The following is a 288,358-nucleotide window of genomic DNA, read 5'->3' on the forward strand; positions in this document are numbered from 1 at the left end:
TCACTGTGTTTCTTAGGCTATTTACAATTTTTTTATTGCTCAGGATGGTTCAGTATTGAGAGATGGTGAGGTAGAGAGGAACAGGGCTGGAGAAAAGAATACATGTTCTATGATGTATTAAATTGTATCTTGTTCTGGACCCCCTGACCCTCTTCTAGACAGTATAGTAAGTTTATAACTAGTCAGTAAAAAGGGGAAGTAGCAGGAAATAAGATTGAAGGTCACATACAACCCATCCTAAAGATCAAAAGAGCATAATTGACAAATTGTATCATATGTTAACCAAAATCCATCTTTGTAGTATGTGCTGAATCAGCAGAAGCCATCTTGGTGCTATGGTCAGGGCCTTTTAGTCCTATGACGCAGAAATCAGACAAGTTCCAGACATACAGCAGATCCCCAAATGATGCAGATAATTTTGAGATGATGGAGATATGTTAACTTTAAAGTTTTACTGATAACTTTGGATGATTTGGATTTGTTAATGAACTACTCCGAAGTGGCACAGATAAGAATTACAATGTCCCCCCCCAAAAAAAAGACTATGAAAATAAGATCTTAAACTCTTCCCTCCCCAGGTCTTTTCTACCTCTATCAGGTCCATGAGGCCTAGTGTTCCCAACTCTAATTCATGCTTATGTGGTTGATATTCTTTGCCTCTCTTCCCTTACCCCCAATCTCTCTCTGTGCCATGAGACTCTGTATCCTTTTCACTGCTTGTCTCTGCTGTGCTGTTTACCCTCACAATAACTATGCCTCATTGAAATGTGATTGATGCTCCAGTGGGCACACTGTTGGTCATGGTCCTTCCCAGTGAGTATTCCTTCCCCCATTTCATCGTTTCATAAATTAATTATCAACTCCTATGTCTCTCTCTATTCCAAAGTACACATATGGCTATATTATCATTTTTCTGATCAGGAGTTCATTGGAGACATACTGACCATCTGAAAGTCACAAAACCACGTTTCACACTCAACCACACCTACAAACGCCCAAAAAGGAAGTTTTCCATTAACAAGGATGAAAATACCTGAGTTCAATTGTGTTTTAGTTGGTGAGGTAACTAGTGGAGCATTCTATACCAAGGGTGGGGAACCTGCATCATTGAGGTCACATGTCGTTTTAGGTCCTCAGGTGTGGACCTTGACTGACTCCAAACTTAAACAGAGCTCCTTAAAAAAAAGGATTTATTCTGTAAAACTTGGACTCAGTCTAAAGGCCATACCAAAGGACCTACAGGGCCACAAGGCCTCGAGGCCACAAGTTCCCCATCCCTGGTCTATACACACACATATAAACACACACACATACACACACACACACACACACACACATGCACACCACTTTTTTTCCCAAGTTCCTTGACAGGATAGGTTAGAGATGACATTAGATATAACAGAAGGGAATAATACTTTTAGTTCATTCTAATATAGATATATATATATATATATATATATATATATATATATATATATATATATATATATACAGGGCAGGGTAGGGGAGATAACTATAGTGATAATCTACAATGTATGACTTGACACACCCCTCTGGATCTTGGATAAGGGCCAGTCTTCTCTGCTTCTACAGATCCTGAATATAGAATATTTTTTTTTATGGATGCTATTATGACTTCCATATTCCAAAACAGAACATTTCACAGCTGGATTTTATTGTTTTGTATGATAGTTCTGTTATCGTTTAAACTGAGTTTGTGTTTATTTAATAGGCTAATATTATGGTATTTCAAAGCACTGTTGTTCCACTAGAAGGCAATTAAGTGGATTAATCTTTGAACCTGTCACACACAACATTCTATTCTATAATAATAAATTTTTATATTTCATTCAAAATTGTACTTTGTAATTATAACTAATCATGTACTATGTCCCTCATTCTGCAACAGTACCATTTTTTTTTTTTTAAGTTATAATTTCTCTGTACAAATTCCTGTTTACATTTACAGGCAGTGCCACCTTTGGCCAGTAGATAGCACTCAAGATATTTCAATAAATAGAGAGGAAAAATCTTGGACAGATTTTTTTACTCTACCAAACGAACAACAGATAAGTCCAATAACGGATAAGTCCATCTGTACCTCAACAGAACAGGAGAAAACAGGCAATTCTGTGTAATTATAAATGGAAGCTCTCCTACCAATCATCAAGTAACATCATAATGCATATCTGTATATTATGATCAGTGTAGGATCACCTGTTTCCCAAAGCAATTACTGTCTACATACAGGAAGGAGTTATTCATTGATAGTAATGGAAACATTAAAAAAAACACCTGATTACTAATACTGAGGCCTACTTGAATAATAGTTACGTACTTCTCTTTTGGCAAATAAGAATAAAGAAGGTTTAAAATGCAGCACTACCTAAGACTCACTGATCCTACTATAGAGAAGGGTATTATGCAAATAGATTATTCTTTGACAAATAATGCACCTGAGTGGGTGAGTAGGTGGGATATAGAGAGCTAGACAGCAATGAGGAAAGAATTTTAACTTTGCAATGTTGGTTTGTTGAAATCTGTTGTTGAAAATAGAGGCAAATTGCTCTGTCTAGACATGGTTTCCTGTGTGCAGAAAGGATACTTCAACAATCACTTAGGTGTAAAGGGTGACAAGAAAAGCTGACACTGATATTTTGAATAATCTGCCATGTGAGAAAGAAAAAGATGTCGATGCAGTTCAACTATCACAATGTATCTGCTAAAGTTAATTCATGTGTGTGGTGCCCAGGTGGTGGATAGTAGCATAGAAGTGTTGTCTATCTTGTCACAGCTGACTAGAATTGGGGAAGCCAGAAGCAGAGAGTCATTGAAAGGGCAAAGCCAAGTGGCATTAGAGGCAATAGAGTGAGGAAAGACCATATCAAGGAAAAAAGTCATCTGCAAATTCAGTTTGGGGGAGGAATCAAAGATACATTTACATCTTTGACTTATGGAAAGTAGAAGAGGTAAACACATGTTAAAAAATTAGGGAAGACAACTTCTCCCTCACTCTCAAGGATCAACCAACCACAAACTTTTGAAACTTATAATACCCAACTCTTCTTAGGGATGATACTATCTGCACTTGGAATGCCACCTCTGTAAGCTGCCCTAAGAATTTTCTAAATTTGCCCTATTTAGCGAAAACATTCTAGAGTATTACAAACTTCAATGTTACTTTCCACTGGAGGCACAGTGATAGGCTCAAAGCCATGCTTCTGACTCTTACTGGTTGAGTGACCTGAGCAAGTCACTTAACCTCTTCCTACTCAAGGCAACTCACCAAAGCTATGAGAGGCAGAGAAGATGTTGTCCTGCATTGGGAGAGGGAGTTCCCTCACCTGCCGATCCCCTGTACTGATGATCACAGGTCCCTGTCCTTATTCTTTCTGACCAAATTTCATTCCTTATGAAAAATACAGCACTGCAGCACTCTCATTTTAGTACAGAAAACTTAGAAAGTAGATGTTATCTTCATTTTCTACACCAGCAATGTAAGGGTTCTATTGCATTCAGAATCATTACATTTTGAAAAAAGTGACATACCTTTCCCCCTTGCTTAAAAGATGATATATCCTGATTCATGTCCTTGAGGGAAAGCTATAGTATTCTGTCTTCTTTCATGCTCTTCCTTAATATTATCTTTTCTGCATTTTGTTGATAGTAAATGCACAAATGAAAAACTATAGACAGCCTGCTTTGGTAGCAATATATTATTATTAGGAGACATAAAAGAAGATCCACAGTTTGTTGAATGGACAGTCTTGGATGTTTTATAGGAGTAGGTGGGCATGAGTCACACAAGTCAGAATGGGTAGAGATCTGTACCACAGCAAAGGAATATCCACATTAATAAAAGCACAAGTCCATTGAAGAATTTCAGGAAAGAATAGACTTTATGTAGAGATTCTGAGAGGAAACATTTTTCAGAATTAAGGAGTTCTCATTTAATAGGCTAGGGGGGTGATACTCCAATGTTGTCTATATGTTCTTTCCCCTTATTTTTCTCCTCCTTGAGAGATGTAAAATCTCTATCTGCATATTTCATGACTTATATACTGGAGAAAGGAAGTGAAGTAGCCAGTGTGACACCCATTATGTTTGGAACCTAGAGAGAAAAAGATGACTATAGAGATATATAGCAGATAAATAGCCTTACATGCACATGTACAGGTAAATGAAGGAACACATACCAGTAAAGAAAAACAAAAGCTCTTATCCTAATCAATCCAGGGTAGCACAAGTGTGCTTTGTACAGTCTAGGAAATAGCATTATGTTGCTTCTGCAATCCAAAATAACTGGCTATTGATCTACTTGCTCTATTCATCCAAAGGATAACTAGGAAATCCATGCTACCTCTTCCCCCTTTGAAGATTTTCTTCTAGAAAAGTGATATCAACCATAGGAAACTGAACCTTTTTCTTCCTAAGGAAAACGGTAAGTACAGAAGTCATTAAAAGGAACAATCCAGTTCCACTCTAGCAAAGTACTGTTATTTCAATCTGATCTAAATCAATTAGTGCAAATATGTTATTATACCTATGAAAAAATTTCCGTTACTCCCCAAGTAATGAAGAATACAATTTTTACTCTGTAGTAATTATTGTCTTTACAATGGGTTTGTCAGGTGGTCATAGACCCATTTTGACATTTTATCTATTTAATTGGTGCATATGTCTTAAAGATATGGTACAGGAATTTTTAACTTTTTCTTGTGTCATGGGCCCCTTTTACAGTCTGGCAAAGCATTTGAGACCCTTCTGTGAATAATGTTTTTGAATGCATAAGATAAAAAGCATGAGATTATAAATGAAATTAATAATATTGAAATATAGTTATAAAAATATTTTTAAATCCATGGACTTTAATTGAAGAACTTGTGTTCTAGTCTTTCCCAAAAGGAAATAAAAGACATTAGTTTAAAAACATATTTAGGGAGAATAAATATGTGAAACGGAAGAGGAAAAGTACAAATAAATTTAATGTAATTGTTCAAATGGATGATTTGTAAAATCATACAAATCTTATCAGAATGTTATAGTTGTAACCCACCTTAGAATTCATCCAATTTAACCCTTTCCTTTCAAAGATGAAGCAACTGAGACTTATGATGTTAAAATGACTGGTACATAGTCCCATAATTAATAAATTCATGCTAAAGATGAAATATAGAACGTAGATATCCTGAAATCAGGGTAGATGACCAGTTTTTAGTTCCATTTTCTTCTGCTCTCAACAACTATATATTCTTTAGGATATCAACTGAGAAAATGTAACCATGGGATAATCCTCTACTCTGCCTTTACATATTTAAAGTGCTCATTTTCTCAGGTTTCTATTAATGTGGGAAGAAAAGAAGAAGAAGAAGAAGAAGAAGAAGAAGAAGAAGAAGAAGAAGAAGAAGAAGAAGGAGGAGGAGGAGGAGGAGGAGGAGAAGAAGAAGAAGAAGAAGGAGAAGAAGAAGAAGAAGGAGAAGAAGAAGGAGAAGAAGAAGGAGAAGAAGAAGAAGAAGGAGAAGAAGAAGGAGAAGAAGAAGGAGAAGAAGAAGAAGAAGAAGAAGGAGAAGAAGAAGAAGGAGAAGAAGAAGGAGAAGAAGAAGAAGAAGAAGGAGAAGAAGAAGGAGAAGGAGAAGAAGAAGAAGAAGAAGAAGAAGAAGAAGAAGAAGAAGAAGAAGAAAGAGAAGCAGAAGTAGAAGGGGAGAGGGAGAAAGAAGAAGGGGAGGGGGAGAGGGAGAAAGAAGAAGGGGAGGGGGAGGAGGGGAAGGAGAAAAAGGAAAGAAGGATGAAAGTAGAAAGGAAGGAAGGAAGAAAGGAAGGAAGGAGAGAAGAAAGGAAAGAAGGAAGGAAGAAAAGATGGGAAAGAGAGAGGAAAAGGAGGGCCATAGCTACTGATTCAAAATACTATCTTCTATGTTACTTTATATATATTTTTATATTGTCAATCAACACTAAGTATTGAGCATCTACTGTAGCCACATCATCACATCAATGTGGGGAGACCAAAGGATTAGAAAAAGATAAAACCCTAATCCCCAAGAAGCTTATAATATAGTTTTAAATTCAAAGGGCTATAATTGATCTTACATAAAGAATAATATATTGTGATGAGTACAACTGACTACAGTTACATTTAACCCTCTTCCTATGCCTATGTATCACTTATTTTCAAGGCTTCAATGTGTGTATCAACAAAATCAAAGATGCATACATATCAATTATATTATTAAATCATATACGTAAATAAAACAATAAAAATAAGATAGTGCAACAGTTTCTGAACACAGTCCAAAGACAACAATATGAATGTTCTCTGCATTAATGAACATGATGACCTATCTAAGTCTTGGTAGATAGTCTTCATGAGGTGCTGCACTAAAGAAGAGAAAAGAAAAACACCCAGTGGTTAAACCATTGATGATGAACCCATCTGATCTTAACCAGGAAGGACCCCAATAGTAGTCATACCCAGCTCCTATTTCCAGTTTTTCCTGAGTGGCAGAGTTTGCCAAAGCTTGTATTCTACTGGCTCAGCCTTTAACAACTCAAGGTCACCTCCATGCCACGATGAATCATGCAAGCAATACCTGAGTGGACAGAATAATGTCCTACAAGTTAAATGCATTTTTAAAAAATATTTCATAAATAATTGTTTTTCAAGAGTCCTTAATCTCCCTATGGCCTTATCAGTCCTACAGGTTAATAAGTCTCTCAAATGTCCCAGTCATTTTCAAATAAATTTTGCCATTGGCATCAAAACTAACTCAGCTTAGATCTTTTTTTCTCTTTCTAATAGAATAAGGAAAGAGTTTCTCACTTAGTTATATCTGGAAGGAAAGGGTAAGAGAAGAGCTTGGAGTTATAACTGCATACTATCATGACAATTTCAATCAGGAAATCTAACAAGGAGAAGGAGAGAAGTGGGGAAATAAGCATTTATTAAACATCTACTGTGTGCCAGGCACTGTGCTGAGCCCTTTACAGATATTGTCTCATTTGATTCAAAGGACAATAGACTAGTATTAGCAATGTGTCATTGCTGAAATGGTTAAGCAAAAATTTTAAGTGTCATTGGCAAAATAAGGTATAAGAAAGGGGAAAGATGGCAAAGGGAGTGAGTGAATAAGGACAGAAGATGGGAAAAAGCAGAGTAAGAAAAAAGAAAGCTACACATGATGGGCCACCAGTAGGAGGCAATAATGCAATCTACCTCTCTTTTTCAGATACTAATATATCTAGTTGTAAGCATGGCTGCCAAAACCTAGCCCTCCTATGTCCTAAAATTACTCCAATAATGACCAATAATGACATTATTTACTTTCTCCCCCAGATATACACCCAGATTCTTAGCACCCATAGGATTAGATCCTAGCTTCTAAGAAATCAGAGAATATAATGGGAATAATAGAATCTTTAGGTTGGCATTGAATTAGATTACCAACTATGACTATCATGACAGAGAAAAGAATAAATTTCCAGCAGAAATCTATCCATTGAGAGTTTAGGTAAAGGTTAGTGATATTTTTCCCAATCTCCTTCTTTTTTTCTTCCCAACACAATCAGAATACTCTGTCTTTTCAGTTTGTCTTTCTCTTGCATTCTCCTCTTCTCTGCTATTCATAAATGGACAGTTGGAGTCTATTCCTGTTGTCCAAAAAAAAGAAAATTGCCCTAGTTAAGTATGTATGTATAGATAGATAGACAGGGATATGAAATGCATACGTAAGTGTGTAAATATGTAGTGTGTCTATATATAACATGTATATATTAGATATGCCATGTATTATATATACTGTATAGTATATATCTAAATACATCATTTAAATTTTTAAAAATTAAATATATAATATATTCACGTATTATATTTGTATATTACTAAATGCCTTTCTGAGCAGGATAAAGAACAAGGCATCAAATTCATTGTATATTTATGAGGGACTAACTATTAACGTACTTAGTAAGTACCTTGGGCAGAAATAGATAAGATACGCATCTTACTCTTAATAAGCTTGCAATCCAATAGTGAGAAATAAAAGTACACAAATAGCAATTGTCCAGTGCAGACTATGAAAGGTACAAGGGAAAAGTTCAAGTCACATGCTATGAGAATTCTGAGGAAAAAAGATCTTTTTAAAGTTTAATTGATGCCCCCCCTTTTTTTTGCAAGAATAATTTTTAGTATTACCTCCTTTTGTCTCATATTCACTACTGAGCCTGCTCTCATAACAAAGAAAAAGTTAATAAAATCAGCATAGATATCAGACCTATGAGTGCATACTATTCATAGGTCTCCCCATAGCACCCTCTGTTGAGAGGAAGGAAGTATGTTTAATCATTTATCTGCAGCTAGCATTGTTCCTTTTACTTATTTAGTTGGTTATTTAATTTAATTAAATTTTACTTGTCTTTTAGTATTGTTTTCATTTACATTATGGTCATTGTATGTATTCCTGTGATAGATCACTTTCAGGATGCCTACAAATTGAATTAAAATAAACTTTCCTAATATTATCTTGAGAAAGACAACATTGACAGACTAGGAGATTATAAAGCATCTTAACATGTACAACAGTAATACCAATAATCACAAAAAGAAGATATAGATTAGCAGTATATCCAAGCAAAGGAGATAGTAATCGCCTTCAGTGTAGTAAGAATGATACGGGTATAAATAAAGGGATATTATAGGAATTACATGTTGAGATAGAGTAGGATTGGGGAAAATTACTAGCTATATTCCAATTATCAAAAAAGCATAGCTGAGTTTAATTGGCCTAACTTTTGTTAATCATGTGGGACCCTTTCTAGTTTTCTCACATTGCCTGGAAGGGAATCTAAAAGTTATCCAGAGGGTATACTTATCTTGTCATACTTCTTCTTTCCCACTAACCAATCTTATCCTACCACATGTGAAATTTGTCTATGATAATATAATGTTTTGCCCTAGAGGAATGAAAGCTCCTTGGGGACCAGGACTATTTTTCATTTTGGCCTTGTATCCCCAATGCCTGGAATATGCCATGAGATACTTAATAAACATTTATCAGATTGGATTGGATTAGAACTTGCCTAGACTCAAAGAGTTAATCTAACAGATATATCTCTCTAGATCCCTTCTAGCCTTAAGAACCTTTTAACTAACCCCAATCTTAAGGGAAAACATCTTTGTGGTATTCAAAGTTTCAAAGGTGGAAGATATGTCAAGAAAAAATTCGTAGGTTACCACTCCTTGGAAGGTATCTTGGAGAGGAAACGTGTGTGTGTGTGTGTGTGTGTGTGTGTGTGTGTGTGTTAAGGATTTAAAGCTGTCTCTACCATTACAAATGAGGCTGCAGGCTGGTATAGAAAGGTAGGAATCGATGGTTCCTTTGTGCTATATCTGTAACCATCAGGAAACTGGAATTGGCCACATAACTGAGGTGAATTTGGATATAATTCTCCAAAAGATTATAATTCTCCTTACTGATTACATGGAACTAGATCACAGATTTAGAGACAGAAGGAACCATTAGAGTTCAAAGAGTCTAACCTTCTCATTTTAGAAATGAGGAAACCAAGGTATAGTTAAGTTATTTTCCTAGTCACATAGCTAGTAAGTATCTGAGGTGGGATCTGAACTCAAGTCATCTAGAGTTCTATCCCAGGCTGCCTTTTGAATGTGATGGATGAGAAAAAGAGAAGATTCATAGGTGACATCAAGGCTTCAAGTTCCAGTGACCAGTGCCATGATGGCACCATCAATAGAAATAAAGAGAGATCCAGGTTTTGGAAAAAAGATAGTAAGTTCAGTTTGGGACAAATTTAGTTTGAAGAACAAAAGGTAAAATCCAAATACTGTGAAGATATTCAGAAGGTACTTGAAAATAAATAATATTGAAATATAAGTTAAAAATAGACATGGAGATAAAGATTTGGAAGTCTCGAGTTTGGGGGTTATTGTTAAAGTCAGTGGAATGGATGTAATCAACAAAGGAAAAATGTAGGAAAAAAAGGAACAGGCCACAGGCCAGAGCTTAGTTCTTTCTTTTGGATCTACATTCAGAGAAAGTCTATTTAATCCTTCAACTTGGTTGTGCTGGCCAGAACAGCCAAGACCTTGGAAAGGTTTTGACTGAGTTCTAGCAAAAGGATTCCATAAAGATAATTGAACCCTTCCTGTTTAAGGAGTAGAGAGGCAAGGGTAAAGAGGAAACTCCTACCTAAACCTAGGTGAGACACAGTACAATATGGCAGGAGACAGAAGACGAGTCAAACTAGCAAAGGATATGAATTCAAGTCTTCACACTCAAAGATGGAATGGGGGCCGAGAGCAGATGAGAGTTTCAAGCCTGTATATTTGTCTGCCAACACTGTCCTTCCACTTACCCACACTGCCGACAGCTGAAAAATTTGTGCACCTGCTGCCTTCATTAATCTCCTGGGATCTATGGAATGGCCATCACTGACAGACATTCAAATATTTGAAGACAGTATTTATTCCCCCTAGGATTTCTCTTTTCCAGTCCTAACCATTCTTAGTTCCTTCAGCTGTTCCTCATTTGTCATGGTTTCATGTCCCTCATCATGCTTGGGATGAACTACAGTTTGTCAATATGTCCCTTAAAATATAATACCCAGAACTCAATATAAAATCCCCTATGTGGATTAACCATCAAAGAATACAGTGGGACTAAAATTCCCTTATTTTGAACACTCCGACTCTATTAATGAGGATGAATGTTGCTTCACTTTGGTAACCACATCACAGTGTTGAATCATTTTCAATTTTTTTAATCTGAAACCCCTAAAACTTTTTCACATGAACTGTTAAGCCTATTCTCTTCCCATGTACTGCTGATTTTTTTTGCACATAAGTGCATGACTTTCTATTTTTCACTCTTTTCATTTAAGCTTGTCCTTTAAGCCTGTCAAGTTCTTTTAGATCCTGACTGTCATCCAGTTATTTAATGTTGCCTTCCAGCACTGTCATATATACATTTGATAATCATGCTTTCTATTTATTCAGCCAAGTTACTGGAAAATAATGCACCAAGTTGAGCCATAAACAAACTCCTGTGGCATGCCACTAGAGATCTGCCCTTCCACATTGACACTACTCCATCAATCAACACTCTGAATATTCCATCAGCTATAAATTCATCTTCAGAAGCAGTTAGGTGACATAGTAGATAGATTGCTGGGCCTGGAATAAGGAAGACCTGAGTTCAAATCTAGCCTCAGACACTTACCAACTGCTGTCTCATCTCACCCATCCTCTTGCCTATTTAACCTTTCTTTGTATCTGTGGGGATAATAATAGCACCCACCTCCCAGGGATGTTGTAAGGATTAAATGAGAAAATATTTGTAAAGTGCCTGGCACATAGTAGGTGCTATATAAACGTTAGCTATTATTATTGTCATGTAACTCTACTACCCTCCACCCTACATCTAGCTCAACCTAAAGTTATCATGAGATATGTTATAAAATATCTTGTTAAGATTCAGATACAGTACATCCATGGCATTTTCCTGATCTGCTGATATAGAAATCTGATTAACAAAAAAATGTGAACTCAATATGATGGTTTTAAGTGAACCCATACTGGCTCCTAGAGAGCACTATCTTTCTTAGTTGTCTGTATAATAATACATTCTAGAATTTTCACATATATTTACTGGAGCTTATAGGTCAAAGATCTGTATCTTCCCCTCACCTATTTTGAAAATCAGGATAAGATGTAAAGAAGAAATTAGGCATTTTATTCCACAGAAAAGAAGGAATTGAGGTAGAGGGGTGGGCAGGACACTTCCTGTTTCTGAGGGTTACTTAGGACAAACATATTTCCCAATCCTCCCATACTGAAGGGGTGCTGTACATATACAATGTCCCTCATTTTCCTGTACTGCAGCCTCTGCAAACCATAGGAGCAAGAGCTCTGCCATTCTGATCACCAATTCCTACCCAGGAGTGTGACTGAGCTTCAGGGCTGAGGATATTTTACTTCAAAAATGAACATTTAGAATGTTTAATATTGATTTTAAAATTTTCATTTCATGAAGGATGGAGGCAGAGAGATGGATTAGAAGTCATTAGAAGTATCCTTTTTAAAAATTCAAACAAAAAAATGGCCAAATTTTATAAGTGAAATAAACAACAATCTTGTCTCTTCTCTTTCTTTCTCTGTTGGCCTTTAATTTCCATCATCAAACCTCAGTCCGTAAAGGGTACACACACAGTATAAGGACGCTTTTCCCAGTGGACTGAGAAATAGGGAAGAGGTCAACAGTATTGAAGGTACATACTCTCCAGCATCTTGAGTTCTGCCTTCCTTAATCTCCACCGTGAAAGTGAGACAGGAAGGTCCAGAGATGAAGGACAGACACAGGAGCTGCTCATACTACTGAACTCCTCTGGAAGGCAATATCTGCACAACTTTGTTGGTCTATTTTGTACTAGGCTGTCTCTTGGCCCAAACATGGAATAACCTGAAGGCTTTGTTTAAGGATTATTCTCACTCTCTCCACCATCACAGCCCTGGTTCGACCTTCGAGGTATCTCTAGGTGATCACTCTATCCTCGCGAAAGCTAATTTTCCCGCTGGCTGGCTTGGGCATACTTCGGAACACCTTCCACTTCTGTAGATCATGCAGGTGCAGAGGTCCCTGATACCCAGGCCCTAACTCTCTGCCCATCAGTCAGCATTCTGAGAACTCCCCCAACCTTCCCATTACACCGACTTCATTCGCCTCTTTAGACTGTGCCATGATCTCCCTTACCCTCTCAGTCTTTAGTAATCTTCACCTACATCTCTAGCTTCTTCCCTACATCTTATCCCCCTTTTTCTATCCCCAGACTCAGGCATCCCTCTGAAACTCTCCCCAACCGTCTCCTCCTCTCACCCCGTCCTTTTGTATACAAGAATTCTCTTTTGCACTCTTTCCCCTTGGTCTCCACCCCGCTCCCGTCCCCCACACCCCCCACTTCTTATTTTGCCGCCCCTTCCCCCCAAAGTGAGAGCCGGTGGGCTGGGCTCGCTTCTGCGGCTGAGCTGCCCGGGACCAGCCCCCTGCTGGGCGGGAGTGAGGGGTGTAGGGAAGAGGAACGGGGCCTCCCGGGACTCCCCCAGGACTCCTGAGCCAGCTCCGCTCTTCTCCGGCCAGGAAGGCAGCTGCGCGGCCGCGGTGCTGGAGACAGAGCTAGGGGAAGGAAGGAGCCGCAGATAGCGCGAGGCAGCCGCCACTGCCTGGTCCCCACTGGCAGCCAGTTCAGTTTGCCCCCTGCAGCCAAGGCAAGCGAGCCCCCGCTCTGCTCAGGGACTGGACTTTGTTGGTGGTGGTTGTTCAGAATTAATTTTAATTATTATTTTTGTCTCCTTAAAGGGGTGTACGGGTAGGGGTCGGGGTAGGGGGCTCAGATCTCTTTCTCTCTCTTCACTCCCTATATATAGCCCTCCCCACTCTTTCCCACCTACCCTTCGGTTCGGTGTTTGGAGTTTAAGAAAAAAAAAAAAGAAGGTGGGGGGAGAGGAAAGCGCAGTGGAATGTCCCTGTCCTCTTCAGTCCTGCCCCCCGAAGTGGAGATGTGCAAGAGACAAGCGAGGGAGCGGAGCTCGTGAGACGCAGAGCCGGAACCATGTACCTGCGGCCCCTGCCCCTTGTCGTGGTCCCAGGCTTCCTCCAACTGGTGAGTGGCCCCCGCCCGCAGCCCCCAATTCCTTGTCTCGGCCTCCCCCGCCCTCACCACCCCCTGGCTGGCCCCGATCTCCTGGGCTTGCTCTGCCAGTGGGAGCTTTTCGGCGGGAAATGTTAGCCCAACCTGGAGGGTAAAGGAAGCTGAGCCCCCCGGCCAGCTACAAAGGCGAGGTGGGAGGGAGTAGGGGCAGAACTGGGGGAATAGAAGAGACTTGGAGGTGAGGAGGGAGAGACTCCGGTTCTGTGATAGAAAGGACCTAGAGAAGGATAGGGTTAGGGTTGGGGGACATGGACTGGAGGTAGGAATGCCCAAAGAAGGGATGTGAAGGAGAGCGGAGAAGTGGGTAGAAGACAGTTGATGACCTGGGTAAAGAGAACCCAGAGGGTAAAGAGGAGCCAGAGGGTAAAGAAGACCCAGAGGGCGAAGACGGGGGACTGACGGAGAAGATGGGGGGACACATTAAGTAGGGGGAACACCTTCCTCCAAATTAAATTTAGAAGATGGTTTGGAAGAGTTTGAGGTTTCTTTTCTTTCCTTTTTAAAATTCTTATTTTGGATGATTTGGGGGCTTGTAGATGTTAGTTTGGGTGATAGATCTCTCCAACAGCGCTCCCCCACACCTGAGTTTGACTGCATCCCTGCCCCTCATAAAGATAAGGCTGATCGGTATGTACCAGATGTACCAGTGCCTATGGGGAAGGGGTCGAAAATGGGGAAGAGGGCTGGCTTTTCGGGCAGATGGCATTTGTCTCTTCCCTCTGGTTCTGGTGGAAGGCTTGGGGTTTTCTGTCTGCTGGTGGGTGGCAGGATGTAACTTTCAGCAGCAACTCCCCGCCGGAGCTCTCAGAGAACCGCAGAGTCTTCCGCGGGTACCTTTCCGCCGGCTCCTGGCCATTGCCGGCCCAGAGTGAAGTAGGTAGGGTTTTTTTAAGGTCGTGGAAAGATCGAGACCAAATCCATGTCCAATTCATGACTCTGAGCTGATTCCCTGCGTGCTGTCATGCTACCTTTGCTGCAGTTTGTCTTAATTCGTTGTCCTTAGCTAATTATGTTGAATGGAGACCTCAAATAAAAACCTTAATTAAAGTAACTTTAAAAAATAGAATAAAAGAGCAACTTCTGGGTTTGTCTTGGTTAAGCATCTGGTTGTGTAAGCATCTGGTCAGCTTTTATTTTATGTTCTGATCATCTCTAAGTACTTGACTGATTGTCCTAATACAGTCGTTGCTGTGGAGAAGATATTGGGGGGGGGGGGGCGGTTATACAGTGATTTCTCTTAGTTTTCATCGATACACTTCTGTTTCAACCCAACTCAGTATCTTTGTAAGAACTGGAAGTCCAGACTTTTAACACACACACACATCCCTTAAAAACACCACTCCAAACTAGTAAAAGTTTTAAAAATTGTTTCAATATGGTTAGATACTGAGACTTTGAGGAGCATAGATCCTTATTTGAAAGTTACATGCGCCGACTTTAAAGGCTTTTCCTGTTGTTGACAGCCCACCTTGAGGGCACCCCCAACCACAGTTTTATAACAAAAAAAACCTGCACATACACTGTTTTCCCTTCATTTTCTTGATGTCTGGCAGAGGTAACAAAGAGTGGATATTTGTCATCTCATTTAAATTTAAAGTAAAATTAGGCATGTTATTTTGCATATTATAATAGCTTCGACTTATGTAGTGACTTGTCAAGGTTTATAGAGATGCAATGCAGAGTCCCAATACCTACTCTTTTTAGCTAGACTATTTACAATAGGGTCCTGAATAGTTAAAAAACAAACAGGTAAGGCTTCTCCAGGATGTTTGAGTAAAACTCTGAAAACACGAGGAGTACAGGTATGCCTTCTGTATGTACAGTATCAGTGTCTTCATGAATGCATTCATTATAAGGACAGATCACTTTGAGGTCATATTACAGAAGTTACTTACCACCTATTATATATCTGAAAGGCTTTCATGTTTTGTGGGTGGTTTTGGTCACTTATACTCCAATACATAATGAATAAATAGGGAATGCATAATAAATCTTGAAAGGATTATGTATCCTCCTTAAGAACTCGATTTCTAACATCGTGGCATAAGTTGATTGATTAGTTTTTAAGAAAGCTTATTGTAGAATTGTAATCCATTTTGGGGTTGTGCTTGTCTTGTAATGGGTTTTTCCCCCTATAGCACTTTATCATGGTGGTGAAGTACAGAGCTGCAGCCCTGCGATAAGCCACACGTTTCTTAAACACTGCTATCCTTTTGGACAATAAAAGGCTGTTTACATTCTTCACATTCTTATAGCACAGCTTCCAACTGAACAACACAAGGGGTTTGGGATGTGAATGGAAAGCTTAGCAGCTGACAGAACAATTCTAAATTAAAACATTCCCACACACACAAACACACACACACTCACACACACACACACACTCAGTAGATATCAAAAAGGATGCATTAAAACTTGCCCCTTTAGACAGTATTGTAGCTTGATTCCACCTTTCCACTTGATATTGAGTTTCTTTGTTATGGCCCAACAGCTACTGGGTATTAAATGCAACTGGGCTTGAAAATTAAAAATCAGCTGCTCAATTTGAGATGAAAATAACGTTCAACTAAAGAGCTGTTTTCAGATGAAGGAAAATATTCTTTAAAAAAAATACTCTGTCTACAATTCAAGAACACCCTCTTTAGAGCTTAAGGAAATTTGTAGCAATGAAACAATGGTTAAGGGGGAAGCATCTTGAAACTTTGATTATGTTAACATTATCAACTCCTCCATCAAATGACCCCACTACACAGCTTGCACAAAAAGAAATAAATAAATTTTGTTGTAGTTATTTAATATTGTGATGATGATTAGGATTCTTTTCTTTGTAATTACTGATGTAGTATCTAGGGTTTTGAAGAAAACAATAGGCTGCTGATTTGAAAAATATTGGGGAGGGGGCAGTTAAAAAATGCCAGTATGTTGCCTGTTAATGTGTAATTCTTTTTTAGTGCTTCAAATGTTCAGTGTTTTAAATGACTAGTCTATTCTTAGAGCCCAAATTATGAGATTAGTAACCAGGTATATGCAAAATGTATGTAATGATTTTGGAATCTCTTCTGTTCCTTGAAATTTTTACCGACCAGCATATTTTGTTAAAAGGAATGATTAACAGGATGAAATTCTTATCCTAATATATTATCAAGAAAGAAATGACAATTTAAATTTATGATGCAAAAAAAGTTGCATCGCCCCACTGTATACAATGAAAGATATTTATTGAACTTTTAATAAATTTGCATAAGTTGAAATTCATTGTTTTTGTACATTAGCAAAATGTAAATGATAAAAAGAATGTGAAATGAAATAAAACATCCAGCTGAAAATGAAGGTTAAGATTTGGTGTAGTTTTAATAAATAAAAATGAATATTGCTGCGTTTACCAAATTATCTTCCTGCTAACATAATGATTGCATTTTTAAAGTGAAAGTATATAAACTAAAATTTTACTGCAGAGTGTTCATTTTTCAGGTGGTTTTAAAATCATAATATTTGTGACATAAATTAATATATCTTATGTCAATCCTTTAATATATCCTATAATATATTGATATATTATTATAATTTGATAACTTTTCCACCTGAACCATTGCTTAATATAGTTCACTGCTTACACTCGCTCTCTGTTCTGTATTCTAATATGCTATATGCACTGTGAAACTCAACTGGTATCATGTTAGCCAGAAGTGATAACTCATGAATATCTTCCATTCATAAATCACAATTTGCTGTATATTATTCTAGTCAATAAATATTATTCTAGTCAATGAATATCAAAACATTAATTCACAGCATACAATCAATAGTCATCTTTTCAACTACTACCCAAATGATAATGAGGAGAAAATAATTCCGCTACTTGGACCATATCATGGCCAGTACATAAGAGTTATCTCTAGTTTAAGATTAATGTATATCAGACTCCTCCGGTGTTGTATAATTACCTCATTATTGCTACCCCTACCTTAGACATTAAAAAGGGGTGGGGGGAGGAGAAGGAATTAGAATTGAATTAGAATTAGAGAATTAAGCCATCTGGTCTAACCACCACCCAATAAAAGGTTTCTTCTCTTGGCCTGTTTGGGTATTGTGTTGTCCATTCCAGTTTTAAATATCTTACACGTTGGAACCTGACCCCATCTCAAGGGAGATTATTTTATAGCTTAATAGATTTCCTAATGAAAAAAGCTTTTTCAATATTCATCCTAAATTTTTGGTGTCTTATAATCCTATCCTTTTACCTCTGATTAGCGGTTAAAGATACTAAATAAGACTAGAGGTTTGAAAAAAAAAATGTTTTAAAGTTTTTGCATGGCATCAGCTTAAATGTAACTATGTACTTTGAAAAACAAATGAATCTTTAAAATGTTGATTTCATCTTGTTACATGTATTTTACCACACAAAGTCACTAATGTTTCTAGAGCATTTCAGTATTTCACACTCTTGGGCAAATAGTGTTACAGTTTTGTAATTTTGTTATGATTACAGAATTGTTTTCAACTACTTAAATATTCTACAAGTTCGTCTTCTTGAACCTTTGTAGTATAATATTTGGGGGAAAACAGAATTATAGCTACACACTCAAGCATCTATAGCTAGGGTTGTGTCAGCATTTCTGTGAAGACTCTTATGTCTGTCTTAGCCATGAGATTTCCTCTGGTCTGAAAACTGGCATCACAATTCAGGAGTCAAACTGAATCTGAATTTTAAAAATTAAGACCAGTTTTAAACACATTAAAAAAACATAGAGGTTACTCATTTCATTTCACCTATAGAATGATAGGATTAACTTATCCCAAATTTATGTAGGATGCTTTGAGGGTATAATTTTCATTATTTAAATTTTTTTGGAGATTATTTCAAGTATAAGAGCAATATCGTATAACCTTATAACACAATATTTGTTTATACATATTTCCAGCGTTCCAAATGAGATTATTCATATTTTTTAAATAATAGACTACTCAAAATTATTTCTCATTACTTGTTGACATGATCCATGATTTTCAATGCTACAACTCAGTTCCTCAAACAGTAATGCTGATCAATACTAAAAAAAATTAAAACATAAAATAATATTCATATTATACACACTTTTGCATTATAGAACTATTTTTAGTTAAAATTTTTATTTTATAACTTTTTATTTGGTGGAAATTTGCAAACTTATATTATCATAGAAAAATAGTCTGTCTTGAACTAAATGGCAGACTATAGTTATATACACATACATCTTTCTCTATTTCTTCCTTATTTCCAGGATCACTATTAAAAATAGTCTTAGGAGATAAAAATATAAGCAATACGGGTACTACTATTTTTTAAATACACGTTAATCAAATAAATTGCCTAAGGATCAAAGAGTCATCTTTACCATTAAAGTGAATTTTGTCGTACTTGACTTAGAAGCCTATCATAATAGAAGAGTTGGAAAATGGTAAGAATTCATCAAAATCCATCTCCTAGACACAAAGTATAATGAAATTTACATAAAGTGGCTGGTGTAGAAGGGAATTAGATCTTATTTTGACATATACTTTCCTTTATTTGATTCATGAATACAGTTGGACCTGAAGTCAGGAAGACCTGAGTTCAAATTCAGTCACAGATACATAATAGCTGTGTGACCCTGACCAAGTCATTTAATGGCTATCTGCCTGCCTCCATTTCTTCATATGTAAAACAATGGTAATAATAGAACTTACTTCCCAGGGTTGTTTTGAAGGCAAAATAATATTTATAAAGGATTTTGTGAATCCTAAAGCTCTATAATAAATGCCAGCTATCTTCCTGTTCCTCCTCTTCCTCTTCTTCATCATTACCCAATTATTAACTGTGGGGAATTGTCTTTAACCTGTGTTTTAGACATTAAAATGGTGTTTTTAGATTTTTCTAACAATGAAGCACTTTATGAGTTACAATAAGATCATGTGTTTTACATGTTGATTGCATTATAAAATTAAACATGAAAAAGACCTCAGAGATCATCTAAAATAAACCAACTATCTCATTGTACTGATGACAAAATTGAGGGTCAGGGAGGTGTCAAAGTGTCAAAGGCAATAAATAGCAGAGCTCTAGTTTGAACTCAGATCCTCTAAGTCAAGCATTCAGTTGTGCCATATAGCCTCTCCATGAAAATAATGAATTATTTTACATTCAAATTTTATATTGGATTCATACTGTGCTGCTATTCCCATTATATAGATGAGGAAAGTGTGTGGAAAATAGGAAAGAAGGTTTGACAAACAGTTGCTGTCATGCATAATACTAACAACAGCTAGTATTTATATAGCACTTTGAGGTGTGCAAAATGTTTTGCAAATATCTTATTTGATCCTCATTAACAACTTTAGGAAGTTGATACTATTATTATCTCTAATTTACAGATGAGGAAATTCAGGCAAACACGGTTTAAGGGACTAACCCAGGGACACGTAACTGGGAAGTGTCTAAGGTTGGATTTGAACTCAGGTCTCTCTGGTTCCAGATCGTTCTATCCAAAGCACCATTTAGGTGCTATAATCATTAAAGGTAGTCAATATAAGTAATGAATGAAAAGAAAATTATTCTTTCTCAAGCAATTTTTGTAGTTGCTGCCAGTTCATCTGAAAAGATTTTCAAAGTGTCCTATGTAAATTGGGGCAGCTAGGTGGTGTGGTGGATAGAGTGCTGGGCCTGGAGCCAGGAAGCCTTATCTCCCTGAATTTAAACATGGCCTCAGACACTTACTAGCTCTGTGACCCTGGGCAGGTCACTTTACTCTATTTGCCTCAGTTTCCTTATCTGTAAAATAAGTTGGAGAAACTCCAGTTTCTCTGCCAAGAAAACTTCAAATAGGTTCATGAAGAGTTGGACATGACTAAAATGAATGACCAGTCTATATAAATAGGTAATGTCATAAGGATCAATACATTTCAACACTATAGGAGAATGAGTAAAGGAACTAGTACGTGATTTTAGTATCCTTCAAATCAGAGGTGTCAAAAGCATGAAGCCCTGAATACTCCCAAGAGAAACCTGAACTACATTAAGATGTGATTGGGAGGTATTTAACAAAAATTTTAAAAATACAATAGAATATAGATATTGTTAATATGTGGTTTCTTCAGTCAATATGTGGCCTTATGTATGGATTAGCAGTACCAGTTTATATTTCAACTTGACATTACTCTCCTAAATGAAGTCTTTAGGCTGATTAGGTAAGAAATGTTTATGGCAACTCCAAAGGTTCTAGATTTCTTATTCAGTCATTTTTCAAGTGTTCCGCTCATCACGATGCTATTTGGGACTTGGCAGAGATACTAGAGTGGTTTGCCACTTCCTTCTCCAGCTCATTTTACAGATGAGCAACTGAGGCAGACAGGGTTAAATGAGTTGTCCAGGGTCACACAGCAATTAAGTGTCTGAGGCCAGATTTGAATTCATGAAGATTAATCTTCCCGGCTCCGGGCCAGGCACTCTTATCTAGGACACCACCTAGCTCCCCCAAAGGTTCTGGGTACATAAATTCAAATAATGTAAATGTAACAAAGAAAAATATTGGAGAGCGATCTGCAGAATATGAGGACCCTAAATCTTAGGAAAGGAAGCCTAACAAGTAAACTAAACCACAGGCGGGGGCTGAGGCTCTGTCCACTATGTGGTGCTGAAAAGATACGTGGAAGAGCTAATGTGGTCATTTTTCTAGCAATAATTTAAATAAAACTCTGCCTTCTAACATCATGCGAGTAACCATTGTGTTCTGGCAAGGTACCTGAAACAAGATCCTATTTCTCAGCTATTCTCTGCCTTCTCATCTCTGCTTCCTGGCTTTCCTGACTTCCCTCAAGCCCCAGCTAAAATCCCATTTTCTATGATAAGCTTTCACTGATTCTGTTGATGCCGATGCCTTCCCTCTGTTGATTATCTCCCATTTATCCTGTCTATATCTGGTTTGTACATAGCTATTTTTCATGTCTTCTTCATTTGACTTTGAGCTCCTGGAGACCAGGGACTGCCTTTCTTTGTATCCCAAGTATTTAGCATAGTTTCTGGCATATAATAAGTGTTTAATTGACTGACTTTTTGATGGCTTTGAAAAATCTTCAAGGTTACCAAATTCAATTTGACATAGGAGGTATATCCAGAATTGCAAGTAGGGGATGGGGTGGGGAGATAGTGCTTGGGAATGGAAAAAGATACCAGATGGCTCATTTGGTCCAGAATTCTCCAATTCACTTTCTGTATACAAATACAGCCAGGGAATATGTACTAGCATTAATGATAATTTGATTGGCATCATTATGAACAGACTATGTATAAGGGAGAGATAGAAAACTAATTGCAGGATAAAATTTTTAAAATAATAATACCAAATAGCATAATATTACTTTGCATCACTGCAAGTTCTCATGCAAGGTAATTGTTTTCAGCTATTTTATGTATACTGATATTTTTGAAATACCTTATTCCTATTAATGTTTATAGACAGAGCAGGAATATTAAGGACTGCCTTCCTTGATAATAATTCTATTATAATGAAAGGAAAAACTTCAAACAGATACTTCCCAGGCAAGCACTGATTCAGCAGAACCTGGGAGCAGATATCATGAGAAGTTGATTCTTGCTGTGAGTTGAAAAGGGTGGGGAATATCCCCAGCTTGCTCTTACTGCCCAGGAATAGACAACGCAAGTCTGACCAAGGATCCATGCTATATCTAAACAGAAAAACTGGAACCAACCCTTTGATGGGTCTGCATACCATAAGGGAAACTCTAAGCAAGTTGTGTTACTATTCATTAACCCAAAAAGGGTATGCAAGAAACTTTATGTCTCAGTTACATGGATACTTCATGAACAAAATTTGGAGTTCAAGCCTGTCAAATCAGGATTTAATATGGGGGAAGCATTATTTTCCCATTCAACCAGAATTGAAACAGGAATTATTTTTTATTCCTTCTCTTCTGTTCTCTATAACCTGTAAGGTAAAGCTGATAGATAAGGGATGAATTAGAAGGAATAAAAAAACTACATATATATTTATGTCTGTGTGCATACACATATATTCACATTCTAAAAAATATCTTCAGTTCTGTTCTATAGGCATTTATTAAGTGCCCACTCTTGCAGAGCACTATGAAAGGGCTTAAAGATACAAAGATGGAAAGTAACATTGTCCTTGATTTCAAGGAACTTATGATTTTCTTGTTCTTTTTTACCCATTACTTCTGCCATCACCTCAAGTTTGGATTACTTGCAATAGCCTCCTTAAAAGGGTCTGTGACATTCATCTGTCCATTCATTCAACGAATATGTACTGTGTGTACTGACCACCTGCTATATAGAACTCCAGAACTTCAGATTGTAAATTGGGACCCCTTTTGTGTTGGGGTCCTTCCTCTAAATAATTTAACACTGCATGGGTATGACTGTTGTATAGAGGCTATCCATTTTTTGACCCTCAGTCTTACCACCTGACAGGCCCATCTCCTTTTCTTTTTGCACATCTCTTTGGTGACATCCTTTACTTTAATTTTGGTAAATAATAGTTTGTTGTTGATATGATATATATTACTCATTCTCCTTATGTTTCCTCTTCATTGCCCCTTGGGTAACTTCAATGATTTTAAGATCATGAAATTCGATGATTTGCTATCCAACCAAATTTATTCCTCCCATTCAATGCTAGTCCTGGTTTGTTTTCCATTTACAATATTTGTCCAACATATATTTACTAACAAACTAGCTATATGGACTTTTCACCCAAATCCATATTATAATTTGCACAGTGAACATTGTCTATTCACTTGGTTTTTCCTATGTAGAAATTTAGCTCAAATCTTTCTGAACAATTATGGCTCTTATTTAGGGGTCTCTATAATGTTCTAGGGTTTGGTCAAATGAATCATACATGCCCCATAAATAGGAATATTTAAATATGCTTGGCATTGTTGTAGGGGAAATTTAGTGCAGTGTCCAAATTGAAGAGGACCTTGCCATCGTAGAGAATCCCTCTTCATTTTGGACACTGTGCCATATTTCTCCCTGTCGGTGGCAAGCATGTTTTATGCCTCAGTTCATATTAATAATGACAGTAACTTAATAAAGTTATCTCTATTGTATCCAGGAATTTTGCCTGATTTTTAATGTATGCATAGTAGATGCCTTATTGGATAACCACCTCCAAGGTGGCTTTTGCTTTGATGAATCATATACCCTTTAATAATCAACACAATAAACCTAGAGAAACATACTATTTTTCTGTATCTTTCCACCAATTTAGTGAGTATAAAGATGTGGTTGGTTATACAATATTACCTGTGAAAATCTATCTATTTCCTTATTAAGGGTGTCCTTGATAGCTTTAGGATATTCTCCTAAAGACTTTTTAGAGATGAGAAAAAGGGTATGTAAGTTTGTTGCAACTTATGTTTTCTCGGTTACCTTTCTTTCAATAGTAATAATATTTTATTTTTTCCAAGTGATAGTATCTTGAGAAGAAATTTCTCAACACCTTTAAGACTTCATTGCCAGAGTAATTTCTCTTAAATAGCACTTTCATTATATCACTACTCCTCCACTCATAAACTTTCATCATTGACTCCTCTCCTATGTCAATAAGAGGAACCTTCGGTGCCTACACATCAAAGTTCCATTCCACCTATTCAATAAGATTTCAAGGTTCCATCTACCTTATTTCTTTCCATTCAACAATATATCCAGTGTTTTAGCTAGGCCTATTCATTATCCATGAATGTACCACACTCAAAATACTCTAGACTTGTCTGTTCTAGAATGCCCTCCTTTAACCTACTACCTGTCTAAGTCCTACATATCCTTTAAACTAAGCCATAATCTCTTCTGTTTATCTCTACCTAATCCAGTCTTCATCAAGATCTGGTCTCCTTTGAAATTTTGTAAGTGTGTGGTGTTTACCATGTAATATATCCCTTAACAACATGATAATATATTGTTTTGTATGATACAGTATTGTCTTAACCAACTTTTGACTTTCTTTTGGGGCAGGTACTACACTTTATATTTCTTCCATATTGTCTAATCGTCCTGATGTCATAGAATACTCTCAGTAAATGCATGATGATTGATTAGTTCAGCAATAGTCTGAAATGTTAAGAATGCTAAGACTTTCCATGGCCAGGGTATTGGTGTTACTCTGAGGAGAACCTTTTTTTCAAGATACATGAAAGAACATAATGAATGATTTTATTCAAGAAAGGTTTTTAGCTCTGTAACCATCTCTAAAGCAAGGTCATTTTAGAAAATCCTTTTTTATTAAATAGGAGAATAAAAATTGTTATATTAGGTATATGAGACCTGACAGTTAATATATACTAAGTAACTCTTGTCTAGACAGTACTGTACTTTTGATCTTAAAAAGAACCCCACAGTGGCTAGACCATAGAGTGTTTTATCTTGGAGAGGGGGGATCCTCAAAACAAGTTTCTGCATTTGTGAATTTCTTTTTCGATGGTGCCCATCAATGTCTCTAAATGTTTAGTTTACAACTTATTGAATTTCAACAGTAAAAAGAAGTTTTTTACATGAAGAGCTAGCTGTCTGGTAGAGGAATGGACTGCCCCCTAAAGGAAGAAAAGGCCATCTGTCTAAGATGCTGTAGAAAAGATTGCTTATTGAGTAGAAAATTAGACTAGATCACTTCTAAGGTTTGTCTTTTTCAACTAAACTCTGATTCTATGACTTGTTCTGTAGAAACTAATTTTCTTCATAGACCTGGCTTCTTAGCCTCTTTATTTATCCACTAAGAGTAAGTTAACTAAACTCCAGAAGCAGGTTTCTGTTTGATAAATTGTCCTTTCAAGGAACTAAATAATTCTCATTTCTCTGGAATCTCACAGAGTACAACTTCCTCACCCAGTACGCCATGTTAGTTCCCAAGAGAATTTTATTTACTGTAAGACTCAGATCTTACTGATTTTTCCATGTTACCTCTAAAGTTCTTAGCACTGCATTCTTATTCATATGTATCTAAAATGTAACACTAAAAAAAAAAACTGCAGAAGAATCTCATTAATTCATATCAACAACTGAGCAAATAAATGACAGTCAGTAAAATCGCTGGGCTACCAATGATATGAACAAATAGGATAACTAAATCAACCCACACACCTACATTATTTATACATATGTGTGTGTATACACTCACACACTCTCAAGCACGCACACTATGCTTGGTATCGTTTATGAAAGAATTTGTTGTGAATCCAGATGCACGCTGCTGACATCAAAGCTGGAGATATATGTGTACATCAGAGCTCAGAATTTAGTCCTCACTGCGTTTGATAGTCTGTAAGATTCTTAAAAGCATGAAAATCAAAGACATGACAAACTCCATCCATGAGCTGAATTTAATGTCAGAGATTTTTAAATTGGAGGATTTTGAAGTTTGCTTAAAAAAATAAAAGGACTATTTTGCTTTTCTTATAGAGAATAATAAATAGTTTTTTATGTACTCGGATTGTTGTATTAAGTATTTTTATTACATAGGAGACTATTAAAAATACAATTTAACATTTGCTCCCCATTTTAAAAAAAAACTTGGGGTTTTATGAATATGTACTGCCAGGGACCATGATTAAGTTGCAAATTATTACAAATAACTAATTCTGCAATAAGCACTACTCCCAAATTAAATCTTGAAACAAAATATTTATATATTCATATAAAAGAAATATTAGAAGGCATTTGGTCAACATCCACTTACGCATGTTAGCTTACTATATGCCAGACACTGTGATCATTTTACTGGTTGAGTTAAAAAAATATATTTTAAAATAAGCTTTTGAACATAAAATTATCCAACAATTAGTATTGGTATTGCCATTGTTGAGAATTTTCAAGTCAATCAGTAGTTTCTGACCTCCCATACAAAATTGTGACTTTTTTCATTCATTCTAACATTATTTACATATTGATGGAAAGGGAATTTTGCACTAAATTCTTGTCTTTAAAAATAAAACAAAATAAAAGGTCTCTTTATTCACCATACCCACCAAGGAAAAAACAATTCACTACAGGAAAACTTAGTTCGAAGACCTTGTAAATCCTAAAAGCAGTTGTGCCCCACTTTGAGGAAATTAAATATGTGAAAATTCCAAACTACAAAGCTCTTCTTTATAGATCAGTTTGTTGTTTTAATAGCAAATTCCCAGATCACTTCAAAGGATTCCACTGACAAGCATTTATTTGTAACTTTTCTGAAAACATTTATTACATAAGCTAAAGTATACTAGTAAAAAAAAGAAAAAACAAAAAGTAAAAACAAAAATAAATTAGAGATAAAGAATAGGGTCTTTAGTAATACTCTGTGATTCCACTAACAGAAGGTTTTACTTTCACAAAGGGTATTCAGTGATAACTTATTGACAGTTGTTCTATCAAGCCTAAATCCAGCCCTCTGCATTTCCATCCATTGATCATAGTTCTATGCTCTGGAGCCAAACAAAATAAGCCTACATAGGTGTTGTTATTTTCCTCATTTTTCACATAAGGATACCTTGCCCAGTATCACACAGCTTATAAGTTTCTGAGGTTAGATTTGAACTTGGGTCTTCCTATATCTAATGTTCTATCCACTAAGCCTCTTAGTTGCCTCATGTTATTTCTCTATTTTATTGACTTTCTACTTACAGAAATAGCGTTTATCTGTGTACAACTCAAGGTCATGAACATGAAGGTACTTAATAAAAACCTATTGGTGTCGATTCTCATGATAATGTGGTCAGTGACATTTCCCATAAAACCTGTTCTAGGTGAACAAAATAGAAAATCTACTTTAGTAATAGATATATAATAATATATAATAATAATAACAATATTATATTATAATTATATATTATATATGATATGGTATTAATAATATAATAACATATATTATATTATTATTATATTAATTTTATATATATATATATATATATATATATATACATATATATATATATATGTTTGAAGGAGTAGGAGTTTTAACAAGACGAGAGAACCATTAGGGGAGTAGAAGGAAATATAGGCAACATCAGGCCCAATTTACCAATTTTCTTAAACATTGGTCACCTTCAAGGTCAAAATGACGTCTAAAAGACAAATCAAAACTCGAATGTTGAGAGAAATTCTGCCAAGATGCACATGATGTTCTCACAAAGGACCTGCTTATTTTCAGTTTTTACTAATCCATATGTGTGCAAACAGTCCCTGATTTATGTGCTCTTGACATGCTTCGATTATTTGCATGTGAACACCTGGTAGACTGTCTCAAAAACTCTTTACTGCTGTTGCTGCATATCCCTTTCCCTCCTCCTCATTTTCTTTTTAGGCTCTAGACTCCTCTGCCATATGGGCTACCTTTCTCTTCAACTTTCCTTGTCACCCCACCAGGGACAGAAAAAGCTCAATTTCTGAGAAATTGGGGAGAGTCAGTGTCTGGAGCTCCTGATAGTGAAGGAAAAGAAAAATCAAGAAATGAAAGGACAAGAGGAGAGCAGGAGTGAAATCTAGAGGAAGATTGGAATGTTTGGAGTCTGGTGAATACCAGGGACATCTTTGATTATGTGTATTTGTAGGTCATAATGTATCCCATGGTTATTTTTAAAATGCGTTTCTCTATCCTGGGAGATGAAAAAAATAAAATCTTAAAGAGTTTCAAAGTTTTAGTGCATAGAATCACAAAATCTTAGAATTGGTAGATACCTCAAAAGTCATGTAGTCTTGAGTAGAGACTGAATCTTTATACTTTCATTCATGTAGGGAGTTACCTTAGGAAAAAAAATGCATCGTACACAAGCAGATTACCAACTATTCTGCAATGTATAGCTTGGATCACTGAGGGGCTAATTGATTTTTCCAGTCACATAGACAATAGATCTAAGATGCAGGACTTGAGCTACCATATTTCTAACTCCAAGACCTGCTCCTTCTCCTATATCACAATTTCTTTCATTTGATCTTAGCTCTACCTCAGACATGAATCTCAGTATGTAGAGTCAGTGGAGCACAACTTTTGGAACCATAAGACCTAAGTTGGAGGCCCAGCTCTGACAGTGATCTTGGAAAAGACACTGTATCTTTGAGTTCTTCATTCTTTATAATAGCTTGTAAATAAATTATGGTTCTTTCTCACTGCTTTTGCCTATATTTCCTTCCACTATTTTCCCTCAATTATTCTCTTGTCTTATTAAAACTCCTAATCCTTCAAATAATTATTCTTGCAAGATATACCTCATTGAGCTGTTGTGAAAAACTTTATTACATAAATTATGCATAAACATAAATGTGACATTATTATCTATACTCTGTAGTAATGAGAAATACAATATTTTCCAACGTGGCCCATTCCTTTGGGAATTACCACTAGTTGTTGGAAATGTTTTCCCTTATATTGAGTCAAAATTTTTGGCCCTATGAATTCCCCTTTTTGGATTTAGTTTTGCATTTAGAGATCAAACACTAGTGGTGACTAGGTGACCACATTAGAGAGATGCTGCAGAGGGAGATCTTAGAGATACGTTGGATTTGATAGCCTCAGTGAATAGCCTCTAACTCTGAAAATTTCTTGAAGCAGAACAAAATCTCTCTCCCACATGACAGCCTTTCAAATACTCTAAAAGAGTTATCATGTTTCCATTAAATCTTCTTTTAGGGGATGATATGGTTTGAGTTCCCTAACGTACTTGATTATACTCCTCTAGATGCCTTTTTTTTTTTTTACTTTTGGTCAATGTCTTCTCACAAATTAAATTCCAAGAATAAAACACTGTGCCAGATGTAGTCTGACCAACACAGAGTAATATTTAAATATCAATTTAAGGTCTCAAAGGGGTATGTCTATTTTATAAGCAAAGAATTGAAACTCTGAGATGTTCAGTTTTTTTTCAGTTTCATTCAACAAACACTTAAAAAACATCTACAACACACAAAGCACTGAGATATAGTGGTATGCAAGTTACTTGGGACAAGCAATAATTATAATATGATTTAATTTTGTTACAATGGACATTTTTTTTGCATTTCTAAAATGAGAGAGACTTAGATCTTCTGACTTTGACCAAATGGAGTTGTATTGGACTGGTTGTCTACCTTCACTTAGTTCTCTTTGAGTTGAGTACTGGCTTTCATGCCCTCCACAGGCTTCATTGCTTTCCTCCGTTGTATTTTAAATCCTGTGAGTTTAAAGACTAAATGGCATTCCAAGCAAATGTGAAGAACCTGTAATTTTTAAAAAGGACACTTCAATGACTGTTAGAGGCATTTTAGTAGTTGCTGGAGTGGATAAGTAGAGCATTTTAAAGGTTTTTCAACACATAATTAAATAGGATCAGTGCCATTAAAGTAAGATGAAAAGGGCAGTTGAAAACAAAACAGAAAGCCAAGAACTTACCAACTATTGCTATGCAACACCATAATTAATCTTCAGAAAATAAGCAAAGGCCTTCAGAAGAATCAGTGAAGGATTATTATTGATTACTCATCTCTAGTGAGACATGGGCTTCTTGAATTTTGGTGAAAAAAAAGTGGGAAGACTCATTTTTTTTAAAGCAATTGTTGCTATCTAAAAATAAAACACTTGCCATGGCAAAGATACTACAAAGCCTGGAGTATTAGAAATAGAAAAAGAAAAGGTAATTTTTAAATTAAAGGCTATATTGAAACCATCATAAATTCAGGAGGATGTAGAAGATCTTAGCATCTTTGTTAAACTGTAAAAACAGCCACCACAGAAATGTTTGGGGGATTTTCCCCTTCCAGTATACCTAGAAATTTTGTCCTCTTTGAAGGAATGATAAACTGTGATAAATATTATACATATATTCACATATGTGTACATATGTACAATATATAAATCCCATATTTGTCAGTACATATACATAGGTATGTGTGTGTGTGTACTTGTGTATATACTGACAAATTAAGACTGCTATAATGAAAATCAGAATTATTTTGGAATTACAGAAAATCACAAATGGAGATTGAACAATATTGTACAATCTTGTATCATGCTACACATCATGAAAGATTAAGAAATTTATCCAGGAGATGGAGATAAAACATGCATCAGAGACCTGGGACTTAGTTTAATTTAAACTCCAATGACAACATATGGGCTATAATCAAAGATAGACTTGGAAAAATAGACTTTTGATCAAAGGCATGATTAATAAGCAATGGGATGTGTGGTTTCATCATGAAAAATTAAGGAATATGTGTCAAAATCTTGTAAATCCAATGCCAAATCTTGTAAAAAAAAAAACACAAACAAATGGTTGCAGCAAACAAAAGGTATAATGCATATTAACCATCTTTAAAGATATAAAATGTTATGAGAGATATGTCAGTATATATTATCTTACTTTATTCTCAGTATTTCACATAGTACTATAGGTTCTAATAATGCAATATGATAAATGAGTCAACAAAAAAAAAAGTCCCACAAATAGTACAGTGGAATTAATAACTCCTTCATTGTGAACATTATATATCTACTAATATGCATAAGATAACAATAGCATTGCATTGCTGCTTCATGTCAAGGTTTTTGTCCCCTAAAGCCCTCAGCTTTAAAAATGAACCACTTTCTAGATATGTTACCCCCATCTTGTATTCTTGCAGCTGATTTTTTTAACATGATGACTTTACATTTTATATTGTTAGCTTCCAGTCTGGCATGAAATTTTAGGTCCCAATTCCATCACCATTTATTCTAGTAATCCCTCTGAGCTTCCTGTCATCTGCAAATTTTATAATCATGCCATTTTTGCTTTCATCCAAGTTACTGATTTAAAATTTAACAGACATTGGCCAAAGACACAGAGACCTATGTCAGTCTGCTGTATCTTTCATCGAGGTTCAGAGGATTCTTATTCAGAAGTACCTTAAAGATGATTTAGTACAACACTGTATTTTTACAAATGAGGGAATGGAAGCCCAAGGGGTTAATTGACTTGCCTAAATTCATCCAGGGTAGTAAATAGCAAAGCTCAAGTTTGAATGCAAGTCTTTGTTTCCCCTCTTCTCCCTCCCCAATTCCAAATCTGTTGCTTTCATCAATCTATTAATCAGCACTTTTCAGTTCCAATCATTCATTCAAATGGTTCTTAAACCCAACTAGATGTAATATGATTCAGCACATGTTTTTTTGTCATTGTATCTTCAAGAGCATCATAAGAAAATTTGTTGTGTCTTGATAAAAATCCACATAATCTATATCTTCAGCATTGCCCTGATTTATTAGTCTGGTTACCTTGTCGAAAAAAATGAGATTATTCTAGCATGATTTGCTTTTAATAAACCATGCTAGCTCATAAATATCACCTCTTCCTTTTCTAAGAGTTCACAAACTTCCCCTTTAACAATCTGTTTAAGAATTTTACCAGGAATTTATGTCAAGCTCATTGATCTGTAGTCCAAAATGTTTACCTTCAGGTTTTTTTTAAAAAAATTAGGGTATTTTCTTGCCACCAGTACTATGTTTTTATGTTTCCTCAAAGAACATGAACCATTTCCTCAGATTCTCTCAATTCTTATGATGCAGTTTACCTGTGGCTAGTATTCTGATGTAATTAGAACATTTAGGTGTTCTCTTACCTTCTTCTCTAATCTGAAACTTTCATTCTCAAATTTAAAAGTAAAATTTTAATTAATTAATTAAATGTTCAGGAAGATCTATTCTTTAATTTGTCTCTTGTCCCCAATATGGATTTTTCTTAAAGCCTTTTTCATTGTCTTGAGCAGTTATTTTTAGTCCCTGCTTACTCTGGACTTTCCTCTTCCTGATATTATTCTTACAGAGCTTATCAACTTATATTCGTAAACTCATCAGTTATCTATTCTCATTTATATTTATTGTAAGAATTCTTTTTATATGTGAGCTGATTACCTTGTATACATTCTCTTAAATGAAATTATCATGAAAGAAAACCAGGAATTTATTTACTACTCAGCTTTTATCAGACAGACTACAAGACTTCCATATATTTCAAAGAATTGAATTTGCCCGTTGCAACTACTTTTCTTCCCAGACTTTACGATCTTTGTCAGAAACTTATCATCCATTTCCTCCAGCTACCATAGCAACTGAAATCAAGGGTCTCCCAACTGTGATCACTAATCATTACGGAGCCATGGAATTATTGCAGGGAATTCACAAATTCACATGCAAATCTATAAGAAAACATATCTTCTATGGACTGATTAAATAATATCCAATGATTGCAGTATATGCAGTGCCTGACACATAGTAAGACTTTAATCAATGATTATTAACTAAATTTAATTTTATTATTGTTTTTTCAAATACAGGTAGATGCTGTTGTAATTAAGAATGTTGTGTGTTGTTTGCTCTTCATTCTCAAAGAGGACCATGACATCAGGGAGGTGATACTATGACATGCAAGTGAATTGGATTTAAGTGAGGGAGGGCTATGCAAAGTCACCAGCTTCACTTTCTTCTCAGAGTCATCTAGGTCCAATGGCACGATATAGATCAGGACAACTGGAGATGGCCTTGGATGCAGTGAGAGAACTTGGCCTTTTTAAAGTTCGGGTCATTAACAGGCCTCAGTTTGACTGAGGCAATGCCCATTCAATGATTAAGACTAGGTAAGAAATGAGGTAGAGAATGGCCTCGAATAATAAAGTACAGATTCATTTAAAAACACTACTGAATTAATAGTGGGGGGCTTTTTTTGCCATGTATGTTTTCCATGTTACTAATAGTGCAATTGCCTTAATGTGTGTCTGCAATTGTTTTTGTTTTAATTTTCCAAAGAGGTCTTCCTATGTAAAAAATTTAAGAAGCACTTGTCCAAAGAATGTTCTCACCACAATGTCAAATCTTCTTCACTACTTTCTCACTTAAATTCTTTCTCTGTTCAGGTTCATGAATTTCCATGCAATTGTATATATTATGAGGCAGCTAGGTAGTCTAGTGGATAGAATGCTGGACTTGAAGAAAAGAAGGATTGAGCTTTAATCCTGCCTCAGAAATTTATTAGTTATATGTCTCTGGGCAAGTCACTTCATCTCTAACTGCTTCAGTTTCTTTATCTATAGAACGGGAATAATAATACTCTTACTCATAGGACTGTTGACTGGGATGAACTGAAATAATATTTTTAAAATGTCATATAAATTTAAGGAACTTTATAAATGATACCTGTTCTGATAATGGTGATTAAAGTCCTATGCCTCTAATTTCTTCCTTTTGAACAATTGGTCTATTCCACTTCTAAATACCAACTTTTAGCCAAGTAATACAAAACATCAGTGATAACTATGGAATCCTATTTACCCTAGTTGACTGTGTTCGTTATCCTTTTTATCTTTCCCTTCCTCTACACAGCTAAGCTTCCTAGAAAGGTTCTCTATCTCATGTTTTCATTTTCTCACCACCAATTCTTTTCCCAACCCTTTGATATCTAATTTCAGTACCTACTACTCTATAGAAATGGACCTCAAAAGTCAACAGTAGCTCCCAAACTTAAAATTCAGGACTCATCATTTAAATAGTTCTTGAATCCAACCAACTATACTAACATTCAGCCCATATTTTTGTCATGTGGTCTACAAGAATATCATGAGAGTCTTTGTTGTGCCTTGGTAAAAATCCATGTATTCTATATCTCCATACTTTATGGCTTTTCTAAAATCCTTCTCCTCACTGACTTTTTAGTGGCATTTGATATTATTGATGTTAATACTGTTGACCATTTGGGATGCTTTGTTGACCACACCTGATTCTTCTACCAGCATTGCTACCCCCTATTCTTCCTGATTCCTTAAGGTTTTGTTCTAGATACTTCAGCCTTTATAGTCCCTTTCCCTTGACAACCTGATTCACTCCCAATAGCTTCAACTGTCACCTCTATGACTGTGACTCCCAAATCTATATACCTATCCTCTCTCAAGAGGTGATATAAAGGATATACTTCATAGAGGACATACAGCACAGCTCCATATGTAAATGTCACTCACAACTCAAATATGTTCTATGTAAAACCAAATTTACTTTATCCTTCTACTATCCTTCCAGTCACTCAAGTTTTCAAGACCAAGTATCATCTTTGACTGCTTACTTTGTCTCACCCAAAATCCATATGTCTATTCTACTTCCACCTTTCTCAAATCTGTCCGCTTCTCTCTACTCAAACAGCTACCATCCCAGTCCAGGCCCTTCTCATCTCTCCCCTGAGCTATGGTAGTAGCCTCCTAGTTTGCCTTCCTGCCTCAAATCTCTCCTCACTGCAAACCATCCTCTCTAAGGCTATTAAGGTGATTTCCCTAAAATGCCCAGCTGAGCCCAGCATTGCGCTACTCAATAAATTGCCTACTGGCTGTAGGGTATGTTACTTCATCATATTATCCTTTTTGAATTGTTATTTTTGCTTAACTTTTATAGCACACATATTTATTATTATAGTAGCAATACATAATTATAAATAATTCAATATATACAGATTGAGTATATGTGCTTAGAAATATTTTTATTGATGGGATATATAAACAAAGTTTGGAGACTAATGACTTAGACTATTTCAATAGCCTCCTAATAATTCTTCCAGCTTCCACTCTCTTCCTTTTCTAATTCATCCTTTGCCCACCTTGACATACTTAACTTTCTTATGCATGAATCCAGTCATTTCAGTTTTCTTCTCAAAACCCTTCAATGACTTCCTACCATCTACTAAACATCAAACTTGATTTCCAACATTCAGTGTCTTTCTTAATCTGAGATCATTCTTTGTTTCTGTACATATTTCATTTACCTGCCTTCATATACTCAATCTACATTCTTGCCAAGGTAGACTAATCACTAACCCTCATACCTATTGCTACTATACTTGCTTCTCTCTATGTTTTCCTTATTCTGTTACCCATACTTGGATTGTGCCATCATAGCCACACACACCAAGACAGATATTGTCAGATACACACACACACACACACACACACACACACACACACACATACACACACACCTCCAATACTCAACCACCACCCTTCCCAGCAGTGTATTTCTATCCATTCTTTAAAGCCCAACTTAACTGCTGCCCTTGACAATAAATCTCAGTCCTTCTCCCATCAGTAATTACCTTACTCTCTCAGGTCTCACATAAGAGTTTGTTTTTACTTTTCAGATTATGTTTGATTTTGTACATGTTATTTGTATGTGTATCATATCCTAATTTGCTTTAAGTTCAATGAAGGCAGGAAATACATTTTACCTTAAATTTATTTCAACTCCTGACATAGTCTTTTGCACACAGTAGATATTAATTAGTATTTATTTAATTGAATTTTTATGCTGGGCTGAATAGCAGCCTTCCAAATGATGTTTTGGAACCTGTCCCATTCATAAACTGGTGACTTCCTGTATTATCTTCTAAATAAGCTTCCTCTGTTTAAAAAAAAATATGAAGACATAGGAAGATCATGCTTACTAAGTTACAAAAATCAAGTTATATTTAAATGATAATATTAAATCAGCACTGCTCTTTGAAATACTCTTCTTCCATGTAATTCTGTCAACTGTTTTGTTAGCTATCTGCTTTTAGTTTGCAGGAAAAAATAAAGTATCTTATAAAGCTACCAGTCCAAGAACTGCTTGATTCCATCAAATTTATCCAAGTAAAATTTTCCACAAAAAAGGGAAAATAATATTTATATTCTCTACAATATCCACTTTGAAAAAAATATAATCACATATTAACTTGATTAAGTCTTAGGTGTTTGGTTCAAGAATTTACCTAATCTTATTTATCCTTGCTATTTACATACCTATGCAAATAAAGACTTAGCTGATATAGGAGAAGCTTATTATTTCTGAAAGTTTAGTTTCTACTGTTTGATAGGGAAAATAATACAATAAGGATTCAGGTATTCATCCAACTCAAAGATTACCAGCCTGCTATTTAATATTGATATTTTAATGGCATTCTGAATGAAGTTGTTAGTTTTTTTTGTTAGGCAACAAGATTAATTTGGTGGTAGCTATAAAATAAGGATGATATCTCAGCATCTCTTCAGTGGACTTTTTCCAATTCTAATCAAGTATTATCAGAATTTTACTGAGTATTAATTAGGCTGATTGCTTTGTGAATGAGACTTTTAATGCTGTTCGAGGACTATATTCAGTTTTAATGTATCCATCATGGTGCCAACTAATAACCATTCCAATTTATCTTCCCTTTAATAGTGGCTACCTCCTAATAATCCCACTACCCACTCACCAGGTAGGCGGATAGCCATAACATTATAGGAATCTATCAATGAAGAGGCTTGTCCTCTGATAGAGGGTTAAACATATGAAGTGGTACTTATCCTCATTATACCATGCAAACATGTTTCCAATAATGTCAAGGTTCTGGTAAGTGAGAAGATTTGATTTTCATTTGGAAAATAACATCTTAATACAGTTAAGGCTTAAGCTGTGCAAATTCAAAAGATCCCATTTGATGGAAGTGGGGCTCTCTCTATCACCCTAGCATTCTAATGCATTTGGTCTCTCTGTAAGTGAAAAGATGAAGGTCTTTTTTTTAATTTTTGTCAGGAAACAACTCTTCTTAGTTCTGGGGGAACAAATGAAAGTATGGGATATACTAAGTCTTCTTTGAATATGACAATAATACAACAGTTATGTGTCTGAATCATTATGCCAATTGCTGGAGATATAGAAACCTGAGGTTTACTATTGACATGTTCACAGATAATTATTCTACAAGTCAGAATGTGGTAGATAAGTGAGAAGTCAGAAAAGTGTCAGTGTGATAAGAGCAATAGAATGCCAATGGCACAGAATCTGAGATTTTGAAGGCACGTCAAAAAGCATCTTATACCACCTATATACAACATCAGTCTCCACTATAACACACTTTACAAATAGTCATCCAGGATCTTTTTTGAACACCTCTGAGAAAGAGGAACTACTCACCACGAGAGGCAACCCATTCCAATTTGGGGCATCTCTAATTGCTAGAAAATATTACCCTCTCAGGATGCCATTTGTCAGACAAGTTCTATAGATAATTATTATTTACATGTGAATTGGTCCCTCAAGTCCCTTCTGACTCTCATATTCTATGATTCTATGTTTCTTTGAAAGAGATGTAGAGGCGTAAGGAGAGGAAATGTATGTGTGTGTGTGTGTGTGTGAGAGAGAGAGAGAGAGAGAGAGAGAGAGAGAGAGAGAGAGAGAGAGAGAGAGAGAGAGAGAATAAGATGTGAAATCAGAGGCCCTGAGTTGGAAGCCTGACTCTGACACTTATGTGATCTTGGAAAAGTCATTTAATTTCTCTGGTACTCACTTTTCTCAAATACAAAATAGGGGATTGAATTATTAGATGATCACTAAGGTACTTTCTATCCCTGTATCTACTATCCTATCAGTGTAACAAAATAAGATTAGAAAGACAGGGTGGAAGCAGTGTATAGGAGATACTGAACGCCAAGATAAGGAGTTTAATACTTTATTTGATAAACAATAGGGAGCCGGTGATAGAGTGATGTGTTCATGGTGATACTTCCAACAAAAATACATTACTGCACACCTGGTCGTAGAAGAGTGAACCTCCATCCATCCCTTGTTTAGGCTTTTTTAAATGGCAGATTGTCGCTATTCTCTTTTTTTCCTCTTTTGTTCTACCCTTGTTTGGCATACTTTTAGCAGAAATGTCTGCCTGGGTTTCAAATATATTATCATGACATCCTGTGAGATCTTGCTTACTTTCCAGTTGCATGTATATTTCAGTTACTTGATCAATAAACATTTACTAAGAACCTATTAGGTGCCAAGTACTCTATTAAGCACTGTGGATACAAAAGGAATCCAGAGACAGTGCCTGCTCTCAAGACCTCACTTTCTGACAGTGGCTGTGTGTGTGTATGAGTGTAACAAGCAAATAAATGTGTACAATCAAGCTATGTACAGGATAAATGGGAAATAATTAACAGAGGGAGGGAGGAAAGCACTGGAACTAAAAAGGAATTGGAATTATTGAATTCACCCTAGAGCTGCCGAAAGATTCAGCAGTGCCTGCACCTAACCACATTCTTCATTTTAGTAGCATTAATTCTGGGCCTCCACTTTAGCCACCCTTAGATGCTTAGACTGTAACATTTTCTCTCTATGTCTAGCAGCGCTGCAGTGACATTTTCTTTGTGTTTCTTTTATCGTTAATGATGGTTTTGTACACTTAACTTTTGCCATCTTGTATCTCAAATATTTTCTTACATATCTGTGGTATAATGGAAAGAAAACTGGTTCTGGGGTCAGAAAACCTGGGTTTTAATTACAGTTCTGCTTTTCACTACCTCTCACACCTTAGACAAATCACTTCATTTCTCTGTAGCTCTATTTTCTCATATATAAAATCAAGGAGTTGCACTCAACTAAGGTCCCTTCTAGTTTTAAGTCTCATCATAAGTTGGTGGCACATAAATGATCTTCTTCCCTTAATTGCTAAATAGGTTTGGCTGGTTACTAAGTGAGAATATTATCTTTTATACTAGTACCTTCTTCAATCAGAAATCAGGAGTAGGGAATGGAATGTTCCAACTCTTACTAGCTGCCTAATAACAATCTTACTCAGGCAGGAGTGGGGATGGATAATTTGGGTTCATTAAAACCCATTTAGGCTCTAATATAGAAAAGAAGAGCCGATGTCTCTAAATGCCAAATTCATTAGGAATTCAAACCATGTTTGTATTGTATATGTGCATATGTATGTATACACATGCATACGTATTCCATATTTTAAAGCACATATTAACACAATTAACATAAATATTAATTTATTTAATATTTAATAAAGATTAATTGACATAAATATTAATGAAGCATATTAACACATTAACATATGTACCATCACACACAGACGTCTATGTGAGTCCATGTATTGGTACTTTTCATGTCTTGATATTACAAGTGATGGTGAGAGCATGCCTCTTAAGGTGATATTGCAAGTTAGGTGATCTTGTGTCCTGTCTGGTAATCTACTCAGTCTTCCCCTGAGATTCCTATGTGCCCACTCATCGACTATAATCTTCCTCTCTTTACAGGCCCAATCAACTTTTGGTCAATTAGAAATCAGAGGTCACACCAAACAGTGACTGCTGGTTTAAAGGTTTCCCTAAACCTTTATGGAACTAAATTCTCATTAACCTAGTGGAGGCCTTGGTAACATCCAATTAGTTATTTTTAAATGTTTTTGCTTCATTTATTTACCGATATAGTTCTTACCTTGATTATAGAATACTCTTTATTAGGGCAATAGTTAAGCCATAACCAATCATTCAGGGGGAGAAAATATCTGAGTGGAGTTTCTCCAAATGGTCAAATTGAATATTTGAATTTACACACAATGACAGCAGAACATATGCAAAAATGCATATACTTAGATATATCTAGGTGGCATAATGAATACAGCAATGGAAATAGAGTGAGGAAGACCTGAGTTCAAATTCTGTATCAGACACTTAGCAAATAGCTTTGTGACCTGAGTAGGTCACTTAAACTCTGTATCAATATCCTCAATTGTAAATTGGGCATATTAACAACACTTACCTCACAGGGTTTTTGTGAGGATCAAATGAGATGTTATTTGGAAAGTGATTAGCACAGTACTTATCAAAGCCTTAGTGGTATATAAATGCTTACTCCCTTATCTTCTTTAATATGGCAAAGCCCATTCTTTTTTTACCTATGCCATACAGGGGCAGGTATATCTGAGTTAAAGTACAAGTCAAGATTCTTCATCCTCACTTCCAAATATTACAGGAAAACTTTGAGAAGATTTCTAACCTCTAGACAGAGAATGACATTTATGTACCACAGCACTCAATTCTTGTTTAAAATCTAACACACAAAAGAATTTTCAAATCACAAAGAAATACAGTCAACCTGAGTGAACAGGCGCCACTTAAAGAAATGTTTTAATGGGTAAAGGCAACAGATGATCAAGATTATTAAGAACAGGGCCTACTATGAACTAGTATTTAGAAAAGCTGAAGTCCTTTGGGTGCACTGAGGATCCAATGGAGGGGAGGATTTGGGGGAAATAGATTAGTTAAGGGGTGATGTTGGTTGGGAGTTGGATAGGAATGCTGGTGAATAAGACAATAGAATTAGACCATGACTCACTATAGCACCAACACAAAATTCACAGCATCTACGGCAGCCTTGAATATCCTGGCACAATTCTGAATCACAAAATACAACAGACTGTCCATGTGAAGACAGAACCAAAACATTTATTCAGACACCGGAGAGCCAAATCCCTCATAGTAACAAAAAAACTGTACACAGTTACAATGCAGAAAACAATGCCATCCTCAAGCCTTCCCCACTAGGCTTCCCACAAATCAGCTCCCTTAAACAAAATCACAAACCAGCTCTTTCACTCATGCCCTTCAACTGCCTGCTTGCCTGCATCCTTCCTAGCTCTGACTAGACTCTGACCAATTTCCTCTCAGCTCTTCTCTTAGCTCCACGTTTTCCTGTTCCATCCCTTCAACAAAATCCTCCCCACCACAGACTCCATGTGACTTAGACTTCCATGTGACCTAGGTAGGTCACATGGGCCTATTAATCAGTCTGGGACTTTACTGAACTTCTAAGGATTTATTTCAATGCCCTGCTGATAAATGAAGTTTGCAAAGAACTCCTCTTATACTAAAAGGAATGCTTTCTAAATAGCTACAGATTTGGTTAAGAATGGAACAGGACACCTGTAGAAGTCACAAAAGTAAATCTGGATATTAGAAGTAAATTACTTATTGGCTCATAAGGTTTTAAAAGATATGATTCATAATACATTGGACAATGAAAAGTACAATAAAGAGCCCAAATGGAATGCGTGGACTTGAAAAGATTGCCACATACACATAAGATAGCCAAAACTGTATTAACCCACAGAAATGAAACTTAATAAATATTTTGACCTTAGGTATTGATATATTAGAGATCAAAGAATATCTTGATTGAGGATAGGGAACAAAATCATGGCAATTTATAACAACATCTTCTCACTCTCTTCATTTTTATAGAGACCCAAGAAACCTAATGAAGAAAATTGTGACTTGGGTGAATAAATGTTTCAAATTTTTGTCAAGGAAATCCTGATGAAATCATTTCTCTTAAATTCCAACAGAGACTATATACATCCAACCAGAATATATTTGCTAGACTTTATGGTGATTGCATAGTTCTAGGGATATGATGTATTTGAGAAAATATCTACTTCAGTATCCTAAAAGTATCATGGAAGTTCTCACATTTTTGTGAGAAGCCCAGACTATATTCTCTTGGGGTACTTCATTCTATCACCTTCAGTGCTGCCTAAAGAAGCTTTTGGTATGGAAGGCAGTGTAGTATTATGAAATAATATTGGTCTTGGAATCAGAAAACTTGAAATCAAAACTCAGTTTTGACATAGACTATCTGGAAAACTGGACAAGTAAATTCACCTTTCTGTGCCCCAGTTTCCTCATCTACACACGGGATTAAAAAAAACCTTAAATTATCTACATGACCTGGTGGGGGATTGAACTGCTTTAGAGACTGTACAGAGATAGATAAATATTCACTGTTAATGCACTTGTCATTGTTATCATCATCATCATCATCATCCTCATCATCATCATCATCCTTGGAGAAATTTCATTGTCCTAGGAGCATTACTTGTTCTGAACACAATCACTAGATAAGCAAGACTAGAAGGGTCAAAGATGAATGGGACATATCCATGTAAATCTTCTCCCACTACCTACCAATGTCTTTCACTACCATACAGTTTTCACTGATGACTGAAACAGAGGTGAGGAACAAGTAATTCAATTTGGTTTATAGGATTATAGAATGATAGCTTTAGAGCTAGAAGAAACCTTAGAGTCCATCAAGTCCAATCCTATGTTTACATGAGGAAACTGAGGCAAGAAAGGTTGTGATTTGGCTAGAGTCATATAGCTAATAAGTATCTGAGGAAGGATTTGATCTCAGATATTCCTAAACATAAGCCTAGTACACTATCTACTATTACCATGCTATTTCAATTCAGTTCAATTTCATTCAAGCCAAATAAAGTCAATAAGCATTTTATTAAGCACCTTCTGTGTCCAGAGCACTATACAATATGGTGAGAGAGATATAAAATTTAGATAAAATATGGTACCTACCATCACAGAGCTTATAGTCAAGTAAGAGAATATGACATATTTATAAATAATGATAATACAAAATACTACATGACTATTTTATCGTAGATATAAACAAAATGGGATGCTAGATCTTGATTACTCTTGGGATAATGAATGAATGAAAGTTACCAAGAAGAGATTTTTTTGAGTTGAGCTTTAAAAGGAGAGGTAGGTTTTTGAAAGGTAGAAAAGAGAAAGGGGAGAAAAGTTCAGGCATAAGAAGGAAACTATGAACAAAGGCACGGAGATAGGAAAGCTCAAGATACATATACTGGGATATTTATCTGTTTAAAGTACGTAGATGAGAGTAGTCGGAGATAAATCTTGAAAGGTGGGATTGGTGTCACATGACATAGGTACAGGTAAAAGACTGCTTTTCTTGATATACAATAGAGAGTCACTGAAGTTCTCTGAGCAGGGAAATGACGTGATCAGACTTAAGACTTATACATAAATAAAAGTAGTCTGGCAGTATTATGGAGGATGAAATAGGGGATGGAAAAAATGGAGCCAAGAAGACCTGTTAGGAAGCTATTGCAGTAGCCCTTTGGAAAGAAATAGAGTAGTGGTAGTAGTGATGGTGGTGGTGGTGGTAGTAGTGGTGGTAGTGGTAACAGCATTTACATAGCACTTTAGAGTCTGCAAAGCACTTTACAAATGTTATGTCATTTGATATTCACAACAACCCTTTGAGGTAGGTACTAATGTCATTACCATTTTACACATGAATATTGAAGATGAGATAAGTTAAGTGACTTGCCCAGAGTCACAAGGGCAGTAAATGTCTGAGGCCATATTTGAACTCAGGTCTTCCTGACTCTAGGTCCAGCATTATATAATAGGGCTTATAAAAGTAGGAATACAGACTGGGGGATAGACATGAAATGTTACTTTTGAGGAGGGCAAGACTTGGCAACCAATTACAAAGCTTAGAATCATTGATTTAAAACTGGAAGAGATTGGAGAGTTAATCTAGTTCAACCTTTTAATTTAATACATGAAGAAACCAGAAACTGAGTGATGACCAAACTCATATATATATATACATATATATATATATGTATATATATATATATATATATATATAGGATCATAGATCTAGAGTTGAAGAGGGCTCAGAAACCAATTAGTCCAATTCATTCCTTTTACAGATGTGGAAACTGAGGTCCGTGAAAGTTAAATGTCAGACCTAGGTCATGTAGGTATTAAGAGGCACAGATGAGATTCAAACCTAAATCATTTCTCTGCAAATCCAATTTTGTTTTACCATTACATAATAGTAAGGGCAGAATCAGAGATAAGCATTAGACTTCCAACATAAGAACCTCGATAAATAGTGTCACTTATAGAAGCAGTAAAATCTGGGAGAAGAAAAGGTTTAGAGAGGAAAGTAATGAACTTATTTTGGACATGGCATTTTTGTACAGCCACGAGCTGCTGATTGTTGTATGTGAGAGGAGTAGTGGTGTTATTGGAATACCAAGGAAACAGGAAAATATGTGGATTAGATACTGTGGGAAATGAACTGGAGTTGGGAAAAACTTGGGGCAGAAATTCTTTTGTTGTGGCACAGAACTGGACAACTCATCAGCTGGGATATGGCTGAATACCATACCCCAGTTTAATAGGGAATATGATTATTCCCTATTAATAGGGAATATAATAGGATGCATTTGTGCTGTAAGAAATGATGAGCAGGCAGATTTCAGAAATACCAGGAAAGACTTACATGAACTGATGACAAATGAAATAAGCAGAACCAGGAGAGCATTGTACACAGTAACAGCAACCTTTTTGCAAAGATCAACTATAATAGACACCTCTTCCTAGCAATACAATGATCCAAGATAATGGCAAAGACTCATGATGGAAAATGCCATCCATACCATGAGAAAGAACTATGGGGTATGAATGAATATCAAGGCATACTGTTTTTGCTTTCTTGAGGGGGTTGTGGTTTTTCTCTTTTGTTCTCTTTCTTCTTTCACAACATAAGCAATGTGGAAATACATTTAACCTGATTGCACGTATATAATCTATACCAAAATCCTTGCCATCTTGGGGAGGAAACTGGGGAGGAAATGATGGAGAAATATTTGGATTTCAAAATCTTATTTAAAAAGGAATATTGAAAGTTATCTTTACATGTAATTGGAAAAAGTACAATATCATTTACAAAATAAATAAATGATTTTTTAAAAAGACTTGAGGCAGAGAGACCAGTTAAGAGATGTTTAGAATAATATAAGTAGGAGATAATGAGAACTGAAATAAGTGGTAGCTCTGAGAAAAGAGAAGGGGTCAGATATCTACAAAAAGGACATTGTGGAAGTAGAAATAACAAAATATGATAGATGTTTCAATAAGTAGGTAGAGAACATGAGGAGTCAAGGGTAATAACATTAAGGATACAAACCTGGGAGCCTAGAAGAATGGTGGCACCTTTGAATACAAAGAGGAAGTCTTGGAAAGGGAGGAGTTTTTGGGGGGGAAATAATGAATTATATTTTAAACATATTGAGCACAAGATGTCCAGTTTGAAATTTGCAATAGTAAACTGTTGACGTGAGAGTGAAGCTCATGATGAAACTAGGACTACATCCCTAGTTCTGTGAATCATCAGCATACACCATAATAGGCTCATACCTTAAATATGTTAATAGCAGTGGAATTTAAAAGACCTTTCTCTGCAGAAATATTTACAGCAGAGTAATTTCATGTAACAAAAAATACTAAAAATTCTGTATACCGCATATGTGGAATGATTCAGTCATGTTTGAACAAATAGTGATACATGAATTCAATGAAGTATTGTTGTGTGATTAAAAATGACAAATTACAAAGATCTATACAAAGAAATACTGGGAGACCTGGAGGAAGTGAGAAAGAAAAAAAAGACAAAACCAATATAATAATACATTTATGGACAAGAAGAGCAGATTTAATCATGACAGCAACCAAACCAGGAAAAACAGACAAAAAAAAAAGTAGTTCAGAAGGAGTCTTGGAAATAAACAGAACATCTTAGTATTGTCATTAAAAGGTATATGAAACATAAGCTTTTATAAACAAACTGTATATGAAATTTTAAAGGCTTATTACTTTTTGAATTATTTAATTGAATATTATCTTTTTTTGATGATTACTAAGTCAAGAATAATCCATATCTACTTGAAATAATAATCAAAGTTAACTTATATTGGGCACTGTGTTAAGTATTTTACAAATATTATTCATTTTATCCCAAGGAGGTAAATGTTATCATTCCCATTTTACAGATGAGGAAACTATGTTTTGCCCAGGGTAACACAGATAGTAAGTAACGGAAATCAGATTTGAACTCAGGATTTTTACTCCTGCTCTTCCTACTGTGTCACCTAGCAACCTGCTCAAAAAAGACCATCCAATAAAAAAATTAAAATACAGACCATCCAATGAGGCATATTGGTTTAGAGACTGACCCAGAATTTAGGAAGACCTAGTATTAACTCCTACTTCTGGCCATATTAGCTGGGTTATCATTGGCCAATGACTCAACCTCTCAGTGCCCCTGACAGTTCCCTAAGACTAGGTTATAGATAAGTTGATGATATTCCTAAGTGTATTATGTACTCCACACCAGGAGTTCCTTATACTAAACAAATCACTGGCCCATCTCTTTACTGCCCACTCCCCTTCTCCCATTATAATAAAAACCATGTAAAGCTATTAGAATATCTATAAATTGATTCTAATTTTAAGAATAGCTCAAAGATTATAGGCATGTGTATGTATATATACATATGTGTGTATATGTGCATAGATACACACACACTCCCATGAGGAAGATGTAATTAGATTATAAGCTATGTAGCTTTCCAAGATCTTATTGGGCTTATTTGACTTTGAGCTACCCCAATTTCAAATGAGATTCCTTAGAAGTCAGTGAACTCTCCCTCACTGGAGTTCTTCAAACAAAGGCATAATGATCCTTTCTCACTTGTCAGGTAGGGTATAGATGAGATTTCTATTAAGGGATCCTCTGAGGTCCCTTCCAACTCTTAAGATTCTGTGACTGAGCACAACCTAACAGTTCAAACATGAGAATGAAAAGAAAAGATAGGAATCGAGAAGTTGTCAAATCATTGATCTGAAGGGAGAGTGAGAGAGATAAAGAAGTTGCTGGGACACTTGCAAGAGAAAGGAAAGAAATATGGGGAAAAGGAAGAGAAAGAGAAAGGGAGAAAGATGAGGCAACAGGAAAGGATACACACACACACACAGACACACACACACACAGACACACACACACACACAGACACACACACATACACCTGAGGTTCTGCCAGAAGCCTGGCAGAAAGCCAGAGCTGGAGAAATACTGTCTTTTGTATTCAGTATAGTCTTCCAATGCCTTCCAATATTGTCAAGTCATGATTTATAGCCAAATAAAAATTACCTGTCCTTTTCTATAGACTTCTTCTGAGTACCTCCTCAAGGTTGAAGGGAGGCTGGGGGAAATGCATTTTCTGTGTTTCAAGATGAAAAAAAGTGAATGGAATGATATGAAGAATACAGTGAAAAGGTTAATCTTGGAATGGAGAGATACTTCTTTCCTTTGAAACAGGAGGGAAAGAGTCAAGAATAGAAATACAGAGAAAATTGTATATCAAGAGGGAAAGGCTGAGGAAGCTCTTGTCAAAAGGCCCCTACCTAGCTTTTTCACCAAAGAAGGGAGAGACCTAAGATTTTGGCTCATGGGCTTGGAATGGAGAGGATAGTAAACCCTTCAGGGGCATTTTTCTTTAGTCCTCAGAAAATGACTTAGGTTAGGGCCAGCAGGCTTGAGGTGGACTCATACCAAATAGGATTATTACATAATGCTTTCTGAATTTGTTTCATGAAAACAGGATCGTTTCAGTCGATCAATAATTATTTAGCACCTGTTATGTACCAAGCACTGTCCTGGGTGCTGGGGACCCAAATGCAAAGAATGAAATAATTCCTACTCTTAATGAATTCATATTCTAGACAGAGAAACAAATAACAAGCACACACGTATGTATATACACAATTCTTGAATGTATTCTCAGAAAGTAAATAATATAGTCCAAAATAGGGTCCTTTTCTTGATAACATCATTAGATCTAGACATCAGCACCCTCGATGCAAAATAGGTTCTCAAAGGCCTATTGTAATTCATGGTGTGTGTGGCTAATGATAAAGTCCAATGTGAGACCTGAAATCCTGGAGTCAGCAATTTCTGGCAAGTGTGCAGAGCAAGGTCATCTATCCACTCTACTTTACATCTGCAGAGCTTTCTGGTTTCAGTTCCAGAGAAGCAAATGCTGCCGTTACCATCCTACCACCCAGAATAAGCTCATCATTTCTAATTTCATCCCCATGCGGCTAACTCAAGCCTTGATTGACATCTTTCTCAGCCTCCTCTCCCCTCTGAATGGAGGGCTGAATGGTAGAGTATTAAATGCCTCCTGGTAACTTCCTTTATAGAGAGAAGACTTTGGACTCCATTTTGCTTCTGATACTTTGCCTGATTTTAACTCTCTGAAAAAAAAAGATGCCCTAATGCCAGGTACTCCCTGGTATCCTACCCACTCTCCCCTGCTCATTTTCCTGCCTCTTTTTGTGAGTTGTCTTACTTCTTTAGATTGTAAGTTCCTTGAGGACAGGAATTGTCTTTCTTTTTATTATTGTATCCTTAATGATTAACACAGTGTCTGCCTGGCATGAAGTAGGTACTAAATAAATGTTTATTTGGTTGAACTGAATCCTTACCCTGATTCTCCTTAAGAATTCCTATGTATTAGAACCATATCTGATTTTTCAAAATATATTTTATTGAGCCCCAGCCCTGGCCCACCACCCAGCAGGAGACACCCCAGACTGGCACTGGGCAGCTAGGTACAATGTCAGGTCAGACACTCACCTACCAGATCACAACTACATAGCACATAGGGTCATTTATGGCCAAAGCAATCCACAAAGCAAACACCCAAAAAATATGGGGCCCAAGCAAAAGTGCCCAAACTAGCAGATCCAGTGCACAAATGAGATAAATATGAGCATACCACAGCTGGCCAACACATCCCTGGAGCACACAGCCAGCAGAAGTTGGGTGGTCCAGTTTCAAGGCCTTGATTATAAACCACTACCTCCTGATGCACAGCAATGACCATTTTATGCAGAACCTTGCATGACAAAATATTCTATCGAATTTAACTAACTTCCTGGATAAAAGTGTCATACAGGATTATGATACAACTATCTTCATTGGGCAGTATAGCAGATACTTGAATGTAAAAGCCCTTTCACATAGACTAGTAGCAGCTGACTTCATCCAAATGAAGAGAAGGCCTAGTGGAGTTATGAGGACCAACAGTCCTGACAAGTTCCTGAAAACCCTCCCAGTTATACAGAACCAGCTCGACACTCTGCTTGATTCCAATGTACATCCCAATGAACTCACTAATGGTGTCATCACTTTGACCTTCATGTACCTCTTTAAGGATCTCATTAGGCTGTTTGTGGTCTACAATAAAGGGATTATTAACCTGCTTGAAAAGTACTTTGACATGAAGAAGAAGCACTGCAAAGAAGATATGAAGAGTTAAAAATAATTCCTGGGGAAAATGGCCAAATTGTCAGAGTTCCTGAAAGCTGCGGAGCAAGTTGGCATTGGTCAAGTTGGTGTTCCAAATCTTACTCAGGCCACAAAGAGCCTGTTTGAAACACTAGGACAACATGGAGCTTCTTTGGAAGGTCACAGGACTGAGGAGCTTTTAGCAGCTTACAGAGCAAACAACATATTAAGTGCTAAATCTACAATTGTAGGCACCATCCTTTGGCAGAATGGGCAAGAAGCAGAAAAAATGGATGTCTGATGAAGACCAGGCAAGACTGAAGGTAACATTTAAAGAAAATTCCAATGGTTGCCAATTCTACCCCGTACCTGAGTCTCTGAGGATTTTAGCAGTGAAAAGTACATCTGCCTGTCTTGATACAGATTTTTTTGCCATCATGATGCCTACAGCTACTCATCTGGCCAAGATCTCTGGTGATCTCTTTGATCTTGAACCTTCCTTTATTTTGAACACATAGAGCACTCCTTGAAGAGCAGGGTTTTCTCTGTCAGCTCTTCTGAGTTCTACCCCTTCCGAAGTTCCTGTGGATTCACAGTCACTTGTCTGTGAGTACAGAGCTACAAATGATAATGTGACAGCACCACAAGCCTTAGCTGTTCAGAAGCACAAAGAAGGTACAGCCAGCACAGCAGGACAATCCTGGTGAATGACCTGGACTCCTCTATCTTCATGGAAATGACTTTAGGATGGGTCCCCCAAATCTGACATACAAGGGAATCAGACCCCTGAGAAGATACTGACCAGGGGAATGAATTGGCCGATGAACATGAGTACATCAACCACTTGGAGTCCTGCTACCATCTATCTTGTTCCACATATAAGCCACTTCTGATAATTTCCAAAAGCAGATATAGTAATTACTCAGCACTAGCAAAACGAGAAAGAGATTGAACACTTGCATTTGGGTAATGTAGGGTTGGAAGCAAGATATTCTTTTCCAGTGTAATAAAAAGTTACATGCACACACACACATACATAATTCATTACTATCTTTGTTTTTATATCACTTAAATTTCCTCTTGTGTCACGTTCTTTCTCCTCCAAAAAGGGTCATCCTATATCACTAAGAATTTTTAGGAGGGGAGAAAACCATCAACACTGATCAATACACAGTAAAAAATTCTAACAATATAATATTCCGTTCCCATTAACCCCCCATCTCTGCAAAGTAGTGGGGAGATAGTAGGAGGAAGTCTCTATATATCTCTGCTTTGGAACTACACTTGCTCTTTATGATTTTACATTTAGAAAATAAATTTTTATTTTTCATTTTTGCATGACCTATATTTCTGTATTTATCCCACTCCTCCAGAGAACTATCTTGTATAATAAAGATTTTTTTAACATAAAAGAAGAAGAAAAAAAGGAGTAAAATTTAACAATGGATTCTTTTAAAAATGTCAAAATATATACAATATCCCATGCTTGTGAATCTCCAACCCTTGCAACAGAAGTGGGGAAGTATCTTCTCATATCTCTCCTTCTGGGTCATATTTGGTCTTTGTCATTTTGCAACATTAATTTTCAATTGCTTTGTGGTTCTTTCCATTTACATTGTTGGGATCATTGTGTATGCTGGATTTTTTTTGGCTCTGCTTATCTAACTCTGCATTAGTCCATGTAAGTCATTCCATGATTCTCTATATCCATCATATTCATCACTTCTTCAACACAGTAATATTCCATTATGCTCATATACCACAATTTGTTTTTCCATTCCCCAATCAATGGGCATCTACTTTGTTTCCAGTTCTTTGCTACCACAAAAAGAGCTCCTATAAATATATTTTGGTGCATATGGAATCTTTTGTTTCCTCACTGTTACTTTGGTGGGATATATATGCTTAGTAGTAGAATTTCTCAGTCAAATGATATGAATATTTTATTCACTTTATTTGCATATTTCCAAATGTTTTCGAAAAAATGTTCACGCTCATTCGCAGATTCACCAACATTGCATCAGTCTTACACCCAATTTTTAACTCTGATTTTGGATATCTACTCTTTCCTTTTACTATTACAATGTTGTAACTCTACTGGCTTTGATTCTGGCCCTCCCTTTTGAACAGTATGTATGTTCCGATTTACGTTAAACTTCCTGTTTCTGGCCTTGGACCATCCTTCCTGCCCTGACAGCTTGCTTGCTTCCCTAATAACTCCATCTTCCCCTCCCCATTATGCCATGGAGGCCCTGGATCCATCATTTATTCTGACTCCACTGCCCTAAGGCAGAACGTCTCTGCATTACAAAAATAAAAGAAACAGATTTGGCTGGAAAGTACTAGCCTGCAGAGATGGTAAGTCAGGTTGCCAGTGCAGGAAACAAATAGGCATCCTTCCATCCATTTAACAAATATTTCTTGAAACTCTTTTTATATACTAGTTACATTACAAGCATACAAAAATAAGAGACACAGTCCTTCTCCTCCCAGAATTTGTAATATACTAAGGGAGATTAAGCGTGTGCATACATAAACAGAATATAATAAATGCATAAAATAGATTAAACAAGAGAATCTAAGCAACAAGAATTTGTAGGAGGAAGAGATTATTACTGCTTGGAAGATCAGAAAGCTATTCATGGAAAAGGTGTGCATTTGAGCTAGGCCTTCATTGAATTTTGAGTTAAAATGATTGAAATGGGTTGAGGAACGGACATAGATTGCAAATAAAGCACATGGGCTGAGCATGTATACGAAGGTGGGAAAATATGAGAATACATTTGGGGAAGGTAAATAGTCTAGTCTGGCTAAAGCAATGAGAATGGAAAGGGAGTTATAGGAATTAAGACAGGAAAGGTGTTCTTCTTTTGTGTTGGTGCAGGATTGCTAGGGACAGCTAGATGGTGTGCAGTGGATAGAGCACCAGTGCAGGAATCAGGAGGACCTGAGTTTAAATCTCACCTCAGACACTTGACACTCACTAGCTATGTGACCTTGGGCAAGTCACTTAACCCCAATTGCCTCATCCTGGGTCATCTCCAGTCATCCTGATGAATATCAGGTCACTGGATTCAGATGGCTCTGGAGGAGAAGTGAGGCTGGTGACATGCACAGCCCTCCCTCACTCAAAACAAAGTCAAGTGCAAGTCATGTCATTATTTCTCTGATGACATGGTCTTCTTCAGCAACGAAGGATGAACACACAGCAAGATTGCTGAGGATTTTGAATGCTGTAATGTAAACAATGGGGAGTCACTGAAGGTTTTTGAGAGGATTTACCAAAATAAATTTTATCTTGCAACTGAGGGGGGACACTGGGTAGAAGATTTTTCTAAGAGTTTGAGTTAAGAGGCAATAAGGGCATACATTAGGATAGTGGCAAGAGTTGGGCATGAGAGATTGAGGAGCCTAATCTGTAGACCTTGACAACTGATTATATGAGATGAGGAAGGGAAATGGATAAATCAAAAGTAATTCCAAGGTTTAAGTTATAGTCAGTCAGACAATTCATGTTTAGGACAGGGAGCTGGTATTGGTCTCAGGGAAGGGCTATGGATCAGGGCAAATAATGGAGGAGTCATTCATTCAGTCAATCTAGTCTTCTAGAATTTATGAAATATTTATTATATGCCAGACACTGACCTAAGTCCTGGAGACACAAAGAAAAGCAAAAACGAGTAGCTTCCCATAAGAAAACTCTAATTCTTTGAGAAGGATTATTGTTTCATTTTATTTGATGTTTCATTTAACAAGCATTTATTTTTCTCTTCCTCTCATCCACCCCAAATTTAAAAGCAAAGCAAAATAAAACTTTTATAACAAATTCACATACTAATGAATTCCTATGCTGCATAGGGCCAAGAATGTATGTCCCATCCTGTATGACTTCCCTGCCAGGAGGCAGGTTGCTTAGATCATCAGCAGTTCTCTGGAACCATGGTTGTTCATTGTATTAATCAGAGATCTTAAGTTTTCTCAAAATTGCTTATCTTTATATTGTCATTATTATATAAATATTTTTCTTGTTTTTGCTTTCTTTTCTTAGCCTCAGTTCACACACATCTTCTCGGATTTCCTTGAAATCATCCCTCTTGTCATTTCTCATGAAACAACAGTATTCCATTACGTTCATATGCCATGATTTGTTCAACCATTCCCTAATTTTTGGGCATACCCTTAATTTCCAGTTTTTTGCCAGTATGTCAAGAACTATAATGTTTTGTACATATAGGTACTTTTCCCCTTTGTTTGTTCTCTTTGGATTACAGATCTAGTGGTTATATATTACTAAAGGTATGCACTGGTCATTAAGTTTGGGGGCACAATTCCATAGTTCCAAAATGCTTTCTAGAATGACTAGACCAATCCACAACTTTAATAGTGCATTAACGTACCTGACATTTATCATTTTCCTTTTTCATCAATTTTGCCAATCTGATGGGTTGGAAGTAGAGCCTCAAAGTAGCTTTAATGGCCATTTATCTAATTAATAAAGATTTGGAATATATTTTTCATGATTTATAGCTTGTATGTCTTCCTTTGAGAACTGCGTGCTCATACATTGTAATGGAGAAAGTAACATGGTAATAACTGAGAGTATGCAAGATATATGCATAAAGTAGATGGGAACTAATTTGGGAGAGGAAGGCATTAGCACCTCTGGGGACCAGGAAAGGCCTACTATCAGAGGTCATATTTGAGATGATTTTTAAAGGAAGCTAGGGAAACAGAGTCAGAAGTAAAGAGACGGCACACTCTAGCCACTAGGGACCAATCATGCATAGGTGATGTGACAGGAGATAAAGTGTAATATCCAAGAACTACAAGGAGAGCAATGTACCTAGATTATACTGTGCATGGAGGGGAACTGTATGTCAAAAAATTGGAAAGGCAAAAAAGGGGCTTATTTGATCCTGAAAATAATAGGGAGCCACTGAAACTCATTGAGCGAGGGGACTGACATAGTCAGACTTATGTTTCAGAAAAATCAGTTTGCCAGCTGAATGGATGATAGACCAGAATGGTGAAAGGTTTTGAGGCAGAGAGACTGGTTAGAAAACTATATCAGTAGTCCAGGTGAATGAGAATTAGGGGCTGAACTAGGTTGGTGGCTGTATGAGGGGATAGAAGGTTACATTTATATGAAATGTGAAGATAGAAATGAAAAGATTTGGTATGGGATTGGATGTTCATGGTACCCGGGTGACTTGAAGGATGGTGGTAGTCTTGATAGTAATTGGGAATTTTGGAAAAGGGAAGGATTTTGTGAGTAAAGATAACAAGCTCTGTTTTGGACATGTGAATTTGAGATGTCTATAGCATATCTAGTTCAAGATGTCCAAAAGAATCAGGAATTCAATATCAAAAGTTGTTCAAAATTAAAGATAATGGTTCAAGATAGTCAAGCGTAGAGACCTCTCTAGTATGATGTATATTTGTTTGTGGGTCAAAAATAGCCTCAGGCATTCCAATATCCCTTTGTTTGGTCAGCCTGAAGGAAATCTGGAAGATTTTATCCTCAGAATATTAGGCTTTTTCAGTTGTCTCTATCCTTTCTCTGGAATTTTCTATTTGTTAAAAGGGGAAATCAACCCCCTTTGTCAAGATTAGTTCTGATATAATTGGAGATTTTTCCTGATAGTCCTAATATCTGTCAATTTCCATAGCTAAGAATAAAAGCAAGCATCTGACACATCCAGAATGGTCTGTTTTCACAGGTTCTTTGATCTGTTTTTCTCAAAAGAAAGGCAACTTTTGAGAGGTCAACAATCACTTTAATCAAGCACATATATCATTCACTTAGTTTATGGGAAAAAGTCGCCACCTTGAACTTCAGAGAAAATACAGAGGAAGAAACATAAACAGACAGGGCTTCCAGCTGCTTGACCATAAGCAATACACATACATCACACACCAACAGACAGATCCAACTGTCTGACTATACATGTAGTTACCAGAGAGAGAAGCAACATCTGGGTTTTCAAAGCCAGGGAGCTGCCTAGTGATTTCCCAGAGTCTCATCTGGCATACAAACCTTCTTCCAAAACTAAACTCCCAAAGTAAAACCTCACCTCAGAGTATTTATACATTTTTCAGAGCCAAAGGGCATCACTGAACCAATGCCTCATTAGAAAATTAACAAATGGTATGGGTCTCCTCTAATCAAACTTCCCTTAATGGACAGGCCATCAGTGGGTGGGGAAGATCTTTAACTCATAAGCATTACACTAAGATAAGGCAATATATTTTTATCTGACTTAGGGCTCCCACCAGTGTCATTTCCATCAAGTCTTACAAATTATTTGGGTGCAGGAAGAATGAGGTCTCATTATCTTCATCTTGAGACCTAGTTTGTCTCTGGGGACCCTATATTTCTCAAGCTATGATCATATAAGCCCTGATTAATGTTCCTATAGAACAAGAAGAGTCTTACCATTTATTAACGTACAAGGTGATTGAAAGCCAAGTAGACATTCAGATCAATAAATAATATATATATTTTTTTTAGCATCCACTATATTTAAGACCGTTCCAGGTGCCGCAGTGGATATAAGGAAATTTAAGATATATTCCTTTTCCCTAAGATTATAGTCTGCTCTTGTCCAATCAGTTTTAATATTAATGCTATCCTACTATATACACTATTCCATTTAGGATCATATTGCTTCCCTTGAGATACCCAGGTGAACTAGCCAGCATTAGGGTTTTGTTATGGTATACTTATTAATACAGCAAAAGCTTAGTTTTTAAAAAAAAAAAAAGTATTTTCCCAATTACATGTAAAAACAGTTTTTAACATTCTTTTTTTTTTAATTTCAAGTTCTAAATTCTCTCCCTCCCTTCCTCCATGCACTGCCCCCTCTCTGAGACAACAAGTAATTTGATATAGGTTATATAAGTGCAATTGTGCAAAACATATTTCCATATTAGTCCTGTTGTAAACAACAACAACAACAACAACAAAAAATGTGGTCTGGAGATGAATTAAGAAATGACTGTCCTAGGCACATGCCTTAAATGGAGGCTCTTGGGGGAACTGTCCAATCAGAGGGAGAGATCTCAAGAGTGAAAGAAAAACCAAAAAATAATTTTTTTAAGTGAAAAATGGTATCGTTCAATTTGCATTCAGACTCCATCAGTTCTTTCTCTGGAGATGAATAGCGTTTTCATCATGCCCCCTTTGGGATTGTCTTAGATCACCGCATTGACAAGGATAGCTGAGTCATTCAAAGTTATTCATTGTACAATATTGCAGTTGCTGTGTACAGCATTCACCTGGTTCTGCTCCATTCACGTTGCATTAGTTCATGTAACTCCTTCCAGGTTTTTGGAAAAGGTTCTTGCATCATTGATGTGCTTATTGTGAAATTCCAGTCACAAAATCTGTCGCTTCCTCCGTCTTCATTAGTTCATGACTTCATTACTTAACATCTAAGACAACTGAGGGTGAAAATATTGCTGATATGATCATTTCCCTTTGTGTACTAACCCACATCCAATAAACCAATTAAAACTTAATAGTTGGCTGTGATCTCATCTATCTTTATTTTTATAATTGCCTCTCTTATCTTCACATGTATCCATTCTGTAGGTTAATTTATCCATTTCCTCACAGACATCCAGAATCTCACAGTTGAAAGAAACTTTAGAGATTGTCTTCAAATTTGTCTAAATTAGCATCCTTTCTAAACCATCGTTGACAAATTGTCATACGATGAAAATATTTCCTCAGGGTACAGATTCCTCATCCTGAACAATCCTGATTATTCCCCAATGGAACAATCCTAATCCCTAATCCTACTCTCTAAATGGAGAATTTTTAGTTAAAATCTCTCTTGATCAGATTATCAAACCTTCAGATAAATACATATTCTACCAAACTTCCTAAATCTCCTTCTTCTCATGCCAGCTTCCACCTATCACTTATGTATTCAATTCAGTTCAGCAATAATTCATTAAACAAATCACTGTTCTAGATCTGAATATAGAAAGGTAAAATAAACAAACATACAAAAACAATTTCTAGGCTGATTGCATATAATGAAGTCAGGGAAGGGAAGAAACAAAAATAATTATAATTATCTTTGGTTAACTAAAGTTGAGTTATCATCAGAATCCGGCAGTACATGGGTTAGATTAGGTGGCTAACATTGGGATTAGTCAAAAGAAGGTTGGCTTTAGTTCAGGGCAGACAATTTAAGAGTTATATAAAGTGGATTTTTCTTCTGAATTCAAGCAGGATAAGTCTAATCATTCTTTAATGTAACAGCTCTTCAAATTCTTAAAAACAGTTATGATGGTTAGTGTCTCCTTTTTACCAAACAGTCAAAAAGCGTTGTTTAAATGCTTAATGTATGCCATTGTGCTAAGCAAATAGGCATATGAATACAAGTAGAAAGACATTCCCTGTCCTCAAAGAGCTTACTTTTCTAATGGGGAAAGACAAAACATAAAAGGAAGCTGAAAAGGATGGTAAGGAGTGGGACCTGACTTGAGGACATGGAAGAAAAAGTCCAGGAATGTGGCCTACAGATGAAATAAGAAATAACTGGTCTAGGCACATACCTTAAATGGAGGTTCTTGGGGGAGTCATCCAATCAGAGGGAGAGAACTCAAGGGTGAAAGTTATTTCAAATGTTTAAATTCCTTGGGTGCAGTGAGTTTCCAGGATGAAGAAATTTCTGGGGTAGAATGGAGAAAGTACAGAGTGCAGCCTGGAGAAGACGACACATCAGTTTCAAACTTTAGTCAGTCTTCAAATGGCATAATCCTGAGCCATTTCAACCGTCTGGTGATCCTTCTTTAGACGCTTTCCAGTTTTATACAAGTCTTTTCTAAAATGTGTTGCCCAGAACTGAGCACAAGCCTACATATGTGTCCTGATCAAGGCAGAGTCCAGAGGGACTATCGCCTTTCTTATTCTGGATATTTGTTATTGTTGTTGCTTGACTTATTACAAAATAAAGACATATATGGCATAGAGAGATGGATTTTTTCATTAAAATAATCATTTACAAAAACATCAAAAAATCTCCCTTAGGATACCCACCTACATATTATATCTCTGGGGGACTGTACACTGCCTGGAGACCTAAACTAGTAAAATTTAGCTCTGCTAAAGGAGTTTACCTCTTTTCAAGCCCAGAGATATGCTCCATAAGTTTTTCCAAATATTTTGATGGAAGGACTTTTAGGATGAAATGTAGTATGGGCATAAAGACAATCACTGTTACTCATAGATTAAGAGTATATAAAACCTCAGAGCTCCTAACACTTTGTCAGTGGTCTAAGGAAAAGCGGTCTAAGAAAAAGGTCTGAGACATATACCACCAAATGAAGAAGGGGATCTTCATTACTTTCCACTGAAGCCTTGAAATTATTCAGAGTTCTGCCATCTATACTTCACCTTTAGTGAAATACAAGTCTAATTATGAGATCAAACAATCATAAATACAATTCTTTGCAAATTTGCTGCTGACTCAATGGATTTTGCTGAGCCTTTGCCCCTCCACACTCACATCATTCCACTAAGACTTGTTTCATCATCTTCAATATTAATTTTACCACTTAATTTGCATATGACATGGGGTATCTTGAGAATTAACTGTTTATTAAGTGTTTAGAATTAAATTATTTACACATATTTCCTGGCACTTTATGCCTCTAGAGAGAAACTAAAAGTAGAACAGAATATCGCAGCTTTTTCTATCCCAAATTTATGAGCTACTGAAAAGGGGAAAGTAGAAAAAAATGAGGGAGTAATGCTAGGAGGCAAGGCATAACTTGTATATCCATAAAGAACTTCCTTTTGAAATTGATAAATGGACACCAGAAAAACCATCATCTTAATCCTTATCGTGAAAAGTTGTAAATTATATGAAAAGTTGTAGTCCAGGATGAACAGAAGGACAATATTGCTGTTGTTCTTGAATTTAGTCATCGTAAATATTTTCTGGAAGGTGGAGGGGGGGCAGAGTTTCATGCATGTGCATGGATATGTATGTGTTTCTACATAGGACCAATAATAAAAACATACTTGAAACTAAAGTGTTTGCTAATGAAATGGAGCTGATTCTCCAACTAGTTTCACTGAATTCAAAGGACACAAAACTCTGAGTTTCCAGTCAAAAATTGCCTTTCGAAGGTAGCTTAAGCTCAGAGAAAATAAGGCAAATACTTTTTTACAAAACTTCTAGCTACTGGGATGATTTAGACACTAGGAAATCATTGCATTGCTCTTAAATTAAGTTGGTTAGGAAACTTTCCTCATTTAAATTCATAGTTTACAGAACTAAGACTATGCTATTTTCATAAATAAAATATTTTAATGTCAGTGGAACTTTGTCATTTCACCCTTGAAACTGTAAATCATGCTGTTAAACATTTGTGATTTAAAAATACCTTGGTATTTTAAAATAGCCTTTGGTTCAAGCAAATAGGACCTTAAATCTAAAAGGAGACTTTTAAAAGTCATAATTTAAGTGATGGGATGGAAAATTTCCTTAATTTTGGAAAATATTTTCTGAGAAGTTTTACTGAAAATCTTGCTCTGTGAACAGGATATAGTCTTTTCACATTTTGCTTTCCTGTAATATCCACCATTGGAAGACCTCAAAATACATTGATCAAATGAGATAATGTGCATTAAATTACATTTAAAAAGTATGAAATACTATACAGATGGAAGACATTCACCATAATATCACCAAAAGGTATAATGGATGGTAGAAATTACATCAGTACTAATTATCATACTTTCACAGAAGTTTAACTGATATATATATGTGTGTATATATACACATACATGTTTATACATACACAAATTTATTTTTTATCATTAAATACAATTGAACTATTGTATTTATTCCATCAAATCACAGTTCTGGATGTGATTATAAATAGATAATTGAAGAAAACAGATGGGAAAAGCAACTAGATTGGACTAAGAGTATATATAACAGAGTTATGCTGGAGGAAACACAAATGCACAGAGGCATTGCTTTTAAGGAATCTCAAGAAAGTGAAAATAACAGGGATAGTAAAGAAATCTTAGACATTATTAGTAAAAAACAGTAATAGTCATCAACTGCTACCAACCTGTATGCCTACTCTCCTATCTACATATAATTATCTACACATACACTGAAGGCTTTCTCAGTGAAAATATTAGTAGGGAATGGTTAAACTTTCACAAGTAATATCTACAATACACCACTTCTTTAGCATCTATTAAGTGACTAAAAGAAATAGGAAACAAAAGATTCTGCTGTGTTTATTATTTGTTGATTATGATTAAATTCCATAGAGCAGAATGTCAGCTTGAAAGCTTGTTCCCAACAATCGCATATCCATTCATCAAGTCATTGAAAACTATAACAAAAAAACCATCTTATTCAACAACCTTCTGATCGTAAACAATGCATCAAACCAGGAGAGGTATGCTCCTCAAAGGTCATTGCTGTGGTGAGGTTATGCAGCACAGAGTCCAAGTTGAAGCGGGATTCTCTGGAGACAGAATTCTTCTCATTGCTTCTGTTTGCCAGTAACATTGGACTGCTTACATCAAAATGCAGAACACTGCAGAGCCACCAAGAAGATACCAGTACCACTCAAAGGGTTAGGCCTGGCTATCCAAAACCAAGTGAATGAAAATTATCTTTTGCCCAGACTAAAGTATGCAATTAGATGGAAAATATATAATGATCATTCATTAGTAAGTACAACTGGGGCAAACAGTACAAATGGACAATGAGTTGGGCTAAAAATTAAAAAAAAGAAAAGGAGAATTAGCTTTATGAAATTGTTAAACTCTTTCAATGGCCCCAGCTTTTCCCAGAAACAAAGTTTCATCTTTCTAATATCAGTAATTAAACAATGAAAAATTAAATCAGTAAGTAAAATCAGTAATATCAGTAGTTGTGTGGCTATGAAACATGAAATACAACAGCTTCCTTCTGACATGATTGGGGTGCCACTGCAGTCCGCTTCACTGTCCTCCTGCCATCCTTACTCTGACCATGTGTCCAGTCCATGACTACTCTCATCCAACCACATATTTCCTTAAGGACATTTTAACTCTATTCTTATTTGAAATTTCTCACTTGATACATGCAGCACATCAGAATTACACAGCAGCTACATAAAAGTGATCGTCAGTTGACTATAGGGTAGATAACATATAGCGGAAGAACAGAATGCAACACAGGCCATGTCTCTTCATTTGACTTTGGTTCATAATTCCTCTTGTCCCAGAAGATGCATTCTCTTTCAAAATGTAGCCTTCAGGGGCTACCTTTGTGTGTTTCTCATCCAACAAACTAAATGCTATTTTTATTTAATATTTCCATGTATTCTCTTTTTTAATGGGTATACCTCCTTTGGATTTCTGAAATCAAAATCTGTATTTAATTGGTAAAGATGCTTTAATTTATTATTTAAGCTATAATCTTTTTTTTTTTTTGCTTTTCTCACTATTGCATTACCAATTAGATGTGACTTTATGAAAAGAAATGCCAGTTCTGTTAGTTTCCATTTTTAGTCCAACTACTGATCTCGATAATCCTCTTTTCCCAGTCTTCTCTTGTTCTTTGTTGGGTTGTTTTTTGTTTTTTTTTTTTTTGTCACATACTTTTAAATCACTCAAACTGTTACTTTTCATTTGGGCTGTTTATATAATGCCAAAACATTCAGTTATATTAGAGAAAAGTCTTGGACTTCTCTGGCTGCACTTATTTTGGAGGTCTTTAATTTCTTCTGGGTGACCTTCCTCCATCTTCTTTGTAGCCTTTCCTGCATTGTATTCCTCCATTAGATTGTGAACTCCTTGAGCAGGGACTTTCTTTTTTTCATATTTTTATCCTCAGTGCTTACCATATTCATAGCATATTTTAGACATTTAATAAATGTTTATTGACTATTGAATATATCAGTCATAGTGGTTGTTTCTACTACCATGTAGGCAGCATTTGAATTAGTGCTTGTTGTGTTCATCCTTTGTTGCCCAAAGAAGACCATGCCATCAGAGAAATGATGACATGACTTGCACTTGACTTTGTATTGAGTGAGGGAGGGCTGTACAGATCACCAGCCTCTCTTCTCCTCCAGAGTCATCTGAATGCAGTGACCAGATATTCATCAGGAGGACTGGAGATGGCCCAGGATGCACTGGGAGACCTTGAGCCCTTTAGGCCAAGGGCTATGCAGGTACTCACTTAGGGTGAGATAACGCCCATTCATTGAATAGGGCTGTTTAAGAAGTAGCAGGGAGAACTATGGTAAAGATCAAAGTGACTATGTATGTAAAACATTTTCCAAACCTTGAATCATTATGTCACTTATAATTAGTATTAGTATTATTATAGTGACCCTTTCCAAAAAAACAGTCACCACATTATTGCCCAAAGGATTTTCAAAAGCATGTCTAACTGTATAAAATGAAGGAGGAATTCCAAATAATATGGATTCCTGTTTGCTTTCTATAAGAAAGCTTTTCATGTTTTCTTTCCCTTTCTCCTCTTCGGGAAGAAAATTGATCCTATCACAAGCCCAAATGTGAATTTACAGAATATCTTTATGAAATAGAAAAAAAGGCAAATGTATCATACAAGGGAGGTGGGGGGGAAGGTGATTTTCCTAAGCTCACAGGTAAACCTATGGCAGTTGTGAGCCATATAAAGATTTCTGACTTCAAGCCCAGTGTCCATTTCATCCATCAGTGATGATTTCCTTCACATTGTCAAAGTTAGTGCTTGAAATAAAGAAAATGGGATGGATTTTTTTTTAAATAGGCTTGGCGTTGGTATGTTCTTAAAAACTAAAGAAATAGCTTCCTTCGTCATCCAATCCAAGAAATGATGGTATTTATTATTTGTTCTAAACCTCCGAGGATGGAGATTAGCAATTCATATGCAACTTATAGGTTTAGAGGAAGGGTAGGAACCTGGGGCCTCGAGGCCATATGTAGTCTTCTAGGTCCTCAGTTGAGGACCTTTGAGTCAAAGAGTCACACTGGAGAACCTAGAGGGGCACATGTGGCCTTGAGGACACAGGTTCCCCACTCCTGGTTTAGAAAGTTGCCTGGAGCATAGACAGGTTTTCCCTATGGTCACATGACTGGGATATGTCAGAGGAAGGAACAGAAGAACCCAGGTTCTTCCTGATCACTACTCCATGCTTTCTAAGTCACATAACCAAAAGGGCATTTAGATACGGAATGAAAAAATCTGAATTTATGTCACAGTTTTATCATTTACTGACCATGCGACATGTGCAAATCCCCTCACCTCTCTAGGCCTCAGTTTACTCTTTTATAAAATAAGAGATATATGTGTGTGCGGAGATGTCACATGTGTTTTAAGGTCCTTCCAGCTCTCAATCCTATGATCAAATAATATCCAAGAATTTTAGGGTGAACTTTTAATGAATTTTTTTGGGGTTCTGGTTATATTTTCTTCAGTGCAGGGAGTTCACAATGAGAAACCCTCTAGGAGAGGCAGTGGAAAGGGCACAAGACCTGACACTAAGAAGGTTTAAGCTCAAATTCTGCCTCAGACACTATCTGTGTGACACTGTGCAAACCGCTTTCCTCCTTTGCCTCAGTCTTCTCATTAGTAAAATGAGGATAATAACAGGACCTCCCTCTTAGTTGTTGTGAAGATAAAATGAGAAATATTTGTAAAACTCTGAAAACTTTAAGGTGCAGTGTAAATAAAGGCAATTGTAATTAATGTAGATTGTCACCTGCTCCTCCATTTGTAGCTTTAGAGGACTGTCTAGGGGCACTGAGACATTAGCTCACTTGTACCAGATCATACAGCTGTTTGTATCAGAGACAGGACTTGAAACCAGGCCTTGGCCCATAGCAGGTATTTAATAAATGCTTGTTGATTGAGATGTTTGCACTTTTAGGAGAGACCTCTATCTTCTATGTCATGTGACCTTTCAGAGTAAACTTAGATTTGTGAAAGTAACCAGCAATGGGGATAAATAATGCTTAATTCTCACAAATTCCCTTTCTTGTAAAGTCAGAAGAGAAGCTTTGATAAGATCAAGTCTCTTGAAGCAAATTTCATATTACTGACTTTGGAGTCATTTCTTATCCTAGGTGACAAATTAACTAATGGAGAAAAAAGTAGAACAGATCATCAGTGTCCATACAAATTATCTCAATACACTTGAATTTAGAAATTAAGATGGTGGGTAAAATGTGTTTTGTTTTTTATTAGCCCTGAGGGAGACCAATATTTCAGTTCATCCATCACTTTCATTTTTCTCTTGTAGCACAATCAGTTTCTGAGATGCCTGCACAGCAGTCTCCTTGATCCTGACTTTGAAACCTTAGATGTTCAGGCAGTGTTGGCACTGGAGGACCTCAGGCTGGACTCAAATTTTCAAACTTTTAAAGATATATTTTAGATATAAGGAGGTATTTTGTCCTAATGGTGATGTAGAAAATATGAGGGGTGTGTGTGTGTGTGTGTGTGTGTGTGTGTGTGTGTGTGTGTGTGTGTGTGTGCATACATGCAAGATTTCTTTGACTATTCTTAAAGTCAGTATATACAATGGAAAGTGTACTGGAATTGAAGTTAGGAAAAAGAAGTTGGCTTACATCCTTTTTCTGGCACTTAATAAATGTGTGTCTTAGAGTAAACCATTTGACCTCTTTGAAATTGCTTCTTCATATATAAAATGACAATTCTCCTAGTACTAACAAATGAGATTTTATATATATATATGGTTCTTTATAGATGTCAGCCATTATTGAGAAGATATACCCATTGCTAACCAGGGAATGTGATTTATACAGCCTCATAGTTTGCTCGAATCTTACAATCCCTTTTATCTGCATATTGGTACTTTAGATAAAAATTAATCAACTCCTGAAAGCAGATCACTAATAGGAGAAACCTAGGGGTAGAAATAATTAGTCCCATTTCCTCTGAACATCATCATAGAATTTATTGTATCATCATACAGAAGGTTTGGAATGCCTCCAGATACCAGGAGGCATTTAGTAAGTATTCATTGACAGGGACCAGAACCCTGCATAAGTTATGTTCTAGTGCCTTTTTAGAAGACATAGATGACTCATAATACAAAGCTATTTAGAGCAACTCTTTTTTCTAGTGACAAAAAGAAAAAGGAAGCTAAGGATGTGCCCATCACTTGGGAGCAAACTATGTTATGAGAATATAATGGAATGCTATCATACCATAAGAAATCATGAAAGGAGTGGTTTTATAAAAATCTGAAAAGACTCCTATGAACTGATGCAGAGTGGAATGAGAACAATTTATACAATAACAACATTGTAACAGTGAACAATTTTGAAAGACTTGCAGTGATCAACCTTGAGTTCAGAGGACCATTGATAACCTCTCCTGATGAATTTGTGGATGTGGCAATGTGAGAATCTGTTTTTCTTGACTATGCATATTTGTTGTAAGGGTTTTACATTATCTGTTTTTCTCCTAGGGTAGGGGAATGAAAAAATAAAAGGAAGAAAATTTTTTTTTAATTTGTTAATTAAAAAAAAATTTAAAAGATACAAATGGTTTACTCCTTTTGTCCACAAATAATTTATTGTTTCTCTAAATTATTTTAAATCTCTTCCTCATCCCACAGCACCTTAGTATCATAACCTATACAAGTACCTTGGAAAATCAAAAAATTCTTCAAAAATGCTGTCTGTCAATTAAGGGGAATGAGGATGGTATTCTAGGACTAATTAACAATCATCTTGCATCTGTCAGTTGTCAAACATCTAGTTTTGAAAGTGTTGAGGAATAAAAATGCATAGATTTTAAATCTAAGGCTTTTTAGTCTCAGAACTATTTGTTCAATATGAGCCATGTTTTTATTACTCTCATTCCTTTGGACCTATTACAGTGCTCAGTGAAAGCCTGTGCTAATGGCAAATTGTAGCTGGCTTTGGAGAACCACTATGTATAATACAATGTGCTCTATTTTGCTGAAGGCATAGCTATATATTAGCTCTGATGGGGTTTTTTCCACTGTAAAGATAGCTCTCATCACCACAATCTAAGACACTATATATAATGTATTTTCTGCTATTGTAGTGATCCACTTCTCTCTATCCTACTTTCAATTAAATCGTTTGAAGGGTAGAGGCAAGATGGAATTTTAGATTCATTTGTAGGATGATATTCACTGCTTATTGTCAAAAGTTCAAGCTAGTATTGATTCTAACTCTTACCAAAAAAAAAAAAAAGTATACATTGCAGCTAACCACACTGAGTCATCCTTAAATCTTTGCTACCATATAAAACTTTAATTTGCTTTTGGTTTTGTTCAGTTTGGAGACCTCTACTAAAGTGGTCTGCATACCTTAAAGGTCTTAAATTGGTATTTAAGTATTATCAATTATTATCAATATAGAGGCTAAGCACAAGGTACTATTGACTTGAGCTGGCTTAAAATAATTTCAGTTATTTCTTCCCAATTAGCATCTATTTGGGGCAGGCAGGTGGCACAGTAGATAGAGCACTGAGCTTGGAATCAGAAAGACTCATCTTCCTGAATTCAAATCTGGCCTTAAATACTTACTAGCTGTATGGGGTTGGGCACTTAAACCCATGTGCCTCAGTTTCCTTATCTGTAAAATGAGCTGGAGAAGGAAATGACAAACTACTCAGTATCTTTGCCAAGAAAACCATAAATGAGATCATGAAGAGTCAGGCACAACTCAACAACAGCCACAGCAAACATCTATTTATAGTGTGAAAACAATGAAAAGGAAGATAGTTTAGTGATCAAACTTGATTCCAATGAGAGATTTTCTTCAAAGTTTTTTTTTTAAGCAACAATGGAATAAAAGAATAAACTGTAAAATATGTACATATATATGATATAATATAATAATAAATATATGCATATATATGAATGCACACACATGTTTGAATGTCCAGAAAAGGAAGAAAAATTAGGTAAAAATTGTATATTTTTAGTGTTCTCTAAAGCAATAAATTTTTCTCATCTCTTCTTCATAGTGACTTTAAGATTCAAGAAAACTGGTAAACAGATATTTCACAGAAATACCCAATATATATACATATTTATAATACACTTATATTCACATACTTCTATATACATGTGTATATTTATATGTGTATACATGTAAACATATTGTTTGTGTTATATGCGCATATATATGCATGTACATGTGTGTGTCTGAAGTCACCATGGGGACAGAAGATGAGGAGTAAAAATTATTGCTTTAGGGGATTCTAGAATTATGCCATTTCCCCACTCATTTTTCTCTCCTTTCTTGACACACAAACCGCTGATTGCTATGCGCCAAGGAAACTGAGACACTGGGGGAGGGAGTAAATACTTGTGACATGGCATGAGCCACCCCCAGCTCACTGCCAACAGCATTTCCCAGAACTATCTTTGGCTCTGAAAGACAACTACTACTGTCTTTGGAACCCTACATAAACATTGACTAATCTTCACTGCACGCTTTAATTCTGTTCCACCAACAGGGAAAAAAGAAAATATTTTCCAAGACCATGTGAGAAACTAGGCCAGCTATTTTTTCAAAGATCTTTTCAACTTCTAATTCCATTTTCAGGCCCATTGATATGTGTTTTCATTCTATGGTATTATTATAGGGCATCATGGGAAGAACACTGAACCAGAAGGTGTGAGTTCAAATCTCAGCTCTTTCATTTTTAGATATGACCTTGGTTTATGTTCTTTGTCCATCTTATTATCTGTGATAGAAATGATACACTGACCTCACAAGGCTCTCATGATGGTCAAATGAGGTATTTTATGTTGAACTGACTGGTTAACAGTAAATAGAAAATAAGGTATATACTTATTATAATCACATATAGTAAATAAGGACATAAATAAGCGAATTCAGGAATAGGTCCTAGAACTAATCATTTTGGTTATTGAAGTAATCTAAAGAGTTTTAGACTCTGCACTCTTAGAACTCCTGGGCTTTTTTCTCAATCCTGCAGTTGAATATTTGTTTTTGTGTTGTCCCCCCAATTAGAGGGTGAACTCCGTAAGAGCAACTATGTTTAGCTTTATCTCTTTGGATCTCCAGCTCTTAGCACTGTTCCTGGGACGTAATGATTTTTCATTTATTCATTCAAAATAATGTAAAAGTCTGATCATTTCACACACACACACACACACACACACACACACACATACACACACACACACATACACACACACACACACACATTCAGTAAACTCCAATGGCTCCCTATCATCTCCAAGTTCAAATGCAAAATAGCATTCAAAGTCTTTTATAACTTTGTCCCCTCATACTTTTCCAGTCATTTTACATGTTACTCTCTCCCACGTACAGTTGGATCCAGTGACCCTGGCTTCTTGACTGTTTTATGAACAAAACACTCCTCTCAGCTCTGGGCATTTTCTCTGCTTTTCTCCCATTCCTGGAATGCCCAGGGCAGCTTTTCCTCTTCCTAACCCCCTCCCCCACAAATATACATACATACATACATACATACATACATATATATATACACACACACATATATATGCAGCTTGCTGGTTAAGATTCAATTGGTGCTGAAGAGAAGGAGAGGGCCATCCATCATTAACAGCATTGATTCAGTAGTAGAAAAAAGGGTGGTTTTAGATCTAATACCCCACCCTTCAATTAGCCTAATCCCTTTTCTGATCTATAAAGCAAGCAGGAGACTTTAAACTTTATAAAGCTATGAGAATCAACATTTTTGATGATAAAAGTTATTACACATGAATAAGCTTCTCAAAATCAATGAAATAAATTAGGTTCCCTGCTTAGCAGCATATGGCACCCTCAGAATCAAGTTCATATAATTATAATTCTGTTTATTAAAAAGAATTATGTAACAATACGGTTGATTTATTCTGATGTGATTTATTCTGATGTAAATTCCCAATTTAATTGGACTCTGCAATATACCCAGGAAAAAATTAATTTAATTAGCTGATTCATTTGAGGATGACGAGAAGCCCCTCTCTACACATTCTGATAATCTTCTTAGGTGTATAAGTAAATAAGGAAAACTCGAGAACAATTGGATACCTGCATGGTATATTAATTGAGGACACACATCAAGTGTCAGGTGGAAAAAAGCTAGAAAATGCTTCCCTATCTATGCCATCCAGAAAGCCAGCAATTATAACTGTGCTTCTAGTATTTTCTCCTTCCAATATTTTATTGTCTCCTTATAAAAGATATTAGTAGTTCCTTCCTATAATTACCATTCCTCTATTTTCTTTGCTACAGTCATAGCCTGTGGCTGGATTACTCAGTTAGCCAAAGAATGGTCCTAATGAGAACAAGTGTTTGGGTTTAATCCCAGCTTGGGACAGGTAGTTTTATCCTTTTCAATGACCATGGTTTGTATGCCCAATTTTGTTTTGTAACTGTGTGTCATTGGTCGCAAGTGTTAGAACAATTAAGAAAGTAGAGCAGTTAATCCAGGAGAATAAGAAGGCAGCAGCTAATGATGGCCCAGGTCTCATTCCTACTCTAAGGCTGCCTCTGGGTAGTTTACAAAAACAGCTTGTCCAATGGGGCCTCTGGGCTGGTTTTCCTCAAACTGAACTTCATATTCAGAATTGACTGTGTTGACAGGAGGGACCAAGAGATCCAGGCGAGACCTCTTTATGGCAGAGCAATGCAGCTCTCAGGAGACTGGCTACCTAGCTGCTTTTCCCTGTGCGTCCATGTTTGTATTCTCCTATATTGTGTGTGCTCCTGGAGGAAATCCTGTGCTGTAAAGCTGGGCAGAAATGCCTCTGTTACAAGACCACTAACATCTTTGGCGTTAATGCCTTCTGAGCTCTTCCCAATTCTCTAGGGTATGTCTGTTAGCTGGGTTAGGATCTTCACAAAAAGGTGAAGTGGATGCGTAAGTGTGGAGGCACAGTCTAACAACTCATCCTTTCCCCTTCTTTGAACTCCTGACACCCAGAAGAACTTAACCTCCTCCAAGGCAAGTGTATTTGTATCCTCAGTGCCTAGCATATTATCTTTAAGTAAGTGATACAAATCTGCTTGTTGATTGATTAATGGATTCTGCAACTTTTTCCCCTTTAATCTATTCTGCATATAAAACACAGCTAGTTTAAACATAGTACACCCTGGCTCAAAAACCTTCAAAAACTCTCGATTTCCTAACAAGTGAAGATTAATCCACTAAGCCTGGAATTTGAAGTCCTCTAGCATCTGGCCTCAATTTACCTTTTATGAGTAATCTTTAGCACCATCTTTCTTTAAAAAAAAAGGAAAGCTATCTTTTATTCCATGTACTGTGACTCCAATGGATGACAACACACACACACATGCACGCACACACATATACAGGTACATGCATACACACACCATTTCCCTCATACTTGGGGAAAACTGTTTGGAAAGAGTAGGAGACCTAGATACTAGTATACTCTGTAACTAACTCTATGACCTTGGGCAGGTCATTTAATCAATCTGGACTGCAATTTCTTTCATCTGTAAAATGGGGGGACGGGCAGAGAGAAATTGCAGGGTATAGATGTTCCCTCGGATTCATTATAATTCTAAGGGTTTATTAATATTTTCTATACTTGATTTGTCCTTTCTCTCTGCCTTTCAATTCTTCTGTCATTCTCACTTCCTGTAATACTCATCCACACACATATACTTGTTGAAATCCTAACAATCCTTCAAGGGCCAACTCAATTGTTATTTCATCCATAGAGACTTCTCTAATTCTTCTTCATAAAAGGGAACCCTCCATTTCAGGAACTCTCATAGTAATTGCTTTATAACTTACGTGCACTTAACAATGTACTTGGTAACACGTTTGTTTATCTTTTACTTGCCTGTCCTACTATGTAATAAACTTTTTTTTTTTCTGAGTAGGGACTGTGTCTTCTTCATCTCTGAAATCTGCTCCTTGCATATAGTACTTAGTAAATGTTGGGAAATTCTGCCCAGTTAAGAATTCAGCCCTTCTACCCCATGGACCTTTTTCTCTCAGATCCCTTTCAAGGTCTGGTAGCATGTTTTGTGATTCCATCCAAGCAGCAGTCTGATTACCTCTCCAGATAAAAATGCATATTGTTGACTGAACAAAGCACTTAGCATTATCAGGATAAATAGAGTCCTTGACCTGGAGTCAGGAAGACCTGAGTTCAAATACCGTTCCATACATTTGTTAGCTATGTGACTGAGCAAGTCACTTACTCTGTCTGTCCTGGTTTCCTTCTCTGTAAATGGGGATAATAATAGCACCTACCTCCCAGAATTGTTGTATCTTTTATACCTTACACCTCTATATATACAATGAGATCCAGCGACACAGGTTTCCTAGCTATAATTCAACCATGGGAGTCCAAACTCTGGGATTTTCATTGACTGACCATCAAACTTGGATATCTCACTCTCCTCGTTTCTATCTCCCACCTTCCATGGCTAACTTACAAATTCTAGCTAAAATCCTTTCTTTTACAGGAAACTTCTCCCAATTCCTCTTAATGCTAGTACCTTTGCCCAGTTGATTATCTCCAATTTATCCTGTGTATATCCTGGCTGTACAAAGTTATTTGAATGTCTCTCTCATTAGACTGTGAGCTCCTTGAGTGCAGGAACTATCTTTTGATCTTCTATATATCCCCAGTACTTACCACGGGGCCTGGAACAGGGTAGGTGTTTAATAAATGACTGACTTCACAAACCTTAAAGCACTGAATAACTAGCTATTACTATTATCATAGTTTATCATAGTGTGTGGCAATGTGTTTCTAGTTCTTAGGCAACTACCTTGTTACAACTGTGCTAAAGGAGTTATAGAATACAGCCTCCCACAACTGACCCTCGCCCTGACTTTAAACCTGCCTCTTCAGAAGTCTCACTTCTAAAACAGACCTCATTTCCCAGAAATACTTAAGTTACTGGATTTTAAAAAAATCTTGAATTTTAGTTGGCCTTCAATAAGTGGCAAAAACAAAACATCCCTGAGAGCAGTGTTAAAGATCTGACCTATCCCCACAAAAGCTGCTCTGAGGTTGAAATTCCAGATATAACACGTCCCGTTGCACCTTGATATTGCAGCCCATATGGCATGTGAGATAACATACTGTTCCAAGATGCTGTACTAACTAGGCAGAACAAGGGGAATGAAGGCCAGAGATTTACCCTTAGCTCTGGGCTTCCTTGCTTTGGTGTAGTTAGATCAGACTTGGACTGCAAAGCATTGATCTTTGGTGGTTTGGTTTCCTTTGTTGTAGGAACAAAACTGTTTAAAAACTAGAGAGAGAGGAAGAACAGAAAGCATTTCTATAATGAGCATTTAGGTGGATCTAGGTAGTCTGTATCTCACAAAAGGCTCATTTATCAGTGCCTTGAAAAATCCTTTAGACAGACCCAGTACTTTTAAAGATTCTCTTGGTTTATATACCAAGCCAAAGACTAGATGAAAGTTGCTTTTTTCTGATCATAAGTGGGGGGAATGAAAAAATGAAATGAACCTTCTATACCCTTTCTTTATAAAAGAGTAATATTCTGTTTCATGGAAGAATCAAACAGCTTATTTAGATATGATCATTGATTTCTTAACACCAAAAACAGACTACCCTGCGAAGATGTTTCAGAGAAATATAAATGGTAAGGGAAGATGTAGAGATGATTCATTCATTTGATCCTTGTCACATAAACACTGAAAAGACAAGAAATATTTTCATTTGGATCCTAAAGGCAGGCAGTGCAGGTGGTCATGTAGAGTAATGGCCCAGCTTATTCCAAACTTTTATTGAGGCTGGGAAAGAAAGAAGAGATGAAATAAGGAGATGGAGAACTTGAAAAAGTGACCAAGTCTTTTAAAAATCCAGAGGAAAGGGTGAAGCAAGAAGGGCATTAGGGAGCACAAAGAAGTCATAGGAATCCATTTTTATGATAGCTCTAATGAAGGTTCCAAGTTGGAAGCAGACTCAGAATCTATTTAGTTCATTCAACCTCCCCTATCCTGATGTAGGAATCCCTCCCTCAGTATCTCTAAGAGAGATCATTCAAATTTTGGTCCCATTGATTTTAAGAGCTCTACTTTGTTAAAGTTGTTCATTATATTGAACTGACATCTACCTTCCTGTAGTTGTTAGTTTTGGCCTCTCTAAGTGGTGAAGAATGAATCTACTCTGTCATCTGCATTATATTCCTGTAAGTATTTGAAGACAGTCAGCATGTTCATGTTAAAGATTTTATACCAGCTTGTCTCTATAATTCCTTCTATCATACTTCATGGGACAGTTTCCATAGCCTTCCATTAAAATATAATGTCAAAATGAGAAGAAACCATTGTATATGTGATCTGACCAGTGGAAATTACAACAGAAGTATTTCTTCTCTTGATCTCTTCTCCTATAGGTGCAGTCTGCAGCTGTGTTGGCTTATATAAATCTTGTACAATTTATTTTTTCATCCAAATACCAGACTTTGGATTGATCCCAGTTATATTTCATTTTGTTAATTTTGACTTAGAATTCAAGTTTATCAAAATACTTTTGAAACCAGGTTCCATCATCTAAAGTATTAGTTATTCCTCCATGACTTTTGCCATCTGCAAATTTTAGAAGTCTATTTCCTATGGTTCTAAGGCCTTGTCCAACTCTAGTGTCTTATGGTTCTATGACTGTATGCTTTTAATTAAGGTCCACATGTGGCTCCCAGATGATGAGAGTTTTACAGGTAACTGCCTACTGAAGAAAAGTGGCCATGACACCTGCCCCCCACCCCCATTGAAAGCCTTTTATCTCATTTACTTCCCATTTCCCGCCATTTTTTCAGGTAGATTCCTATTTCCACTCATTCTTTCAAAACTTTCTGATACACTATCATGAGAACATCATTAAATGAAACTCCTGACTTCTTTCTATTCTTTATTACATGCTTCCCACCATCCTCCAAAATGTGGCTAAGGACCCCTGAGTGTCCTCAAGTCTCTTTCCAGGTATCTATGAGGTCAAAATTATTTGCACAATAGTAAGACATTTTCATTTCTAATATAGTAAATATTGTTAACATAAACAGAAGTTCTTGTGAAGGAGGTTTTCAACAATTTTTAAGAGTGTAAAAGGATCCTGAGACCAAAAAGTTTGAGAATACTGCTCTAAAGGCCTCTAGATATTATAGTTTTAACTGAGGCCAATTTCTGACACAAATATAAGAACAGCTCTCTTGAAAAGCAGCTCCTTCAGCCCCTGTTTTCACTTATGACATATGCCGGATCTAGACCCAGATGTCTAGGGGTAATCAGCCAGTTCCTTAACCTACTTCACCACATTAGTCACATTTTTCTTATTCCTGTTCCCCATGCCATGCACATTTCTATCCACACCACCCACATGAACCAACCTACATAGAGCTGGCTTTCAGGCTTTGGCAGAGGTGCTTATATCCAGAGCAAACATGTTTAAATGATGGATAACTCATGAGTAGTAAGGGAATTAGCTTTAAAGAAAACAAAACAAACTCTTGGAAATTAACTTACACAGACTTCACAGAAGGAGCAAAGGGTTGAATAAAGGACAACAACTTCTGAGACAAAGGTGCCCATACCTTGAGGGTCTTGTATACTTTGAGGGTCATTACATTTATAGCGACCTGAGACTCCCATCTAGAAACATGGAAGAGTTACTCCACCGGGCAGCCTATTCCAATGACGTAGATTTCCACCTTGCAAGCATGCCAACTACAATATACTAAATCAGAAGCTTTACTTTTTTTTTAATGAAAAACAATGTGATATAATAAGAAAATAATAACAATAGTTCATGTTTACATGATTCTTTGTAACAAAATATTTTGTCTAAATTATTTGATCCTCACAGTGCGATAACTATTATTACCCATATTTTACAGGAAAGGAGAGTCAAGCTCAGACTGATTAAGCTCCGTCAGTCAATACAGTGTCATTCATTGAGCATTTACCACATGCTGACACTGTGAAAAATGCTAGAGATACAAAGAAAAGCAAAACTCAGTCCCTGCTCTAAGAAGCTCACATTCTAATGGAGGAGACAACGTAAAAATAAATATGTGCAAACTATATACAGGATAAGTTGGAGATATTTGACAAACAGAAAGCACTCAAATTAAGGAAGATCAGGAAAGGCTTCCTGTAGAAGATGAGAATTTAACTTAAATTTGGAAAAAAAAAAAAAAACCAAGAGAAACTAGGAGGTGGAGACAAGGAGAGAGAGAGTTTTGGGTATGGGGGTCAGCCAGTGAAAATGCCTGTTGTTGGGAGATGGAGTATCATGTGTGAAGAAGAGCAGGGCGGCCAGAATCATAGAATTTAATTTTTCAGATGAGAAGTTTAGACTTAGGTAAGTTGTCACTAGTAAGTCAATCAATAAAGATTTGTTAAACACCTACTGTGCCAGTCCAAGATCACACAGCTAATAAGCATCACAGCTGAGAATTATGTTTTCTGTCTCCAGATTTACTATTCCATAGTCACACAGCTGACAAATATTAAGGCTCATGTTCCCTCCAGTATATCATGTTGTGTGTTCTTATTCCCGCTTCCGCATACCCTTTCTAGTGATAGAAAATCAGAAATAAACTCAGTTGATAATATTTGTTTAATGAACATATGACCAAATCTGACTAGCTTTCATTACTCTCTATTCTAATGCATGTTCACAGACAGAATCACCAAACATTTGTTGGAAGAATCATCATCAAACATCTATTCTAATCCATACCCAAAAGGACTTCCCATTAGAACTTCTCTTATGTGTTCTTCTAGCCTCTGCTTGTTAAATTCCAATGATGGTGAAGTCACCATCTTATAAGTCAATCCATTCCATTTTGAGTAGTTTATTTATTTATATTTATTTTTCATTTATTTATTTATTTTATTTAAAAAACTTTTATAAAGTTTTCTTGACATCATGTCTAAATTAAACTCTGTAACTTCCATTCGTTGCTGCTGATTCTACCCTATGGTATAAAGTAGGACATGTCTAATCACTCTTCCACATAGTCTAAGACAGTAACCATATCCCCCATGAATCTTCTGTTCTCAAGGCTGAAACATCCTGTTTCATCAGCAAATTCTTATATGACATGGGTTCCACCATCCTGATTGTTCTCATTGTGATCCATCTTGTCAATGTCGTTCTTCAACTGTGGACTTCAGAACCGATCGCAATGCTCCAGATGGTGTCTGATTAGGACAGAATACCTAGGGTTCATCTATCATTTTATTTCTGGAAACTGACTTTTAATTCAGTCCAAGACTTTGTGAGCGTTTTAAGATTCTACATCATGCTAGAATAGTGCAGACTATGACTTTGAACTGACCCCAGTAACTGTGAACATCATCATCTGCCACAATGGCAATGCAAGAAGAAACCTAGAACCAAAGGCTCAGACCAAAGTTCTACTTTTGCCAGCAGTCTCAAACAACCCCTTCCCTTCATTCATTCCACTCACTCCATCCTCATACCCCAAATACATTGGCAGTTACAATAAGTTGTTACTCATCTTAGCTATTTCCTATAGTTCCCATCACCCAGGTCTTTTCTTCCTCTCTCCTGTGGTGATCTCACTAGGTCCCTTCGTCTCTGTGCAAATGACTCCTAAATCTACATTTCCAGACCTAATTTCTTTCCTAAATTTTAATCCTGCATTATCAACCAACAGCTAAATATCTTCACCTGAATGATTCTTTGGCATCTCAAACTTATCCAATATACAACCCATTTTCTTTCTGAACAAAACCCACTTCTTTCCCTAATTTCCATATTTCTACCAAGGATATCATCATCTTTTTAGATAACCAGGCCTGCAAAATCAGAATCATCCTTGACTCTTTAGCCTCCAAAGTTTCAATCAAATAATGAGTCTTATTGATTGTACCTCCATGATATTTATCAGGTCTATCCCTGTTTACTTACATAACTCTCACCTTAACACAAGCCCTTTAGCATTTGCCTCTAGACTACTACAATAATCCCCTGGTTTGTCTCCATGCCTCCCAAACTCTCTTCCATAATGCATCTGCTACACATCTGCAAACTGATCTACCTAAAGAGCAACTTTAGAAGTTTCCTCTTGCCTGTAGGATAAAGCACAAGCTCTTCTATTTGGCATTTAAAGCATTAAAATCTGGCTTCAGCCAATCGTTCTAGACTAATCAAATATTACTGGGCCCCTCCCTCACATGCACTTTCCATTCTAGCCAAACTGATCACCTTGCTATTTTTTTCAACGTGATATTCTCTCTGTAGCTTCTGTGCCTTGATACAAGCTGTTTCCCATACTCAGATGCCCTCCTTCCTCACTCTTGTCTTGTAGAATTGATGGTCTCCATCAAGGTACTGTTCATGTGACCTCTCCTATAGGGAGGGAAGGGAGTCCCTGAGAGTCAGGAAGAGATGTACTGAGTAAGCAGGAGGTACCACCTGAGAGGTGACCTCCATTAGGTGTTCATCCTCCCATCCAGAAATTTCTTTGTATTTATACTATGTGTGTTTCATATTTACTTGACCTGTGTGCACACTGTTCCCCTCTTACCTTAGAATATAAACTCCTTGGAGGTAGAGTAATTTGTTTTTGTCTTTACAAATCCATCATCTAACAGATTTCTAGGCATATAGGAGGCTTACTTTACTTGCTAATACTTACTAAACTGAACTATAGAGACACCTTTTACATATGTTGACCAAACCCAAAAGAGAGTTCATTGTTTCTACAAACTTGTTTCCTCTGGAGCTTCTGTCCTGAATCTAGTCAGGTCACTCTCAATAATGTGTGTGTGTGTGTGTGTGTGTGTGTGTGTGTGTGTGTGTGTGTGTGTGTGTGTGTAAGTCAAATAGAGTTGATGATCACTCATCTAGTCCTGGTATCACTCCAACCTTACCAGAATGGGATTCCACATCCTTGATCATCTAGGAACTGACAAGGCACAACAATTGTTCTTCAGTTTATTCTCTCTCTATTTGATAAATAGAAGTTGCATCCCTGCATGTTGTCTTCCTTCTTTTGGGGTGGCATAATGGAAAAAAGAAGGGAGCTGAGGATCAAGAGAGACTTACTTTCAGACACCACCTCCAACATTTATTAGCACTGTAACCACGGGCAAGTCACATAACTTTTCCAAACTTCTGTTCCATCATTTATAAAGTGGAGATAATAGCTCTACTCTGTCCTTCACAGGGTAGTTAGGAGAATCGAATGAGATCATGCGTGTAAAGACCTTGGGAAGCCTTGAAAGGGCCTCATAAATGCCTGCTATCATCACCATCATCATCACTATCATCATAGGCTCATAGTTTATATGGATTGAACCTGTGATTTCATTGATATAGAGAACTTCCAGATGAAGAAACTCCCTCTATGAATGAAGTCAGGCATCTAGTCTCTGACTTAAAGTCCTTGTAGACTTGCCTGGAACATAGAGAGGGTAAGTGATTTGCTTAGGGTTGTCCAGCCACTCTGTTTCAAAGATGGGATTTGAATCTGGGTCTTCCAGCTTCTGAGGTCAGCTCACTATATACCAGACTGCCTCTCAGAACTCATTAGATTACTAAATAATTTCTAAGGAGTAGATTAAGCCTTAGGGTAATCTAGTTCAGGAACTACGTACATATGATGCCAAAAGACTGGATGAAAAATTAAAAATTCAGTTAAAAGTAATTAGATGTTCAGAAAGGCAATGGAAAAACAAAAGCAAACCTCAGGGTTTGCTGGAGTCAAGCCCCCTTTTGGGTGGGCCTTCACCTTCCCTTCTCTGAAAGGGACCCCAGAAAAGGGACCCCAGAAAAGGGACAGAACTGAAGATTTGCTAGAGAAGCAGAAGACACCCTCCTATTGATGATTTGTGCAATTCATATGCTACAATCCCACCTTGAACATGTCCTCAATGAGCCATGAGGTCTGTTTGCTTCTCCCCTATGCATTCCACATCAGTATCTACCCCAATAGCACTACACCACATGACTTAGGAGGACTTATGTTACTCTACCTGGCCAAGAAACTCAACCTCATGCATTTGCTTACCATTCTTTCCCTACTGGCCCTCATGGGTCCTCTCCTCTGCCATTGTTCTCCAGCACTTATTTCTTTTCCCTAGGAAGTGATACATTTCTTGAACAGCTCCCCTCCCTCCCCAGAATAAACTTCTAGGGCCATCATGCCTCTAGACTATTTGAATCTCTTCAAATCTATTGTCAGACTAGACTGCTTTGGGACCTTCCAACACTTTCTACTCTTTTACTTGAGCCCCACAGCTTCACTTACCACACAAAGTCTCCTCTGGCAGTTCTCTACTCCTCTGGCCCTACTGAGTCTCTAAATGTTCCCCCACCCTCCCAGGTTGGGAGTAGGATGTGGGTAGAACTAGGACAGGTAGGGACTTCCTGCTTACTCAGCCTCTCTTTCTGAATCTCAGGATTCTGAGACATGCCCTTCACTCCCTCTTCTCCCCTGTCTTTCTGTCAAATCATGCAAATTAATTTAGGGGCTGCGCTAGTAAACCATTGAAAATACTTAAAAGGTAATGAGGGAGGAGGAAGGAGGGAATTGTGTCTCTAGGACAGTCATATTGTCCTTAACACACAATGGTAGTGGAAGTGGGGTAGGGGGAGGTGCTTTGTTAGGCAACCCTAATTGCAAAGATTCATGTCTTTGCAATAGTTAAGTAGGCAGAATTCGAATACAGAATCAGCGTATTATAATATTGCTTTCCCCTAAAATATTTATTTCTTCCTTAATAAGTTGTTTCAAAGAAATGCAATCTGATTTGTTTATTAATAGATCAAATTCCACTTAAATTTGTCTTTTTACACTCTCCAGTTCTGTTTAATCAGAGAATTTAGGAGTAAGGCAACATTTCCTTCAACCACTGCCACCTTGATTGAGAGAGAAAGGAGTTCCTCTGGCTCTATCTCGATGCTCAGTACAGAGCTGGTATCTATATAGTTTTAGATTTTTTAGGAATCACAAGTCACTTACACATATAATTTTCTTTGATCTTCACAACGCCTCTGTGAAGTAGAGAGTACAAACATCCCAGGCAATGTAGTTACAGCGAAGGGTGCAGGGTTCAAAGCCAGAGGACCTGAACTTACCTCCTCACTGCTAACGCTTAGCACCCGTGTGACTGTGGGGAAATAATTTAATTTTTCCAGGCCTCACTTTCTTTATGATATATTTGTACTAGATGTTTTCTAAAGTCCCTTCCATCCTAAGATCATGGGATCATGAGTAGCACAGCCAGGAAGTCAAAAATCAAAGTATTTGACCTCAAATCCTGAACGCTTTCCAATATATCACAAAGTTGTGCTTTATAGACTTGGGAGGCATGCATCTTTTCTTGTATGTAATGCTGGAAGGATTTTGTCATCAGTTCATCAACAAGGATTCATTAAGCTCTTGTTATGCATCAGACACTGCGCTAAGCACTGGAGATACAAGGAAAAGCAACACAAAAAACAAAACCAGTTTCTGCTTTCTGCTTTTGCATACATTCTAATGTGGGGAGACAATATGTCAATAACTAGGTTCAGTACACATGCATGCACATATATACACATGTATGTATATAAGATATATATAACATATATTTAAAAATAAAACATATGGGGAGAGAGAGAAAGAGAGAGAGAGAGAAGGTTGGTGGAAAGTCATCTGAAAGGGGAAGAAAGAATTAGCAAAGATGGGGAGGGAAGGAGAGGACCAGGAACAACCTCCTGTAGAAGATAGTACTTAAGCTAAGTCCTAAAGTAACTTAGTAAGCTACAAAGAGAAGGCGAGGAGGGGTCAGTTCAAAGGAACATAGATGGGAGATAGTGGAGTGTCCTGTACAAGGAACTGCTAGTAGGCCAGTATAGATAGATTTCAGAATGCCTTGAAATAAAAACAAATTAAATCATTCGATTGAAGAGGACTTGGATATTTGTACTATCTGGAAAAATCCAAGGATAATACAGCAGTGTAATAATAAATTAAACCCAGGAAATGGTCCAGCATAGTAATATAATCTCCACACCTTGGCTTATTATGGAGGAGGAGGGAAATGAGGGTATGTCTATATGGTATGCTAATTAAATTCCCAGTTTGTCCAACATTGGGAGGTGTTATGAATACCACCAGAGAGAGGAAGATAATATGCAGGCATGGAAAGGACTTCAGAATATTAAGATATAGACAGAAAATAGTAACACAGACAAGCCAGACTTGTACATCTGTGAAGGAAAAACCTAAATGGAAATAATTCAAAGGCAAGTAAATAGTTAGAAGCAGACAAGCAGGAAAAAAGGCAATGCTTCTTACCTTAGCATTTGAAAATTCTTTATAAGCAGTAATTGGATTTTACGGAGGAAAATAAAAAAACACAGAAAGGTTGTCAAAAAAAGCCACTGATCATTGAAGTTCGGGTAATAAGATGCACTGTCAGTAGCATTATATTCTAATATAAAGGACAATGACATACACAGTTTATTTGGTAGCAGTGGCTTGGATATGGGGCAAGCAGATGAATTAAAGGCAGTGTACAAGCTAGGTGATAACATACTGCAGTCTAGTCTGTCTCTGCTTCTCTTACCCTTAAGTTAGAGAACCCGTTGAAAGACTGGGAGCTCCTCATTAACGTGTTCATCAATAACATCAATTCTAAATAACCTGTGAATGAATTATCTACTTTCAGTCTAATTCAACAAATGCTCATTAAATGTCTATTATGTAAAAGGTGGCCTAGTAAATAATGGGCTGTAATTTCTTGGGTTCAGGTCCTAATTCTGATGCATATTAGCTATGTGACTGATTATGGGCAAGCCACTTAACCTCTCAGTGCCCCCCCCCCTCAACAACTTTCTAAGACTATAATATACAGATAAATTAATGATCTGCATCAATGGAAGGAATTTCTGCCCTGGAAGTTCATTATACCAATAATATCACACATCTTTACCTTTAGAAATTGTAAGACACTTTGCTAGATCCAGGATACAAAGGTATAAGTAACACAATCCTTGCTTTCAAAAAACTTAGATTCTGTTAGGGATAGGAATAAAACATACATAGTTCAGAAGGTAATTTGACAAGGACACAAGTGAGGCCATGGGAAACTGGAAGAGGTCACCTATGAAATGAGACTTGAAGGAAAATAGGAATTCTGGGAGGTAAGAATTAGGTGCATTGCAAACTTGGAAGCAAGAAATGGAATGCCCAGTTTGGAGAACCTAATCAGCCAGTTCAGCAGGAATGATTACTACATGAAGGGGAGTAATGTGAAATAAGGCAGGAAAGATATGTTGAAATGAGATTGTGGAAGGTCTTATATGCCAGGTTAAGGCATTTATATATTAATTTGGATACAATAAGGAGCCACTGAAGGTTTTTTAGGCCTCTACGTTCAAACTTACTGTACCTGAGGAAGATTATTTTCACAGCCATGTGGAGGATAAATTGGAAAGAGGAGAGATTTGAGGCAAGGATAACAAATAGGAGGTTGTTATAAAATTCAGGAAAGAGGCATTAAAGTTCTCAACTTTGCCAATTACTAGCCATATAATTGTTCACTGCCACTATTTCCTCATCTGTACAATGAGGAAGCTGGATCAGAATTTTTTCCTAGCAACGAATTCATGATGAGTGGTGTCTGTCTTGAACTAGAATGGTGACCAAGTGAATGGAGAGAAGAAAAGGCTTTATTTTATTATCTAGTATTTCTCCTTTACCATAATCCTTATCTCCTTATTCTCCCTAGACCAGGGAGGGATTCTTAACCTGGAACCTGTGGAGCCTCAGGGAGTCCAGGGATGGCTTTCAGGGGGTCTGTGAGCTTGCATGAGATACACACACACACACAGACATACACACATACACGTGTGTCTATATGTATATATACACACATACGCATACATATATAATATCTGTTTTCACTAATCTTTTGGTTTCCATTGTAATCTTACATGTTTTATTTTATGCATTTAAAAACATTCTGAAGGAGGGGGGGCAGTGAGGCGTAATAGGCTTCACCACATTGCCAAAATGGTTCATAATGTTAAAAAAAATGTTCAGAGACCCTGCAGCAATGAACACCAAACATATCCTAAATTTTCCATAAGAGAGCTATGCTTAGACAGAGTTAAATGTGGTTAAGTTATGATTATATTGGAATGTGTGTGATTGTGTGTGAATATGTATGTATGTGAATGAATCTATACCAAATCTACACCAAAACAAAGAAGGTAAAAAATTACTTCAGTACAAGTGATACTAAACATCTGTATAACTGTAATATTTAGGTATGTAGACAAAAGAGTCATTTAATTGGATGGATTTTCATCTGACTATATTGATGAAGTATGGTATAGTCAATGTGTGACAGACTCATGGGCAAAATTACATACTATAAGTGTTTAATCCCTCCAGTGATGAAGATCTTGACCCAGCTTTGATTTTAGAAGAGTTGCTGTGGTCTATCATTTCATCAGTTCATGACTAGTCTAGTGACAACCCTCTTGAACTTAGCTAGCTAGGCTTGTCCTCAGCCAGCAGATAAACTGTCTGTCACTGGACTCATTTTTTAAGCTTACCCATCTTGGTAGAATCTATCAGGGCTTCATTTCTTTGATACAGTCTTTGAAATCCCAGGGTCAATATCCTTCTGTGGAATTACTTATGTATTAATATGATTACTTTTAAGTCTGGGTAGATGAACTAAACCTGATTCAAAAAGGAAATAAAGCAAATAAAAGAAATTCCAGGATCAGCTCCACACAGCAATGAGACATTGGCATAGGACTTTGGTAATGTATGCTTTTGACTAAATGAAACAAACAAAAGTAAACAGTAATTATTTGGGAATCTTAAATTTTTGGGTTATCTTTGCTCTGCTTCCTTTCATTTACATGGTTAATTCAGAGTTCCCTGTAATTATTATTCCTACTCAGTGATAATTAATGTCTGTAGGTTGTTATTTGGTTCTATGGTCCTAGAATAGTACAAAGTAGAAACACAAAATAAACAGATATAGATTCTTGTACTAAAGATAAGGCCAATTCTAACAATAATAAAAACAAAAGCTAACATTTATATAGAGCTTACTATGTGCTGAGTACTTTCCATTTCTTATCTCATTGGATCGTCACAACAACTCTACAAAGGAGATACTATTATTTTCCCCATTTAATAGATGAAGAAACTGAGATTAAAGTAACTTGCCCAGAATCACACAGCTAGCAAGTATCTGAGGTCACATCTGAACTCAGGTCTTCCTGACTCTATTCTTGGTGCTCCATCCACTGCACCATAAGATGATAATATACACTTTAGTCTTACTATGCAGTCATACTATGAAACAGCATTATAAGTGAAGTCACATTGTAACAAAACTTGCTCATCTCTTCTTGTGCTATTAATTTTTTAATTAATAAAAAGTTATCTGTAGCTCATGTACACTAAACTCTATATTGAACTAAAGAAAGCTATACATTATATTCCTAAAAATCATGTACAAATTATCTACTGAAATGGATATAGATATAGATAATGTAGACCCATGATTTGAAAAGCAGTAGACTGATTAAGTTAGCCTCAGGGTAGACTCAGAATTTGCTAAAGCCTAATTAGAGAAGTGTAATTCCAGAATATCATAATTTGAACAAAATTGTGAAAAATATAATCAGTGTCAGACCTAGTGAGACATGGTGCATACATGAGGCATAAACCTGATGCCATTCTATGTGCTCAACATTATTAGTGAAGATGATGAGTATCTTGAAGCACTTAACATGAAGGGTTTATGAGAAAAGAGATATTCAGTACATGTACTTTATTCATTCTTAGAAAACTCCTCTTTAGGTAAGTGGAGTGAGAGAGTACTGTGTGCTGTAAACAGCTCAAATATGTTGTATGGGAAAAAGCCACAAGAAGCAAGTATAGGGAGATTATTTATTAACCAGGCTATTAATTATATTGGATTTTTTTGACAATGATTTATACTCATGATGGGTAGCCTTGATGAAATAATGAAGAAGTATGTAGGTTTCTATAGATGATTTTCTATAGAAGATAACGTGTTCAGTTGGTCAACAGGACAGTCAAAAACATGTATTAAATGTTATGTGTCAGGCACTGGTGATATAACAAAAGAAAGAAAGAAAAGTAGCCCTTGCCCTCATTTACAACATGTAAATAAGTATATATTTAATAGATAGATAGATAGATAGATAGATAGATAGATAGATAGATAGATAGATAGATATAGATATAGGAATATCTATCTATATATAATATTTAAAGTAGATGAAAGGCAGTTTGAGAAAGGAAGATATTAGCAGGTAGGGCAATTGAGAAAAGTCTCCTGAAAGTTAGATTTGAGTTGAGTTTTGAAGGAAGCCAGGGAAACTGAAAAGTTAAGGTAAGGGGATAAAGCATTCTAGACATGGGAGACAGCTAGTGACAATGGCAATAAAATGAGAGATATAGTGTATGATGTCCAAGGAACTGTAAGTAGACCAGTGTTGCTGGATCCTGGATTATAAGGACAGGAAAAAATACAAGACTAAGCAGTAGGAAGAGGACAGTTTAGGAAGAGTTTTAAATGTTAAATAGGGGAGTTTATGTTTGATCTCAGAGGTAATAGGGAGCCAATGGGGCTCACTAAGCAAGGGAATAATGTAGTCAGGTCTATAGTTTAGAAAATTCATCATGGCAGCTCAGTGGGGGATGGCTTGGAATTGGAGGGAGGTTTTAGGCATAAAGAAGTTAGAAAGATGGTGCAAGTCAGAGGCAGTAAGGGCTTGAACAAGGTTATGGCTATGTGAATGGTGAGGAGACATATATGAGAGATATTTTGAAAACAAAAATGATAATATTTGCCAAAGGTTTGAATATGTGGGATGAATGAGAGTGAGAAATTAAGAATATCACTTAGATTGAGAGTCTAAGTACCTGGGGGAGAGGATGATGCCTTCCACAGCTACAGGGAAGATTAGAAGGAAGAAGTTTTAGGGGAAAGAAAATTTCTGTTTCAGATACATTGGATTTGAAGTGTTTATGAGACATTCAATTTGAGATATCCAAAAATCAGTTGGTGATATGTGACTGTCCCACAGGAGAAGCTAGGGTTCGATATAAGGATCTGGGAATCCTCTGTATGGAGATGATAATTGCATTTATGGAATTGACAAGTTCATGAAGAGATATACAGTAGAAAAGAAGAGAAGAAGGTCAAAGACCTAGGGGACACACAGGGAAAATGATGAGTATAAAGAAGCAGCAAAAGGAGAGTGAGAAAGAGTGATTGGACAAACAGGAGAAGAGTTAAAAGAGAACAGTGTCACAAAAATCTAGAGAGGAGAGACTATCCAAAAAGAAGGATTGATCAGCACTGTCAAATACAGCAAAGAGGTTAAAAAAATAGGACTTAAAAAAAGTCATTTAGATTTGGCAATAAATGACTTCATTGCTGACTTTGGAGAGGGCAATTTCAGTTGAATGATGAGGTCAAAATGAATGACTGGTTGAATAAAGTGTTCATTAAGCTCTTACTCTGTGTTAAGCACTATGCTATACACTAGGGATACAAAATGAAAGTAGTAATCCCTGCTTTCAAGGAGCTTACCTTCTAATGGAGGAGACAACAGATATTTCAACTGCAAGTCCTATGGAAAGATCCCATGATCATTAGGGCTCAATGGAAGAACAAGTATAAATTCCTCTTTTTTTTAATACCATTGTTACTGATGAAATCATTATCAGTATGATGTTGAATTATTTGACAATGCCAAGGACTTTGTTGTCAAAAACTCGCTTTTCTTACTCTTCAGTTTCTCTTATGGATGTAGCACCTGTAGGAGCAGTTTCTGTGCTGTATCTCCAGAGGGGTTGCTTCCCAAAATAAGGGAATGAGAGCACTGGGTTTTCAGCATTGATGCTCCTAAGACTTTTGGGGTCTGCATCCTGGGCTGTCTCCAACAAAATCTGAGGGGAAATAGTAGTCAAGGTGGTGTAGTGGTGGTTTGGCTTGCCTCCTTTTTCTACCTCAGGGTGTCTAGCTGCTTCAATTAGGCAGTCTTGCGTTTCATAAAGACAGATTGCACAAGATTTAGAGAGAGTAAAAAGACTGAGTGTTGATGGTTTTCTCTAGTAGTTTTGTCATGAAGGAAAGGAAAAGTATGGTTAGTGAGGATAGTCGATCAACAAGCCTTTATTAAGTAATTACTATGTGCCCCACATCTTGCTAAGTGCTGGGAATACAGACATAAACAAAAAAAGACAAATAATCCCTACCCTTAAGAAGCTTACATTCTAGTGAGAGAAGACAACCCACAAAAACAGGAAGCTGAAAATCAGGGTGGGGAGGAGGGAAGTGGGAGGGAAAAAAGTACCAGGACATGGGACTAAGTCAGGAGAACGAAGGATAGCTGCTTTGAGGCCTTATCCACAATGAAGTTTCCCACAAGAGCTCACCAGTAGGAGAAGGAGGGGAATCAGGAGGCAGCTGAGTCTGGAGAACTCAGGATGGCAGGTCTGGGATAGTAGGATCAAAAGAGATTTTTAAGGATGAGAGATACATGAGTATTTTGGGGCCATGGAGAGAGTCAAAGAATGAGAGAGATAAAAGAAAAAAAAAAGATTGGTAGGGGAGAAATCATCTAAAGAAGTCAGAAAGAGAAGGGATCAGGTATTCATCTAAATTGGCTTTGGTAAAAGAACGGCCCTCTTCATACAAGCCTGGAAGAGAAGTGGAAGAAAGTATCTGAATGATGTAGGAGGGGAGAAGGAAGAGTTCTTGGTGAAGGGCCTCAGATCTGACAAAGTATGATATAAGGTCCTCAGTTAAAAAGGTAGGGGAAGGGTGTACCTTCTGGGAGATTCAAGAAGAAACAAGAAAACAATTAGGAAGGAATAAAATATTTACCTTTCTGTGTTAGGAACCAGTTGAGATGATGATGGTGGTGAAGAAAAATTACCATAACAATTATAATTATTATATAAAATAATTGTAATTTATGTTGATATTTATAATTATATTATTTCTATTTGATTTTTCTAATTACATTATTTATAATACAATTCTTCATATTGCATATAACAAGATTATTATTAATAATAATGCTTATAGCTAGCATTTATATAGAGCTTCAAGGCTGGCAAAGTATTTTACAACTATCTCATTTTATCCTCAAACTAACTCTGGAAAGTAGAAGAGTTGTGTACCCAGTCAGCATAGTTTTGTGATTTCCTCTAGTTCTGTTTTGCAGCACATGGATGGGAGTGAAGATAAAAGATGGTGACTGTAATCCAGGGCTGGGGTTTGCAAAGTTATATACATCAACAGAACTAGGGAGTGAGAGTGTAGAACAGTGTAGAGTTTTGTTTATTCACCAAAAGGTCAAGATAAGAAAGAAAGGAAAGAAAAGCTTAGCCTGTGCAGAAGTCATGACCTAGAAGAGAACCGAAGGCATAGAGTTCATAGTGAATTCCAAGAAAGGGGGGTATGGATTATAGGACATAAGGAAAGATGGAGAAATAAAAGTATGATCAGATAAAAGAATTTTGAACTTTGTAAACAAAAAAATGGAACACTTGTGAGTGATGGCAAGAAAAAGGATACAATTATCTTTGGGAGTAGCAGAGAGCTGGAGAAGTACATGGAAATTAAGTAGATTGAAGAATTGGAAAATTAGAGGATTTCGGGAAATATCTATATGTATTCTGAAGTTCCCTACTAGGAAGACAGGAGATGGGGAGGAAAGAGAGACTGAGAGAGATGCTTAAATCACTGAGGAAGGATGGATAATGTCCGTGGGGTTGATTAATTATAGCAAGTCATAAATTTAGATAGCATGAACCTCAATGGCAAAAAGATTTATTAGTGAAGATGCCAGAGGAAGAGTCTAGAATTTTCAGTGGGGAGTAAAGAGTACTCCAACCAGTGAATTAATGGTATGAGAAGAGTAGCCAGAACTAGAAAGGATGGCAAGGAAACCACTATCAGGAAGGAGCCAAGTCTCAGTGAGAGCCAAAAGAGGGAAGCAGTCCTGGAAATTTGAGCCCTGGTGACCTTGAAGCTGGCATTCCAGGTAGGATGCTGCAGCCAGACAGCCCAAAAGAGAAACCAAGGACTCAAGCCCAAGGGGACATTTGGACTTGGAAATAAGACTATGCTCTATATAAATTAATAAAGTTTGTCATTATTATGAATAATTATTATAGTGTCACATTATTATATAAAATATAAATAGTTAATAAAAATAATATCAAAAGAAATATCAATAAAAATACATAATACAATAATGGAGCAGTATATTCTGGGAAGGGTTGAGGTGGATAGTTATGAAGTGGTCAGTTATATGTAGATGGAGAATGTGGTTGTGCACTGGCAACCAGGGGTCCAGCATCACTGGGCTGGAGTGGGCATAAAGGCATGGAAGTGTGCTAACTATTAATTATGTTAACCAATCTATTCCTAGACTTACTCCTTAAGGCAGCTGAATGAGGTGTGAGATTAAAGTTCACATATCCTCCCTTGAGAGTCAACCTTATGGTTATATTGTGCCCTGTGAGGCCCTAGGAGACCTGCCTGCAGGCAGAGCAAAGATGTATAGAAACCTGATCAGAAGGCCATACTGTTTTATCTATCCAAGAAAAAGCTCCAAAATGAGAGGTCCAGGCAGAGATGATTTTATTTTGATATTTGTACCACTAGCACTCAGTACAATGTCTTGCAGAATGGAAAAGTATTTAGTGAGTCTCGTTATATGCAAGTAATGTGCTAAGCAGTAGGGAGACAAATGGAAAACAAAACAAAACACAAACAAAACTGAAACAGTTCTTAAGAGCTCACTTTCTAATTAGGAGAGAACATATGGAGGAGGGTTCAGATCTGGGTCAAATGGAAAGGACAGGGGGTTCTTAGGGTTCAGAGTAGATCCAGGGGAGCCATTACGTGGCAGATGATTCTCAACCAATGTCTATTGGTTAGGAGATAATGGACACAAGGTTTGGAATGGATTGGGGTTCAGGATTACCTCAAGTAAAGCTAGGAGGAGTGGAGATCAGCACTCAACCAAGAGCAGATATCTAGCACCTAGTGGAAACTAGGAAGTAGGAATGAAGCTGAGGAGGGTTAAGTTTCCCTGAAGCATGCTCCCACTGTACATTTAGGCAGTTGTTGGCATGTGGATGTCAGGTGGACAGGAAAGAGAAGTTTCCTGATTGCTACTGGCATCTAGTCTTACTGGGTCTCCAGTTTCTCTTTGGCTTGTGTTTGTTTAATAATTTTTTGTTAAATTAAAACAAATTAGAGATCCTATTGTCGCTTGATTACATAAAAACGTGGTTTGACAGAGAAAAATGGAAGCTCAAAGGCCATCCTGGGACAAAGTATCTCACATACATATATTAAGATCAAGTGATATGTTATAGAGGAAAGAGCACTGGGTTCTTGTGAGCGAACTTGAATTTGAATCACAGCTGTTCTACTTAGCCCCTTTGTGACAGTACTTAGGTCCTTTAACCTCTCTGATCCTTTCTTTCCTCATTGTGAGATGAGGACAGATAAAGAAGAGATTACATCTAACATCCGTTTCAACTTTCATTCCTAAGAGAGCTATAAAAACTAAAATTCCAAGACAGATGGGACCACAGAGATGATTTTGTTCAATACTTGACTATCAGTATCAATCAAGGCATCAAACAGGGAGACAAGGAAAAAAGACTCCATGCTGATCTATCAATTAATTATTGAATATTTATTAAGTGCCTATTATGTGCCAGGCAATATACCAAGTGCTGGGACATTGTCTATTGGTAGAGAAGTTCTATAGATACTTTTTTGCAGATTACATTAATTTGAAAAAAGATAGTCAGTTATTTATCATGTCAAAAACCAAATGGGTGAAAAATAAAGACTGCCCACATTAGCCTATATGGTTATATCAAAAAACCATCAACTTAGTCTATCGGTATACACATAGAGCAGATGTCTAACACCTGCTAAGAACTAGGCAGTAGGTTTGGAGCTTCAACAAGTGCTGCAGCTAGACAATGAGATGGACCCAGAAATTAATAGAAGGGAGTGCACATCTAAATCGCATTTGGAAAATTTTTCAGCATTTTCTAAGATTGCAAGAAATTTGCTAGCACAAAATCCCTATTTAGCATCCATATTATCCCAGTGATGGCTTCATGTGCTAGGAACAGAACTTCCCTTTCTCCCACAATAAGGATTACTTTTCCCTGCAAGATTAAAAAAAAAAAAAAGCTCTTTCTAGGACTTCAATGGGTCCCTTCCTCTTTTGACACAAGTTCCTGTTCACCTACAAGGATTTAAAAGTCTTACTAATAGGGACTTGGATCCCCTATGACTTGGTGAATGTATAAAGACCACCATGTCCTACATCACACCATGTCAATGGGATGCATTTCCACATGTAGATGAGACGGGTTGCACCCAGAGCAGCTAGGCACAATTGCGCCCTTGTTGTGTATGTGTGTTTTGTTAAGATAAAGTAAATCCACTTTTGTTAACTGTTCAATGACTTTCAAGTGCCTCCATTCATCACAACCTTGAACCTGAACATGGTATTAGTGATAAGCTCGCCCCTAACACTCCAACAAATGGAATACTCAGAAGAATCAAAGTCATAAGTGGGCCAAATGACAGTGGGAACATTTGTTAAAAACAACAGTGTTTTGTGTTCAAGAATTTGTGGAAAGACATCGTCCAAAAACAGGTAACTGGTAAAGGAAGGAAACTGGTGATGTTAGCATTAAGGATTATAGTCTAAATGTTGTACTAGTATATGTAAAATATGGGATTCAAAAGAGTTTCTCTAGTGCACTGGCAGGTCTTCTATGGAAGATTTATGGAAAAACTCAGACAAAAACTTGCAAGACAGGAAGCTTAAATAGGAAACAGTTTGTACTGGAGGAAAGACTATCCACATCAGAAATAATGGGTTTATTGAAGTATGGGATGGCTCATATGTAATGGGGACAGGGGGACAGCTGCTGGAATAAAGAAGTCCTTCACCCTTAAATGTAGATGCAGAAAGAGGGACAGACTATGCTCAATCAAATGGTTTTAGAGACACAGACAGACAGTTCCAGCTATGCATACCATGGAAAAAGACTGCTCCCAGGTACTTGACAGACTAATGCACAATGCTGATGCACGTGCTGATTCTACCGTCTCCTAAAAACAAGTCCTTGGCATCTCCCATGTTGAAGACTCCATCTTAGGTGATCTGAGTATGCAACAAACTTCCATTATACTTGTATCAATGCAACAGCATAAATGAATTAATCAGGAAATATAACTTCCTAATACTTAGTTGAATTGCTTGTTTTGCATGAGAAAAGGTTAGACAAAGTTGGATATTAAGAAAACATCTTCACAGTTGGCTCCAGGTGACTTCCTAAGAGAAAAAAAGACCCCATGTTTTTTTAAAAGACCAAAGAAAATTTAAAACTAGTTTTCCAGCAATTTGCAGTCAGATAAATATTTGTTTTTCCAAGTTGGCAAACATGATGCTAGGTAAAAAAAAAAAAAAGTTATTTTTACATCCACTGTCTGTAATTATAATAAGAAATAAATATATTCTCCTTGAGATTCTTTTTTATTTGATCATTTCTGCAACTATATACTATGCAAGTTTGGGTTGTTGCTTTGCAGGGCTCCTTGAAAGCTGTTTGAATTAAGTCTTTGAGGCTTGACTCACACCATTTCTTTTTATTTGTGTTAATGTGAAACCTGAAAATGAGTATCTGCCGTGGCTAGGCTGACTTTTTTCTGTGCTTGCCTCTATAAAACATGAAAATATCCATTCTCAGCCCTTTCTTGTCTCTGCTGGCCAAAAACTCAGAAATAAGATAATGTAGTGCTTCATCTTTTAATTTTTCTACATGACAGCAAAAATACAGCAAAGGGGATGAGAGGTAAGAAAAAGTGATGACAATGGTTCAGAGTTCCACACCATTCATACTTCAGACTGGAAAACAGCAATGAGTCTACTTCTTAAGCCATACTGAGATTTAGAGGCCCAGAGATCCCAAAGAGACTGACTTGCTAAATAAATGACCACTTCTGTTCATCATTTCTGCTAATTCAACCAGGAATATTTATGCTCTCTAATATAGAAAATGACAGTAACACTACAGTATAGCATCCATACCCACTTCAGTACCTGTGCATTTTCAGGAGTTTTCAGTAGAGTTGCTAAAGATGAATTACTCAGTTTGTTAATTAGTTAATTAGTTATATACTACATCCGACAAATTCAAAAGCTAATTAAGAGTTAAATGCATTCATAAAAGAGAGCTAAACAGATATTGTCTATGCCATTTTTGGAGCATTTAGTCATATACTATGTTTCGTTAGTTCTTGGTTCAGGTGTGCTTCATCTCTCCCAGTGAAACTAAGCTTTATGAGAGCAGGAACTATGTCTTTTGTCATTTTGATGTGCCCCATACCACCTAGAATAGTAGGTATTCAATGAAATGAAATAGAAAAGGGGGAGGAAAGTCCAGTTCAGATAATGGATGTAGAACATTTAAGGTGCCACATAAACACCATTAATATTATTTTTGTTAATAAAACATTACTCTGCATTATCTTAAAACAGTATTAGAAATTCCTCACCTTTTGCTAAGTCACATTCTTCTATCTGCCCATTTCATCTTGTCTAATAAACATTTGTGGGTCAGCTAGGTAGTGCAGTGGATAAAGTGCCAGGCCTGGAGTCAGAAACGTTCAACTTCCTGAGCTCTATAATCTTGCCATAACCAAACTAACAAACATGATAGATGCTTATTATTGGAGAGGTTGTGAAAAGACAAATATACTGATTCTCAGTGGTGAAACTGTTCGTTATTTCATTCTTTCTGGAAAAATATTTGGAATTAGGTAAGAAAAGTTGCTAAGTTGTTATATATTTTGACCTAGATATCCAGCTATTGCTGTCAGTAACCCACAGAGGTTATTGACAGAAAGAAAATATTCATGTCTGCAAAAATATCCATGGCAGTATAATTTGTGATAACAAGAAAGAGAGAAAGGAAGGAGGGAAGGAAGGAAAGAGGGAAGGAAGGAAGGAAGGAAGGAAGGAAGGAAGGAAGGAAGGAAGGAAGGAAGGAAGGAAGGAAGGAAGGAAGGAAAGAAGGAAGGAAAAGAAAGGAAAGGAAAGGAAGGGAGGGAGGGAGAAGGAGGGAGAGAGAGATAGAGGGAGAGAGGAAGAAAGAAAACGTGCCCAATGATTAAATATATTATAGTACGTAAATGCAATGGAATATTACTACCCCATGGGAATGACAAACACAAATAATTTGGAAAATCATAGAAAATTGTACAAACTGATATAAAGTGGGGAGAAAGACAGAGTAAGAACAATATGCACAATTATTAAAATCATGGAAATAAAGTTATATTTAGAGGCAACAAACACAGGTCAATTTTAGTACCACATCATCAGAGTTAAAGTTTACATCCTTCTTCTCTGTTAACAATCGACAAAATAATTATTTTGAGGGAATGTGCTTTGTCAGGGAGGGAGTGTATACACATTTGTTATGAATTTTTTTGTGCTAAAATATTATTTAACAATAAATTTAATAGTGAAAAGATATTGAGGAGGTGACAATGAGTTACACTTCAGAATTCTGCCCTCACCTAGAATTAGGAACTGGTACTGAAATAAAAATATTGGAAACTAAGGAGAAAGCACTCATTTTATCCAGGATTTCAAGATAGATAAGGACTGGAAATCTGGGCATAATCTGATATGCATTCTACATTTGGGAAGAGTAGATTTCTAAGAGTTCAAAGAAAGGATAGGTAAGATGCATGACCTCAAATTCTAAAGGGGAAGTAGAACCAAGAAGGATGTGATATTCTCAAAATTCTGATGACTTACACAAGAGTAGTTGAAGGAGAAAAGAATTAGCTGTCTAAAGAAACCATGGTGGATTGGACAGAGTATTCATAGACAAATTTAGATTTTTAAAAGATTTCTGTAAACAACAGAAGTGATGTCAAAGGATTAAGGGTGAATGTGGACATTGTCATCAAAATAGTGTCAACAGCAGTAAAACTCAGAAAACTGGAGAAAATAGGGTTTAGTAGATGCTGCATTGGGTGCCCATAATCTCATATCCTCACAACTTCTTGTCTTCACTATGCAGTGAAATATTCTAGCTCCCCTTATCTTTACAATTCTCATTTATTCCAGTGCTCTCTGTCAATACTGAAGGCTAGTCCTGAGGAAAGAAGAATCAGAACCCTCCAGTAACCATTTTCTGATATTCTTTCAGTCACCCAGATTCCCAACCCGAGTCATTCATGACTCTTCCCTCTCCCTCACCCCTCATATGCATTTAGTTGCCAAGTCTTATTAATTCTACCTCCCTTTAAAATCTCTCAAATCCATCTCCTGTTACATAACAATCCTCCTACTCAATTTCCTCACTATTGCAATAACCTCCCAATTGATGTCCTTGAATCCTATCTCTCTCTTTTACCATTTATCCTCCACGATCTCCATATTGGTAATTCAAAAATTGAGGTTTGACTATGGCATGCCTCTTTTCAAAGAAGCTTCAGTTACTCCCTATTATCTCTAGAATAAAATATAAAGTACTCTGTCTTGCACCTCAAATCTCCTGCCATCTGTCTCTACCCTGTTTTGCTAGGTAGCTTATACATTACTCCCCCTCATCTATGCTATACTCCCTCTGGAACAGCTGACTTGTTCTTCCTTGTAGACAGGTGTGTGCTGGTAAATGTTTAATAACCAGTTCTCAAAAAAAAGTACGCAAAACACACTTTTAAGTTTTATCTGCATTATTAAAAATGTATCACATTCTTAAGTCTAAACAATCAACAACAATGTAAATCCAGCCTTTGTCAATTTTCAAGGCGTGATGGTCACACTGAAAATTTAACAATCAACTTTCATGAGCCAGTTCAGGCTCAGAATATTCCTGCTTATAGACAATATTCTCTCACACATGCATAGAATGCTCTTTCTTTCTTCTTTCCTCCCCTTCCTAGAAACCTTATCTTCCTGAAAAGTTTATCTCTTTTCATGTGTCATCTATTTGAAGGGATCTTTCTCAAGTTGTCCCCCTGCCCAACCCCAAATCAGTGTGTATACATTTTATATGTATTCTATGTGCTTAATAATAATAGCTAACATCCACATAGAACTTTAAGGTTTGCAATATTTTTTACATACATTTTTTCATATTATCCTCAAAACAATCCTCTGAAATAGATGGTCTTATTATTCCCATTTTAAAGATGAAGAAACTGGGACTGAAAGAGGTTAAGTGTACCATGTTAGCACAGCTACTAAGTGTCTGAGGTAGGAAATCTTTCTAACTTCAAGTCTAGAAATGCAGCATAACATAGTAGAGAGTGTGCTAGATTTTGAATCAAGAAGTACTGGGTTCAAATTCCATCTCTGACACAAATTACCTATGTGATCTTGGGTAAATCACCTCATCTAAAAATTAGGAGGTTAGGTTAGACAATTTATAATTCCCCTTTTAGGTGTAATATTCTGTAATTATAACTGAAACTCAATTGTGACCTTATTTAGGACCTGAACTGACTGAGCATAGACATTTCTACTCTAAAAGATGAACAAGATAATAGATACCACTTTCTGAATTATCTGCAAGGCGCAGTTCTTGTGTCTGCTTTCTAAATGACTTGAGTTCTGAATGAAAATTAAATTCTAAATGCACAAAGGAGGTCACGCATCAATACACATGAAATTACAAAATAGAAAAGTATATTCTTCTCAAGATCTTCTGTTCCAAGAAACTTACTAACTTACAGGCAGTGATAAAAGATAAACAGTTGTATCCACAAGTAAGATTTTAAAAATGACTATGGTCAAGTTACAGAGAAAAGAAAAGACTTATTTCAGTGTCATTAGAGTCTTAAAACCCTCTGAGCAGATTGCAAATATTTATGTTTTCCTCATCAATGAGAAAGGAAAGGAAATAAGCATTTATTAAGCCCCTAATGTTTGCCAGACGCTTCGCTAAGTGCTTTACAAATATGATCTCATTTGATCTTTACATCAGCCTTCTGAGGTGTTATTATCATCCCCATTATGCAGTTCAGGAAACTATGGTAGACTATCAGTAGTTTACTTCAAATCTCTCTTTCTGTTATCTTATGCTATATTAACACATTAGTAATCTTTATGTGAAAAATCCCTCCACTGAGGCCAGTAACAACCTGTGTATCACGTGTTGTCTGAGAGACTTTCCTGGAGATTAGAGAGGTGAGTGAGGTGTTCATGGTCACACGACTTGCAGGCATTAATTAGAATTGAGATTTCAACCCTGACTCCAAGTCCAGCACTCTGTCCACTGTGCCATTCTGTTAGATTCAAAAATAAGGAAAAGCCCATACAAACTTGTACAAAATGGCCTTTCTGCATATACCTGGGATTCCTAATCTTTGTGGAATTGTAACATTGTCATTGCTTATTGATTCTAATACCATAATAACATACCTTTATTCCCTCTAATTGAAATGAAGTATATTTTTGTTTTAAGAGTTTTATGGCAGCCTTTCAGAGAATTAAAAATACCCAGGGTTCTGTAAAGATAGGATTAGGTTAACTTGATTCATCACTACCATGTGAACCAAGTGACTGGAGTAATTGTGTCAAGCTACTTAAAAAGTGCTACGTGAATAGTATGACCAACATGCGTATGGCAGCCCATTCATTATCCTCAGCAAGAATCTGTGTTGGCCAGGGATGGTATTAATATTAAGTGGGCCACCAGTCAAAGAAAATAATACATGGTAGATTAATACTTAGATCATACTGTTACCTTCTTAATTCTATTAGGAGCCAATCTTCCTCTCTGTTCTTTTTTAAGATTAGTTCAACAGCTAATTTCTAAACCCATAAAGTGCTTTTTTGGTCCTAATACCTTTCCACCTTTTCATTAGATAGTGTGAAGAAAATGTGCTAACACATCATTAAAGTTTTTTTTAGCATTGGCAATAAGTAGATATCATCTTATCAGCTTACGGAAATGTTTAACAGCCAGCAAAGTCTTCACCAATCCTCACAGCATTTCCCCGTGTTATACCAGTGACACACCTGAGGAGAGTGAGCACGATCACTGCCTGAAGAACTCCAGTACTGAGACACCAGTTTGTAGCTCAGTTTTCATTAAACTTTTCTTCATGGAGTCAGATTTTTTTAACTGAATCTATCTTGACTGACTTTTATTATATACTCTTACTTCAAGTTTTCTTTGATAATTGAGAAATTGAATTGTAGTGAACTACTTTCCAGAGGAAGTGAACCTTAAAAAAAAACAAAAAACTGAGATCAAAGAAGCTATTGGAGGTAGAGAGATGCTCATTGTTTATTTACTCCCAAAGTGTGCCAGTCATCACAGCTTGCCACAACATTGGGTGCATTGATGGGTGCATGTTCAGAGAAGAGCAAACATTCAGACTGAAATTAGACTTCATGCTGAAGGCAGTGTAGTGATGGTAGGCTCACAAGGGAACCACATGAAACTAAGTAGTCCCAAGTCACATGACCTTCAAAGGAAGACTTGAATTCTAATCTAGGGCAGTGCTAGGAAGGAAGAAACAACCATTGTAAAAAGATACTTTAAAAAGTTGGTCAGGAAGAGCTACTTCTGGTAAATTATAAGGAACCACAAAGGAGAGGTCAAGGGCAAGAGAAGGAGATTTTAGGAAACAGACAATAGTGGTTTAGTGAGATGAAGGCAGGAATTGCAAAGCTGATAAAAGACACATGAAACCTGGCAAAAACTCTTGGAGAAAAACTAAGGAAGGATTTTTTTTTGCATAGGGAGCCAGGAGGTCAGGAATAGGATTTCCGCAGATTGTTCTCAGATGTGTCTCAGATGATTCAGGGTTAAAAATATGTGACTGTTATTTTCCTTATAAGAAAAAAGCCAAGGAGGTCATCTGCGGTTGAGAATTGATTCTAGGGAAAGAACCATAATGAAGTGAACATAATTGACTATTGAAGATGCCCCATTCAACATAAACTGCTCAGAAAACTAGAAAGTAGTTTAGCTGAAATCAGGCTTAGAACAACATTTTATATCATACATCAATTAGGTCCAAATGGATACATGAAAAAAAGGGTAGTAACTTCCCTTCACTACAATCTTGGTTTAGGAACAGAGGGATAGGGAAGCAGTTTCTTAAAGGCTAAGACCTCCAAACTTCCTTGCGAACTCAAACCTATCTCCTATGCTCACCGTCTCTCAACTGGACATCATCCTGTTGGATCTTTCTTACTTAACATGCGAAAGTAAATCAGTTGAGCATAGTGTATGGAATGCTGGAGATGGAGTCAGGAAAAGGAATTTGCAGCTGATAGGACTATGGACCATGTTAACTTCACCAAGTCCCAGCTTCTTCATTTGTAAAATGGGGATAATAATTTTTCACTGTGTACTTTGCAGCATTGTTATTAAGTTTGGATGAATTAGAATGTGTAAAGTGCTTTGCAAACTTTAAAGTGGTAAATAAATTTCAGCTAGTATTAGTAATAAAAGGGAGTCAGGAAAAAAGAATTAAATAATTTATAATTAAATTTATAAATAATTAACTAAAATTTTTTAAAACTTCTCCATATATTTGTACCTAAGAACCAAATTAACAATAAGGTGACTATAATCCAGCCATAGGCTAGATTATATCTACACGTACAGCTAGGTGGCAGCATGTGAGACCTGAAGTAAGCAAGTTGGTCAGCTGTTTCAGTCATGTCCAACTCTTTGTAACTCCATTTGGGGTGTTCTTGGCAAAGATATGGAGTAGTTTGCCATTTCCTTCTCCACCTCATTTTAAAAATGAGGAAAATGAGTCAAATGGGGTTAAGAGACTTGCCCAGGGTCACACAGCTAGTAAGTGTTGAAGGCCAGATTTGAACTTCATATCTTTCTGACTCCAGCCTTGGCACTCCATCTACTTCACCACCTCTCTGCCCCATGTAAATATCAGTCGTTATTATAAACTTTCCCCTTTCCATTGTTATTGGGAGCCTTCCATATGCTTCTTTGTACTTAACAGCAACACTCTTAAAAGCACAAGTCATCTGATATCAAGTAACAGAAAAAGGCTTACATCCTTTACTGTGGAAGGAATACAAGTTAGATCTAAGAATTTAGAAGTAGTAAAGAGGCTCTTAGATGTGTCCAACTTCTCATTTTGAAGATAAGGAAACTGATGCCCAGGAAGGTTAAACTATTTTTCCAAGGTCATACAGATAAGTCAGTGGCAGAGTTAGAATTCACACTTTTGTCCTGTGGCTATAAAGTCTCAACCTCCCTGGACTTCAGATTCCTTATCTTTTAAGTGAAGAGCTTAGATTGGATGGCTTCCGAAGTCCTTTATAAACTCTCAATCTTGGATTTTATGATCCTAAATGTACCATCGTCCTCCATGCTGTGACTGCGTCTGTTCAAAGCAGGAAGGCAGTAATGATGAGACATCCGTAAGCCACATCATTGAGCCAGATCCTAAGGTTCGCTACTTGAAGAAAAGAGCAGGGACCCTGGGTCATGTTACCTGAGGGACTTCAATTTCTTTCAGGCCCCCCAGACTTTTGGTCATCTGTTAATTGACTTTGAATCTGTTACAATACTTTATTTAGGTGATTTGAGCATTGGGCTAATGGGAAAAGTGAACATAACTTTGCCTGAACTAGCATCATTATAATTTCTCCAACATGTGAGGCTGCTCCTCACTTAGCTTAGTTTTAGGAAATGGAGCAGGAAGTATTGCCATCTCTGATCCTATTTGGAGTTATGTGGTGCATTTGTCTCCCATTTTAAGGACACTGCCAACTGCTTTCTTTCTTTTATTTTTTCTGTCTCATACAAATGAAAAAAAATAAGATGCCAGCATTCCTACTATGTTGGGTAAAGACAAGTTGTAGAGGGAAAAGGATAGGCTTTCTCTAGCTGCTGTTAATTCAGAGAAATTCTGGCCTATAGGAGATAAAAGGAGGCTACGTTGATCATAGCAGCACTCTGATAGAGGAATACTGTTAGTAGTAGCTCTATGATGAGTTGTTTTCATCGATAACTAGCTCACTCGGTAAGTAGATAGACAGATATTCAGTTCTCCTTTTTGTTGAGAATCTCAAATAACCATTACTTAGAGACTGAGTGAGGTGATCTCTAGCATCAGAACTTACATTTTAGTTCCTGAAATTTTACAACAAAAAAAAGGAAAAAAAATCAGCTCATTGCTGATTCTCTGGCCTGTTTTGTTCCACCATCTGCAATCAAATTGCCTGCACGACCTTTTTACGTAATTTGAAAGTGGTGTGGCTGAATAGAAAAGTGCCAATAGAAACTGACATTTATCTTGTGCAGAGATATAAATCAGTACCGAGAGACTTGTTCGGTAATTCACACTAAAAACAAAAAAAGTCTGACAAGAAACACATTGGATTTCCCTGATGGGGGCATTGTAGCTCTGAGTGAAACAAAAGGATTGGGAATGATCCCCCTGAGCTAGCTGTTCATGTCCCCTTCCTATCGTGCAGGCATGCTGCATAATTACAGAACACGGATCATGATAGCATTACTCTTGGGATGCAAGATGAATGGAGTTTTTGCTTCCACCAATTTAGTAAGGTTTTTAAAGGCTTCTAAGATTGACTTTAAGTGCATTTAAAGCCTGCCTTTGGAAAGGTTTTAGGTTTTGATTTTTTTTTAATTTCCCTTCTTCCTACATGCTCCCACTTTTTTGTATTCTGTTTTCCTCATAGAAATCAGAAGGCAAAAAATGAAAAATACACTGAATAGACTGCCTGTATAAGCAGAGATGTAGATAAAGTTTCCTTGTGCGAGAAATCTATTCTGGACTTAGTTTTTCTTCCTCCCCTAAGGCTTCTATTTGCCATAGGAAAAAAATCTCACTCCAAGCAAGATTACTAATTTATAACTGCTCTTTCTTAGAACTGTTTAGAGCTGCTCATACAAGTTATAACATCTGTAACAGCTTAGTGAGATTAATTTGCCTATCCAAGCATAGGTCAGACCAAATTTAGAAGCCACTGAATATTAGGAGAATAATACTATGAAGGAGATCAGGAAGAAGGGACATAAAACCATGTCATGAGGACTGACTGAAGAAACTGGAGATGTTTACCATGGAGAAGAGCAAATTTATGGAGATATGGTAGCTGCCTTCAAATATTTGAAGAGCAGTCATGTAGAAGAGAAATTAAATTTGTTCCTTTTGGTCCTTGGGGACAGAACCAAAGTCAGTAGGTGGAAGGTACAAGGATTTGTGCTTGAGGTAAGAAAGAAAAAAACAAAAATGAAATCCCCCTAACAATGTTATGTCCTAAAATGGAATGGTCTGTTCACCAAGTTGTGAATTCCTCACCACTGAATATCTTCAAGCAAAGTGTTCCAGCCACTTGAGATAGTTGATATGGAGAGGATTTCTGCTCTTGGCAGGCTGTGTGGCAAAATGGAAAGAGTCTTGCACTTGGATTCAAAAGAAAACTTGGTTCCAATCCCCCTCTGGCACTTACTGGCTATGTCAGCATAAACAAGTCACTTAATGTCTCTGAGTCTCAGTTTCCTCATCTAAGATTGAGAACTATAATGTCTGTAACATTAACTGACAGGGTTGTTCTGAGGATCAGTTGAAATCAGGTATGTCAAAGGCTTCAAAAGCCTTCAAATGTCAGCTATTATTATGGATATATTGAACTAACTGACTCTAAAATACCTTCTGAGATTCTGTATGAATATTATTCAATAGATAGATAGATAGATGATAGATAGATAGATAGATAGATAGATAGATAGATAGATAGATAGATAGATAGATAGATAGATAGACAAATAATCTACTGGGCTCAAATGGAAACCAGGTTTGCCCCAAATCTAGTTTATAAGGGTTTAGCCCCATCTTGACATGCATGGCTTATGTTCTTATGTAGCGGTATATAAATTTCCTATATATCTTGGATTTTAGACCTGTATATTTTCCTCTGTCTTGCTCTTTTGGGGGGGCTGAGGGGAGTGGAGAGTTCTATAGTTTTCTTTCTGTGGTTTTGTTTTGGTTAGAATATAGGTCATCAATAAGTGGCTAAGAAAACCACTAAACAAAAGGTAAAAACAATACCCTAAGTAGCTTCCCATGACAAAGATGATTGGTAAAGGGAAATAATTTACAGGAAAAAATGGTGTCAGAATCTTTCCTAAGGAGAAATATTCATTCATGCCAAAAGTACTATAGATGTTGATTGAATTTTCAGGACTCTAAGGAAGACACAGAGGTGTATCCCTTTCCTCAAGGAACTAATAGAAATGTCTGAATATAAGCCTATATTATGATAAGTGCCATGTTAAGCATGAGATTGACTAAATGATATATAGGAATACAAAAGAGAGAGCTATCATTTTCTGCTGGAGATACTACAGAAGGTTATCATAGAAGGCTTTGAAGGTTAAAAAATTCAACCAATCAACAAGCATCAATTAAACACCTATTATGTGCCTGTGCTTATAGACTGCCTATTCATGCCTTTTGATCACTTAGATAGTGCAGAATGACTGTTGTTCTTATGTATTTGTATCAATTCCCTATGCATCTTAGGTATCAGGACTTTTTCTGAGATTTTAGCTGAAAAAGAATGTCTTAATTAACGGATATTCCCCTAATTCTGCAAAAGCATTTCAAGAAATTAAGATGTTCATTTTATCTTCTGCAATAACTAGTAGTCATCAAAATGATTTGGTACTGATTGAAAATAGAAGAATCGATCAATGGAATAGACTAGGTAAACAAGACCCAGAATCAATGGAACATAGTAAACAACTGAGCATTCAGTCAACCCAAATGTACCCAGTACTAAAGGTTCCTTATTCAAGTTTAGCAGAAATTAGTTTTAGAACAACATTTCATGCCATATATCACAATAAGATCCAAATGGACATATGACCTAAATAGAAAAGATTGCATAATTTAAAAAAATAGAAAAGTCTAGAAGGAGATTATCATAGAAAATAAAAATAATTGGGAATTAATACAAATATATAAGAAAAAAGCCATTTCCCAATAAACCAATTCTAAAAATCATTAATAGTTTTCAAAAGATAAAATACAAGTTATCAATAATAATATAAAAACATGTTCCAAATCACAAATAATAAGAAAAAAGAAAAAATGCTATAGCTATGAGGCTTTACCTTATACCCATCAGATTAGCAGAAATGATGAAAGACAAAAGTGGTAAAGGCTGGAGGATCTTTATATAGAAAGACAGGCACAACAATGCACTATTACCAGAGTTGTGAGTTGTTGCAAGGTTCAAACAATTTGATATTACACTTTTGAAAAGTCGCTAAATTTTGTCACCTATGAATACTATCACTACATGCACCATAATGTAGGAGATCAAAGACAGAGGAAAACATGTTTTAATGCCAAACACATTTATATCAGCACTTTGGTTTTTTTTTTGCATTAGCAAAGAACTGGAAAGAAAGTAGGGAAAAGTAGGTATCTGCTGACCAGAGAAAAGCTGAACAAATTGTGTTACATGAAGTAATGGAATAGCATTGTGACCTAAGAAATGACATGTATGAAGAATTCAGATAAATTTGGGAAGCTCTGTATGAATGATGCAAAGTGAGATAAGAACAATTTACATAATGAGCAACATAGTTCAAAGGAAAGTAAAACTGAAAGTCTTCAAAATTCTAGACAAAACAATTACCAATCATGACTTCAGGGGACTGATAGCTAGGCAGATCCTCCATGGTGTGACAAAGACTTGGTGGGCTGTCAGTGTGGAATAAGGCATATATCCATAAGTTCATGGGCAATGTGTTGATCTGTCTTACTTGACTGTAATTATTTGTTGTTGGTTTTTTCAGCAAGTCAACAAATTGTTTTATTAAGCCCTTATGATAGCTAGCATTAAATTGTGCTTTAAGGTTTTCAAAGTGCTCTCTCTACCTATGTTAAATCCTCACAACAAACCTGTAAAATAGTTATTATTATTGTCATCTCTGTTTTATAGATGAAGAAATTGATGCTGAGAGATTAAGTGAGCTGTGTAGGATCATAACCATAGTGATAGCAATTAATAATAATAGTTAATATTTACATAACACCTCATTTGGGTCAAGACCTTTGCTAAGCATTTTACAATTATTGTTTTATTTAATCCTCACTGTGGAATTACTGTGGAAGGTAGGTATTGTTATTATCCACATTTTATAAGTAAAGAAACTGAGGCAAACAGAGGTCAAGTGACTTGCCCAGAATCACACAGACATTATTAAGTGACTGAGGCTGGCTTTGAACTAAGGTCTTCTTTACTACAGGTCCAGTATATATATATATATCCACTATACCAAGTGACAACACTATACAAAGTGCTAGGAATTCAAAGAAAGGTGAAAATAGTCCCCAATCTCAAAGAGCTTACGTATCAGAAAGTTGTATTTGTTTGTTATAAGAGAGAGTTTTATGGGCATGTGGTATCATTAAAATGTGACTACAGCACTCTTTTAAAGGATAGGACATTAATAAAATATATTAGAAGCAAAAAAGTGAGAAAGCTAAAACCATTAAGTCTGACCTGGTGCTAATATTAGCTCCTTCCTGCCTAGACAATCTTCTATCCCTTTTACTTGTTCAAAGAAGTTTTGTAAGAAAATGTTAATTCCACTTTGGTTACATAGAATAATATCCCATAGTTTCAGATTTGGAAGGGATCTCAATGGTCAACTAATCCAAACAGTACCCTAATGACAGTCCCTTCTACAGTGTTTCCAAATAGTGGTCATCTAATCTTTCTTGTTGAATACCTGCGATAATAATAAGAGGGGAATCTGATATGTCCCAAGGCAACCTATAGAATTTTTGGATGTCTTATTTTGTTAAAAATGATCAGAAGCACATAGACCAAAATACACAATACTTATTTAGAAAATGACAAGTAGTCCAAATTAATTATAGGGTTGAGGTTAGTTCTGGGAAATGGATGTGAATAGGCAAGAAAGGCTAGCTGGGTTCAGTCAGTAGGTTTTAAATTCCATGCTAATAAGCTTGGACAAGGAACCGTTGGTGATTTTTGAGTACTGTGGTATGATTAGAACTTAGTTTTAATAAAATTAATTTGATGACAATGTCCAGGATGGACTGGAAGGAGCAGGAGATTAAAATTAGGTAGACCAGCTAGTCGACTAGTCAATGGACAAAGATGTATTAAGTGTCTGATAGGTGACAGGTACTGTGCTGCTCTCTACAGATGCAAAGAATGAAACCATTCCTACTTTCAAGGAGCTTACATGCCCAAGGGGAGACAATAGAAATGGGTGATTTATTGATTATAAGAGCAAAGGAGAGGGAAGTCAAATATTCTCATAGGGTTTCAAGCCTGGGCAAGCAGAATAATGGTAGATATTATTTAGAGGAATAGGGAGGACAAGAGGTGAGGCAGACATGGGGGAGAAGATGAAAAGTTCTGTTTTAGACAAGCTAAGTTTGAAGTCCTGGCAAACGAGGCAGAAATGCTGCATTGGCACCTCAAAGAAAAGTTCAGACCAGAAATACAAAATTAGGAGTTAAACTCCTTCTAATCATTCCCAAACCATGACTCCTGCATTCTGGCCATCCTGATTATTCTTTGCCCATTGGAATCTTGACTTCATCTCTGGGGACACTAGGTTGTCGTAGGAAAGGTCTTGCCTTATCTTGCCCAGAACCATACTTACAGGTCACTTCCAGGTCATTTTCAAGATATGGGTATACTCACATTCTCTTTCTTTGTCCCTGTTATATGTTGTCTTTTCCAACTAAAATGTAAGCTCCTTGATGGAAAGAACTGTCTTGGTTGTTTTGATTTGTATCCCCAGGGCTTAGTGCAACATTAATTATATGTTATTCTCTTAATGAATGCTTTTTCATTCATTCAGTCATGTACTTATTTATTCACCTCATAGAGCTAATAGGTGAGATTTCTGAAAGAAATTATATACAGAAGAAAAGAAGAGGATCAAGGATACAACCTTGGGTAACACAGACTTAGGGGATTAGAAGGAAAATGGGAGTCCAAGGAAAGACAGGAGCTAAAAACAAAACTTGTGCATTCGTCAGGCTCGGATGTGTCACTACGGGTTAGGGAAAGCCTCTGTTAAGTGGATGTGCATAGTCTGCTTCTGAATGCTTTCCAGTTATCTGGGATTTAGTAGAGTACTTCTCAAGAGGAGTGTAGGTATTGCAAGGTGACAAAGGTGAAGGAATGAGCAGTATGCAATACCATGAGATGAGTGAAGCATTGGGATCCTGTAGTGAAGAATGAAGACAGGTATCCAGGGTCTGTTGGACTTAGGGAAAGTAGATCCTCTCAGTCCATTCAATATGAGGAGAGATGGGAGCAAGCCAATGGGAAGCTATACTTCCAGGTAGAATTAGAGCAGATAATCAGTCTGAAAGAAAGCCTCACCTTTAGAGTAGCATGAGCCAGATTCCAGGGCATCCTCATGGAGATGGAAGCCTTTGTTCCTGGGCTGCAGGGGTCCAATGTCAATCTAAGGAAGGAAGTGGAAAAAGAAATTTTACCACCAACGTCAGAACCAACACAGAACCAACCACCTTAAGGAGTTTTGTTTTAAATACACTAGGAAAAGAGCATGGACTAAGGCAGGGGTAGGGAACCTGCAGCTTCGAGGGCTACATGTGACCCTCTGGGTCCTCAAGTGCATCCCTTTGACTGAATCCAAACTTCACAGAACATATATCAGGATATATTCTGTGAAGTTTGGATTCAATCCCACATGTGGCCTTGAGGCCCCATGTTCCCCACCCTTGGGGGAAAGAGAGAAAAGTGAGATTTTTAGGACTTCATTCAGATGTCCAAAGGACAGAAAGAGAAGCCCAAGACAGGAAACCCACAGAAATGATAACTTGGAAAGCCATTTAGAAAGTGGTTTTTCTTATCTGGGCTACACAGGGGTTTGAGAAGTGAGGAACTGGCCAGTTGAATCCCATGCAAGAAAGACACAAAAGTCTAAAGTCCATGAGAAGGCAGTAAAATGTGACTGTTCAGGAAAACAGTAGGGTAATCATATAAAGAAATAACTCCATTAAACCACCATTTCTCATACCACAAAAATATAATGTCACATAATGATAATATTGCTGAGAGGAGAAAAAGGACATAAACAAACATTATAAATAACCCCAGATCCCCATGAGCCACTGCTGCCCCTAGTTGCCCTGGATCCAAGCAGCCTACGCTGAAGTGAAGACTTCTCAGACTGTCCAAGCACTCCCTGGAGCCAAGGTGGAGAAGGAACATATAGGGAGAGAGTAAGGTAAGCAGGGTGCTGCCCAGCTCCCTGATGGTACCTAGGGCTGAAATGCCAGAGGAATCGGAGCCTCTACTGCCCTAGGCCCAGGACAGCAATATCCACTGAAAGAAATGGAGCCCTACCACAATGCCCCACGGGATTTAGTACATCCACAGGCCTTAGGGCTAGACAACAATTTCTAAAGCTATCATCTTCCTCTTACCAATTGTAAGGCAGGCCTTCCCCTTGCAACCATTTTCATTACTGCAGCAGCAGGGGTCATGTTAAATTCAGAGTCCTGTCTCTCAATATATTGAAACACACAAAATTCATAGAAACAATAATGAGGGAAAACAGAACAAAAAATAATAATAAGGAGGAAGTCAAGGAAAAGTGCTCACATAAAGAAATTCTGCAACAAAGAAGAACCTAGGGACAGAACTACTACAGAACCACAAGCTGAATCAACACAGGAAAGAAGCAAGATGTACCACAAGGTAATATTAATTGGTTTATAAACCCATTAAAGGAAACAGTAACTCAGCAAAAATACCAAGGGAAGAGATAAAGGATCAAACTGCAAAATGGATGCTTTTATTTCTGTTATGTTGCTTTGCAATGGGTGCAGCAAAAGCAGAATAAATGGGGAAAAGCAAAAATACTGCAGAACTTTTTACATAAAAGTTAATGATAATGCAGAATAAAAAGTTTTGGAAGATAGATCAAGATCTTAGGTTAACTGGGATCCTGGAGAACAGCAACCCTGAAGATAATTGTTGCTTGTGCACCAACATCCACTGAAGAGAATAAAGACATAGGGAGAGTGTATGAAGAAAAAGACTTGACAAAATCCTACAAATTAAATCAGCAGATCCCTTGCCATTGGGTGCTTTCAAGTAAAAATAAACACAGGAGGAAAAGGCAAAAATATTGAAAATTATGGATTGGGATGAAGAGATGAAAGACTCCAACTGTTATTAGACTAATTGGAAGCCTCATTTGTGCATTATAAATACTTTATTCACAAAGAGATACAGGAAGGGATTAGATACAGTGAGTATGAAATGACTTTACAAATATTCAATTGACAGAATGGAAATGACTGCTTAGTGACATAGCATCCATTCAAGAATAAGCAGTGCACACTTAGATCATAATTAGGGCCAAAGTCAAAGTAAACACTAATTTAAAAGAAAAGGACAAAATTAAGCAGCATGTTGAATGATTACAATAGTTCTAACTCAGCCAGTTTGAAAAGGCTATTGACTAAGAAATAGGAAATAGATAGTTAGACATTGACCAATAGTCACGACAATCTGGAGAGTTTTAACCAATGAAAAATCCCTACCACAAAGAGGGCAAAAAAACCATACCAAGCATGGCAGGAGTTTGCTTGTCCTTAGGGAGGGAGGACAATTTAGTGAAAAAGAAAGCGAGCTCAGGCTCCCTTTTCCCCTCCCAACACCCTTTGCGGACCCTAGACAGTTTCTTCCTCCTGCTTCACTTCTCTGCTTAGTTCCCACCCAGTGCCTCACATATCTGTAAACTTAAGAAATAAAAGGTTTAGGCTGGAGAGTGAGAGGAGGCAGAAATTTCACCTAATCTCCAACCTCTTTCATGTCACTTCTTTAAGTTCTTGATCTGGAGATTTTGAAAGGAGACATATTTTATTTCTTTTTCTTATGAATGAATGCTATGCTTTTCATACATAAAAGTAAAGTTGGGTTTTAATTGAAATTTATACTATAGGAATGCTTATTTCATTTTTAAACTTTGAACCTGCCCTGAGTCTTGCTATGCCAAGTAATTCAATTCAAGTCACTAATCACTGATTAGACACCTACGTACAAAGCCCTATGTTGGGTTCTGAGTTTAGGAAAACAAAAATGAAATGACCTTTGTCTTTAAAGTACTTACATTCTTTTACCACCTGGTTGGGGGGGCATCCTGGGGGAGAAATTCAGTATGTACACACGAAGTAAATACAAAGAATATTGTAATGACTGAGATAAGGAAAAGCCTGAGGTGATGGCGCCTGAACTATGCTCTGAAGGAAGCCAAGGAGTCTGCAAAGTGGAGTTGAACAAAGAAATACACCACAGACATGGGAGACAATTTTGACAAAGATGCAAAAGCAAAAGGTAAAATGTTGTCCACAGGGAACCTGACCAATCTGACTGGAATGCAAGTAGTGAGAAATTTCTGGAAAGGCTGAGGAGAGCTAGATTGTGAAGAGCCTTGAATGACATGCTAAAGAGTTTTTATCATAGAGACAATAGGAAGCCACTGAAGATTTTGAAAAATGGAGAGCAGAATCACATGGAGAGACCTGTGTTTTAGGAATATCAGTTTGGAAGATGAATTGGAGATGAGAGAGGCTAGGAGGTAAATGACCCATTAGAAGTCTATTGTAATTATTAAGAGATGTCCTTGGCTCTAGAACTAGAGTAGGGGCTGTGTGGTTGGAGATGAGAGGATTACGAAAAGTGTTATAGAGGTGAAATCAATAAGACTTGGTAACTGATAGCTTGTAAAAGGATAAGGGAAAGGGAAGAGACAAGCCTGACTCCAGGGTTGTGAACTGAGTGACTAGAAGTGCTGCCTCATATGAATATCATTTGGAGGAAATGGATATGTTTAGAGTGGGAAAGAGAAGACTCAACAGGAACCATCTTCCAAATATGTGAAGAATTCTCATTGCAAAAGGCATTAGGTTTGTTCTGTTTTGTCCCAGAGACCAAAGCCAGAAGTGATGGGTAGAAGCATCAAAGAGATAAATTTAGATTTTTGTCAGGGGAAAAAAATAGACTATGAACTCATTTTTAAATCTTATGAAGGATGAATGATGATTGTAAGAAGTATTGTCTCATAAAGCAGAATGAAGCAGAGGAGGGTAAAACTGGTGTAAAGAAGGCTTGGAAAGATGTACAACCAAGCAAAAGCAGCATAAAGGCCTTTAAGGATGAAAATGCAACATGCATTACAAACAAAAGAAAAATGTAAGAGAATTGCAACACAAAAAACCCAACAAACTGTTTTCTCCATCAAGGATGATATAAACGTCATTCTCGGACCCCAGTATTCAGTTGTAGATATGATATAAACAGCACTGAATGGAAAGGAACCCAACTGCACTAAGAATATATGTAGATAGCCAATCAATCAGTAAGAATTTATTAAGTGCCTACTATGTGCCAGGTACTATGCTAAGCTCTGGAGATACAAAGAAAGACAAAACATAGATTTACAAAGGATGACTGAAGAGTTTCCTAATGGATGATTTAATTATGGAGTGTGTGTTTGATCTTCGTTGCCAAAGAAGACCATGCGATCAGAAAAATAAAGGCATGACTAGCACTTGACTTTGTTTTGAGTGAGGGAGGGCTGTGCAGGTCACCAGTCTCACTTCTCCTCCAGAGCCATCTGAATCCAGTGACCAGATATTCCTCAGGATGACTGGAGATGACCCAGGATGAGGCAATTGGGGTTAAGTAACTTGCCCAAGGTCACACAGCTAGTGAGTGTCAAGTGTCTGAGGTGAGATTTGAATTCAGGTCCTCCTCATTCCTACTGGTGGTCTATCCACTGCAAAACGTGGTTGCCCCTAATTATAGAATATTGAGGGATTGATATCCAAAGGTATCTAAAGAAGAGAAAGATACAAAAAATGTGGAAAAAGTCTTAGCCCTTCTTATTACAGATAGTTCTTGCTTTATTTAAGTTGACCACTTCTGTATCTGTATAAAGAGTTTTTATATAATGTGAATTTGCCAGCTGATATGGAGAAGGGAGGGAGTCAGGAAGGGGGTAGCATGCCCATGGAAGAAGGCACATGATTCAAAGCAGGAGGAGGAACCTGAGGGGGGAGCAGCTACGAAGAAGCAAGATGGAGGGGCTGACCAGCGAAGAGGAAGAAGGGGGAGGCAGACATATGGGGCCTAGACAGTGACATAGACACACATAACCAAGAGCCAAGGGTTGGAGAAGAGGGCAGGTGGCAGAACAGGGCAAAGGTCTCCTCTCTCCTGCCAAGACCATCAAGCTGCACATGTTCCTCTGCTTTCACTTGTTTGTTTTAGTTCAATTTGGTTTGGTTTTTGTTTTTTTCTAGTGGGAGAGGCTGCCAAGGGGCAGGAGTTGAGAGAGAGCACAGTACTGTACATAGTTAACAATTCTTCACATAAAGCCAAATTTGTGTTATGCTCCATATGCAAAGGGAGTACTGTCTGTACTGAAACAGGTGAATTGAAGAATGTTAATCACTACCAACCTATACATCTACTTTACAAAATCTTTCTGAAAGTCATCTATCCCTTCATCAAAGGCATCTTTGATGAGGAAAGAACAAGCAGATTTTTGCAAACGATGTACAACAATGAGCCACATTTTTGTCCTCTCACAAATAACCGAAGGATGTGGAAAATATAAAATTTCATTGTGCGTATTCTTTGTGGATTATAAAAAAGAGTGCCTTGCAGGATCTTTTACTTGGAGATGCCTCTTATCAATACAGTGAGATCATCCAGGATTCCTTGAAAAAGATAACCATAGAAATTTCCCTGTTGAATGACTCTGATAACAAATGTCAGACATAAAAAAGGATATTTCAATTGCCAAATATATGCACCTTCGTGACAGAGGAGATTCAGCAGAGTCCAGATTGAGGAGGGATTCTTTATTAATGGTGAAATCCTCCAGAAGCTTAAGTTGAATGCATGAAAGCCCAAGACATTGCAAAAACTTTTAAAAGAGATCTGAAATCACTCAAATGAATTGCCTTGTTCATCCACACAAGAAAGACTAAAAAGATGAAGAATGTCTAATACCCAGATTACAGTGGAGATACTGATCTGCACTGGTAGAGGGAATTTCCTCAATGGAAGTTCCCCATACTAATGATATCATAAATCCCATCCAAAAGACAATCCTATGAACATTATAAAATACAAATAGAGCTATCTTCTCAAAAGAGTTTATAGAAGCATTTAGAATTTAGAGCTAAATTTAGAATAGTTATTCAATTTAGAATAACAAGTTCTTGTGATCTTGAACAAGTCACATCAGATTTCATTTTCCTCATCAGCAAATGAAAAGCTTGAAGTAGGTTAACTTCACAGGGCTTGAAACAGGTAACTTGAAGCAGGTAAATCATATGATGCTATCATGGAAAAGGAATGTGAAAGAAGGAGAACTGAAGAAAGTGCAGCCAAGAAATGAGTATAAGCTGGAAAGACTTACATGAGCTGATGCAAAGTGAGATGAGTAAAACTAAGAGAACATTGCACACAGTAACAGCCATATTACATGATGATCAAATACGAATGACTTAGCTATTCTCAGGAATACAGTGATCCAAAAAAATTCCAAAGGACTTATGATGAAGATACAATCTACCTCCAGAAAAAGAACTGATAGAGTCTGAATGTAGATCAAAGGATTTTTTTTATTCTTCTTGTTCAGTCATTTTCAATCTTGTCCAAATCTGCATGACCCCATTTTGGGGGTTTTCTTGGTAAAGATATAGAAGTGGTTTGCCATTTCCTTCTTCAGCTCATTTTACAGATGAGGAAACTGAAGCAAACAGAGTTAAGTGACTTGTCCAGAGTCACATAGCTAGTATCTGAGTGCTGGATTTGAACTCAGGAAGATGAGCCTTCCTGACTCCAGGACCAGAGTTCTATCTACTGAATTATCTAGCTGCCCTACTTTTTTTTAACTTCATTATTTTTTATTTTTCGGTTTGTGTTTTCTTTTGCAAAATTGTTAATATGGAAATGTTTTTGTATGGCACGTATAATCCAAATCAAATTGCTTGCCTTCTGAAGGAGGGGGCAGGTCGAGGAGAGAGGGAAAGAGTTTAAAACTCAAAATTTTTTAATGTTAAAAATTTCTGATTATATGTAATTAACAAAAAATGAAAATTAAATGTAAAAATAAAACTTAATTTAAAAATAAATAAATTAGTATACATATTTATATAGCTATATAAGAGGAAAATAGAAACACAAATACTTTGATGGATGAACAAAAACAATGGAAAATAAACAAAGAAGACAGAATTGATCTGACTCAGATCTTTAATTTTGCAAGTAAAGAAACTGAGGCCCAGAGAGATTAAATGATTTGCCTGAGGTCACACAGGCAGTAACTGATAGAGCTAGGATTCAAACACAGGTTCTTTTAATCCAAATTCAATGTTCTTCCCACAGCCCACAATGTCTTCTGATTAGATATCTTTATCCAGTTTTATTTAAATTTCATGGTAACTATCTTATATACGACTTTGTCCTTTAAAATTTGATGGTAAATTATATAAAATTAATTTATGCCATTTAAAAATATTAAAAATATGCAGATTTAGATTGAAATTTAGGAAAGTTCAGTCCTGGCAGGAAGACAGAGAAGATAGGAGGCTCTAGATTCCCATGGTCAAAGCTAAAATTTAAGGATGCGGATACTAACAGGCTGATACACCAAGAAATATTACCAGGCTGACTCCACCAGCCAGACAGTTGCACCTGAGCTGATATTAAGACTGAGACCTGGCAGAAAAGGCCTAGTCAGGAAAAAAGTGAAGGCAATGTTAATTTGCCTTGAGTTGGTATACAGAACCAAGATTCACACTGGCAAGCCTTTAAAATTACCTTTTGTTGTTGTTGCATCATCCAATAAAATATACATGTAGTCCCCTTCAGTGTGCAGAAACTTATACTTACAAAAACAAAAACAAAGAATGATCTTGTGCTATTGTCAGGGAGTAAGGGAAACTGCATTTCACAGGATTGAAGAAAAGTCTGGTCTCTAAGCTCTGTCAGCATTGCCGGAGAAGGCAAGGGAGGAGAGAGCTTGAAGAAGAAAGATGCTCATGACGTCAAGTACTGCAAAATAGAGAACTGAGAAAAGGCCATGGAGTTTGGCAGTTAGGAGGACCTTGGTAGAAAGAACAGTTCCAGGAAGGAGTAAAAAGGATGGTAGAGGTAGAAGTGAGTTTCAAAGAGTTAAAGAAGGAGTAAATAGTAAAGAAGCAGGGAGAGTGAATATAAAATATTTTCCCCCAGTAAGTAGAGTGGTGAGAAGGAAGGAGATAAGACAATAGATGAAGAACTTGAATAGTCAAAGGAAAAAAAGATAAGTTGCATGTGACCTGAGAGCATTTATTTTATTTTAAATTTATTATTTATTTAAACATTCATTTTTTTTGAGTTCTGAATTCTCTTCTTCCTCCTTCCGCTCTCTCACCTTGTTAAAGCAAGAAACATCACATCAACTATGTATGTGAAATCCTGCAAGACATATTTCCATGTTAGCCATGTTGCCAAAAAAAATAGAAATAATGATCTTAGAAAAAAAGACAGACAGAGTTGTAAAAATAATGAAGAATGAAATGGGCAGAACCAAGAAAACACTGTACACAATAACAGCAATATTGTTTTAAGGACAACTTTGAATGAATAAGTCACTGACTATTATAAATACCTAAATCAATTACAAAGGACATATGAAGGAAGATGATATCTGCATCTAAAGAAAGAACTGATAAATGTATAGAATGGTTTCACATATATACATAAACAGCCACACACACACACACACACGTGTGTGTCTAATGGTAGTCATGGAGGGGGGAGAAGAAGGAAAATAAGGAAAAAAAGGCATTAGATAGTAACTTTATTATATATTTTAAAGTAATAGCAAGTTGTATGTAAATAAATTTGCAGTTTATGTACAATCATCTTTTTTCTATTCTATTATGAATATGCTCATTTTATTTCTTAAGTTTAGAATAATATAAATAGAATTTTTAAAGAAAGTGAAAAAATATGCTTCGATCTTCTACCAGTTCTTTCTCTAGAGGAGGAAAGCATTTTTCATCATAAGTCCTTTGAAATTATCTTGGATCATTGTATTGATCAGAACAGCTAATTCATTCATAGTTGATCATCTTACAATATTGTTGTTACTGTATATAATGTTCTCTTAAGACCCAAAAACTTTTCTAAGACAAAGGAAATGAACCAGTAGAGAGGGAGAGATTGAATTTGCTTGAGAAGGGGATTATGGATGCAACAGGGTCCTGAAAAAAAGGAGGTGATGGTGAGGTCAAAGGCACATGGAGGGTGGCATTAGCTTTGGAAGGTGGTAAAGACAATTGATCTTTTTGTAGTGGCAAAAAAAAAAAGAAGAGGTAACAAGGATGTGGACAAAGGGAGAGGAAGATACAAGAAGAGAGGAAGGGAGCAGCCTCTTTAGTAAAGTGAGGATAGAATGGGATCAACATTTTAAGAAACATAGAAAAAATTTGAGACAATCTCAAAGAAAAATATAAAAAGAGACACCGTCTCCTGGTTATTGCAGTTTTTCTCCTCTTTTCCCTTACCCTTCAGTGTTCATTTTATGTGAATCCTAGATAGTTAAATCAGTGTAATAGCAATGCAAATGTTCAGATGGATAGAGAGAGAGAACTGATTTTTAGCTTTCTGCTTCAATTTGTAGCCTGCAAAGGAGATTTTTTTTTCCTTAGGAAAATAGTGTCTTTTCTCATCTCTCTGTGGGCATCTATCCAATCTTGTGCCTCATAAGAGTCAAATTAAGTGTATCCACAGGGGCAGAACCTAAAGAATGCTTCCTATTAAATCACAGCCATCCACTTCACAATAGTTAATAATACATTCCTCAGTGCTCTTCCCACTTTCCCCTTTTCTTTCTACCACCACGTCTTAGCTCATTTAGTTAATCTTCGTGTTGATTTATTCTTGAATTGCTTACTCAAGGACCTAGAGTGGCTCCCTATTGCCTATTTGATCAAATTTAAATTCCTCCATTTAGCTTTCAAAGCCATCCATCAACTCCCCACTCCCTGTCCCACACTATCCAATCTCATCTCTGTTAATTCCCCAGTAGAGTTTGTTTCTAGCATTCCTTTGTCATGCTGGGTTGGTTTCTTTACCATCTTCCCAACACACATCGTTTTAGTTCCCAGCTTTGTGCCTTTGGTTTGCAGTTCCTTCTCTTGCACAGCTCCACCATCTTTCTTCCTATGGAATTGCCCCTTTGCTTCCCCTCCACCAACCTATTTCCATCAACTTCCTTTAAGAAAATCTCAAGATGTTAATAAAATGTTCCTTCAACTTGATTATAAGTTCTTTAGGGTCAGAAACCATTTCTTCCATTTATTTCATATCCTTTGTAGCAGTTAATATACTACAATGCACATAGTAGGTGCTCAATAAACAACTTGCTGAGTTGTAACTTTTCTTATTTTATATAGCTCCAAGGGATCTTGAGAGTTCATCTAGGTGTGGAGGAAACCTTTGACCCTGGATTCAGCCTCAGTTTAATTTCATTTGGCCTGCAGCAAGTTTTCTAAATTAAAGTGTCTATCAGTTGCTCATCCCCACTCCCTGCAGTTAAAATTGATAAATACAATGGCACATGTATCTAAAAGAGCGTTCTGGCTATTAAGACAAAGATCCCAACATAGTGCACAGGGGAATTCTCTTTTCTGAACTTCCCTCTAATGGAATAGCTTAGAAAGGAAGGAGTAAATACCTGGAGGCCAATTTTGACTGCAGAGTTAGGGAGAAAAGAAAGTCTTGGAACCTCAATTTCTCTCTCAGGACTTCATCTCTTTCCTTCATTCTATTTGTCCCTTTTTCCCTCTTCTATTTGTTTCATCTTTCTCTCTCTCTTTATTTTAACCTAATATAGATTGGAAATATATTTTAATTTTAATTTGTATATAATTTTAATTTTAATTTGCTACATTTTATTGGAGAAAGTATTTTATGCTCTCTGTTTTAAATTTAAGTTTCATTTATTGTATTCTGAACTTAAGAAATAAAACAAGCTTTTTCATAACATTAGAATAGAAAAAATACATGAAACTGCAAATCTATTACATACAACTTGCTATTCTTTTTAAATACATAGTAAAGTTATTATGTAACTCTTTTCTTCCCTCCCTCCCCTATCTCAGAAATGACTGCCATTAGATACAAATAACCTTTCTTAAAAAAAAAACCACTAATGTATGGATATTTTCTATTTCTGTCCTCTTGATGACCTAATGAAGTCTAATCATAAGATTTTTTTTTAATTTGTGGATAAATGGGAAAATATGTGATTTATGCAAAATTCTTGCCTTTTTGGCAGAATGAATCCTGAAGGATCTGAGACAACTGAGGTTCTATTTCACTGTTGCTTTTAAAACTTGGAGAACATATATATATATATATATATATATGTATATATGTATATATGTGTGTGTGTATATGTTGGAACTTTCACGTGAAATGTCTTAGTGATTCAGAGACTGTGCTAAATGGTAGGCAGCTGTTTTAAATTCCAAGAGAAGACAATTGAAGGACAGGCTTTTCTTATGTTACTAGAAGCAAAGGAGTTTTCATTAATCATAGAATGAGCCTCAAAAAAGCCCAACCTGTCAAACTGAGTCTACAAAGGGAATTTCATTCAGTCCAATTCCATCACTCCACACCCCCAAATATAGTAAAAAACTGTTTATCCAGTTAAGAAAATGCAAAAAGGAGAGTATCAAACATTTCAGGATATGTAAACACTAGATGAAGTTCCCACCCAGTAAAATTCAATTAGACAGACATTTATTAAATACACGCTATATACCAGGCTCTCCACAATCTTGGGCTCCCAACCTGGGCCATACAAACTCCCAGGTTGTGCCAAAAACTTGTGGTGGGAAGGGAGAGGGGGGTTGAGAAATATCTGAGAAATTACTATTATCCAAATTTAGAGCAACTAGGTGGCACAGTACATAAATTACCAGGCCTGGACTCAGAAAGACTCATCTTCCTGAGTTCAAATCTGACCTCAGACACGTTAGTCACTTATCCTTGTTTGCCTCAGGTTCCTCATCTGTAAAATAAGCTGGAGAAGAAAATGGCAAACCACTGCAGTTTCTCTGCCAAGAAAACCCCAAATGGGATCACAGAGTTAGAAATGACTGAAAACAACTAAATGATAACATTATTCAAATTATACAACCACATCATAGTAAATGTTGAAATTAATCTATGTTATTTCTTGTGTGAATATGTATAGTGATGTTTAGAATTTATTTCCTGCCATATTGAATAAAAAGTATGGAAATTTTTTTCAAAGCCAAGGGGTACAGCAACCAAAAAAGACCTTTGTACTAAATAACAAGGACACAAAGAAAAAACTAAATAATCTCTGGACTCAACAAGTTATATTCTTCTGGGAGAAGAACATGTACACAGAAAAGTCCATACAAAGTATATAGAAAATAAACCCAAAGTGGTTTTGGTGGAGAGTAAAGATAGTAACAACGAGGAAAAGTAGGAAAAGTATCCTGAAGGAAGTGGCATGTGAATTCAAACCTGAAGGGGAATTGAGTTTCCTGGAGGAGGGTATGAGTGGGAAGAGTGTTCCTACTCACAAAGGAATGAATGAGAGACAGTTAGCACAAAGGTTATCATAAAGATGGGAGGTGGAACTGCAAGTAGGTCAGTTGAGTTGGAACATAAGGCATGTGAAGAGGAGTATATAGTCAGCCTGGAAACATAGGCTAGGTTCAGATTGTGAAGAGCTTTAACAGCCAGAGAATAATTTTTACTTTATCTATAGGGAGCCGCTGAAATTTCTTGAGAAGATAAGTGACGTGGTCAGACCAAAGCATTATAAATAACAATGTGACCTCTATGTAGGAGGATTGGAGTGGAAAGAGGCTGGTGGCAGGGAGAACATTTGAGAGGTTATTGGAATAGTTCAGGTGAGAGGTGTTATAGGCCTGAATGGAAATGCTTATATTGCATGAGTAAAGAGAAGGAAATGGAGACAAGAAATGTGAAGGAGGTAGATTCACTTTCTTGACCATTCCAAGAAATACTGCACGTGAGTCTTGAATAACTTTTTCATGGACTGCAGTTGGCTGCAGTAGCAGTCCTTGTTATAAGAATAACCATTTGTATTGGGGGTATATTTGAAATGTTAGCTACTGAAGCTTTCCTCTTGGCAGGGTACCAGAAAATTCAGCATCTTCTATTGTCGTTTGAATTCAGCTGCCTTTGTTTTTCTTTGAAATTGGTCTGCCTAACATAGATTGGCCAAGGCATATGAACATAAAACATATTTTGTCAACACAAAAACATATTAAATCAAATTTTCCTGTTGCCTAACCAGCCCAAAGGAACACCCTTGGTATCTTGACATTTTGACAAATATCCCAGTAGCTTAAAGTAAAGGAGAGGTAGGAATCCAGCCACTTAATTAGAGGTTTTCCAGTTCACAGTACTTACCTTTTCTACAGCATGTCACCTTAATTTAGAACAACCAAGCAGCCAAAGGGTAATAAGCACCACACCTCACATTATTTTGGGTCTGTTCCTAAATCTACTAGTTGAATTTTCAAAGCTAAAAGAAACTTCCTCTGTTTCCAACTTTTTGATGATTCATAAGATGGGTGGAGGTAGAAAGATGGGCATAGGAAATAGTCTCTAGATTTTTATTAGCAGTTTTCAGTAGAATAATGTGTTGTGCAGGTTTAGTGTTTTTAGGTCAAGGCGACATTAATTTGCATGTTTGCCATCTATGTCTCATTACATCTGCATTCATCAGTGAAATTATTTTTAGAGACTGGCAATCAATATAATCCTCTGAAAGGTGAAAACACCCATGTTAGGAAATAACCATGCTTGGAAGACATGTTGTCCTGCATTTTATCAGACTCAAGTTTACTTTTAAATAATATTTCAGATTTTTAACATTCAAACTGCAGGCTTTAGATAACCCGGAGCTGGACTCTGTAGAGTCCAACAAAGTCTCTACTCGTCTGTAAAGCAATCAGGTTATCTGAGGGTTCTCTAAGTGGGGAGATCACTCTGCCTACATCAAACCAGTCAGTGATGGTTTAATGAACATTCATCTTTAGTAGCATTCCTGATTCACAAAATACTAATAAATCTATTCATTTAAACACAGAGAGGAAGTATTCTCAATATTGGGTTTAATGCTATTAACAGAAAGCTAGGATAGTTTAATTTAATTTAGTTTATGTACCTTAATGAAGGACTTCTAGAACTGTACATGTTAATACATATAAATTGTAGACAAATCAAACATTTGCCCTAAGAGCTCTGACATTTCTCATTTTTAAACACTATTTCAGGTCCAGGAAATAGATGACTGGACAAGAGGTGGGAGGGGGCTGGTCTGATCATGTAACAAGAGGAATTGATAGTCTAAGAGCTTCGCATGTTTCCATGTGAATATTAAAAAAAAAACAAAACAAAACTTAGAGGAAGGCCTAGTTAAAGAAATAGCAACAGAATCATTTTATAAGCAGGAAAAATAATAACTAGCATTTATACAGGGCTTTAAGATTTGCAAAGTCCTTGACAAATATTATTTTATCTTCATCATGACCCTGGGAGGTAGGTGCTACTATTTTCTGCATATTACAGATGAAGAGATGGGGCAGACAGAGGTGAAGTGACTCACCTGGGATCACAGAGTTACTTGAGTGAATGAAGAACAATTTGAACCCAAGTTGTCCTGAGTACAGTTGTAGTCACTGGGGGTAGAGGGAGGAGATAATCAATGAGATTCTGGATCCTCTGAAGCAGTAAAAAAAAATGATTAAGGAAAGTCTCCTAACTAGAATTCTATAGAGGAAAATTTCTGGACCTTTCTTAACTATCAAAGAATGGGTTGAGGGAACGCTGTAGGCTCAGATTCAATTTGAACATATTTTAGAATAGCCTGTTCTTTTTCAAGGAGGATAAATTCTGCACTGTCACTGAATATATCTACAAATCTGTCTCAAACTATTGCATGTACTTTAAGCACAAGAAGATTGATAGGATGCCACATCTCCTTTTGTCTCAACCTCAAATATTCAATATGCATATGGATCTGTGATCTCATTGATGAGCTTGTTTCCTCCAAACATACAAATTGTACCCATTGTTGCCTTTCTATCCTATATGATTCATCAGTTTCTTTCCATAAGCTGATCACAGATGGTAAGAGGTAAGGCTCTTGCTCATTTTCTAATACCACTGATATGTGATAAGCGCCTCTTTTTTTATCATATATTGCTTTGATGACAAATTTAATCTAGTTCTTCATAGTGTATTATGTGTTGCAACCTATTTATACCCAATGTAGGCCTCTTTCTATTGCCTTCTGAGTGACATTCATATTGAGTTACATTGGAGACTGTAGCCTTTCATGATTCAAAGCTCTACAACAATGTCATCAGAATATTGGGAGTAAAAAGGGTGGGTTTTTCTTCCAGGGGAAAGTTTGGAGTCATTTAAAAAGTTTCACAATTTCACAAAAGCAACCCACCAATTCTCCTTTTCCTGTTCAGTTATAGGCCTAATCATTATCAATTTACATTATTTATTCAAGATAGGCATGCTGATGGAAGAGCTATATAGGCAGATCATCTAATTGTGCATCAGAAATTAGGTAATAGGTATTCTTCATCCACTTTGTTTTTCTTCTGTGGAAGACTTAGTCAAAGTCTTTTGAATGGTTATCAATCTCAATCAGTTGTTTTTTTTTTTAATAGTCTAGTGCAGAGGATATCAATAAAGGAATATAGTACTGGAAAAAAAAAAAGACTAATTAGTGATGTACCAAAAGAGAGGGATAACTGATGTATAATCTATGTGCTCCAACACTGTTTATGCAATGCTAGGAGAATGAGAGGAAAACCCTTAGAACACTGATTGTATGGATATATTTATAGGTGGACTTGGACAAAAGTCACAGAGGACGAGCAACCATGGATGGGTTGCAGGCTGCACAATTGGAAGGCATTTCCCTATTAATAAGAGAGTTGTATCATAATCTTAAAAACCACTAACTTATTTAAAAACCATCAGCACTTGGGCTAATTATCGACCCAACTCAGACTTTCTCATAACACCTCCTTAAGTTATGTCTTCAGCAGTCCTTGAGACTTCCCCTAAGAGAAAGCAATCATAATAAAACTTGTTCTTTTAATATTCTATTGTGTTATATTTCAATAATGCATTACATTGGTCCATCCTACCTTCATAAGATAATTGTACCCATGCTCTAAATTTCAAAAGCAGGCAAGATCCTGGAAATAGTTTGCTCCAGCACCTTTGTCTTTAAAGGACATTTGGGACTTATTATTTTAATCCTTGTACAGCCTGATTTATCACATCAAACATCTGTCAGCTGTGCTTTGTCTTGGAATTGATAGTGATGGTGCGGCTGATTTTTCAACAGCAGCTGTTAGACATTCATTAGTTCGATTCTCAAAGGGTGGATAGAGCTGTAATATTTTCCTTTGTTAATGATCTCCTAAGCATTAAAATATTACATATCCCACATCGATGGCAGGAACTAGTTTTTTATTTTCCAGTTTCTATACTCAGAACATTAAGTTTTCCTCATTTAGCTGAATTATTAAAATCCAATCACCAGGTCATGCAGTTTTAAAAGAAAAAAATGGACATTAAGTTATGGGGTTAAATAGTTGTCACTTAACATGGAGGAAAAGATGTTTCACTTTCTCTTCAATAGAGTATTAGAAGCTGAAACATGATATATCTTATGGAATTTTAAAATATCAAGTAAAATACAATTACAGTTTCTTGACTTATGTGTTGTGGTGAATTCATCCCCTTGAGCTTTACTTACCAGAGAGGGGCAGCTAGGTGGTGCAGTGGATAGAGCACCAGTGCAGGAGTCAGGAGGACCTGAGTTCAAATCTCACCTCAGACACTTGACACTCACTAGCTGGGTGACCTTGGGCATGTGAGACCCAATTGCCTCATCCTCGGTCATCTCCAGTCCTCCTGAGGAATATCTGGTCACTGGATCCAGATGGCTCAGGAGGAGACCGTGAGGTTGGTGACCTGCACAGCCCTCCCTCACTCAAAACAAAGTCAAGTGCAAATCATGTCATTATTTCTCTGATGGCATGGTCTTCTTCGGCAACGGACAAACACATTTATCAGAGAGAAAAAAAAAATGAAGTTTCCTTTGACTCACCTACATTTTTAAGAGATATCTCACTTTGCCTAGGATTTTACCTCACAATGAAATACAATGGCTACCCAGAGTGCTAAATGTCTATTATTCTCTCGTACATATATACGTGGGCAGTCCCAACCTTACACATAAGTGGAATGCACAGCTACTCACATAGTTAAGTTTAAAAGGTGATAAAAAGCCCTGTGCCAGAAATTTCCTCCCTGTTAGCCCTGCCATTTTGCCTGAAATGCTGGCCATTTGTCATCCTTTATCAGCCACTAACATTTTAGTTAAAGTAGTTTATCAAATTAGGACATGTAGAACATCGTTAAATGAGGTATTTCAAGGGGAGGGAAAGATACACACAGAGGTACGGAGTTGGGAAAGTATACATTGCATGTGGCCGAGGAACCAGCAAGCAATCTGTTGTCACTGTAGGGTCTCAGAGTCTTTCTCCACACACATAGGCACTAACAGAGGGGACTGTGTACCATCTCTCCATCTCTCTACTCCTATGATAGTGAACTAATAGAAACTGATCCCCACAAATGTAGACAGTGCCTGTGCAGATTTATAACTACTTAGTGCCTCCAATATGGAGAACCTTTTCTTTAGTGAACACTTTAAGGAACTGATGCACCTTTCACTGACTTTCCTAAGATATCCTAAGATAGCAATAAACATATTGTAGTAGGGGTCTCATTCAGAGGCATCTGAGGCACTTTGTTGATGGTTTAGCCCACTCCTTTCTATGGCCCCTCTCTTCTCTTTCTCCCTTCTCCCTCCCCTCTTCTTTGTCCTTTCTCTTCCCACTTTTTTTTTCTCACTTGACTTTGCCTCAGCTCTATGAGTGGTACCCACAGGCATTTATTAGCCTTGCTGACAGTGCTCAGGACTAAGGAGGGATGCTGACCCCTGCCATAAGACAAGAATCCATCCACAAATCCTAACTTGCATGAGACAGCAGATCACAAACTCCCTTAGAGAACAGTCCTTGGAATTAGATTTGCTACTTCACAGCTAAAATTCTCCCAACATGACAACAGAACTATTACCTGATATGTTTATTGTTTATGGCTTCTTTCTCTTTTTTCCCTAAAGGAGAGTATCAGCATGAATATTTTTCAAATTGTTTCGATTTGCCACACACACAATTCTCCTTGCCTGGCTTTGTTGCTTTCCTTAAAGCACATTCCCGACATCTCTCTCAAAGCTGCTTACATTTAAGTGCCACAGTAACTCTTGCTCGAAGCTCCAGGGGACGAGAACAGATGTGAAACTCTCCTGCAGTTAGAAATGTATCAGTTCCACTGCTGGTTAAACCACCAATACGAACCAACAGATAATTACAGTTTAAAATTAGTATTTTAATGAACTAATCTTAGTAAATGTAAAGTGAGATCTCCCAGGCATTAAAGAAATAAGCAAGGGGGGAGAATATTAACCAAGAAGTCCAACAGATGGATGGTCAGCAGGTGCTGGTCTAATAGAGAGTTGAGTGTTCTAGTTTCAATGTGCTGGGAAGGAAAGGAGGGAGGGAAAGAGGAAGGGAGGAAGGGAAGGAAGGAAACAAGGAAGGAAGGAAGAAAGGGAGGGAGGGAAAGAAGGAAGAAAGGGAGGGAGGAAGGAAGGAAGGATTTCCACAAATTTAAAGGTGAACTGAATTGAAATGCTCAGATATATATGTCAAATGGTAATCAGATTTCAGACGAAAATCTAACACACTTAAATTTCGGTTTAAAATAAGGAGGAATGATTTGCTTTTTAATCCTTCTAAGCTTAATGATGAAGTTCTGTCTTCCCCTCACGGAAATTAATAGTGTCATTAAGTATTAATGCTGCCTGAGATTCAGCTTTTAATGTTAGCAATATCAAAAACCCTGCCCGCCAAATAGGAATTTCAGAATTCAAATGATGGGAGATGAAAATGTAGGATTGTTTAATTTTTTAAATAATGTATATTTGTTTAAGAAAATCAATGTAGAGTAGTGGATTGAGGTCTGACCTTGAAGTCAGTAAGAATTGACTTTAAGTCTTGCCTCAAAGACATACATGTATGACCATAGGCAAGTAAATTGGCTTCTTAGTGCCCTGGAAAACTCTCTAAGATTATGTTACAGAGGAGATCTGTATAAGATGTTATATTATACATAAATATGGGACTATTTTATGGAATTTGAGTCAAGAAAGGAAGGGAAGGGAATTTATATAGTACCTGCTATTTTGAAGGCAATGTACCAAGCACTTTTTTTGCAAATATTATCTCACAACAACCTTGTTGTAGTATTATTTCCATCTTACAGGTGAAATGGTGTCAGTCATACTCTAATGTAATAGCCATGGCATTTTTTCTATAGTCCCTAACTACCTGAAATAAATTTTAAATATTCAGTCTGATGTAGGTGGGTATTAATAGTGTTACTTTTCATTGAGAAGGGAAACAATTTTCTGGAAAGCAATTTGAAATTATGCACAAGTAGTTATTAAACAGTTCATGCTCCCTGACTCAGCTATACCATGCTAGGAAAAGATCCTATATTAAAAATATATATAGCCACTCTTTATGTTTCTTTCCAAGAAAGTGGAAACCATTGAGATGCCCATAAACTTGGAGGATGGTTAAACTAGCAGAAGTATGTGAATGTAATAGAATACTATAGTGCTACAAGAAATGAGGGAAAATGGTTTCAAAGAGACATAGAAAGATTTTTTTATGAACTGATGTAAAGTAAAGAGAGGAGGGCCAGAAGAATAAGTTTTATTATGCAGATTTAGTTATATTAATATATAACATCATCTATTATATATACATATATATATAAAATGTTATATTTATAATATCAGTATTATAAAAATGAGAAATTGTACTTCTGGTGCCAAGATGGCACAATGAGGAAGGAACCCTCTCAAACTCTCCCAAATTCTCCTCCAAACAACTAGAAAACCACCTCAGAATTGATCTAGGAGCAGGGAAGCAGCTTACCAGTCCAGCCGGAAAGGTCTATCTCATTGGGGTGGGTGGGGAGAGAAGTCTAAGAGCAGAATCAGTCAGCTTCACAGCAGAGGGCCTGAAGCAAGACTTCAAGCCTAGAGCAATCCACCAGCATGGCCTCACCCTCCTGCAAGCCAACAGCCCCCTAGGCAAGTGAGCAATCTATGCTGCAAGGCAAGGACCCATCCCAGAGACCCCACCCTCAGCACAAGCCACTAACAAGGCCTTGGTCACATTGCTCTACAGTAGTGAAGTTCCACCCCAGGACTGGACAACATTGAGACTGAACCCTGAGGCCTACCAGCAGAGAGACCTTGTTTCCATAACAACCCAGCAGCAAGGTCTGCTCTTGGAACAGGCCAAGAGCTAAACCCCACACCCAGAGGAGGCCAATAGAGAGGTTCCACCACCCACTACAAGCCAGAAGGGAAGTCTATCCTTCAGAGAAAGCAAGCAGTTAAGCCCTGAAATCCAGTGAAAGCCAGCGGTAAGACCCAGAGCTCTAGTACAAAAAGTTTAGGACAATACAATACCAGAGCCCAGCTCACATAAAAACACCAAGTCACAAAAAAAGGCAGAAAATTAGCAAAAATCAAAAAGGAGCTTGACTATAGAAAGTTACTATGATAGGGAGGATCAGGGCATAAACTTAGAGGAGGGCAATAAGGTCAAAATAACTACATGTGAAGCCTCAAAGAAAAATGTAATTTGGTCTCATGTCCAAAAAGAATTCCTGGAAGAGCTTAAAAAGGATTTTTAAAAGCAAATTAGAGAAGTAAGAGAAAAAATGGGAAAAGAAATGAGAATTATGCAAGAAAATCATGAAAAAAAGTGGATAGTGTGGTGAAAGATATAAAAAACTTACTGAGGAAAATAACTCCCTAAAAAAAAATAGAATTGACCAAAAAGAAAAGACAGTACAAAAGCTCACTGAAGAAAATAATTTTCTTAAAAATTAGAATTGAATAAATGGAAACTAGTGACTCTATGAGAAAGCAAGATACAATAAAACAAAAAGATAAAAGAAAAAATATATAAGAAAATGTGAAATTTCTCATTGGAAAAATAGATCCTGGAGAGATAATATAAGAATTATTAGACAACCTAAAAGCTATGATAAAAAAAAAAAACCTAGACAATATCTTTCAAGAAATTATCAAAGAATTGCCCTGATATATTAGAACCAGAGGGCAAAATGGAAATTGAAAGACTCCACCAATTACTGCCTGAAAGAGATCCCCAAATGAAAATCCCAGGAAAATCATAGCCAAATTTCAGAGCACAAAGATCAAGAAAGAGAAAATATTGCAAGTGGCCAAAAAGAAACAATCCAAATATCATGGAGCTACAGACAGAATTACACAGGATTTGACAGCTTTCACAGTAAACAAGAAGGCTTGGAATATGATATATCAGAAGTCAAATGAGTTAGAATTACAACCTAAAATAACACACCCAGCAAAAGTGAATATAATCTTTGGGGGAGAGGGGAGGAAATGAATATTTAGTGAAATAGAGAACTTCCAAACATTTCTAATAAAAAGACCAGTGCTGAATAACATCTGACCTCCAAATACAAGAATTAAGGGAAACATCAAAAAGTAAAAAAAAAGAAACAAGAAAGAGAAGCATAAGAAATTCAATATAGTTGAACTGTTTATATTTCTATATGGCAAGATAATATTTGTAACTCTTAACTTTATTACTGTAAGAGCAATTAGGAGTATATGTAGATAGAGGTGTGAATGTAAGGCAACTTTGATGAGATGATTCTCCCCCCAAAAATAAATAAAGAGGTGAGAAAGAAAATTGCAGTGGAAGGAACAGGGAGACTGAGTGGGGTAAATTATCTCACATAAAAGAGATATTATAATGGAGTGAAAGATGGGGCAAGGCGGTAGGAGTTAAAGCGTTAACCTTATTCTCATCAAAATTGGCTCAAAGAGGGTATAACATGCATATTCAGTTAGAAATAGAAATCTATCTTAGCCTATAAGGAAGTAAAAAGGGACAGGGATAATAGAAGGGGAAGAGACAGATAAAAGAGAGGGTGTATTGGGGAAGGCAGGTATCAGAAGCAAAACACTTATGAGGGGGGAAAGGGTAGGAGATAAGAAAGAGAAGGGGATAAACAAGTGAAAAATAGCATGGAGGGAAATGCACAGTTATCATAACTATAAAGATGAATAGGATGAACTCACCCATAAAATAGAAGCAGATAGCAGAATGGATTAAAAATCAGAATCCTACATATGTTGTTTATAAGAAGCATTTGAAGCTGGGACATACACATAGGATAAAGATAAGGGACTGAAGCAGAATCTATTATGCTTCAGCTGGAGCAAAGAAAGCAGGGATAGCAATCATAATCTCAGATAAAACAAAAGCAAAAATAGATCTAACTAAAAGAGATAAAGAAGGAAACTATATCTTGCTAAAACATATCACAAACAATGACATCATATCAATACTAAACATATATGCACCAAATGGTATAGGATCTAAATTTTCAAAGAAGTCAAATGAGTTACAGGAAGAAATAGATAATAAAACTATACTACTGGGGGACCTCAACTTTACCCTCTCACAACTAGATAAATCTAACTAAAGAAAAATAAAAGAAATAAAAGTTAAGGAGGTGAATAAAATTCTGTAAAAATTAGATATGAGAGCTCTCTGGAGAAAATTAAAGGGATATAGAAAGGAATATACTTTTTCTCAGCAGTATATGGCACGTACACAAAAATTGACCCCATATCAAGATATAAAAACCTCACAACCAATTGCAATAAAACAGAAATAATAAACACATCCTTTTCAGATCACAACACAATAAAAATTACAGTTGATAATGGAAAATAGATTAAAAATCAATTGGAAATTAAATGATTTAATCCTAAAAAAAGTGGATCAAAAACTAAATCATAGGAACAATCAATAATTTCATTAAAGAAAAAGACAACACAAACAACATGCCAAAATTTGTGAGATGCAGTCAATGTGGTACTCAGGGGAAAATGTATATCTCTAATTGCTTATATCAATAAAAAGAAAAAAAGGCATATCAATGAATTAGGCATATAACTAAAAAAAAAAACTATGATAAGAATAAATTAGAAATCCCAAATTAAACACCAAATTTGAAATCCTGAAGGTCAAAGAAATGATTAATAAAATTGAAAGTACAAAAACCATTGAACTAGTAAATAAAGCTAGAAGCAAGTTTTATGGAAAAAATAATAAACTAGATAAACCATTGTAATTTGATTTTTTAAGAAAGGAAAGAAGAAAAACAAATTACTAATATCAAAAACGAAAGGGTGAATTCATCACCAATAAAGAGAAAATTAAGACAATTGTTAGGAGCTATTTTGCCCAATTATATGCCAATAAATTTGATAATCTAAATGAAATGGATGAATATATACAAAAATATAAATTATCCAGAGTAACTGAAGAAGAAATAAAACGCTTAGACAACCCAATCTTAGAAAAAGAAATTGAACTAGCTGTCCATCAACTTCTAAAGAAAAAATCTCCGGAACCAGAAGGATTCACAAAAAAATTCTACCAAACATTTAAAAAACAATTAATCCCTTTACTATAAAAACTATTTGGGGAAAAAAGGTGAAGAAGGAGTCCTATCAAATTCCTTTTTCAACACAAATATAGTGCTCAAACCAGGAAGAGCCAAAACAGAGAAAGAAAATCATAGATCAATATCCTTAATGAATATTAATGCAAAAAAATTTAAATAAAATACTAACAGATTACAGCAATATATCACTTTCAGGATCATACACTATAACCAGGTAGGATTTATACCAGGAAGGAAGGGCTGGTTCAATATTAGGAAAACTGTCAGCAAAAGTTACCATATCAATAATAAAACCAACAGAAATCATACAGTTATCTCAATAGATGCAGAAAAAGTTTTTGACTAAATATTGCAACCATTCCCATTAAAAACACTAGTGAGGATAGGAACAAATTAAAGTTTCCTTAAAATGATAAGCAATATTTATCTACAAACATCAACAAGCATTATCTATAATGGGGAGAAGCTAGAAGCCTTCTCAATACAGTCAGTGGTCAAGCAAGGATGGCCATTATCACCTTTCTTACTTAATATTTGAACTAGAAATGTTAACCATAACAATAAGAGAAGAAAAAGAAATTAAAGAAATTAGAATAGGCAATGAGGAAATAAAACTATTATTCTTTGCAGATGATATGGTGTTATACTTAGAAAGTCCTAGAGAATCAACTAAAAAAAACTACCTGAAATAATTAACAATTTTAGCAAAGTTGCAGTATACAAAATAAACCCACATAAATCATCAGCATTTCTATATATTACCAAAAAAAATCTATTTCTATATATTAGCAGCAGCAAGAGATAACAGAGAAATTCCATTTAAAATAATTGTAGATGATATAAAATACTTGGGAATCTACCTGCCAAGACAAACTCAGGAACTATATGAAACACAACTATAAAACATTTTTCACACAAATAAAGTCAGATCTAAATACTTGGATGAATATCAATTGCCCATGGGTAGGCCAAGTCAAAATAATAAAAATGGCAATTCTATTTAAATTCATCTATTAAGTGCCACACCAATCAAATTACAAAAAGAAAATTTATAAATCTAGAAGATGAATAAAATTTACCCAGAAGAACAAAAGCTCAAGGAAATCAATGGAAAAAAAGATGTGAAGGTGCACTAGCTGTGCCAAATCTCAAACTGTATTAGAAAGTGGTAATTCCCAATACAATCTGCTACTGGCTAAGAAATAGAGTAGTGGATCAGTGGAATATATTAGGTACAAACTATATTATAGTAAGAGACCATAGTAATCTAGTATATGATAAGCCCAAAGATCCAATTTTTGGAACAAAAACTCAGTATTTGACAAAAACTGCTGGGAAAACTGTAAAACAGTATGTTAGAAACTAGCTATAAACCAACATGGTCAAAATGAGTACATTATTTACACATAAAGGGTGATACCATAAACATATTAACAGAGCATGGAATAATTTGTCTGTCAGAATTATAGATAAGAGAAGAATATAGGACCAAAGAAGATTTAGAGAGCATTACAAAATGCAAAACAGCTAATTTTGATTATATAAAATTTAAAAAGTTTTACATAAACAAAACCAATACAGCCAAAATTATAAGAAAAGCAGAAAACTGGGGGGAAGAGTTGCAGCAAGGATCTCTGATAAAAGCCTTATTTCTCAAAAATATAGATAACTGAGTCAAATTTATAAAAATACAAGTCATTTCCCAATCGATAAATGGTCAAAGGATATTAACAGACAATTTTCAGATAAAGAAATCAAAACTATCTATACTCATATGAAAAAAATGACCCAAATCACTATGGATCAGAAAAATGCAAGTTAAAATAATTCTGAGGTGCCACCTCACACCTATCAAAGTGGCTAATATGAGAAAAAAAAAGGAAAATGTTGGATGGTGGAAGGGATGTGAGAAAACTGAGACACTGATACACTGTTGGTGGAGTGGTGAATTGTGCTCTCCATTCTGGAGAGCAATTTGGTGCTATGCCCAAAGGACTATAAAACTGTGAATGCCCTTTGATCCATCCATACCACTGATAGTTCTATATCCCAAAGACACCTTTTTGGTGTCTTTGGTATCTAAAAAAATAGAAAAGGACCTATTTGTACAAAAATATTTACAGCCCTCTTTTTGTGGTGGTTAAGAATTGGAAATCAAAGGGATACCCACCAACTGGGGAATGGCTAAACAAGCCGTGGTATGTGATTGTAATGGAATATTATCGTGATGTAAGAAATGACAAACTGGATGATTTCAGAAAAACCTGGAAAGACTTGTGAAATGAACAGAACCAGGAGAATATTGTACATAGTAACACGAATATTGTTTGACAAGAAACCATGAATGACGTGGCTATTCTCAGCAATACAATGATCCAAGACAATTTCAAGGGACTTATGATGAAAAATGCTATCAATCTCCAAAGAAAGAAGTGATATTGATTGAATACAGATTGAAGTATGCTATTTTTCACTTTCATTTTTTTCTTTTATTCAAGTCTTCTTGTACAAAATAATAAATATGGAAATGTTTTATGTAATTGCTCATATATAACTTATATCTGCTTACTCTCTCAGGGGAGGCAACGGAGGGATTGAAAGATAGAATTTGAAACTCAAAACTCTAAATAAAAATGTTTAGAAATTGGGAAAAAATGAGAAATTATAAAAAACTTGAGACTAAATGATTAATCATGACTCATGGGGACTGATAAAGAAGAATACTGCCTACCTCATTACATAGAGATAATGGGCACAGCATTAGAAATACAGTTTTTGGATGCAGCCCATGTGAACATTTATTTTGCATGACTGTGCTTATGCGATACTGGGGTTCTGTATTTCTTTTTTCAGTGGGTTATGGGAGGTGGGAAGGAGAAAAAAATAAATGCTTGATAACTGAAAAAATGAAATACTAATTTTTAAAATAAAACAAAGAAGGAAGCAAATGGGGGTTATTAGACATCAGCCCCTGTCTATGTTGCTATATGCCACTGCCCTCAGCTTCCAGCTCCTTCATGACAACAGCATTGTTCTGTCTAAATTCCCTTACCCATGTGCCCCAATCTAGCGAGATTTAATTGCCAGCTCTTAGCCCTGGAATGATCAAGGATATCTATGCAATAGCTCTTGCCCCAATAAGAAAGATATACTAAGCAGCATATGAAGATAAAAGAAAAGTCCACATCCGACCTAAGGTAACATTAGAGCAGGCTCTCTGATTCTAAGTTCTCATAAATTAATTTTTGAAGGTATGATAAATCAATTATCAATAGACTTCATTTGTATATCTAAGTTTATCTCCTTTATCAATTTCATCCAGAAACTGGAAGTCTAGATTATCTTCATTTGTAAAATATTTAAATCTCTTAACCTGGGCATAATACAGAGAGCAGGATACAGAAACTTGTCTTCAAATTATTTATTATGATCTCTGAGTCTCAATCTCAAACTTTATTTTTTAAATTTATTTCTTTCCTTAATTAATAGGCATTTATTTTCTCTCTCTTCCATTTCTCTGCCTATAATGGAAAGGAAGGAAGGGAGGGAGGGAGGGAGAGAGGGAAGGAGGGAGGGAGGAAAGGAAGGAAGGAAAGAAGGAAGGAAGGAGAGAAGGAAGGAAGGAAGGAAGGAAGGAAGGAAGGAAGGAAGGAAGGAAGGAAGGAAGGAAGGAAGGAAGGAAGGAAAAAAACTTCATTACAGATATGCATAGTCAGGGAATACCGTTTCCCCATTGGCTGTTTCCTAAAATGTACATCTCATCCTGCATTTGGAGTCCATCAACTTTCTATCAGGAGACAATGTTTCATCTACAGTCTGTTGCATTTGTGGTTTGTCATTATATTGATCAGAGTTCTCCAATCTTTCAAAGTTGTTTTCCTTTGGACTGTTGCTATAATATAAATTGTTCTAGTTCTGCTCTTTACACTCAACATCAATTCATTCTGTTTTCCCAGTTTTCTCTGAAATTGTACATTTTGCCATTACTTAATAGTGACTAATATTCCTTTACACTCATATGACATGCTTTGTTTAGCCTTTTCCCAATAAGTGAATACTTCCTTTGTTTCCAGTTCTTTCTTATGACAAAAAGTGCTGCTACAAATATGTTTTATCATATGGTTCCTTTTTCTCTTTCTTTGATCTTTTCTGCAATAACAACTTCGTAGAAGCATCACTGAGTCAAAGGATATACACAGTTAAGTGTCTTGGGGGCATAGTTCCACATTGTTTTCTAGAATGGCTCAACCAATTCACACCTCCTCCAATAATGCATTAGTAGTATGCCTATTTTTCACAGCCCATGTAATTTTTCCCATTTTTCTTTGTTCATTTTATGTGCCAGAAAGGCATAAGATTTTTAGTTTGCATTTCTCTAATTATTATTGATTTTGGCCATTTTTTGATATGGTTGTTGACAGATTGGATTTCAGACAATGGTGAGTTAAGGTAGCACTTCTGTTTTTCAGTATTCTGGAAGTTTTCTGTAGTGACAGCAGATAGATAGTAAAGACTGAAGTCTTTAATCTTCTAGTTCAACTGTGTTGGAGTCCATAGGGTAGACAGTCAATTGAATGTATGAGAGGTTACTAATAAGCACATCTGTAGGAAAAACAAGAAGGCATATTAAAGTGTTGATGGAATTTATCATGATTACTGAAAAATAAATATTAATAACTTATTTCTTCTTTGAAAATTTTTAGTAAAACAAAAATGCTTAACATGGAATATATCACTCATTAATACAACTTATAGGAAGGAAGTTAATATTTATTATTTTTTTCTTGTCAAGAAGATTTTCATGAATTTCTTCTAAATGACCTTAAAATCCCAGGCCTGTTCTAATTCTTCCATCCTCTATTGTCCTTTGCTCATAGCATGATTCCTAATAGCAAGGTCACAAATCCCTCAATATCTGGAGCACATTTTTCTCCACCAGCATCTATCCCATTTTTGACTAGTGATAGTAAGGTCAAATACATCGTGTACAAAACTATCTGCTATGAGCATTTAAATAAAAAAAGGGAACAAGCCCCAATTTTAGCTGCTTTTTTTCTGGGCTCATTTAACAGTGCTCACATATACCATCTGTTTCTCTTCTATAAGGTATCCACTTTGAATTAGCCTCTTAAAAATTGCCTTTAAGGCTGGATTACTACCTGTTATACAGCCACACTCCAGGATTCCTGTGGCAAAGTGAAACAGAGTTATAACATTTATACCGAAAGGTCCAAACCCTGCTTTTGTCCAAATATTCCAACTTTGATTTGTGAGAACAGACTATTGACTTGTGCTTCTTTGCTGAATGAATGGGACAAAATTAAATGTCAGTCCTGCATGGGCAGAAACAGCAATAGCTTGTTCTTCTGAGGGAGTTCAAGGCTTTCTGGGGTTTTAAGCCTCAATAGATCTAGAACTCCTAAAATTTAATTATACTTTATGGGCATCCCCTTCTCCAATTTTTTGCCATTATGAAAAAAAAGTTGCTATTGATATATTTACATGTATAGTACCTTTACACGTTTCTGTGATGTCTTTGAGGTATAGGCCTAGTATGAATATAGTTGAGTCAAAGGGCATGCACTATTTCAACTCTTTTTCTGCATAATTCCAAGTGATTTTATAGAAGGATCAGAACTTTTCATAGCTGCACCAAAAATACATTAAGTGCTTCTTTTTCCATAGCCCCTATAACATTTGTCATTTTCTCTTTCTTTCATCTTCAGCAGTTTAATGGGGTTGAGGTGGAACCTCAGAGTTGCTTTAATTTGCATTTCTCTATTAGTGATTTTTAGCCATTTTTCATATGACTTATGAAAAGTCTTGGTTTATTTCCTTGAAAATTACCTATTTTTTTATTCCTTCCTCTTTGCACCTTCTTTTCTTTTTTCCTTCCCTTATTTCTGTCTCTTTTTTCTCTTTTCATCTTTCTTTCCCTCTTTCTCTATTTCCAGTAGAGGGGAGAAAGTAGGAAAGAGAAAAAAAATAGTGTTTCATATTTGGGAAAAAAATAGTAATTGTTTTTATGGACCTAAGCTCTTAGAGATCTATAAGAACGGAAGGTATACCTGTAGTGTTGGTGTCCTTGAATCAAGATCACTTAGGTCTGTGGTAGACCTTTGGGGGTCAGACATCTGGGGCAACTATTTTTCATGAGCAGCTAGGCAGCGTAGTGGATAGAGTGCCGAGCCTTAAGTCAGGGGGACTCATCTTCCTCAGTTCAAATCTAGCCTCAGACACTTACTGATCATGTGACCCTGAGTAAGTCATTTCATCCTTTGGGCTTCCACTTCCTCATTGGTGAAATGAGTTAGAAAAGCAAAGGGCAAACTACTCCAGTATCTTTACCAAGAAAATCACAAATGGGGACACAAAAAAGTCAGATACCACCACCACATATTTTTTATCTATCTAAATCTTTTCCTACCATTTCCAATATGTCCATGAACATGGGCAGCCTTATGGGGCTTGGATGGGGTGAGGATAGTGAAAGGGGGTGGGGTGTGTATTCTGTTATCTGCCTACATACACAGTTTGGGGCTATGCCAATTCAGAGTTTTATAGTCTCTTCATATATTCATTTAACAAACATTCAGTAAAACAATGATTAAATAATAGGCAGTGAGAAAAAAACGAAGATGAATAAGAAGTGGCCCCTACCCTCAAAGAACTTATAATTTTGTTGGGGAGATATAATTTACTTTAATATTTCAAAAATTCTGAGAGGCAGATCACAACTGTTGCCTACTTTTAATACAGCTTTCATGATTTTCCATAACCCAAAATGCAGGTGATGGAGCTGTCCAAACAATGGCACTTACACAGTCTACCTTCAGGCTGTATCTGGAAGTCTTTCTGGCTTCACACAACCTACCAGTGTTATGTTCTACTTCAAGAACCCAGAGTCCCACACTTTGCCTTTCTGAAGCTATCGTGCAGTTCCTGGCAAAAGATGATTGTTAAATTCTCAGTGTAAGCATTTATACTTGGAAATCAGAAAAGGCTACAAATTAAATCTTGATTGGCTGATTTGTTGATTATATGGACTTTAAAAGGTAATGGCGAACCTGTTAATAATGCAGATTAGTTTTTTAAATGTGCCTTCCATATTTTTTTCAGAGAGCTTGTTGTTAAACATTTACCAGCACACCACTGGTCTCTTGTATGCCAAATAGTAATAGCTAACATTTATATAGTACTCACTATGTGCCAGACTAAGTGTTTTGCAATTATTATCTTATTTGATTCTTACAGAAATCTTGAGAAGTAGGTGCTATTATTATCTTCATTTTACAGATGAGAAAACTAAGGCAAACAGAGGTTAAGTGATTTACCTAAGGTCATAAAACTAGCTAGTGTCTGAGGCCAGATTTTCATTCAGGTCTTCCTGGTTCCAAGCCCACTTCTTTATCCACTGTGTGTGTGTGTGTGTGTGTGTGTGTGTGTGTGTGTGTGTGTGTGTGTCTTCATCCTTCGTTGCTGAAGAAGACATGCCATCAGAGAAATGATGACATGACATGCACTTGACTTTGTTTTGAGCAAGGGAGGGCTGTGCAGGTCACCAGCCTCACTTCTCCTCCAGAGTCATCAGAATCCAGTGACCAGATATTCATCAGGATGACTGGAGATGACCCAGGATGAGGCAACTGGGGTTAAGTGACTTGCCCAAGGTCACACAGCTAGTGAGTGTCAAGTGTCTGAGGTGAGATTTGAACTCAGTTCCTCCTGACTTCTGCACTGGTACTTTATCCACTGCACCACCAAGCTGCCCCAATACACTGTGTATCATAGTGTGTAATATAGTAGAGGAGGTGAAATGAAATGTACATGAGTAATGAAGCTACCAAATAGAACACTATAGAAGTCTGAAAGGTCAAATAATTTCATTAGATCAGTAAATCATCCAATAGTGGTTGTTGTTTAATCATTTCTATGATGTCCAACTTTCCATGACCCTATTTGGGATTTACTTGGCTAAGATACTAGAATGGTTTGCCTTTTCCATCTCCAGCTCATTTTATAAATGAAGAAACTGAGATAAAGAAGGTTAAGTGATTTGCCCAGGGTCACATAGCTTGTAAGTATCTGAGGCCAGATTTTAATTCAGAAAAATGAGTTTTCCTGACTCCAGGCCCAGCTCTCTCCACCGCACCACCTAGTTGCCCATAAATCATCCAATGGTAGGGATTGTGTATTTTACTTTTTTAAAAAATTAACCCTTCCCTTTTGCAAGTGCATAAAGAGAAATGGAAGGGTGAATGGGAGATAAGATTAGGCTATAGGGTGTTTATCAGTGATCACGTACATGAAAAATGCTGTAAAAGATCATCAGGTACCATTCTTGAATGGAAGATTCAGTATAACAGATCAGGTGCTGCAGTGGATTTACATATAATGCTAAAAAAATCAAAGGAGACCTCTATGTACCGGGCAGAACCATCATGAAAAATTTCTAGAGGAACATGGAAAAGAGTTGCTCAAAATGAGAAGGCAATGAGCAGCACTGGCAGAGGATGTATAGTAATATGCTAGTGAGTGTTTAACAGTGAAGGAAGGAAGGAAGGAAGGAGGGAGGAGGGAAGGAAGGAAGAAAAAGAAGGAAAAAAGAAAGAGAAAGATGTGCTTGAGACCTTTTTAAAATGAAATTTGCATTATTAACATTTTCTCTATCACTTTCTCAAGTCTGGATGATCAACATAATAGTAAATCAAGCCCTGATTTGTAACATTTGTTGATTTTCTGAAGTGAAAATGCTCACACTGAAAATTTAACAATCCTAAACCTATAAAAATTGGCTCTAGCATATTCCTGACTGAATATAATTATACTTTAAGATCATGAATGGAACAAAATAAACTCCTCTTCCTTCCATCTTGCCCAGTTTTCCATTCATAGTAACCCCTTAGGTTATTCTGGTGTTTGACTGTGGGATTAACTTCCCAGAACTTCACACTGATATTGAAGAATGTGTAGCTCTTTCATATTTAAATGAGACCAACCTGGAATTCATAGCATTTAGAATTGCAGGATATTACCTAATAGAATTCCCCTACACATGCTCATTTTACTGAGGAGGAACCTGAAATCAACAAGTAAACACCTACTGTGGGTCAGGTAGTGTGCTAGATGCTGGGGATACAAAGACAGAAGACAGACAAAGAGCTTATAAAATAGAAGGAGGGAGGAAAAAACAATCACACACATACTTTTATACAAAGTGTGTATATGTGTATATATATGTATATATGTATATGTTATACCTGTAATATATACAAATTCAAAACTTGTATTACCCACATACAAGAACCTTGTTTTGGCGAGGTCAGGGAGAGAAGACACTGAAGTTGAAAGAATGAGTGACAGGACAGAGAAAGACTTAATGAAGAAGGTAGCTCTTGAATTGGTCTTGAAGAAAACCAAGGATTCTCTTGAGGGAGGTAAGGATAGAGTATAATCCAGGCATGGCAGTGCAAAGGAAGGGAGACAGGAGGAGAATTATCGCTTGAGAAGAACAGCTAAAAGCACACTATGGCTGGAACACAGGATCTGCAGAGGGAACTCATGTGTAATAAAGCTGGAAAAGCTGCAATAGGACCAGAGAGCAAAGAGTTTTGAAAGCCAAACTAAGGATTTGTTATTTGATCCTAGAAGTAGTAGGGAACTACTAGAGGTTAGACATACACTTTCAAAAAATTACTTTGCTAGCTTTGCAGATGATGTTTGCACCAATGAGAGATTGGAAGGAAGTTAAACAATTAAGAGGCTATTATTATAATTTCAGTGAGAAGTAATGAGGGCCTGAATTGGAAGTAGCTAGGTAAACTGAGAAAAGGAGATACACAAGAGATATTGTAGATATAGACATGATAAGGTTTGGCCACTACTTGGTTGTGTGGGGTGAATGAGAATGAGGCATCAAAGATGACTTCAAGGTTGTAAAACTGGATGAATGAGAGAAATAAAAAAGAGTAGAATGGCTGGAAGGATGGCGATACCTAGAACAAAAAGAAGGAATATCAAAAGGGAGTGGGTTTTGAGGAAGAACTAATGAGTTCTGCTTTAGATAAGTTGAGTTTGAGATACCTACAAAACACCAATATCAAAATATCCAACAGGCGATTGGAGATGCAGGACTGGAGCACAAGTGAAAACTTAGGGTTGGATATACAGATCTGTGAGTCATCTGCATACATATGATCATTGAACCAAATCACCAAGCAAGAGAACATAAAGAGAAAATAGAATGTGACTCCCCACAATGTGGAACACTGTTAAGGGATGGGACATGAATGAAGAGCAAGTTGAGACTAAAGAGAAGTAATCAGTCATATAGGAGAAGAGTGAAGATCCAGTATCAAAGAGGACGGGACTCATCAACAGAGTCAAATGGTACAAAGAAGTGATGAATAAGTGCTGGGAAAAGGTCATTAAATTTGCCAGTTAATAGATCATCGGTAGCTTTGTAGAGAGCAGTTTTCATTGACTAATGAGGTCCCAAACCAGGTTACAGATAGTTTAAAATAGAGGAAGAAGAGATACTGGAAAGAATACAAAGGGAGATAGTTTTAAAAAAAAAGAATTCATTTGTGAACTATAGAGAAATATAACATGATAACTAGTGGTAATGGTAGGATCTGAGGAGAATTTTTAAGGTCAGAAAAAACTTGAATTTCTCTGAAAAGAGCAGAGAAGGAATCAAATAAGTTCCATGATGTGCCCAAAACTGTATAGAGAACAAAGAACAAAATCCAGAGTGAAACCCAAGTCTTTCAAAACCTAATCTAATATTTTTCCCACTGTGTAATGTGCAAACTCTGGCGGGACTAATGTTTTGATTACCTTAATTGGGAAAATAGAGACACTAAAAACCAGAGAATTAAAGGGAAGTTTTTGGTCAGCAGCCATAAAGCAAAAAGAGATGTGTAATTCTCAGATAACTGGAGTTTGTCTTGTATCCTTGTATTTTGTGTCTTTGTGTCTGTCTGCTAAATAAAGTAAATCTTCCATCCTCAATAGAACTGGACACCCAGCATCCAGGGAAGCATAGGGAGGTATACTTGCTGGAGATCAGGGGCAAGGTGAGACAATGTAAGTAGACCTCTTTATATCTACATCTCAAATCTCACATCTTGAAAAAAGGCAATGTACCCCATTATTTAATCATAGGAGTGAGCCAAGGGAGCAAGACCAAAAGAGGAAAAAAAAAAAGACTACTAAATTGCTTCAAAAACATATGAAAGTTGAGAATTTTGCTGTACTAGTAGAGATTGTGTTATATTTGAATTTTTCCCAGTAGCCATGTTACATGAACGTATGTCCAAAATTTAATTTGGTTTCTGTCCTAGAGAATAGGAAAGAGGTAGAAGGAAATATTTCTACTCTGCAGATTATCAGGGTAAAGGAGTGTTCCTTGAATGCATGGAGGAAGTGTTTCAAGTAAGAAACAAAAAAAGAATATAAATTTACCTGTAACCAGGAGGCTGGAGAGTGGACGAATGTCACCAGAGAAGGAAGGCAGGAAGCTCTTCCTATGCCAGCAAGAGCAGGAGGAAGCAGCTCCTTGTATTTTAAGGGTTGGTTTACATCAGGACTGCATAACCTGTGGCCAGTGGGCTGCTTACTGCATACCAAAAGGATTTCAGGTGGTCTGTGAAAAATGTAGAGGAAAACATCCTTATCATTTTTCGTGAGCTGCCCAAAATCCTTTGGCATGTTCACAAGCTATGAATGGCCTACGGGCTGCAGGTTGTGCAGGTCTGCTTTAGATCCATAGATGTCATTAGGGGACAAATCATCCAATAATAGATCAAAAAGAGGTCAATAGAAGTAGCAGGTGACTGCTTGCTGAGGAGTACCAAGGCAGCTTTTTTGTTATAAAATAAATTGTTCTTGTGTTTGTCCTTCGTTCTCGAAGAGGACCATGACATCAGGGAGATGATGGCATGACTTCCAGTGACTTTGATTTGAGTGAGGGAGAGCTATGCAAGGTCACCAGCCTCACTTTCTCCTCCAGAGCCATCTGGGTCCAGAGGCCAGATATTCATCAGGAGGACTGGAAATGGCCCAGAATGCTATGGGAGACCACTCAAAGTGAGAATCTGAAAAGGCCTTAGTCTAAAAAGGCCAGGGTCTCCCATTGCATCCTGGGCCATCTCCAGTTATCCTGATGAATATCTGGCCTCTGGACCCAGATGGCTCTGGAGAAGAAAGTGAGGCTGGTGACCTTGCACAACCCTCCCTCACTCAAATCAAAGTCAGCAGTAAATCATGTCATCATCTCCCTGATGTTCTGGTCTTCTTCAAAAACAAAGGACAAATACAACCTGTGAGTGAGTAGCAGATCCTTTCCTCTTTTCTCCTCTCCCCTTCCTTCCCTTCCCCTTCCTCTTTACCTGGAGTGCTCCCCCTAGGGGAAGGTACACTTCAATGGTTAAAAGTTGCTTTTTTTTTTCCTTTGGGTTTACTGGCTAGATTTCTTACTCAAAGACCAAGCCTTAAACCCAATTCACTCTGGAGCTCATAGATTGAACAATAGATTCCTGACCTCCTAGCACAGAGTGAATGTAAATCCTAAATAATAACTCCCCCTCCCAGTTTGATTTTTATTAAAGGGGCCAGAATAACACAATTTTGAAAATGTACTGATGTACCTCACTCACAAAGGACAGTTAAAAACATTTGCAAGAGATGTAAATCTAATGAGGAGGAATTTAAACTGAAAGGAGGGGGCAGGAAGAGAAGTATATCTCTGAGAAGTCTGGTAATGTGTAACTTCAGAATAGCAAGTATAATGTAACAGCACAAGAGAAAATCAACAATGTGAGGGACAAAATATCCAATAAAAAATGAAACAAGACTGTCATGTCAAATGTCTTTCTACAAATGCACAAAACTTGGATGGTGAACAGATTAAACTTGAAATTCTAACACAAGGAGAAAAATCTGACCTAAAATATTTACTTAAAGATGTGTGGGGTGGGATCCAAAACTCATATAACTGGATGAATGTCACATATTCAAGAGAAACAGAACAGATAAATGGGAGGGAGTACAGTAAGATGGTGTCCTGTGAAGTAATCCTGGAACCTGAAGGAAATAACATGGTACAGAACATTTAGGTAAGAACCCACAGAGATAGAAAAACATATTGATGTAGAAGTATACTCTAGACCACATAGACAAAAGCAGAATCTTGATGAGCGGTTTGGGAAACATCACAAACACAGCCCAGATTTTTGAAATATTAGTATTGGGAGACTTCAGAACATCCTTTGGAACTCTTTTTCAAGCCTCTAAAAGGTAGAGGAAGCAATCAAGAACAGTGGTATTTTAGACTTGATTTTGACCATCAAAGAAGAACTGTTTGCCATACTACAATGGTGAAAACTTGAGGGTTCAAAAATCAATTTCTCATAACTATAGGAGGGGGAAGTTGTGGAAGTTGTAGAGAAGAATTAGATTAGATGTAAGGGAAATCTTCCCAACAATTAGATTGATCCACAAGAAATTGGAATGCTTTGGTAGTTGGTGGGGTTTTTCCTCTTGCTCCTGTACTCCTTCCCCCATTAAAGTTCTTCAAGCAGAGACATATTGTATATATGACCACTTATCAGAGTTGTTTTAGAAGGAATTGATTTTTAGGTGTGAGCTGGATTACTTGGTCCTTAAATTCCAACTCTTAGACTATGTGACTCTATGAAATAACTTAGAGACTCAGTCAGTGTATATGTATTACCCTGTCATTTCCACCATATTTTTTAAACGCTAAGACACATAGATTATTTATTGAGAACAAACCCCAGCAGTTCAGAAAGGTAAAAATTCCATTTCAGGGCTCATCATGTACATATATGTTATCCTGTGAAATCCTGATGTTGTTTATATTCAGTCAGTCATATCCAACACTCCATGACCCAACCTTCATGACCATAGCACACCAGGTCCTTTTGTCTTCCACTGTCTCTCAAAATTTATCCAAGTTCATGTTTGTTGTTTCCATGATACTCATCTTCTGCAGACACCTTTTCCTTTTGCCTTCAAATTTTTCCCAAAACTGGGATCTTTTCCAGTGGATCTTGTCTTTCCATTATGTGACCTGGGAAGCCCAAGCAATAGACAGGTCATGTTGGTTCATGGTCCCATTGCAGAATAAAATATACCAAGTAGTGAAAATTCAAAAAAACTGAAAAATGCTCATCATAGCTCCCAATAATCAAGGATATATTACATATAAACAGTGATGCTATATTGCTTTTTTTCAGCCACACTTAAATACAAGAATAATGAAGTCATTAGCAATCATCTTTGAGGGCTATAAACAGCAATGAACATTCAGCTATAATGCCTGGTGTATATCTAGATAGACAGTTATTTTGGAATGAATATTCAGGGTGGTGTAGTGAAAAGAGCTCTCAAGAGGGAGTCAACAGACTTGACCTGGTCCTCCCTCTGCCATTAACTACCGTTGGGACCTTGGATTAACTTCTTAACCTCTCCAGACCTCAGGTTCCTCAAATGTGAAATGAGACAACTTAGTAATTGAAGTTTATAGAGCATTTTTAAGCCTCTGAAGTACTTTGCGAGTATTATTTCATCTAAACTTCACAAGGTCCCTATAAGGTAGGCACTATAGGTATTATCTCCTTTTGCAAAGATCAAGAAATTGGGTCAGAGAAGTAGTAAATGTCAGGTGTGGAATTTGACCTTAGGAGTCCAATTCTAGCACTTTATTATCTCTAAACCAAATGGCTTCTACTTCCCCTCTTTGAAACCATCACCCAGGCTTCCAACCTAGGTGTTATCCCTGACTCCTCACTCTCACAAGACACTCCATCTTCCTATACTGGTCATGTTCATTGGCTTTTCATCTCTACCATGTAGCTTCCTTGTCCTTGGTCCTCTTCTCTCATCCACTTTTACCCTTCAGCTATTACTTCAATGCATGTATTTCAAATCTTTATTTTATGTCCTAATGTCTATGTTATAGGACTACACCTTCAACTTAAAAGATTTTTCTGCCTGGATGTCCTCCAGGTACGTCAAACAAGGAAGCCTCAAGCCAAGACCATTATCTTCCTCCTTCCTCCTCCTACTATTTCCTTCCAACTAGGAAAATACAAAGCCCTAGATCTTCGAGCTCAAAGGGATCTCAGTCATTAACTGGTCCTATCCTTTCACTTTACAGATAATGACACAAATTCAGAAATGTTTGTACTTGTTCAAGATCACATAAGTAGCAGGCATCGCAGCTTTTAAGCAGCTTCCCATGTTAATAATCTTAGAGTTATCAATCCTTTCTTTGCTTCTCATGTCTAATCAATCACCAAGTCTCTAACCTCCATAATATCCCTCATGCTTGTCTTTTTCTTTTTTCCTACTCTCATTACCGTAGTACTAACCTTCATTACCACTCATAGTCCTTTTACATTCCTTCCCACTTCTATTCTCTTTTCTCCTCCAACCCACCCTTCATAATGTTACCAGAATAATCTTTCCTATACAGACCACCTTCTTGACCACCAAGTAAAATTCACATTCCTTAACCTTGTATTTAAAGTCCTCCACATCTGTAACCTCTTTGATATTTCTGAAAGAAGGGTTTTCAAATGCCTTCTTACCTTGGATGTGTGTGTGTGTGTGTGTGTGTGTGTGTGTATGTGTAGACAGAAATAGAGATAGAGATGAATATAGCTGTAGATATATAGGTATAGATATAGATTTATCACCCTTCTCCCTACATTCTAGGCTCCAACCAAACTGGAAAACTTTCTGTCCTTACAATACATATTGTACTACAATGTACTATGGTACCTCCATGACTTTGGTCACACTGTTTCTTATGCCTCTGTTCACTCCTCTTCTTTACCTGCTGAATTTCTCTCCATCCTTTAAATCCCAACTCAAATGCTGCCTGCTTTGTGAAGTCTGCAATTCTTCCCACTTCTTCACATATCATATATTTTATTTTTCACCTCTATGATGTCCTTGTCTTGTAATATTATGTACTCTTGTTGCTGGTAGGTCATATCAGTAGTGTCCAACTCCTCATAATTTCATTTGTGGTTTTCTTGGCAAAGACACTGAAGTGCTTCGCCTTTTCCCTCTCCAGCTCATTTTTAAAAATGAGAAAACTGAGGCAAACATTTAAGTAACTTGCTCAGGATCATACAGTTAGTAAGTGTCTGAGGTCAGATTTTACTCATGAAGGTTATTCTTGATTCCAAGCCCAGTGTTTGATCTACTGTACCACCCAGCTGTCATTATATACTATAGTTAATTTTCCTCCCAAGTTCCAAGAGAACAATTTTCATGACTAACCTGAACTTTTTAATCTTACCCAATGTAGCAACAAGCACCCTGGCTTACACAGAAGGACCTGCTGCACAGGTTCTTAGATCTGCTTTTCTAAAAAGAAAGCAACTTTTGAGGGGTCAACAATTTTCTTTAATTATATACCAACAGAGAAAATACAAGTAGAGACCAACAGACATGGCTTCCAACTGCCTGACCATAAGCAATGCATACATCACAGATCAACAGACAGATCCAATTGTCTGACCATTATATACATACATAGTTACTAGAGAGAGAAGCACCAACATCTGGGTTTTCAAATGGGGGAGGAGGGAGTGGCTCCTTAACCCAGAGTCCCATCATGGACCTTCTTCCAAAGAGTAAACCCCCAAAGCAGAACCTCATCTCAGAGTATATATGTACTTTTCAGAGCAGGAGGACAAGATCCTCCAGACCCAGTACTTCATTAATTAACAAAAGGTGTAGGCAGTCCTATAAAACAAGCCTCCCCCTAATCAAGCTCCCCTTAATGGGCTCCAAATGAGGGGGGGAGAAGATCTTTCTTTAACATAAATCTCATTAACATTACACCCAACACCTAACAATTGTGTTAAGTACCTGTTCTTATTTATCTTTTTTTTACTTGATGTTGATTTTGACCTTTAGTGTAACTAGTTTATTTTCTGGCACTATATAGACAGCTTACTCTGATAGGACTCCCATATCGGTAACCAGTTATCTCGTTTGTTAAGATGAAGCCAATTTCCTTTTTTTCTTTTTTTGGGGGGAAAGGGTAGGAGGGGGGTTGTGTTGTTTAGTGTTCACTACTACATGCAATATATTCCAACCCTCTTTTGAAAGAGTCAGAGTCAATAAATATGTAAGTGCCTATTATGTGCCAGATGCTATGCTATGCTAAGTGCTGAAGATACAAAGTCTAATGGGAGAGGCAGCACATGAAAAGAACTGAAAAATGGGGCTTTGCAGGGGGAATGTTACTTATTATGGGGTGCATGATGAAGCCATTCAGCTGGAGTGAGAAATGATCTAAGGAGAAGTGAGCTTCCAAGTTGACTTCATCTTGAAGGATGATGAGTTTCTGGGGATGATAAAGTCCAGGAAAGAAGCTGGAGGTGGAGGGAGGGGAAATGATAAGGAGAATTCTCTGGATGCCATCCTTAAATAAAGGAGGAGCTGGGAGGAGGTCTCCAATGTCCATCCTTCACCCTCTCCAAACAGAGGAGAGGAGAGACTCCAGGGGTAGGAGGTGCTAAGTAGGTGTAAGTTTCTGGGTTGATTTCATCTATCCTGAAGGAAGTATTCATGATATATGGGTTTTTTATTAACCTTTAAATCACTGACTTTTTTTTTCTTCAACCTGAATCATACTTTCACAACATGTCTTTACATCCTTCCCTGTAACACTTTTACATTAAAGTCATCTAGTGTCAAAGTATATTTTGACTTGGTTTCAAGGATCTTGTCAACTTCTTCATAAATTTTCTCCTCCTTTTCTAACTCTGCAATAGATAATGTCACATAAATTGACTGTCCATGGTAGTCATTTTCCTTATTCTCAATGTGAGCACTGAAAAGTAAAATGTCTTTTGAAACTATATTCCTTGTTGATTTGAAATTCATGATGAAACTAATTCTGCCAACTCTGTTGTTTGCGCTGCAAGAGAAGTTGAAAGCCATCCTTCCACTTCCCAACAACTTTCTTTTGTCTTCTACTTTTGCTCCCCATTAGAATACCAATAATTAATGTACCCAATAGGACTTAGGGTACTTGTACACCACAATGACTTACTGGAAAAAGATTTTGGGAAGGATGGAATGTACTCAGGAGGCAATAACCGCATGGCAGTGTTTGATTAGTGTCAAATGGAATTTCTAAACATACCTCTTAAAGCATTCAGAGTTGGAAAGATAATAGTCTTCAGTTACATAATTTTAACAGAATACTGTAATACATGCTTTACCCTTGACATTTATTTCCCCTAACAATCATTAAAATTGAGTCCACACTGATAAACAAATACAATGCTTTCCCTTTTTCTTCTCTCCAGTTAATTCATTTTCCTTAACTAGCATTATTCCCATTTTGACAATACTGTGTCTGTGACTTGATTTTAAAATGATCCTTATACCTGGTAACTTCATAATTCTTCAGTGATCAGAATTGCTGATATTCCTTCATTTGGAGTTATTTCTAATCTTTAAAAGCTTTTATTAAATTTATGAGAAAATAGTGTCACTCTCAATATCTCATCACTCCTAAAATTTGGCATACTATGCCAATTACTAATTAGCAATCAAGGTCATTTCTCTTTGCTGTTTCATCAAGAGAATATCCCACTGGCTAAAGGCCTTTAGAAATTGGCCCATTAAATCATGATACAACTTGGTCCTGCATCACTTAGGAAATGTGACAGTGTCATAGGCTGGATCAGTGATGGATTCAGAAGGAGCCTCTCATAGTGCCTTGCTGCTTGTGTGTAATTCATTTTTAAAGATCTTTTTTTCTAGCTATTATCAAACAAAATAAAGTTTCTATTTTTGATCTCCTATAACTCCCCTCTTTAAATGTTTCCGGGGAAAGAGGGCCCAAATATGTATCTATAAGTTCTGGCAGGGACTGACGTCACCTTATTTTCCAGATTACTGGCATCCTGATGAAGCAAGAATTGCCATATTTAACCTTAGCAATAAAACCACTGCCAAGAGTAAAGATCTCTCCTGCTGGCTCTTTTTTCAAACGTTTCTATCTCCACATTTGAGCTTCCTGTTAGTTCCTGTATCAATTTGGGGAAATGTAAAGGGGATGTAGAAGGTGAAATGAGTTTTTGCCAGACTCAGCAGACAGTGTTTAGACTGTTTAACTTTCATTTCCCAAACATCCTTTGGGTACTACCTGCAATCTGAGCTTGGAAACAGCAGCATATTCTGCCACAAAATATTAATAGCGGCAATTAATGTATTGATTTATATTTGATTCTGTCATCCTTCATTCCCTCTCTGCCACTTTCCTTTTATTCTGCTCTGACAATTCCCTAATGGTGCACAAGAGATATGGCTTTAGGGTAAGCCATGCTACCAATCATCCGAAGCAGTCTATGTGGTTCAGCAGATCCCAGCTCCTATTTTGTCAGTAGGGATGATGTTCTTTAGGATCTCTGTGGAGAGGAAAACTCTTTCTAAGATTCATTTACAAGCAAAAAAATTTAATAGGATGTTCTGTTCGATCATGACAGGGCATTTCTGCTGAAACAGCTTGTTGTTTGAGTTTTAACTGCAGGAGACAGGACAGAATTGTTAAAGCAACCCAATTATGGGCTATATATAAGCTACGGAAGCGAGGCTCCGTATTAATGGGGCAGTAGGTGTAGCTGCTCTGTAACTCTTCAGCTGAATAGAGGAATTTCATTGCTACCCCCAGGTTACATGACAGTGCCCTACTTATGGTGCCTTAGCCTTCTCAAGCAGTGGGATAACAAGGCCCTCATGATCTCACACCTAGATTATGGCAGAATCCTCTTTGCTGGTCTCCCCTCCACAAGCCTCTCTTCATTCCAGTCTATCCTTCACTCAGCTGTCAAAGTGAACTTCCTAAAAAGTTCGGTTCTGACCATGTCACTCCTTCAATCAACTCCAATGGCTTCCAGTTACCTCTGTGATCAAATATAAACTCTTCTGTTTGAATTTTAAAGTTTCTCATAATGTGGCCCCCTCCTACCTTCTTGGTCTTTTTAAACCTTACTCAATCCCACGTGATCTATGATCCAGTAACATTGACCTCCTTTCTATTCCTCACAAGACACTCCATCTCTCAAATCCAAGCATTTTCACTGGCTGGCCCCCAGGCCTAGAATTCTCTCCCTCCCCATCTTTACCTGCTCACTTCCCAGGCTTCCTTCAAGTCCCACCCAAATCCCCACCTTCAGTCACGAGCCTTTCCTAAATCTCCTTGAATGCTATTATCATACACCTGTTGATTATCTCTAATTTGTCATGAATGTCTGGTTTGCATATAGTTGTTAGCATGCTTTTCCCCCATTAGACCATGAGCATCTTGAGCTTAAGGATTACCTTTTGTCTTTCTTTGTATCCCTAGTGTTTAGCACAGTGACTGACACTTAGTAGACACTGATTAAATTCTTGTGGACTAATTGGTTAATATATCTTTCATCTTTAATAGCTATAAACACAAATCCATTAAGCAAACCAGTATTCTCTATCAACTTGGCATCTAACAATAGTTGTCAGTCTATGAGAATACTGTTCAGAAGCTCTCAGAGTAGTCAAGAGGGGAAAAGCATAGGGGCAAGCTAAATGGTTATTTTTGAAAAACATTTTTATAGGCCTGTATTAACCTAGCACTTGTGGCATATAACAGCCTCGATGACAGGGGGAAGCCAGGCTCTCCAACTTGGTGCAATCCTCTCAATTTTGAGTGCATACTCTCTGAAGCAGTATTTCCTCACTCCTATCACAAGGACAATGGTAGGAAAGTCTTTCTTGTGGACCGGTCATAGGAACAAAGATGTAGAACTTAAAGAAAATTTAGAGGCCCATTCAATCTATGTCTGTCCTATGTCCTATAAGGATACTGAAGCCCAGAGAGTGAAGTGTTATGGCAAGTGTCCCACGGAGAGTAAGTAACAGAGGTAGACCTTTGAACCAGATCCTCTCATTCCAAACCCAGAAATCCTCCCACCAAACTCACTGAGAACTCAGTTTCACTTGTGGATCATGTGCATGGTTAGACTATAGCAACCATTTCTCAGTGGCAGAAACTACTTTGTGAATTGTGCAAGGATCAAAACACCCACCTGGAATAGATAGTTTGGGGCAATTATTGAAGAAGGAAGACAAGAAATTATCTTGGGAAATAGAGAGGCAGATGAAAAAGTTATTGAGAGCCATGTAAATGATTATGCAAATAGACATTTAAACATAGCCTAAGGGAGATGACTGGGGACAGCTGGGATATTCACATATTTCACATCCCCTGTTGTGGGTGAGGAAGTATAAGGAAGCAAACAGCACCCCTTCTAAGTCCTTACTTGACAAAGGAACCAAAGTTTCTTGACAAGCAGCAAAGTCTTAATAAAACCAAAAAATGTCATCTAAACGAGCTCAATATAATGGGCAACTTTAGGACTCTCAAGATATCATCTAAATGCTACAGTTAATGGTCCATGAAAGGATAAAAAAGAATATTAGTTTAAGGAACTGAAAATATACAATATTAAAGGCAAAAAAATAGAAAACATGCACTTTAATTATGAATCTGAATTTTATTTTGGTGATTATACCTTTGGTGTCTAAGCCAAGCAAATCACCTTACAGTGAAGAGAAATAGCATGTCACAGTGGAAAGAGGTCTGGATTTGAAGTCAGGGGACTTGGATTTGACTTCAAGCTGTGCTAGTTACTATCTGTATAAACCTCGACAAATCATTGAATTTCTCTGAACCTTAATTTTCTGTAAATAAAAATAAAGGGTAAAATAAAGGGTATGAACAAGATGACCTAGAGTTCCAGCTCTGAAGGATTTTTCTTGTGTTTTTATTTGTATTGAATATTATTAGCTCTTCCCTTGTGCTTTTAGATATTAATCACCATTGTTAGGTAATATACAGTAGCTCAGGACCTATAACTTCAGCACAAAATCTTATTGCATCTCATCCCTTTTGTGTAAAGCAAAATTAAACATCATTTCTGGGCAACAAATGGTTAATGCATCCCTATGCTCCCCAGCCTTGGGCCCCAGACATCACACCACCAGCACATTAATCAGAACACTACAGCATAATAAAGAGATGAGACAGCTTCCTCTTATTAGTGTGAAACAGCTGCAACTAACCAAATACATCGAAAGCATTCCAACACGAAATGACTAGAACAAATTATTGGTGAGTTGTTTACTGGGGAAAGATCATACGATTATAATGGGAAGGGGCCTTAAAGGTCACCCAGCCGAACCTCCTCATTCTGTAGATAAGGAAACTCAGAGATAGTATGTCACTTGTTTAATGGTACACGTTCAGTAGCACAGTCAGGATTCAAATCCAGATGCTCTAACTGCAAAACTAGAGTTATCTCCACTGAGTTATTTTGTGAAACAGAATAATTATATGGAGTTCTTGGGATGAAGAGGGTGATAGAGAGTGAATATCACTGAAGAGAAGGGAATTATAGAAAGTCATCCCCTAGATAAGATCTCTGAAGGGTGGAAGGAAAGCTCTGTGTCTTCACAGTGTCACATCTCTGCATACATAAAAGGAAACTAAACTATGGAGATGAGTGAAATGAACTTTGGTTGGATCTAAGTCAGATTTGGAGTCTATTAACAGTTTCATACTAGGCCTTCTTAAAGGCTTGGGGGAAGGTAGAAATCCTTCACCATCATCACTAGCATTTACTAAAAACTATTATTATGACTTTGGTTATCACTTATTAGGTTTGGGTTTGCAAAAAAAAAAAAAACAACCAATAGGAAGAAACAAGGAGAAATGCCAGTCTGGTCTTGATTCTCCCCCACCAGAAAAAACAGGTTGATGAAATAGAAAAGATGGAAACTTGGAGGAAAGCAAGCATTTGATCTTAGACTTTGTAATAGAAGAGTAGAGGAAAGATGGACATAATCAGACATGCACCAGATAGCTTAAAATTTTTCACAGGAAATCAGCCTAGGAAGGATAAGGAGACTTCAGGAATCAAATTCTGAAAACAGAAAAACAAAGACATTCCAGTGAGGAGAAATGTGGAGACTTGTCTGAAAGGACTAATGTGAATATAAAAAGAACTCATTGACTAATTTAAGGTTTTTAAAATGTGTTCAAAAGATAAAATCTAAGGACGGTAAAAAGGTATAAATATAAAATCGTGGAATGGTCCTATAAGAACACTGTTAGTGGTGCTACAGTTAAGATAGAGCTGGAAAAAACAAAAGCTAAGAAAGTCAAATATAGCATGTGTGTGTGCATTGTATGTTGGTTGGTTGGTTGGTTGGTTGGTTGTTGTCCTTCATTCTTGAAGAGGACCAAAATGGCATCACCAGTATAAAGTGAAGTTTCAATTTGTCTCACCGTGACTGATCAGACCAACACAAGCTTGGAATGCTCTACCACAGGTTGGGCACAGATAGTCCATATAAACATTTGGGGTAGATACTCCAAATTTGCACATCCTGTGTTAACTTTGTGCCGTCTCCATTCTGCTTTGCTCAAAGAGCTCAGCACCCTTTCTGATGTGGGCACACCATTCTGGGCAAGCCTGTGCCAGTGTCTTCCATGTTGCACAGTCAAATCCAGAGTTCTGGAGAGAGACCTTGAAAATGTTCTTGTATTGCTTCTTCAGATTACCACCTGCCCCATCTGAGTTCTCCATAAAACAGTCTTTTTGGTAAGCATACATTTTGCAATCAAACAACATGACCAGCCCATCAGAGTTGCACTCTCTGAAGGACAGTTTGAATGCTTGTCAGTTCAGCTTGGTCAAGTGTCGGGTACCTTATCCTGCCAGGTGATCCTCAGAATCTTCCTAAGACAATTCAAATGGAAGCCATTCAGTTTCCTGGCATGGCACCAGTAGACTGTCCATGTTTCATAGGCATACAACAATGAGGTCAGTACAATGGCTCTGTAGACCTTCAGTTTGGTAGTCAGTTTAATACTTCTTCTCTCCCAAACTTTTCTTTGGAGCCTCCCAAACACTGAGCTAGCTCTGGCAATGAGTGCATCAACCTCATTGTCAATGTGTACATCCCGGGAAAGTACACTACCAAGGTAAGTGAACTTATCCACAGTATTCAAAACTTCTCCATTTGTTGTAACTGATGGTTCCATATATGGATCGTTTGGTGGTGGCTGATGGAGCACCTGTGTTTTCTTAGTGTTAATTATTAGACCAAAACTAGCACAGACAGCAAAGAATTGATCCATACTTTGTTGCATCTCAGCTTCAGAGGCTTCACTGAGTGCACTATCATCTGCAAACAGAAAATCATGCACCAACACTCCCTCCACTTTGGTTTTGGCTTGTAGTCTTTTCAAATTGAAGAACTTACCATCAGTATGGTAGTTGACCATGATGCTGTGTTCATCCTCATTGAAAGTATTTCATAATATGTCTGAAAACATCATGCTAAAAAGCACAGGAGCAAGCACACAGCACTGTTTCACTCCATTGGTGACTGGGAAGGCACGAGAGCATTGTCCACTAATCAGAACCTGGGCAAGCATGCCATTATGAAATTGACAAACAATACTGATGAACTTTTCTGGGCAACCAAATAATTTTCCGTAAGCCCTCACAAGGGCCTTGGTCAGATCTACAAACGTTGCGTACAGATCTCTGTTCTGCTCCTGGCATTTCTCCTGGAGTTGTTGGGCAGCAAACACCATATGGACTATTCCTTGGCCCTTTCTGAAGCCACACTAGCTCTCAGATATATGATCATCTTCCAGGTGAAGGATCAGTCTATTAAGGAGGACTTTAGTAAGAATTTTGCCAGCAATGACTAAGGGAGAGACCCCCTGTGACTGTCGCAAGACAATCTATCCCCTTTATCTTTATAGAGCTGGAAAATGGACTCCTGGGGGATAACCTTCCCTTGCCATATAACTTGGAAAATTTCAGTCAGCTTTTGTATGAGCAATGGTCCCCCTGCCTTGTAAATCTCAGCTGAGCATTGTGTGTATACCTGTGTGCATACATATAAAATATATGTGTATACATATAGCTTTTATATCAAGTTGAAATAGATAGAGATATGTAGTGTAAGTTTGTATATTTAGTGTATCACGCAGCTAAGAAGACCAGTGGATAGAGTGCTGAGCCTGGAGTCAGGAAGACCAGAGTTCAAATTTGGCCTCAAACACTCACTAGCTGTGTGACCCTGGGCATATCACCTGACTGCTATTTGCTTTAGTTTCTTCATCTTTAAATTGGAGATAATAGCTCCTACTTCTAAGGGTTGTTGTGAGGATCAAATGAGCTAATTAATTGTAAAAAGTTTAGCACAGTGTCTGGAACATAGTAAGCATCATATAAAATTTAGCTGTTAACTATTGTTTAAAATATATGCATATATAGACATTTTTATAAATATACATTTATGAAAAGGGAATAAAACTATGGATATGACTGCTACTCACTGGAGATTAAAGTATACAGTTGTCTCAATCAGCAGTGACGGTTCCAAAGTCTAGAGCGCCACAAACTTTAGGCTACAGCCTTAGGATAAAGGGATCTTGCAAGACATTGCTCTCATAACTTGGCACATAAGCTATACCACATTCTTGTCACTACTCTCAAATCTGTAGCAAAGTGTCAGGGTCCTATTTTGCACATGATAAGGTGGCCTAGCAAGGAATTTGATAAGTTTCCCACCCCCAAGGCCCAGAGAAATGCTGGATATTGGCTAATCAGAAGGGAAATTTCCCGATTGAAAGATTAAAGAACAGGACTGGAATGGAAAGTTGAAAGAGGAAGAGGAATGGCTTCTAGAGCTCAGGCAGCCTGTTCCAAAAAAGACTAGGCCCAGAAAACTAGACAAATTTTTCTGGACTACCACACATTCTCTGCTCGTACCATTTACTCAAAAACTTTAATTGCTCCCTTTTGCCTACTGATAAAAATTAGAATCATGCTTGTGATTTTATTGCTATGGGGAATTAGTATCTCTCCCCCTCCAGTGAGGGGACACCTTTTACCAATGCAGATCAGTAGCTTCTCTGAGAGTTATAGTCTAGGTTGCCTAAGGCACTGAAAAGTGAAGTGACAAAGCCAGTATTCATCCAAGGCTAGACTTGAATTTAGGTCTTCCTGACCCTAAAGCTGCCTCTCTTTTCATCACTTCATGCAAATTTTCTTACCTCCTTAATAAAGTAGAAACTCCTGATCTTGTTATTCAAGGCCCCAAAAAGCTGGATGAAGCCCACTTTTCCAGCATTATCCTATATTGCTGGCATTCACATCCTAATGCCTAGATGCTAACTAGACTCCTCTACCCCGTTTGCAGCCTTTCCCCCTCTTATCTCTGTTCCCTTTGCCAATGCTGCTCCTCATGCAGGGAATGCAATTCTTCTACATTCCCAGGTCTTGTGCGTAATCAAAGCTGAATAAATGCTGAACAGAATCTTCTCTTGAAGTCCCTTTCTTCTCTCAAGACCATCTTCCATTTGCCAAATTTTTCATAATGTCTTCCCTGACTCCTCACCTGAAAGCAACCTTTTTCCCCCGAGCTCTCATAACATTTTTCCCAACTCTTATCTTTTGCACTCTTTTCCCCACTGTCTTGGACCACAGTTATTTGTTTTCATTATTTTCTGCGATTCTATTACAACTCCAATCTGTATTGTGTCTTTATATCCTTGTTGGCTCAGGAAGTCTCTGTTCTATACATGTTGTTTAATAGATGTTGGATGAATTGTTGAATTTATTCCTGATAGGCACTACTGGTAAAATCTGAGACTTTTGCACTCTTGGGTTTAGAAAGTACAACATTCCTCTTATCTAGTAAGATATATTTGCAGTTTTCAGAACAAAGGAGAAAGAAACAGCTAGAATTAAAAGACTATTAGAAAGGGAAAACAGTGAGGGCCCTTCTCAAAACTGAAAAGAAACTCCAGAGACTTAGTCTTCCTCATCTAGGCCCTCCTCTACCCACCTGGGAAGCCTCCTGCCTGAAGGACTGCCTCAACAAACATTCTACATCTTCAAACTAATCAAAGTGATTCTGCCTTCAGTCCTCTTACTATTTCCTGGCTGAGCTTCTTCCCCTTCTTAACCAGTTTTATTTTACCGGAGCTGTTCATGTCATCATTTCTTCCATGCTGCCACAGTTTTTCTTGTTAATGTTGCAATTCAGTACATGAAGAGTCCCACAGCAGATGCTTCTCTGAAATCCAGAGAGATGGCTTAGATAATACTCTCTTTTTCTTGGTCCAATAACTTGGAAGTGAAATGTGAGGGAAGCATCATTCATGTGATTTAAAATTGTAGCAAAAAAAAGGGGGGGAGATAGAGAAAGTGTGATCACAGATGCTCTCTCTTCAAGTCTGCAAATACCCATTAAGTGCCTATTACACATAGTATAGACAGAAGGAACAGCCTCCTATATGTGTGATTTAAATCTATCCAAAATGCACACACACACACAAAAATCTCTTCTTTGGCTTTATTATTTCCATTATTTCAGTCAATAATGGAAAGCCAAGTGGAAGAGAGACGAGGGACATAATAGTACAGTAGAAGGAACATTATTAGCTCTTTCAATAGACCTGTCTTCACATCCTGACTCCAGCACTTACTACTTATGTGACCTTGGACAAATAACTCACTGAGTCCTATTTTCTTCATTTATAAAATGAGGACAATTGGACTGGATGTTCTCTGAAGCCTCATAGCTATGGATCTGTGATCCATCAATTTATCAAACATTTATTGATCTGTCAGCTTGCATTAGCTAGTGAAAAAAACATTCTCATTAACACTGACTAGTTTTTCAAATCAGCTATTTATCATATGTTATAATGGGGGAGGGGATAAAGAAGGAAATAGAGTAGCAGTAGCCTGCAGGATTCAATGGGAAGTGGACTAATGTGAAGGAACTGGGGTGCAGGGTGGAGTGGAGGGCTGGTGAGGATCTGTTTAGGAAGGTATCATAGAGTTCCAAAGACAATCATACATTTCAAAACCTTGCCTATGAGGACTAAAAATCAAAGACAGTACTTAGATTCTGACCCTGTAAAGCAAAGAATAAAGTTTAAAGTCTCTCATCTACACATACTTTGACTTCTCAGGAAAGGAATCCAAAGTTCAACTTTAATCATCAGAAGAGAATGGCTATCCTGTATTATATGGATAATAAAGAAATAGACCAAAGTTTACAGCTGGAGTAGCATGATAATGTTTTCTGAGCTTTATCCAAATTCTTGCATTACCTAAACATCTCTCCCTCAATTCTTTCAAGGTTTCTTTGTCCTAATTTAGTTTATCTGGTCAGTAGAGTGGTACCCAGTAGTATATCAGGTTTACTGGAGGGTAGAGAGGGCCAGCTCTAAACAGATGACTTCAACATCTGTATCTCTGGCCATAAATTTTCTTCAGAGTTCTAGACTCATATCTCCAACTACCTGTAAATCATTTCTACCTGTCAGTAGTACCTTTTGCCTGACATGTCTAGAGCCCATCTTGTTATCTTTCCCCTTAAACCTGTTCTTTCTGATTTCACGCTTTCCATTAGTAGCACTTGAGGTAAAGTATAAGGAAGTAAGCATTTATTAAGCTCCTACTGTGTGCCAGGCATTTTACAAAAGTATTATCAATCACCTATCATTCATATTTGTAACTTTGGAATCTATCTTTGATTCTTCCCTCCTGCTCACCTTCTAGTTCCACTCAAGTACAAAGTCCTTTCAACTCTGCCTTTTCCATACATCAGGCAACTTTCACTTACTCTTTAGTCCAGGTCTTAGGTATCACACATTTTACAGCTGAGGAAATTGAGACCATCTTCAGACACTTACTAGCTGTGTGACCCTGGTCAAGTCCCTAAATCTTGTTTGCCTCAATTTCCTTATCTGTAAAATGATCTGAAGAAGGAAATGGTAAATCACTCCAGTGTCTTGGCCAAGAAAACCCCAATGGTGTCATGAAGAGTCAGACATAATTGAAAAAAACTGAATAACAACAATAATTTGGGTTCAACATAAGGACAACCTTCTTAACAATTAGATCTTAAAAGTAAATTGGGCCAGGAAGCGCAGCACAGGAAGAGTGGAGCACAGCCCGATGTGGCAGGGACAGAACCCTGAACAGACTTCAGGAAGCCACTGGCAGCAGCAGTTCCCAGATTGTTCAACCCACAAACGCCACAGACAGCTTCAAAGGTCAGTGGGAGAACTCAGTCACCCAGGAAAGGAGAGCATGGTCTGGATGCCAGCAGCAACCACTGCATCTACAGCTTTCATTTTTGGAGCCCTCAGCCTAGAATCCCTGGGGAAATTGAGTGGCTGATCTGAAGATTAGCCCTGAGCTCAGCCCTGACAAAGAACTCAAAAGTCAAGTAACTGGCTGGGAAAATGCCCCCAAAATGGAAAAAGAATGACATAATAGAAAGTTACCTTTTTGGTGCACAGGTATTTTCTTCCATCAGATAAGGAGAAACAATTTAGGTCTTCAGAGAAAGACCTAAAAGTCAAGGTTTCTACATCCAAAATTTCTAAAATAAATATGCAGTGGTCTCAGGCCATGGAAGAGCTCAAAAAAGATTTTGAAAATCAAGTAAGAGAAGAGGATGAGGAAAAATTGGGAAGAGAAATGAGAGCAATGCAAGAAAACCATGAAAAGCAAGTCAACAACTTGCTAAAGGAGACCTCAAAAAATGCTGAAGAAAATAACACCTTAAAAAATAGACTAACTCAAATGGCAAAAGAGGCCCAAAAAGCCAATGAGAAGAACAATGCTTTAAAGAGCAGAATTAGCCAGATGGAAAAGGAGGTTCAAAAGCTCACTGAAGAAAATAGTTCTTTAAAAATTAGAATGGAGCAGATGGAAGCTAATGACTTTGTGAGAAACCAAGACATTACAAAACAAAACCAAAAGAATGAAAAAATAGAAGATAATGTGAAATACCTCACTGGAAAAACAACTGACCTGGAAATAGATCCAGGAGAGACAACTTTAAAATTATGGGACTACCTGAAAGCCATGATCAAAAAAAGAGCCTAGACATCATCTTTCATGAAGTTATCAAGGAAAACTGCCCTGATATTCTAGAACCAGATGGTAAAATAAATATTGAAAGAATCCACTAATCACCTCCTGAAAGAGATCCAAAAAAAGAAATTCCTAGGAATATTGTAGCCAAATTCCAGAGTTCCCAGGTCAAGGAGAAAATATTGCAAGAAGTTAGAAAGAAACAATTCTAATTTTGCAGAAATACAATCAGGATAACACAGAATCTTGCAGCTTCTACATTAAGGGATTAAAGGTCTTCGAATATGATATTCCAGAAGTCAAAGGAACTAGGATTAAAACCAAGAATCATCTACTGAGCAAAACTGAGTATAATACATCAGGGGAAAAAATGGCCATTCAATGATATAGAGGACTTTCAAGAATTCTTGATGAAAAGACCAGACCTGAAAACAAAATATGACTTTCAAACACAAGAATCAAGAGAAGCATGAAAAGGTAAACAGGAAAGAGAATCATAAAGGACTTTCTAAAGTTGAACTGTTTACATTGCTACATGGAAAGATAATATTTGTAACTCTTGAGACTTTTTTCAGTATTTGGAGGGTAGTTGGGTAGTTGGAGGGATTATACACACACGTATATATACATATATATAGAGAGAGAGAGAGACAGACAGACAGAGAGAGAGAGACAGAGACAGAGACAGAGACAAAGAGAAACAGAGAGAGACAGAGAGCACAGGGTGAGTTGAATAAGAAGGGATGATATCTAAAAAAAATAAAATTAAGGGGTGAGAGAGGAATATATTGGGAGGAGAAAGGAGAAATGAAATGTGGCAAATTATCACTCATAAAAGGCAAGAAAAAGCTTATTCAATGGAGGAGAAAGGGGAGGAGATGAGAGGGAAAAAGTGAAACTTAATCTCTTCACATTTGGCCAAAGGAGGGAATAACATGCTCACTCAATTTGGTATGAATATCTAGCTTACACTACAGGAAAGTAGGGGAGAAGGGGACAAGTAGGGTGAGGGGAATGATGGAAGGAAGGGCAAATGAAAGAAGGGAGTAATTAGAAATAAACACTCTTGGGGAGGGACAAGGACAAAAGAGGGAATAGAATAAATGGGGAACAGGATAGGACGGAGGGAAATATAGTTAGTCTTACACAACATAACTATTATGGAAGTCATTTGAAAAACTGCACATACCTAGCCTATATTGAATTGCTTGCCTTCTCAGTGGGGATAGAAGGGGAGGGAGGAAGGGAGAGAAGTTGAAATTCAAAGTATTAGGAATGATTGTTGAGAAACATTCTTGCATACAACTGGGAAATAAGAAACACAAGTAATGGGGTATAGAAATCTATCTTGCCCTACAGGACAAGAGAGGAGATGGGGATAAGGGAAGGAGGGGTGTGATAGAAGGGAGGGCATATTGAGGAAAGGGGTAATCAGAATGCAAGGCATTATAGGGTGGGGGAGGGGAGAAATGGGGAGATAATTTGAAACTCAAAATTTTGTGGAAGTGAATGTTGAAAACTAAAAATAAATAAATAGACTTTTTTTTAGAAAAAGTAAATTGTGCCATATCAGAAAGTGATGAGTTCCTACTCACCAGAGATCTTTAAGGAAGATCTGGGTGATCAATTGTCAGCTTTATTGTAGAGGAATTTTTATTCAGGTATGAGTTGAGTTAGCTGGTCTCTGAGGTTCTTCCTAACTGAGATTTAGAAAATTTCTCATTCCTCTTCCTCTCTTACTTTACACCCACAATGTTTCTTCCATGAAGCCTTCTTTGACTCTCCTGCTAAGGTCTCCCCTAATACACTTATCACATGGTATTACTCATTGTAGTTATCTATATTTGTGTCTTTTTAGTAATAGCAGTAGTAGAAGACCCTGTAAGTTCCATGGAAGCAGGGATGATGTTTTATCTAAACTGAGTTGATAATTTGGCATTGTGAATTTTCAATACAATTCAATGAACATGTATTTTTATTCTGAGTAGAGAACACTATACTAGGCATTGGAGGAGATACAATGCAGTTTAGAGTTGATCTGATCATATTAAAATAGCAAGTAAGCCAAAAATGTTATGAGGTTAAGCAAAGGGAAGACATTGTTAAGATAACAAAAAGGTTTTGAAAGTTTCCCATTTGGGACAGGAACAGTTTGACCTTGGGGACAACAATCATAGGATCATAGATTTAGAGCTTGTAAATCCATTGGAGATCATCTTATCCAATCCCCTCATTTGACAGAGGTGGAAACTGAGCTCCAACAAGCTTAAGTCACATGCCCACATTCACATGTTATCAAAGCCAGGATTAAAATTCCCAAGGAATTGTACTTAATTAAAAACTTTAATCCTCCTGTGAAAGCCATTTAGCCAATCTCTTCATAGGTTTGCCAAATGATAGTCATTTAAAAAATCATTCTCCTGAAGAAATTTCTGCCCTCTGCTCATTTGAAATAATCCTGTAGGCATAGAGAAATATATTAGAGTAACCTTCCTTTGGCAGAAAGTAGCTAAATGACTCAAGGAATCAGCATGGATATTTTTTCTTGCTTGAGTAAAGTGACAAAAATGGCAGAAAAAGAAAACCAAAACCTTTGGAGAGTAGAGATAGGTACAATCAATCCAATTCAACTATAAACAGTTGTTGTTGTTTCAATGTCTTTGTCTACATGATATGAGAATATTTGCCAGAATTTTGGACTTTTTGACTTGTTTCTTTGGTTCCATATATATGTAAAAGATGGAATTTGGGTTATTTTGCTCTAGGAAGGACATGGAATTTGGGTTATCTCTAAGAAAAGCAGCCTAAACAATGACTTTATTAAGATCTTTATATACGACTAATCATTTTTGTGGACAATGTTGATTAATTAATGTTCTCCATTAATGTGGCAATTAAAGAGAATGTTTGAGAGAAGCCCCATAATAGACTGGTGTAGGGCAAAGAATGCTGAAAAGAATCACACTAGGTACTGACTCTGATACTTCCCAGATGTATAGCCATGGACTAATCATTTCACTTCTCTGAGCCTCAGTTTCCTCATCTGTAAATAAAGACATGAGAGTCAACTTGAATAGAGTTGCCTTGACATCAGAGAAACCTAGGTTCAGGTCTTAACCACTGACAATGTGTTGATGTTAATATGACCTCAGGCAAGTGGTTAAACTGTTCAGTGCCCCAGGAAATTCTAAAACTCCTATTAACTGAGATGGTGCTGATCTACTCTGAGAAAGAAACTTCTTCACTAGTAATTCCCAATACTTGTGGTCTAAGTAAGTAAATAAAGAACTATTCTCATTTACCGTGTGTTTGAAAAGCTTGTAGAACGCTTTCCTCACAACAATCCTGTATAGTACTTAACACAAGTAGGTTCATTCCCATTTTGAAGGTGAGGTCACATCAGGGTTACACTTGGGAAAACATTTTGTAGACCTTGAAGTGCTATATGTAAAATTTACAGAGATACTATATATATATATGTGTGTGTGTAAATTGCTTCTGTTGCTCTTGCCGTCAGGTAAAGATCAGTTTTAAGTCATCAACCCTCTGAAACATTTCTAAACTAGAAAGGAAGAAAAGCCTTCAGACACTCAAAATAACTATCACAAAGCTGTTGCAAATCTAAGTACTTTTACCCTAACCACTCAGAGCCTGTCCACTTATTAAATATAAAATATAAACTTTGTTATCCGGTTTTACCCATTTGGGAGGGGAAGTACCAAATTAAAGGTAGAAATCAGAAGGGGCTGCTGGCTAAATTTGTAAAAGGCTAGTACAATGGTAGCAGAAGCCATGGGTTTTAGATCTGTAAGGGATCATCCTGCTAGACTAAGTGCATTATTTTACAAAAATGGTCCAGGGAAGTAGTGATTTGTCCAAGTTTGCACAGGTAGTAAGGAACAGACCCAGGTTCTCCACCTCTAAGTCTTCTAAGTCTAGTGTTCCTTCTACAATGTACATAATTAATATCTAAAATCCTGGTGATCTGAAAGAAGACTAAAAATCTCCTTATAAAATATACCATAGACATTTGGCTTTTTGGACTGTGCAGGTAAAGTATGGCCATGATTATGTGTTTAACAATAGCACTGAATATGTTACATAAAATCTATGAAGTGTAGAAGAGCTACACAAGAAAGATTTTAACAGTCACAGATAATGGCAATGGTGTGGTTACTGATCTAAACCCTGAAATCCTGAGAATAAAGTTAAGTGGGTCTTACAAAGCATTGCTAACAATAAGACTAGTGGAAGTGATGGAATTCTAGCTGAGCTATTCTCAATATGCCAGAAAATTTGGAAAATTCAGCAGTGGCCACTGGATTGGAAATGATCAATTTATATCCCAATCCTGAAGAAGGGCCATGTCAAAGAATATTTAAATTACCAAACAATTGCACTCATTTCACATGCCAACAAGGTTATACTTAAGATTCTGCAATAGGTCAACCAAGAATTACCAGAACAAGCTGTTTTTTAAAGAGGCAGAGGAACTAGAGACCAAATTGGCAACATTTGCTGGATTATGGAGAAAACAAGAAATTCCAGGAAAACATCTACTTCTGCTTCAATAACTACACTAAAGCCTTTGACTGTGTTCATCATAATAAAATGTGACAAGTTCTCAAAGAAATGGGAGTACTAGATCATCTTACTTATCTCCTGAGGAACCTGGATATGGGTAAAGAAGCAGCAGTTGGAACTGAACATGGAACAACTGATTAGTTTAAGATTGGAAAAAAATTATAACAAGATTGTGTATTGTCACCTTATTTATTTAACTTATATGCAGATTACATCATGTAAAGTCCAGGCTGGATGAATCAAAAGCCATAATTAAGATAGCTGAGAGAAATAGTAGCAGTGTCAAATATGCAGATGATTCCACTCTTATAGCAGAAAGCGAAGAATTAAGAAGCCACTTGATGATGGTAAAAGAGGAACATGTAAAGGCTGGCTTGAAGCTTAATATGAATTAATAATTTTAAAAAAACTAACATCTTGATAATAGGTCCCATCACTTCTTGACAAATAGAGGGAGAAGAAATGGAAGTAGTGTCAGATTTTATATTCTTGGGCTCAAAGATCACTGCAGATGGTGACTGCAGAAGTGATATTAAAACATATAGCAAATCTGGACAGCATACTAAAAAACAAAGACCTCACCTTGCCAACAAGGTCTGTATGGCGCAAGCTATGGTTTTTCCAGGACCAGTGTATGACTGAGAGTTGGATTACAAGGAAAGCTGAGCTCTTCAGAATTTATATTTTCTAATTGTCATACTGAAGAAGAATTTTGAGAGTCCTTGGACAGCAAAATCAAATCAGTCAATACTTAAAGAAATAATTTCAGACTATTTATTGGAAGGTCAAATACTGAAGCTGAAACTGAAATACTTTGGTCACATAAAGACAAAACAGGACTCACTAGAAAAGACTTTAATGTTGGGAAAGATTGAAAGTAAAAGAAGAGGCTGGGAAAGGATGAAATAGATAAATAGTGTCATGGAAGCAATGAACATGAGCTTGAACAGACTTCAGGAGATGGTAGAAGAAAGACAGGCCTGACATGTCCTGGTCCATGGAGTCACAAAGAGTCAGACATTACTGAATGAAAGAACAACCACTAAAAAACCCCAGAAAACATCAATTAAGTTCAAAATTCCAAAAAGCCTAATTTTCCTTTCTATATTCCTTGATTCACCAGAAGTCTTAGATACAAGAGGAAAATTCATCTTTTGTCTTTGAGACTAGGATAGGACAGAAAAATACTGGAAGAGGTGAATGTCCATTATTCTTTGTCTCAAAGAACAGTAGGTAATGTGTGTGGTCCTGAATCACCAATGAGTCCTATGTAAACAAACCCACAGTAGTGCACCAAAAACTCCTGTGAAGGGCCCTGGTCATTCTTTTGCCAACCCTGTCTTCTCTGGGTAAGCATGTAGGTAGGCAAAGGGCATTCTTCAAAGCCCAGCCAGGAGGAATATATGTGAGACTGACTCCTAAACTGGTAAGTAATCATAGATATTTATATGCCAGCTTAAATTTTATATCTATTATATAAATATATATTATATCTATTGTATCTATTATTGTTTAAGTGCACAACAATCCTATGAGTACAAAAATTTTTCAGATGCAGAAATTGACATTCAAAGAGGTTGAGTGATCTACCGTAATCAATTCTCTATACCCCAGATAGTGGTAGCAGAAGAAGACTCTGAACAATTTTAATTCTTCCAGATTCAAGAGTCGTGCTGATAATAAAATGAGAATAAACTTGAGAGTCCCATTTTCTACAAAAAAACAAAAAAAAAAAACTATGTCTTTAAGAAAAAATAGAATCATAGATATTAGAGCTATAAGACACCTTAATGGTCATCTAGACCAGTGAAGTCAGAGTCAAAAACGGGGGCCACTAATCCATATATAAGGATCCCTACAAGCTGCATGCTGATTTAATTTTAAAATGTAACATAAGTATGTTTTTATTTATTTTGTTAAACATTTCTCAATTACATTTTAATATAATTGGAACTGCACTGGGGAGTGCTGAGGATCAATCACGTCATTTCTGATCTGGACCAACCCTCTCATTTTATAGAAGAGAAAAATGAGACTTGGAAAATTGAAATGACTTGTCCAAGATGATCTAGTTAGTGCAAAGCTTACCTAGGAATACAGCTCTTCCAATCTGAGACCAATGCTCTTTCGATTACACCAGAATGCCTCTATGTGATTAAATGACTCCAGTGTCAAAATAATAGACTGATTTCATAGAAAACTCTAGACTCATCCTAAGCTATTCGGGACTACTCTATGTATAAATTAAAGTGCATGAGATGTACCGAATGTCAAAAATCAGTCCTAAGCAAAGTACTTCTGCCTTAGATGCAATCTAAGCTTAGTTTATGATGAAATAAACATATAGCTCAAGTAAGAATACAAAACATAAAATAAAAGCAAGCAGAATTTTTCAAATGACTGCTGATGCAATTTTCTCAAAGGAAGATTATCTTTAGTTCCTAAATTCTTTACAGAATTCCTGACAGCTCTCACATCTGCTACTATAAAACTCACTGTAGCTTCTCTGCCTTTTGGGAAAAAGCACATTTAATTATCAGTAAAGTTCAACTTCAGCTTGTTATGATGAATGATTAGAACCTGTCATCCTTTTCCAACAACAAAGGAGCTGCAAAGGAATACAATTTTATTCATCTACCCTCTCCCCCCACCTGCTTTATTTAATTGATGAAGGTTTGAGCTTTTATTAATCTTTTCAAGCTCTACTGTGAGATACAGAAAAAGCTAATATGATATCATTATATCTAGCTAATGTGTATGCTTTGTGAAATTGATACACCCTGCCAAGACGTAAATTACTTAAGCTTTGATAAATGTGTTGAAATCATGGAATGTTCAAACAGATAAAGCATAGCAATTCCTCTTTCCCCCCACCCCCACCCCTTTTTGTCAAACTCAGGTTTTTGTTCCAGCAGCTGAATGTTTTTTTGCATTATTATTGTAAGACATGGGACAAAAGAGAGCAGTGATGCTGAAATTAGCATGAAGAGCCAGGAGAAGCACAGAAGTTACTGGGGAGATACAGCCATATATTTTGTAGATAAAATCTAATGATCTTGCCTTGGATAGAGTGGTTTGCCAACAGGTTCAGAACCACCTACGGTCTTTTGCTCACATGTCATATCATAGAAATTGTCTGTCTGAGCAAGAGGGTGCCCACTAGGCTCTTTATACTATCAGCTCCCTTTGCTGACTCATTTGGTAGGTTGGAACGAAAGTTTCCCTAAGCATTTTGGAGCCGATCTCACCTCTGCTTCATTTCCCTTATGATCTAGATAGAGCTCAGAATCTAGCAGAACCAGAACCCTCAAGAAATGTCATGCTGAACCTATACAGAACTGTATGCAGTCGTAGGGAGGGAGAGGGGTAGTGGGGGGTAGGTGTGGGGGGGATAAAATCTCAATTGTATGGCAGTGATTGTTAAACATTAAAAAATAATTAAAAAAAAAAAAAGAAAAGAAATGTCATGCTGGTGTCCATGGAAAGCCTAGGGCTGAGAAGGATGGGACTTGTTCAGTCATTAGCTTGACATCTGCCACTAAGCAAGTTACTTGATTGTTAACTAGATTTTAAGTAATATTGAGAGCATGTTAATATCCTGGCAACCTGGGGGACACATTCACCTAGACTATAGGACTCCCCAGTTATGGATGTCTATGTGGGTATCTAGGCCTGAAGATGTCTTTCATTGCTTCCCCAAAGGTTCAAAGGAGGTCCAAGGGATTTGCTTCATTCTGAAAGCCCAGCAAGAAGAGGGGAAAGGAAAAAACAAAACAAACAAACAAAAAAAAAAAAAACAAGTAGTGGGAATTAGATTTGGAGACCTGAGTTAGAATCTCTGTTCTGTCACTTTCTGTGTTACCCCATTCCAATCATTTACCTTGTCCGGGTCTCAGTTTTATCTGTAAAAGTGAGGAGACTGGCCACATTACCTTCAAGATCTTTTACAGTTCTCTATGATACTCTGAAGGTCATGGTTTTAACCAAAGGGAAGTTATACTCTGAAGACCTGTTAGCTGTGAAATGCCACCATGTTTTTGTTTGTTTGTTTTTGTTTTTACAGTCTGGTCATCCATTAGTATAATTAAGGACAAAAGGGAAGGAAAGTGATGAATGGTATAGACTAGAAGATAAGTTGAGGGAGGAGGAATAAGTGGTGGTGGGCTCACTGAGGCAACTCGAGTTCTATTGGCATCCATGCTTCTAGTAGGGCTCTTCATCATTTTGGAAGACTGGGAGAAATGGTCACCAACAAACGTGGCCCTCTTGTAGATACGTTTTTATCTGAAAACATTGACCAGGATATATATATATATACATGTGTGTATATATATATATATATATCTCGGAGAAGGAAATGGCAAATCACTCCATTATCTTTGCCAAGAAAACCCCAAATGGGGTCGGACATGACTGAAAATGACCGAACAACAACAAAAATGGAAATTGTCAAATTTACAATTTGGTCAGATTAACTGACTTCTTTTGCTGCTTGGGGAATGAAAGCGTTACCAGTAACAGACTTCAGAAACACGATGGCATGACAGGGTAGAGGTCACAAAAGGCAAAACAGTTCATTCAGTTCCTATAGATTTTTACTTTGGGAGAAAGAGAAAATTGCAGATTTGTACTGTTAGTCAAGCCTGCTTATTACAAGGTAGGAGCACTTACACTGTGTACATGAACCTTGTTTTACCCAACAGATGTGTACCTGAAGAATTGTAAATCGAATCTTTGTAAATAAAATTTTATTTTAAAGTTATTTGAGGAAGCATTTAAAGGAACCATGTATATATTTTTCAAAACAGGTACCAAAACAAAGAACCATCCCCTATTTTTTCTAGTAAATTTAAATTTTTACATCCCCGTATTCTGGTTATACCTATGGAACTAAAATATTGTCACCATATGTACTACTCTAGAACTGTGGTCTTTTTTAAAAAAACATTCAAAATACCCTTTGTTTTAAGCAACATTTTATACAATCAAATTGCTATATAACAGAAAATTCAGAGAATCTCCTAGAGTTCCTCATTACCTTGTGGGATCTGTCATATATTCTGAAATTTGCCAATATGAGACAGCTTATACCCTACAAGGGCAGAAACCTCTGTTACCACCACATCAATTAGTAATGGGTGAGTTCAGAGAGCCAGAAATATCCCCTCTAGCTTCATGAATAATGGCTTTAAGATTTATAGGTTAAAAACAAAGGTAGTGGAGGAGCTGAAAGCAAGCAGGGTGCTACATCAAGGAAAAGATAAAGGAGGAAAAGCAAAAGGGAGAATGTGATGACAAAGGGTTGAAAAGAAAAAAGAACTTGATGCTGGCACTGATAACAAGCAGGGCTATTTCATGTGCATGGGGGAAGAAAAAGTATGGAGAAAAGAGGGGCCTGCTGGTAAAGGAGAAGTGATAACAGTTTTTAAATGCCTGAAATTTCAAATTAAAAGCAAATAAAAAGACAAAATAGCAAATGAGGTATCACCCTCCCTCAAAGAGAAGGGAAGTAGGAAAAAAAAGCAATAGGAAAACAGAGGGGAAAAGAAATATACATACATAGATGTGTGTAAAATAAATACATACAGATGTATATATAGATGTATATATGTGTGTATGAATGTATATATATGTATGTATACACAAATGCAAACACATGTGCACACACATATATGAATTTAAGACTAATAATAAAGCAGCAAAATACATTTTCAAGGACAAATGTAGAAGAAAGAGTGGATGCAAAACTTGTCCATTTATATTGCGGACCCCAAGGGATAACAACAGGAACAGAAAGAATGCTTTTGTCTCAACCAACCACCCTCCCCAGAAGCTTTTTGGAGGTGATGAATGAGTCTGAAAGTATTTAGTAGGAGCAGTTCCAGATATAGCCATCCCTATAATGTATAAGAAGTCATGGTTCTCTGCCTGCCCAGTCCACCGTTTCCTGGTAATAAGTGCCATATAACTACTATGTTGTGCTATACCAGTGCAGTATAAAATGATATTCCCGAATCTCAGCATCAAATAGCTACCATATCATGAATTATTTTGGGCTACAGCAACAAAAAAAAACCTATTAAGGTTTACTAAGGAGTAAAAGCATTGTGATTTGTATCAATAGAAGTACACAAAGTTGTGGATTCTTAAAAAAAAAAATCACAGAGCTCTGTATTTGGAGTCAAAAAACTCAGGTTCAAATCCTGGCTTTTCTATTTTCTATCTATTTTGCCTTGCATAAGTCATTCGATGTTCTTGACCTCAGTTTCCTCACTTGTGTGGGGTTTTTTTAAGATGTTTAGGTTAGATGCTCTCTGAAGTCCCTTCAAATTCGAACTCTTATAACTACCAAATAACATTAAGTAGGACCAACTTATGCCTGCCACTATATTCCATGATAATTCCAATATGTACCATGAGCTATAATACCAAAAAACATGATATGTCTATCATATACACACATGCCTGATTCTTTACTTAGCAAACAATGTAGCCACCATCAATCAAGGATCAGGAGATGACTTCAGCCTGAAAGCATACAGACTGTCAAATTAAGCCATCTGAATGACAAGCACTCAATGAAAAAGGGGTGGACCAAACTTTAAAACCCAAGAATTTTTAATGATCTTGCCCAGAAATGAGAGCAACAAAGGAAGGCGGCAGAATATAGTAATAAGATTTCACTTGCCCTGAACTCAATACTGGTTCTAATACTGCTTCTGCCACTTACTATTTTGTTGATTTTAAGAAATTCGCTTATCTTGTCTTTCTCTATGACATGAGACTCAGACAAAACATTCACTGTGACCACTTTCAGTGCCCAAGCTTCTGATTCCACATTTTAGAGGAACAAAAGCCATCACCACTGCGGGTCATATATAGGGAGAAAGGCAAGTTTCATGCAAAGTCTCCTATAGAAATACAGTGAAGCCTCGAAGAACGAGAACTGTCCTAAGAGACAGGAAGTTAAGAATTCAGATCCTACCTGTGCAGCCTCCTCATTGTCTGACCCATGTAACCTCTCAGTGCCAGTGGCAGCTCCCTAATACTCAAAGTTGCAGAGATGGTGACCAAACTGTATTAACTGAGGAAATTTCATTCTTGAGAGCTCCCTATATTGATGAAATAACACTCCTGATTTGTTCTGTCTCTGCCTCTATGTCTCTGTCTTTCTCTCCTTCTCCCTCTCTCTTTCCTTATCCTTCCATATCTCTCTCTCCTCTCCTTTCACTCTTTCTATATATATGTATATATATAAACATACACACATACACATATATACATACACATATATAAATACATATCTATAAACATATACATATATGCCTACATATAAAGATATTATATATAATGAACATATGAATGAAAAGTATTAGATTTAATGAAACACAGTAAAGCTTGTTCAGTCTTGGTTTGGTTTTCCTTGGAGGGGAGAGGCATTATAAAATGGTATAAAATGGTGCTACCCCTTGAGATTCTTCAATTATTTCTCAAATTTAATTTTAGAAGTGATTTACAAAGTCACTTAGAGTGCATAAGAGAGCAATCTGGTTATAAACTACAGGTTATCTGTGAGGATTGACAAAGGATGTTTCTATACCTTCTGGGTTCAGCTAGAATTCAAGATGACACAGAGGAAAGAGCTGAAATCATTAGCCTGAACATTGTAGAGTGACTGAAAGTCAAGAAAATCCAGGATCCTGATATCATAAAGAACCTAAATGGTCTCTAGAGTCTCCAGGTCTGGTGAAGATCATCATTCTCCAACTGTGGAGGCAAGGAAGATGGGTTAAAGTCTTACCCTGGGATGCTTTCAAATACCAAGAAGTGGAAGGTTAAATTTAGCTACCCTACTCCAAGCCCAAAACTGAGGTTCTCCTAATACCTCATTCAAAATCTTGAACAAACACTAATTAGATTAAAGAAGCAATTAATATTTTAAATATCAACAAAGAATTGATGGGAGGTGAATCAATACCACACCTTTGCCACATTTTATTTTCCCTTAGCCTGAAAGATATATTTTGGAACTTGCCATGGGGTACATTCTAAAGTTTGGTTTGGGGCTACCTTTTAGCTAAAAATACCTTACAATAATGCAGTTTAAGTACTTTCATAACTAAATCTCTTTGGATGGGTTAGAGATGGTCATTTTCAGTTTGTTTGTTCATTTGTTTTCAGTCATGTTCAACTCTTCATGACCCCATTTGGGGTCTCCTTGGCAAAGATACTGTAGTACTTTGCCATTTCCTTCTCCAGTTCATTTTACAGATAAGAAAAGTGAGGTAAACAGGGTTAAGTGACTTGCCCAGAGTCACTCAGCTAGTAAGTGCCTGAGGCCAGATGTGAACTAAAAAAAAAAAGAGTCTTCCTGACTTCATGCCTGGAGCTCTATCTATTGTGCCATCTAGCCGCCAGACTTTATGTCAAATTCTAACCTACTGTGAAAAGGATTATACAGAAGTTAAAATTGCATGTGTTCTTTGTAAAACTGGATTCAAAGCAATTACCTCTGTGTATTCAGCTATTAAAAGGTCTTTCCTGGTGCTTCCCCAAGGTTGAGAGGGTTTCACAAGTAATTTACAAATATGTTATTTCTTCCCTTACCTATGCTCCATATCCTTTCCATCACACTGACAGTTTTCCATAGGATCATTACAACAGAGAGAATTATACCATTAGAGATAAGTATCTATCAGTATTAGAAACATGAAAAACATCTATCTTCCAGACTTTATAACTCAACCAGAAATATTCAAAACAGGCAACAGTTTGGTATAAAATGATGCTGCCCCTTGAGATTCTTCAATTATTTCTCAAATTTAATTTTAGAAGTGATTTACAAAGTCACTAAAAGTGTACAAGAGAACAAGGATATAATTCTACTTCCTGTTTTGCAGTATGAATTCTTTAAAAAACCTGTGCTATATTTATTATATAAAATCTTGCATTTTAGAATTGTTAAAAAAAAAAGTATCATGAATGTCATTCTTCTTTCAAAATAAAGCATTGTTATGGTTTTTTTCTTTTTTTCTCCAGTGTGAGGAGAAAAGTAAAGGATAGAAATGGGGAAGGAGGGAAGGAAGGAAGGGAAGAAGAAAAAACACATGCATTTTAACTTTTGTATAATCCTTTTCACAATAGGTTAGAATTTGGCATAAAGTCTGGCAGTTAGGTGGCACAATAGATAGAGCTCCAGGCATGAACGGGAAGACTCATTTTGTGGGAGGGTTCAAATGTGACCTCAGACACTTACTAGTCGAATGACTTTGGGCAAGTCACTTAACCCTGTTTGCCTCAGTTTCCTTATCTGTCAAATGAACTGCAGAAGGAAATGGCAAGGAAGGAGAGGGAAGGAGAGAGAGAAAGAGAGAGAGAGAAAAGGGAGGGAATTTGAGACTATTTTCTTAAAATGCAGAGTAAGACCAGAAAGGAGGACTGAAAAGCAAGACACCTTTGATATTTAATTTATTATTCAACGACTTGAATTTATTATACTTAAACAACTACAGGTTGAATTTATTATACTCAAACGGCAGGTTGAGTTTATTAGACTTAAAAAGAAAAGCAAGCTACACTTATAATAGAGATCTGAAATGCCATACACCATTTTCTTGTTTGTTGTTGTTGTTCTGCTATATAGATGGAAATGCCCATTTTATTTGGTGTTTGTAAAGTTCAGAATAAAAAAATGAAAAAAGAATATAATTCAGTTTGCATAATATTCACTCTTCTGTATGGTCAAATATCTTAAATATGCCTTCATAATCCCAGAGATTAAAAAGTAAAGCATGTAGCATGCTGTATTTGATGTGAAATCTTTCCAACTTGTGTGAAAATGCACAGCATAAGCCTCTGAACAAAACTAGACCTCTAAACTAGCAGCTGAGAGTCATCGTAGAATGGTTTGAAGGCCAGTCATGGAGTCAAGACCTGAATTCAATTTACACTTCAGACACCTATTACCTGTGCGACCCTGGACTAGTCCCTTGTTCTTTCAGTACCAAAGATAATTTCTTAGATTACAAATGACATCTGATTGTGGATATACATAAGTAGGAAGAGTTTCTACCATAGGCTTCCATGTTGGAGATGCTATTTGGTATAAGGGAAAAGCCCTAGATTCGGAGTTAGAGAACATGGTTTCCAATATGACATCAGGCAAGTCATTCAGTCCCTTTGGACTTCAGTTTCCTCAACTGTAAAATGAGGGTATTGGACCAGATGCCTCTAAGATCTCTTTAAGCAGTAAATTGTTGATCTTATGATTTCTTCACAGTGATGAAACCCAGGCTAAAAAGACAAATAAAACTTTTTTCAGGAAAAAAAAATGTTTTCAAAAGATTTAGAATATCTCCAAATCAGATGGTCTTCATAAATCCACAAGACTTCTAGGACACTTTTCTTCTTCCTGAGAGAAAAGACCTCAACCAATTTGATGATTTAATTTCATTTAGGTTAAACAACCACTTTTAAATAAATGAAGTCTCCAAAATACCCTGCTTCTGGTCTGAGAAAAGATCAGAGTTGGAATGTTCAGGAAAATAGGGGCTAAAATTGTGTTGGCTTGTTAAAAATGAATTTCTGTGGGGGTTTTTTAAACGTTGCAAGTCATTTTAATTTCTGTGCACTCACAGTTCTCTGTGGCTTGAAATAATGCTTATCTTGGTACACTGGTGAAGTCCAGCTGTGTGTGTGAAATTCTATTTAGCAGGCCTTTAAGTAACAGTGAAACCATTTCCCTTTTATGCTTCAGGTATTTTAACTTCAACAGTCATGAGCTCAAAGACCAACCTGATATTCTTCTCTTTTTTTTTCTCTTCAAACAGCTATTTTGTGACAGCAAAAAAATAGCACATGCCTCAGAGGGGCTGGATTGGGAAGACAAAGATGCTGCAGACACACTGGTCGATAACGAGGTCCACTCAAGGATCATAAATCCTTTACGCCTGTTTGTTAAACAGTCTCCAGTGTCCAAGCCCGGTCAGATGTCATACGCAGACAGCATAGAAAACTTTTGGGATTGGTTGTCCAACATCACCGAAGTGCAGGAGCCATTGGCAAGAACTAAGCGCAGGCCAATAGTTAAAACAGGAAAATTTAAGAAAATGTTTGGATGGGGTGACTTCCATTCCAACATTAAGACTGTGAAACTCAACCTTCTCATCACAGGGAAAATTGTGGACCATGGCAATGGAACCTTTAGCGTTTATTTCCGACATAACTCCACAGGTCTGGGTAATGTCTCAGTGAGCCTGGTACCACCATCCAAAGTGGTAGAATTTGAAGTCTCGCCCCAGTCCACGTTAGAGACCAAGGAGTCCAAATCTTTCAATTGTCGCATTGAATATGAAAAAACTGACCGGGCGAAGAAGACTGCACTGTGCAACTTTGACCCTTCCAAGATCTGCTACCAGGAGCAGACTCAGAGTCATGTCTCTTGGTTGTGCTCCAAACCCTTTAAGGTTATTTGCATTTACATTGCCTTCTACAGTGTCGATTACAAACTTGTGCAAAAGGTTTGTCCTGACTACAATTACCATAGTGAGACTCCATATCTATCCTCTGGCTGAATCGTTGTGAGATGGCAGGGTTGGGGGACATTTGTGACTGCAATAACTGAGAATGGAGTTCAGCTCCTCACCATAAAGATTCCTTTTGTTTGGGGCAGTGGACCTTGCTTCCTTATCAGGTTTTAAAAAGATTAAAAAAAAAAAGTCTTCAAGTTTGTGGCCGTGTTTGTGCTGTGTTATAAGTACAGAGTCAAACTCTTTATGTAATATCTCTTTCATTTAAGAGGATGGTCTGGAAATGAGGCTCGTCTTTTCTAAGAGAGGTGTCAAGTGGTAGCAACATGGGACAAGAAAGGATACAATTTTACATGTGGGAAACATTGTTCTTGAAAATGAGTCTGCTTTTCAGATGTGTATTAGAATTCTGCTTTTAAAACAAACAGATACAGTAAAGCAGCTGAAAAGACTGCACTGGACAGAAGAGTTGCATTTCTAACACTGACTTTTTTTCATGATTTTCTTTTTTTCACCCCCACGTAATCACTTTTATGGGAAATCAAAGAGAAAAATTTATTTGAAAAATCACCTTTAAAGAGAGAAACTGTGCCACAGTGGGACTAATATACATTAACAGAAGTAGATGTGCTGTGTTGAATTAACATGGTTTGGTTTATTGTTGTGGCCCTCGTGCTTGTAATCTTTTCCATCTGATTAATAACTATGATGGAAGTGGGAAAAGCACTGGATTTAAAGATAGAGGACCTGGGTTCAGATCCTGGCTCTGTCACTTCACCTTTTGGGACCTCAGCTTCCTCATCTGTAAAACTGGGAGGTTGGACTAGATGATCTCTTAGAGCTCTGCTAGCTCTTTTTCGTTTTGTAGTGATATTAGAAGAGATATCATGGAATCTGTATTAACAAGAAGAAAGACCCATTTTTTTGAATTCATTATTGCCCTACTGAGATTATCAAAACTTAAAGTTAATATTTGAGTATGATACACCCATAGCAAATATTCACTCATAGGGCTTTACACTCACACACACACAAACACACTCACACACACACACACACACACACCACCTTTGAAATGAAGTAAGTAACTAAAAGTGATAGGTATAAAATCAAGGACTCTGGAGGTCTAACACTTCTTGTCTTCCAAGTTTATTTCTGGATTGTATTTATTTTTGGACTGAAGACCCTATGTGGGGAGAAAGGTTGTTAGTGTTCAAATGTCACCATAGTGATAACTAAGGTGCCTGGTTATGAACCAGACTTCTTAGTCTACTTAGAAATGAGTGTGGTACTTCACAGTCCAGTGTCTGTGACCTTGGTTTTTTTCTAAGATGATAAAACTAATCCTTAAGGTTCAAAATGGGACCATCACTGACTCAGTTAAGGAGGATGAGCTGATTGATAAAAAAAAAAAAGAAAATCTCTGTTGCTTAGAAGTCACTTAAAGGAATGGCTTTCCAGACTAGAGATCACCCATTTCCCCTGTTGCTCTGTAAAATTTCAGACTAAGGTATTATGTTTGGGAAAATAGGTTCCATCCAAAAACCAGGATTCATGAGGCTATTTTTTATTGTTCCCTTCCTTCTTTCTTTCCTCTCTTCTCCCTTTCTTCCTTTTTCCTTTCCTTTCTTTCTTCCTCCTTTTCCCCCCTCTCTTTCTTTGATCTTTCTCTATTTCCTCCCTCCCTTCCTTCCTTCTCTCTCTTTATATCTCTTTTTCCTTCCTTTCTTTTCCTCTCTTTATTTCTCTTGCTCTTTCCTTCCTCTTTCTTTCAAATGGGAATGGAAGAAGTAGAGGAGAAAGAGGTATCCTCACAAAATGATCTTACCTCACTAGCCATAAAACCCAATCGTTATGATTGTCATAAAACTTAATTTTCCATTTCTTACCTTTTGCTGCTGCTTTGTACACAATATTCTGTTTTGTATAAGTTATATTGGACTTAGTGGTATATGGTAGTACAGGCTAGAATGTATTGCTGTATTCTGAGTTTGTCAGGCGCTTTGTAATATTGTTGTCAGTGATGATTTAATTGACGTCTTTTTACCTTCCTCTATAAGCAATTTAAAAATGCATATATATTGTACAGTATGTGGAAACATATGTGTATATATATACTTAGAATTTCCTGTGTACATATAGAGTATGTGTACACCTTTATATGTAAATAAAGAGAATTTGCTAAATCTGTCACTTGACCACAGCACATTTATTTTTTAAAGACCCCCCTTATCACCTCGGGAATATTAATCTACTCAATATTATTGTTTCCCTTATATTGAAGTCATTGTAGAAATGATGATGCTAAAGTAGCATAAGATAAGGTAAAATTCCAAGAGTGGGTGATGTAGAACCTTGAGCAACATTGATTCTAGGCAAGGAAGTAAGCCAGTCACAATTCATACCACTTGTGTTTTAGCTGAATAGAAGAGGATGTAGCCTGAAAAAAAAAAATGCATTCCTATAGATGTATTTTAAAATTGAATAGACTATATGTCACATATATACTAAATCATAGCTTCTTTGTAAGACCTGATCATTTTCAGCCAGAGTACTTGGCATGATATAATTAGGTTTCTTTAAAACACTCAAATACATTAAATTATTACAAAGCCAATTGGCTTAGAGCGCTGCTGTTGAGGCAACAGCCATTTTGTAAACCAGTTTTTGCAGCCATTTACAAATTGTTTAGAAACATAAAAAAACACACATGTGTTTCTTAAGATAAGAACCTGACTAAAACACCAATGGCCAAAAGAACAAAGAAAGCCCCAGAGAAGCAGACCAAACTAATGTTAGAATATTCAATCATTCTGGGAATTGAATTTACCAAACAGAACAATTCAAAGCTGATGGCCAAAGAAAAAAGCAAAAATAAGACCTGAATGCTAACTTCATTAGATAGAGTTCCACCTTACATTAGAAACAATCCAAAGGTAGAAAATAAATTTCCCAAAATCTTTTTTTTTTTTTAAATAAGCTGATATCAAGGATGGATATGTTAGAATGTTCCACTCTCTAGCCTTACAGCTATTTTTACCAGGTATTATTTTTTGTGTAATACCACCTCTGGGTGTACTTCCCTGACTTTTGCTCACAGATTGTAGGTTTGGTCACCAAGGGGTTACTACCACTCTAGCATCTAAGGGTACTCTGTGGGTCCACGGTTCTAAAACTATGATGATCTCCACAAGTATTCTTACCTTTAATAGTCAGCTAATAGACAAATTTAGAGCAAAACAAAGGTATTTACAAAGATGGCTTGGTGAGAAAGGTAGCTACTAAATATTTCCTCCCTAAAGCTCTGACTCTCCCACAAATATATAGAATCAAGGGGAAAAATGGACACAAATTTAGAGTACAGTGGTAGTGAAGTACACCCATAGGGAGCACATAAAGCCAAAGCAACTCCTATCTCTAGCACTATAAAGCCCCTATATCCTTTCTTTTCTTGTGGCACCTTAAACTTCGCCCCACCCTTAGGTATAGCTTCTTTACTAAGCAGGTTGTATAGCTGAGCTGCCTGGGTCTCTTCCTTTACAGAGCTTGACTCTAGTTGCCAACTCCATTTCTCCTTTGAATTTCTTATTTGTCCTCTTCTCTGCTGCCAGAGATTGAGCTTCTTCAGGCTTTCAATACCTGGATCTCTGCATCACTCAGACTCTATATTGGAGTTCATTGTCTTCCCCTGGGGCAAGTAGTTCCATGTAAGATGCCATGGACCCTGAGGGATGAATGGGAGATGAAAAGGAAATGAGAGAAATTCTGCATCCCCCCACTAACCTATGGTAGAGACCCAAGGGTCCCGCTCCACAAAGCTGTCTGTCTCTAGTACCCTGGCGGTGTCTAGTTTTTTAAGGACTACCAAGGGTATAGCCAATCCTTTACTAACCAATGGCAGCTTGCCTTCCCAATTTCATCAGAAGACTTTTTTGTACATTGAAAGGGGATAACAGAGCACAGACACATTCTGGAAATATCTTCAGATATCATTTAATACATTAATCCTTCCTTCTGTTATCTGTTCCATACTTTCTGTAATTACATCAACTGAGGTGGGGGAAAAAACAGCTCTTCCACCCCTACACCATTACATTTTTTTAAAAAAATAAAGAAATGAAGTCATTTTAAAACATCATGTACAAATAGAACCAGAGACAAGAAATTCTACAAATGTGAAGAACCAAAATTCAATAAAGTTAAAGAACTGCTAACTACAAAATAAGTGGTGGTCATTGCTAAAATAAATAAATAAATGAATAGATAATAAATAAATATTTGTATAAGCTAGAGGATGATGTATACTACACTGACTCCATAAACGTTCAAGTCTATATCATGGCCTTTTAAATATGATTACTGGCCTAGAAGAGGACAATATGATGGGAAAGAAAACTCACCAATTTTGGTATTAGAAGACCTGGGTCCAGGTCCAAGATCTACTACACTGTGACCTTAGGGATGTCACTTCAACTGGAACACAGTAAGAATTTAATAATTATTTACTGGATTGGATCTACAAAATGAAAGACTGGACTAGATGGCCTCTTTATAAATACACATGCATCCAAAAAACATTTATTAAGCACCTACAGTAGTAGTAGGCACTATGCTAAACACTGGGTATGCAATTAATAAAAAAGAAAGATAGTCCCTGCCCTGAACAAGCTTACAATTTAAGGTAGAAGACAAAGGAAGCAGAAATGGGTGGGGGAGATGGGTCACCAAGGGCCACCTGTAGGTGGGAGGCAGCATCTTGTTGCATGGAGTTGAAACCAGTCAGGGCAGCAAATGCCAACTAGAGTGATCTAAGAGTCTAGTTTCTGCCCTCTATAAAGTAAGGCATTGGTACATGTTTGATACCCAACCCTCTAGTCCTCCAAACCAAGAGGAGAGGAAACTGAGGGAGATGGAATCAATCAAGGCTCCAGTTAGTTACATGGAATTGAGTTCTAAAAATGATAAACTCATCCCAGGAGGGGCATCTTGGGTTGAAACCAGGCAGAGCAGCAGGCAGAGACAAGGTCAAGTGCATACATGCATATTTACAAATACATATGTATATATGTACATGTATTATATAGGCATGTATAGTACATACATTTATAAAAGATTTTTATGTGTATGTATGATCAGTAGAGGCTAATTGTAAGCTAATTAATGTTGGACAAAGTAGAGGGCAGTAATTCCACTTTTATAAGACAGGAAATGACAAGAAAGCAAATTCTCCACTTAATTCTCTGATTATCTATAGCACTTATTGTAAGAATCATGAGTTTTGACAAATTAAACCAACAAATCTTAACTACATGATTTATTTCTTAACTAACAAACGAGCTGAATTGAATAATCACTTATTCATTGTTATTTTATTATTTCATTTGCATGGTGATTTGACCATTCTTGTGATTATATCTTTTCTCCTGAATAAGGCTGTAACAAAAAAAACCCCAAAAACCAAGGGTAGTGACCATACCTTACACTTCCTTTGTAGCCCTCTTGGTAGCTAATATAATGCTGTCATGCTGTAGGCAATCAGTAAATGTTTTGTTAAGTGGAGTAGATGTTTTAAACAACAACTCTCAAGCACTGAAAGATTTTCAATCCTCAAATAAAAATTCCATGATTCTCCTTATGTCCTACTTATTTAGGCACAAAACTGGACTAGTGTCTTAGAAAGGTTTTCATTAAAAGAAAAAAAAAAACAGAAACAAAATCTGCAGTTATCCAGAACCCTGAACCTTCAACCCTCCAAGTACTCTGGTCAATCAAAGTTTCATTTGCAGTAAAATATAAATCCTTCTGCAGCTGAATCGAAAATCTCTAGTAATTTTTAAAACTTTCTGACTGACGTCCAGAACAAGACAAGAAAATTTATGAGCAATCCCTGTGTGTAAATCATTGTGCAGTCTCTTAGGGGAATTTTTTTTTTCTTTTTGGTGTGGATCTGTGATTTCTTCAGCAGAGGACACTAGCAGTCTTGGTCATTAGCCATCATGTGTTAAAAGAAAAACTAAGAACCCAAGGCTGACCCAATAGTCCATGCTTTCTGTCTCATACTAGAGCACAAGACTAGCAGAATTAGAGAAGCAAAAGACATGTTTCTGGCCTACAAGAAATTTCCAATCATAAATATACATGCATACTGCATGTGTGTATATATGTATGCATGCATGCACACACATATACAAATATACACATGTATTGTGTATGTATATATAATTGCAAATTCAAGAATCACAAACCTGTCAAGATGCCATGAAGAAAAAGGAAGAAACTAAGAACTCCAATCACATACAGTGTTTTGTGGATTTTAAAAATATATGTATGTATGTGTACCTAGACACATATATGCACAAACTTATTTTTTTAATTTTGGAAAAACAAATTGCTCTATTCTGACCTCCCCTTTCCTCAGTGCCCATTAATCCACACTCCATCTCCCCCTCCCCCAGTTTGAAGCTCTCTCCTATAATAAATATGAAAAGGCATGCAACAAAAATCAAGATAGTGGTCATACCTGAAACTGCACATCTGGCTCTGTTCCTTTAGTCCCAGAATGTGCTGGAGTTAGCTTGAGTGATCTGTAAATGTTGTCAATTTTCACCTTGAAAACTGGTAAATGCAGCAAATCACGGTTGGATTTATCACTTTGTTTATTGTCCAGATTTAAGAAAGTGACAAAGAAAATGTTAGTAACATAACTTAAACTTAAAACGGTGTTGCAGATACTTTTTTTTCAGACAACTAGTTGTTAAATATTTCCCAGAATACCACTATCTAGTCAGTTTCCTCACTACTATATGGTAGAAAACATGATTTATCATTTATCTCTTGAAGTAATGATTGATTAATATTTTAGTCAAAATTCCAAGATCTTTCCCTTCATGTTATTGTGATAAGTACAATAACAAAATTTCCTCAAGTCCTGCTTACATGACTCTCCAACAGTTCATGTAAATTTTTGCATATCTTTTTCCAAATATGTGATTTTTCATTTCTTACAGCACCATAACATTCTCTAGTATTCCTATGCCACAATTAATTCAGCCTTTCCCCAATTGATAGTTACCTATTTTTGATTAAATTCTTTGCCATAACAAAAAGTGCTGGCATAAATATTTTTGTACAGAAATCCTTTCCAGTTGGTCCTGACCAAAGACATATCAATCTAATGAGTCAATTTCTATTGTTGTGGCCACTGATCCAGTCCAATCCAACAAGCATTTACAATATGCAAAGCAGTGCACTAAGCCCTGAGTATGAAAAAAAAAAAAAGAAAATTAATCACTGCTTGCAAAGATCTTGTATTCTTCTGGCTAAAAAACTACATAAATGCTTCCTAAAGTTGATTATCAAAAGTTGACCTTGGAAACTCAATCTCAGTGGATTTAATTAAGGTATCCCCTACAATGCTGTACAAGTATGGGCCACTACTAGGTGGCACAGTGGATATCGTACTGGGCTTGGTGTCAGGTACACTCATCTTCATGAGTTTATATCTAACCCCAAACACTAGTAATAACCATGTGACCCTGAACAAGTCACTTAATCCATTTCTTCATCAGGAAAATGAGCTGAATAACGAAAGAGCAAACCACTCCAGTAATCTTTGCCAAGTAAAGCCTAAATGGGGTCATGAAGAGTCCAAGATGACTGAGGAGTGCTAGAGGGGAAATTTATACCCTAAAATTGTAAAGCCAGAAAAGACCTTAAGAAGTGATTTAGTAGAGTGTATTCATTTTTGAGGTAAGGCCTAGAATGATGACATGACTTGTTGCTTGTGAATCAGAACTAGAATTCAGGTCTTCTGACTCTTGTTCCAGTAATTTTCCATGGTTTCAACTCCACTTGTTCTATCATTGTTTTTCAGTAGATGTTTTCCTCCCTTCCCTACATCAGCTGGATGAAGTAATAGCTGTGACCCAACACAGATGTGCAGTACAGAGTTTTCAAGGCTAGTAGAAATGATGAGGCTCTACAGTTTACAACAATCGGACTTTGACAGAGCCAATTACAATTGTTCTGATAGCTATACAAGTCTAAAGATGACCAAAGAAAGATGTGAGTAGCAGGATAACCAAGATTCAGCTAGAAATAAAAGGTATATTTTGTTTTTCATATTTCATATATATGCTTTAATGTGTAATTAATTGACCATATATTCATCTACCTTTTAAAGAAACCAGTAAATACCTAGATGATGCAGGAAAACCAGGAAAGATAGTTTGTTCACCATGAAGGATGGGATTCATATAATACCAGTATTGATGTGTCCAGCCAGGAATATGAGTCTGTCCTCATGGAGACCCTTTCTTATACTGATTTCCAGACCTCAACCACTTCCAGTCCTCCTCATTCTCAACCAAATTCACTTTCAGTCACGACACCAGTGTGTGAATACTGATCTATGGGTAGCAGGGGGATCCAGGCAAAATCACCAAATAAGAGATGGGAGCAGTGAAAAAAGGCAGATCTGTGAGAGAAGGAATAACAGAAGATGTTAACAGGACAGTGGGAGGGGAAGGGATAGTGTCCAGGAGGGATGCCTTGAGGGAAGAAGTAGGGAACTCTGGGTTAGGCTCTGTACAAATAAAGATCTGTGAGGGTATAATGTGATAAAAACTGGATTTTGAAACCAGAGGACCTGGGTCTGATTTCCTGTTAAAATTTCCTGAATTTGGACAAGTTACATCCTCCCTCTAGGCTTCAGTTTCTCTCTATATAAAAGAAGTAGTTAGACTAAGTGATTTCTATAGCTCCTTGCAATTCTATAGCCTGAAATCATATGAAGATGGAAGTTGAATATTAAAAAGAATTTAATTTGACCTGTTAGGTCTACAATTAGATTATAAATTGCTATGGGGCGGGGGTGGAGGTGGAGAAAGAGAGAGAGAATAGGGACCCTATATGATCTAAATTAAGCCTCATACAACTCAGGCACATTCATAGCCATGATTTTCTCCTCTATAAAATGAAAACATTAGCTGAAATGATTTGAAAGTTCTTTCACAGTGAGATTGTGTGATGTGGTATTTGATGATGATGATGGCACAGCTAGATGGCACAATATTTAGAGTACCAGGTCTGGAGTCAGGAAAATCTAAGTTCAAATCTAGTCTCAGACACTTACTAACTGCATGACTCTGAGCAAGTCACTTCACTTCTATTTGCCTCAGTTTCCTCATCTGTAAAATGGGAATAATAAAGCATCTATTTCCCAAGATTGTTGTGAGAATCAAATAAGGTAATATTTGTAGAGCACTTAAAAGTGCCTAGCATTTAGCAAGTGTTATATAAATATTATCTATTATTAAAGTGATGATAAAAATAAAGCCAGAGACAGTCTCTACTCCCGATAAAATAATAATAGTAATAGCATTTACGTAGTGCTTTAAGCTTTGCAAAGCGCTTTACACATTTAATTTATTTGATCCTCACAACAACCCTGTGAGGTAGATGCTGTGTATGTGAGTTCGTCCTTTGTTGCTGGAGAAGACCGTGCCATCAGAGGAATGATGACATGACTTGCACTTGACTTTGCTTTGAGGGAGGGAGGGCTGTGCAGAGGTCACCAGCCTCACTTCTCTGCCAGAGCCACCTGAATCCAGTGACCAGATATTCATCAGGATGACTGGAGATGACCTGGGATGAGGCAATTGGGGTTAAGTGACTTGCCCAAGGTCACACAGCTAGGGACAGTACCTAAGAGAGAACATGCATGATAATGGAATATCCTTCAAATTGGTCCCAGGGTCCTCCACATCTGGGTTCAGTCCTCCTAGAAAAAGGGTGACCTGATAGCTTTTGGGTGGTTATGACGTTTCCCATATGTTTCACTTTTTTTTCTCTAGATATATGCCTTTTACATTCATTTCCTTCCAAATACTTATGTGTCTGTGTCGAAAGGGGACACACTGCAGCTATAAATGAGAGAAGAAAATACATGAGTGAATATAGTACTTCATTTATTTTTGTAGCATGTGTAGAGTGAAGGAGAACAGACACTTATAATTCTCATTTTACTGGGAGAGTTGATGTGGGAGCATGTTCTTACCTCACTGGAAAAAAAGACATTACCCTCATCTTAAGGTCGACTGGAGAAAAAGAAGATACAGCAGCTTCTTGATCATCTATTCTTATTCTGATAAGCAATGTTTTCCCCAAAAACTGTTCAACCTATCCCCACCCTAGCAGATCCCTTCTGTAGTACTTAATTTTCCTCTGCCCCTTCAACCCCCAGTCTCTGCCTCAGCCTCTGTACCATGCCTCTAACATCAGATGTCAGAAATGTGACTGGAAACTTTGACCAAGTTCTCCTGTATAAACCAATTATTTCTTGATTTGTATCAGACAGGGTAAAAAAAAAATGAAAAGTCTTACAGATCATAGGGAAGGTATTTTGGTGAGTGCCTTTCCAGAGATTACCTCTTTTGACACTGTAGATATGTTCTATATACAGTTATATTCATGTCATTTTCCCCTATTAGAATATGAGCTCCTTGAGGTCAGGGACCACGTTTTTGCCTTTCTCGTATTTCTAGTGCTAATCAAAGCATTGTATATGTAGTAAGTACTTAAGAGATACTTGCTGATGATGCTATAGGTCCTTTGCTGGTTCCTACTTCCTACCTCAGTCATCATTCTATTTATTACCAATCTCCAAGGGCATCTCAAAAGGTAATCATTTCTTTGTTGGCATATTCCAGTATTTCTCAAACTTTTTTGGTCTGAGTACACAATTTTTTTTTGTATTCTAGAAGAAAGATTAAGGTAGATTCTATTATTATCCCCATTGTACAGATGAGGAAACTGAGACATAGAGAGGTAAAGTGACTTGCCCCAGGTCATACAGATACTAAATATTTGATGCAGGATTTGAAGTTAGGTCTTCCTGAGTTCAAGTCCTGAACATTATTCACCTGTGTCACCTAACTGCTGTTAATTAGCTCACACTCTCACTCCAAAGGGAAAACACAAACTATTTCAAATGATAGAACTGTACTAACATTTCATAACCAAGTGCAATTATTCTAACATCTACATAAATGTTAAATGATCAAGGAATGACCCATTCAGTGGACATTGAAGCATTAACCAGAAAGAAAAATTACAACTTTCTTTTTCTATCTTACATCTATGTCATCAATTGGGATTCCATCTGTACCTACCTTTTAAGAGTCACTGAGTCATTATTAAACTATTAGTTATTTCAAAAATATAAAAATTCAAGACCACCAAAGATTCTTCAGTCCAATGACCATATTATTTTACAGCATCTAAAACCATACAAGATACATAGTCAATTTTTTTTTTTAAAGTAGAAGAAAGGGTACATATAAAGTACATGTGACCCACTACTGAAATGTGGAGTTCATACCCTGTTCTTTATAGGCCTTTTAATAATATTCCTCTTTGGCCTTGTACCTTCCCTCACCCAGGGAAGTCCTAGATATATCTAAATTTGACGGATTTCTTGCCTTTCCTTTAGAATGTAAGTGTACTGAGATGAGGGATTATTTTTACTTTTTCTCCACATCCTCAGAACTTAGCACATATTAAGTATTTAATACATGCTTGTAGATTGTTCAGTTTTCTAGGAGCATTCAGTTCTTTTGTAAGCACAGGCTAATAGCAAGATATGATGGGGTACCTAGCTCTGGGAACCTCCTTGAACTCTCCTTCCCATTTGAACTGGCGTTCACCTGAGGCCATAAGGCTTTCATTACCCTTCACCCATCCTACCCCTCCATTGTCTATTACCTCTGGATTCCCCTTTCCCACTTCCTACCCTTAATCCTGTCAAAATTTCTAAGCCCAAATCTATTCCCCTTAAACTAGCTTAGCCCTCCATTGTCTATTGCCTCCATTTACTTCCCACCCTTGATTGCATCAAAATTCTACTTTCCTGGTTCTGATCTCTAGTCACCCCAGTCCCACCAAGATTCTCCTTAGACTCCTCCTCAAGATCTTCCCTAAACTCCTCCTCCAGTCACCCCAGTCTACTAGACCAACCTTAGATCATTCCCACAATCTTTCTGTATATAAGATGAAGGTGCTCAGATTCAATCTATCTCAGATTCTATGTGTCCCCCTTCTCAATACAAGCATCACAAATGTGCAGATTCCTTAAGAGTCAACCCAATATGGCAGATCTTAAATAAATTTTGTTTTTCTTTGGCTAAGTGAAGACTTGAGTCAAATCCATTCAGGGAGGACCCAGGCTGTCAGTATTTTGGGGTAACCCCAAATCTCAACAGATATTCTCATTGATGAAGTTTAATTTAATACAAAAAATATGAAAGATCATGTACCTTTTCATGGACAGAAGGAAACAGCACAAGTTACAACACTGTAACAGTAAGCACCCCAACATACCTAAGGGGGCCTGCTATCACAGGTTCTTAGCTCTGCATTCATAAAAGGAAAGGCAGCTTTTGATGGGTTAACAATCATTTTAATCAAGCACATGTATCACTCCTTTAACCAAGCACATATATCATTCACCTAGTTTGGGGGAGTCAGCACCTTGAACTTCAAAGAAAATACAAAGAAATCAAAGATCCACAGGCATGGCTGCCTCTGCCAGGTCCAACTGCCTGACCATAGTTACCAGACAGGGAAGCACAGACTTCTGAGTTTTCAAAGCTGGGGGTCTCCTTAGTGGCCACCCAGAGTCCTCCTCTGGCCAGACACATACTTCCAGTCAATAAGCCCAAAGTAAAACGTCAAGTCAGAGTATTTATACCTTTTTTTAGAGCCAGAGAGCATCGCAATCCTTGAGAACCAGTGCCTCATTAACAAAAGGCAACTGCAATACTGATGGTAAGTTCTTCAATTTGAAAAGGCTTCAAGCCAAGACCAAAGTGGAGGGAGTGTTGGTGCATGATTTTCTGTTTGCAGATGATTGCGCACTCAATGCAGCCTCTGAAGCTGAAATGTGACAAAGTATTGATCAATTCTCTGCTGCCTGTGCTAATTTTGGCCTAACAATTAACACCAAGAAAACACAGGTGCTCTATCAGCCACCACCATCATCCACATGTGGAACCATCAGTTACAACAAATGGAGAAGTTCTGAATGCTGTGGATAAGTTCACTTACCTTGGTAGTGTACTTTTCAGGGATGTATTGACAATGAGGTTGACTCATGCATTGCCAGAGCTAGCTCAGTGTTTGGGAGGCTCCAAAGAAAAGTTTGGGAGAGAAGAGGTATTAGACTGACTACCAAACTGAAGGTCTACCGAGCCATTGCGCTGACCTCATTATTGTATGCCTGTGAAACATGGACAGTCTACCAGTGCCATGCCAGGAAACTGAATTGCTTCCATTTGAACTCTCTTAGGAAGATTCTGAGGATCACCTGGTAGGATAAGGTACCAGACACTGAAATCCTTGCTCAAGCTGAACTGCCAAGTATTCAACTCCAATGAGTTTGCCATGTTGTTGGAATGCAAAATGTATGCTTGCCAAAAAGGCAGTTTTATGGAGAACTCACATGGGGCAGGGGCTCACATGGTGGTCAGAAGAGGTGATACAAGGACACTCTCAAGGTCTTTCTCAAGAACACCGTATTTGACTGTGCAACATGGGAGACACCAGCACAGGGCTGCTCAGCATGGCATGTCCACATCAGAAAGGGTGCTGTGCTCTATGAGCAAAGCAGAATTGAGACAGCACAAAGTAAACATAGGATGCACAAATTTGGAGTATTCACCCCAAATATTCACACAGACTATCTGCGTCCAACCTGTGGTAGAGCATTCTGAGCTTGTATTGGTCTGATCAGCCACAGTCGGACACAGTGAAACGTTACTTTATCATGGTGACATCATTTTGGTCCTCGTCAAGAAGGACATCAACCAACCAACCATCCAACTGATAAAGGCAAGATTCAATCAGAGGTACGTGATTATACTAAAACAAAAAAAACTAAAAGATTCTATTTTGTTTGTCATCACAAACATCCACTCAGTTAAGGTCCTACCTGTGCCCCTGGATACTCCACTCAGTGGTCCTCCTCTGTCAGTTCTCTTAATCTTGATGTCCTATTATTCCCATTTTGTCTTAAAACTTCTCTGCTTCCACTCGGCTCAGTCCACCATCCTCCTAACAATAAAACTATTCCTGTCCCAAGCTCTTTCCTCATGATCATTAACCTGTAAAACATACTTCATTTTTTTCTCAACTGCATTCTCTTGCTTTTTGTACACTTTCCCCTACCCTCTAGCCCTGCACAGATAAGGAAAGGGGGCAGCAATTCTTTCTGCTCCCATCAGGGTTATGTGTGTGCCTGTGTGCATGTGTGTGCATATACAAACATGTACAAACATACATATATGTACATACAATATATTTTTATATCTGCTATAATAATTATATGTGCATGTATATACACACACATGTATTTTTTATCCTTCATTCATGAAGAAGAGCAATGATGTCACAAGGGTGATGTCTTGACTTGTGTGTGAACTGGATTTGAGTGAGGCAGAGCTGTACAAAGCTGTCAGCCTGGCTCTCTCCTCCAGAATCATCAGAGTGCCATGGCAAGACAAAGGTCAAGAAGACTTGCAATGGACCAGCATGCAGCAGGTGACCTTGGTCTTTTTAAATTAAGGACTTTCCCAGGTCTCAGTTTGTCTGAGGCCATGCCCGTTCAATGACTAAATACTAGGTAAGAATTGAGATGAGATCTGATTTACCATCACAAAGATATCAGTCTGGAAGGGGAAGCCCTTCCTGGCCAGAACAGAAAACAATTGCTATTTACACTCACTCAGAGCCATTAACAGTAAACTATGAGTCACAGAGGCTTGGGCTGGGCTATTGTTGGTCATTCTGTGAAAGTCAGAATGATTTGGGCTTAAAGATGTAGTCAAATAGCTCCAATGAAAGCCTGTTTTTCTAGACCTACATTTCAAGAAATCAAAAATGAAAACTGTGCAGGGCAAAAAGTAAATCGTCCTAGAATTTTTTGGAAAATGAAGGAGGAGGAAGAGAAGAACAAGAAAAATGAGAAGAGGAGAAGGAGAAGGAGAAGAAGGAGAAAGAGGAGAAGAAGGAGGGGGAGAAGGAGAAGAAGGAGAGGGAGAAGGAGAAGAAGAAGGAGAAGAAGGAGAAGGAGAAGAAGGTGTCAACCTGAATGTTTGGTTAAAAAAGGCAAACAAGCTAGATGCATATTGTTTATTCCCTTAAAGCTAGCAGTTACATGATCATAGAGCCACAAAAACTTCTGACTGACTAATATAAGAATGACCAGGCTTTATTCTGTTTTAGTACAATCCAGGGGTGTCTGTGTTTATGTTCTCTATATGTCTTTACCTATACCATGAGAAAGAAATTTTCTTAATTGAATAAGTTGTAAATACAATAAGATAAGAGAGTTGGCAAAGTTTCAATTGAAATTATGACCCAGGATATCTGTGTTTTCTTTACCCTTAACATGCTATAACATAGCATATGTCCACAAAATATTAAGATACAGAAAATGTCCCATGATCAAAGATTGTGTCTCGGGTTAAGGGTCTCATAAAGTATGCAATCAGCCTCATATGGCCTTGTTGACATGAGAAGAGGTATTTTTCTGCATTTACTTCAGAGAACAAAGAGACTGTGAGGTCCAGGTTCTTCTTCTAATTGATTAATGTAAGCTCTGGCCCTGATTAAAGTCCAAAAATGATATTAAATGATTATCAAAGGAGAAGAAGGAGGAAGAGAAAGAGGAGAAAGACGTCCTCTCTGTTCACACATATATACATGTGTATATGTATATGTGAATATATGTATAGTTGAAAGGCACAGATGATACCAAATCTTCATTTTAAGTAATATTCCTGAATTAAGTCATTTACTAGAACTGTTGCTAAAGGAAAACAATGCATCTATCCCTATATCAGTTAAATTCTATATTTCTAAAGCTGCTGTTGTGTGCAAGGTGTTGCAACACAAAGACAAAATAATACCATTACTTCCACTGAGAAACTTCCATTCTACTGGAGTGCATGGTATGGGTATGGGACTTCCCATTCTACTTCTTCTTCCAGATCTTCTTAGATCTGGAAGTAGAAACAATGTGACAGAATGAGTATCTGAATTATTAGCAATCACCAAAATAACCCTTAAGCCCTTGGGAAACTTGAGGTACCCATTCAGAAAGATTTGCTTTGCATGGAAGATCTACTTAGGCAATTATGTTTTTATCTCCCTATGGATTCCTGTTTATGTCCTCAATTTACATAATGTAGAAAGGAACTTCATGGCATCAATGTTAGGAAAAGAGTAACAGGTGTTGTGGTTTATTGTTATTTTCCCCCCCAAAGATTTAGTCTTGAAAAATGCTAGATCCCACAAGTGATTTATTCGGCTATGTCACAGGAAAATAAATGTCCTTCCTTAACAAGTGTGGCTCTTTTCATTTGTCAAATATTGATCCCCTCCCACAACCTCTCTCCCTGGCCCCATGATTCTTGTAGAGGTTAAACCAATGAAGCCCATTCCCATTTGTTTCTCCTAGTTTATGCAGTGGTATCGCCATCCATAACATCAGTGCCACCAGAAACTTATCTTTAGTTTTCTGTCTTGAACCCCAAATAGCAAAGAAGCAAATACTATCTAAATAGTTCTCAGAGAGATTTTTAGAGGTGGGCTAGATGCTCCTCCTCCCAGGACTCCAGTCACAATAATAAAATGTATCTGATGTCTACTCAATACTTTGCTCTAGCTATGATCTTCATGAACTAAGAAATTTTATAAAACATGTGCATTTGCATTCATGAGGCCTTCGTTACCCTGATTCTACGTGGAGGCAAAATGAAAGAGATGGTCATTGAAGGCATATTTTAAGTGGTTGTTCATGATTTCCATGTTAGGATTTTATAGTCCTTCTGCACAGTCACCAACTTACTGGTCTTAGCCTATGAGTAAATCCTTGCTGCCTCTGTTCCCTTATAAGGATGATTAATGGTACAGTGAGTCTGGAGTCAGAAAGACCTGAGTTCAAATTTGATCCCAGACACCAAGCAGCTGTGTGACCCTGGGGAAGTCACTTAACCCTCACTTGCCTCAGTTTCCTCATCTGTAAAATGAGGATAATAATAGTCCCAAGTAAGGTAATAATTATAAAGCACTTGCCACATTATGTATATAATAAGTGCTATATAAATGCTAGCTGTTATTAATAATAACAATGTTTCTCCCCTTTCCTCCTTTTCCTTTCCTAGACTGTTCAAAATTCACCTCTGTCACCTTAATAAACTAACCTCACATAACTCTGTGTACCTCCCCTCCCTCCCCCAACAAAGAACTAAAACTGCTCTAAAATGCTGTTCAAAGAAAGGTATTGTTGCTGTGGCGTGGTGGATAGTTGTTCTATAAGTCAAGAAGACCTGGGTTCTAATGCTGCCTGTGAAACATAATGGCTGTGCAACCCTGGACAAGTCATTTAACTTCTCAGTGACCCTATTTGAAGACTAGAAGTTGCAGAGAAGGTACTGACCTACATTGGTTTGGAAGGAGCTCCTCCCTATGGTAGTGAAATCACAAGTCTGATTCAAAAAGAATGCAACACACTTTGATGAGGGCTGGAAGGGGGGGTGAGACCCCCACAAATTCCAGGGAACCAGAGGCAGGTGTCCTGGAAGGAATTCTAGGACTTAAGCATTGTTGAGGTCAAGGTAACGACTTATTACACTTCTCAACGGGCAAGAATTTTTAGGGAACCTGCAACCTTAGAAGGGTATAGGTAAAGTTTATATAGGATATTCTATAAGAAACGTGTCAAATATGCTAACTAGGTGTTCTGGGGTGGGATTAGGGAGTGGTTAAGGAGTGGTCAGTTCTTAAAGGAACATACACTTCTGGTATCTACTCAGGTATTTTACTCAGAGTTCATCAGGAAATAGCCCAAGGGGGTGTTACCAGGAGGTATGATTTTAGGCCTGAAACATCACTAAGTCAAGCAATGGTCAGTGCTGACTGAAATGTACCCAGGTTGTTCTCATCAGTGTCTTGTTAGACAAGACAAATGTAAGGGAGTATACATATGTCTAAGTCTAGGATTCATATGATTGGTCAGTGAGTAGTAAATGTCATTATGACCCAGTGCACAGCCTGTTCAGCCAGTACACAACTGGTTCAGAGTAATAAGTTCTATAGATGCAGTATGGCTGCTGTATCAGGAAGGGAAATAATGGTTGTAGCTGGGGCAGCCTGGGTCCTTAGGCTGGGAAGAAATTGCCTGGGATAGTGTTTTGAGGCTAGGGAGAAATGTGATTTTTAAAGAGAAATGTGATTTTAGAATTGGGGCCCAAGCACATGTATCCAAGCACTCTATCACCTTAACACATGTGTACAATGTATGGGGATATTGTTTTTGAATTGACATTTAAATGGCACTTCAAAATGTGCAAAGTGTGTTACATGCTCCATCTTATTTGATCATCACAACAATCCTGTGGAATAGGCACAGCAGGTATTGATAACCTATTGCTAATTGATTATTTAATTACTTAGTTTTAGTTTTCAGCATTCACTTTTACAAGATTTTGAGTTTTTAATTTTCTCTCCCTCCTTCCCCTCCCTTCTCTCCAAGACAGCGTGCAATCTTATATAGGCTATACATGTACAATCATAGTAAGCATATTCCCACATTAGTCATGTTGTAAAGAAAAATTAGAACCAAAGGGGAAAACAAAGAGAAAATAGTATGCTTCCATCTGCATTCAGAGATGATCGAAGTCAATTAAAGTTAATCATCAAAAAATGTTGCTGTTCCTGTGTACAGTGTTCTCCTGGTTCTGCTCACTTCACTCAGCATCAGTTCATATAAGTCTTTCCAGGTTTTTCTGGTCTGCCTGCTCATCATTTCTTCTGAAACAATAGTATCCCATTGTAATCCCATACCACAACTTTTTCAACCATTCCCCAATTGATGGACATTCCCTCAATTTCCAATTCCTGACCACCACAAAAAGAGTTGGATAACCTCATTTTTTAAGGTAATGAAAATGAGGCTAAAAAAAAGTGATGATTTGCAGTAAATGTCAGAGACAGAATTTGAATCCAGTTTTTTCTGACCAAGTCCAGCATGTTATGAATTGTAATTTGTATTTGTCATTTGAACCATGTTTTTGACTGTCTTTTCCTTTACTCCAAAGATTCTTAACCTTTTTCGGGTGTCCTAGATCTCCTGAAAAATGTAGGGAAGTCGAGGGATCCTTCTCAGAATAACATTTTAAAATAATTGGAAGAGGGCAACTAAATGGAAAAGTGGATAAAGCAGCAGCCCTGGAGTCAGAAAGATCTGATTTCAAATACAGCCTTGGACACTTACTAGCTTTGTGATCCTGCCTCCCCCACCCCCACACCTCAAAAGAAACACAACATTAAAAAAATAAAATAATTGGAAGAATTTTGGTTTTTGGTTTGGTTTGTCCCCTAAGAACTTCTGCTTTAGAATATAATCTTCTGAATTTGTGTTGTTTGTTTGTGTATGTGCGTGTGTGTGTTTGGGGGAGGGGGGTTCATTGTTATTATTGTTTGATGTTTTTACTTTTCATTTTCCTGAAGTTAATATGATATAAATTTGCCTGTCCTGTCAATGTTACTGATGTTAAAAACAGATTGATAATTTCCTTAATTGCCATTCCTTCTCCAGCTCACTTTACAGATAAGGAAACTGAGGCAAACCGTGTTAAGTGACTTGCCTGGCTACTGAATATCTGAGGCTAGATTTGAACTCAGGAAGCACATTCTTCCTGACTCCAGGTCCAGCACTCTATCGTACTGAGTCTCACATTATTATCTCTCAGATCCATCCTTTTCTCTCCATTCAAACAGCCTCTGCTCTAATCCAGGCCCTCAGTTCTCCACAATTATACTACTGCCACACTCCCTAAATAGCTTCTGCCTCCAGTCTTCACACTGCAATTTGCTGACAGAAGATCTTCCTGAATCATCATTTTTATCACGTTACTCCCCTGCTCAATAACCTTCAATGGCTCTCTACTCTCTATAGAACAAAGTCCCAACGCCAGTTCCTCAGGATGGCATTCAAGGCTTCCTATAACCTGGTTTAATACTACTTATGTCTCATTAATCCCCACTCCCACCTCCCATGTCCATAGTTGCTCAATGGAAGCCATTTCCCAGGGAGGAGGGAAGCATTGTGCTAGCCGTTATGGGAAACTAGCAACTGAATCTTACTTAGAAAGTCAAGGCAAGTGAGGGGAATAAGTTAGTCCCAACAGCTAGTTCTCAAATAAGATGAGAACACCGAAGAGACATTGCAGAGCCATCAAGCTCAGTAGGTCAAACTAGATTTACCTCTGCATGAGCTCAGCTCTGCTGAGGTCATAACAGACTCGATTGCCTTGTTTTGCTTTTCAGATCCTGACTCTGCCGAATTACTTAAACTTTCATATATTACAAAAATAATAAGAACAAATAATAATATTTATATAGCACTTTAAGGATTACAGTGGGTTCTGTATATATTAAATCACTGTAACCAGGATTGTTTCTTCACCATCTCCCGAACACATCATCTCATTTCCAACTTTGGGGCTTTCACTCTTTCTGCTTTGTATAATCTTTCCTGTCCTATCCACTTAGCCCAATCCTACCCAGACTTCAAGAGGTGATACATTCAGTTACTTCCTCAATGAAGCTTTCCTTGAACCTCTTACAGGAGGAAATTCCTGTTACCGTTGTAGGTTGGCATTTGTTTGCAATTTATAGTCTTAGATTTATCTAGGACATCAAAAGATTAGGTGACTTGTTGAGGGTTATCACAGCCAGTATATGTCAGAGATGGGTCTGAACCCAGGTCATCCTGAATGTAAGGTTGTCTTTCTATCCACTACATCATGGCATTTCATAATAAAGAGAGTCTTCTGACATCTATCTATATCTATTTTCTATCTACCATCTATTGTTCTCTCTCTCTCTCTCTCTCTCTCTCTCTCTCTCTCTCTCAACTCCTTCTTGGACTCTTGCAGTGAATCACCTGCTGGTTAATCTCCCTGACTCATCTCTGTTCGTTCCAATCCATCCTCTACTCAGTTATCAAAAAGATTTTCTTACAGAATGCATGTGAGAGAGGGTGGGAGGAAAAAGACATAAAAAGTGCACAGCAGAAAACAAATAAAACCTAGAAGCAAGCAAAAAAAAGCTAAGTAGCTTTACAAAAAAATGTATAGTATTTATTAGGTAGGTTTTTTTTGAAATGGAAATTTATTGTTTTACATTGAATGTTTTCACGTTTTGTTGTATACATGGAAATGTTCTTTTTGTCCCTTTTTCTCATTTTGTATTTAAATTTTAAAATGAATAAAAAATTTATCCCCCCAAAATTACCCATCTAATCATGTCACTCCCCCAACTGAATAAACTCCAACAGCTCCCTCTTACTTCCAGGATCAAATACAAAATCCTCTGTCTGGATTTTAAAGCCATTCACAACCTGGCCTCCTCCTACCATTCTAGTGTTCTTACATGTTCTAATGTAAACATTTGTCAACTGATCTCAGGAATCCTTGCATTTTCACAGGCTGATCCCCTTACCTAGAATGCTCTCACTGTGCATCTCTGCCTTCTCACTTCCCTGGCCTCCTTCAAAACTAAGTTCAAAACCTCCTGCATAAGATCTTTTCTTTCTTTTTGTTTTTTTACTGGATAATTTTTTTTGTTTTCTTTTTTTTAATTTATGGAATAAAACAAGCATTTCTATAATAAGATATATTAAAAAACAAAAAAGATGATTATATACAAAACATCAAATCTATTATGTACAACTTACTATTCCTTTTAAATATATAATAAAGTTATCATGCAACTTTTTCCTCCCAACTTAGAGATGTGACACAAATATGTATATACGCACACAGATAAATATAAACAATACACAATGTATACAAATACACACACATATATATGTATAATTACTCTATATATACTTCTAATGATCAGTTCTTTCTCTGGATGCAGATAATGTCTTCCTTTCTGGATCCTTTGTAGTTCAGTTGGGTATTTATAATAGTCAAAATAACTTATTCATTAAAGTTGTTCTTAAAACAACATTGCTGTTATTATATACAATGTCCTCGTGGTTCTTCTCATTTCACTCTTTATTATTTCATGCAAGTCTATCCATGTTTTATTTCTAAGATCATGGAGCTCATTATTTCTTATAGCATAGTAGTATCCATCACAATCTCATACCACAACATATTCAGCCATTCCCCAATTAATGGGCATCCCTGCAATTTCCAGTTCTTTGTCAGCACAAAGAGAGTTGCTAGAAACATTTTAGAACATATAGACTCTTTTCCTTTTTCACTCACCATCTTTGGAAATAGACCTACTAGTAGTATTGCTGTGTCAAAGGGCATAAGCAATTTAATAATTCTTCGGACATAATTTCTCTTGGAGAGCATGGATTGCTCTCCAAGGTGGTTGGATTTGGATTAGTTCACAATTCAACCAACAATAAATTAGTGTCCCAATTTTTCCACATCTCCTCCAACACTTGTCAATTTCCTATGCAATCATTTTAGCCAATCTGATAGGTATAAAATATCTCATGGTTGTTTTAATTTGCCTTTCTCTAATCAATAATGATTCAGAATATTTTTATAACTATAAATTATTTTGATTTCTTTAAAAACTGCCTGTTTATATTCTTTGACCACTTATTAATTAGGGAATGGAGGATAGTCTCATTAACTTTACAAAGTTCTTTATATGTTTGAGATATAAGACCTTTATCTGAGAAACTGGCTGTAGAATTTTTTTCCAAATTTTCTCATAAGGCCTTTTCCACTCCATTTTCCCACCTCTTCTCATCTTATTGTCTTCCTTCTAAGATTACTTTCCATTTGCACTGTGTGTATGTGTATGTGTGTGTGTGTATACATACATACATACATATGTATATATACAAATGCATGTACATGGTAATTTGCATATTGTGTCCTCATGAGAATATGAACTCCTTGTATGCCAGGCCAATGTTTTTGCCTTTCTCTTTTCCTCTAGTGCTAAGCACAGGGTCCGTCACATAGTAAGCATTTAATAAATGCTTGTTGCCTGTCTGATTGACCTCTTAAAATAATAAGTATGTATAACTTATTATCACAAGTGGTCAAAAACAGAAAATATGCAAAAGTATTTCCACATGGCTACTGACCTAAATCTGGTCATAGTTGCTACCTCTGTTGTGGTTCGCCATTCACTTAATTTTGTGGCCTTATGTCAAAGAATGTAGAATTTCCCTTTTCACTTTTTAGTTGTGGTTGCAAGGAATTGCTGTAGAAGACTGGAAGGAGTACTGGGCTCAAGTGTCAATTTTGCCACTTACATGTTATGAGATCTTGTTCAGATTATTTCCTGTCTTTGAATTTCCTCATCTATGAAATGAAGCTAATAATATCTGCCCCAACTACTTTGCAGGGTCATTGTGAGGGTCTCATGAGACAGTGTGTGTGATACTCATCTATCTCATGAGCTTGAAAGAAATGCATCATGTGTCTTTCCCTAGGAAAGGGTTTCCTCTTTAATGTATGTTCATAAAGAAATTGGAAGGCAATGGGCATACCTTTTGACCCAGCAATATCTCTTCTAGGACTGTACCCAAAAGAGATCATAAAAATGGGAAAGGGTCCCACAGGTACAAAAATATCTATAGCAGCTCTCTCTGTGGTGGCCAAGAACTGGAAATCAAGGGGATGCCCATCAATTGGGGAATGGCTGAATAAATTGTGGTATATGAATGTAATGGAATACTATTGTGCTATAAGAAATGATGAACAGGAAGACCTCAGAAAGGTCTAGAAAGACTTATATGAACTGATACTGAGTGAAAGGAGCAGAACCAGGAGAATTTTGCACACAGCAACAACCACAGTGTGTGAGGAATTTTTATTTATTTGGTTAACTATTTCCCGATTACATTTTAATATGGTTCCGGTTGCATTTGGAAATATTGAAAAATATATTTCCAGATGTCACACTTTAACCTAGAGTAAGGCTTCTTAACCTTCTTCCACTCACAACCCCTTTCAGCACTTCTTAATCTGTGGGTTCCAAGGGTCACAACCTACAGTTTAAGACGTGTTGGCCTAGAGCACTGAGAAATTAAAGGATTTGCCCAGGGTCATAAAATCAGAAGAGGGACTTGAACCAGGATGTTCCCTAGTTCTGAAGTCAATGTTCTTTCCACCAATGTCCACCAATGTTCTTTGCCACATTGCCTCTTAGCCATGTGTTTTTAAGTACATTCTCTCTCTCTCTCTCTCTCACACACACACACACACCCCTTTATCATCTCTAGATCTATCTATATATCACTATGTGAACCTTAAAGTGTTAGTTACCATTATTCCTAATATCAGACAAGATTTCACAGAGTTACTGCAATCCACACCAACCTTCTCAGACTCTAAACTTTGATAATATTTATGGTCTGGAATGCGCATTTCCACAGTATTTGTGACTACCATGATTTCACTCTTTCACCTTGTCTCCTCACCTGACAAGCCCTGGGAAGGGAGGTCCTGTTATTTTATCTTTCATCTCTCTCTAAATCCTAACCCAGGGCAAGGCACATAGAATATGGAAATGTGAGAATCAAATGGTGATGATGATGATGATGATAGCTAACATTTGTTATTGTTGTGTTTGGCACAGAAGACACACACACACACACACACACACACACACACACACACACACACATACATTATTTCACTCTAGCCAAGATGATTTTCTCACTGTCTCCCAAAAACGTAATTCCCAACCTCATACTTTTGCTCCTGTTGCCTGGTATGATATTCTCCTCCTCTCCACTTGGTCAAATCCTACCCACAATTGAAAAGCCCTCTTATTTTATTGATAATCCTAGACTGTGAAATGAGGGGATTGGATGACAGGGTCTCGGGTCCCTTACAGCTCTATGCTAATAATTATGCTATGAATTGCAAGGGCAGAAAGGAGGTCAAATAAGGCTCAATGTAAATGTAGCTTTTAAAAGCTAAGAGTAGCCAACTCATCTTTTCATGAGGAGGAAGGGAACAGAAAACTCACTAAGAATCCTCAATGAAATTTGTCCTCAGAAGTCTCACCTGGTTGCATCTGAGACTGAACAACTACTAAATCACTGCTACTTCAGTGAACTTCCCAGGTTTTTTCTAAGTGTCATATTCTAGAGACTTGATGAGTTGAAGTCTGATAATTCTCAATCCTCAAAAAGAAAAGGTGGGAGAAAGAGAACCTGGCCCTGTTTGACTTGGCTATCACCATCAGATTCCAAACAGGAAGAAGAATTGTCCCCACCCAGATAAACCAGGGCAAATTCATAGCCTCTGAATGTGGCTTTGACCTTTGTTCTGGGTCCAGGAATCCTGGTTACTCAGGAAAGCTATCTTGAATCAAAACAGTGCTTCTGCTAAGGTTATTTGGAACCCTTTTCTCTGCTCCCGGGTGCATTTCATAGAGCTAGAAAGGATCCAAGATCATCAAGCCAAAATTCCTCATTTCAAAATCTATAATTGTCAATAAATTAAAATACAAATCTAAGCACCATTCATTAAAAACTCAGAAAAATGAGATGATAATGATCACAAGAATTAAATAATGATGATGATGATGCCTATTGATTTCGAAATAATTATACAGCTTTAAGTTTCAATTGTTAATCTTATATCTCTTCTTCTATCTCGTGCAAGTTATGATAATGTACTTACCAGGTACCAATATTCCTCAGTTTTATTCATTAATTTTAGTGCTTTATTCTGAAAGACCAAAGGGAAAAAAATTTATTTTGCCCCCTTAATTTCTGAATGCCATACAATCTCCTCGAGCAAGAAGAGAAAGGGAAGATGGCACCATGAATGAAGACCTGCCTGGGAGTAGGAAGAAGGGAGAGAAACAGAGATAGAGATACAGAAGAGAGAAAGGGGAAGGTAGAGAAAGAGATAGAGAGAAAGAGAGAGACAGATAGACAGAGAGAGAGAGATAGAGAGAGAGACAGAGAGACACAGAGAGACATAGAAAGAGAAAGAGAGAGACAGAGAAAGGATATAAGTGCCTTCTTCTTTGATGGTCATCCCCTGCAATGCAGAAACTCACCATACTACAAGTCAGTCTCAGTCAAGGAACCAAGAATCTCTGAACCTTTCAAACTCACAAGATTGTCTTGATCCAAGGCTGACCTCCAAGGGATGGTTCTAACTGAATCCTAGTTCTAGATACCATATGGCCTATGGCCACCATGTTGTCAAGGTTGGGAACAAAGGTGTCATCTCTCCCCATGCCCTCATAAGGAAGAGTGACATGAGTGAATCAAAAGAAGAGTTAGAAGCTTTCTATTCTTTTAAACTTCATGTAGGCTCTTGCTTGCCACTGTCACAGGACTAAGAAAACAAAGGGGTTTCTAAAGAGGTTTCTCCACCATTTCAAAGCATCAAAATCCTGTTACACATATATTATGTCATTTGATAGTAATATCTACCTTGTGAAGTAGGTACTGAGTGAAAACAAAATATTTCTAATCCTTCTGAGAAATGCCACATCACTGAACACTTGTGGGCTTCATTCACCTAGAGTCTGTAAAGTGGAGCAATTGATAGAATACTGGACCTAGAATCAGAAAAATCTGAGTTCAAATCCAGCTTCAGACATATATAAGCTGTGACTATGAGCAAGTTACTCAACCTAGGCATATCTTGGCTACCTCATCTTCACAACAAGGATGATAATAACACCTACCTCTCATAATAGTTGTGAAGATAAAATGAGATATTTGTTAAGTGCTTTGCAAACCTTAAAACACTGTAAAATGCCAATGTTATCATTATTTTTCATATCCATAAAATAAGGCGGCAGCCAGATGATTCAGGGTCTGGAGTCAGGAAGACCTGAGTTCAAATCCAGCCTCAGACACTTACTAGTTGTATGATCCTTGACAAGTTACTTAACGCTGTTTGTTTCAGTTTCAACATCTATAAAATGAGTTGGAAAAGGAAATGTCAAAATACACTGGTATCTTTGCCAAGAAAACCCCAATGGAGGCAGGAAGAGTCAGACCCAATTGAAATGACTGAACCACAAAATAAAACAAGGAATTGAACTAGAAGATTTTTTTTGTTAAACTGTAAATGCTTATTGCTATCCTTTTTTTACATCACCTCTACTCCTGACTATACCCCCTCCCCTTTCCTAATTAGCAAAAAATCTCTTATAATGAAGAAGAAGAACCACTACAGTCAGTGTAACCAAACGTATCATCCAGCATATATAATGCTCCACATCCATAGCAGCCACTTCAGCCAAGAAAATTCAGTAATTTCTAAGGTCTTCCTCTAACTCTATCTTTCTGTGGTTCTGTGGGTATGTAGGAAGCTTTAAATTCTTTTGTCAGTTGTCACTTGACTAAGTGAGACAAGTTCAGTTTCATCCTTGATCACTAACTTCCTATAAGGAAACAGAATTGGGTCTTTATAGAGTTTAGGTTTGGGGGGGAGAGGAGAATATGGCTTCTTTCACAAATGTCAAGGAAGTCGTTTTGGAAAAGAAACACCATATTTGAAAATATCTTGTGATGTAACAAGCGGGAGTTCTGGACTGACTCTCATCTAAAAAGAACCCAGCCACCACAAAGTATTTATTAAACCGCCTTGGGCCAAGTGCTTTGCTAGGCCCTGTACTTGGATGAGGTCCTGACCTGTCTTATTAGCAGTTTACAGTCTAAGGTAACCAAACATTGTCTGACCCAGTTCATTCTACCCTCTGCTTGAGAGGAATTTGATTCATTATTCCTCCACATTTGCATTTTAATATGTAAATTCCTCTGAGAGGAGTATAAATTAAAGCAGTGGCAGCTGGTTTTCATCGAAGGAAGGCAAAAACAGGAAGGCACAGGCCACCTGTTTGGTAGAAGAGGGAAGCTGGGGGAGGGGAGGAAGGTGGATGGAGGAAGGGACAGAGTGCAAGCAAAATCTGCCTATTTCACAACCTGGCCGAGGTTCAGGTCTCAAGATCACTACCAATCACGACCCGCCTTGGAGCAGTGTGGCAGCTCAGGGGATGCTGGAACCAGGCAAAACCTTCCCTAAAATGTCCATACAGGTAAAATCAAGTTTAAAGATGCACATGAACAAGTCTTTAAAGGGAAAAGGAGTCATAAAAAGGAGGTATCTAATCTAAGGGTGAGGAGGAGTGTATAAAGGGAAAGAAATGTGCTTTAAGGAGGATGGGAACTGGGTGACAAGTCAGTTGTAGAAGATTTTCTCTTTTTGAGCATCTAATGGCAAAGACCCCTGCCTCTCTGCCCTCCCCCCACCCAGTTGCCTGAGTCACTATCCATCTGTTAAGGGCCTGGTTCCTGCAGCTATGTAGAGTCCACCCAAAGCTTTGGACTCAAGACTTTGATGTCAAGACTGATGACAGCACCAAGTTACGAAAGGCTGTCAGCATGCCTTGCCCACTGGGCCACACACTCATTTTTAGAGGAAAACTGCCTCCGTGAAGCAGCCAGAAAGCTGCTTTTGACACTGTCCTCATTCTGATCCCACTTCCTATTTTGAGTCCTCCAATCTGGAGTTTTGCCTAGTGCATGCCTTATGGTTCCAAGTCAATGCGACTGTTTCAATTAAACATTCAATTAATAGTCTACTTTCTAGCAAGAATATACAAAGGGGAACATGCCTAGGTTGTTTTTGGAATGTGGTCAAGTTCTAGGACTAAAGCATGTAGATTTGGGTCTTTTTCCTCCCTCAATATATAATAAGAAGCAGAGAGACCTTACTTAGTACAGAACACTGTGCCAGGCACAGTAGGAGGGATGTAAAAGAACTAGAAGGTACAGGCACTGCCTGCGTATTAACTCCTTGGGAGAGATCAGAACACATAATGTACTAGTGGTCGTATAGATTGACTGTAGAACAATTAATTACATCAACAATTAAAAACATCAAAAGATAGAGTAATATAGAATAAGTAGAAAGCCAGAGTGCTGATGGGCTGTAGAATGAAGTCTGGGGGAGATTCTTTCTGTATCCTAATGCCCAGTTAAATATTCGTCCACCAACATTCACCAAAGAATACTGACTCTGGTGTCAGAAAATCTGAGTTCAAACTTGTCTCTAGTAATCACTACCTTAATGACCTTAATATTTGCTGATTGGCGTATTGATTGAACTGACCAAGAGGTAATTTCTTCCTCAGGCAGGAAATTCTTTCCATGCTACCTTCTGGGTAAGGAACAAATCACTGGAGAGGGTTCTTCTCCCAACTACTTGGATGAGCTTAGACAACTCCCTTTAATTCACATAGCTTCAACAGGAAAAGAAAGGAATAAGACTAGACCCAAAGATCCCTTTTAGCTCTAACCGGTTTGTGATTCTGCAAAGATTAGTGTAGCAGGGGTGATGAGGAGACCCCAAATTTTTTTAATTGGGGCACCTGCCATGGATCTAGACATATACTCTGGCTCCTTGTTCAGAAATCTTAGACTTGATAGAATAATATGGGAAAGTTTTGATTGGACCCCAATATCTAGAAGTAAGGAGTGGGGTTGCTTCAAAGTTAATTGGTGACAGAATACTGTCTTTTATGGGGAGAACAGACTTTTTGTGGAGCAACTTCTTTTATCTGTATCCTACAAGAACCATGGAAATGACTGTTTTTGGACAAACCTGTCTGGTGTGTCCTGATTTTCTCTCCCTTTTTATTTCTAGTCAAGTGGAGGGGATCTGTGTCCCTTTCCCCATTCCCCACTCCTAAAAGCGATTATGGCTGGTAGCATAATCACTTGGCAGTTGGCATATGTGTTTGTTGATGAAGATCTGAGACTGGACTTTGAGTCCTTGGATGCCTTCTTCTAACTTTTTATTTGATTCCTTGACCAAGGTTTAGCAACTGTTGATCCTAAGAAGTGTATATTTCCAGCTTTGGTTATGTTGTATGTTAAGAGCTCCTGAGTTTTTGAAGTACATGCCATATCCTCAGAGGGGAATTGTTTTGTTCCTTAATAACATGATTCTCTAGGAGAATATGTCTACCAAGAGGATTATCCTGCACTTAAAGGACCAGAGAAAGCTATACCCTGGCTGGACAAGAGATCTGGTCTTTGTCAGCTGCTCAGATAATGCAAGTCTGAGAAGTATTCAATATATCAGGAGAAGAATTCTCTCAGAGTTTCTTAAGCTGGGGTATTTCCAGAAGTCTCACAAAGTTATCTTTTATGTTGTTCAATATTTTAGTTGCGTCCAAATCTTCATGACCCCATTTGGGGTTTTCTTGGCAAAGACACTGGAGTGGTTTGCCATTTCCTTCCCCTGCTCATTTTAAAGATGAGGAAACTGAGGCAAACAAGGTAAAGTGACTTGTCCAAAGACACACATCTACTAAGCGTCTGAGGCCTCATTTGAACTCAGGAAGAAGAGTCTTCCTGACTTCAGGCCCAGCACTCATCTACTGCACCACCTAGCTGCCCTCAAAGTTATCTTTACTTTCTGGATTTAGGAAGGTAGAATGAATAGAATGAATATTTGGGATTTATGTTTTTTGTGACTGTCCATGCACTCTTTTGCTCCTTATAAAATTTAAAAGGTAAAGTAAATATAGGTTGCCCTATATGCAATTCTTTTGTTGTATATTACATACTTTTTCTAGAAGGGACCCTGTTACCACATTTAGGAAAGACTCTAAATATACACCAAACCAAAGCTTAGCTTTAGAGATTCACTGGAGTTGGGTCAGAGCCAGATAGAGAGATCTGAGTCCCCCTGCCTCTTTGGGATCAGGACTTCCCAGGATTTAGCTTTTCCATGAGAACTCAATCTCCTTTATCAATGTTCTGGACCAAAGCGTACATTGGGAAAATGGTAAAGAGATTAATCTTCCTAAGTTCTTTCTGAGGTAGGTAAAGATCATTATTGTGGTGGTAAGAGCAACTTCTGTTTTATGTAGACTAGACTGGCCCTTTAAGGAGGAGAAGAGGAGGAAGGAGAAGAAGAGACTACATTGCTTTTAACCTGAGATACAAAAGCCCCAGCCCAAGGGGAGGTGAGGGACAAAACTTTACCTCGCTACATGCTCCCCTTAGATGCTTTCCTAGTTTTTACTATACTTATTCTGCAGGAAGAACTGCATAGATTTCTTTAACCTTGCTATAATTTAACTTTGTTAAATACTTTTAGGTTAAATCTTTTTATCTTTTTAGTAAAGTGGTTTTGAGTTGCAGATTTTATGTTAGATGAGTTCTTTATCGTATTTTAACCCATGATCCTGAATCATTAAGACTGACCTAGCATAATAATTACCATTGTTGAACAAATGAGAAAACTGAGGTACAGAGAGACCCTGTAACTTGTCGGGGTGATAGAAGTTAACCCTTTCTATTAGGCCATGGTAGCCTTTGGTACTAAAGGAAATTTGACATCCATGATGGAATAAGCTGCTTACTTGTAGGCCAGAGATGTTTCTTCAGAGAATAACTGTGAGCTCAGGAGTTTAGTTTTATCTTGTCACTACTTCCCATTTCCTTCAGGTTCCTTTTTACTCCTTAGTTTGTACTCTTTCTGTTTCAATTCCTATCTTTAAATCTGTTTTCCCCTCATTTGTCAACTCTTTTTTCCATGTTATTGGCAAATAGAGGTCACAACAATCATTAATATTCCAAAATGCCATTTAAATACTGTCAGCGTGTTCATGCATACTTTTCCATATTCCTTGAAAAAAAGGCAAAAAAAAATGTGTTTCTTGGTGATTACTACAACCTATATCTAAAGGGAAATTTAGATGAGACCTTAGATTAACCTAATAGGGTGATTAAATATCCTAGAAAAGTTGAAACCATCCCCATTTGGTTTTGGTGCCTTAACTAGGTATAAAAACTTTTTTTTTCTGGATGACACCACTTTTGTTTACTTTTACTTAATTTTTTAAAGAAAAATTTGGTACGGAATAGTGTTTTTTTTCCCGTATTAGTCACAGTATGAATGAAAACACAGACACTCCCCCCAAAACACACACACACACACACACACACACACACACACACACACACACACACACACAGTTAAAAACAGTGTGCTTAGATTTGTATTCAACTCCATCAGCTTTTTCTCTGGAAGTGGATAGCACTTTCACTGTGAGTCCTTCAGAATGGTCTTGGATCATTGTATTACTGAGAAGGGCTAAGTCATTCACAGTTGATCATCTTACAATATTGCTGTCATTGTGTACAATGTTCAGGTTCTGCTCACTTCACTTTGCATCAGTTAATGTAAATGTTCCATTTTTTTTCTGAAAGCACCCTGTTCATCATGTCTTACAGCATAATAATAGTATTTCATGACAATCATTTACCACAACTTGCTCAGTCGTTCCCCATGATGGGTGTCCCCTCAATTTCCAGTTCTTTGTCACCACAAAAAACAAAAGCTGCTATAAATACTTTGTACATATGAATCCTTTTCCTTTTTTTTAATCTCTTTGGGATACAGACCTAGTAGAATATGTGCATATTTATACACCTTTGGACATAGTTCTAAACTGTTCTCCAGAATGGTTGGATCCATTCACAATTCCACCAATGGTACATTAGTGCTTCAATTTTCCCACATTCCTTCCAACATTTTTCATTTTCATTTTCTGTCATATTAGCCAAACTGATAGGTGTGAGGTGGTACCTCAGAGTTGTTTTAATTTACATTTCTCTAATCAATAATGATTTAGAACATTTTTTCGTGTGATTATAGATAGCTTTGATTTCTTCTTCTGAAAACTGCCTGTTTATATCCTTTGACTATTTACCTTTTGAGGAATGACTTGTATTCTTATAAATTTGACTCCTTTTTCTATATATTTGAAAAATGAAGTCTTTATCAGAAACACTGGCTGTAAAAATTGTTTTCTAGCTTTCTGATTTCCTTCTAATTTTGACTATTAGTTTTGCTTGTGTAAAGCCTTTTTAATTTAATGTAATCAAAATTATCCATTTAACATCTCATAATTCTCTGTGACTCTTGTGTGAAGACTTTTTTAAAAATCAGTCAGAACTATGAACAGAGCCTGTACATCTCCTTGAAACAATCAAAGCCATTGTGTGAGAGACTGAGTCATGCCATATATAGACAAGGGAGAAACAGTCTCAGATTCAGAAACAAAGAGATTCTGAGCATCATGGATTCAAGAGGTTAGAGAGAGATTAGAGCAAAAGGACAAGAGAGCTATCTAGCAAAGTCCTCTGTTCAATGGGCATTGTAAAGAGGAGGAGCCAGAATAGCAGAAGGTCCAAGAAAAGTTAGACTTTTTCCCCAACTTCCCCTCTCAATACCTGTCTGTGCACAAACACTATAATATAATCTTCTGTATCATTACTCAAATGTTTCCAATAAAATAAATTTTGCTTCAGCCACAAAAATAGTACGGTTAACCAGAGATAGATAAAAATGTATGGTTAGGCAAAGAGGCCTAATCAATGCCTAGGTATTAGGAATTTTTCCTAAGGGCTTGATATGATTGTGACTGTACTCTGAACTTTGCATCTAAAATAAACTCCCTAAAGTCAAAGAGAAGGAAACCAAGTAGACCTTAAGATTCATTATACTGTCCCCAGGCTTAAAAAAAGGTTAATTATAATAATAGCATCATAGTAGAACAACAGTATATATGCACTGGCTTTGATGGGGTACTTGGGTGCTTGTGGTTGGACCCCAATTCTAAAATCACATTTCTCTTTAAAAATCACATTCCTTTCTAGCCTCAAAACACTATCCCAGGCAGTATCTCCCCAGTCCAAGGACACAGCCTGTCCCAGCAACTGTTATCTCCCTTCCAGATACAGCAGCCAGATGTACCTATAGAACTTTTTAGTCTGAACCAGCTGTGCACTGGGTCATAACGATATTTACTACTCACTGATCAATCATATGTATCCTAGACTTAGACATATGTATGCTCCCTTACATTTATCTTGTCTAACAAGACATTGATGAGAGCAGCCTGGTATTCCTTAGTCAGTCCTTACCGTTAGTTGACTTAGTGACATTTCAGGCCTAAAACCACACCTCCATGTAGCCCCCCTTAGGCTATTTCCCAATGAACTCTGGGTAAAATACCTGAGCATACTAAAATACTAAAAGTGCATGTTCCTTTAAGAAGTAATCACTCCTTAGCCACTCACTAATCCCACCCTGAACTACCTAATTAGAATATTTGGCATATGTTTTACTATATAATATCCTATATAAACTTTACCTATACCCCCTAAGGTTGCAGGTACTGTAAGAACTCTTGCCCACTTGAAAAGTATAATAAATCTTTACCTTAACCTCAAAAATGCTTGAGTCCATTAATTCTTCTCCAGACAGTCCACGCAGGGAACTCCAGCCTTGGAGTCCCTCTACCCCTATCTCTTCAGCCCTCATCAGCTTGACAGGTAGTTTGGTATAGTGAACAGAGAGGTGGTCTTAGAGCTAAGAAGATTTGGGTTCAAGTCATGCTTACTATATATACTGTAGCTGAGTGACTTTGGGTAGGTCACTTAACTTCTCAGTGCTCTAGGAAGAAATCTAATTTGCTTCCTATACCAGTGAAATCACTGGGCCATTCCTCATTCCTTTCCCTATGTATTGGTTCACCTCAAATGTCATCTCTTAGATCAGGGGTTCTTAAGTTCTTTTGTGTCATTAACTCCTTTGGCAATCTAGCAATGCCTATTGAGCCCTTCTCAGAAAAAAAAATGCATAAAATTATAATAAAATAAAATCTCAAATGAAACTAATTGTGTTAAGTAAAGATGTAAATGTTCCCAAAAAATATAGTCTATGAACTTTATACCAAGAATCTTTGATCCCCCAGATGCTAGTGCCTCCCTCACAAGTACCTTATATCTCTTTTGTATATACTTCACCTAATGATGTACATGTTGTCAAGCCCAACTAGAGTATAATAACAATAAATGGTCATTAATAATATTAATAATAGCTCACATCTATATATTGCTTTCAAGTTCTCAAAGTGCTTTACATTTGCTACTTCATTTGAACTTCACAATAGCCCTGTGAGGTAGGTGTTTTTATATCCCCATTTTAAAGATGAAAAAATTGAGGCTGAGAGAAGTAAGTTGAGTTGCCCAGAAACACACAACTAGTATGTGAAGAAGAATTTGAACTCATTCTTCCAGACTCCAAGTCTAGCACTCTTTCTGTTACACCACTTAAGTTCTTTAAGGTCAAAGACTTCTCCCTGTTCCTCAGTTCTCTGGTCTGGCACTGGGCCTTAACACTAGCAGGTCAGAGTACTGGTGCATGGGTGCCATGGGCATGATTTCTGCAGTTCAGGTCTCAGGCTCTGGGAGGAGGGAGGCTTTATTTGAAGCCCAGACTTGTGGCCTATGGCTTTCTCTCTGTTCCTCTGGTCTCCTGCAGAGATCTTTAGCAGCACAGACCATTGTTTGACTATAAGGAACTGGCTGGCTGATTGTTGGGGGCCCCAGCATGCTTCTGTTTCTAGAGTGCTATGACAGTCTAGCCAAGGCCCAAGAAAACTTCCCCTGCCTAGAGCTGAGACTCCACTGAACTGGAAAGAAGAAGAGGGGACTGGGATGGGGGGTCTAGGTTTTGATGCAAGCTTGTATGTTGGCCTTTGGGTCAGCTAGTGCAACCTTAGGGCAGCTAGGTGGCACAGTGGACACAGTGCTGGGCCTGGAGTCAAGAAGACTCATCTTCCCAAACTCAAATACAACCTCAAACAATGAGCAGGTATGTGACCCTAAGCAAGTCACTTAACCCTGGTTGCCTCAGTTTCCTCATCTTTAAAATGAACTGGAAAAGGAAATGGCAAGCCATTCCAGTATCTTTGCCAAGAAAACACCAAGTAGGGTCACAAAAGTCTAAAACAGATGAATAACTGTGCAGCCTTGCTGCTGATAGTGTGGGAGATGAGGAAGGGGTGTTAAGCTGTTAAGGGTAGGTATCAGTTCATGGAATTTTTTTTTAACTTTTTAGATTCCAGGGGTCCTAGAACACGGAAACAGCTGAATTTGCTTTGTCTTTGGCACATAATTTCTGTTTTGGTCATGTGACTGGCATTATTTTTCAAGACCAATTAAACTATTCTTCAGTTTTTAGGATTTCAAAATATGTATTTATAGTCTGTGACACTTTCTAGTCAAATAAATCTTATATTTTAGATAGCTTGCTTAAAATTTTCTCATGGAATTAACCATGTGGCTTTCTCTAATGTAGCAATAGTGTTCTGCTTTTTTTCTAGATTTTTATTTAGTTTGTGAAAAGTCAATCATTATTCCTTGGGGCCCCAGGTGGTTTGAAAAACGATGCCTAGAGGTAAATTTAAGACCAACGGCAGGATTCTTACCGGGATTATAAATAATAATATATATTTTCCTATATTGAGAATATTACATATGCATATATGTATGTATTTTGTGTATTTGTGTGTATATATGGGAATCTGATGCATTTCCAAACCTTCTGAGATAGAGATAAAGTTAGAGAGCTGCTTCTTCTGGAATCATGATGACATTTAAAGAAGTAAGTTGAAAGAGACACTGTATCTTCCAGACTAGTTCTGGTTGGCTATTGACCTGTTGGATGAGCTACAGGAACATTCACAAAGTCCTATTAGCTTCAGTAACGGGGTCTCGGGGCTCTTAGGGAGTTCAGCAACTGGTCAAGAGACTTAAGCTGAAGGCTCCTTAGCATCTTGCAATCTAGAGTTTGATGCTATATTCATGTGTGTGTGTGTATGTGTGTGTGTGTGTGTGTGTGTGTGTTGTTCAATCATTTCAGTCATATTCAACTCTTCATGACCCCATTTAGGGTTTTCTAGGGAAAGATATTGAAGTTGTTTGCCATTTCTTTCTCCAGTTCATTTTACAGATGAAGAAATTTAAGACACAGTTAAGTGACTTGCCCAACCAAATTCACACATCTAGTAAGTAACAAGGCTGAATTTGAACTCAGGGCTTCCTGAATGCTCTATCCCACTGTGCTACCAAGCTGCCCTATGTATATGGAGAGAAAGAGACAGAGACAGAGAGAGAATTATATACATAGTTATATACATATCATGGATATATGCACACACATACATATAGCATCTTGCATGTATGTATATACATATATATGCATACATGTGTGTATATACATACATGCACACATAATATGAACACGTGGTTTTAAACAGCCTCAAAAAGATAACTTTCGGAGGATGGCACACATATTTACTCCCTTGTTAGGTCACTCATTAAGTGGCAGTAAAGCAGTACTTTTTACCACTTGATGGTAAAAAGGACCTTCGGCCTCCTAATCTTTACCATTGTCACATAACAATATACCAATCTCCTCAGCAGGATGAGATTCTTTGTAGGATTAACACAAGGTTATTTATCTGGTTAGTGTCAGATCCATTCTACTTACATGGTCAAAGTCCTTTCCAAAAACAGGAAGTTTCTAACTCGTCAGTACGCATGACTTTTCTGTCTTCTCAAGCAGATCTGTAAACAGGTCATTCTCAGATAACAGCATATACTGTTTATTTACTTCTTTCTTGTCTTTGTCATGCTTCACATTGAACATACAAAAACACACATACACACACCGATATTTGAGTTCCTACCCCTTCTAATAACAAAACCCACCTTATGTTGCCCAAAGGTCTTTATCCTATTCCAACAGAGATCCATCAGCAGGGCAAGCATATGAAGACGACTGTAGTAAAGGAGGATTATAACATCTCTTCTTCATCCCTCCTGCAAGTATCTTCTACCTCCAGAGACCTTCAATAGGTACTAAGGGAGACACAGGGGTTTCCCTAGATGAATCTGAGCCTCTGCATCATTTATAGGACATTCAGTCATTCCCTAGATACTCAGTCTTCTCAGAGAAGAAGCAGGTAATGTCTTCAGATGTGGAGGTTGGGGAGAGGGAGGGGACTAGAATTACGAATAGATTTAATAGAGTTCCTAAAGGGAATGTGCCAAGACATTTCAAATAGTTGCAATGAGGATCCAAATAAGGCAACTGACTTTCCTAATGCTACCACTGTATTCAGATTATAGCTATTATTAGAAATTTTTGTACTTAGGTAGAGAGCAAGAGAGACAAACAGACACAGACACATAGAGACAGAGAAATTTAACCAGGGACAGAAATATACAGAGAGAGAGAGGCAGAGAGAGCACGAATTCTTATAATACTTAATTTGAACTAGCCTCCATACTAAGAAGCAGAGAGACAAATACAAACAGGACAGTCCCTGACCCCAAGAAGCTTCCATTCTAGTGGAAGAAGACAATATAAAAAGGGGAACTAGAAAGTGGAGGATGGTGTTATGCTGGTATGGAGATGTGTGTGAAATGATGTGGAGATTTTGTTCCAGGCCAGATATAACAAAAGGTCACCCATCAGAGGTCAGCTTCTGTATGTAAAGTGAATTTTAGTGTAAGTAAGGTGGATTTTAGTATGTGTAAAGTGAATTTTTGTTATTATTTCTTAGAGTTCAGTTTCTCAGGATCCATAGCCATAACAATCTTTGGTTCCCAGGTACTAGATATGAGTTCCCACAGTTATGGTTCAAAACATCTCCACCATGCTTGCACATAGATATATAATGGTATATAACATAAACATCCACTGTGGCTGTGCAGTGCGACACAGGAATGGGGTGATGTAAACTTGTGAGGCTATTGCTGGCAATATGTCTTGTCAGCTGGCCTATAAAACAGGTGGTCACTAGATAGTGAATGGGGAACCCTTAGGGTTGAACACATAAATGCTGTGTGTGCCTCAACTGGCCCCCATTGAGGGTTGGGGATTTAGGGGAAGCACAAGTTTGCCTGTCTCAGTTGATCCCATTGAGACAGAGGGGTAGTTGTCCCCCCTTCTCACTGGCCCCTGTGAGAAGGATGAGTAGGGAATGCTGTAGGAGTTTGTGTTCTCACTATCAGCAACCTCTTCTGGGATAACTAGACTAGAATAAAGTAAGATTATCAACCCTTTCTTCATGTCTTTCCTCCCTGACCAAATCAAAGAGCGAACTTGTGCTAGCAGCCCTCAAGTGTGCTGTGTTTATCTGTCTTACAGCATCCCAGAAACAAAGTTTCCCATGGGCAAGTGATGAGGATGATGGCATCTCTATCTGAACGCAGGGCAAATCACCACAAAAGTAACCCTTAGGTGGAGATAGGAAAGAGGTACAGACACTGACCCAGGGGTGGGAGAGATAGAGACCCCAGGGCACCAGTAAGCCACTAGTGGGAAAGCTGACAATCTACTTATGACTACCTACCATCTGCCAGAGCAAGCCATTTGGTAGCTTCATATTTTAACTAATTTTTATAACTACATTCTACAGTCAGTTGTTTTTTTACACTATCCGTTTCCAAGAATCCTGATGATAGGATGGGGCAAAGCCGAATAGTAACCTTATAGCAAACTCACTGATGCTTTTGGAGAGGTTGAAAGAAAGCTAAAGCCAACCATTTCTTCCCCTGCCTCCCAAAACACACAAATCACTCTCAAAACATCCTTTAGAACTAGAAGAAACCTTGGGTAATATGTAGTCCAACTCTTTTCTTCAGCAGAGAAGAAAACTGAGGTTGCAGATTTATGTTCAAGGTCATAGTTAAGATTCATTCAACTCTTTCTGAAATTGAGGCTATACTAAAACAGTCAAATGAATTCCAAATATCCTTGATATAGAGAATATGGAATGAATGAGGATGACCTTAAACATGTTCTTGCCCAATTCTCTTATTTTGCTGAGGAGAAAACAAGCTCAGAATTCTTATCAAAGAAGGGATGAGAACTCAGGTCTCCTAGCTCATTAAACTAGCCTATTGTCAGCCAAGTTGTTAAAATGTGATCATTAATACTTGCAAGCCAGAACACCTCATTCTCTTGACTCAAGACAAAATTAGCTGAGCAGTCAACAAGCATTTAAATCAGGGGTGGGGAGCTGTGGCTTTGAGGCCAAAAGAGTTTTCTATGTGCCAGGTACTGTGCTAAATTCTAGAGCTACAAAGAAAGGGGAAAAATCATCCAGACCCTCAAGGAGCTCATGTTGTAATGGTCTTTGGTTCTACAGGCTCATCCTGATAACACCACACCCTTTACTCCTCCTCCTTCTCCTCCTCCCTCCCCCAGGAAACTTGAGCAGCTTGGAAGGACTATGCTTTGAGGAAGGAAAAGGTCCCTAGGATAGAAAAATTCCCTGGAAGTAAGGAGAGGCTGAAGGACCAGTTCTTTTCTCCAATTTTGCTTGCTTCAGGTCCACCCTCTGCAAAGAGCAGAATGAAAGAGACTGATGGGGTATAGACTCTGGGAGCCCCCTTGAATTTTCCTTGAATCTTCCCACCATATCTGACTTTTCATGCCTAAATCTGTTACCCTTAAGCTAGCCTAGCCCTCCAATGTCTGTTACCTCCAGTTTGCCTCCAGTTACTTCTCACCCTGCATCCTATCAAAATTCCATTCTCTTGGTCCCTGGAGTCTGACCTCTAGTCGCCCCAGTTCCATCAAGATCCTCCATAGACTCCTCCTCAAGACCCTCCCAAATCCCTCCTCTAGTCACCCCAGATTACTTGGCCACCCCCTAGATCTCTCCCATAGGCTTTTTGTGTATAAGATCCATCTTACCCACTCTGAAGGTATTCAGATTCAATCTAGCTTAGATTCAATCTTGGCTAGCATTAGCTTTACAAATGCTCAGATTCCTTTAGAGTCTGGGTGATGGGTACAGACTCTGGGGACCCCTTTGAACTCTCTTTGAATTTTCCTACTTGATCCAACTTTTCACACCCAAATCTGTTACCCTTAACCTAGCCTGGCCCTCCATTGTCTGTTGCTTCTGCTTTGTCCCTGCCTGCTTCACACCATAACCCCTCATTGTCTGATACCTCCCTGATTGCCTCCAGCTGTTTCCCACCCTTGATCAGTCACCCCAGTCCTATCAAGACTACTTGGCCAAGGTCTTTCTGTACAAAGATCCCTCTTGCCTCCATGAAGGTGCTCAGATTCAATCTAGCCTACCTATCAATACAAGTGTCACAAATGGTGAGCCTTCTTAAGTTAACCCAATATGGTGAATCTTTAATAAACTTTGTTTTACTTTGCTGAAAGAAGGTGTGGGTCAAATTCATTTGGACAAGACCCGGCCTGTAGCTATTTCAGGGTTCCAGAACCCCTAAACCTCAACAGGACCACTTCTCAGACCTCAGTCTGCCCCAAAACACAGTTGCTGAATAGGCCAGGCAGCAAAACTTACTGTGAAGCCGCTGAAGTCAGTCCATCAATAAGCACGAATTTATTGTTTATTATATGCTGTCAAGGTCAGGGCCAAGCCCAGAGCTATACCTCCTTCCTCACTTCTAGGTCTATGCAGAATTCAGGCCCCCCACCAGTCATGTGTTCTATCTTATCTCTCCCCACCTATCCCACCAGCCAAGAAACTTCAGGGAGTTGTTGATCATGGAAAAGAGGAGAGATATCAGAAGATTGGAGAAAGGGCAAATGTCTAGTTTTATTTTTTAATGGAAAGAAACAGAGTGTGCAAAGTATAGAGAGGTCAGTAAACTAAACTATGATCCTTGGAAAAAGTCTAAAATGGATCATGAAAGTTGTTATTGAAACAGTCGGATAGCTAGACTCAAATGATCTTTTCACAGTTCATTGTCATCATGGGATGAAGTCTCCAATGGAATACTTCAGGGATCCATGCTAGGCCTTATGCTGCTTAACATTGGAATCAATAATTTGGATAAAGGTATAGATGGCATGCCAATCAAATTTGCAGGTGAGATCGAGCTAGGAGGGATAACTAATAGATGACAGAATCAGGCTCCAAAATGATCTTGATATGCCATAGTATGGCCTAACTAAGAAAATGACATTCAATGGGTATGAATGGAAAATCTTATACTTGGGCAGTCTCTCTCTCCCCTACCCCACCCCCAAAATCAACTTCACAAGTATAAGATGGGAGACAGCAGTTCTGGAAAAGAGCTAGAACTTTTAGTGGACAGAGACCTCAGCCTGAGTCAGCAATTTGATGCAGTTAATAACAGCTAATGTGATCTTGGGTTACATTAAAAGAAACTCAGTTTCCAGGAATCAGGAGGTGATTGTCTCACTGTCCTCAGCAGTCATCAGATTTCATTTGGAGTATTATGTTTAGTTTGGGGCACTACAGCTTAAGAGGGACATTGATAAGATGGAGAGTGTCCAGAGGAGGAAGACCAGGATGGTGAGAGTACTTGAGTCAATGTCAGATGGGATAGACTGAAGGAGCTGAGGGTATCTACCATTGATGGAGAACCTATGGCCTCCAGGACACATGTGGCCTTCTAGGTCCTTGAGTGTGACCTTTTGACTCAGTCCAAGTTTTACAGAATAAATCCTTTTATTAAAGGAATCTATTCTGTGAAGTTTAGATTCAGTCAAAGGGCTGCACTTGAGGACCTAGAGGGCCACCTTTGGCCTCGAGGGTGCAGGTTCCCCACCCCAGGACCTTTCTGGGTCCTCAAGGGGCATTCTTATAGGAGAGATAACATGTAAATCACTGTACCAACAAGATATTTACTGAGTAGAGGAAAAATAATCTCAGAGTAGGAAGTCAGAGCAGTTGAGAAGACTTGAAAGGGTTTCTCCAAATGAAGATGAAGTGTCTATAGAGGGTATGTACTCCCACTCAAATGAGAAAGTCAGCTACATTTCCCCCCTGAGCTCTAGGAGTAACTTTAAGGAGTGGGGGTAATTCTTCTAATACTATCAACTTAAGAGCACATTGGAGTTAATTGCAATCACCAGTAACAATTGCTATCTCCTCTTCATCATTGATTGACCCAGTGATTAGGACCCCAAAATCAATTTGACCATTTTCTTTTTCAATAACCAATTAATGTCTTTTTGAAAAGGAATATATACTGAGAAGATACAACAGAAACAAAAATATAAAAACATCTCCTCAAAAGCAGGGCCACACTCTCCCTCTACCACCTTAGTCCTTGGAGACTAGGACAGCTACCAAACATATGATACTTCTGGAGCCTCTCCAGTGGTCAGAATTGTGTGGCCTTACTTGCAGGACACATGTCTTCTGCCATGTCAATTTGCTGCTGGGGTTGGATCTGGTAGGTTGCTAATTGGGACAGCCTCCACACCAGGTGCTACTGCTGGCAAACTGACTATTTTTTGGACCCATCAGCCTCCCACAAGATTCTTTTCTGAAGGAAAGAAGATGCAAAAGGAGGCACCCTTCTGTCCTAGTGGGGAGAAAGGAACCCTCAGCCCCCTGCTATTGTTGAGATGTAAGGATGCTGGGACCCCAAAACAGCGACATATGGGTCCTGCCTGCATGAATTCTACCCAAGCTTTCTTTCAACCAAAAACAAAGTTTATTAGAACACCAGCAGAAGGTGGGTATGATCCTAAAAATCTGACATATTGGTCAGACCCTTAAGTAATCTAAGCATTTGTATCACTAATGCAAATGGACCAGATTGAATCTGAGCTCTTTAATGGAGGCAAGATGGATCTTCTATATACATAACACCGTGAGAACCGAGAAGGGTTCTAGATGGAATTAGGGAGCAGAAGTCTAGGGTGGGGCCAGGGGCAAATAATGAACGGGCAGTTAATTAACAGGGAAGGGCCATTGCCCCAGATGAAGGTCAGGGACCTGGCCCTAACGGGAAAGTCCTAGGGATTTTCCTTTTTGGGGTCCCATAGTCTTTTCTTTTTAGGGGTTCAGATCCCATCCCCATCACTATTGGTCCTCAGGAACTCAGAGGTGTGTTTTTACACCTCATAGAAAAAAGGAAGAAAAATGAATGAGTTTCTCCATTGTGACTTTTTGCATACATTCTCAGTCCTAGCTCAGTAGGCAACCAAAAAGCCTTTTTTTCCTTCATAGTAAACAGAGGAAACAGTTTCAGAATCCCTGTGTACGCTCAGAAATGAAGAGCAAAACACCTTATCCTTATCTTTACTCCTACTCCACCCCTTAACCCACCTCATCACAAACTCCCAGAAGCATCTGACCAAAAACCCACATGGATGCCCTGCACACTCCCAGGACTGGGTCTTCATTGGCCAGATGTTTGTAAGAGGGAAAGAGGAGTTAATGAGTTCTCTCTCTGACATGTTGAGTTTGAAATGTCTACAAGACACCCAGAATAAAAGTGAATCTTCCAAACGTGGTCTGAATAGTATCTACTCAAGTGGAATTGCAACTTGTTTTCATTCTACACCCAGGCTCTTTCTGTTCCTATAGCCTAAAATTACATTAGCTTTTTAGCAGCAATATCACAGTGCTGGCTCATATTGAGCTAGCAGTCAAATGAAACCCCCAGGTCCTTCTCACAGGAATTGCTGTCAAGCCAGGTTCCCCTATGCTGCCCCTGTACAATTGCTTTTTTAACCTCAGTGCAGGAGTTTATATTTATTCCCATTACACTGTATCTGTAGCCTTGTTATAAGCTTCTTTTTTCTTTTTCCCTTCTCATTTAGGAAAATGCTAGTGAGCTGAGGGCATGATATATAAAGGCAAAAGTGACTAAGGGAGGAGTAACCTGAAGAGAGAGATGGAGAAAAGAAAAGAGCTGAGGAGAGAGGTGTTAAGATATCAGGAAGGCAAGGAGAAATCCAGGGGATTTACCCTTATTTTATAACATGGGGAGATGGAACACAAAATCAAAAATCAATCCACTAGAGACTTGCTCTTTCCTTGGCTCAGGAACTACATGGGACTGGTTCAGGGTTGAGGAGAAAAGAAAGAAGGGAATAAGCGAGGAGAGAGAAAGAGAGGGAGAGGAAAAGAAACAAGTCATATTCCCAATTCTGCTTTGATCAGTAAAGAGCAACAAAGATAGGACCTGTTCACATTTGAAACTAGGACTGGGATTTTGCTTATTGACCTCCAGACATTCCCCATGCCTATCTCCAAACATATATAGATCTGGTAACCCCATTTCTCTGCTTACAATAAACAACAAAAGTAATGAAGGGCTCAAGTCCATTTGTATAAGACTCCTTATTGTTGGAGAATAATTATTTAATACTACATGCCCATGTGAGGGCTGGAGTTGGTGAGAGTATGGGAGTGGATGAGTGGTTCAGTGGATAGAGCACCAGGTTTGGAATAAGGAAGACCGGATTTTAAATCCAGCCTCAGATACTCATTACCTGTGTAATCTTCAGCAAGTCACTTAACCCTGTTTGCCTCAGTTTCTTCATCCTTAAAATGAGCTAGAGAAGGAAATGGCAAACCACTCCAGTATCTTTGCCAAGAAGACTCCAAATGGGGTCCTGGAGAGTCAGATATGATTGAAACAACTGAACAACAAGAGCGGATACAGCTTTCTTTTGTCTTCTAGTTTTAAGAGAGGAGAGGTTTCAGATTGTTCTCAGGGACAGTTTCCTGGAGAGAGAAAAGGATTCTGGAAAGAAGCCAACATACAGAACCTGGGACTCTTACCATGTCTCTCTCTCTCTCTCTCTCTCTCTCTCTCTCTCTCCATATATGTGTGTGTGTGTTTGTATACACACATGTATACATATACATACATATTTATTTATTTTCAACATTGGGAGGGGACAGATCTGCAATTCTAGCCTACTGCCTCCTTTCCAAGAAGAGCAATGTTCAGCATGATAGTGCCAATATCCTACTTCTTTCCTACGTAGGAATTAAAATCTCCTATGGGGGGGGGGGGGAGAAGAAATCCTAGTAATGTATTTATTCACATCTCCCAGTAAAGCCTCATCTAGAAAGAACCATGTGGACACACATAACCTACATGGGCAACAAACACCCTACATAAGCCAACAAAACAAAACAAATACACACACATGCAACTTCAGTGGCTCCCTATTGCCCTCTGAATAAAGTACAAACTGCTTTGCCTGGCATTCAGGTCTCAGAAATTTGGTACTTCTGTGAGTGGTGGCATGAGTCTATAATCCCAGCTAGGGAGGCTCAAGCTGACAGATCTCTGGAGCTCAGGATTTCAGAAATGTAGTGGACTAAGTCTATTGGGTGCCCATACAAAGTTGAGCATCAATATGGCAAGCCCTTAAGAATAGGAGAGGTCTGGGTGGCATGGGGGGAAACTAAACTAAATAATAGATAACATCAAAGTTATTGTACCAATCAGAAGTTGGATCCATCCTATAAGTAGCCTCTATTACCTCTAGCCTGGATGAGTTGGAGATACCCCACCTTAAAAACAAAAATGTTATCACCCTACCTACTGTAACTTTTTAGCAATCCTATTTTTCCTCTTCATAGCCAAACTATTCAATTCTGCCTCAAACACAACCGCTGTGGTTCTTCTTCCAAAGTGACTCTGCTTACACTGTACCGTAGGTCTGGAATGTCTTTCCCCCCACCTTCGTCAGATCTCACATCGCGTTCAGTTTTTCAACTCTTTGATGCACTAATGTTATGGATTAAAGTTGCCTGTATTTCTGTATTATTTTCCTAAAAAGCTCCACGAGAGCTGGCATTTTGGGTCATCTAAATTTTCTCTCCCACAGGTGCCTAGCACAGTGCTGAGCACACAACAGAAAATTAACAAATGTTTGTTGTAAGTTGCTTTGTTGATTTAGTCAAAGTTTTGGCTTTGTTTTCTGCCATCTTTTAATTAGGCTTTGTTCAGTAACATTGTGACCACTAGACTTGCATATTAGGAATCAATTAAGCATGCTGGGGAATATCAGACGTAGATTTTCCCAGGCTTAGAGGTGGCACATACATGCCAAGATGTATGAGAAAATCTTCCCCAAATGCCACTTGGTTTTTTGAGGGTCACCAGAGTTTTTGACAAAATGATCATCATCCCTTCCAGCCCACTTTCCCCTAGCAATCTGAGATCTTTTGGACACTTGATTCTCTCACAAAGTATGTTGTTCATCACAATTTTTTATATTTTTTTTCTGTATCTCTGACAACAAAATACTAATCCCATAAAGATGCTCCATAAATATTTGTTGGCTGGTTGATTGTTTTCCCATCCAGTCTTAGATTTTTTGTATTCATTTAGATCGTGTTCAAAGGCCAAGATCAGACAACCCCTTTGGAGTGCCCTCCAAGACAGTGCCATATTCTCATTCAGGTTGCCCAGGTATCTATGACTGTTAAGAGTTAACACAGATATTCAGGAGGCTTTGTAAGAGTCCAAGGGGCTTCACTGCTTGCCCTCCCAGTCCTCCGGGATCCATCTTAGCTTCATGACTTAACCTCTTGAGAGCAGGAGTTGGAGACCAGAACCCCAGAGCTGCCTGCTGACCTTGAGTTAACACCTTGAGTCTTGTACTCTTCTTACCTATAAGTCATAGTTCTGGAAACCAGAGGAGAGAGAAAGCTGGATAATTTGGGGGCTGCCAAACAAGTGTCATCAATAATCTTCATTCTGTCAACATCATCACCAGAGTTACTTTTCATGGTATTTCCCTGTCTGACAATTGTTGCAAACAGATTCAAAGGATAAGATGTAATTATTTTCAGAGTTCTCCCCTCAGGGATTTTTTTTCCTTTCCTTTTGCTTCATGTCTCTTATTTATCATTCTGAACTTTTCTTGTCACCATCATCTATTTTCTTTCCATCTTCATTCATTTTTCAGACTCTAGATTCCAGAAATATAACTTACTTTGGAGTTGCTTCTGGATTTGTTAGGAAAACCCCTGGTAGCTGTGGAACATTAGACCAGAAAAATAGTATCATAGATACAGAACTGGAAGAATTCTGAACACAGAAGATACTGAGTCCAACTCTTTCATATTGCAGATGAGGAAACTGAGGTCCAGAGTAAGTGACTTGCCCATGGTCACATGTTGGGATTTGAACGCAGGCCCTATGATTCTAGTACCAATTCTCTTTTCCCTGCTCAAGACCCGACTCTGATACTTACAAGCTCTGAGCAAGGCATTTCACCACTCTTGAATTTTAATTTTCTCTGTTAAAGTATTTTTTGAATACCTCAGCATGGCATTATAGTAGTCTTGGGTGCCTGAAATCTCTCTTCCAAGAAAGATTCTTGGCAGTTCCCCCTGAGCAAGCAAAGCATGGAGTTCAGGTTCTGGGATAATCTATGTGCATGGGTTCTGAAACTCAGACTGGCCAAGTATAAAGAGGCTTGATCTCTGGAAGGGAGGGTCACTAATGGACAATTTTTTTCAGCCACAGCAGCTCCAGAAGATCATTCAATAAAAGGCAGAGGGGTTGTAATCTGCATCAATGAGGAAAACAGTGAGTACAAAACATGAAATCACAGGTCCTTGAACTGCTACTTTTTTTTTCTACTTACACCATAGAGTTGTTGTGAGGACAGGACTGGTGGATTGAAAAGCACCATAAAGGGTTATTTCAGGCTTTGTTGCCTTTTGTAATTCCTCTAGTTTAACTCTCCCTCCTTAACCTTCTCTGGCCCATTCTACACCCCTCAGATATGATCAGAGATCATTTCACAAGCTTCCAGGTTCCATCCCTACCTCTCAGTAGTAAAGATAATTAGTATAATGGGCAAAGGCAAGGTCTAGAATCCAAGAGACCTGGGCTCTAGTTCTAGCTCTGCCATTGGCTAGTTATGTGATTTTAGACAAGTTACTTATCTCTCTGGGCCTAGGTTTCCTTATCTATAATATTATGTACTAGGAACTAGATCTGTGATTTCATTATTTTAGGGAACTCTTGGATAAAGAAACCTCCTCTACCAAAGCAAGTTGGCACCATCTTTACTACTGATAGTCTTAGAGAATTGCCTAGAACACTGCGACTTTAAGGCAATTTGTTTCAGATGTTCCAACTCTCTATCCACGATGCCATCCTGGGTCTTTTTTGATGGACTAGATGATTTCTAAAATTCCTTCCAGGCCTAAAAATTTTATGATTTGATATCAGGCTGTATGATCTCAGGGGGATCACCTAACTTTTCTGGGTCTCAGTCTCTTCATCTGGAAAATGAGATTATTAGACTAAATGATCTCTGCCAACCTCCCTGCTGCCTCAGCTCTATGAATCTAGTCAGACTTTGGCAGTTTGACACTCATTTCCACTATCACAGCTGCAATAAATCCAATTCTCCTTTTCCAGACCTCATTTCCAGTTGCAAGGCAGCATCCTCTCTCCTCACTCTGTAGTCAATTAAGCTTTCCTTTCCCTTATCTTAAGAGCTCCAAATAAACTGACTGGTAATTCTCCTGAAAAGTGATACATAGTCGTTCCTTCCATATTGGAGAGAAGAGAAAAACAAAACTGAAAAGGGGAAAAGTAAGATATGAGACAGTGAAATGTGTTGAGAGATGGAGATGGGAGTACAAGGGGATCTAATCCAATCTAATCACATCTAATAGATGATCACAGAATCCTAAGCTGGCTGGTGACCGGTGGGCAGCAAACCCAGGCTCTTGATTTGAGGTGCCATTCTGCTTCTAAGTGGGCATGCTTCATGGGGCAAGTAGGTAGTACAGTGGATAGAGCACTGGGCATGGAGTCAGGAAGATCTGAATCCAAAGATGGCATTAGATATTTACTGGCAATGTGATCTTGGGTGAGTCATTTAACTTCTATTTGCCTCACTTTCCTAAACTGTAAAATGGGATAATAATAGAATCTGTCTTCTCAGTATGTTATGAGGATCAGATGAGGTATATATAAAGTGCTTAGTACAGTGCCAGGCACACGGTAGAGACTATAAAAATGCTAGCTACTTATTATTGTTGTTAGTGCTGCTGCGGCTGTTGTTATAACACAGACTAAAAGCTGGTAACCCTGAGCTGCGCAACCAAATACATAGAAGTTAAAAAAAAAAGTGAAGATTTGAAGATCATTGAGGATACTCAAAGAAAGGTGCTTCAGGGTCTAAAGACAATTCCCAAAAGGTAGTTCCTCAAATGTTTTGAGTAATATTATTGGGATAAAAGTGTATAGTTTTCCAGAGACTTTGAACATAGCAACACTCATTTGGACAGAGAAGTTTTGTCCTAATATTTGTTAACAAAGATGGATAGATGATAGACAGACAGACAGATGATAGATAGATAGATAGATAGATAGATAGATAGATAGATAGATAGATAGATAGATAGGAAGAAAGAAAGAAAGAAAGAAAGAAAGAAAGAAAGAAAGAAAGAAAGAAAGAAAGAAAGAAAGAAAGAAAGAAAGAAAGAAAGAAAAATAGATGATAGATAGATAGACACAGACAGACAGAAAAGTTAGGGGACTTCATGGTTATTCATATAATAATGATAACCAACATACAGTTCTTTAAGGTTTGCTAATACTTTCTATGCATTATCTCATTTGATCCTTATAAAAGCCCTATTATATAGGTAGTTCAAGGATTATTGTCCTTGCTTTATGGATGTGGAAACTGAGACTAAGAAAAATTGAGTGACTTGCCCAAGGTAATGCCATTCATGTGTCAGAGGCAGATTTGAAACAGAGTATCTCTTGACTTCAAGTCTACTAATATTTCTACTATATATGCTTCAGAGATTCATAACACATGTAATCTTTTCATAGCTGATAGAGAAAAAAATTATCCTAGATAAATAGGGGGCAAGAAGTTCCCCCAATTTCTCTCAAAATCTTTGGCCATATCTTTATGTCTAACCAGACTCCTGTCAACTACAAGATAAGTCCTTTCTTTTTACCTTTCAAAAATGGAGAACAATACCTATTTCAAAGCCCCTGTTCTTTGGGATAACCAAAGTTGTATGATCTCCCCCCAAAAAGTCAGACCAAATGGTGACAATGACTGACTGTTAGGCAATATTTCCATGTATTCAAAAACTGCTCCTTCCCTCCTGAAACCTTGAGAAGGACACAAAAAAGTACTGCACAGGCCACTCATGGAGGTGCACAGGAGGCGCCCCTTCAGCACAATTATACAGTTTGTATTTATAGACTTCATACCTTCTCTTTCTTAATTCCTTTCCTGCCTCCTAGTATATTTCATTTCCTGGTACCCTTGGCTGCTTAAAGCCCCCATCTCCTTTCTTCCCCTGCCCCCTATTCCATCCAGACTACTGCTCTAGGCCAGTGTCACTTGCTTCCAATTTAGCCACCACCCCTGTTCTTTCCCTCATGCCTGCAAAAATGATAACCAATTTAACTTTTTGTGAGATACTTACATTTATCAAAAGGTTTTGGGGTTTTTTTTTGGGGGGGGTGCCTTTATATTTTTTTAAAAGTAATTTAATTTTGAATTTATGAAATAAAATAAACATTTCCGTAATACAGTAGAATAAAAAACAGATGATTGCACATGAAACTATAAGTCTGTTATATATAACTTACCATTCCTTTTTAATAAGGTTATCATATAACTTCTTTTTTTCCTTTTAATCTCCCCTCTCTTCTCTCATCCGAGAGATGACTACCATTAGACACAAATGTGTGTGTGTGTAAAACCTTTCTGTACATAGTTCTATGTTACTGTATACAGTGTTCTCTAGGTTCTGTTCGCTTCACTACTCATCATTTTGTGTAAGTCTATCAATGTTTTTCTTAAAGAAGAAACCTCATTATTTCTTATAGTCCAGGAGTATTCCATCATGATCATATACCACAACTTGTTCAGTCATTCCCCAACTGATGGGCATCCCTGCAATTTCTAATTTTTTGCTTTTACTTTTTAAAATTAGACACTTATTATCTCAAAAGAATGAATTGACAGTAATAGAATTTAAGGTAGTATAATCAGTGTACTCATTAGTGGGAAAACAGACTCCAGAAGGTTCTGCCAAACTAGGAAACCTTTAAGTATATATGGTCAAGAGGACAAACTTTGTTTTCAGATTAAATTCCATTCTTGTCATGTTTAGAGAAGATGATATCAGTAGTTGCTAATAAATGATAACTTATCTGGCCACAACAAACAAACAAAAAGTACAAAATGCTCCTTGGTCCTCTATGATCCCCTTTACTGTTTCAACTATATTAATGGTAGCAGAATAAAGGGAAAGGAGTCACAGGGGTGCTAAGACACTTACAATTTAGGCCACTTAAAAATATTAATTATTGGCTCTCTAAATGTCAGTTTTTGTTCAGTTTTGAGCCTAGATCCCCCAGTTTTGCATGGGCTAGAAGTATGGCCACCACTCAAGGACCTAATCCCACTATTGATCAGCACAGAAGCTTTAACGTGCTCTGTTTCTCCAGCAAGGGATAATGTACCCTCTAGGCCTGCTGGTAGCCCTCTGCTTCCCAGGGAGCACCATATTGGTTCTAGATTCAGTGTGGACACTTGATCAGCCTTAGCCTTACTGCGACTCCAAAATCCTGCAATCAATTTACCAGCCTCAGCCCATGGAAGTGCAGATATCACACATCCTTTGTAGATGTAATATCTTTGTCCAATAAGCTGATATATAAATGGAGGAACTAAATCACATCAATGCTGGCATTTTCTACAAATGAAATCGGAAGACATCAGGAAGTATTAGCCAAAATCAATAGAGTTTGATACTAGGTCTTTAGCATTTTAAAGGGGACAAAAGAAAGTAATGTTTAAACCAAAAGAATATATCGCCAATAGGGGAATTTTAGTTAGTGTGGCCCTGAGTGAGGGAAATTTTCTAGGATTCTTCAAATTCTCCTCCAATTCCACTCAAGTATCACTGGTCCCATACAAACAGCAAAAGTAATTCTAAGCAGAATGGTTGTTGAGATTTTCATGGCTCTTGTCCACAACATACTCTTCAGTTACCTAAATTTCAGCTCCCTTGCACCTGTGAACGGTCCTTATGTCACCATCTTCCATGTCATAATTTATTCACCACCTATCTATTCTCTAGATGGCCAACACAGGAAAGTCTACTTAATTATGCAGTTTTGGGCAAATGGCTCAATCATCAGTTTTCATCTAATTTCCTCTTTCCACAGTCTGAAAAATTTGACTTTATAGAATGAAGGTTGTTTCACTCTTCTCTTCAAAGTAAAGTACAGTAAAAATCAGAGTCAGAGTTGTCATGTGTTTCTAGGACAACTTTCAATGCAAATGCAAAAGGACACGTAGGTAGGAAAATGGTCAAAGCATACTAGCACAGGAAAGCATATTGGAAGTCATCTTTCCTGTCCTGCCTCTAATTTGTAACCCAACCCAGATGATAGCACTAAGGAGGAGATGCCACAACTTCCCCCTCTTAAACTATTCCAGGGTCTAAAGAGTCTATCAGCCTAGCTATGTGAAGATAAGTAGAAGTAAGTTTAAGTGAACAGAAAGGCAAGAGACTAACATGAATCAATATGGGTGGAGCATATATGTAAATTCCATCATTTGAATGGCATTTTAACATCCTACTGACTTAGTTCAGGCTTCTACAATAGTTGCAAGGGTGTGGTACAGTCTCTAAAATGTGGGATGGATTAGCCTGAAAATACAATGAAAGAATTGAATTTTGGACATTTTAAAGAAGAAAACAAAAATATAATCTTGTTTTTAAAAGACATTATTTTCAAACTCAAGCTTCCAAGCACTTTTAACATGGAGGGTAATAACTCTGGCTTTTTATAGTCCCCAGCTAATTATGGGACGCGCCCATACTGCAAGCATTTAATGCCTACATAAAACATTGTGCCATAATGAAGATAATTGAAAGTATGACTTTCATCAATATTTAATTAGCATTTGGTGCTAACTCATTATTTCGGTACAATTAATTTGACATCTTGCTATATGTCCTGAACAGATTTCAATCCAGAGGGCTGTTTTATTGGTGAGACATGTGTAACATCACACGTGCTCCTGCCCAGAGGACACAATATGAAATATGGAGAATATGATTGACAACTTAATCTACTCCCAAATAACAAAACCTGATATATTAAAATCAAATAAGCATGTTTACTTAGTAATGCAAATCCTATAATAACAAAACTCCTGACATTACTCAATAGGGTATGGAAAATCCCTAAGATTTCTGTACAAACTTACAAAGCTATTGCTCTGGTATCAGGAAAGAATGCCAGAATAGGAGAGACTCTGTATTTCGCCTGTGAGCCAGAAGATTAATGGTCCCACATGCCTAGACAGGTTGGAATGTTCATGACAGCCAGAGGTAGTATGGGGTAATAATAACATCTCATGTTTACATAAAGCTTTATGATTTACAAAGCATTTTCTTCTCAAAAACACTGAGGCATAGGAAAGACAAGCATTATTAAGTCCATTTTGCACATAAGGAAACTGAGGCCCAGAGGTTACATGACTTTCCTATTTCCACACAACTAGTAACTTGTGAATGTGGGATTCAGATTTGGCTCTCAAACCACTTTGCAACATGGGCTGCTCTTGTTGGTAGACCTTTCTAACAATAGTAGAGTGGAACGAGGGCCAGCCCTTGGAGTGATTCCAAGGAGTTCCTCAGAATAAGCCTGAGAATGGATGATAGGTCCCTCCTGGCACTGCAGTCATCATCATGTGATCTTTTCTCTTTCTATTCTAACTACCACCTTGATGTGTTGAAGCTGCACCTGTTAGCAACATCCGTTCCCAAAAGTCTGCAAGGTTTTCTTGCTTTGCTCTCCAAGTTTGATTGTCTTCAATGCTCAGTTCTCGTTTTCTCTGTTCTTTCTGAGTGGCCCCTGGATTTTCTATCTTTTTCAAGTTTAAACCAGATCACCAATTCCTGTATCTAGCACAAGAAGTCTCAAGAGCCCCACATCTTATGTTTCCTCCAGTGAACAATAGCCACCCTGTCTCACGTCTTAGAGCAGCCAAAACCACATTGAAAAAGCATCTGTCATCAGCAGTCTCCACCCATTTTATAGGCAATTTTCATTCATCTGAAACAAGCATTTCATGATTCAAAGGATTAAAATAATAGTGCTGCCATTTGCAAAAACATATATGCATACATATATATGTATATATGTATAATTCTATTTTATTCTCATAGCAATGTTGTGAGGTATTACCTTTTTTCTTATTTTGTGGGTGAGAATACTGAGACTCAAAGAGGTTAAACAGCAGAAACAGAATCCTAAATCCAGGTCTAGTGTTCATTCCATTATATTGTTCTAAATCCTATGGGTATTAATGTGATAGACTTTTTCCAACAGTGTGCATTTTAGGATCTCTGAAACTGCAAGTTCTATATGCCTTCCCACATGAGATCTAGCCTGAAAAATTCCTGCTGTTCAATTCTTGTTTGGCTCACTAATCATTAACGGCAGATATCCAAGATGTACTTATTGATGGAATGACTTGATATGTTATTCACCCAGCAGTACATCTAGGCAATATGTATTTTTCATCCTCTTTGTTTTTCCAGTGTGATGACACTGATCTCTTTCACACTGCTGTTAATTTCACTGAAGAGGCTTTATACAATTCCAAGTTTCGATGCAATTAAAGCAATGCCATTTGTGAATAGGAGGATTTAGCAGAATCTACCTTCAATAAAGCATAGTTCTTTTCTTTGGACTTTGTACCATATATCCTCTGTGACAATAGTAAATATGTTAAGTGAGTTTGTTTTACTATTTCATGCCTTCTTTGATGTCAATACTCAAAGGACTGTTAAACAAATTTATCTCTGTAGATACAACTATCACAGAGTGGGTTATAATTTTTATATATAGATGGGACACATTTTGTCTGAGGGGAGCCTTCAAGGCTGATTTTTGTTCTATTGACTCCAGCATTTTTAAAACTAAAATTATAGACACACCAAGGATTTATACTCTCAAACAATCACTTCTCTGAGTGGATAGTATAACCATAAAGATGTGTGTTGCTTTAGAAAATCAACTAGGAAAGCCTGCCTATTTTCTCATGTGTTCATTGAGAAACTGGATGTATGTATAAAGGAGATGGACAGGGAAATCCCTGATCAAATTAAGGAATTTCCTAAAGAACTTGACAACATTATAAGACGTTGACTATTATTCAAATCAAAATGAAGAAGCTGATGAAATAACCTGATGAGATTATAGGGAACTGACCATTGGATGAAGGCAACTGATGGAACTCCCAGAACTCCCAGCATTAATTAAGACCAGCCTGATCTATCCCAGTCTATAAAAAGCAAGGTTGCTTAACTCTACTGGTTCTCAGCTCTTGCTCTTAGTCTTTTCCCCTTGTGACTGTTAGGGGTAGGTAGGTGGTGCAGTGAGTAGATCAAGCATTGGGCCTGGAGTCAGGAAGATTCACCTTGCTGAATTCAGATCTAGTCTCTGCCACTTACTAGCTATGTGACTCTGGACAGGTCACTTAATCATGTTTTCCTCAGTTTGCTCCCCTGTAAAATGAGCTGAAGAAGGAAATACAAACCACCCCAGTATTTTTGCCAAGAAAACCCCAAACGGGGTCACAAAGAGCCGGATATGACTGAAAAACAACTAAACAATAATTCTTATCTTCACCCCTAAACCAGAAGTAGTAATAGTGACTTGTAGCAAATGTATATAGGATATAGCAGGTATGTACTCGCACATAGTCTGAGAGGGAAACTCAAGGGCATTCATTACTCCTTGAACCTCAATCTTGTTTTTTTTAAAGTAATAAGGATTTTGGATTCATAATCGGCATTATCCAAGAATCTCTTCTTTCTGAGAAAAGAGATTTGTGGGATAGCACTGTTTTTGAAAATGACCTTGCAGATCACTCTGTTCATGAGTTAAGAGTTCTAGACATTGCATCATTTAGAAAAAGATTTCCTATGTATCATATACTCTTGAAGAAGGAAGAAGAGGGTCTACATGGTTTCTGCCTAGCCACCTACTTGAATCACAAAACCAGATAAGAGTTCCTGATTTTTCTAAAAGAGTGTAGAAATACCCTACAAGAATTTCAGCTAGAAACTCCAGGTGGTAAGAGACTACAGAAAAGTGGTATCCATCAGAGCAGGATTGGGCAACATCCAGCAGAATGGCATCTGGCAGAAACTGGAGACCAATGTCAGCTGAAGGCCTGTGAAAAGATAAATCACCCTGCAACATCAGGATCATGAAACATCCTCTCCAAACATGTTCACTGATGTCTCTCTGACTCTGTCTCTCTCTGTGTCTCTGTCTCTTTGTGCCTCTCTCCCTCTCTCTGTTTCTCTGTCTCTGTCTCTCTCTGTCTCTGTCTCTGTCTCTCTCTCTGCCTTCTCTATGTGTTCACTCTCCCACAATATTTGTGGAATAATGTGCCTCAGATTCATGGCAGAGATCTTTTTTCACTACTTTTCATATTACAGCATTTCAGTAAATACCTTTCCATTGAGCTAACTGGGATTTTTAGCTGACAATTAAAGGTAAACAGATAACTGACAATTAAAGGTAAACACACAAGTTGAGGCTCATGAGCTATAGTTCTAAGGAACAAGCCTTAAAGAGTACTTGGTGATTCCCTGAAGGGGAATTTACTCTGGGAGATGAGGGTCATGGAACCCTCCAGTTGCTATATATGTATGAATGAAAATATATTTAAAACAAAGATTTTTAGAGAAATGAGAAAGTGGGTATTTAGCTTGTAGTTCCTGGTATCTTCTCTATTCCCTTTTTTTGTGGTAAAATACCACTTGTGACCTTTTTTTCTATCCTCTAGGAGTCTTTCCCTCACTGATATTGAAGATTAATCCCCAAGGGGTAGGAATAGAGCCTTTCCCACTCCACCCTTGTCCTCCAACACGCCTTAAAGATTGTCCTGGGACAAGCACCCTGCCTCTTCCTTGTCTAGGGCAAATATGTTAGAAGCAGCAGCTCTCATTCTTCAGAACCTTCTGGGGTCCCAGGCTAAATTCCATTTCCATAAGAACCATTGATATTTCTTTTCATGCTTCTAAACTGGATTTCTTGAATCTTTCCTTTACTCCCACCCCACCTTATAATATAGAATTATTTAAATCCCAGAAAAATGTCAGCTACTGAGATACAAAAAGTTAGCCCTGTGTGGGTGTAGGAATCCTGACCACAAAAGAAATCAAAATTAAGATTTAGATGGGGGACAAATAGAAACATTCCCTCTTGCCAGCATATTGTAATTAAACTCAGATGCTGCCATATGTTTGCCCAGGACTGTCAATTCACAGAATTTAGGGTCATTCTCCTCCAGCCTGGTACTACCTGCAGTAAGGGGTTGGGGCAGGAGAAGAAGGCTTTGGCTCAGACCATAGCCAAGTTCCAAGGCACCAGTGACTACATCAATAACCAGGGGATTTGACCCACTTTGTCTCTATCAGTAGAGAGATTATCTTCAAACCCAAGGAAAGTATATGGGAACAAGAGTCCGTGACCTTGCTGGGCAGAGGAAAGAGCAATTAGGTGAGGGTGAAAAGGGAGGTCTAATTCCTGGGCCACATGGAACAGAGTACCTGCTAGAGACTCATAAATTAATCTTGGAATGTTTTTTTTCTTTTTAAGAGAAGAGATTGAACTCTTGAATTCCTATCCAGTTGTGTCACATCTAGCATAGATTTCCTTCTGGGTATGTTTTTGTTCAGGTACAGTCACTCTTCACGGTGGCATTTTCAGTGCTATTGTCACCTCCTCCTATATATGAAACACATCAGATACCTAGGTGGAAGAAATCATCTGAGTCCAAATGATGGTTCCAATGAATAATAACTATAGGAGGCTTCCTCACACGCAGGCTGGATATGGTTGGATGTATGTAGCTGCCTTACCCTCCCCTTGTCTCTTGTTCTTGAACAGTCACTTACCCATCTAGAACCTGAGTGCACCAGAGAAAATTTTCCTAATAGGACAATCTATAGTCAGAAATGCTTTGCATGGACTGTTGATCCAAGAATTCACTGGGAATGAACTGAAGAAGGAAGTCAAACCCTTGCTGAGAATGAGGCAAAGATCTAATGTTTTCCATCCTGGTTATATTCAAATAGTCAGGCACACAAACAATGTATCCCATTAAGCCATCACTGTTTTTGAAATCATTCTGTCTTCAGTGTAGGAACACTATTCTCCTGAATCTAAAAAAACTGATTGGATGATTATGCCAATAGTTAGCTGGACATTTATCCTATTAAAAAATGAAGATTCCTATAAATATGTTGCCAGATCTGTTTGGTTTAACATTTGTTGTTCTATTTTCATGTGTATATTCTCGAAAGATAACATAGCTTAGCTGGGTCTCATGACAAGCTCTCACTTTCCTTTCTTTTTTTAGGCATTCTTGTGCATACTTCCTTCAGTCTCTTTAATGTTTTCCAAAATTGTTTTTAGTTAAAGAGAATTTTACAAACTGATGCAGATTTAAGCAAGCAGAACCAGGAAAACAATATATAATTTGGTATCAATAATATAAATGAAAAGAAGACTACTATAAATGATGTATATTGAGAAATCTTGGCTCTGGAAAGGAGATGAAGAAATTATCTTCCTCTTTTGCTTGGATAGGTGGAGGAATATGTATAGAGAATGTGAAATATACTATCAGACACAACCACAGTCCCTTCAGGTTACCTTATGGGATTTTTTTGTTACATGAGAAGACTTACTTGGAATAAGGGATATCCAGAAGTCATTATAGTACAAGGAAAAAAAAAACTAATCAATAAAACATTTTTAAAAGACCCTATATTATTCTAAAAAAGTGTTGCCTTCTTTTCCTGTGTCTTCACTTGGCAAAGAAATTTAACTAAGTCCTTTTTTGGCCTTCTTGTTGTGGTGAACATCTTGCATTATGAGTTATCTACAAAATGGTTGCAGTAAAATTTACTTGTGACCATTTTCCATTTTCAGAACCAGCAGCTTATTGAAACAGGTTACGTCTGAATTATTGGAATCATATACATTGCCTTCTCATTTTTATCCTTTCTTCTAGTTTAGCTTATTCTTTCACCTAACAAGTTGTAGATGTGAAGATCTACCTGTCCAGGGCTGATTCTCAAGGATTGCTGTGTCCATAATAGTAATTTCTTGTCTTCTAAAGTAAAGTAAATTTCATTTTCTATAACTGTTGTGTTTACAACATCCAATGCCTCAGACAGTCATCTAAAGGTATTCATAATGTGCATATGTGAGTCTATGAGGTAGCCTATGGCCTCTTCAATTTCTTGATCCATAATCATATTTTAAACATATTTCTGGCAATCTTCCCAAGTTAAAGAGTCTCATTATACATGTTAACTTAGAAGAATATTAACAGTTTCTTCATAGAATTTCTTTAGTTCTTCATCCTCTGCAATACATGCTAGTACAAAAGCCAGATCCTTTCATTATACTTTGCCTGCCTATGTTCTCTTTGAACAGTGAATGGAAAATTGGCCAGATTATCCTGCAATATGAAGTTTCTTATTACTTTTAGATACATAACAGAGTTTATTTGGAAAATTTTTGTTCATTCAAGCTGACTTCTTTGTATTTCGGTTCAATTCATAGGAAAATATGGTGAACTGAATATGATTCAGCTTGTCTTTTAGTGTCAGTTTAGTGTCAGTCTTTGAACACAGATAACACACTGAGAAATTACAATTAATATTTTTAGATGCTCTAAGGTATATGTTCTTCTTAGCACAATCAAACCCTATCCTGACACTTTCACCACAAAACTGGAAGGGAAATACATAGGATGCAGGACGTGTGTGTGTGTGTGTGTGTGTGTGTGTGTGTGTGTGTGTGTGTGTGTGTGTTTTAACCAATGTCATGGATTATCATGGACAAAAAATAAATAATTACTTGGTGGTCAGTATTCTGATGATATGACTACAAAAGCAACCCTCAGACAATAAATAGTCACATAGTTTATGTCTAGACAAAATACAATATCCCTATAGGAAAAAATTCTTATCATTCAGAGCCCTATACAATTTAATCCCAACCCCACTGTTTCCAGTCTTTTTTCATATTACTCACCTTCACACACATTCCATTCCAGTCAAACTGGAATTCTGTTCACATTCCATCTCCTAATTCTATATCTTTGCCCAGATGGTCCCCTATGTCTGGAATGTTCTCCCTATTTACCTCTGCCTCTTAGAACATTCTGCGTCTTTCAAGACTTACCTCATCTACTACTTCCTACAAAGGCTTTTGGGTCTCTCTGCCACACAGCCCCCCAGTCATGGGTGTGTTTCTTTCTGTGTTTTGTATTACTTTGTATTTGTTTATTTGTGTGTCTGTTATATTTCCACACCCTGATTCTCTCCCCAGTATAATGTAAATTCCTTGGTGTTGGAGTCAGGGAGGGTAAAGGATTGGTTCATTCTGAATTTTTTTCAACTATCAAGCATTCATTTTTTTTCCTTCCCACTTCCTTCCATCCCCAAAGGGTTAAAAAAAAAACAACTTGTAAAAATGTATCAGCAAGGAAAACAAAAGTCCATATTTACCATGTCTAAAAACCATGTCTCATTCTACCTATTTGTCAATCACCTCTCTGTCAGGAGGTAGGTAGCATTCTTCACCATGTGTCCTCTGGAATCTTGGTTTGTCCTGGAGTTCAGATTGGTTTTTTTGTTTTCGTATTTCCCACTCCCTCCATGTACCAAACACAGTACCTTCCATGTAGTAATCACATAATAAATACTGCTGAATGAAATTGCCAAGCCCTCACTCAAAGCCTCTCCTTTTTGGGAGAACCTGCTGGTTCTTCACTGGCCTGTCCTGTAAGACCCTAGGTCATCTCCCTGCCTTGATAAGACACCAGAATGGAACTTCTCTGAAAGAATGATTATTGTGAGGGGGAAGTTGTGACAAAAGTAATACTTGCCTTTAAAGCAAAGACTGTGTTTTCGTGTTCTTTTTTAAGAGGCTATGGTCATACCACCTCAATGACTTCATGGAGCTGACTCAAAGCATATTGTGCCTGGAAAGAGCTGCCAGCATGGATCACCTTTTGTTCATTCAAGGAAAGCACATTTTCTTTAGATGCAGTCCTACTTGGTAGCAAAAGAATGGATAAGGTCACATGCCCATCCAGCCCAGAGATTCACTAACTGTTATTAGATCATAAACTCCTGAAAAGCAGACACAGAGTCTACTTTTACGATGAATCCCAGGTGCCTGGTACACAGCTATCCATCCTGCAGCGGCCAATAAATATAGCGCCACACAAATTCATCATCCTAAAATGAGAGCAAGATAGGACTTGGTGCTTTTTTTCTACTAATCCTCCAAAAGCAGAAACTGTTTTCTTTATTTCCTCTTCTTTCTCCACAATGCTGCATGGTTTGGGAGTTACACTTGATTTATTCTTCTGCTTCTTCCTATAGCCATCATTTCTTCCCTATTTTTTACTCTTTCCTTCCATATCTTTTTCAATCTGTTTTTGACACAGCCATCATTCTGAGCCATTTAGGAGAACTTTAAGAGCTGAGAACAGGAGTGAAATTTCGTCTTACTAAGACCCCTTTCCTTTCAAAATAGCACACTGCACTTTATAAGAGTACCATATACATTTTTTTTCTGAAACAACTTAAATCCAAAATGCCAAGTATATATTTAGTGGCATCATATCCTCTGGATTTTCTGCCCCTTTCCTCCCCCCCTCCTCATTCTCCACTTTCATTTCATCATGTTGCCATTTTGGTCCAAATATAGACCACCCAGAAATATGGGCTGTACTTCTAAAATTAGATATCTGAAAGGAAAAACATATAGAGGGATTTACAGAAAAATAATTATACAAAATTGCCATATACAAACACATCTACTGTGGATGATTGAAGAGTCAGGCTTGAATCAATAAGCAGGTCCAGAAGCAACAAATACGAGAAGTGACAGATTCACAATACACAAACTGCATTCTGGGGACTGAAAAATAGAAGATAGTGGGGATCAATTGTAAATTCCACAAGTGACACCCTGTCTCTTACCAAGCAAGATAAGGGGTGAGTCAATCAGAGTATAACAATAGGTCACAGTTTGGAGGAGTACGGGGAGCACAAACTTGATTGATAATGATTGTGTTCGTCTCCCCGTTCCAACTGGGAGGACATGGAATAAAATAGAGCTCCTATACTTAGACAATCATACTGTGGGAGTTATTGATAGTATATAGTCTGTGGTAAAAGCGCACGTGTGCACATGCACACACACATACAATATCTGTTTACCTATTTCATCCCACTGCTTCCTGGTTCTAAATATTGCTTCTAATTTTAATTCATGAAATAGAACACATGATTGTCCCAGCAATCAGGAGTGTGCTGGAGCCAACTCTTTGGGGCTCACAAGAGTCACTGATAAAATTTGCTGTGTGAGCATTTATATGTTGGCAATTGGCAAAGTTACAAATCAGGGCTTGATTTATTTGTTGGTTTGTTTGCTTAGTTGTCTAGACTTAAGAAAGTGATGGATAATATCTTAATAATGCAAAATAAACTTAAAAGTGTGTGATAGGAACTTTTTTTTCTGGAGGGTTGATTGTTATACCATCATACCACTGCAGGGAACTCTTTTAGCGCACAATGGCAGGCTGATTTGGAATGGCCATGGTGTTTCAGGTTTAGCACTGTTATACTCAGAAGAAAAAAAAACAATTCTGGAACTTTATTAGAAATGTAGCACTGTAGGGGACTGAGGGAAAACAGGTACATGAATACACTATTGATAAAGCTGTGAATCAGTACAGCCCTTCTGGAAAACAATTTAGAACTTTACTCTTACTAAACTACTCTACCCTTTGATGCAGAGATACAACTACTAGGTCTTTACCCAAAAGTAAGGGGAATTGGACCCATATGTACAAGATATTTATAGCAGTTTTTTTTTGTAGTGGCAAGGACCAAAAAACTAAGGAAGTATCCTTAAATTGGGTAAAAACTGAACAAATTATGTTTTATAAATGTAATAGAATACTATTATACTATAAGAAATAATGAAAGGGATGATTTCAGAAGAAACTTGGGAAAATATGTATGAACTGATTCAGAGTGAAGTGAGAAAAGCCAAGAGAACAATTTATACAAGAACAATAATATAAGAATAAAATAAATAAATATAAGATAATAATACAAAGGAACAACTTTGAAAGAATCAAGATCAGTGATCACAACCAGAATTACAGCATTGTGATGACAAAAATGTTATCCCCTAAAACAGAGATGTTGGACTAAACATGTAGAATGACATACTTTTTTTTTTTTTAACATAGCCAGTGTCAGATTTTATTTTACTTGATTTGTGCATATTTGTTACAAGGGTTCTATTTCATTTTTTTTTTTTTTTGCAATGGATGAGGGGAAGGTGAAAGTAACAGAAAATAAAGGATTGTTCACTGAAAAAAAATGTAATTTTAAAAAATGTACCATTCTAGTATAAAGAGAGGACAGACATTACCAGTCTCAAATAGTCTAGATAAAGGAAAATACAAAAGCTTATAAAATCTCTTTGGTGGAGGAATTGTGCTCAATGAATTCAGCAGTCATTCTCTGTTTCTGGCTCCACATTAATCTCTCACACCTTCTGGCCTTTGAGAGAACAGGCATAGTCTATCCAGAATGCCTCAATTCTGTATTTATTTATACAGAAAAAAAATTATGTATTAATACAACATATCCATTCATCTGTTATTTAGAATTCTTCTCTATCCAATATTTGACATAGATATAGACCCTGCTTAGAGTGAGGATTCTGAACCCTGTTAATCTGATCCTCTCCCCAATTCTCACAATAGTTCATACCAAAGCGGGGGGAAAGGTAGTTGGGGGTGGGTGGAGTGACTTAGAACCAAAACATATGGAATGAGGCACAATAATCAGAACAAGACGCTAGGGGCCATGGGTAATTTGGCTATTCAATATGACAAGCATTTATTAAGTATCTGCTATGTGCATGGAATGATTCCCAAGCACTGACTACCAAAAGGAAACTGGAGGACAATATGGATCTTTCACCAATCCCTCGACATGTAAAAAGTAGTTCCTAGGAGAAGGAAAAAACATTATGATTTAGAATGAGGCTTTTATCACCCTGCCTGGGAATACCTCAGTGATGGCAACTGTTGGATAATGTAGGGCAGACTGAAATGTAGTTAGTTCACAGAAGAAGCTTATACCTACAGACAGGACACCTTATACTCCTTTGCAATGATCACATAAAGAGAAGTCTCCAGCATAAAAAGATTTATCAATCTACACACTGGAAATTGTGTGGGGGGGACATTTCATTATGTATATGTGTAGGTTACTATTGCTAGCTCATTGTATACAATGTATTTGTTGATTTTTGTTCTCTTAATAAATCTCGTTTAACATGCATGACAATCAATGTACTTTAGAGCTGACAAGTGTACCTCCCTCACTGGGCTTACAAATGGAGATATTTGGCCAGATTTCCAAGTAGGGGCTGGAACGAAGGTAAATATGACAGTCACATCAAGCAATGCAAACCCTTCAGAATCACCAGCATCATCACAACCGCTGGCATTTATATAGCATTTTCAGGTTTACAAACCACCTTACCTATGTTATCTCATTTAAGACTCAAAACGATCTTATAAACTAGGTTCTATTATCATCCCCATTTTACAGATGAGGCAACTAAGGCTAAAAGAGATTAAGTAATTGTATGGATAAAGTCTCACATTTAGTAAATGTCTAAGGGAGGATTTGAATTCTTATCAAGTTCAACACGCCATCAACTATACCACCTAGGTGTCTCATAAACATAAGTCTCGCCAACGCCAGGGTTATATAAAATTAATGTCCAACAGAATGGGGTGGAGGCAAAAAGAAATCAATTTTAAAAATATTTACTAAGCATCTACAATTCACTAACCACCAAAGTACATATGGCACAGCCTTGTTCTCAAAAAGTTTGTAAGCTAATAGGTGGGGTAAGAGTATGAGTTAAAATGAGTTAAAGAAAAGAATGTAAACTGCTAGAGAGTGAGGAAAAATACTATTAAAAACTATTAAAAAGTCAATAGAGGAAATGATAACTTTCAAGGAAAGGGATGGGGAATAAGAAGGTTGAATCCTACCAGATTATTTTGCAGAAGTGAAATCTAAGGAACAGAGAAGTTAAATGATTTATCCAAGGTCACACAAGTTCTGTTCCCTTCCCTTCTGTTCCTTTGCTGGAAAGTTATCTTTGTTCACCTAAAATATGAATTGAGTCTTGAAGAAGGGGAAGAACTACATAACACCGAGGTGAAGGGGTAACCATTGATTGTAGGCATAGTGGACAAGGAAAGCAAAGAAAGAGAAGAACACTGACTAAGAGTAATCTAGTTTGAAGGAAATGTAGAAACCCATGAAAGAGAACAAGAGGAGAACAACTTCACATAGAACAATAGATAGGAGCCAGGTTTGAGAAGGCCTAAATTCCAAGGTAAAGAGTTGATCATTATTTGGCAATGGGGAACCATAGAAGTTTTCTGAAAGGAGGAGTTGGTGAGAATGGGATATTAGGAAAATGACTACGGTGTGAAGTATGGATTGGAGAAGAGAAAGACCAGAGCCAGTGAGACTAATTAGGAAGATAATACAATAGTCTAGAAGAAAAGTCATTAAGGTCTTAACCAAAGGAATGCAAGTAGAAGTTAATTGAGTGACCCTGAGAAAGTCAGTTTCTAGACCTCAGTTTTCTCTCAGATAGATAGGATTGTAAATCTCTTCTAGCCCTAAGTCTGTTATTTAGGCTGACTCCAGATTCATTGCTCCTGTGGGGAGGGATAGAGTTCAGACCTGTAATTCCAGGGGTATGGGAAACTTCCAGCAAAGAAACTCCCCCACTGATATAGATCAACAACTCCTGGAATCTATAAGCTTAGAAATTGCCTTGAGTGGAGGTGTGGAACCACTGGCTGCTGCTGCTGCAACACTGAGTATAGCCCAAACCAGATTAAATGGCAGTTGGGAAATATTTACCCAAATGAATAAAAACATAATACAACATAAATAATGTTGGCATGCAGTTGTTGAAGTCAGCAGGCACCCACAGGGATCTTTATGTAAGGTTGAGTGGCCCCCCCTTTCTGTTAGAGTTCAACTCAGTCCCTCAAGAGAGAGCAGACTAAAGGCTCACCAAAATCATTTTTTTTTTAAATCTCCATAACATTTTTTAGAAGGGTGAATGTTTAAACCCTGATGAATGCTCTCATATTTCAAAGGCACCACTGGGCTATTTCTGACAAAAAGTTTGGTATAGCCTTGGATAAAAAAGTGAGTTTCATTGATAAAAATTGCTTTTTCCCCCTCTCTTCTGCCTGTAATGAGTTTATTCTTCAAAGAAGCATTCAGCAGTTGTTTTTCTACTCTGGTTGTTCTTACAACTTTAGGAGGCCTACACCAACAGAGAAATCATTAACTTTCAAACAAAATTAGCAATTCAATAGACATAGGAAGCGAAGGGAATGATCATTTATATACTACCTACTATGTGCCAAGGGGCAGCTAGGTGGTGCGGTGGATAGAGCACCAGTGCAGGAGTCAGGAGGACCTGAGTTCAAATCTCACCTCAAGACACTTGATACTCACTAGCTGTGTAACATTGGGCAGGTCACTTAACCCCAGTTGACTCATTCTGGTTCATCTCCAGTCATCCTGATGAATATCTGGTCATTGGATTCAAATGGCTGTGGAGGAGAAGTGAGGCTGGTGACCTGCACAGCCCTCCCTCACTCAAAACAATGTCAAGGTCAAGTCATGTCATGATTTCTCTGATGGCATACTCTTCTTCGGCAAAAAAGGACAAACACACATACACACACACACATAATGATCCAGAGTCCTGAGAGGTTAAGTGATTTGCCTGGAGTACTAAAAGTTTAAGAGGTTTGTTGTTTAATCGTGTCTGACCCATTGTAACCTCATTTGGTGTTTTCTTGCCAAAGATACTAGAGTGATTTGCCATTTCCTTCTCCAGCTCATTTTACACATGAGGAAATTGAGGTAAGTAGGGTTAAGTGACTTGTCCAGGGTCACACAGCAAGTAAGTGTCTGAGGTTGGAGATGAGCTCAGGTCCTCCTGACTCCAGGGCCAGAACTCCATCCACTGTGCCACTTAGCTGTCTTGGCCATGTAGTTTGCGTTAAAAGCAGAAGCTGAACCCCAGATTCTCTCCACTCACTATATACTGCTGACTCCCATTCAGGGCTTGTTCTACTACAATCAAAATAGGATGTTTAGAAGGGAGGCAGGATTAGGGCTGGGAAAGAAGACAAGTTCAAGAGATATATAGGCCTTTAGCTTCACCAGTGCCAAAGTGGGTGGAATTTGACAAAGGGGTTATCTTGAAAGCAGCTCTACTTCATGGACTACACTTCATGATGAAGATATTTTAAATTCCTCAGCACCTTGTTACCATCAAAAATGATATAAGGGAAAAACAGTGTCTTTTTTGGATTTAGGACTTTTTAAATGTTCAAATTTTGAATTAAATATTGTCTTTGTTATTTAAAAAAAAATGTATTTAAAGTTTGAGTCATTATATGTACTTGAAATTCTGCAGCCCCTAATAAAAATGACAATTCTACCCAAATTAATATACTTATTTAGTGCCATACCAATTAAACTATCAGATAATTACTTTCTAGAGCTGGATAAAATAATATCAAAATTCATTTGGAAAAACAAAAGGTCCAGAATATCAAAGGGACTAATGAAAAAAAATGCTTGGGAAGGTGGCCTAGTGCTACCAGACCTCAAACTGTACTATAAAGCAGCAATTATCAAAACCACTTGGTATTGGTTAAGAAACAGAGAGGTAGACAAGTGGAACAGACTTGGCACTCAAGATGCAGTAGGCAAGGAATATAGCAACCTTCTGTTTGATAAACCCAAGGACCCCAGCTTCTGGGATAAGAACTCATTGTTTGACAAAAATTGCTGGGAAAACTGGATAACAGTGTGGCGGAAATTAGGCATAGACCCATACCTGACACTGTACACAAGAATAAAGTCCAAATGGGTACATGATTTAGGTATAAAGATTGATACCATGAATAAACTGGAGAAGCAAGGAATAGTGTATTTATCAGATCTATGGAGAAGGGAAGAATTCTTTACTAAAGGAGAGATAGAATGCATTATGAAATGCAAAATGGATAACTTTGATTACATTAAACTGAGAAGTTTTTGCACAACCAAACCCAATGCAACCAAAATCCGGAGGGATGTAGTAAATTGGGAAAGAATTTTTACAGCAAAGCTCGGGGATAAAGGCCTCATTTCTAGAATATATAGAGAACTGATCCAAATGTATAACCATACAAGTCATTCCCCAATTGATAAATGGTCAAAGGATATGAACAGGCAATTTTCAGAGGAAGAGGTTAAGGCTATCTATAATCATATGAAAAAATGCTCTAAATCACTATTGGTTAGAGAGATGCAAATCAAAACAACTCTGAGGTACCACATCACACCTATAAGATTGGCAAACATGACAACAAGAAAATGATAAATGCTGGAGAGGATGTGGGAAAGTTGGAACACTAATTCATTGTTGGTGGAGCTGCGAGCGCATCCAACCATTCTGGAGAGCAATTTGGAACTATGCCCAAAGGGCTACAAAAATGTGCATACCCTTTGACCCAGCAATATCGCTACTAGGACTATATCCCCAAGAGATCATAAAAATGGGAAAGGGTCCCACATGTACAAAAATATTTATAGCAGCACTCTATGTAGTTGCCAAAAACTGGAAGTCAAGGGGATGTCCATCAATTGGGGAATGGCTGAATAAATTATGGTATATGAATGTAATGGAGTACTATTGTGCCATAAGAAATGATGAACAAGAAGACTTCAGAGAGGCCTGGAAGGACTTATATGACCTGATGCTGAGTGAAAGGAGCAGAACCAGGAGAACTTTATGCACAGCAACAACCACAGTGTGTGAGAGTTTTTTCTGGTAGACTTAGATTTTTGTAATAACACAAGAACTTCTTACCAAAAAAAAAAAAAAATCCCAATGGAGGATCTCAAGGCAAAATGCCTGCCACACTCAGAGAGAGAAATATGGAAGTCACTCACATATTGTAGCAGATCATGTTTGTGTATGTGTATGTGTTTGTGTATCATGTTCTGATTTGTTATACGATTTCTTTCATTTATCTTAGTCTGACTACATAGCATGACTATAGTGAAAATATACTCAATAGGAAAGTATATGTAGAATCTATACAGAATTGTATGCAGTCGTGGGGAGGGAGGGGGGGAGTAGGGGGTAGGTGGGGGGGATAAAATCACAATTGTATGGCAGTGATTGTTAAACATTACAAAATAAAAAAATAAAAAAATAAAAAAAATTAAAAAAAAGAAATTCTGCAACCCTGTAGTATTTTTCTGCCTACTTGAATCTGTGGTTTCTTTTGTAGGTTTCACAAGTATATGTGCACGTGCACATGTGCTCACATGTATACACACACACACAGCTTGTTAAAAAAACAACTTTTTTTCACTTATGTTGATATATTTTGTTTTTACATAATTTTAATTTTCAAAGATGTCTCTTTCCCTCCCTTGCCTAGAGATCTGTGCCTTGTAACAAGGTATATGACAGAGAGAAAGAGAGAGAAAGACAGAAAGACAAAGAGAGAGAGAGACAGAGAGACTGAGAGAGAGAGTTGAACAAAACTAATCAACATGACAACCAAGTTGGACCAGCTCTGCGGTGCTCCATACTCTTAGAGAAGGAAGGGACATGAATATCCTCTTCTCATCTTCAGGGCAAGATCAATCATTATAATTAGTGTTCAATTCTAGGGTTTGGACACTGTTATTCTTTCCATTTTCATTACTGGAGTTATTATGCTTATTATTTTCCTAATTCTTCTTACTTAACTTTGTATGTGACTGGTGCTTCTGTGTACATTGTATTCCTCATTTCTTACCCCACAGTATATTCTATTACATTCATGTATAATCTGTTCAATAATTCCCCACTTAATGGACTTCTATGTTGTTTCCAATTCTTTGCTACCACAAAATGTACTGCTATAAATATCTGTATGTATATTGAACTCTCTTTGATTTCTTTGGGGTGTATGGTAGTCTTATTTTTTTTCTAAATACCACAGATTAAGTTCTTTTCTTTATATCTTGGAAATAATGCTCATTGCTCCTTAATAGAGTTATGAGTCAGCTGGCACATGGGGCTGTTTAAAGTAAACCAAAAAGAGCTTCTTTTAGGCACTGCTGTCACTTTGTATGCTTTCACAGCACAATTAAATAAAAGTTACCAGTGGCCAATTGATTGCTGGAAATCTGCTTGCTTGCAAAATAGGAAGAATTTGAACTACATATTTATTGCAGATTCAAAGAGTGAAATGCTTTTCTGTTTCCTTAATGATTTTTAACTTTAAGGTAAAGTCAAATATTCACATGGGGGAAAAAATCCATAGCTCTCAGAACTGACAGAAAACACATAAGGCTTAGGAAAAAAAAATCATGCTGAGCACTGTAGTGCAGCTATATATCTAGGAAAAATCCAATATATTGGATAGTTCTCCTTAGAATTGCATCTGTTAGTTTTGGTTGAATGAACTAAGCTTGTTCTTGAAAAAAAAAAAAAAGCAAGACTGACAAAATTTGGGATCATGTAGCACTGAGTATTCTGGGAATTCACTCCTTCCAACCCTTCCTTGAATACAGAGTACAATGCCAAGGAAAGACTCCAGCATTACACGGTCCAGGCTTGTAGAAGGAATGTGACCTTCCTAAAGCCTCTAAAGAAATCCAGGAATAGAGCCAAATTCCCACTGCACAACTCCATTGACAAATGAATGCAAAAGTGGAGAAGGACTCTGGTTAAAGAAACCATATCCTATGGGTAAGAGTTGAAAGAACTGGGAATATTAGTCTGGAGAAGAGAATATTGAAGGTATATACATGGTAGCTATCTTTAAATATCTCACAGGACATTAAGCAGGAGAAGAACAGATGTGCTAATGTGCGTATTCATAAAACCATAGAATCACAGAATTTTGGTGCTGATAGACTAGCAGCCTTCTAGTCCACCATATATCTGAAAATAGTCCCTAATATAACATGTCCATTTCACATTTGAACAACTCTAAATTTCAGGAAGGGCAGCTAAGGGGTGCAGTGGATAGAGTGCAGGACCTGGAATCCAGAAGACCCATGTTCAAATTTAGCCTCAGACACTTAATAGTTGTGTAATCCTGGGCAAGTCACTTAACCCTGTTTGCCTCAATTTCCTCAACTGTGAAATGAGCTGGAGAAAGAAATGGCAAACCACTCCAGTTATCTATACCAAGAAAACCCCAAAAAAGGGTCACAAAGAATTGGATACGACTGAAACGACTAAACAACAACAAATTTTAGGAAGGTTTTTTTCTTTCTTATATAAAGTTTAAATTCACCTCTTAGGGACCCTGACTCTCTATTACAGTGTGTTAATTATCCTTTTGATCATTTTAGTTGCAAATTTGATGAGCATGCCATCTATGCTTTTATCCAAGTCACTGATAAAAATATGCAACAGCATGAGGCCAAGCAGATCCTTAGGTCCTTCCACTGGTGAACTCTTGCAAAGCCAACTTCAAACCATGAACAGTTTGGCCTTTTACCCATTTCCAAATCTATCCAATTGTATTACTATACCTCTCTCCATATTTTCCTTAAAAGTAGAATGTGATACTTTATCAAATGCTTTGCTAAGATCTAGGTAAACAACACCTATAGCATCCCCCTGACCTACCCACCAGTTTAATATATCTGTCAAAACAAGGAATTAAGGTTTGTCTGACCTGACCTTAAATGATGGTTCTTGATGAAGTTATGATGGCTCTGTCATTTTTGTGTTCTTTGCTAAATGTTTGTGTAGCCCCACCTTCAAACTTCCAGGGACTAATTGCTGTGGGAAGTTTTGAGCTCCAGAGTCTCAAAGGTAGATTCTTGCTCTCTCTGTACCCAGGCAGCCTTGATCACAAATTATCTCCCCACAATGGACTATTCAATTAGTCCTGGAAGTTGGCAGGCTGGGGGGGGCAGGGGTTGGGGGTGGGGAGAGTATATTTGCTATCCATTTCCATAATGATTAGTTGTGAATTTCCCCTAGAATAAAAGTAAAGTACACTGATCTATAGCTTGCAGACTCAAAGTCCCGTTTTTGAAAATGGAAGATTGGTTCATCATTCAAAGATTACTAGGACTTAGAAACCACGTTAGTTAGTTTTTTCAGTACTCAAAGACATAGTTTATCAGCATCAAGTGATTTGAATGTATCTATGCCTAGGGCAAGTAGGTGGTCTTACAGTTTCCTTACTTAACCAGGTTAAGGGTAACTGACAGGCCTCGAACATGCCAATGAGTTAGAATGGTGTCTACTTCAACCATGTGAAGACTTCCCCCCATGGGAGAGGTGAATGAGAACAATTTGTTCCAAGAGTCATGAAGGCAGCTGAAGCAGATGCTGTGGAGCATTTAGAACTTGGTCAGACATCAAAGACACCAAGGTCATCCACTGCATCCTGGGCCATCTCCAGTCATCTTGACTTTTGTCTTGCCACTGGACTTTGATGACTCTGGAAAAGAGAGGGAGGCTGACAACTTTGATCAACTCTGTCTTACGTAAATCCATTTCACACTCAAGACATCACACACACACGTCATTGGTCCTCTTTGAAAATGAAAGACAAACAAACAACAACAACTTCTCTTGGGTAACAACTCACAATTATCCATTATTTTCTTGTAATTTCCAGTGCAAGGATTATTTTCCTTGGCAGAGAATAAAAAGTGACAGAAAGAATTGGGCCTTCTCTCTTTTGTCCCATCTACTCTAAGCAACAATTCTATTCCTTCTTTGATCTCCCTCTTGGAACCAACAGAGTTCAAAGAACTCCCCAATCCACTTTTTGTTGTCCTTAGTTTCTCTCAACAGCCTCAAATCATTCTCTGCTTTAAATTGCTATTCCATTTTATTCTCTCCAATATACCCATCCCAGCATCCCTATTTTATTCTATTCTGTACACTTATATTCATCCTCTATTGCCTGTCCTTGCTTACCAATTTTTCTCCATATCTTTTAAAAATCTAAGTTGATTTGTGAGTTTACTGGGCATGCACATGAGTATTATCAGACAACTCTTGATTTTCTTTCTCATTAGAATTGTTTACATTTGTGTCTCCAGAACTTTATTCTTGACAGTTTCCCATCCTTCCTGGATTGACTTTCCCTATAAAATTTTAGTCCATGAGATCTAAAACAACTTTCCTTTGAAATCTGCTTTCCCCAAGTCTAGGGAATATGTCAGACTGTGCCCATTTTCCCCTTCCTTCTTGATAACAAACTATAAGAGACAGTAGTTACTTCTCCTAAAGGTTTCCATAATTTTTAAGCTAGTAACCAATTCTTCTCTGCTACTAAAACTCTTATCCAATATAGAATTTCTCCTTGTTAGTGCCTCTAACTTTTGAAAGATGAAATTCATTCAGGGAAGTCAAGAACCTGTTACTTACAAACAACGTATTGGGACATATGCCATAAATGGAAAACACAAAAGAGACTCACAGGAAATGCTATCCCAAAACAATGGACCCCAGGAGTCATATATACATCTTAGAGAGGACTCAGAGTTCTTTACCTCTAGCAGTGTAGATGGTAGAAAGGAAGGTGAATTTAGACGCAGAGAACCCTGGTTTAACTTCCAGACCTGCCACTTGCTTATCTGTATGACTTTGGGCATCACTTAGCTTCTTTGAAATTCAGTTTCCTCATCTGTAAAATAAACCAGTTGTATTATATGCACTATCAGATGCCTTCCATCTTTGTATCTATGACCCTATAATCTTCTTCCAAATCAAATAGCAGTATAAAGGACCAACCTAACATATCCAGACCGTAGGATTTTATTTCTCTGCTTTTAGAGAGCTTTCTTTGACCATCCTCAGAGTAGGAGAGAGACTGGAATAGTCCTCAGTTCTATGTCTATGTAGCTTCTGCTTGTTACCCCTTCTCTTGATTCCACCCACAAGTTCATACATCTTTGTTTCTTTAGTGGGATAATAATCCTAAAGAACTTTCTAAAGTATATTCCTGTCCAACGGTGAAAAAAGTTGATAAGGGTCTAATGAGTCCCACATTTCTAGAAAAATTTAAATAGAGGCCATTTGGGATGACAGAAGATAGTCCTCCTGATGGCCTCTGAACTGCCTTCCAACTGAAATATTCTATGGTTCCCTTTCTCCCTTCCAAAGGAGAAATTCTATTTTACTTTTTACTCCCTAGTTGAACAACGCTCAGTAGGTAGAGATAAGGCAAATATTTTGTGGACTACATTTTGTTTCAAACTTTCAACCCTTTCTATGTCCAACCCTGGTCTATTTTCTACACTCATTTTATCTCTATATCAATCAACAGTAAATTCTTTGTTTTTAGAAAAGTGATTCTCTACTTTGAAAACTTTGTGGGGGGACAATGCTGGTGGGTTTAGTGTCTTCATTTGTACCAGGGAGATAGTCCAATAAAATCCCCAGATATTTCTCAGACAAAATATTGTCTAGCCATAGTTCTATCAGCTGGTACTTAAGTTAATTTTGTGAACCCAAGTGTAATATTTCTCTTTATATCTGACTCAATGTTTTAACCTGACAAGATCTTTTTGAATCTTAATTCTGTTATCCAGTATGTTACCTAGCCTTTCATTTACATATTTTGTAAGCTTGCTATCAATGCCTTTATCCAGTTTTATTAATAAAAATGTTAAACAGTACAGATTCCTGGAAACTTCCTTCCAAATTCCTATCAAACTATTTTGGGGCATTCAGCTATAACACTCCCTTTGGAGGCCACTTCAATCAGCTTGTACTTTTACTCAAAGACTGGGTCCCTGGGATATGGATTCTACCTCTGATTCTAACTGTACTACTGTAGTTCATGAACACTCACTTGGTGCTTCTCATTAATAATCAGTCAATAGTCACTATGAGCTCTAATCTAAGGCATCTATTTACTATGCTAGTATTGTAAAAACAGTTGGTACAAAACATTTTCTCCATGTTCCCAAGATTTACTCACTCACAGATACACAGAGAATCCATGGGAAGACTGGGCTCAAGCTTGAGGTATAATAGTAGTGAGGCACACATGTGACACACAGATGCTATCAAAGATAATTCATAATTCCTGATATTTCAGGATGTGGAAGTCCTTCCTTTCTTTTTAAAGTGTAAATTTCTGCTGGGAAGACGACTCATCCAGTCACTCAAAGTCTCTTACTTTCTTGAGTCAACAGCCAGACACAAGTCATGAAGTTGCCTTAGGCTGATGATTTCTCTGTGTTCAGGTGCCACTGTTCCTGTCTGGATGCCTTGTCTCTTACTGGTCCAATAGCTCCAGTAACATGTCTATTAGGGGAGGAAACAGATTTCCAACACCTCCCCCTGCCTTGAAAAAAACAAAAAACTCCTATAAGCCTATTCTTCTGTTGGTTGAATAATTTGTTTCCTTTAAATATAGTCTCAAAGGACAGCTGATTTATCCAATAACAAAACATTTCCTATGTGGTTTACAATGACCAGGACCCTATAATCCTTTTATACTGATTAAGAATTTACTGTAAGCGTATAAGAGGGTTGACATTCTGGGCCCTCTATGGTCACATGAATTGACTGTTAATTCAGCCTTTTTCTCCCCATAAACCTAAAAAGAGGTATTCACCTTAGCATATACCTTTTAAAAAGCTGCAGCCTCTAGTTCTCAGTTCAAGATGATGCAGGAAGGAGGTAGAGAATACAGGGAATGATACAAACTGATACTGGGTCCCTTGTCACAGATTTGCCTAGGGCTGGTCTTGCTGGTAAACAATGGGCTAGAACATTGTTTTGTAGAAAGAGACTTAGACTTGGAATATGGAACCAGGAGTCGGTGGACTTGAGTTTACATCTCGAATCTGCCACTTATTTTTTGTTTCACCTTGGCAAGTCACCTAACCTCTACACAACTCAACTTCCTCATCTGATTAGTTGACCTCTAAGGTTCCTTCTAGTTGTGGATCCATGGTTCTATTATCTTTTAAAAGCTTTGAATTATGAGTGAAGAAAAAGAGCCTTTTCACTAATCTGGGATTCATGACAACTTTGAGCCTCAGTTTCCCCATCTGTAAAGCAAAAAAAGGTTGGACTTTTGGATACCTTCTAATTCTAATATTCTATGATTGAACAATATTTTGATTAATTAAACTTAGGAATCATCTTCCCCATTCATGTAGATTGATACTAGCTAACTATTTTAAAGTCCCATCAAAAACGCTCCAATAATGCTGCTGCAAGACTATTGACTTCAGATAGGTGCCAAGGAGTGGGGGAAGGGAGCTATATACTGTTTCTTTGGCCAAATTCTCCTTCCCCTCTTTCCTGTTCAATCCTTTACAGAAGCAAACAGAATTTCTAGTGAAACTTTCCAGGGAAAATCAGCGTAAGGAAAAGATATTTGCTTCCCCCAACCCCAAACTTCACAAACAAGCTGAGTAAGAGACAACACTTTTTTGATAGCACCCATTTCACCTCATTTAAAGATAACAAATGAGAGAGACGCTATCCTAATGGGAATCAGAGGGCTGAGGCAATTAATTATTTTCCCTGATTTCCTACTCTGCCAGTCTAGCCTAAGAAATAGACCAACTTCTCCTCCTGTTGAGGATAACTTTTTGGAACAGCAGCAGCCTAAAAATTTCAAATGAGGAAAGAGACCAGGGATCTGCTTGTTCTCAGAGGCCAGAATTAGCAGCAATGGCTGAACGTTGCAGTGAGCCAGACTTCAACTTGATGTAAGGGAAAACTTCTTGATAATTAGAATGATCTAAAGGCAGATGATGATTAACGTACTTCATTTGGATAGGGCCCCCACCTCAACTCATCTGGGAAATTCTAAGGTCATCGAAAGTCAATTCCTACCACAAGTTGGCAAGACAAGAAACATCCATGGTAAAAATTAAAACATGTCTTTGTAACTAAAACAATTATAAAAAGAATGGAGAGAACAATATATCTCTGTTTTCTCTACTATATTTCCTCATATAAATATGTGTTGTCTCCCTCATTAGAAAGCAAATTCCTTGCAGGTAGTGATGTTTCATTTCCTGTGCTTGCATCCTGAGGGCCTAGCACAGAGTCTGATACATAGTAGGCACTTAATAAATGTTTGTTAATTGATCGATGGATGGCAGTGAGCAGCTTCCTCTTCATAAAAAGTTACATATTTCTTTCTCTTTTTTTCAATGTTTTCCTTTTTCTAGACTAATCAAATAAATGAGGCAAGCTAGACAACTAGATGGTGTTGTGCGGAGAGCTCTGGACTTGGGGAGAGAAACCCTTAACTTCAAAACCTGCATCAGATATTTACCAGTGCCCAACACAGAGTAGGCACTTAAGTGTTTATGGTTTAACTGATGGATCCTAAGCAAATCACTTGACCTTAGTCTCAGTTTTTCCATCTGTAAAATGGGAGAAATAATGGCAGAGATTTTTTGAAGTTCCACTGAAATAATAAATGCAAAGTACTTAGTAAACCTGAAAGTGCTTATGGATATTAACTGTCATAAGGGGTTAGTTATGCTTCCCCAAGGCCATTCCATTCACTCAGCTGCTACTAGGCCCAATGAGTGAAAAAAACATCTCAGCAGCTTTGGTCTCCCAATCAGCTATCTCTAGAAGCAGCCTCATTCCACCATAGATCACACTCAGAGCACATGGACTGGCTTTGACTTTAATTAAACTCTGTGAAGAAAATATACTTGGGAGGAACCAACCACCGAATTAATATAACAAGCAGAGCAAAGTCCTTCTAGGATTTTTCTGAAGGCTTCCAAAGGGAGATCCAAAGGGACAGCTAGATGGTTCAGTGGATAGAGCACTGGGCTTGGAGTCAGGAAAACCTGAGCTGAAATCCAGCTTCAGACATCTACTAGCTATGTGACCCTGGGCAAGTCATTTGACCTCTCCTTGCTTTAATACACTGGAGAAGAAAATTGCAAACCACTCCAGTACTTTTGCCAAGAAAACTGCATGAAAGTAGGGTCCATGGGGTCACAAAAAGTCAGACGGAACTGAACCACAACAGGAGATCCAAACATCCAAAATAGACTTTGCCAAAGTTAAGAAACAATTGAGTTCTAATTGTTTGAGATGGTCTGGGAAGAAAGGCAGTGTTTTAGTGCATATTGGGGCTAGCTCTTCTCTTGTGACCAGGGAGATAAAATAGAGATAAAGAAAATAAAAATATAAAATATAAAAAATAAAAGATAAAATCATGATGCTGAAATGTAGGAGATGGGGAGGAGGGGCCTTCTAATTTCAAAGAACTATGTTTGTCCCATGGCTACAACCCAGGAAGTGATGACTGCGCATTTATTGGGACATACACATGAAAACACATTCTCTATTTTAATACAAAAGATAAGTTGGAGTTGAGAAAAAGAGGAGCTTCACTGCATTTGAGGTCTTAAGCTGAACAGAAGCAGAGTAGTGAAGCTTTCACTAGTACCTCTTTCCCAAGTCTCTCTTCCTTCAAGAAGTCTGAAGATGTTACTTTCTTTTCTTCTACCAAAATCAAACTTAGAGGTTATAGGAAAATAGGCACATTGATTCATTGTTGATAGCTCTGTGAATTGGTCTAGCCATTCTGGAAAAGTAATTTGGAACTCTGTCCCCAAAGTTACTGAACCATATACATCTTTTGATCCAGAGATGCCATTACTAGTCTTATACCCCTAAAGTGTTCAAAGAAAGAGAAAAAAGACCCATATGTGTCATGAAGTGGCAAAGAAATGGAAACTAAGAGGAGTGTTCATTATTTGGAGAATGGCTAAACAAATTATTGCGTATGAACTTAATGGAATATTATCATGCCACAAAAAATGACTAGAGATGCCTTCAGAGAAACCAAGAAGTAAACAGAACCAGAAAAATATCATATATATATATATGTATATATATGTCATAGTTACAGCATATAAGAGGAACACCTTTGAATAATTCAACATCTCTGATCCACACAATGACCAATTACGATGCCAAAGTACTAACGATAAAGAATCTTACCTAACTTCTGACAGATAGAATGAGACCTACATTTTTGGAACACGGTCATTGTGGGAATTTGATTTCCTTGACTTTTCATACTTGTTACAATGGTCCCTTTTTCTCTCTTTTTTATGGGTTAGGGGAGAACAATTGAGAAAATAAATGATTGTTAAAAATAATAATAATAATAATGTTAAAAATTAACCCCCCAGGGCTCTCTCATTTCTTTGGCCTAACTTAATCTTTAGGACTTAGAGAACCCTGATCAACCACTAAAGTTTCTCTGATCTAGTCTAATATAACTTGATTCCCATATTTAAATATGTCATCCCACCCACACTTCCACTGCCTTCCCCTAATTAGGCCTTCTCTAGAAGGCAGGACATCATGTAGTATGGCTCATTGGATTTGGAGGCAGAAGACTTGGTTTGGAATCCCAACTCTGCATTTAGTAGTGGTGTGAATTTGAAGAGCCATTTAACCACTCGAGGCTTCAGTTTCCTCACTTACAAAAGGAGATAGGAGATTTGATGACCTCCATGGTCCCTTCCAGCTCCACATCAATGATCCTAAGATTCTGGGCAGGTCCTGTTCTCAGAAGTACGACTAGGGAAGAAACTTCATAAAGGCTCTTTTTGAAAGTTCTTTGGCCCTTCTTGTCTGAAGGACAGGATCTGTCATAATCATTGTCACAGGCACGGATCTAGAGCTGAAAGATCATCTGGTTAACTACTTCATTTTACAGATGCAGGATGCTGAGGTCTAGAGGTGGGAGGATTAATGACTAAAGTCATAAAGGTGGGAAGTGACAGAAGCAGGGTACCAGGGCTCTCTTTTCTTTCTTCCTTCTTTTCTTTCTTTTTCTTTCTTTCTATTAGCTTTAGTTTCAATTAAAAACCTTTTCTTTCCTTCCCATCCTCTAAAAATAAAACTTTTGTAATAAATATGCATAGTCAAGAAAACAAAAAAAGAATCCTGTATTGTCCATGTTTAAGAAAGTATATCTCATTCTGCATCTTGTACCAGCTGCCTCTCCAGAGTTATTCCTGTCAAAGTTGTTCTTCCTTACAGATGTCATCATTGTATACGTTGTTCCTATTTCTGCTGTCTTCATTTGGCATCAGTTCATACAAAACTTCCCAGGCAGCTAGAGCTCTTCCCACTGCACTATCTTCCTAGAAACTGAAGGTCACCTGGGGACAAACCTTGCAGAGGCATGTGTAATCCAAAACACTTGTTTGGGATGGGGGTGGGAAGGAACCTCAGGATCTGTGATTTCACCATGAACACAATTTTTGGTGGGGAAACTCCCTCCAATTGATACAGTAACACATTAAGGTTGTGGATTGTAGGTGTGGAATGAAGCTAACTTTGTAAGATACAGTCAAGGTGTTTGTTTTGTTTAAATGTACTTTGTTATAAGGGAAAGCTGAGGGGGGAGTCATTGGAAAGTGACAATAATGTAGTCATTAGGCTTGCCCATAGCTATATAGCTAATATGTGTCAGGAGTGCAACATAAATCCAAGTCTTCCTAACTATGAGCTGGGGAGGCTATACATCTTATAGTCATAAGGCTATAAGTCTTTTATAACTATAAATCTTCTATTTGCTACTCCAATCCAAGGTCAGTCATTTATAAAAAGCCTCATAGAAGACTGGGCAAAGCAGTACCTAGAGGGCCAGTCTTGCAGTGGACAGAGAGCAAACACTGTAGTCAGAAAACCATTAAAGTGAGGAGGTAGAAGGAATAATCACTGAACAGTTTGAAGATACAGAGGAATTTGTTGGCTATACATAAGGATCAGTAAGGTAAAGTGAATCAGAGAAATAGAAATGATTTGAGCAAAGGTAAGAGCTTGAGAGGAGGTTGTGTGAGTACTTTTTGGATCTAAGGCAGTCTGACAAGATGACCAGGATTAAAGAGCCTGTCTAACGGGAGATAAATTACCTTTGCCATTCTTCTTGGTAGAACTTTAACTGAGAATTTGCAGAATGGTAAAGTGCTTCTAAGGAAGCACGCCACCATAATTAACCTCCTATTGGACAAGCTTGTTAATCCTGGTCATCTAGTTTGACTGCCTTGTGTTCCAGAAGCATACCCACACTACCTCTCAAACTCTCACCTTTACCCAGGTCCATTTAAATCCAGCGTACCCATGGCCTAGACCAGCGGTGTCAAACTCAAATAGGAACAGGGACCTCTAAACATACATAGAGATCTTTGTCAGTCACATATTGACTGAGTTTTGAAATATAATGTTACCTTTGTTTTATTGCATTTTATTTGATCAAATATTTCCCAATTATATTTTAGTCTGGTTTGGCTACACTTGGGAGTGTTTGACACATATGGTCACTGTTTCCTACTAATCTCACATATGGCCAACAAATTCATGTAAATCCTCAAATATGGTACAGTGGATCTGCATTCATATCCTACTTTCTATGACCTTAAGCAAGTCACTTGTCTTCCTGGGCCTCACTTTTCTTATAAAATAGGGGGATTGGACCAGATGGCCTCTGTGATCACTTTCAACTTTAGATCTATGACTCAGTCCTCATTATCACCCTCTACATGGATGGTCACTTCTTCTTCCATTCTGCCAAACTCATAAAGTCAGGAGGAAGGGCTGACATACTCCTAGGTTCATGTCATTGCTCTACCACCATCTCTCAATTGCCTTTCCTTTTCTGAGTTACATACAATCTATTTATACAATGCTTTCCCTGTTTTTGTTATTTTCATCTTTTCCAGGTCTTGCAGGGCATGTACGTGCCAGACATGACCCCACGGTCCACATATGGATGTGATTCCACCAGAAACAGTCTCCGCTGGATGCTACAAGGAAGAACCTGACTGGGAATATGACTGTGAAGCCTTTCTCTACTTCCAGCTTCTGGTTCCAGCTAAAACTCCTGAGAATAATAGTTATCAAATCCTCATTAAAAAGAGTGTATCTTGCAAAACTCTTTTAGTTCAAAAATCAGAGATGCTTTTTAGGAAATTAGTTATTCTTAGCCATAGTACTAGAAACAGCCCTAAAAAAATCCTTCTCAGCTTCTTTCTTTTATGGGATGACCTGTCTTGTTCCCTTCAAAGTCTTGGCTTAGGCCTCTCTTTTCCCCAAGCAGAAGATTCTCAGTGTCCTCTGTCAAACTTCTTAGAATACGGAAAAATTTCCTAGCTAAGTAGCAAGGTCCTCAGGCTCAAATCTACATTTCTGAACTAATTCCATGGTCCAGAGGCTTGAGTCTCTTTCATATACCTCATTCTATTTATGGTGGGCATTTCTTGCACCAACTGATTTTAATCTCTGAAACTTAGGCTACCCCAATAGTTATCTATGCAACTATTAAGCAGTTTTGGAATTTGGAATTCCCTGGTTTGTAAACTAAATTTCTTCTGTTTTCTCAGGCAGATATACCACAAGAGGTCCTTATCTTCTTTACCTGCCCAAGTACATTCTTGCCTTTTCTTGTACAGATATGGCCAACAAAACGTGAAAAGACTGAATTCTCCCTTAACCATAAAATTGATCTGGAATTACCAATTCCAAATTCCTAGTGTGAAAACTCATCATACAATTAAAAACTCTCCTTTTGTAAGCTCCTTATCCTAAAACACACACCTAGTAACTGCAAACAGTTTTCTTCTTTGTCCACCTCCAACTCCCTCCAGTCTCCAGCTCCTGTAAGGGTCATTTGACATGAACTCTTTCATCATTCATTTTCCTCAAAACTTTCCATCATGAACATGCTCTCATTCTCTACTGCTCCTTTATTCCTGCACTCAGAAAAAGAGGCATCCCTACTGCCCACCAAGGGCAATTGTTTTATTTGTGACCTTTGTCCCACTCCCATGCATCTCATCCCTCTGACATCCCTTTTTTTTTATAACGTTGTCAGTCTCTTAAAACTACTCCTTCCCATTTTTCTATAAACAAGTCTTCCCAATCCTTTTTTAAAAAAAAAAAATAAGGTTTTATTGATGTCTTTTGCCTTTATATCATCATAGTTTCCCCCAGTATCCTCACCTCCCAGAGAGCCACTCCATATAACAAATTGTATTTTTAAATTCAAGAATGTGGGGAAACATTTATATAGAGCTTACCTTGTCCCAGGCACTATGCTTAAGTACTTTGCTCTTATTACCTCATTTGATTGTCACAACAACCCTGGAAGGTAGGTACTCTTATTACCCCCATTTCACAGATGAGGAAACTGAAGGAAATAAAAGTTAAGTGACTTGTCCAAGATCACACAGTTATCAACAATATAAGGTTGGATTTGAACTCAGTTCTTCCTAACTCCAATCCTGGCACTCTATCCACTGCACTAACCAGCTGTCCAATAACCAATCAATATATTGGAAAAAGTTTGAAAATATATCCAATGTGCAATACCTGTGAACCTCCCTCCTCTGCAAAAGGGTGAACAGCTTGTTAATATCTATTTTGTAGAAGCTCAGTGGTGCACTGGACGCTGGTCCTGGAATGTGGATGACCTACGTTCAAATCCAGCCTCAGACACTTATTAACTGAATGACTCTGGACAAGTCACTTAACTTCTGTTTGCCGGAGTTTCTTCAGATGTAAAATGGGGATAATAACAGCATCTCCCTCCCAGGGTTGTAAGGACTGAATGAGATAATATTTGTAAAGCATTTAGCACAGTGTCTGGCACCACTATATAAGTGTTGTGGTTGTTGTCATCATTATTTCAAACCATGCCTTTTAAAAAATATATTTTTGTGATATTCACTCTTGATTTTTTCATAGTTGTTTCTTTCCATTTATGTTATTGTAATCATTAAGGATATTGTTTTCTTGATCTTGCTTACTTCATTCTGCATCAGTTTATGTAGATCTTTCCACACTTCTCTGTATTTATAATATTCATATTTTCTTACAGTATAGTAATATTCCATTACATTAATATACTGTGACTAGTTTAGCCATTCCCCAATGGATGGATATGTATTTGTTTCTAATATTTTTTCTATTACACAAAATGCTACCATAAATATTTTGGTGTATATAAGGACTTTCTTCTCATCAGTGGCCTCCTGGGGTGTAAACCTAGTAATTCTCCTCAGTCCTTTAAAAAAAAAAAAAACCCTTTTCCTTGACTTTTGGTCAAGGTCTAGCTACTGTGCCATATCTTTCCTTTTCTCATTGCTAAATTCATTGAAAAAATTATTTTCAACTCAGGACTCCACTTGCCTGACTATCTACTCTTTACTCAACCCTTTGCAATGGAGTTATAATCTATTATATGTGTTCCAAAAGAGACATCTTCATCTTTCCATTGAAAGTATTCTCTCCAAGGTCATTAATGAACTATTATCACCAAATTGATTGGCCTTTCTGCACCCAACACTCAAATCTTCATCCTTGACCTCTCTACAGTTTTTGACCCATTTAACAGCTCTCTCCTGCCTGGAACAGAGTAAGTGCTAAATAAGTACTTGTTGACTGATTTTCTCTGTTTCAGAAGACATTTCACAAATTACCTTCTTCAGGGATACGAAGGGCTTTAAAAGTAAATTGGTTGAACTTGTACCTGAACAGGAATCCCTTATATAACATCTGCCTAGCTTTTGCTTGAAGATCTTCAGGAATGAGGAAATCACTACTTTGAAAGGTAACCAAGGAGGTGCTGGTAAATGTTTAACAACTGGCTCTCTGGGGGAGGGTGGGAAGGTATGTATGATGCTCTTAAAATTTAATCTGCATTATTAAGATTTTCTCCATTGCTTTCCTAATTCTAGTCAATCAACAAAATAATAAATCAAGCACTGATTTATAGCATTTACCAATTTCTGAGGTATAAATCCTCAGACTGAGAATTTAACAATTGACTCCTCTTTAGATATAACTTGGTTCTAGCATATCCTTGGAAACAATCCATTCTCCTTTGGGGGCAGCTCTAATTATTGGAAAGTTTTGACTTTCCTTGAGCCAAAATCTGCCTTTAGGCAATCTCTACCAAAAGGTTCTTTGTTCTAACCTGTGGAGCCACATTGAAAAAGTCCAATTCATCTTGTACTTGACAGCCTTAAAATACTTGAAGGGAGCTCTGAAGTCTTCTCTTCAGGTTAAATATTCTGTGTTGCTTCAACCATTCTTAAGGTGACATTATTTTCACTCTTCGTGCCATTCTGGTCCTTCTCTGGACACACTTCAGTTTGTCAGTACCTTTCCAAAAAATGTGGAGCACGGAGTAGAATACAAATACTCCAGCTACAAGCATTGGCAAAGTGGGGGAAGGGGGAAGTGATTATGTTTCCCAGGATACCTGGAGCAGTATTTAACAGACGGGTGACAATACAGAATGATTATATTTCCCACAATGTCTGTTCCCTAAATATATACCAAGCCTCTATGTCTTTGGCCACAGTGTTGCCTATTCCTTAAACATCCTCCCTCCCTCCCTTTCTTTGTTGAACAGGACTACCCCATGAGATCCTAAGCTATTTTAAAGCTTTACCATTCCTCTAATTTATTTCATCCTACTCTTCCAACCCTATCCCACAAGTTTAATTTCCTTTAGGCATGAAAGTTGCTTACTATGGATAAAATGAGCATGTGTAATGCTCAATACAATACAATAGTAATGCATTACTGTGGATAAATGAGCATGATAAAATGGAGCATGATCTCCAATCATATTGATTGACACTGACTTCTAGCACATGTCTTCTGAAAGACAAAAAAAAAATCTCTAAGGCACAATAAACATAATCACATTTAATAATAACTTCAAATGTTATTTTATTTTTGTAGAGGTGTTGGTGTATTTATGGCTAACCTCACCCCATAATTCCCCTAACAAGTTAGACAAATGTTAGGGAGTCACATGATTTTTACAAATTTACTTGTTAAATACACTATAAAACTAATTTGCATTTCACATTGAAGTTTCATGCACTCTGAAGAGGCAACCACGGTAAAAGTGGAAAAAGGGGATGTGGGTTCAAATCTTGCCTCTGAGGCTTACTAGCTAGGCAACCTTAGGCAACTAAATTTCACGGGGTCTCTCTTTATCTATCAGGGGAGAGAGTTAGACTGGTTGGCCTCTGAGGTCCTTTCCTGCTCAAAATTTATGGACTGGAACATATAAACAGTCCTGCCAAGTACACAGGGTCAGGAATTTAGCTGAGTCAGACAGATAGCCTCTTTAGACAACTTCAGCTAAGCAAAGTGCCCCTCATTTTACACTCTGAGACTCAAAAATGCTTCTTACAACACAATCATTCAGCTCTCAAGCTCTCTTTGTTGACTTGGTGATTACTTGATAACAAAATTCTTCTAAGTGTCATATTTGGATAGAATACAGCTGCTCTGACAGATTCACTTATAGCTGATTTACTACCCAAATTACTTTATAAAAACCTGAATGTGGCTCAAATTTCACTCTTATGACAAAAAAAAAATTATGATAAAAACAAAAAATATATTTTTAGGGGGAAAATTCCAAAGAACCTTTTTTATAGCAAAAATATTTTATGAAAATTCATGGAAGTTTTTTAGTGCATGCTTTCAATTTTTTTCTTTCAAAAATAATCACACTGAAAGATTATGGCCTATATTTGGAGAAAATCTAATGTAATTTGGTGGGAAAAAAATTCTAGATTTAGAGTCAGAGGCCCTGGGTTCAAATCCCAGCTGTTTTACCCATTATATGTGTGACTTTGGGCTAGTCTTTTAATTTCTCTGTGTCTGTTTTCTCATCTGTTAAATGAGGAGGCTGGACTAGATGACTTCTCTAAATCTATGATCTTAATATGTGTCAGGGTCAGACATTTCCCAGGAACAGATAAGGTTGGTCTAAGCAAAACTATGAAGATAAGGAAACTCTCTCTTCTTTATCTTCTCTTCTAAGCCACCTCCCTTGCCCTACCTCCTCTGCATCTTTGTGGACTCCACTCAACTCCTATTGTGCAACCTTCTAGGCATCCTTGCCCTTCTCTGGTACTGTATTTGGTTTCTTTCCCCAATCCTCTTATCAGAATCTAAGCTTGCTATACCTTTAAAAGGACCTGATCAAGAATTCAAACTACTACTGTTTTACCAATCCTGGAGAGTTGAGATTTTATTTTAATTGGGGAAAATGCCTTGTCTAAAGAAATTATTCTTTAAACAATAGTAATAATAATAATCACCATTTAAATAGCACTTTATAGGATCCCAATACTCATAATGATTTTATTCCCTTCCCTCCTAGGAAAGATCTACCTTCTTTTCCCACTATTGCTTATTTCATTTGATCCTTGCATCAACCATGTGAAGTAGATATTATTATTTTACCTGTTAAACAGATGAAGAAATGATGTTGACAGAGGTTAAGTGATTTCTCAGTGTCACACAGCTAGCATGAGGTCTGAGGCAGGATTGGAACTTGTCTTCTCAACTCCACCCAAGACCCAAGCCTCTATTCATCGTGCCACCTAAACTCCCCACTCCCATGGTAGTCCTCATACATTAAATACAATTTTGCAGTTGTGTGAACCTAGAAAAGCTGTATTCTAGTACCAGTAGTAACTGTGGGGTCTTACGCAGCTCATTTAATCTCTAGGTCTACTATCACATGCAAAAACACTGTGCTATCTCCCTTTTGGTCAAGTAGGTAGTACAGCACTGGGCCTGGAGTCAGGAAGATTTGAGTGCAGATCTGATCTCAGACACTTACTAGCTATGTGACCCTGGGCAAGTCAGTCAACTTCTATTTGCCTCAATTCCTATCTGTAAAATGGGGACACACTGAAGAAGGAAATGACAAACCACTCCAATATCTTTGCCAAGAAATCCCCAGGGACAAGTCCAAGGGGTCATGAAGAATCAGGCATGACTGAGCACAAGAGCAACATCATCACCATTTTGCAGATATTTGTAGACCCATGAAAAACACAGGGTAAATATGAAAGTAACCATATATGTGTCAGTAACATATAAACAAAAAGATTCTCTAGAGTTGTTGACTATAAGAGACATTAACAAGAATTACAAAGGACTGACAACCTTCTTCACAGAAAATAGAGAGACAGCTGGGGGAATTTTGTAGTCATCATCATAGCATATATGACCATTTATATTTCTGCCAGAGACAAGTAATCATCTACATTTAATGTGCAGTTTGGTCTCCCTCCCAGTAAAGAAGCTAAACAAGCTATAAGAATACTTCTGGAGTCTATAAGTTACACAGTGAAAGGTGTTCCTTTAACAAATATAGAAAGGCTTCAATAGAAAAGCAAAGAAAAGGGATTTGCAGAGAGGAAGGAACATCCTGACTTGTGTTAGGAATTTGAGAGTGAAAAACTGTAACACAGAACAGAAGGGGAATAAGGAATCCTGATCACATGGAACTGAATAATGTGAGAAAGAGAAAAGACCTGAACCATCAGAGAAGGAAGCAGCTGCTTGGATTCCAAGAAATGATTACACAGATCTAGAGAGGCTGTCAGGTCATCCAGAAAGGATCAGATACTGTTTTCATCACTGCTGTTAATCTGAAGCACATGCTTCAGAAGAGAAACATTGATTTGAGGTGAGAAACCTGTTAAGGAGAGGGCATCTGAGGATGGGATTTGGAGTTTGAATTGGCAGCATAAAATATAGGAATGAGACTCTTCTTGGCCTAGAATGAAATGAACCTAACAAAGGCTAATAAGGGGGAGTGAGGAACTGCCTATACACTAAGATCATTAACACAGGTGTGCAGTAAGTAACTATAATGCATAATGAGTAGTAGTAGAGACACCCAGACATTCACAGAAAACAGAAAGCAAAAAGAAAAAAAAATGGCTATAAAAGCCACGTCCTAAATTTCTACAAATGCAGAGTAATGAGGAACAATTAAGGACAACTAGAAATTGTAATTCAAAGAGACAAATAACCTTGAGTGTGTAACTGAGAGATTTGGAGGAGGGTAGATAAAATCTGTTATTGGAATTTGGTTCTGGATGGGGATACTTTATTCAAAGACAGCAACTGAAGTAAAAGGAAATGGGGCAGTATTTAGACTAGCACTGTAAATTAAGAAGATAGAATCATCTTAAGAAATTTAGAAGACAGAAGGGGGAAGGATGGTAGAGTGTGTGAAGGTCACTAGAGGCTGAAACAGAAGTGATGCAGTCACTGTAGAATACTACCAACCCCCTGAACAGAAATTTAAAACAAAACATAAGTAGTTTTAGAAACATGTCATAAGCCTGAGATGGAAGCACATTAAAATAGTGATGGGAGACTTCAATTATCCAGAGATCTGATGGCTCATTGGGCAGATAGCAATTTTCTATTTTCTTTTTGTTCTCCCCCTCTTCTATCTAATAATAATTTCATAATATCATATAGTAATATCATGATAATAATGCTGATTTCATTCTGAAAACAGAATTATTTTCCCAGGTTTGATTTTCACTAATAAGGAACTGATTTTGAGGGTAGAAATTATAGGAATTTGGTCTCAGAATTTGTGATAAACAACAAAGGAAAATCAAACATAGTCTCACATGACATGACATAGTCTGGCATAGTCTCTCTTAGATTTGAGAAGAGATTTCAAAGATTTCTGAAAAAGTCTAGGTAAGGTCCAATGAGCTAAAATTCTATAGAAGTAGCAAGCTAAGAAGGAATGGGATACTTACTAGAATGAAATTCTGAAAACACAAAGAAAACCCAAATCTGACTAGAAGGAAAAGGGAGATTTTCTAGTCTCTAGTCTATATTGGTTGGATGGTCTCTTGTCAGGTATATCACAGAGGGGATTCTTATTCAGTTATGTGTTGGTCCAGGTGACTTGAGAGGTCCTTCCTTTCTCTCTTTTTTTATCAGCAAAGAGAAGGTAAATTTATTGCTATTTGCAGATGTCATGTTGGCATATGCACAAAATTCCATGGAAGCAGCAAGGAAACTAAATGACACAAGAGAGGTTCTTTCTAATTTGAGATTCTGTGATGGTCTAGTGCCCCAAATTGTTATATAGTCTGAAAACATAGTCTATATATGTATTTACATGAATAAATTGAACTTATTTTTCAAAGTCAAGTGCTTTTAGAAAACCTGGACCCAACAGGTAACACTAAAAGTGCCTACTGCCTGGCTCATCCAAACTTTAGTTAAATTTGAGCCATGTGATATGGGATTGCACTAACTTTGGACTACTACCTTGATATTTAGGTTGGCAGACAGAAATTTCTTACTGAAAAAGGCCATTGGTTATTCCTTGTGTTTTTGTTATTCTAATAATCTGATATGCCAGTGGATCTGTCACTTCATCAATGTGCGTATAAAGATGAAAACTCATCTATGCTTGTGCATCTTGTGCTACTCTCACTCATGTCTTTCTGTAAGTTTGCCCCAGGGAGGCCATTCAACATAATGAGAGTTTTCCTCATGTTCTGAAAACTTGTGGGTACCAATGGACCTTTAAATAGCATTTTTAAAAAATGTACGCATTTCATAATTTTACAACCCCTCAAAATAAAATCAAGGTTAAAAAAGGAAATGCAAGATTCAGATAAATAATCATCGTATCCCTCTTGCCCCACAAACTGATCACTGATTGCCTTTTCACGATTCAGGACACAGCCTAAGAGTTGTATAATTGTTGAGGTATGAAAGACTAACTCCCTTATGCAAAGTTTGCAAGGAAAATCACTCCCCTTCCAAGCCCTCCTGATCACCCATGATAATTTATCTAGAAAACTCATTAGTTGTATCTAATAGTGAGGATCTCACCAAATTAAATTTGCAAAGACAACAGCTTTATAGCCATTTCTTTTAATCTTGTTTGTAATATTGCCCATTAAATAGAAAATGTAGCATGCCAGATCCAGTTCATTTCTAAGCAAATTATAGGGGTGGGAGAGAGCTAAATTGTACACCAATATAGAAAAAAAATAAAATGTTTTTCAGCAGGGCTGCAAAAGCAGACATCTGTTTGTGACAAGCTGACAAAACCAAAGAATTGAAACTTGATGAATCTTAATGTTTTCTGCTGCTTATCACAAGGGTCCCCAATTATTTCCAGTCTTTGTGAAAGAATGACTAATGATAATTCACACATGCAAATCATTTGCATATTTAGACTTGAATATTGGGGAGGAGGAGGAAAGCGAGCAACAGCATCTACTTTGCTCCAGATTAAAATTCTTCCTTTCAATACTGTTTTGCCTTTGAAACACTATGTGGGATTAAAACTTGTTTCAAGAGTTGAGTCCAACTAATTTTCCTGGTTTCTAAAGAAAAGAAAAATCAACTTCTCCTTCATTTTGAGACCCAATGTTTGAAGAGAAAATCACTCTGAAGCTACCATTGTCAGCAGGTGTTTAAAACAATTGGATCTGGACACAATTGGCCTAATCAAACCCTTGATCTTAGGGCATAAATGGATGATTATGCTTACAGGTTGACATCCACATTCAGCTGCAGGCATCAAAACCTTTGGAATATTTCCTTTTTAAAATGAATTGATACAACTTGGGAGTCATTAGTTGGGCTGCATAGGCTGTGCCACCGTTCCTATAGCCTGACAGAAGACTGCCAAGTAGACCCAAAAGCAGCTCCTGATGTACTGAGAGGTTGGGAGCACTGGACACACCATTATAAAAAAAAGCAGAAAAAAGAATAGTGCAATTGACTTTTTAAAGCATTACATAGGAGCTGGGTGCTTTTCCTAGAATTACCAGAGATGAAAGAGAAATACAGAGCTATGTTAGAAAGCAACCAAAAACTGACAACAAACCTTGCTCAGTGTGAGGAAAAGCATTGTGAATAGGATTCTTCTCAGCTGAACTATCACTGAAAAAAAAATGACTGTGTATGATTTACATAGTTTGTTTAGAATATAATCAGACTTTTATGAAGAGATGCTATAGAACTTTTCTGTTAAATTAAGTCATCATATTTGTTACAAAATATATTTAGAATCACTAATAAGTTCATATAAAATTAAATGGACTGATGACCCTGAAGACTAATATTCCCAAACTTTCTAAAACAGGAATGCCACGGACATGGGCAGAGCAAGGAGCTACTTAGTGTCCAGAGGCTATGTTAGTGTAGGTACCCTCCAAGGAACCCAATACCATTTTGTTTCCTCTCTTTGCAACTGAATACAGTTAAAAAGGACTGTCAAAGAGTTAGTTACAGAATTCACCACCATCATGATATTTGACTTTGGAAAAATATCAGAAGGACCTGCTATTGCTGCCAAGAGCCCTATCATTTTCAGTGTAATTATTTTAAAATTAGGTCATATTAATATACCACTACCATGGTTTCCTGCTATCCAACCTATTCATATTTAGAGATAATTTATAAAATTTCAGAATATGGAATTCATAGGACCAAAGGATGATAAATTTGGAGCTGGGAGGGCCCCTAAAAATCACTAAGTTCAGCTTCCTCATTTTACATATGAGGAAACATATGGAGTGGTTTTTACAATGCTTTGAGGGCTTTACAAGTATCTCATTCAGTTCTCACAGCCAACCTAGAGGGTAGGTGCTAGCATTATCCCCACTTTACAGATAAGGAAGAAAACCAGATAGAGATTAAGAAACTTGCCCTGGGTCACATGACTAGTAACTATCTGAGACTGGATCTTAATTCAGATCATCCTGACTAGATATCTAGAACTCTACCCACTGTGCCTCTTCTCTAAAAACTAGAACAGATCAAACAGAAATCAGTCTGTAGACACCAAGAAATACTCAAACAACATCAAAAGACTGAAACAATGACAATGTAAGATAGTTAACATAAAAAACATCTTATATGGAAAATAGGACAAGGAGCAATATTTTAAGACACACACTGAAAACAACATATATACATACATATATAAATATTATATTTCAAAAAATAATAAATGAAAATTGCCCATCTCTGTTAGATTCAGCAGGTAAAATTAAAATGGAAACAAACCATTAATCAGAAATTCTAAAAAGAAAAGAATCTAAAGAATATCAAAGTCAAAATTGAGATCTCCCATGTCAAAGGAAAAAAAAATTATAACAATTTAGAAAGAAGCAGTTCAAGTATCAGGAAATCAAAGTCAAGGTCACACAAGACCTGGAAGCTTCTACAATAAATGAAAAGGAATACTGGAAAACAATATTCCAAAAGGCAAAAATTTCAGGTTTACAACCAAGAATAACTCTTCAAAGATTAGTAACATATAATCCTACACAGGGACTTTTTTTTTGATAGATTATTAAGCATTTATGATGAAAAGACCAGAGCTGAGCAGCAACTATGAAATACAAACACGAGGCCAGAGAAACTTAGATAGAATATTAATCAGAAGGACCTATATGATAATCAAGCGCTAACATTCTACTTGGGGAAGAAGAGATGTGTCCCTTCAGAAACTTACTATCTTCAAAAGGTATTGAGGAAACTTCCAATAACAAGAAAAAGCATCATTTGGGGCAGAACTCTTTCTCTTCTGATGATCTGAAGATAGGATAAAGAAGAAAAAATAAAAGGAATATACTAACATAGAAAAGAGGAAAAATGGGTAGAACTAGCTATTTTTTACAATTAGGGTTCCATGTGACCGTTATACTAACTTGGAATGTGGGATAAGGTAAGGGAGTATCTGGTAAACCTCAATCTTATCTGAAATGGACAAAGGAGAATTAAACACATGCATACATAATTTGGCATAGAATACATCAGACTCAACAGAGAAATAATTAGAAATGATGGGGAATTAATAAAGATGTTAATACAGAGAAGGAAAAAGCCGTAAGCAAAACAAACTCTTTGATCCTGATTAAAAGGAATCGGGAAAAGGGAGAAAAGAACAAGACTATAAAGAGGTGCTATAAGTTGGGCAATGGCTTAACAAATTGTGACATATGAATCTAATGGAACATCATTGCACTGTAGGAAATTATGAAAGAAATGGGATTTCAGAGAATCCTTGATAGTCTGAATTGATGTGCAGAGAAGAGAATAAAACTAGGCAAATATATAATGGCAACTTTGACAAGAAAAACAAATGTAAGACTTGTCTTCAGAGGGCTTATGATGAACAGCATTATCCACCTCCAGAGAGGTGGTTATCAAGGTGCAGAAAGAGACACTTTTAGACATGGCTATCAAGTGGATTCATTTTGCTTCACTATGCTTATTTGTTACAAGTTTTGTTTTTGTTTTTTTTTCCTTTAACTTGCTGTCCTTTTGGGATATAGGTTTTGGGGGAGGTCAGAAATAGTGATGCCAAAATAAAGGGAATCACTGAAACTTCTTTTAAAATGCACAGAAAAGAACAAAAACACATTCAAAAAAAAAAAGAAGAGACAAGCTGGACAGTTTTTAAAGCTGTATTTGGAATTATATACACACATATTTAAAGCACAGGAAATAAAGTATAGAGCTATGCTTTTATATATAATCATTTTTTGTATTGCTTTGAGTATGTGGAAATAACAATTTTTTTAATAATTCAAAAGTTACTATTTCCTCAAAATTACAAAACCTGTCACTATTTTATCATGCTTTTGATGACAGAACTCATTTTAAATTTAGCCCTCCCCCTTAAAAATCAAGGATACTTTCTTTTATTTAGAGATGACCTCTGTTGAAAATTTCATTAAAGTCTAACACAGAATTTTAAAAAAATAGAATGTCTTAAAGACTTCAAAAAATTATAGAATCTCAGAACTGGAAGTGTCTTTGTATGCCAACTACTCAGAATTATTTTGAAAGAATATTTTCTATAATATCCCCAACAAGTGGAGATTCTGCTTGAATGCCTCAAGTGAAGAGCAAACCAGTACTTACCAAAGCAATCTATTCCACCATTAGATGTCTCTAATTGTTAGGCATTGGGCTTGGAATCAGGAAGACTCAGCTTGATGAATCTGGTCTCAGACACTTCCTAGCTGTGTGATCCTGGGAAAGTCATTTAACCCTGTTTGTCTAAATTACTCATGTGGAAAATGACCTGGAGAAGGAAATGGAAAACCATTGCAGTACCTTTGCCGAAAAAAAGAACAAAAAAGGTCATAAAAAGTCGGACATGATTAACAGCATATGAATTATTAGAAACTTTTTGTCTACAATCATTTCAAGTTTGCTTCTCTACCACTTTCACTCATTGCTCCTAATTATGCTCTGTGGGTCAAGCAATCACTCAGCACTGATTAAATGCTTAATGTATCTCAGGAACTGTCAGGCTTCAGTGGCACAAAACCAAAAATAAAACAGAGCCGATCCTCAAAGAACTTCTATTCTATCAGTAAAATTATTTATACACAAAATACATTCAAAGCAAATACCACTGAAAGAAGAATAGTTAATTGGTGGGAGGGAGAGAACAAATCTAATCCCTCTTTCATTCTTCTACATAATAGCCTTTTCAATGCCTGAAACTGCTTTCATTTCCCAAAACTCCTTTCTAGGCTCAACATCCCAGTTCATTCAAACTAATTCTGTACTGCATGTTCTCCAAAACCTTCCTAGTCACTAGACCTCCTGTGTCTTCTGGACTCAGTCTTCATGGTCTTTTTACAATGGAGGCCCCAAAAACTGAACACAGTTTTTAAATGTGGCCTGACCTGAACAGAGGAAATATCAATTCCCCTATTCTGGAAACTGTATTTCTTTTAATGTAGCCTCAGATAGCAGTAACATTTTTGTCTACCATGTCACACAGTTGACTCATACTGAGCTTTAGCTTTCTTAACTTGCTAGATCTTTTTTTTTATGGAAATTGTTGTCTGGCCATGTGTCCAGATCTGGTACTTATGAAATGTTTTTTTTATATCCAAGTGAAGAACTATATACTTTTATCTCATTGTATTTTATGCTATTACATCTAGCTACAGTTTTGACATGTATACCTTCACAGGCTTCATTCAAAACATTGATAAAAGATGTTAAACAGTACAGGTCCAAGAATAGATTCCTGGGACACTAATAAGGGCTTGTTATGTGACTAAATAAGGACCAAGTGAGGCTGAAAACAGGACACAGTATGTTGTAGTCAAACCTGAATTTAGGAGTTACAGAACTTGAAGTTAGAACCTTGGTCCTTATACTTACTATCTACACATAATCAATCAATTTGGACAAGAAATTGAACCTTTCCTCATATATAAAATGGGAGTGAACTAGTTACTAAACTGTGTCTCCTTTCCCTTCCAGCTCTAAATCTATGATCCTATAACCATCCAAAGATTTCACTGTTGTCATAGTAGATGTCCTGTGTTTTGTTCAAATGGAAATGATTTCCTATACATTATAACATCTTTCAGATTATCCTATTTGAAGATGACAAGGTTCTGATTACCATCAAAACCCAGAATACTACAGGATCTCCTCAATGAAATCTACAGCCACCAGAAAGAAATCAGATGAACAATTCATATAGGAAAAAGCAAGTGTAAAAAAAAGTCTATTGCTAGATTATATGCAGCAGCTGGATGTACAACCCACTGGACATATAGGTTATCATTACATATAATGCGGGCAGTCACCAAAGATGGACAACAAACTGGACTCAGAATTAATAGAAAGGAGTGGGCTAAATTTTGCTTAGGAATTTGGATATTTTCAATTATTTCAAACTGTTTTCTCATGCAGAAGTCCATCTATTTAATACCAATATTCTACTAGCAACATGAAATGGCTGCAAATCATGTAAGAATATCTTCTCTGAAGAATCAAAATTGAGAGAGACCCAAAGGGAAAGGCAAATGGATAACAAAAACAAGTACAGTGTACCATAGTATTAACAATGACTTGTACACAAGTGCTGGCATGAAAGATATCAATGCTCAGAAGAGGTAGGTGAGTCATGAACTGAGAAGTTGACTGAGAAGTCAATAGCTCAAGGATTGTATTGATACCCTTGAAAAGTTAGAAAACCTAGAACAAATACATTGGGTATTCTAATAAATTGGGTAGATTCTCACTGGAGGATTTAGGGAAGAATATGGAAAAGAATTGTACAACACGAGAAGGGCTGAAATCTGTACCAATCTAAACCTCTGGCAGAGTAAACAGAGTGCTAGACTTGTAGTCAGTCAGGAATATCCGAGTTCAATTCCTGCTTCTAAGACCTAACTGTGCTGACAAAGAACAAATCACTTAATTTCTCTGAGTCTTTTCCTTGAATTATAAATGAAGAAAAGAGCACCTGCAGTTTCAGATTTAAATGGTTGTTTTGAGACTCAGATGAAATAATGCATAAAGAGAACTTTGCAAATCTATATATAGGGACAGTCTATATTTTAGCTATTATGATTATTCTTGATAATAAAAATAATAACAATTATAATAATGATTAGCACAAGCATAAATCAGCAGTTGTTCTCAAAAAAAACAAGCAGCATAAAGTTCCTTAAAATTCAACATGACAGAAATGTTTCATAGCTTGTATTATCAAGTAACTGCAGAGGAAGGCATTTAATTGACCATGAATTCTATGTTCTTCTGTATTAAAAGCATGGAATTCTACTGGACTGAAAGTCAAACGGAAATTCATTCTGAACTGAGAGTGTTTTATTATCAAGGAAAAGACTCATACTGAAATAGAAGTTATTCTTGTCACAGATCATTAATTCATCAAAGCTAAGATCAGGACTTAAAATAAATAAAAATGGGGAAGGGGATACAGGGGAGACAGATGGTGTACAGTTTTAAAAGATTTAACCCTGAATTATTCAAGCAGATTATTGAAAATCAAAAATGGGAAATAGACAACAAAAGTTACCACAACACTAACTCTAATAATTTCATCCAGAAGTTAAATCAATGTGAATTAACTGGTACAATGAGATCAAAAGTACTTAGAAAGCACCTTCATTAGTAAATATGTAGCCTATTTGCCAAAGAAAGAAAGGTAGCTGCTAAAGTTAATACTGGGTTAAAATATAAATATGTCTGTAAAAACCTTACAAAGAAGGATGATGGATGATTATGTATTTTGTTATACAGCAGAGAGAACCAGTGGAGGGTAAAATCCATGGAAAGAGAGATTGGCAAGACACTCAACTAAGCAAAGTCATGCCAATGGCATTCAAGGATGGAAATGGAAGTCAAAACAGAATAGAAATGGAAAAGGTTTTTTTTTTTTTTAAATAAAGATGAATAGTTTTTACCCCAATTAGGATAGTGCAATTAACACATTTGGACCTTAATATCACAGCTCCATCACCTGAAGAACCAGAAGTGGTTCTAAAGAGAACAATTGGAAAAGCAACCAATTTGGATCATGGATATGTAGAAGAGACTCGTGCTGGAAACACTATAATTGTAAGGGCACTATGGAATCAATATGCAAAATATTTGAAGGAAGGGAAAGTATCAAGGGCAGAAGAATGGGGAATTCAAACCATATTAATATCTTAAAAAGGTGATTGAGAAATCACAAATAACCACCAACCTACTCTAAGAGGACTTAATCTTACCACTATTTCCCCAAAATATGAGTAAGGGCCATGCCTCTTCCTTTACCCCCATGTGTTATTTAGGAAGTATCCCTCCTCCTTTTCTTCTCAACAATTAAAACTATGCAAAAGGAGAATGGGCTACTTTGAGAAGTGCTTGATTCCATATCCTTGGAGGTCTTCAAACAGAGACTTAACAAGCATTTGTTAGGTATTTTTTGGTGGGAATTCCATTTTTGTACCGTAACACTTTTGTACCGGCCACTAAAATTCCTTCTGCGGTTCTGTGAATGCGTGAAATGCAGTAGTTTAAGGTTGAAAAGGTAAGTCCATACCAAATTGTGGAAAACCTTGAATACCACTATTTCTATTCTATATTTGTTCTTCTCACTCTAGAAGATCCCTCTGTTCATTCAAACCCTTCCTCTTATTGGTGAACTCAATTCATTAATTCAATTCAATATTTTGTTAAGTGCCTACTTTGTGCCAGTCACTGTGCTAAGCACTGGGGATACAAATAGGAAAAAGACAGCCCAGGCCTCAAGGAGCTTATGAGAGAGAAGACAACACACAAAAGGTTGGAAAGTAGGAGGGAGGGATACCCAGATATCCATCTGGAACATCTTCAGTGGAGCTGAAATCAGAGCAGAGCTACAGATGCAAAGTGGAGTGAGCTCAAAGCCCAATTTCTGTCCTCTATTAAAGAGAGGCTTTGGGAAGAATTTGGTAACTCCACCCTTCAATCAGAGGGAAGAGGTGGCTGAGGGAGGTGGTACTGTTAGCAGCATGGTGATGAGATCAGAAGTGATGAGCTTATATGAGGAGGGGCATCTTCTTCCATGGAGCTGAAACCAGGCAGAATTGCAATGCAAAATTGGTATCCACGCCAACCGTACTCACTGCTTTACCAGTTCCATTCTTGATTTTCCAGACATGTCTCTCCCCAACACTTTCAGCTTCATTCCTCCATTAGAACTTAAGCTCCTTGAGATGGGATCATCTTTTTTATTTGTATTCCCAGCATTTAACATTCTGCCCAATACATAGAAAATACTTAACAAATATTTCTTCACTAAGTAGTGGGAGCCACCTAAGATATGTTTAAGTGGATGAGTGATATGATCAATGGGATGGAAGGAAGGTTACATGGGTAGTAATGTGAATGATGGATTGTATGCCAAATAGGTTGGAGAAAGGAAGATAAGTTAAAAGCCATTACAAATGCCTAGGTGAAAAGAAATGAGAGCCTAAAAAAACCCAAACTAGTTCTAGAGGGAGTTGTGAATATTACTGAGAAAGAATAAACAAAATCTGACAATTGATTTGATTTTAAGATGAGGATGGTGGAGCTGAAAATAGTTTAAGAATATGGAGCTAGAGCTCTTTTTGTGGTAGCAAAGAACTGGAAATTGAGGGAATATCCATCAATTGGGGAATGGCTGAACAAGTTGTGGTATATGAATGCATTGGAATACTATTGTGCTATAAGAAATGATGAGCAGGTGCAAAGATTTACATGAACTGATGCTGACAGAAGTGAGCAAAACCAGGAGAACAGCAACATTGTGTTTTGCAACCAATTTCGATAGACTTCGCTCTTCCCAGTGATGCAATGATCTAGGACAATTCCAAAAGACTAAAGAAAGAAAATGCTATCCGTATCCAGAAAAAGAACTATGGAGTCTGAGTGCAAATCGAAGTATACGATTTTCTCTTTTTCTTATGTTTTTTTCTCTTTGGCTCTGATTCTTCTTCATAACATGACTAATGTGGAAATATGTTTAATATGATTGTAATGTATTATAATAGTGATGTATCATCTCTCTCTATATATATGTATATATATATATATACACATATTTATATATAATACATACACACATGCTTAATATGATTGTAATGTACAGCCTATATCAGGTTACGCCATCTTGGGGAGAAAGGAGAGCAGGGAGTGGGAAAATTTAGAACTCAAAATCTTATAGAAGTGAATGCTGAAAAGTAAAAGTAAATGAATTTAAACAAAGACTATGCTGCTAGATGACTAAATAGATGGTGGTGGCAACCAATAACACAGAGATGTTAGGATAGGGGGTATATGAGTTCAGTTTTAAACTAGTTGACTTTGAGGTGTTGATTAGTCATCTAGTTGAAGTTGTTGAGCAGATAATTGAAAATACATGAGTGGAGTGCTAGGAAGGGCTCAAAGTTATAGATAAAGATTTGGGACTCACCTGCATAGCTGGGTAATAAAGCCATGAGAGTGCTAAAGTGTGCAAGAGAATACAGAGATTAGGGCTGAAAAAAGGAATTCCTCCAAGACTCAGGGGTAGGAAGTGGAGGAAGAAGCAGTAAAGGACACAAAAATGGAAAAGCACACATGCAAAAGAGTGGTAAGTTGTCTGATGGACATCCAAGAAGACAAAATTACCATAGAAGAGAGCCTTGTTTTACTGTCATTTTGATTCCAGGAATAAGACTGTCCAGAAGAAATTCCTGAAGTCCTGAGTAATGCATAGTGATCTTGGATGAGAACATCCTTAGATGTATTAGGGGTCAGGGAATGCATTTTATATTCTAATGATTCTAAGCTTATCCTCAGTAATAATTTTCTCATTAAAGATTATGGTGGTAATCACAGAGGTGAAGTGGATCTTTGGGGTCTTCCATCTTTTGATTCAGAGACCATACACCACTTTTCTTATTCCTTTGGATCTGTAGCTTGATTGTACAGGAAGTCAAACTATTCCTGTCTCTTTTTGCTAAATGTTAGTCGTAAAAGTTAGATGAGAATTTGAGATAATTCTTGAGTTTTGTTTTTTAAATGAGGAACTTGACAAGTTACTCTCTTTACTAGGTATTTCCAAAAGTCCATTCTGATTTAAATTCTGTGAGTCTATGTTATCATTCATACTCCTCACTTGCTTTAATTTGAGTCTAACCTAATTTACTCTATGAATCTAATCACAGTTCTAACTTTCACCCTGAGATCTCAATTGGTGTCAATGTTGACAGAGGAAATGAAGGAGTGTTCTCTCTCCTGACAAAATAGTCACCTAGTTATATAAAAGAATGAAGTGTTTGATCACCCATACTTCTAGTAGGGTAATAGCAAGGAAGGATCTTCTTTGGGTACCTTAGGTCCAGGAATTTCTACTGAGCACACTAAGGAAGACTATGTATGTCTTATTTTTTTTTTTTTTTGTCTGGTTAAATCACCAAACCTATTCTCAAGACCTTAAGGCTCAAGGTCCTTCAGGGCTTATGAACCCACTAGAATGTGAGAAGAAAGTACTTGTAGATAATGAGGAAAATATGGATCAGTGGCCTAGCCTAGCCCCCTAACTGAGACAAAACTGAGATTTGGGTCTAGGTGCAAAGCTTCCACTACCTTGGAGTGGAGGTGGTGGCACAATGGAAAGGGCAGTGCTGAACCTGGAGTCAAGAAGACCTGGGTGCAAATCTGGCCTCACTTACTAGCTGCATGACCCTTGACAAGTCACTTAACTGCAGTTTATTTCAGTTTCCTCAAGTGTAAAATGGAGATAATAATAGCACCTACCTCCCAGGGCTGTTGTGAGAATCAAATGACTTCTTATTTGTAAAGCACTTAGCACAGGGAACGGCACTTAGTAAGTATTTATTTCTTTTTTTCCTGTAATGTTAGATCAGGGACAGCAGGGTGAGGAAAAGCTCCATTCTCAATTAAAAAAAAAAACTGTTATTATTATTCAGCTGTGTAGGGGGAGATACAACAAACTGATACCGGGTAAAAGAACTTTGATGCCAGAGATAAACCAAAGGGAAGTATGTGGAACTAGGGCATCCTCAAAGTGATAAATTAACATAGAGATATCAGTCAGTAGAAACCAACATACTACAAATAGAAAGAAAAAAGAAATATTTGTTTAGGGAGCTAGGGTACACGTTTGGCTTCTCATAGTGAAATGTGGCCACAGATTAGAAAGAAGCATTCATATTTTTAAATTCCAATTGTTCCCTTCAAAGTCACATTTGGCTGGCTTATGGACTAGAAGATGAAAATGTTCTCTCTCCCTGGGCCTTGACTATAGCTTGAGGGCAGGAAAGCATAAAACCTAGTCAGGCTATGTGACTGGGGATACTTTGAAGTAATTAAAATGTCATTTAATGGCTACGCAAAGAACTCAGGTAATCTTTCAAAACAAAATATCTGAGGAAAATATGTTCAGCCTCTTTCATAGAAGGCGATGTTACATAGCTGCTAAAGAACTGGCCTAAGAGCCCAGAAGACCTGAGTTCAAGTACTACCTCCATGTGACCCTGGTCAAAGTATTTACCCTCTTAGTGTTCTGGGCAACTCTCTAAGATTATAAATTGCACGGGTAGTTTCCTAATGAGAGATTCCTTATACCAATGAAATCACAAGTCCAATATCTATCCTTATTTAATAAGGGAATTAGGGAGAATTCTCTATGGGATAACTAAAAAAACAAAAAAAACAAAAAAAAAAAACAAAAAAAAACCTAAAGCACACACAGGAACTGAGAAACTACAAAAATCAGTAGAACTAGAAGCTAAAGTTATAATATTGTGTGAAAAATCAAAAGATGTATTAATTTTATACTGAGGAAAGGGTATCCCTGCCTTTTGCAGTGATGAAAATACTATAGAGTTCCTACCATGTGAAAGTTACTGTGCCATGCACAAGTTACTGTGCCATGCACAAGAGATACAAGAAAAATCTGATATTTATTTCCTTCAAGGAGCATATATATTCTGCTTAAGAGGTATTGATAATATGTACCCATATAAGTGTTAACTGAGGAATATGAGAACTTGAACACTTCATCAGATCCAGGAAGACTTCACTGAAGAGTCAGTAACTAAAAACTGAAAGAAGAATTCCAAGAAATAGTGGTATACAAGGGAGTACATTCCAGGTGGGACACTTAGATTATGTGAAGGTACAGAGAAGAGAGATGAACTGTTAAATTGGGGGAATAGTTAGTAGTCCAATTTGGCTGAAATGCAGGCTTTGTGAAGTGAATCAGTATGCAGTACATAAGGATAAGGGGTAGATTAGAGCCAGATTGTGGAGAGCTTTAAATTCCAAGCTGAAAAGTATGTATTTTATACTAGTAGCAATATGGAACCACCATAGATTTTTTGAAGAAAAAGAATGACATGTTTAATATTAGAGTGAAAATATGGGGAAAATGACCCTTTAGGAGGTTTTAAGAGAGGGATGATAAGAGCCTAAAATAAAGTTGTAGTAATATAAGTCTATTAAGTAGACAGATGCTAGAAATGGCATGTAGAATTGATGACACCAGGCAAGTGTACAAAAGGAAGTAATTTTGACTGCGAAAAAAAGGGAGTTTCAAAAGTATGACTTTTCTTACAAAAGACTTGTGAACATTAGTTTGATGCACAGCAAACATTGTTCTAATACCCACTTCTTGATATAAAATATAAGATATTTTGTTGAATACTGAGGAAACAGAACAAGAACATCAATTTGTTTTGGCTTTGCTCTGAAACTGTGATTTCTTTGGTGTAGGGAGCTCCAGGTGAGCAGATTCTCTCTACCAATGCAAATCTGTAATTGCTTAGAGAATGGCCTGGAGGTACTGAGAAACTGATTGACTCCTCCAAGTTCACACTGCTATTGTCAAAGGTAAATCTTTCTGACTGAATCCAGCTCTCTCTCCATTACATAATGTTATCTCTTATCAATATTAACACAAACTATTAAAGGGAAAGAGATCTATTTCTTCTCAAGGAGCTATAACAAATAAAACTATCTTGAAAGCAAAATAAATGAATCTTCGAGTCATCAGACCTCTTTCATGCTACCTTTTACTTAATTTTCTGTGATTTTAGAATCCATTTTAATGTGTTTACTTGGGAAACACTAAGTTACTTGAGCCCTTTAAGAAGCAGAGACTGATAAATATAAACTGTCATGACAGCATGACACTGTTAAAAAAAATAGAATGATTACTGTTCAAGACTAGAAATCTGTGTGATTGGGGCTGATTTGGTAGTAAAGTATTCCACTATATTGACCTGGACAGGCCACATGTCACAGTACAAGGTAAAAAAACAGAAATTCTTTCCAAGTCGTTACTTCTATTTCTTAATGTAAGAAATGGAAATACTTGTTTAAGATTCCATTGGGAGGTCCAAAGAAAAGTACAATGTAACATAAAAGGTTTAGTGGAATTTTTAATTTGAAATATTACATTTACCCAGAAGTGTTGTTACTGAATTAGAAACTTCTATTCTTCCAAGACACCATAATCCCTGATCACTGCATTTTTCCCTATCTCACCCCTCCTAAAGCTTGGTTTTTTTGTTTTTTTTTTTTGCTTTTACCAAGAGGAGAGGGGTTAGATTTAAAGCCTCGGACTGCTATGGCTATGTGATCCTGGACAAGTTATTTTTGTCAGTTTCCTTAACTGTAAAAGGGGGAAAATAGCACCTACCTCACAGAGTTGGTTTAGAGATCAAATGAGATAACATGTATAGAAAGTCTACAAATGCTAGGTATTTGTGATGATGAGAATGACCTGCAAACCCTCCTAGCCTCAGCTCTTTCACAGGCTTTACTTTTTCTCCCTTTTCTATCCCAGTCCTATTGTCAGCTACTTCAACTCTATACTACACTGCCCTCTGCTCTCAAATATCCCCCCTCCCCCATTTCCTATGGTTCACTTCTTGCCAAATACTACGTATCAACTATACTATTACTCTCATCTGGGTGGAGGAGCACAATATTCAAGTGCTGATCACCCATGTCTGGAACACTCCCTCATTTTCACCTCTGGCCTTCCCTTGTTTCTTCAGATAGTATATTTCAAGGGAAGGGTAAGGGAGAGACAGGGGAAAGGGAGACAAAGTCTAATTCTTCCCTGTTCAAGGATGCTGATGGTACAGTTTGTAGTTATCTGGATCCTCTAATTTTCTCTTCTATTTTCTTCCTTTGGGCCATTTTTGGGCCCAGTGAAATGGAAGCTGGACTAGAGAAGAGAAAGAAGAAAAATCAATTAATTTTTCTTTCTAGGCCTGTTAAAAGAATTGGTGGAGATGGTCAAATTTCAAAGGGTCTCTATATTTACCCATCCTATCCAGTCCTTTTTTACTATCAACATGAATAAGTGTTTACTATAAATTATATTACAAAAGTAAAAAGGGGAGGAAAGGATTTCAGAAATCTAATAGAATCTAAACTAGTACAGATGAAAATATTGTGCTGATAATAATACCTTTGGCATCTTTGATACAAAATATTAGATAAGTTATACTTAACTATATTATACTATAATAAATTACTAAGTTATCTTTTACTCTTGCAGCATTTTTGTACATTCTTGAAATACAATCAGCTTTGCCTACATACTGCAGTTATTTTCTTTTCTTAAAGGGATCTATCAAGGAAGTGAAGTGTCTCATTCTGTTTATGGTTTCATGTGTCAGTTCTCTGAAGAACTTGAAAATAATCTTCAAATTCAGTTCTTACTAGAGCTGCCTTGGGGGAACAGAAGAAGAGAAAGGGTAAATTTTAAACTGAATAACTTCAGAAATTCTTTCTAGTCCCATGTTCAAAGAAACTGATAAACTGAAATAAAATTTTTTGGCCTCAAATGATTGTATACACATACTTCCCAAAAGGAGATTCAACTTATTTACCTCTTCTTTAATCTGTCTTGCTTTTGGATTGCTTTGTATACACACTGCTCTCTATTCTTACATCCTTGCATCCTATCTGGTCTCCATGTTAAACAGAGAATGTTAAGGTCAGAGGGTTCAACTTCTAATTACTACAGTAGGAAACAAATTGGGCACAAGTTGCAACAACCAAGAATTGCATTGGAGAAGAAATGCAATGGTTAGCTGAGCAATGTATGGCCAGAAATCCAAATGAGATCAATTTTGGTTATGTTAAACTTGAGGTACCACTGAGACATCCAGGTGGATAGGCCCCATAGGCAGTCTGGAGATTAGAAGAGGTCAGGGATAAAAACAACGTTTTGAGAGCCATCTGGATAGAGGTGGTGGTTGAATCTATAAAAGTAACTGAAATTGACAAAAAGTAACTGAAATTGACAAGGCAGAAATTGTAGAGGAAGTGGTCCCAAACCAAACAAAACTGGTGGATGTAACTAGTGGTCAAATGTCCATAACACATGCAAATTAAGGGAAGTATTGAAAGAATGGAGAAGGACAAATGTCCTAATTTAACAAAAGGGGAAAAAAATTACAAACCAAAGGTTAATAAGTTTGACAACTCAGAGAAAATTCTAGAACAAATAACTAAAGAAATGCTTAGTAGACTTCTGACAATGAAATTAAGAGCCAGTACGTCTTCACCAACAGGTTATGCCAGATGTTACCTCATTTTTCCCTCCACAGGGTTACTAAACTAATAGAACATAAACACATATTAAAACAGTTTACCTAGCAAAGCATTTGAGAGAACATTTCACATAATTCTTGTGAAGATGATGGAGGCTTGAAGGCTACAAACAAAATATGATTAAATGGATCTGGGGAGGGGAAGGGTGACATGGTTAGACCTACACTTTGACAGCTGAGTGAATAACTGGACTCAGTCATTGTTATTCAGTGTCAATGTTGGCATCTAGTGCAGTGCACCAGGGAACTTTGTTTGACCATAGACATTTATATCAATGACTTGAGTTAAGGAACAGATAGTACACCTATTACAATTTTCACATGACATAAGGTTGGATGGAATAACTAACACATTCAATGAATCAAGATTATTAAAGGCTATAGCCTAGGGTTGAAATATAAGATGAAATTCAATGAGCCATATACTTGAGTTCAAAACATATACCATAGCCATATACTTGAGTTCACAAAAATTTACTTCAGACATACAGGATAAGTAAGGAATGGTTCAAAAACAATTTATCTGAAAAATTCCTAGAAGTTTTAAAGAACTACAAATTTGAAATGAATGATGTGGCAGCAAAAGAAAAGGTAATCTTGGGTTATGTTGAGATTCATTTTTGTTGTTTAGTTGTTCAGTCATGTCTGTGACTGCCTTTGGGGTGTTCTTTGCAAGGACATGGGAAAAGTTTGCCATTTCCTTCTCCAGTTCATTTTACAGATGAAGAAACTGAGGGAAACAGGATTAACTAATTTGCCCAGGGTCACACAGCTATTAAATGGTGAGGGCAGATTTGAACTCAGATGAGTCTTCCTAATTTCAGATTTGGCACTTTATCCATTACACCACCTAGCGGGCTCCATTGAGATGTATAGCTTCCAAAAATAAAGAGATGATAGACCCTTTCTACTCTAGAGCACTATATTAAATACAGTATAATTTTAAAAGGATACTGATTAAATGGAGAACCATTCATGAGGACAACAAGCACAGCAAAGGTTTTTGAATCCTTGGAATATGAGAATTAGTTTAGAGAACTAAGGATATTAGAGGTCTATCTCTTGGCCTGGAGGAGACAGGAAGGACATAAAACAAGTGGAAAATGGATTAGACTTCTGCTGTCTGGCCTCAAGGGAAAGAACAAGGGGGCAAGAAGGTGTGGAGAGACAAATTGAGGCTTGATGATGATATTTCTGGACAATTACTGCTGTCCAAAAGTGAAATGGGCCATCTAGAGGTCTTTTGGGCAGAGGTCTGATCACTGGTCAAAAAACTAATTGTGGAATATTAGGTTAGATGGATGCTAAGGTTCCTTACAATCGTAAAACAAACCAACAAAACCCTTAGGGAACACTTTTCTTAAAGCACCAAAAGGACCTAGCTGAGAAAGAGATGGTATATAGAGACTGCAGTGTGGCATCTCTGTAGTAAAGGAAGGAAAGTATTTATTAAGGGATGAATATCCATCTCTGCTTAACTAGCATTCCAAATCTCCCTTTTGGGGGTAAACTCTGGGAGAAGGCTATTTTCACAATACATCTCTCTACTTACTATCCTCTCACTCTTAACCGTCTACAGTTTGGCTTCTGACCTCATTATTCGACTGAAGTTGCTGTCTCCAAAGTTATGAACAATCCATTAATTAACAAATCTAACAGCCTTTTCTCAGTTCTCATACTTCTTAACCTCTCTGTAGACTTTGTAACTGTTGATCACCTTCTCTCTGATACTCTACTCGGGTTTTTTGTGACAATACTCTGTCTTCTCCCCCAAGCTGACCTGACCACTCCTCAGTCTCCTTTGCAGGATCTTAATCCAGGTTATATAAACTAGGTATATTATAGGATCCTCTACTAGGCCCTGTTAAAGTTATAATGGGTTAAGTTACACATTTTATGCTGATGATTCTAAAAATCTACTAATCTAGACCCAACATTTCTCCTGAACCACAATTTTATATCTATTTCCTACTGGACATCTTGAACTGAACATTACATAGACATCTTAAACATGTCCAAACTCATTTTCCCTCCAAACCTTCTTCTCTTAACTTCCCTTTTACTAGAGTGTACCAACATCCTTCCAGATGCCAAGGCCTGCAATCTGTTTTCCTCAAATCCTTTCACCTCACCTCATCCCAATTCTGTTTCTAACCTGTTGTCAAGACCCGTTGATCTCACCTTTGTAACATCTCTGGTATGTCCCTTTCTCTTTTCTGACATTGCCTATTACCTTGGAATAGCCCATCATCACTTCATGTCTGGACTACTGCAACAGCCTGTGAGTTAACTGCCCCACAAGTCTCATTTCACTCCATCATCAGCTGTGAAAGTGATCTTTTCATTTTCCCCTTCCTCCAACTAAAAAAAAAAAAAAACTAGAGAAGCTACCAATCACCCCCAAGGTCAAAAATAAAATTCCCCTTTTTTGGGCATTCAAAACCATTCTTAACCTGCCCCCAGTTTTTTTAGTCTTTACACATCACACCCCCAAAATATTTTGCATCCATTAACACTGTCTATATTCCTCAAATAAGACCCCAACATACAGCTCGATATATTTTCAACTGACTGTCCCTCACATCTGATCATCTCCACCCACCACTTGACTTTAAGTCCCACCTAAAACCCTATCTTCTACAAGAAGTCTTTCCAAATATTCTTTAATTTCAGGGCGTTCACTTTGTTGATTGTTGACTATTTATCCTGATGTAGCTTCGTTGCATAGATTAATTAGTATCCAACTCTGCAGAAGTTAGAGGATAAGACTAAGAATGAGGATAAGAACTGAGAAAAAAAACTCAACAAACAAAAAAGGGACACTGGATTTCATAGGAACACTGAGCTGGAAGGTGCCTTTGAGGTCCTCTAATACAACCCTCTTATTTTATATAAGAAGAGTGAAAAGAAGTTAAAAATTAATTGCCCAAAGTCACACAGATATTATGGACCAGAAATAGAGTTTGAACGTTGGATCTAGGACTCCAAATCCAGTGCTTTCTCCCCCTGCTATTTGCTTATTAGTCATTAATGACCTTTGACAACAATTTCAGAT

General features: G+C 37.3%; 1 protein-coding gene, 2 long non-coding RNA genes and 1 pseudogene across 3 annotated transcripts; 3 read left to right on the forward strand and 1 right to left on the reverse strand.

Annotated features, from left to right (window-relative positions):
• Positions 1-12,687: 12,687 nt before the first annotated feature.
• Positions 12,688-179,783, forward strand: NXPH2 (neurexophilin 2). Its single transcript, XM_072613196.1, has 2 exons — positions 12,688-13,665; positions 176,887-179,783. Exons 1-2 carry the CDS (start codon positions 13,615-13,617, stop codon positions 177,628-177,630), a joined length of 795 nt encoding a protein of 264 aa, XP_072469297.1. The 5' UTR covers positions 12,688-13,614; the 3' UTR covers positions 177,631-179,783.
• On the reverse strand, positions 29,543-128,133 carry LOC140506237 (uncharacterized). Its single transcript, XR_011967826.1, has 5 exons — positions 127,844-128,133; positions 126,082-126,144; positions 122,344-122,416; positions 108,003-108,087; positions 29,543-29,932 (listed from the first exon to the last, which is right to left on the reverse strand). It is a non-coding gene; the product is annotated as an uncharacterized lncRNA (long non-coding RNA).
• On the forward strand, positions 46,742-50,040 carry LOC140509198 (phosphatidylinositol-binding clathrin assembly protein pseudogene; annotated as a pseudogene).
• A 45,576-nt stretch (positions 179,784-225,359) lies between the features above and the next one.
• On the forward strand, positions 225,360-260,458 carry LOC140509199 (uncharacterized). The gene is made up of 3 exons (XR_011968590.1): positions 225,360-225,421; positions 225,794-225,862; positions 260,257-260,458. It is a non-coding gene; the product is annotated as an uncharacterized lncRNA (long non-coding RNA).
• The last annotated feature ends 27,900 nt before the right edge of the window (positions 260,459-288,358 follow it).

The sequence above is a fragment of the Notamacropus eugenii genome, chromosome 5, assembly GCF_028372415.1.
Source record: "Notamacropus eugenii isolate mMacEug1 chromosome 5, mMacEug1.pri_v2, whole genome shotgun sequence".
NCBI classification, from domain to species: domain Eukaryota; kingdom Metazoa; phylum Chordata; class Mammalia; order Diprotodontia; family Macropodidae; genus Notamacropus; species Notamacropus eugenii.

Bases quoted from the DNA above. Each gene is read 5' to 3' on its own strand.
- NXPH2 (XM_072613196.1), top strand. From the start codon at position 13,615: ATGTACCTGCGGCCCCTGCCCCTTGTCGTGGTCCCAGGCTTCCTCCAA. The intron at 13,666-176,886 runs GTGAGTGGCCCC...CTCTTCAAACAG, and splicing joins TCCCAGGCTTCCTCCAACTG to CTATTTTGTGACAGCAAAAA.